Source organism: Zalophus californianus, chromosome 14, assembly GCF_009762305.2.
Source record: "Zalophus californianus isolate mZalCal1 chromosome 14, mZalCal1.pri.v2, whole genome shotgun sequence".
Lineage (NCBI taxonomy): Eukaryota > Metazoa > Chordata > Mammalia > Carnivora > Otariidae > Zalophus > Zalophus californianus.
In genome coordinates this window covers 62566656-62855013 of record NC_045608.1, presented here as the reverse complement: position 1 = coordinate 62855013, position 288358 = coordinate 62566656, and the positions used below count along the sequence as shown (strand labels likewise).

Here is a 288358-nt window from a genome sequence, read left to right as displayed (position 1 = left end):
TTCAGACTTGGGAGAAAAGCAAGACAAGCAACCACTCTATGGCCAACTCACAGGATTAAATCCATCCCTCCTATGGGCCATGTTGTCTGATGGACTAGAAATATACCATCAATTGTTAAAGATTGATAAAGCATGTAGTATTGAAAAAGTAGAATGAAGATGGCTAGTCTATGTTCAAAACCTGAGAAGCAGGAGCACAGATGGTCCACATCACAGTGTGAGGGCTCGGGTTGGACACCATCACCAACACTGGGGAGGGCCATCTGCTTACTCAGTCCACCAATTCAAATGCTAATCTCTTCTAAAAACATTCTTACAGACACACCCAGAAATATCATTTAACCAGATTATCTGGGCATCCATGACCTACTCCAGTTGACACAGTAAGATTAACCACCAGTCTCCTATTATCTGTGGCTAGTTGCCCCAGAAGCATGGAAGTGAGGGGGGAAATAGCTTCTTTCCCTAGGATCTAAGGATGCCCAAAATCTAGCCATTTATCACTTCTGCAGATGAACCTCACATCATGACTACAGTGCTAAAAGCCATTTTAAGCAATACTGGTATCATTTTAAGCATCAACTCCATAATCTGAATTGAAGGAAACTAACTGAACTTAATTTCATCTGGCATGTTTACTGGTGTTCTAGGACCTGGAACTCAATTTGCTGAGATTGGTTTGGGAACACGAGTTAACACTTGGAGCTCTGCAGATGCCCTGCCCACCATAGAGCCTGAGAGCACAAGATGGAGCCCAAGCCCAGGTAGGAAATCCACAAAGGCTGTAACAACTCCTGGTATGCCCAGGTAATTCCAGATCAGAATGTTCAACTTTACAAAATAGGAAAATCAGAGGAGAAGATCTATAGATGGTAAAACAATCTAGTTTATTCATCGGCAGAATGTAGGATTATGTCATCCAATGAACTCCAACAAAGCTAAGTATTAGTTTTAGATTATCAGTGAACTGATAGAAAAGCATTGATAGATAAGGGAATATACATCATAGAATTTAAAAGTCATTATTAAAAGAGCCTGACCACTGAAGATGAATTCAAAGCAAAGATGTAGCACAGCATAATTAAGCTGCCAAAGTTAGGATACATCAGGAGAGCCACATGGGTTTGAGGCCCAACCTCCACTTTCTAATTAACTATGTGACCCTGCACAGGTTACTTAATCTCTCCCAGCCTCATGACCCTCCTTTAAATAAATAAGCTATACTCTTATTTAGGGTTTCTCTCCTTTTAGAATCCCAACATTCAATTATTCTAGTTCTGGCTTTCATACTAAATGATCTCTCTTGGTTTTGGTCCCTTAGTGGACTTGTCTCTAAAGCAATGGTGGTAAAAACTTTTCACCTAAGTGTCATAGGAGATCATCGCTGTGTAAGTGCTTAGAAATGCTCTAAGTCATCCTTGAGTGTAAGGTAATGCCTTCATTACCACCATTTTTTTAAATTTCTAGCTTTTCAAAGGACTGGAATTCAAGACTGTCACTTGGTTGTGTCTTTCAAGAAAGGGTCCTAGTCTTGCCTGGATTTCCCCAAAGAGATAAGGAGAGGAGCTGGCTCAGAAGAAACATCAAAGACCCAAGACTATTTCTCTACCAGAACAATGAAGATAACATTTACAATTACCAAAGCCTTGTCAAAGAGCTTTCTCAAACCTTGTTTTATTCGGTCTTCACATGCTTATCTACATGTTAGTGATAAGAAAGCTGAAGCACTAAGATGTTAAACTTTTCCAAACTCACCCGGTTCTTTGGGAGACCTGGAAGCAAGCACAATGTCCTAACATACAGCCTGCATGGGTCAGGAAATGATGGGGCCTGATGTCCACTCTTGGTCACCTTTTAAGTAAGTTTTGTCTTATTTTAACCTTTTTAAAGAGTTAGTTGAGAGAGTGGGCACACACAAGAGAGTGAGAAGGGGGTGGGGTGGGGCAAAAACAGAGAAAGAGAGAGAGAATCCTCAAACAGACTCCCTGTTGAGCACAGAGCCCAATGCAGGGTTTGAACCTAGGACCCTGAGATCATGACCTGAACCAAAATCAAGAGTTGGCCACTTAACCAAATGAGCCACCAGGCACCCCTGCCTTACTTCTATCAGCTATGAAGTTTCTCCTTCCTCCCTAGAGGGCACAATCAACCCCTCTGCATGGACTCCATAATTTTTCTCACAAATTTTTAATAAAACATTCATATGGCTATGCATTTATCATCTTTCTCCCTGGACTATGAGGTTTCTAAGCCCAGAAACCACAGTGCTAGCCATAGCTAACATACTGGTTAACAGGAGCTGGGGCTCGGCAAATGATCATGGAATAATGACCAACAAAAGGGCCATCAAAAGTTTAGGAGAGGGAGGGAAAAAGAAACAGGCAGGGAGGAGAGATGGAAGTGGGGGGAGAGGCGGAGGGAGAGAGGCAGGCTGGCTGGTTCTATCTGACCATATTTCCAAGCCAAAAAGCACACTGTAAATGTTTAGCTACTGAGGTTGCCTACCCACATTCTGTTCACCACCATTAATGAGAACAGTTAAGAGTTGGTGTATTTGCAAACATTTCCACCCAAACACAACAAAAACTGGCAAAAATGAAGAGGGTGTCCCGGCATTTCTGTTAGTAATTTACCATGAGTGTCCAGAGAGCCCTGTATTTTCCAGAGCTAAGATACAGGAAACTCTTTTCCTGGGGTAGAACAAAGAAACCCAATAATTTAACTAGAATTGGGGAACATGGGACAAAGACAATGTCTATCATCTTGCCCCACACAAGAAATGTAGTTTTATACACACATACAGATACACAGGCTTAGTAAGCTGAAATATACTCATGAAAAATTATGAAGTACCTCATTCACCCACTCATCCACTTACTCTCCTCCATCTGTGCCTTATACATAGCACAGTGCCTGTCACATAACAGGCACTCAAGAAATAAGTGACTGAATTCAAGTGTGCACAAAAGAAATCAGAACAGATAAGAACATCGGGTTATCTGAGTTTTCTTGCATTTAAATGCCATTACCCTTTATACATGAAAACTAAAGTAATGTCTGTTTCCCCAAAATGATCAATCTCTACACCTAGGTCAATAGGTCATCTGAAGATGCAGAATGAAGCAAATAATTTTGTGTGCATTCTCACACAATTGTCAGGTACACCCATAATTACAACTCCAGTACAAATAGTTGACCAGACTTCATCAGTAGGTATTTTATTTATTATATATTGAAAATCTACGTGCCAGAGTCTGTGTGGGGTGTTAGGAATAGAGGATTAAGACAGATGTGATCTCTACTTCTATTTTAGTGGAGAAGATGGAAAACAAATCCTAACTATAAGAAATTGTTAAATTACAAGAGCATTTAATTCACCCTATATGTCCCTTTGATCCTGCAAGCATATCATAAAATTCTTTCTCCTTATGTAAAAAGGAAAACTAAATTCACTTCTCTCTCAATAAATGCATCTTGTGTTTCAGGGAAGCAAGAAATTACATTGTTCAGCCCTTGATGCTCTGGAAGCCTTTACGTCACTATCAAATGCTCTAGAAGTTCTATCTTACCCCACCACTTCGCTTTAGAGAGGATACTTTGAAGAGCATGTCTCCCACCTTGCAAGGTGGTAGGACACCAAACTTGACTGAACTAAACTACCCTAATACCTAAAAACCACCCATCAAGCAACCTACACTCTTCTAACACGTCGAATCACCAAGCAGCTTTAGAGAATGCTCAGTTACCAAGTGACATTTATAGTTCAGGTCACAGACACAAAGTGATACTTCAATCGGTGAAGATGAAAACTCACACAGTAAAAATATGCATATCTTCTTCAGAAGTGACAGCTTTCCGGAATACTAATAAATTGGTTAGCTCATTTCCCAGCCCACGTCAGATTAGAAATAGCTGGGAGGGAGGCGCAAGAGGAAGCAGCCAGATGTAGACACAATTATAGCAGAGAAAGTAAAATAAGAGCCTCAACAATAATCACGTGAACAGGCCGTGAGTGGTTGTCACGTGCTACGCACTTTCCTAAGTCATCGCTTCTCATCCTCTCAACAAGCCCGTGAGGCAGCGACTATCAGAAGGTACCTACTATATGCCAGGAATCCTACACAATTATTCTCCAATCCTTAGAACAATTTTGCATTATTGTCACCCAATTTGCAAGTGAGAAAACTGTGGTTCAGATCATCTAAATGACTTGTGGCAAGACTCCTTAACTAGCAAGTAACTGGGCCAGAACTTGGACTTGGTTCAAAGTCAAGTGACCATACCCCCCAGGTCTGAGACAGCTGCGTTCTACTCCTGCTTAATTAGCAATCATGTCCCATTTTACCCTCCAGAGTGTCCTGGTTTGAATGAGCCATTCTATGGCCCCCTACGCCTAAGGGGCACAGCCTCTCCTTTCAGCCAGACCTTCTCCATACCCAGAGGCTTGACACTGAGGCAAGAGAAACCTACTATAAAAAAGAACCTCAAACATTCAAAATGCATGGCAATTTTAAGTCTTTGGAGAAAGGTGGCAGGGCCGGGCGGGGGGGGGGGGGGGGGGTATTATTCAGTTTCCTCCCAGGAACAAGAATCAAAGTAATAAATAGTTTCAAAATGATGCTGTCCCCAAGTTGAATGTGAACAGAAAAATGTATAGTGTTCTAAAAAAAAACTTTATCCTCAATTGTTAAGGTTTTCACTTTTGAACCCAAAGAGAATAAACTTCAGTTATCTAGAAAATTGTGGGGTTTTTTAACCCTTTCTTAGTCATGCTAGAAAGAGGAATACCTTTTATTCCCTTCCCTCCAGGATTTACCCCCCAAGAAAAGCAGCAATGCTTCCAAGCTTGCTCTCAAGTATGACAGCTTCGGTTCAAATACTCACTATGCACTCTAAGACCTTAGGTGGGTCACCTGCCCTCCTTGCCATTATTCTCATCTGGAAGACAGTAACAATCAATCACTGTAATGCAAGGACAGCAGCATAAAATAGGGCAGGTGAACACTCCAAAGGGTGAGTAGTGCTCAGCACACAAATGCTGAATAAGTTTACTTACAATATTAATGTTATTAAGATCATTTAAGTTAACCCTAGTTCAAGTCCTTCTACTTACAACTTCACTTTTCAAAGGGAGAACAAGATGAAAATCTAGCAAAAATGATACATTCAATACTCTTTATTATTGCTACTATTAGAATACTATTCACATATATCAGTAAGATATACCCCAAATATGCTCAAAACTTAAAGCTAAAGTAGTCCTTAAAACCATGCAGTCCAACTAGAGTTTACAGAAAGGCAAAAATGGAGCCAAGGAGTTGACAGCCACTTCCCCAAGACCTAAAGCCAGTTAAGGGCAAAGCTAGACAGTGATGTTGAGTCTGAAAAGTCCCGACTATGGAAAGAGCATGGGACTGTGTAACGGATAAAGCTCATCCTCCTTAGGGCAGTCATGTAACTTCAGGCAAGTTTACTTCCCATATTTGAAGCTTGTAATTCTCAGTTGATGAAAATAAGGATTGGTTCTTTTTTGTCAGAGTATTCTGAGAACTAAAAAAGTAACATTCAAAGAGCCTGAAGTCACTGCTGCACTCCCTATGGAGGGCAGATGAAGTGGTACGACTGCCAGAAGGAAATTTGCGTCTACCAAAAAAATGCACAGATCCTTCAACATTGGAATTAGACTTCGAGAAGTGTATCCTATGGGCAAATGTATGCCTAACTATGTTCTCTGCAGTTTTACCTGTAATAACAAAATTAATTAAATCTCTGTATCAAGAGGGAAATGCTAAAAAAAGGTTTTCTATAACGTGGCAATGATAAATTTTTCAAAGCATGTTAAATAAAGAATGTCATTGAATCATACATGGATTAGAATTTTGAGCCAGTTTTTGTCAAAATAAGACAAACTATAAATACATAATAGGATATATAGATTGAGTTCTTATGAAGCCTCTTACAAGGCCAGTAAGGGCGGAAGAGGGAAATCAAGGTAATTTTCATCTTTTATTATATACACCCCTCTTTTAAAACGTTTATCATAATAATGCATTCATTTAAGAGAAAACTTAAGATTCTCTAGCATATAGCTGATACTGAATGTTTTTTTCTGTCCACAGACCTCTATTCTTAGTGTTAACATTTGTTATTAGATTGCTCTTCCTATCATTGTCATTGTAACTTCAGACAATTTTAGAAAACAAATATTATTTCAGGGATGACTCTGCCCCATTAGAGAGCTTTTTCACAGTGCTTCAGATCTGGCTGTTCGTTTATGACCCATACTAAAGGCCTACATCCCACAACCTGAGCTACGAGCTGAACAAAGGTTAATAAAAACACATAAAGGAAAGGCAGGGGCTGTCTCCCTCCCCTCTGTTTGCTGTGTCATTTGTCTCCCTGTTAAATTGCAATAAAGACAATAAAAGGAAATTGGCTGTGAAAAATGAAAGAGCTCTCTATTCATAAAACAGTTCAAATGAGAAAAGCCTTTTAATGGGAAAAGGACCACTACCATGCAAAGCAGTGAGTGGGAGAGTGACATAAAACTCTTAAGATAATTCATTAACCACAAATTATTGTAGGCAACTCAAATCCTTTCCCCCAAATCACGTTTATGTTCTAACCATCAGAGTGATGGATGCCTTCAAGCAAATTCTAGGACTAAGGTCTATGCTGCAAAGAGTAGGCAATGGCAGTATGTTTGATTATAGGATCTGCCCTCCTGATAGGAAAGAAAGGTGGCCCCATAATGGGCATGGAGACAACGTGGTGTCGATGGTAGGCCAACTGGCTCACAAACAGATCTGACTGCTCACTCCATTTAAACAAACTCACCCTCCTGAATGAATACATCAATGATCCTACAAAAGCTAACCACCTCACCCAAAATGAGGGTAGTAATATATGCCTCACCTAGCTCTCAAAGCTATTACCACGCTTAGATAAAAGATCAAGACTCCAAATTGCTCTCTTTAAATTATGCCGGCCACCCAGACTCCACATTCAGCACACATTAGAAGAAGTGGGCGTGTTCCCAGCACTAATTTTGGACCTCTCACTTGACCACCTCTACCTTCCACCTTCTTCATTTGTGATTTTCCATGATTTCAAATTAAGTAGTATGTTGAACACCTATGTGATGGGCACAAAAACAACTTAATGTTTTTATCCCTCTGCCCTAAAGTACCAGCCCCAGATAAAAACTTTGGCAGACTCTTTACTGTTCAAAGTGATCCACGGCAAATCTGTTCTTAGCCTCTGTGGGACTACCCTTGAAAGGCATCCCAGTGGTCTTCTCGGAACTGGAGGCACTTGAGTTGACGGATTGATGGATTCAACTTCATCTTCTTACGCTCCCTTCCCTCCATTCACCGACCACACTTTGCAAGGTGAACGAGAACATACTCTCAGAAACAGGACCCTACCATTTGGCAAGGGTTTTAATTGGCAAAGAAACATTTAGTTGTGTTTGATTAGACTGAGACATGAGAGAGGGTTAGTCAGTTGGGAAGGATTTTTGCCACAAAGCATCAAAGCCAAAAGGTAGACACAATTGGGCTCTAGAAGACCCATCTCTATTCTGGCACAGACTAGACTTCTAAGAACAAGAGGTTCCCACTCAGGGACATCAATTCTCTATAGCTACAGATTTTACTAAGTGAACTGGACAAAAATGTTTTCATATGCAGTTTCTTCTTCAGGGGCGTATTGCCCTCCCCCTCCCACACATCCATACCCTGGGGTTGTCATCCCTGAGCCAGGTCAGATTTCAGTAAGTCATCTTTCTTATTCGGGCTCTCCTTCTGCACTTTTGCTGTTGACTAACAAATTGACACCAAGAAGATCTCAACTGAAAGCATCGGATATGCCATGTTAAGCCAACCGCCAAACTTCCTAGGAGACAAAGTAAAGCATATTTTACAAATAAAGGATTTGAATCAGTGAGTTGTCAGACAATGCTTCGAGGAGGGGAAAAGGCAGAAATAAAACATAACAGCACTGCCTTAGGCATTCCGGCTTTCTAGATTCAGACAGTGCTTGGTTATGACGAAACGCTTGATCTACTATGAGTATCAGCGGCCTATCTGTAAAATAACTAGGAATTTTATCTTCTCTAAGATTGCTTCCAGATCTAAAATTCCATCATTCTGTAGGATGCAGATTTTTATTTTCTTAAAAGGTTTTATTTATTTGACAGAGACACTGCGAGAGAGGGAACACAAGCAGGGGGAGTGGGAGAGGGAGAAGCAGGCTTCCCGCAGAGCAGGGAGCCCGATGCGGGGCTCGATCCCAGGACCCTGGGATCATGACCTGAGCCAAAGACAGACGCTTAACGACTGAGCCACCCAGAGGATGCAGATTTTTAAAATTTATCTTGCGGTTTTGTAATTGAAGTGCTTGTTCATCCACAGGAAAATACATGATCCTCTGCCCCCACTGCAGGTTTGGATCGCTATTTCTTGAGAACCGAGGGTCGGGTACCATAAATTTGAGAGTACACTGAAGCAATCTAAGTGACTCTACAGGAATAGTCCATACATGTCCTTTCCCTCCTATGGGCAATATGCCATTTTCTCATTTTTGAAGGTCTTAAATTTTTTTTTTTTTATGATTGTTACTAGAATGCAAGCTCCATGAAGCCAAGGATTTTTCCGTCTATTTCCTGCTGTCTCCCTTTTTAAAAAAACCACTGAGATATAATTTAAAACTCAATTTAAGGGGCACCTGGGTGGCTCAGTCATTTAAGCACCTGACTCATGATTTCGGCTCAGGTCACGATCTCATGGGTTGTGAGGTGGAACCTCACATCAGGCTCTAGGTTCAGTGGAGAGTCTCCTTGAGGTTCTCTCTCCCTCGCCCCCTGCCCCTCCCCCACTCACACTCTCTAATCTTTAAAGAAACTCAATTTAAAGTGTACAGGTAATTTCTAGTCTAGTCAGAGTTGTGACCTGTCATAAGGTCATCACTTGGGGGTGATAAATTCTGGGTTTAGATATGGTTGTTGTACAACACTGTGAATGTACTGAATTGTACTGTATACTTTAAGACAGCTACAATGGCAAATTGTATGTTATTTGTATTTGAACACAAAAAAATGCACAAAAGCTCACTAAAGCACCTTAAACATTATTTGTGTTTCCATTGTGCAGTTTCAGTATCACTGTTTATGGTTTCAAAGACTTTGGAACAGCAAACAATAGTATCAACACACTTGAACATTTCACTTGGACCTTGGTTCTCTCTGGGCAATGGAATCACATTTCCTCACTTTTTCTTATTTATCTCTTTTTTAATAAGCACGTGTAACTTTTTGACAGAAGACCATTATAGCAATTTTTATAGTATTTTTTAAAATTTTGAGAATGTATCTGGTTACATCTTTTGTACAAAGGAGCTCGAAAAACTAAGTTTGAGGAGAATATTAATGATTTGGGAATACTGCCTTGGGTATATTTTCTTATGACATTCCAGAGCCTGTTTTGTTTATGGCTCTTTCATGACATGTAACATTTTGAATTCATCCTGCATTTCCTATACAAAGTATACCACTGGGTTTCTAAAAATTCCACTTACAGGTCTATTTCAGAAATACATCCATACACACCACTATATATACATCTAATTTTAGACATAGTGAGTTACAACAGCCCCATTTTGTAACTTTAATGAATTAATGGATCTAGTCACAGACCATTGACAGCTACTAAAAGAGGCAACCAGACAGCAGGTGCCAAAAAGTTGAAAAAAAAAAAATCATTCATCAAGTAGCACTGCCTTAGGAAGAAAAAAAATCTATCTAAATCTGATCAAACTACACTCAATCCTCAATGTGCAGAAGATACAGAGACCAGAGGAACATGTTAAATATAACAATGGGGGATGCAATCATCAAAATCCAGACTGAACCTCTGTAGGACAAATGGCCTTGTTCCATCAACAAGGCAAAGTACTAAAATTTCAGACCCAATTCATACACATTTAAAACTTATGATACATAGGAGAATTTAAAGTTTGAATAAGGACTACTTATTTGATGATGTTAAGTTATTGAAAGGGGATCCAAAACGGCAGCATAGGAAGATCCTGAACCCGATTCTCCCACTGGACACACCAGATCTATAGCTACATAAGGATCCTTTTCTTCTCAGTAAGATTTGAAACTAGATAAACCACTCTTTACAACAAAGGATAAAAGGACCACATCAAGACAGAGCGGAAGAAACAGTCTCACAAAAAAAAACCCACCCCAGTATAGCAACCCACAATAGGAAGGGATCTCGCCAGAAAGACACTTCTCCCAGAGGAGTAAAGGGTTGGTGCCCCCCACACTGAGCATTCCAGCCCCTGGGACCTGGATCAGAGAGGCGAGTCCTCTCTGGACTTAGAAACATCAGGCTTGGAAAACCAATGCGACTGAGGTCCAAGGACCCAAAGTGGGACAAGAACCATTCCTCTCTTGTAGGGTTCATGTGTGGGCTCACCCACGTGGGGGTAGGGAGGGGCGGGAGTGGTTAAAAATAGCAGTTTGAAAAACACCAAAACTATATATAAGTGATTCTCATTTGCTGATCTGGGGGCATGGGCTGGAGGGGCGGGGGACAACTGAGATGCTCCCTGCAGAAGGAGGTGCTGCCAGATGCCACTGTTGCATTCTCCACGGTCTGCTAGCACCGGCGGGGAGCTCAAATGCACTTCCTGCTGCCTTGCTGTGGAAGGCTGGGCCAAGCAGTCCCCACACCTGCTGAGGTACGAGAGCACAAAGGCACCATACTCCCCCACACCCAGGCTAGTCCTGGTGAGGGCAAATGGTCCTGGCCTTCTCCCACCTCCAGCCTGAAGCCAGTGCACCTGTACAGAAAAGGCACACTCTCCCACTGCACTGACGCCCAGGGCGGGTGAGTGTAGTCATTTTCCTCCCTGCCTTTCCAAAGAGATCAAGAGTGTTACACACCCTGCCCTTTCCAACCACCCAGCTAAAGCCAGTTCACATACACAATCCACACAGGGGACACCCCTTCCTCTCCTGGCCCTGGTAGCCAAGACAGCTGGTGTGCCTGAGCTCCATGGGACTGTAATAATCATAAAGATAGTACTTGGCAAGCCAAAACCCCAGGGCACTGCAGGGACAGCAGAATAAAACACAACCCCAGTCTTCCTGTGAAAAAGGCCTATTTAATTGGCCCAGAGCTTCTACCTGAGGGATGGGATTCAGGTTTATCATGTATCTAGAGCCCAAGGAGGCACTCCCAAGGAATTTAAGGAGACACCATCCTTATACATACCCATTGCCTCACCTACAGCTTGAGGACATTTCCCAGAAAAGTCTCTGGAGACCCACTTTTTGCCATGGTCATCCAGGGAACACCTCCAAATCTCCTGATCTGGAGGCTACCTGCCCCACAAGACAATATTTACATACTTTACAAGCTACTGCCTGAGGATCTGACTCACTCTGAAACTAGGTGCTCAAAGAGATTTCTCCATTTGGATCAAGGACAGGTTGTGGCATATCTTCTAAAATGGGGGCATATCAAGAATAAGTCAGGCAGTTTAGACAATCACAAAGGTTCAAGAGACAACCAAGAGCTAGGACAAGGTTGAACAAGAAGGATCATCACCTAACAAGGCACTCCAAGACAGAAGTAGTTGTTTCACCTAATACTTAGAAACACAGAGTTAAGCAAAATGAGGAAACAAATATATCCCCAACAAAATAAGACAAAATTTAAAAGACATACATGATAGGGAGAAAAGTAATCAACTTGATAAAGAATTCAAAGTAATGGTCACAAATATGTTCACTGAACTAGGGAGAAGAATGGAGGAACACAGTGAGAACTTAAAGCAATGGAAAACAATTACCAAACAGAGGTCAGAGCTGAAGAATACATTAAAGTGAAAAGTATACTAGAGGGGTTCAACAGACTGAATAAAGACAAGTGGCTCAGCTCCATAAGCTAGAAGATAAAGCAATGGAACTCAGAGCAACAAAAAGAAAGTTTTACCAAAAAAATAAATAAAATGTTTAAGAGGTCCCCTAAGTAGAATAACAGTTATGTTACAGGGGTCCCAGAAGGAGAAGAAATAAAGGAGAAAACTTACCTGAAGAAACAATGACTAAAATGTTTTAACCTGGTGAAGGAAATATCCATGCAGGTCCAAAAAGCCCAGAAAGTTCCAAATAAGGTAAGTGCAAGGAGAGCCAGATCAAGACACATTATAATTAAAATGTCAAAAGATAAAGACAATCTTAAAAGTAGTAAGAGAAAAACAAATTGTTATATGCAAGAGAAATTCCATAAGGCTATCAAATTTCTCAGCAGCAACTTCGAAGATCAGAAGGGTGTGGCAGGACATATCCAAAGTCCTGAAAATAAAAATTTTCCAACCAAGAATACTCTACTCAGCAAGTTCATTTGTCAATTTTGAGGGAGAGATCAAGAGTTTCCCAGAAAAGCAAAAAAAAAAAAAAAAAATCACTACTAAACCTGCCTTACAAAAAATATTGAAGGTATTTCATTAAGCTGAAAAGAAATAGCACTAATAACATATGAAGTAAAAATCTGACTGGAAAGGTAAATATATAGTAAAGATAGGCAATTAATAACCTAGGAAGCTCCTAAGATTAAAGAAAAACATTGTAAAATTAAGTACAACCTCAAGGGATGGATCAAAATATAAAAAGTGACATCAACAAAAAATGGCTAAGGTGGGGAATACAAATGTACAGTTTGCAATGTGTTCAAAATTAAGTTGCTATCAACTTAAAATAGACTAATATACATAGAATGATATATGTGAACCTCGGGGTAAACTCCAATTTAGAAACTCTATATTTAGAAAATATACCAAAAAAAAAGGAATTTAAAACACTCAAGAAAATTATCAACACAGACAGGCAAAGAGAAAGAAATGGAGAACTATAAAAATAGCCAAAAAACAATTAGCAAATGGCAATAATTACATACCTATCAATAAATTACTTTAAACATAAAAGGACTAAATTCTCCAATCAAAAGACAATGCCTGAATGGATTAAAACACACACAAAACCCCTCTATATGCCACCTACAAGGGAATCACTTAAGAACAAAGGACACACAGACAGAAAATAAAGGAATTGGGAAAACAGACTATGCAAATGGAAACCAAAAGAAAGCTAGGGTATCTATATTCATCGCACAATATAGAATTTTTTTTTTAAAGATTTTATTTATTTACTTGACAGAGAGAGAGACAGCGAGAGAGGGAACACAAGCAGGGGGAGTGGGAGAGGGAGAAGCAGGCTTCCCACTGAGCAGGGAGCATGATGTGGGGCTCGATCCCAGGACCCTGGGATCATGACCTGAGCCGAAGGCAGACAACGACTGAGCCACCCAGGTGCCCCATCGCACAATATAGAATTTAGAACAAATATAGTAATAGGCAAACAGGGCCACCACATAATGAAAAAGGGTCAATCCAGTAATAAGATGGAACATATATAAACATGCACCCAACACAGGAGTATCAAAATATATAAAGTATTAACAAACCTAAAGGGAGAAACAGCAATGCAATACTATTAGGGGATTTCAACACCCCACTTACAAAATAAATACATCATCCAGACAGAAAATCAATAGGGAAACATCAGCCTTAAATGACACATCAGACCAGATGGAAGCAATACATACAGAACATTTCATCCAAAAGCAGAATATAAATTCAAGTGCACACAGAACATTTTCCAGGATAGATCCACGTTAAGCCATAAAGTAAATCAAATTCAAGAAGATCAAAATCACATCAAGCATCTTTCTGGATGACAATGGTATGAAACTAGAAATATAAGAGAACTGGAAAAACCACAAATGTGGAGATTGAACAGCAGGTTACTGAACAACTATTGGATCACGGAAGAAATGAAAGGGAAAAAAATTAGAGACAAATGAAAGCAGGGAAAACATACCAAAATCTATGGGATACACAAAAACAGTTGTAATAGGGAAGTTCATAGCAATATAGGCCTACCAAAAGAAACATGAAAAATATTTAATTTCACACCTAAAGGAAGTAGAAAAAAGAATGGATGAGGCCCAAGGTTAGTAGAGGAAAAAAATAAAGATCAGAAGTAATGAAATATATACTAAAAAGATAAAATATCCATGAAACTAAGCTGCTTCTTGGAAAAGATACACCAAATTGACCAAGCTTTAGCTACATTCCCCAAGACAAAAAAGACTCAGATAAGTTAAAACCGATACCACAGAAACACAAAAAATCATACACTATGAACAATTATACCCCAACAAATTGGACAATCCACAAAACAAATTGGTAAATTCCTAGAAATTTATAACCTTCCAAGATTGAATCAAAGAAATTGAGAATGTGAAGAGGGATTACTGACTTAATTACTGGTCAAAAACTTCCCAGGAAACTGAAGTCCAGAACCAGATGACTTCACAGGTGAATTCTATCAAACTTTCAGAGCAGCATTATTCCTATCTTTCTCAATCTTCCAAAATATGGAAGTGGAAGCAAAGCTTATAACCTCATTTCATGAGGCCAACATTACCCCAATACCCAAACCAGACATGCATACACCACACTGCCCACCCCCACTCCACCAAAAAAAAAGTGACAGGCTAATATCCCTGATGAATAGAGAAACAAAATTCCTCAACAAATTCAACAATACATTAAACAAATCCTACACCATGATGAAGTGAAATCTATTCCAAGGATGCAAGCATGGCTCACTGCCTGCAAATCAACATGACACACCACATTAACAAAATAAAAGAAAAAAATCTTATCAACTCAATACATACAGAAGGGGCACCTGGGTGGCTGAGTTGGTTAAGTGTCTGACTTCAGTTCAGGTCATGATCTCAGGGTCCTGGGATAGAGCCCCATATTGCATCTTGCTCCCTGCTCAGTGGGGAGTCTGCTTCTCCCTCTGCCCCTCCCCCCACTCATGCGCACTCTTGCTCTCCGTCAAATAATAAAATCTTTAAAAACAAAAGATGAAGGTTTGACAAGATTCAGTGTCCATATGTAATAAAAGAGATCAAAATGACCATAGAAGGAACATACCTCGGGCGCCTGGGTGGCTCAGATGGTTAAGCGTCTGCCTTCAGCTCAGGTCATGATCCCAAGGTCCTGGGATCGAGTCCCGCGTCGGGCTCAAGGAGCCTGCTTCTCCCTCTGCCTCTGTCTGTCTTTCATGAATAAATAAAATCTTTAAAAAAAAATCACCAACTTTAAAAAAAAAAGGAACATACCTCAACATAATAAAGGCCATATATAACAAACCCACAGCTAATATCATACTCAACGGTGAAATACTGAGAACTTTTCCTCTAAGATCAAGGTCAAGACAAGAATTTCCGCTCTTGCCACTTTAATTCAACATAGTATTGGAAGTCCTAGCCACAGCCATCAGGCAAGAAATAAAAGGCATAGCAATTAGAAGTATAACAGTCACAATTTACATATGACACCATATATATATATATATATACACATATATATATCAAACCCTAAAAACTCCCTCCAAAACTGTTAGAATAGATTCAGAAAAGTTGTAGGATACCAGATCAATATACAAGAATATGTTGTGTTTCTACACTAATAAACTATCAGAAAGAGACATCAAGAAACCTACTCACAATTGCGTCAAAAAGAATACACGTAGGAATAAATTTAACCAAAGAGGTGAAATACTGAAAGCTTTCAGATCTTGATCAAAGAAACTGAAGACAAATGAAAGATATTCCATACTCACGGATCAGAATGATTAATATTGTTATAAGGCCCATAGTACCCCCAAATAATCTATAGGTTCAAAGCAATTCCTGTCAAAATTCCAAAAAAATTTTCACAGAATGAGTACAGATAGTTCTGAAGCTTGCATGAAACCAGAGAAGACCCTGAGTACCCAAAACAATCTTGGGGAGGGGGGGAAAGAAAGCCAAAGTTTCACACTCCCTGATTTCAAATGATACTATAAAGCTATAGTAATAAATAGCACGGTATTGGCATAAAAATAGACACGTAGTTCTAGAATATAGAACCCAGAAACAAACCTATGCATATGTGGTCAATTCACTTATGACAAAAAAGCCAAGAAGATACAATGGGGAAACGAGAGTCTCCCCAATAAACGCTGGGAAAACTGGACGTCTACATGCAAAAGAATGAAACTGGCCCACTCACACCATATACAAAAATTAACTCAAAACACGTTAAAAACTTGAAGACAAACCTGAAACTATAAAATCCCTATGAGAAAACACAGATGGTAAACTCTTTGGCATCCGTCTTAGCTACGTTTTTTTTGGATCTGACTGGGATTCAGAGGCAAGAATAAGGTATTGGGACTGCATCACACTAAAAAGCTCTAGACAACAAAGGAAATCATCAACAAAATGAAAGGCAATCAAATGGGAGAAGATATTTGTGAATCATATCCAGGAAAGGGCTAATATCCAAAATACAGAAAGAACTTACACAACTCAACAGCAAAACAACAAATAATCCAATTTAAAAAAAAGGGCCGAGGACCTGAATGGACTTTTTTCCCCCAAAAAAAGACCTCCAGGTGGCTAATAAACACATGAAAAGATGTTTGATACCATTAATCAGGGAAATGCAAATCAAAACCACGTATTACCTTACACTGTCAGAATGACTATTACCAGAAAGACAAGTGGTAGTTGTTGGCAAGGACATGGGGAAAAGGGAAACCTTGTGCACTGTTGGTGGGAATGGAAACTGACAGAGCTACTATGGAAAACAGTACAGAGCTTCCTCAAAAAAATAAAAGACAGAACTAGCATATGAACCAGCAACTCCACTCCTAGGTATCTACGCAAAAAGAAAAAACTATTTCACAAAGATTTGTCCCTATGTTCACTGCAGTGTTATTTACAATAGCAAAAATATGAGAGAAAAAAATCTAAGTGCCCAGCAATGGATAAAGATGTGTATTATATACACAATGGAATACCACTCAGCCATACAAAGAATGAAATCTTGTCATTTGCGAGAACGTGGAGGGACCTTAAGGGTGTTAGGCTATGTGAAGTCAGACCAAGGAAGAAATGTGTTTTCTCTTCTCTATGTGGAATCTAAAAACCAAACCAAACAAAACCCAGACTCATAGATCCAGAGAACAGATCAGTAATTGCTGGGGGCGGGGGGGGGAGTGGAAAATGGGTGAAGGGAGTAAGTACAAACTTCCAGTTATAAGTCATAGGAATATAATACACCGAATGAGGAATACAATCAATATTGTATTAACTTTGTAAGGTGACAGATGGTAACTAGATTTATTGTGGTAACCATTTTGCAATGTACACAAATGAATCACTATGTTGTACACCTGAAACTGTTATATACCAGTTACACTTTTTTAACCTGTGACAAATTTTTAAAAAAAGCACAGCTGCATTATCTTTTAGCAATACTGAAAAATGTTTACAGAATTTGGTATCTGGTGTTTGCTTGAAACAAACTGAATGAAGGCAAGTGGTTGGAGAGCTTAATTCAACAATAGGAGTTTAGAATTTCTGAAGGTGCATGGTGAGTACATGGGAGTTTATTTTACTATATCTACTCCTGCAGGATTTAAAATTTAGGGCAAGTTCAAATAAAAATTTTCCTAAAAACAAAATTTAATGGTGGCGAGGGTCACTTGCAGGTTATTTTTCTTTTGAGTTAAGAGAACATGATTCACTCGAGTAAAATTCTATAGCTAGGTTCCTCCACTTACCACTGTCATGTATAGAAACCAGGAGTCCTTCATGACCTGCCTTCCTGGAATTGCAGAGATGTGATATTTCTAGAACACTCTAAATGGTCTATATCCCGATGTCATGTGGCTCTCATAAATGGAAAGAAGCTATAAGGTGGCACAAAATACCCAATTTTACAAACTAGTTTTGAAAATCTTTAATATTCAGTATTTTTAAAGTACATTAGTACATCTGACATAAAGCTGGAATGTAAACTGCATCAGGTTTTGAGAATTATGGTGTCATAAAAGTGTGCGGCAAAACTGGACAGTGGAATAGCTCTCTGAATCTCATTGAAATGTGTTCTGTTATCAATCATGGATATAAAACAGCCTGTTTAAGAATTTGGCAAGGTAGAATACACAGATTTTTTTTTTCCCCAGGGTAAGCAATTATATCCTGACTCATGTAGCAAATATACAAATATACAGCAGGAAAAAAAAAATATCAGCCTCAGGATTTTATTATAAAAACATACACTACAGTGCAAAAAAAGCTATTTTAAGTAACCATATTTTGACCCTGTTGGTATTATTCTGAGACAGGTACATTTATACTGTGAGATAAAGGAGTTATGTTGGTGTTAAGAACCATACTTTTGGCATAGGAGAGAGGACACATAGATGTTAAAATCAAAGATTACATTTTTTAAAACCCCATCATCCTATATTTGAATTGGAAGTGTCAGTGTGAACTTGATATACTATATACATATAAAAAGAGGAACTAACCCAATAAGATGGTCTATAACTTCCTACTAAGAAGATTCTAGGAAAGGAGCCTTACAGCTATGGAGAAGTGTGTGTGTTTTTTTTTTTTTTAAGATTTTATTTATTTGACAGAGAAAGAGCAGGAGAACACTAGCAGTCGAAGCTGCAGAGGGAGAAACAGCCCCCCCCCGCCAAACAGGGAGCCTGATGCCCACGGGATCCCAGGACCCTGGGATCACAACCTGAGCCAAAGGCAGTCACTTAACCAATGGAGCCACCCAGGCGCCCCTTGGAGAAGTGTATCTTTAGAGGTCAACAATTCTTCTCCCTTCCCCCACCAAAAAGGATAAAATTGTTCAACTATTTTGGAACTCTGAAAAAATTAACCAAATGCAAACAAGTGGAAATTTATGGAAAACTGCTGGTCCTTCAACTAAAAACATTATGTATCCTCCTCGTCTGGGGCTAAAACCCACCACCCATCTTCAGTTTGGTCAATGATAATGGCAGTGTTGCCAGTGCAGAGCTGACCAAGATACCAGTAGCTCTCTCCACCAGAAAGAGTGGGCACAATTCCAGACACAGGACAAAAATTTGACAGCAGAGAGCATTGTGAGGATATAAATGGGTAACTGACAGCTCTACTAGCCTAAAGATGTGCTCCTGGTTGGATGAAGAAGTGAACCAGCCAAAATCTTAGCGGAAAGATCTTGGAAGTAACAGCCAAGTAACATAGGAGACAGAGAAACTTCCCACACATCCCTGACTGGCAGTGTATGCTCATGTGGGAGACCAATCCAAGAGAGCAGAGTTGAGAGTAGAAGCCACCTCTTTTCAGATTAGTGTTTTCATTTTCTTTGGGTAAATACCCAGTAGTGGAATGACTGGATCATACAGCCAATTTTTTTTGAGGTGGAATTTAAAAAAGAAAGAAAAAAAAGACAGGAAAAGAAACAGACTCTTAAATGTAGAGAACTGGTGGTTGCCAGAGGGGAGATGAGGAGGATGGGGGAAATAAAGGAGATTAAGAATACACTTATCTTGATGAAGAAACATAGAGAACTATTGAATCATTACACTGTATACCTGAAACTAATACAACACTATGTTATTTATACCTGAATAGTTACTGATAAGCTAAAAGAAAAAAAAAAAGTAAAGCTAAAGAAGACTTGAGAACTGGCACAACACTGAATGTACTCCCTATCCCACACAAAGATGAGGAGAGGAAGATTTGCTGGCTTAACATAATTGAGCACAACCTATTCCTCAACCACTGGCTGACCATTAAGCTATACATTTGCTGGGTGACTCCTAAGAAGCCAGGATAAATAAGACATCTGAGCAGAGATATCAACTACACACTGAAGGGGTGATAAATTCTATAGCTTAAGTCCAGGTAAGTTACAGAAAACAAGACAAAAAAGAGAAAGTAAAATTAGAATATAAAATTTCTGTAATATATGATCTGAACTGTCTAGTTTCACAAAACATTACAAGATATGCAAACAAAAACAAAACAGGCAAGTGTGACCCATATACTTAGGGAAAAAAAAAATAAACCACTCCATGAGAAGGAGTAAAACTAGAAATAGAATTTAGCAGTCCCAAATCTCTAATGTTCAGAGTTAAAGGAAGTCATATTCAAAGTACTGAAGGAAAATTTGATGACAAGACTCAAATAGGGAATCGAAAGAGAATTCAAAAAAGATCCAAATGGAAATTTACATTTCAAAATATAGTAACAAAAATGAAAAATTCACCAGATGGCCTCCATGACAGATTTATGATGGCAAGAGAAAGAAATTAACCTGTCTGAATAGAAAGAGTAAAGAAAAATTGAGACTCACTTATCAGAAAACAATGAAATATCAACAAACTTGCAAGGTGACTTCCAGAAGAAGTGGCAAAAAAAAAAAAAAAAACACACAACTTACGTGATGGGAACTTCTAGTTTCGGCTCCTACATAAAAAGATCATAGAAGTCATTACTCCTATCCTTATAGCAAAGACAGGGGGAGCTTTATAAAAATGAAAATCATTTTTTCTAGACTCAGAACAGTTTTCACAGGGCAAATAACCACACTGAAACCAGAGACACAGCTGAATCTAGAGACTTACAGAAATATCTGTTTACCTGAGAAGCCACTAGAGCAATTAACTGGTTGGAATACTTAAATGGTAATTTTGATGAACTTTTGGAACCTAGGGACTAGCTTCAGAGTGACAAACTCCTGGGGGATGCATCAGTAGAGGAAACTTCACACCTTATGATCAGGAACCCAACCATGCTTTTAGAGTAAGGAACTAACAAAAAGATCTTGTGTGGCTCTGGCAGAGGAAGGGTCAAAGTTAACCGCTGTGAAATGTGCCCAGAGCAGTCTCCACAACAAAGGTGTACTCTACAGAGGGAGAGACTATCTGACTATCCTACTTGATCCCACCTAGGAGAAGGTCATTTCCACAACTCCAGCCCCATCTGGCCCTTCCCAACTCACTTAAGAGAAGAATAGAATCCCAGCAAGCTCTTTAGTAGTATTGACAAACTGATTCTCAAGTATATTTTCTGAAAGGGAAAAGGTCTAGAATCACCAACACAGCACTGAAGGTGGTGGTCAGAACTAAGGAACAGTACTCCATTTCAAGGACTGCTACAAAGCTACAATAATCAAGACAGCATGGTCTTGGCAAAAGGATACATTTGTCATTAGGATAGATGGCTCAGAAGCAGACCCACCCAAATACAGTCCATTGCTCTTTAGACAAAAGAACAAAGGCAAGCCAATAGAAAAAAGGATAGTCCTTTCAACAAAAGGTGCTGAAACAGGTGGGCATCCACATATGAAAGACAATCTATACAGACCTTCTATCTCACAAAGATTCAAAAAAGACCACTGACCTAAATGTCAGACAATAAAATTTACATGAAAACATAGGAGAATATCTAGATGACCTTGGTCTGGCAATGAGTTTTCAGATATAGCATCAATAGCATGATCCATGAAAGAAAAAATAAATTGGACTTTATTAAATTCTCTTGGGGTGTGCCTGGGTGGGTCAGTCATTAGGCATCTGCCTTCGGCTCAGGTCATGATCCCAGGGTCCTGGGTTCGAGTCCCACATCGGGCTCCCTGCTCAGCAGGAAGCCTGCTTCCCCCTCTCCCACTTCCCCTGCTTGTGTTCCCTCTCTTGCTGTCTCTCTCTCTCTCGTCAAAATAAACAAAATCTTTAAAAAAAAATTCTCTTGGGGCACTGGCTGGCTCAATGGGTAGAATATGCGACTCCTGATCTCAGGGTTTTGAGTTCAAGCCCCACATTGGGTGTAGAGATTACTTAAAATCTTTTTAAAAATTCTCTCATAGACACTTAAAATGAAAACAGAAAACAGAGTGGGAGCAAATATTTGCAAGACACACATTTGATGAATTACTTACATCTAAAACATGAAGAACTCTTAGAACTCAGCAAACAAAAAATAAAAACCAGCTACCTTACCAAAGAAGATATAGATGACAAAAATATGGAAAAGATAGACATTTGTCATTAAGGAATTGCAAATTAAAACAATGAAATACTACTACACACAGATTAGCCAAAATCCAAAAATCGGCCAATACCAATCGCTAGCAGGGGTGCAGAGTAACAGGAACTCATTTTTTTTTTTTTTAAAGATTTTATTTGACAGAGAGAGAGACAGCAAGAGCAGGAACACAAGCAGTGGGAGTGGGAGAGGGAGAAGCAGGCTTCCCGCCGAGCAGGGAGCCCGATGCGGGGCTCGATCCCAGGACCCTGGGATCATGACCTGAGCCACCCAGGCGCCCCAAGGAACTCATTCATTTTTTGGTGGGAATGCAAAATGGTACAGCCACTTTGGAAGACAGTTTGGCAGTTTCTTAATAAACCAAACATAGGCTTAGCATACGATCCAGCAACCTCATGTCTAAGTATTTACTCAAATGATTTGGGGTAAACATGGCCACACAAAAGCCTGCACATGAATATTTAGTAGTAGCTTTATCCATTATGAAGAACTAGAAGCAACCAATCTCCTAGGTTAATTGATCAAACTGTGGTAGATCCATACAATGGAGTATTATTCAGTGATAAGAAATGAGGTATCAAACCATGAAAAGGCATGGATGAATACTAACTGCAAACTGTTAAGTGAAATAATTTGCAAAGAATCTGCAAGGACTACATACTCCAACTTCAGTTATTTGACATTGTAGAAAAGGCTAAAGTATAAGAACATTGAAAAGATCATTGGTTGCCATAGGTTCAGGGAGAGGAGCAGGAGGGTTGAGTAGGTGAACCACAGAATTTTTAGAATGATGAAATTAGTCTGTAGGATACACCAATAGTAGATACATGACACTATGCATTTGTCAAAACCTATCAAACTTCAAAGCACAAAGAGTACACCTTCACGGATGCAAATTTTTCAAAGTCAGTGAAGATGTTAGAGGAATCCCAGTATGGAATATAGACTGTGATGCAACAATGTGTATAACAAACATACAATAAAACCTCACTAAATGGGGTCTGAGAACAGCATGCTGCTCTAGGCAATTTCGGCAATACGTCTGCAAAACGAATGGCAAAAGAGATTGTACATAAGCACCGTACTTTAATTGATAAGTGTTTCCCACGGGGGTAGGAGTTAATTCCAGTAATAGTATAGATACATACTGGATTTGAACAATTAAGCAAAACAGATGATGGGAGCCAGGTCCCCCACTATTTCAGTCACAGTTCACAATTAAGCATGTAGCAGAGGCACATACGACCCATATGGCAATGGATTGTAGTCAGAGACATCAGCATGAACTCATGTTTAACTTAACATACAGATGATTACATAGGGAATTACTTTTAGATACGTACATATATGTGAACTAGTAAAAATGTATGTATTTCCTTACTTCATTAGCTGAAAGGACCTACAATGATACTTCAGTTAAAAAGTACAACTAAGGGACACCTGGGTGGCTCATTTGGTTAGGCATCTGCCTTTGGCTCAGGTCATGATCTCAGGGTCCTGGGATTGAGCCAGGCATAGGGCTCTCTGCTCCGCAGGGAGTCTACTTCTCCCTCTTCCTCTGCTCCTCCCCTTCCCCCGCTTGTGTTCTCTCTCTCTCAAAATAAAAAATTTGATTTAAAAAAAGTACAACTAGTAATCAGATCTCAGTTCCTAAACACCATTCTTAATCACACACATGCACACAGGCCTCCTTGGAGAAATGGCTGATTCTACGATTGGGGAAGGAAAGATACAAGATGAGCCTGGAGCACATAGTTCCGTAAAGTAGGAAAATGTAAAACAAAACAAATAGCAACAGAGCACCATGAGGAGGTATGTCAAAAGGACATAGGAATCAACTTAACGTGTTCCCAATGGCAAAAACTGGAACTACTGGAGAATGAAAATAAGCATAGTATTTGTGTTTTCCACAGTCCTTCTGAAAGGGGACAGTGGCTCCTTACTCACATAACCATACACTGGAGAAAGGATAACCAGGTATTTCCACGGCAGCTGTCTACATAGGATATGAGGTGATGCTGAGAAGCAGGGACCCCCAAGAGTCCTTATGATCCCCTGTTAGAGTCAGAGTATATGGGGCTCAGGGAGTAAAAGAAAACTGACCCAGATCCATCTCAGTGTGTCCAATGTGCCTATGAACACACCTGGTAATAATTTCTCAGTTCCAAAATGTTTAATTAGAAGGGACATGAATAACAGTTCAGAAACGTCCTATTGGCTCCTGGACCTATAAAGCAACAGCTAGTACAGTAGAAAAAGAAAATCAAATAGAGGAACCTGAAACTTCTCCCTTCAGTCAAGATAGGAATCAACAATATCGTATTCTGGAGGGAGATGTGATCAGTGCCACCTTCAAAGACTTCCAGCAGTGATGGTGGTGCCATCTTGCCCTATTCACCAGTGCAGCTCCTGCAAGAAGCCCAGTGAATCACAGAAATAGAGAGTGGACCTCTGCAAACCCAATCGTAGCAGTGCCAAGTACAGCTGTTATAGCAGATAGGCTATCTTTAGTAGAGCAGATTAACACATCCCTGGTTATAGGATAATTCTATGCCAGCAATCTCTACCAATGCAGTCTTTTAGTATCCAACAAAAAAGGAAAATTAGAAGTAGTTTGTTTTCACTTGGGACAAGCCATATACATTTGTGGTCTTGAAGAGCCAACTTAATTCTCCTGCTGTCAAAATATAGCTCAATGGGATCTGAGCCATCTGGACATTCTGCAGAACATCACAGTGCCCAATATACATATGGGATATTTATCAAACCTGGTAATAATCGGCAATGACAGATGCCTTGGTAAGATACACGCATTCCAGAAAGTAAAAGCTACATCTCAAAGGTTCAGGGACCTGCCACACTGATCAAGACTTTAGGGGTCTGGTGATCCAGAGCATTCTGGAATAGCCCCTTCAAAGTAAAGTTACAGCACCGTGCAACTCCTACCATTAGCAGTACTTGTAAGCCTCCAAGTTTTGGAAAACACATATTGGGAATACTGCTCAATCCCATTCATCAGGTGGCACAGAAGACTATAAAGTTTTAAGTGAGGCCCAGAGCAAGAGATGATGTTTACGTATTAGAAAAAGATATAGGAGACACTACTAAAGTTCTCATAGGAAACTGAAAGCAAACTTCAAGATTTCTGGAGAAACACCATACCAATTTTAGCAGAGAACTACATACCATTCAAAAAGCAGCTTCTGCATGCTACTTGACACTGGTAGAAACCGAACATGTGGACTACCAAGTGGCCCTGAGACCCCAACTGCCCACCAGACACTCCACACTGTTAGACACATATCAAAGTCTTAAGTTTGCACGGGCCCAGCAACAACTCATCGTAAAGTGGAAATGGTTTCAGAAATCAGGTTTGGGCAAGCCCAGGGAGTTCACACCTATTGTCTCATGAGACATTCTCTATCAGCAACTGGAGGAAGAGGAAGACATCCAAGCTTGGTTCACAGGTAAATCAGCTTGGTCTGTGGGTACAAGACAAAACAGACTGCTATCTCACTACAGTCCCGCTCAGGTAGGTCTTTGAAAGACAATGGTGAGGAGATATACTCCCAGTGGCAATGATTCAAGTGGAAAAGCTTGCTAGTCACTTCATGGAGAAAGTAAAGTTGTCCAAAATTAGGACATACATGTACTTACACGAAATGGTAAATGACTTATCTGGTCAGAGGCCTTGAAGTTGCAGTATTAGAAAAATGAGTACAAGAATATCCAAGAGACCAATGTTGGATATAGGGCAGTGGGCACAAAATGTGAGAATTTTGGGATTGCACACAAACACCCAACAGAAATTATCAACTGTGGAATAGGTCCAAGCAATGAAGTGGACAAGTCTTCATGAGGTGTCAACCAGCTTCTTCCCTCCAGGAAGGGCTTGCCCAATGTGATCAAGACTGGATTAACCCAAGTAACAGACATAGGGGCTATGTATGGCCCATAGTATCCATAATGTCACTAAGGCTGATAAAGTCACTGCTGAATGTCCAATATCTAAGCAATAGAAGCCAATGCTGAGAGCTTCCAATAAGATACCAAATCTCAAGTAGACCAGTGTCTCAGTGGTAAGTCGACTTATTGGACACTTCATAACTTGGAGAGAGTCATGTTTTATCTTCGCTGGCTCATATTCTAGATAGTTCACCTTTTCTACCCACAAAGCCCTTAGCCAGCATGACCATCCATATGAGCTTCCTAGGGCTCTCACAAACTAGGGACTTCAAACAACAAAAATTTATTCTTTCACAGTTCTAGAGGCCAGAAGACTGAAATCAAGATGGTGGCAATTTGGGTTTTCTGCATGTTCTGAGAGCGAATCTATTCCAGGCTTGTCTCCTAGCTTTAAGGGGCTAGTGGCAATCCTTGGCATTCCTTGGCTTGCAGGAATGCAAGGATTCCACATCCACATCACTTCAAATTGTTTTTGCATTGCCTCCTCTTGGTAGTCTTTGCTTCACTTTTTCCTACAAGGACACTTGTTATTGGATTTAGGACCTACCCTAATCCAGGATGATGATTTCTGCCTAGTCATTTTGGGTTCCTTAAGCCAAAGACCTAGTAGGCACAAAATGGAGTCACCTTGCTGACAGAATTAACCCCAATCATTATGAAAAGGTAAACTGATACTACATAATGGTAAAAGGAAGAAATCTGATACTCAGTGAATCCACTGGAGCATTTTGGTAACTCCACACCCAACTGTAATTTTTTTTTTTTTTTTAAGATTTTATTTCAGAGAGAGAGCACAAGCAGGCAGAACGGCAGGGAGAGCTAGAGGGGGGAGCAGGCTCTCCGCTGAGCAGGGAGCCCGATGTGGGGCTCAATTCCAGGACCCTGTGATCATGACCCGAGCTGAAGGCAGCAGCTTAACTGACTGAGCCATCCAGGCACCCCCCAATTGTAACGTTAAATGGGCAAATGCAGAAACAATAGTCTGATAAGTGTATGGTAAAGGGGCTAAGACCCCTCAATAATGAGGGTCTGGGTGGCTTACCCTATTAAGCCAGCCATGAAGGTCCGAAGAGTTAGCCATTTGGGAAGAGAACCTAGAACGGGTAATGGGGAAGACAGCGAAGTTACAACTCAGTTTCAAACTCAGTACCAATTTAATCCAACTATTCTCCTTGCTTTTTAAAACAAGATTACCCAGAAACTGTGACAAACCACAATGCTGGCAAAGTTGTATTTGAATAAAGTCATCTGAATGTGAGAAGGGAACCTAAATAGTGCAAGGATTATACTTCAGTGGAAGACCTTGGTGCCTTGAGCCAAATCCACTTCACTGAGCTGGTACACATAGTCCCACCCATTGTTAGTGTTGGCTGATCATCACTCATAGCTGCCCCTTTCTCCAAATTTTCCTTAGCTAAATGCAAACAGGAGCAGTCTCATTCAAGAGGTTAAGCCTTGCCCCCAAGGATGGTCAGGGACATGGTAGGTACAAAAGTCTTGTCCCCTTGCTTTAAGTAGGGACCAGATCTACAGTGTGATTTGTGCTACAGAGCTTAAGACCAAGATGTAGCTAATCTTTAGCCAAGACTTTTTCTTGCTTAGCATTTCTTCTCTTGGTGTATCTTGCCTTCCTCAAAAATCTTGAGAGTATGGACCCAAAAAATTACTATCATAGCAATCACCAACTCTGGCTCTGGTTCTAGAGAACATACGTCAGATATAAACCAAACAACGTGGTTTCTAAAAGACTGAAAAATGAAGCAGAAATGTTGGTCCCACAATGTTAGTAAGGAAAAGAAATGATATTCAAAGCCCACAAAGTAGAAGGATCCTGGTAAAGATTTCAGGCTTTTACTTAGGATATTAAAGAGCTATACACTCAACTTCTACCTAGCTCAATCCCTAACTGAATTAAAGTGATCTGCCACTATCTTCTCTGTAGTGAGACTAGAATTTCTATCATTTTTCATAAACAATGTCTAGCTTTCAATGACCAGGCACAGGAGAAAAAAAAAAAAAAAAAAAAAAACCCAAGAGTTAAAATGGCAAATAGAAATAGACCCACAAGTGATCCAAATTTTCAAGTTAACAAATTAAAATGTTATGGTCAAGAAAATAAACAAGATATAGTATTTCAGCCAGTACCTATTTTTTAAATAAAGTGAAAATTCTAGAATTGAAATTAAGGAGTCTAACAAAGTTGACAAAAAAAATGAAAGGGATAAAAAAATGGGAATACAGGGCAAACACAAGCATACAAATTGAAACAAGAGGAGAAAAGCACAAGATATATGGAATACAGATTTTTATAGGATTAATATACATATAATTCAGTAGTTAACTTCAGACAATTTTGCCCTCCTACACTAGAAGATATGTGGCAGTATCTAAAGCTTTTTGTTTTTTTCCCCCAATAACTTCTAGAGGTTGCTACTGGCATCTAGTGGGTAGAGACCAAAGATAATGTTAACCATCCTTCAATGAATATGACAGACTCCCACAAATATGAATTATGTGATACAAAAATGTCCACAGAGCTGTTGACAAGATATAAAGAGTCCAAAGAGAAGAGAATCTGAAACAATATTTAAAGAGATAATGGCTAATATTTTTCCCCAAACAAAAAATACCACAACTACCTATAAGAAGCCTAAGTCTCATATTAGCTAATTGCAACATATGGACTTATTGATTCTGGACCAGACAGGCAAAAGAAATGTCAGGAAAGTTTTAACACTGGCTAAACCCTCCATAGTCGGAAAAAAAAATCATTTTTAATACTTGCCTACCCAAACTTGATCCATGGCGCTTTGAAATTCAGCAACTGGATATACTCCCAGTCCAGACCACCCACCTACTTTCAGACTCACTACCAAACTATTCTGACTACGGCTTTCAGTCACATGGACTAGGCATACAGTAGCACAGTCACCAAAGATATTAAAGTATTAGTACATTTGAGTGGGACACAGTGTCCCATTCGCTTCTACCTCCCTAAACACTCTCTAAAATGAGGCCTTCCCATATCAAGTGCTAAGCACATATGTTGGTACTAGGTATGTGCTAATTGTGACTGGCTAAGATTTTGTATGAACAACGTAAAACCTTATACTGATATGTCCAGTTGTTTATAAAATTAAAAATAGAACCCATCTTCATCCCTTACCATACTTTTTAAATACCCTGCTCATGTGGATTGGCCATCCTCATTTCCAGGGACCAAAACCCTTTCATTGGCACACAACTCTCAGACCCCTTGTGACCAGAGTAATCCTTCTCATAGCCTCCAGAAAAATACAGCCCATTCCTCATTCTGAAGGAATCTAGCCCCAGCTATTTGTCCTTTTAGTGCCCATTCATCCATATTTAATCTCTTTACTTTATAAGCCTTTTATACTAGCTAGCACAATGCTGTGTGCACACATTACTTCTAAATACTTATTGAATAGTTGAATAAGCAAAGGAATACACAAATATGTGAAAATATTTCTGTCCTTTCAAAATAGAAGGGAATTATTCAATATAAATCAATGATGTCAAATCATTGCCCCACAGAGTAAAGGACATGAATTTGTTAAATTGATGTTCTACTTGGATGGAGGCCACTTTCCAAATGAATGTGTCCAAATTCCCATTATGAGTGCTTGGATATGGTGTCATGCTGTGTTTTCTGTGGAAAGCAATTGTTAAGAGTGCCAAAAAACTCCCGTGAAACCTGGTGAGACCCTCATTTTATCCAGTTTCCAGATTGTAAAGTGATTGCTTTGGGTTTCTACTATTTCCCATTCTCATTACACTCTTTGTCACCAGAATGGATTTATGTGGTGCCATATTCTGCACACATTACAATGTTTGTCAAGATAATGAATAGTCTGAAAATTTGAATTTCCAATACAGTCAGTGAATTATGAAAGTGTATCTTAAAATATTTCCTCATTCTGCTCACTCACCCAGTAGGCTCAGCTCTCCCTCCTCTCAAAAACCTAACTGTTGCCAGGAAGAGGTCTAAGAGGTCAGTGAAGCAAAGATTAGAATATTGAAAAGGTCAGTGTGGCATGGCCACTTCTTTAATTCACACCACATATTAGACATTAAAATTCTAGGTTCTCACTCTTATGACAAATGAGAATAGAAAAGTAGCATAAAATTAATCGGCACTTTTTAAAGTGACAAACGGTTATTAATTTCTTCGGTATTCATTACAATAACATTAATCATAAACTCTTTGAATGTAAAAGTAGCTGTGTGCAGTTCCATAGGAATTTGGTGGTAATTTAGCATTTATTAATGTCCATTTACAATGAAATGTTACTATATTAATCCACTTTTCTACGACAAAACCTATAGTAGGCGAAAGACAGTCTGCTCCCTCTGCAGAATTTCCATGTCAATTGTGAAGCCAACTTATGTCTCTCGTTAAGACTCTAATTTTAGAAGGGGAGTAAGTCAGAGGGGGAGACGAACCAGGAGAGATGATGGACTCTGAAAAACAAACTGAGGTTTCTAGAGGGGAGGAGGGTAGGGGGATGGGTTAGCCTGGTGATGGGTATTAAAGAGGGAACATTCTGCACGGAGCACTGGGTGTTATGAACAAACAATGAATCATGGAACACTGCACCAAAACAAATGATGTAATATATGGTGATTAACATAACAATAAAAAATTTTTTAAAAAGACTCTAATTTTACGTGGTTTCTTATTATGGTTAGCCCAAGTCCAAGGTTCAAAGAATGTGAAAAATTAGGATACCCTGGATACCAAGGAGAATACTTTATGTCAATGAGTTTTTTTTATTAGCTCCAAGTTACTCTAGCAACTCAATGACACGAAATATAGGCTTCAATCTTCTTAGAGGTAGCTATTCCATGCATAAGCCCTAAGCTTAATTCTTGTCATCTTGTTACCAGTCATTAAAATGGAAGGATAATATCCATTCTGGTTATAGAGCATATAATGTAAATGGAAAATAGAAACCCAAAGTGAACACTATGGTCTAGTAATTGGTTAAAGCTAAAATCCCTTCAGATTTCATAACCATTGTTTATTCCCCTGAAATTTTAAGAAGACAAACCAGTCTACTGGGGTACTACTCAGCTTCTTAGTAACACCTATATCATCTTGGTGTTCTTGACAATTCATCATCATTAATGAATACTGTTAGACACTACACTAGGCACTATTGCAAGTAATTAATGTGCATTAAGTCAATCCTCTCAACTATAGGAAAAGAGCATTATCATTGTCAGCCCTACTTCATACAGGAAAGGAACACAACATACGGAGCTAGCAATGGGCTGAGATTTGGAAACCTGTCCATCAGGCACTAGAGTCTACCCTCTGAGAAAATTACACTTTGCTGCCTCTTGTCTTCCCAAAAGGGTGGGTTTGCAAGAACACCTAGTATGATGGTAGACTAGAGTCTAGAAACATTAAAGGAAGCTCCATTTCCTACAAATTCAGAAAGAACAAGAATTTATCTCTCCAAATCAGAGCTTTCAAAAAAAAAAAAAAAAAATACGCTGCAACAGGTACCAGGAGTTACTGATCCCTTCAGCTCTGGGGCAGCCAGATGGGGTCTCATGTAGCTGAAGCCAACAGGCCAGTTGCAACTGCCATCTGCCTCTTCCAGGATCCTTGGAGCACACTGGGGAGGAGCAGGGTCTGAAGTAGCACGTACCTCCCAGCCACTGGCAAGGTAAGGGATGCTGCTCATGTGCTGCTGTGTGCCCTGTGAAGCTGAACGCAGATGGGGAGGTGCTGTGCTACTTGGCAATGTACTTTAGGAGGTCAACGGCAAAGCACGGCACTGCTGTTGAAATGAAGAGCCAACAAAACTGGGAATGGTCATTTTCTGGGTAAACAAGGAGCAATTTTTTTTTTTTTTTTTTTTTTTTTTTTTTTAAGATTTTGTCAGAGAGAGAGCACAAGCAGGGGGAGCAGTAGAGGGAGAGCGAGAGAAGCAGGCTTCCCGCCGAGCAGGGAGCCCGATGCGGGGCTCAATCCCAGGACCCTGGGATTATGACCTGAGCTGAAGGCAGAAGCTTAACTGATTGAGCCACCCAGGCGCCCAACAAGGAGTATTTCTATCTGTAGCACCTGGTGCTGCCACATGAGGGTGAGGTGGGGGCTCAGGTGGAAGCGCCCGGTGTGCAAGTCTCCAGGCAGTGTCCTGAAGCCCTGCCTTTACAGATGTTCAAACTCCTCTCAACTTACAGCTGCTGGGCCCTTTTATTAGCACCCAAGCTATCCACAGAGTGACAGCTCTAACAATCCATGAACATTCTGCAAATTAGAACTCCATTATTATTTCTAAATACTTAACATCAAGAGGTTCAACTACATTTTAATCTCTTCACGTTATTACAAGAAATGTCAACATGGAGCCCATGAACAAAAAGAGCTGTTAGAGCCTTAAATGTAATTTCAGCTGTTGTAAATTGGAAGATAATTGCAAAAATTGTTTTAAGTTTTTCCTGAAACTGTTTGTGGCATAAAATGTCTTAGTTGACAAAGACAATAGACAATTTAAAGGTAGCACTAAAAAATCCTGATCAGAAATTGTATGTGGTCATTGAAAACATTAAACCTTGTATTAAAAAGCTGAAGCAAACTCAGATTTCTCAATAAAAATGAAAAAAGTGTCTGGAATTTTAAGAACATTATTTACTATAGTTTTATTTTTTTTTTGTTCTTCTAGGATAGCAGAAAAGATAATGACTGTTTGCACCATTTTATAGACAATTCTCTCACATCATCTTCAGCATGCCCCAGAATGCCATACAAATATTCTCATGAATAGGTCGGGAAGTACTGTTCCAGAAGGTGCCTGGAAATTGAGACATGGCAGGAGCAAGCTCATAAAAACCTGAAGCAAAATCATCTTAGGAAGAAAAGAGCTTTAAAGTTCCCGACTTTCTAAATGTTTTAAAATATTTATCATGCCCATGAAGACTTTTTTAAAAGTGATAAATTCTTACCAGATTAAAAAAGTAAACTCAGCTGAAAATAGGGACTCAGGTTTTGAATTTGACAGGTCAGGGAATGCTGCAGGGAGCCTGACAAAAACCTCTCTTTGAAAATACTTGTTATGCACAAGCAAGCACCTGGCACTGTGTGCTGGGGAAGAGACATTTGTTTTCATCCCGATTATGACATCTCTGCCCTCCTAGAATTCAGCTGTGCACCCCCAGCATCACCACCTTGGTTACCCCTTTTGTAACAAAGCAAATGAACACATGTTCTGAGGCTGCCTTTGGAGCCCTGGAGATCTGGTGACATGTGTCCTTGGACCATCCCAAGCCACTCGGTGCCCCTGCCTCACATCCCACCTCCCCTATGTGGGCAAAGGCGATTGCTGAGGACAGAGTCTTCTGGATTGAGAGCTCCCTTGCAGGGAGGTTCTTCCTATATTCCCTCCCTCCCCCCACAACCCATGCCCCCACGCACCACCCCAAAGTTCAGATGGCATATAGACTCCCTCTGCCACACATTTGCAGACTTTCATTGTACAAAGTACTTAACTATATTGAAACTGTTTCCTCATGATCTTTGTAAAGATTAAGGAGATACATTTTAATTAGGTCTAAAACTGTAAGGACCTCGATACATTTTAACCAATATAAGGACAGCTATTAATGGTTGTTGAACTGAAATGTTAAAGGTATTATTTGAAGTGCTAATGTCAAAAGTTCTATTCCTACCTGGGATATCTTCACAAGATAACAGGGGTAAATAAAAGCGAGGATTTTGTTATCCAAGCAGCAGGGTCTGTAACCCTCTATCTTAGGCCTTAAAATCTCAGGTTGAGTTTGTTTCTGATCCCCTCCACTTCATGCCCTGAAAGGAAGAGGTCACGAGAATCAGCCCACATTGGCTCTACCCCCTGAAGTGGGTTGGATTAGACACATCTGAAGCCTATGACCCACCTTCCAGCCTGCAGTCTCCACTGATCTTCGTATCCAGTGTTACCTTGACCCTGATCCAGGACCACCTCACTTTTCTTAAATTTCTTTTTCTTTCTCTGAGCTTCTGAATACTCAATCTTCCTTGCATCGTCTCCTGGTTTCCCCGATTCACGGTTTTCCACTTATTAGTGACCCCCTCGTCATTCATTGTCCTCATTTCCTGATTTCCTCACCCTACCAAGCCCTCAGTTTTGAGGCCTCCCAGGCCTTATTCACTAGTCACCAGACTGGAACATTCCCTATGCCCACCATCAAGGGGCAGGAACCCTATCACTGGAACCCCTTAGCACTTCTCCGTTCTTTGCTCCTATCTCCTCTCCCACCCTCCCCCCTCCACCAGGAGAGCTGTAGGGAAGTCTTTAGTTCTTTCCCACAGAGGAGCTGACCAAGCTTAAGCAGACTGAAGGCCAGAATGGTGTGTTCTTCCTCTTGTTCTTGCTTTAACCAGCCAGCATGGAAATGCAGGAGGCCTGCGCTACAATGCTGAGTGAAAAGATATAATTAAACTTGAAAAATTTTCTAACTACATAAAATCAACTGCTTGCCTGTGTTTTTCTTGTGCCTCACATAGCTGCCTACATGTTGTGGGTGCTCCAAAATTGATTTATAAATTAGTTAATGGATGCAATAAAATACTATAAATATGCCAAAATGATTGTCTTTGATTGACAGGAATATGAATGGTCTTTGTTTCTTATTTTTCTATACTTTTCAGATTTTCTATACTGAACAAGCAGGATACAGAATTGTTAAAAAAAAAAACTTTGAAAAATAGATACAAATCGTTCTTGTACATTATCAGGTTTCCTTAGAAAATTTACTTTTTGAAGCCAAACACAAAAGTACATATTGAATTATTACAGAAATTTCAAAACCAGGCAAAACTAATCCGTGGTACTAGAAAACAATGGTTACCTTTGTGGGGATGGGTTGTGGATAGTGATGGGAAAGGGCACAAGAGACTTCTGGAACTGGACAGTTTTTACTTTCACGAGGTGCTGGTTACACAGGTCTGTTCACTGGGGAAATTGAGATGTACATTTATATGTACCTTTCTGCATTAAACTTTAACAGAAAGTTTACTTTTAAAAACTTAGAAACGATTTTAAGTGAGAAGAAAAAAGTTTAATTTTAAAGTTCTGGTCTGCCGATTCTAACCTCACTCTGTTCATATAAAGGAAATACAAGTATGAAAAGAGTATCACAGCAGAGCAGTTGAGTAATATTTGAAATTGAAAGCTATTAAATTGGCAGAAGAGTGCTTATTGCCATATTAAAACTCGAGTTTTCAATCTTTAAAATCATGCAATTCTCTAACATACAAATACACTAATAGGTATTAAGTAATGTTTGTTTTGTTTTTTTAGCTATAGGATTTAGCAGATATCTGATCCCTCTCCTCTCTCTCCCAAAACCAAAATCCTTTTAATATCTGCATGTTAGAGTTAAAACTTTAACACCTTCCCACAGCCTCATTAGTACCGAAATGCTCTTGTTGGGGTCACCCAGATCTTATCTTGCCTAGCACCCTACATTTACGATGCTTCCAAGTCCCTTATTTGAGTCCTGTGGATACACAAACATGTTCTCCAACAAATGATGCTCCCACTCTGCAAACATTACCTAGACAGCCTGATAAGTAAGCTGGTGCTCGGGGCTCCTTCCAAGCAGGGCAGGCTATGTACAAACCCAATTTCTCACAAAGAAAGCAGGTGCCAACAGTTGACATCTAACGTCAAAGTGCTTGGGGCTGAGGTGGGCTGCTTGTGTCCAGCTGCAAAAGCCATTTAATAATCTCCATTAAAATGGAAAGCAAAAGACGGTTAAATCCCTTTACTAGAGCAAAACTCCACATGAAGTCCAGCTATCCGAGGCTCAAGCTCTTCCCTCTCCCAAGAGAATGGGGAATCCAGCCCACGAGGGCACTAAGAGAGTTCACCTGAGCCCTTTGCACAACAGACCCCACCCTACACACACACACACACACACACACCACCACGTATAACATATAGAGAATTATCCCCTTTTAGAGAGACTCAGTCTTAAGGCTAATTACAGCAACACCAAGAATACAAGCTGTAACCTAAGCTTTATCCATCATTGGGATTCAGACGTGTTTGGTAGGTAGTTCATCAGAAAATTTTGAAAGTAGGTAAAAGCAGCAAAGAACAGGGAAAAAAGTTTATGAAGAAATACCAAAGACATGGGAAAATAGTTCACCTTACCAGTAATGAAAACTGACAAACATGTGATAGGATTTTGCATCAAAGTTAACAAATTACAAAATAAATAACCCTTAGAACATTAGGCCATGACTATATTACTATAAGCTTGGCACATAAGGGCAACCCCTTTCAAACGCAATATGGATCCACCAGCTTGACACATAGCAACAGGCCTTTTTTACCTAAGTTTCTGGAAATTAATAGTAATAGTTTTTTGTTTTTTTTTTAAAGATTTTTTTTAAAGATTTTTATTTATTTATTTGAGAGAGAGAGAGCATGAGAGGGGAGAGGGTCAGAGGGAGAAGCAGACTCCCCGCTGAGCAAGGAGCCCGATGCGGGACTCGATCCCGGGACTCCAGGATCATGACCTGAGCCGAAGGCAGTTGCTTAACCAACTGAGCCACCCAGGCGCCCCTAATAGTAATAGTTTTTTCAATAGTCATTGTGGTACCTCAACTATATACTTTTTAAATACATGAACCATTAAACACAAAATATTTTTTAAAAATGAGGACAATGAACTCTAACTACAAGGGAGAATATTAACATACTGTTAACTAAAAAATTCAAGTCAGAAATGTATCATTCCTACTATTCCAGCTACGTAAAACACAGATGATACTTACCAACCAAAACTAAAAATACGCTAAAGTGAAATCAACTATTCTGTTGGAGTTGTGAAATAAGAGAATTTCTTTTTAAAATTCTTTTAACACTATTTATGCTTGTGCCTTAAAATTCCTTTAACTAATTAGCTCTTGGGCATGATTGCAAATTCTACAAACAACAAAATACAGCTTATTTCATTACACTCCAAAGACCATGAAATCAAAACGTATTTTGAAATTACATGATGATGGCTGAGTCACCTACCCTTTCTGGGTCTTTATCTCCTTATTTACAAAATGGATAGGATAACGCCTATCACTCCTATCTCCTAGATTTTACATAGCTCAAATGAGTTGATACAGATAAAAGCCCTTGTTAATCATATTATCTTAGTCCACTGGGCTACTATAACAAAATGTCATAAACTAGGTGACTTATAGACAAAAACATCTATTTCTCACCATCCTGGAGGCTGGGAAGTCCAAGAATCAGGCACCAGCAGATACCCTCTCCACACCCGCACCAAACGGAAAAAAAGGCAAGGAACTATGCTCTCACTGCTTTTATAAGGACGCTAATCCCATTCGAGACAACAGCCAACACCTGGCTGAGCCAGAATTCAAGTGAAAATTCCTGGTCGATCGCAAGCCCAAAATCAACCAAGTATGTGATGCTGATTTTTCACAGCTTGTGCAATCTTAGCCTATATTACAAGTGTAATATTTTAAGCACAGGTGGTAATATTACCACCATCCTCAGGGCTCACCTAAGTGGTCACATGTGGAAGCCATTTTTTGAGAAGACACAGTGATAAACAATAAAACCAGAAAAGCAGGCTCAATAGTAAGGAATTTGGAAACCGTGCCAAAAAACAGCGGTTGGAGAAAGGGGGGATTGTTTGGTAACCAGAAGAGAAAAAAGAAAGATGTAATGACAGAGTTTCCATTTTGAAGTACATCTTTGTTCTTTGGGCATAAAGAACCACAAGATGGTGATGGCATGGCAGTCACATTAACTTGTTTCTAAGAATGAGGGCTATCTTCTTAGTCGGTGAGCTTATAGTAAAAGTCCTTGTTATTGATTGCAGCCCAGCTTAAACTCTGAACTATGGAATGGACCAGTGCAGGACTTCCTGTATGTGATCCTCTGTACACTGTTTGTGTTCATGTGTGACTGGTCAGCAGAAGATGCTAAAGATTCAAGACCTTAACTACCAAATAAATTAGAACTTAATTATACCCAAAGAAAGCAGTTTATAAAACATAACAGGAAAGAGTAGCAGGCCTATGAACACATTGTGAAAATGCATGTGCCCATCATCTTAAGGATCATGTGAACAAGAGAGCGTATATAAAAGAAAAAAATGAAATGAAATAGCACATCCTTTAGAGGAAAGAGAACACCACAACCAATCCAGAAAACTTCCATGGGGGAGGTTGCCTGCACTTGTACTAATGCTCCCTCCATATTCCCAGGCTGAGCATCATCAGAAAGTAACTAATCTAGCCTTCGATGTTTTACACAGACGCTGAGGTACCTACCATAGCAGAGAAAAATGCCTGCAAAGGCCTAAACCATGTGCGCATAGCACCTCAAAGGTTTCAAGCCTTAATACACAATAATTCAGTGATTTGGATATTTTCCATTATTTTCCTCTTCTGGAGAAGGTATGCATTATCCTCACAGCTATTCCAGGTTATACCAAGGTGCCTCAATCTGTGTAAGGGTTGGGCCGGAGATCTGGTGAAAAGAGACACAAAAAAATAGAGAAATGGGGGCATTTTTTTTTCCATCCGGATCAGTTTCTTCCTCAGCTGGTATGTTCTCTCTCAGTCACTTCATCTGTGTCTCTACTGCCTTCAACACAGAAAAAATACCTTAAATACATCCTGTACTGCATACAGCCAGTTCAAAACCTAGTCGGTACAAAAATCTGTATTAAACAAGAATATCATGTATACTTACAGAGTAGATAAGTGAATGAAACGTCAAGACAGCAACTATACTTGATTTCCATATTTAAGAGTATAAATGTCAGGGCCCCGGGGTGGTGCAGTTAGCTGGGCAACCAACTCTTGGTTTCGGCTCAGGTCATGATCTCGGGGTCATGGGATTGGCCTGTGTCAGGAGGCTCCATGCTGAGCGTGAGGTCGGCTTGGGATTCTCTCTCTTTCTCTCAAATAAATAAATAAATTTTAAAATATATATATATATCCATTCCTATTTAATAACCATTATTGCCTTCATAAGTTTCCCTCCATAAAAATTCTTATACATTAGATATTTATTAATTGTTATTTTCGTTGACTTATGTGACAATTTCCAAATGCTTTAATTTATTCATACTTAATTCATCTCCAACGGAGAAAATAACCTTTAACGACCTATAACTCCTAACTATATGTCTCTGCGTAGAAGCCTCAGCATTAAGTCTTAACAACTGATAAAAGCTGAATATAAGGGAAGACTACAGAAAGCTGAAACTAATCAATTGTTGAAACAATTCCTCAGTGGGAGGAATCACAGTAATAGAGTTAAAAAAAAACAAAACAAAACAAGAGCTTTGTGTTTGGATCCTGGGTCACATACTGGCTAAGTAACTTCTTTGAGCTTCAGTTTCCTACTACAGAAGAGAAAGCACCTGTAACATAGGATTTGGTTGGTATGAGAATTAAAATGCTATACCAAAGAACCCATCACAGAGCAGTCACTAAGCGAAGATCCCTTTCCTCTAGCCTCTGTACCGTAGAGTGCCCGGAGTGTCAGCCCAGCCCCAGCTCTAAGGAAGGTGCAGAAAGGAGAAATAGGTTGGTTGGAGCAAGATGGCGGAGGAGTAGGAGATGTAGATTTCATCGGGTCACAGGAATTCAGCTGAATAGGGATCAAACCATTCTGAACACCTACAAACTCAACAGGAGATCAAAGAGGAGGGTAGCAACAACTCTCTGAACAGAGAAGCGACCACTTACTGGAAGGTAGGACGTGCGGGGAAGTGAATCCGAGGCGATATTCGGAAGGATAGACGGCGGGGGAGGGGGCCTCCGACGGCCGCTTCTGGCAAGTGATAGAGCCGCGGGGCACAAAATCGGAACTTTTAGAAGTTGGCTCCACTGAGGGACGTCGCTGCAGTGGCTAAGCGGGGGGTGGAATCCTCCCGGGACAGTGTGGTCTCAGGACCCTTGGGGTCACAGAGAGACCAGGGGTGCCTGAGTGCACCAGAGCTCCCAGGTATCAGAGCAGGGAAGCCGGCTGCAGAGACGGAGCAGAGTCTCGGGCTCTCAGCTCGGAGTTGCCATAAACTGTGATCCGCGGCCCAGTCGGGCCACTGCTCCTCCAGCAGGGACCCAACAAGCGGCAGATCTGGGGACACTCCCCTTCCTCCCCTGGGAGGAGCGGCGCGGGAGTGCACCGCAGGGATCTGCTGGGATTGGAGACTCCAAACGGGGTCGGGTGCCAGAGATACAAACGCTCGGTCACAGGCCGGATGAGCATGGAGTGCGGCCAGAGACCGGGGAGACGGGAGTGACTGCTTTTCTCTGGGGGCGCACTGAGGAGCGGGGCCCCGAGTTCTCAGCTCCTCCGGGTGGAGATTGGGAGGCCACCATTTTCGCCCTGGTCCTTCAAAGCTGTACCAGAGCTTGCAGGGAACAAAAACTCCTGAGAGCAAACCCGAGCAGCTTGCTTAGCCCAGACCGACAAGGGCGGGGCAATTCCACCTCCGGCAAAGACATTTGGAAACCAGGGCAACAGGCCCCTCCCCCAGAAGATCAGCACAAACAGCCAGCAAGCCAAGACCAAGTTTACCGATCAAGGAGAAGGGGAGAACTCCAGCGCTAGGGGAATACTGCACATAGAATTCATGGCTTTTTTTTACCATGATTCATTAGTTCATCAAAGTTAACTTTTTTAACTGTTTTTTTTTAATTTTTCTTTTTCCCTTTTTCAACCAACATCTTATCAATCCCTTTTTTTAAAAACACATTTTTTATTTTTCATTTTTAGAGTCATATATTATCCCTTCATAGTAGTTACCCTTATTTTTGGCATATATATATATATAAGTTGTTCTCTCTTTAAAATTTTGAGATACAGTTTCTTCAACAGATCAAAATATACCCTAAATCACTAGTGTAAGGCTTTGTTATAGTCTTCTGCCTGATCACATTCTCTCCCTTTTTTCTTTTTCTTTTTTTTAAATCTTCTTTCTTTTTTCAAACAACTTATCTTCACAATTCCTTTTATAAAATCTTTTATAATTTTCATCTTTACAGTCATCTTCCATCCCTTCATTGTATCAACCCTTATTTTGTACATATATGTCTTTCTTCCTTTAAACTTTTAGGAGGCACTTTTTTCTAACAGACCAAAATATGCCCAAAATCTAGTGTGTGGCACTGATCTATGCACTGCCTGATCATATTTGATCATATTCTGCTTTTTTTGTATTGTTCTGGTTTTGTTTTTATCTTTTTTTCTCTTTCTTTTTTCTTTCTTTCCCTTTCTTTTCCCCTGGTTTCAGGTCTTTTCTGATTTGTATACAATATATTTGCTGGGGACGTTGTTAACCTGTTAGCATTTTGTTCTCTCATTCATCTATTCTCCTCTGGACAAAACGGACAAGACGAAAAAACTCACTTCAGCAAAAAGAACAAGAGGTAGTACCGTCATCCAGGGACCTACTCAATACGGACATTAGTATGATGTTGGACCTAGAGTTCAGAATCATGACTTTAAAGATACTAGCTGGGCTTGAAAAAAGTGTGGAAGTTATTAGAGAAACCCTTTCTGGAGAAATAAAAGAACTAAAATCTAACCAAGTCGAAATCAAAAAGGCTATTGATGAGGTGCAATCAAAAATGGGGGCACTAACTGCTAGGATAAATGAGGCAGAAGAGAGAATCAGTGATATAGAAGACCAAATGATGGAAAATAAAGAGGCTGAGAAAAAAGAGAGATAAACAACTACAGGATCACGAGGGCAGAATTCGAGAGATAAGTGATACGATAAGACGAAACAACATTAGAATAATTGGGATCCCAGAAGAAGAAGAAAGAGAGAGAGGGGCAGAAGGTATATTGGAGCAAATAATAGCAGAGAACTTCCCTAATGGGAGGAAGGGAACAGGCATCAAAATCCAGGAGGCACAGAGAACCCCTCTCAAAATCAATAATAATAGGTCAACACCCCGACATCTAATAGTAAAACTTACGAGTCTCAGAGACAAAGAGAAAGTCCTGAAAGCAGCTCGGGAGAAGAGATATGTAACCTACAATGGTAGAAATATTAGATTGGCAACAGACCTATCCACAGAGACCTGGCAGGCCAGAAATGACTGGCACGATATCTTCAGAGCACTAAACGAGAAAAATATGCAGCCAAGAATACTATATCCAGCTAGGCTGGCATTGAAAATAGAAGGAGAGATCAAAAAGCTTCCAGGACAAACAAAAACTAAAGGAATTTGCAAACACAAAGCCAGCCCTCCAAGAAATATTGAAAGGGGTCCTCTAAGCAAAGAGAGAGCCTAAAAGCAGCATAGATCATAAAGGAACACAGATAAGACACAGTAACAGTCACCTTACAGGCAATACAATGACACTAAATTCACACCTTTCAATAGTTACCCTGAATGTAAATGGGCCTAATGCCCCAATCAAAAGACACAGGCTATCAGATTGGATTCAAAAACAAGACCCATCGATATGCTGTCTGCAAGAGACTCATTTTAGACCCAAAGACATCCCCAGATTGAAAGTGAGGGGGTGGAAAACCATTTACCATGTTAATGGACACCAAAAGAAAGCTGGGGTGGCAATCCTTATATCAGACAAATTAGATTTTAAATCAAAGACTGTAATAAGAGATGAGGAAGGACACTATATCCTACTTAAAGGGGTCTATCCAACAAGAAGATCTAACAATTGTAAATATCTATGCCCCTAACGTGGGAGCAGCCAATTATATAAGGCAATTAATAACAAAAGTGAAGAAACACATTGACAACAATACAATAATAGTGGGGGACTTGAACACCCCCCTGACTGAAATGGACAGATCATCTAAGCAAAAGATCAACAAGTAAATAAAGACTTTAAATGACACACTGGACCAAATGGACTTCACAGACATATTCAGAACATTCCATCCCAAAGCAACAGAATACACATTCTTCTCTAGTGCCCATGGAACATTCTCCAGAATTGATCACATCCTAGGTCACAAATCAGGTCTCAACCGGTACCAAAAGATTGGGATTATTCCCTGCATATTTTCAGACCACAATGCTTTGAAACTAGAACTCCATCACAAGAGGAAAGTCGGAAAGAACTCAAATACATGGAGGCTAAAGAGCATCCTACTAAAGAATGAATGGGTCAAACAGGAAATTAAAGAAGAATTGAAAAATTTCATGGAAACCAATGAACATGAAAACACAACTGTTCAAAATCTTTGGGATACAGCAATGGCAGTCCTGAGAGGAAAGTATATAGCAATACAAGCCTTTGTCAAGAAACAAGAAAGGTCTCAAATACACAACCTAACCCTACACCTAAAGGAGCTGGAGAAAAAAACAGCAAATAAAGCCTAAACCCAGCAGGAGAAGAGAAATAATCAAGATCAGAGCAGAAATCAATGAACTAGAAACCAAAAGAACAGTAGAACAGATCAACGAAACTAGGAGCTGGTTCTTTGAAAGAATTAACAGGATTGATAAACCCCTGGCCAGACTTATCAAAAAGAAAAGAGAAATGACCCAAATCAACAAAATGATGAATGAAAGAGGAGAAATCACAACCAACACCAAAGAAATACAAACAATTATAAGAACATATTATGAGCAACCCTATGCCAGCAAATTAGATAACCTGGAAGAAATGGGTGCATTCCTAGAGATGTATCAACTACCAAAATTGAACCAGGAAGAAATACAAAACCTGAACAGACCTATAGCCACTAAGGAAATTGAAGCAGTCATCAAAAATCTCCCCAGAAACAAAAGCCCAGGGCCAGATGGCTTCCCAGGGGAATTCTATCAGACATTTAAAGAAGAATTAATACCTATTCTCCTGAAACTGTTCCAAAAACTAGAAATGGAAGGAAAACTTCCAAACTCATTTTATGAGGCCAGCATTACCTTGATCCCAAAACCAGACAAAGACCCCTTCAAAAAGGAGAATTCCAGACCAATACCCTTGATGAACATGGATGCAAAAATTCTCACCAAAATACTAGCCAATAGGATCCAACAGGACATTAAAAGGATTATTCACCACGACCAAGTGGGCTTTATCCCTGGGCTGCAAGGTTGGTTCAACATCCGCAAATCAATCAACGTGATACAATACATTAACAAAAGAAAGAACAAGAATCATATGATCCTCTCAATAGATGCAGAAAAAGCATTTGACAAAGTACAGCATCCTTTCTTGATCAAAACTCTTCAGAGTACGGGGATAGAGGGTACATACCTCAATATCATAAAAGCCATCTATGAAAAACCTACAGTGAATATCATTCTCAATGGGGAAAAGCTCTCAGCTTTCAGGTCAGGAACGTGGCAGGGATGTCCACTATCACCACTGCTATTCAACATAGTATTAGAAGTCCTAGCCACAGCAATCAGACAACAAAAAGAAATCAAAGGCATCCAAATCGGCAAAGAGGAAGTCAAACTCTCATTCTTTGCAGATGATATACTGTATGTGGAAAACCCAAAAGACTCCACCCCAAAACTGCTAGAACTCATACAGGAATTCAGTAAAGTAGCAGGCTATAAAGTCAATGCACAGAAATCAGTGGCATTCCTATACACCAACAACAAGACAGAAGAGAGACAAATCAAGGAGTCGATCCCATTTACAATTGCACCCAAAACCATAAGATACCTAGGAATAAATTTAACCAAAGAGGCAAAGGATCTGTACTCAGAAAACTATAAAATACTCATGAAAGAAATTGAAGAAGACACAAAGAAATGGAAAAATGTTCCATGCTCATGGATTGGGAGAACCAACATTGTGAAGATGTCAATGCTACCTAGAGCAATCTACACATTCAATGCAATCCCCATCAAAATACCATCCACTTTTTTCAAAGAAATGGAACAATAATCCTAAAATTTGTATGGAACCAGAAGAGACCCCGAATAGCCAGAGGAATATTGAAAAAGAAAAGCAAAGCTGGCGGCATCACAATTCCGGACTTCCAGCTCTATTACAAAGCTGTCATCATCAAGGCAGTATGGTACTGGCACAAAAACAGACACATAGATCAATGGAACAGAAATCGAGAGCCCAGAAATGGACCCTCAACTCTATGGTCAACTGATCTTTGACAAAGCAGGAAAGAATTTCCAATGGAAAAGAAACAGTCTCTTCAACAAATGGTGTTGGGAAAATTGGACAGTCACATGCAGAAGAATGAAACTGGACCATTTCCTTACACCACACACAAAAATAGACTCCAAATGGTTGAAAGACCTAAACATGAGACAGGAGTCCATCAAAATCCTAAAGGAGAACACAGGTAGCAACCTCTTCGACCTCAGCCACAGCAATTTCTTCCTAGAAACATCACCAAAGGCACGGGAAGCCAGGGCAGAAATGAACTATTGGGATTTCATCAAGATAAAAAGCTTTTGCACAGCAAAAGAAACAGTCCACAAAACCAAAAGACAACTGACAGAATGGGAGAAAATATTTGCAAATGACATATCAGATAAAGGGCTAGTATCCAAAATCTATAAAGAACTTATCAAACTCAACACCCAAAGAACAAATAATCCAATCAAGAAATGGGCAGAAGACATAAATAGACATTTTTCCAAAGAAGACATCCAAATGGCCAACAGGCACATGAAAAAGTGCTCAACATCGCTCGGCATCAGGGAAATCCAAATCAAAACCTCAATGAGATACCACCTCACACCAGTCAGAATGGCTAGAATTAACAAGTCAGGAAACGACAGATGTTGGCGGGGATGTGGAGAAAGGGGAACCCTCCTACACTGTTGGTGGGAATGCAAGCTGGTGTAACCCCTCTGGAAAACAGTATGGAGGTTCCTCAAACAGTTGAAAATAGAGCTACCATACGATCCAGCAATTGCACTACTGGGTATTTACCACAAAGTTACAAATGTAGGGATCCGAAGGGGTACGTGCACCCCAATGTTTATAGCAGCAATGTCCACAATAGCCAAACTGTGGAAAGAGCCAAGATGTCCGTCGACAGATGAATGGATAAAGAAGAGGTGGTATATATACACAATGGAATATTATGCAGCCATCAAAAGGAATGAGATCTTGCCATTTGCAACGACGTGGATGGAAATGGAGGGTGTTATGCTGAGTGAAATAAGTCAATCGGAGAAAGACATGTATCATATGACCTCACTGATATGAGGAATTCTTAATCTCAGGAAACAAACTGAGGGTTGCTGGAGTGGTGGGGGGTGGGAGGGATGGGGTGGCTGGCTGATAGACAGTGGGTAGGGTATGTGCTAAGGTGAGCGCTGTGAATTGTGCAAGACTGTTGAATCACAGATCTGTACTTCTGAAACAAATAATGCAACATATGTTAAGAAAAAAGAAAAAGAAGAAGATAGGAGGGGAAGAATGAAGCGGATTAAGTCAGAGGGGGAAACGAACCATGAGAGACGACGGACTCTGAAAAACAAACTGAGGGTTCTAGAGGGGAGGGGGGTAGGGGGATGGGTTGGCCTGGTGATGGGTATTAAAGAGGGCACATTCTGCATGGAGCACTGGGTGTTATGCACAAACAATGAATCATGGAACACTACATCAAAAACTAATGATGTAATATATGGTGATTAACATAACAATAAAAAAAATAAAAAAAAAAGAAAGGAGAAACAGAAGTTCTTTCAGACCTGCCACCCTCTAGTCCATAACTCCCACTATTTTCAATTAAATTACATCCACCCGAGGGGCACCTGGGTGGCTCAGTTGGTTAACTGTCTGACTCTTGGTTTTGGCTCAGGTCATGGTCTCAAGGATCATGAGATCAGATGGAGCCCCACATGGGTGGGCTCTGTGCTCAGCGGGGAGTCTGCTTGAAGATTCTCTCTCTCTGCCCCTCCCCCTGCTCACACACACTCTCTCTCTCAAATAAATAAATCTTTTAAACAAATAAATTATACCTACATGAAATCCACAATGTGAAGGTTTCTGGACATAGGGCCTTTAAGGAGATAACAAAGGTTAAGTGAAATCATAAGGGTGGGGCCCTACTCCAGTAAGATTGGTGTCTTTGAAAGGAGACACCAGAGATCTGTCTCTTGCACACACAGAGGAAAGGTCTTTAGAGGACACAGCAAGAAGGAGGCTACCTGCAAGCCAATTAAAGAGCTCTTACCAAAAACCAACGCTGAGGGCAGCTTGATGTTGGACATTTGGCTTCCTGAATGTGAGAAAATGAATTTCTGTTGTTTAAGCCACCCACCTGTGGTATTTTGTTATGACAGCCTCAGCAACTAAGACACCCACCTACAAGAGTTTAAGTTCATCCTTAGAGTTGGGGACGAAGTGGACAGCATCTCCACAGCATTGTTAAAAAGTAAAGGTGGCTGGGTGATAGACATTGGGGAGGGTATGTGCTATGGCGAGCACTGTGAATTGTGTGAGACTGTTGAATCACAGATCTGTACCTCTGAAACAAATAATACATTATACGTTAAAAAAAAATGAAGATAGCAGGAAGGAAAAATGAAGGGGGGGAATTGGAGGGGGAGACGAACCATGAGAGACGATGGACTCTGAAAAACAAACAGGGTTCTAGAGGGGAGGAGGGTGGGGGGATGGGTTAGCCTGGTGATGGGTATTAAAGAGGGCACGTTCTGCGTGGAGCACTGGGTGTTATGCACAATGAATCATGGATCACTACATCAAAACTTAATGATGTAATGTATGGTGATTAACATAACATAATAAAATAAAAAAATGTAAAAAAAAAGTAAAGTGTTCTTGCAAAGTTTCATATGCTCACAGGAAGATGGAGCAAGAGATTACTTCATGACACGATAGGAGAAGCTGGAGTCACTGACCCTGCCAAGTATTTAGAACTGTTTTCTTTTTTCTCTTTCCCTATTACGAAGTTCACTCATCCAAGTAGGGACTGACTTCCTGGTCCCATCAACACCGTGTTCTGCCACTGACAGACCCTTCACCTTGCCCTCACTGTCCACTAGACAACGTGTATCTTCACTCTGCCTCTTCCCCACTCTGCCAGTGTAACTCCACTGAAAATACAGTTACTGAACAAAGGCATATTGTCATGTTTTCCCTTCAAATACATCATGTCTGAAGCTGTAAGCAAGTCTTTAAATCCTGCCACAACAGAAAAATATGTGTGTCATCATTTAGAGGCTATAATTGCAGGTTAGTTTGAAGCAGCACTTTTACTTATTAATGAGCACAAAATATCCTATATTATGGCTGGTGGACTTGGAACTGCTTTGAGGCTTCACGCAGAGCCTGATTCTCTACTGAGGAATCATTAAATACACTACAAGCAATCCTCAGAGGCTGAAAGTAGAGGTGCCCCCTCCAAGAGACCTTCCCCAATTTAATGAAGTGGGATTTGTTGATGTCCATGCTGGCCTTCCCCTCACAGCAGTTGTGAACAGAAGATAGCTGGCTATTGAAAATAACCCTCCTCCTTGACTTCTCAGAAGTGCCCTGTTTGATAGCATACCACCTTACTCCTGGATAACTAACTCCCACCAAGTTTTTAGGGAGTGATTCTCCCAGGAACATGTGAATTCTAATAGAAGTCCCCAGAGAAAGCCCTGCTTCAACTCATAGTGTACAGGTGTGCCTTAGCGTACGTCCCAACAAACAAGGATCGTGAGACGAAGATTCAGGTGCAACGTGGTTTATTTGGAAGGTGATCTGAGAAAACATTGGTATGGGTGTGGAAAGATGAGACAGGAAAGAAAAGTCCCCATAAAAGCCTTCTCAAGCAAGTCACTACAGCAGACGACTACAGTTTAATTCATCTATAGAACTGGAAAATCATTTAGAACATGGGTCTCAGAATTATCCCTTGGGGGAAGGAGTTGGGCTATTTACTACCCATGTGAAGGGGAATGAGGAATGTCTGAGCAATTCCGGCTTGCTCAGTGGGCAGCCACAGCAGGTTCCAACAGCCAGACAGAACGCCCAGGTAGAGTCACAGGTGCTGGTAGGTGGAAATTTGGAAGGCAAGCAAAGAAGAATGACTGCCAGGAGCATGTGGGTGGGGAATTGACAGCATCAGCTACGGGGTCCTACTGCTTATTGAGTTACTCGTGATAACCTGCCTCCTTTTAAAAATTTTTTGAATCTCAAAAATTTACATTTAATGAAGAGAAGAAATTGAATAGCATGGTTATTACAAGCCTAACAGCCTCCAACGAGTGAGAAATTTTAAAGCATATATGGATTCTCGGAGAGGTTAATATCCTTGAATATTTTAAGGAGCTCCATTAGAATCACAGCACAATCTGCTTAGCGATTTTGAAAGAGGATTTTCTAAACAAATGGCAAATTTCAGTCCAAACATGATTTGAACACAAATTCCAAACAAATCAAAACTGAAATTTGTGGTTTTTAAACTTGTGTGTTGGTTGTTTGTTTTTCATTATGACAGCCACATTTCAAGTAGTCAGTAAATCACGGCTTTAAGAAATTTAGCTGCTTTACATTTTTTCAGCTGAGAATGCAGCTTTTAACCAATGGTATCTGTCCAGACTGCAGCTTTCTGTTCTCCTTGCTGCTTTCCTAGTAGTATACAAAGGACTTTCCCTCTGACCCAATCACCCCTTGGAAAAAAAAAAAAAAAAAAAAAGCCTTTAAGTGTCAACCAAGGCTTCAGGATGCCTGAGGCTCAGGAAACTTTTCTATGGACTTACTGAAGACATTTAAAAATAGAATAGTTGTACTCTTTTCCCTGTAGCTTTCTGGGCTTTTGTACCAGACTAAGGAGACAAAAGGAACTGTTTGAAAGCAATGCCATCAATAGCATATTCCATATGGAAGAGTTTCTTGCAGCCTAAAGAAGATACTTGCTTGAATTCTTGAACATCTGCTTTATTAAATTAGTCAAACCTTTTTTTTTTTTTTCTGGATTAAGGAAATATGCATTTGGACAAATTCATGACTGAACTTTCCAAATAATTATGTTTTTCCCATCCAAAAATTCATAATTGAGATTCTCATTTCATGATTAAATCTTGACTGGTTGCTTTGTGTGTATGGGGAAAGTTCACATTTCTTTAAGTAACTTCTATAAGTAGTGAATATACAATTATGTTAGCAGTTGAATTACTCCAATGTGCTCTAGTTACATGTACTCAAAGTTTGCTCTTACTTCATGCCAAGACTTAAAAAATGAGATTGGAGGTTTGCCTGGGTGGCTCAGTCAGTTAAGCGTCTGCCTTTGGCTCAGGTCATCCCAAGGTCCTGGGATCGAGTCCCACATCGGGCTCCTTGCTCAGCAGGGTGTCTGCTTCTCCCTCTGCCTCTGTCCCTTACCTCTGCTCGTGTTCTCTCTCTCTGACAATAAAAAATCTTAAAAAAAATGGGATTGGAAAATTCTTGATTCAGTGTTTTAGACTCCCTTACTAACTGAATTGAAACAAGCAAATGGTGAATGATTCAAATAACAAGGATTTATTGAGCACTTCTTACACATGTGCTTGGCTTTGTGGAGAAGACAGAAGAGAAGGGAAATGATCCCATGGAATCACTGTGTTGACTGATTTGCCTACATCATGTAAGTTTCCCATCAGTCTTCTGCAGTAGTTATTATTACACCTGCTTTTCAAAAGAGAAAACTAAGGCTCTGAAACTCAAAAGAATTTACACAAGGCACTCATCTGCGAAGGGGCAGAGCAACGGTACCAATTCATATCTACATAACTCAGGAGCCCCTTTTCTTTCTATGACAACACCTGCCTTCCAAACAGAAACCAGAAGATTACTTTGAAGCTACAAAACAGATGGCAAGAATATCATTTGGGGAGTAATTTTTTTAACAGTTGAATTGAGGCAATATTGATTATAGTAAAATATACAAGCTCAAAGTGTAGAATTGCACCAATCTTAACATATATATACCCCTATGAAACCATCATCACAACTGAGAAATGAAAATCCCCAATCACCATCCCCAAATTTGCCTCACGGATATTTGGAATTTTTTCCTCCTGCCCGTCCACCTTTCCCCAAGCAATCACTGATCTACTCTTCCTCATCCTATTTTGGCTCACATTTTCTAGAATTTCACATAAATCGAATTATACAGCATATACCTTTTATTTATTTATTTTTTTTTTTTTGGTCTGGCTTCTCTCAAGCAGCATATTTATTTTGAGATTTATTCATGTTGTTGCATGTATCAATAGTTTACTCAAGGTTGTTGCTAAATAGGGATCTTTAGTAGGACTCTACTATGACTTGTGTATATCTTGTTGTTCCAGTTTTGGGCTACCGAAAATAATGCTGCTATGAAAATGAGTGTTTAAGTATTTGTGTGAATGCATGCTTTCTCTTGTTTCTTTGGGTAAATACCTAAGAGTGGAATGTTTGGATCACATGGGAGGTACATCTTTAATGTTCTGAGAAACCATCAAACAGGTTTTCAATGTACTTAAACCATTTCACATTCCTAGCATCAGTAAGAGTAATGAGGGTCCTAATTGTTCCACATTCTTGGCACTGCCAGTCTTTGCTATTTTAGCCATTTTAATGAGAGGGTAATGGTATCTTCCTAAGGTTTAATTTGCATTTCCTTGATGACTGATGATTTAGAAAATCTTGTCATGTGCTTATTTGCTATTTGTAGACTTGTACATTATCTGTGGTAAAGTATCTTTAGAATCTCTTGGTCTTTTTTTTTTTTAATTGGGTGTTTTCCTCTTATTGAGTTGTAAGAATAGATATTCTAGATACAAGTCCTGTATTAGACATATGTTTTGCTATATTTTTCCCAGAGTGTGCTTTGCCTTTTTATTTTCATAACTGTCTTCTGAAAAGCAATTTTTTCTCAATTATGATGAAGTTGAACTTTTTTACTTCAATGCTTTTGCTTTTATGGGTTGTGCCTTTTGCATGGTATTTCAGAATTATTTGTCAAACTCAAAGTCACTAAGATTTTTCTTCTGTTTTATAGCTTTAGCTATTATATCTAGGAATATAATCCACTTCAAGATAATTTTTCTATATAATGTTAAGTAAAAGTGAGGATTTTTTTTTTGGCTTGTTTATTTACTTATAGCTATCCAATTATTCTAGCACTATTTGTTGAAAAGATTACCCCTTCCCATGGAATTTCTTTGGTACCTCTGTCAAAAATAAATTAAGCATATATGTGTACATCTGTCTTGAAAAAGAAACTCTAATGTTCTTTTTTATTTTTATCATCTACATACCCTTTATTTTAAAAAGTACTTAAGGTCATATAGCAGCAAAAAAAAAAAAAAAAAAAAAAACAAGTAAACAGAACGACAGAAACAGAGTGAACAGTGGCAGCTGGATATAAACCAAGACGTAGAGAAAGAAGTTGAGAAGCTACGTGGAAGATTCTCTGTCAAATGGCAAAACCATCATGTAGAGTATTGTTTCTCAACAGGAAAAAAATTTGCTTTGGGACTATTTGGCAATGTCAGGGAACGTTTTTGACTTTCACAAAATCAAAGTAGGGAGTAGGGAATGCTACCAGCATCTAGTGAGTAGAGGCCAGGAATACTGCCCAACATCCTATTATATAATCTGTAACAAGAATAATCTGGCCCAAAATGTCAATAGTGCTGAGAATGAGAAACACTGAGGTAGAGTATTACACTTTTGTCACCTTGGATCAAGCCATACTGATTAATTTATATAAATGACACCTAATAATTATAGCAATAATATCGAGAGTCCCTGATATTCTTTCAGTGTTAAAAAAACAGACTTAAAGTATCAGTTTGGGCAAACAAGTTTTTCTAAAAAGCATTTTTTGGGGGGTGCCTGGGTGGCTCAGTCAGCTAAGCATCTGACTCTTGATTTCAGCTATGGTCATGATCTCAGGGTCATGAGATAGAGCCCTGCCTAAGATTCTCTCTCTCTCTTTCTCTCCCCCCACCAACTCACATGCATGCTTTCTTAAAAAAATAAAATGCATTTTTTCTAGACTAATTAATTGTTATACGCTATCATGACTTTTTGCTTTTGAATCTGTAATGTTCATTACAAATTTCACAAATTTGGCACCAAAAAATTGTTCATCAAAAAGCAAGCTCAAGTCCTGTCTTCAGTGGATTCACAGGCCAGAAGAAATAGGAAATGTACTTATGCGTGCTTATCATACCAAGTAGGAAGTGAGAAGGGCCATAGAAGATGTATAGCTAAAACTATTTAAGGAGATTAAGGAAGGCGAGAGCATATTCCCACTGGGGGCAATCTGGGGAGCCTTCCCACCAAAGGAGGATTTTGAGGTAGACCTGAACAGACCAGTAGGATTTGGTTACATAGAAATACAGAAGAGTGAATTCCAGAAGAAGTAGAAAGTATGAGCAGATATATGAAGATGAAAAAGCATGAGACACATTACAAGAATAGATATTTAAGCTGAAGAAAACATGTGAGGGGTTACATGTTTTTCATTTCAGAATGTTCTGTGCCAATAAGGATGTTTAAGGTGTTTCATAAACAAACAAACAAACAAACAAATAAATAAATAAATAAATAAATAAAAATTAAAGTGTTGCCTTATCAGGGAGAAAATGAACCAGTGAAGAACATAATTCCAAATCCCAATATCCCAGTACTCTGCCCAACCCACCAGGCCCATTGTTAAGCAATTGAAAATTAAAAATGAAAAGAAAAGAAATAGCTTTTTTCTTTAAAACATTTCAACATTTCAGGTAGAAAATATGCAAAACTAGATATTCAGTCAAACCACCTTTCTCCACAAAGTATGCCCTGGATTTTTCCAGACCCTGACAACTCTGTTCTCTGAACACTAACTCCATTAGAGTGAATTTCAAGGAAATACCTTGGACCATTAGCCACCCTCCTGTGTGTTTATTCTTGCCTCCTAAATAAATACTTCTCTTCCTTGTTTGAATACACATTTCCTACTTTTTGGTTGATAAAAATTTCTCACAGTATACCCTAAAATATTAACATATATGCAGGAGATATTTTTGTCTTATGATCCATCCAGGAAAAGCTGGATACTGTTAGAATTAAGGTTATTTCTTGCAGACTAATCTGTGTGTGGTTTGTTTTGAACCAGCATGCTAGCATCCTTTTTATAGCTCCACATCAAGTTTATATATAATTCAATCAATACCGTGGGGCACACTATTTGATGATTACAATAAAAAAAAAGATCTATTTTGTTGTTCTTTGTGAAGGTACTTTCATTATCACATGTCACTCAGTTACAAGAGTTTATGGGACCATTTACACCCAATGGACACTTTAAACATACAGTTTTTATGACAACTAAACTCCAAGATAAATGAAAACATTTTAGAAAGATATTAGGATCCTTTCCTTGGTCTTTGATTGATATGAATTGGGGCAGTAAAAAGGGTTTTCTTGTGTATAGTCCTGCCCTATACAAGGCGCTAGAGAAACGGAGCTGAGATGAAGTATTCTAAATAGCTAATGGCCCAGACTTGCTCACTCATTATCAACAGGGCCCCCAAACCTAAGAATAAAAATATGAAAGACAAGCAAATGATTTTTTAACAAATCTTCAAATACTTTGGGCCAATTAAAGAAATATTTCTTGGGCACTTTCCAGAAAACTAGGCATCTATCTGGTCAATGGGTACCCCTCTTCTCCCAGATTGCAACCCCACAACCTATAGTTCCGCAACACTCTCATTCTTTTGAGTCATAGACTATTTTGGTTTCAGGAGAATCATTGGAAATGCAAGCCCCTGCAGTGGTAGAAATCTGAATATGAACTGTATATTAGATGGTACAATCACATCAATGTTAAATTTCCTGATTTTGAGAACTGCGCTGTGATTAAGTAAAAAAAAAAAAAAAAAGTCCATGTTCTTGGGAAACATGTGCTGAAGGGAAGAAGAGTCATGACTTCTGCAAATTACTTCAAATGGTTCAGCAAGATGATATTAATTATTATAATAACTATAGGAGCACCTGGGTGGCCCAGTCAGTTAAGCATCTGACTCTTGATTTCGTCTCAGGTCATGATCCTGAGATTGAGCCCAGCATCGGGCTTCACACTCAGCAGGGAATCTGCTTGAGGATTCTCTCCCTCTGCTCCTCCCCACCTCGGTTCACGCACCTGCTTGCATGCATGCTCTCCCTAAAATAAATAAATGAATATTTTTAAAATTTATTATAATAACTATAAGAATAATACTCTGGATATTTTATCTAAGAGACAGATAAAGAGAAAGCAAATGTGACCACATGGGTTGAATTTGGGTTGAATTAAGGTGAAGGACCTATGGGAGTACAGTGTAATATTCTTGACACCTTTATGTAAATTTAAAAGTTTTTTTTTTAAATAAAAATTTAATTAAGCAGGACTAGGGGTCTGTCTGATAAAAGAAGAACCCATACAAAATGGTGCCCAGATGGTATCTAAAGGAACAACTGACCCCACAATGCTCATTGGTAATTTCTTTCTTTATACCAAGTCCTTGCTGTGTTGCATTTCTTCCAGTTGTTCTAAACTTCTAGCACACTCCGCAGAGTCCCCAAGTGTATCCATTCTAGTCACTCTTACCACATGTCTTACTGGCATTTCTTTACTTCCAGATTAACCTATTAATAATATCTATTCTAACTTGCTGTCCTGGAAGAGGCATCTCCACCTCCAACCCCCCCAAAGCCAACTGCATATTCCATCTTTCTTCCTCCAGGATCTGCTCCATCAGTGACACTCAGCCCTCCTCTCCTCAGTCTCTTCCTGGGTCCCCCCTCCTCTTGAACCCTCCCTGCCTCCCAGTGTATATGCATATATAATCTCCTGTCACAATTCTTAAAGTATAAAGGTAACAATGAGGTGCTCCTCACCAAGAACCTGGGCTGGGGGGCAGGGGTGGAGAAATGAGCTACACTAGGATCACATATAAATCACATGTTATGGGGGAGCCTGGGGGGCTCAGTCGTTAAGGGTCTGCCTTTGGCTCAGGTCATGAGGATCCCAGAGTCCTGGGATCGAGCCCCGCATCGGGCTCCCTGCTCCACAGGAAGCCTGCTTCTCCCTCTGCCACTCCCCCTGCTTGTGTTCCCTCTCTCACTGTGTCTCTCTCTGTCAAATAAATAAATAAATAAATAAAGTCTTTTTTAAAAATAAATAAATAAATCCCATGTTATGGATTGAAGTGAAAATCTACAAAACTACCTTAAAGAGACACATGGCTCTAAGGTCACAAAGACTTAGCTAAAATGAGATTCGTAATATTAACATAGATATAGAAACAACGTGGTAATTAGATGGTGAATTCAGAGTTACAGCAGAAAGGAAATACAAAGCGGAAACTGTAGTGATGGAGAGCAGACCCTGGGTTGCAGGGGGCGCAGTGGGGTGATGGGAACGGACTGCATAAAGGCACCGGGAACATTTTAAGGTGATGGAACTGTTCTACATCTTGATCATATTGGTAAATACATGGCCATACACATTTGTCAAAAATCATCAAATTGCACTTTCAAAATCAGTGAATTTTACTGTAAGTAAATTATAATTCAACCAAGTTCATTTTAAAAATTGGAGTCATCACATATACTAGTGTTTATTAACAGTAACAATACCGGGAGGACATACGTCACAATTGAATCACTACACACCTATGGGATGACCCCCCGCTTATGATGCTAAGTATTGAGAATGTGTGCTCCCCCCTGCTTTGCCCTTCCTTGTCTGTGGCAGTTGCTCTGAAACTCCTTTCCTCTGGGAGCTTCTAGTCCTGCACAGAAGCCTTACTACATGGTATCATGACAAAATTATCCTTTACTTTATTTGAATATATTGAGAATCTCCCTCTTGCACAGAGAGTATTCCTGGCATTATAGCTTTTTCAGAGAGCTAAAAGAGCACACACTAAACCTTTTATTTGTTATCCGATATGATCCCATCCATACCGGGCTTAAAATTACCAATAACAGCAGTAAAATTCTGTCCTTCACATTTTTTCCTCTATTTGTCTGGGGGGAAAAAAAAGACAAGTAAAATGATCTAATTGCATCCAGGATGGATTTTTCTCTTTTGTTAGGCTCAAATAACAAACCTAGGAAATTCTAAATCCTAGAAGCCCGTCTGTCAGCATCTAGCTCCCCAGAGACCAAGAGAATGCTTTCATTTAGCTGAAGGCTGCTATAGGCAGCCACCTGCCCGCCTGGGAAAATACATCATTTTTTGCAAGTGTGAAAATGACTGCTAAGGGGAGTCAGAGCCCTAGTTACATGCCCCATTGTAGAGCCTTCCGCCCCAGCTGTGGGGACCAAATAGGACAGTGATTCAGAAATTCCATTTCTGCCTGACATCCTCACAATCCCGAGGCCACATGGAAAGAGAAATACCTCTTTCGCCAGCTCAGAAAAACCATCAATGGCATGCTTAGCTTCAAAGGGGTCACTGGTCAGCCCCTCACTCAGCTTCCCCAGGCTGGACCCTTCTGAAAACTAGAAGTGGATGCTGTCATAAAAGGTGGTTCTAGACCCAACGGCCTCTCCATCTTGCCTCAGCATCCAGCTAAACTGCCCAGGTCAGCCTGTCTGCTCCTCACTCCCTGACCCTCCATCCCTGACCCTCGTCTGCCCTCCTGGTCTCTGCTACCTCCCTCCCCCACATCTTCTCCAATTCTGGCACTACCAAGACTGAATGGGCCCAGGCCCTGACATGATTCCACTGCACCTCTGATAGTCTAATTATGTTCACAGACTTTGGCGATTGCCTGGGTTTGCAAATAGCACTTTAACATATCATGTCTGCCATAAAATGCCGTAAATTCTAAAGAGAAAATTTTCCGTATCTCCTTCAGACCCTCCACACAAATTATTGTCACAGGATAATGATTAGAAAGGAAATCCTCAGCCATCCTGAGACGCAAATACCAGGTGGTCGGCCAGGTCCACATAGAAGCAAAACCACAATCACCAGGCTTTTTGCACCTGCTTCTCAGCATGTACAAAGGTGCAAGGGGCCAGGGAGCCCTGAGTCCTTCACAAACAGAGACGGCCAGTGCTGTTAAATCTCAGAACCCCGAGATTCCTCCACCACCACCCCCTGTCCTCTGGCAGGCCCATCCCAGCTCCACCTGCAGAGTGGCAGCCTTGAGCTGCATCCAGATCCCACCATGACCAGCTGGTTCCTGAGCCCACCTGGATGCAGACAGGACCACAGACCCCTCCTACTGAAGGGGTTCCGGGCTTTACACAGAGACAGAGAAAGCTGGCTGCGATGGAGCCATTCCAGGGAAGAAGGCGGCACCACAGCCAGAGGTACCGTATTTCCCTCCTCTGCAGGTTGGAGGTTTGTCAGTTATTTACAGTCCTGTCTTGTGATGGAGTGTCCTCGGTCTCACTGACATTTTTCTCTGCAAAATTGGGTTTTCTCTCCACGTCCTCCTCATAGGCCAGTCCTATCAGGTCATGACTGGATTATCCTGCTAACCCTTTTTGGGTTTTCTTCCCACTCTCAACCCCAAAAGCAAGATGCGTCCTAAAGCATCACCTTTATCTTTTATATTATTTTTGAGAAACATCGGGGGATCCCTTTGATCTGAAATATCAACTCCAAATGTCTTGGCCAGGCTTTCGGTGACTGCCAACATCCTCCCTCCCCACCCATCCTCCCCCTCCCCCATTTCCCAGCACTTAGCTGCAGCTCCAGCCAGCCACACTTCCTCTCCCTGTTGCCTCTCCTTACCTTTGGAATCGAACACACCCATTTTTATGGCACAGCACAAAACTAGGTTTCTCAGTGAAGCTTCCCTGGAATTTCTTCAGCTGACACTGTCCTCCTTCCCTTTCTGGGGTCTTCAGGCCTCTATAATGCACACCACATAGGTTTTCACGTTATTGTTTGCAAATTATTTCACGTGTGTGTTTCTGTGTACTTTGAAACTTACCCTCTCTCACTCTAGTACCTGGCAAACTGCTGGAAATGTATGAGAGGCTTTCCTACTGATTTTTAAGCTGAAACACTTTGAGAAAATTGTTGCCATCTACTTCCTCATATCTAAAAAAAAAATTACACCTAATCCACTCAGAGTGATGCTCAAAATTCAATAATCACCCTGTGAAATATTTCTATTCCCCATGTGATTTGACATTTTTCCCCAGGAGAACATCTCTCATCTTCTACGCTGCTACTCTATGGCTTTGACAAATAGAGTTCACCTAGAATCTACCTTCAAACCATATTTAAACTTCAACCCCTTCAGCAACGTCTCCAGGCTGGATCTCATTGAGCCAGTCAGCTTTGCTAATTTGTAACCAATTTTTGATTTACTAAATGCCAGCATTCAGCTGGAGGACAGATGGAAAAGCCCCAGGTAACTGCTGACCTTCTGATTAGAGGAGTGAGATAACCATAGCCGATTTCACATTCAGATATCTACAGAGATTGGATGTAAAAGATCTTTCCCAGGGTAGGGAGGGAGGAAGGAAAGCATATGGCCCCAAAATGGCATGTGGTTAAAGGATTTATGAATTAACAGAAGGAGGGATTTATTAGAACCTTTGAAGCCAATAAGAAATATGCTGGTGCCAGGCTTTTCTGAAAAGTTGAACAGCATTCTGTAGAGGCTCGCTCTAGCAGGGGACTTTTGCCTTATACAGGAATACAATATCCTACTCTCAGGAAGGGATTCTGCTCCTACTGAGAGGGACGGGTGGTGAGCGGAACACCTGTGGTGGCTGTGTGGCAAGCAGGGCCAGCTCAAGGCAAAAATCGGACAATAGAAGCCACTCGGTTTGGTTCTTTTCTGCCCTCTAGGTGTGTGTACCTGTCCCAAATCCTTTCCCCATTCCCTTCACGGACATCTCCCATATTAACCATCTCACCCGCTTGTACTTTCTTCCTCCTTTTATGCCTATCTCAAACTCATCCCAGCTCAGTGTGAGATTCACACTATTAAAAATGGAGAGATGGCCTGACACGTATCCTCCCCAGGAGCAAGTGCATTTGAACAGGGAGAAGACAGACATCACCCAGAGGAGTGACATATTTGCAGCTGTATTTGAAAGGTATTTCAGCTCAAGGCATCTCTAAATGCAAAGTACATTGAGGACCATCTGGGTGTAAGACCGCTCTGGAAATAGAATGGGGTGGCCACACACAAGGCGGGCTCTTTTGCAGTGACCCTGAGGAGCAGCATCCAATGTGCTCCAGGGAGAGCTGTGGCCGGGCTGAGTCAGAGAAGGCTGCAGGTCACACAGACTAGCTGGATTGGGGAAAGCGAGCAAGGAGGGCTCTGGCGAAGAATGAGTGGTGAAGATGTCACATCTGACTCATAGCAGTGGGGGAGGGGAGACCTCTGCCTGTTCCAGAGGGGCCCCTAGAAAAATAAGGAGCAGCACTGACTCATCACAAATAAGCTTCCGCCTCCGTGGGGAACCCAGGCTCTCTGTGTGGTTAGGACAGCCAGCAGAGTGAAAGAAACATACCTGAACTTTAACCTTTTTTTAAATAATAAATAAGTACTTTCTATTCCTGTATGTCCCAAGGAAAAGCAGAATTTCATCTTCAATCATGTTCAGTCTTTCTTGTTGCTACGAGTCTATTTTTGTATTCAGCATGGACTAGAAATGTTTCTACTTCAGAGATTCTCTAGAAAGATGGCACGGTCATCGGAGGTTCCAAGATGGGAATAATGTGGAATGAGTACAGATATGGGACCATGCCAAGGGTATTTGTAGACTGGAAAATACAACAGCCAGGAGAGACTGCATGAGCTGCGTTAGGGAGAGGTAAGAGATGAGCCTGGAAGGCCATGTCTGAGTCTGCAGGCCAAGAGAGTTCACTGTTGAATAAAGAGATTGTTACCCAGCCAAGCACCTTCCCTTATTACTTCATTCAACCCACAGAGCAACCTCTACCCCTACCCTTACCCACAACCAACCCCTACCAGGGTTGATATTTCACTTCTTCTCACTTGTCAATGTGGAAACAGGCTCAGAGATACTAAGCACCTTGCTCAAAATTAGGAGAGCAAGCCAATGACAGATGCCAAATTTGAACCCACTCCTACACACCTCACTCTAGCCAGTAGGTTTCTGAACACTGGAGAAACTGAAAGAAGTCATTTGGAAACACAGAGAGGATATTAGTTGAATAATGGAAAACCATAAACCCAGGGTGGTACATTAAGAGCCATCTACTTATCTGCTATTTTAGGGAAAGTTTTAGTTTGACATTACCAACAAAAATGTCTTAAATCCCAAAAGACTGATAGAAGTGATTTCATACTCTTGAATGGTAATGCTTTCTTATTTTCTGTTGTTCTGATTGTTCCTTAGTCTTACCTAAGTCCTTCTAGGTATGAGAGAATTGCTATTGCTTAACTGAATGATAAAACAAATGCTTTTGCTGCCATTTTTACTTAGTGTGCAATCTACTCAACTCCTAAGAATGTGCCATAGACTTGCAGTGCCTTTTCAAAATATGGACCATCTAAGCTTGTATATGCTCAATAACCCTCTACGTGTGTTTATTCAAGCACCCTTCTCCTAATTAATAAGTTTCGGTGTATTTCAAGGGACATTTAATCTATCTCTGAATCATTTACTTTTGAGCTCTTTCAAATCATCCGGAAGTAGACTGCAAGTAGTATTTGCTTTTTAGGTATGATGAGAGCCACCACATACCTTAAAACTTGGTTCACTGGGCCAAGATAAAATGAAAATGTCCATTTTCAAGCAAATTTTTTAACTTTGAGGTTGAAAGAACAGGTTGTTGGCAGACAAATACATCCTAACTTTAGCTTCTGTGCTAAAATCTATAGTCCCTGCAGAACATCAAGGAGCATGTAAGAGGCAAAGGAAGGAGTTAATTTTGTTGGTTGCTGACATACTCATGGCACCATCTCTTCTGCCCTGTATTCATGTCCCTGGGTCAGTATCTATGGTTTTGCCCTGAGGCCAAACTCTGCTTTTTTTTTTTTTTTCCCCCCCATGCAGCACATTTTCACATGAACCTCTTAGGAAAATTCAACATTTGATAAAGAAAAGCCAAGTCAGAAATAAATCATAATATTAAGTTACAGAGGAGCAAAGCTGAATACCGAACAACTGGTAGAGCAGGATAACACAATTTAGGGCAGCTATAAGTAAAATTCAGGTCAGCATCAGGAAGCCATACAGGCTGTTCCTTGCTGAACACAGAGCTACTATATAGATCAGAAACCAAAGGAAGAGTACACGTAGGATATTTTATCCCATCTGAAGATCAGTTTTTCTAGAGCCACATAAATGATATTTTTCCCTGGTCCATATTTTGAAAAGGTGCCGTGAGTCTATGGCACGTTCTTAGGAGCTGAGTAGATTGCACACTAAGTAAAAATGGCAGCAAAAGCATTTGTTTTATCATTCAGTTAAGCAATAGCAATTCTCTCATACCTAGAAGGACTTAGGTAAGACTAAGGAACAATCAGAACAACAGAAAATAAGAAAGCATTACCATTCAAGAGTATGAAGTCACTTCTATCAGGGAAAGCAAAATCAGTGAGAAAGAAAAATCAGTGACCTCCCAACTGGGATGTGTCCTCCAAGTTTGTTATTGAAATGGTTGAGAAAAATACAAAAAGCCCTCAGAATAATGCAATGACCAGGGCTAGATCTCAGGATGTTTTAGACATGGGACATATACTGTAGCCTGAATTCCTACTTTTTTCCCTTTGGGTTTATGGACAGCCACAGACTTTCTAACCAGCAAAGGTGATCTTGTCATCTCAGGTCTGAATCTACTGTCAGCCGTACAATTTCCCCAATATCCACAGTTTGATCTATCAGGTCCTGGATGGCCTGCCCCTCCTTACTTCTTATTCTCTCCTCCAGCCACTTGCTTTTGGGCAGACCAAAGTTTCCAAAACAGACTATGATCTTTTTGGATTCTGTGGCAAATCCAACTGGGAAATCTCTTTAGTTCCTCTATTGCCCCATAACATTTTACTAATCAGTTGGACTAACTGGACAGAGGACACAGTGTAGTTACCTTCATACCTCTAACTACAAGCAAAGGGCCTGGAACCCTCTAGAAAGTGCTAGATACAAAAAAGAAAAAAAAAGTGCTAGCTAGATATAAGCTAAACAAAAAGCTCCCTCATATGACCTAGTAATCAAGACTTTCCACAGCATTCTCAGCCAAGAGGAATTTAATATTTTCAAGGCTTTGAATAATAACTTACTTTGCTACTCATTTTATTCGCATTCCTGTTATTTGGCTAGGGGTGAGGCCAAAATTGTACACATATTCTAGGAATATCATCGCAAGTTTGTAAGTGGGGGGGGGGGATTTACTGTGACCCCAGAGCTGCCGGCTGGATGATGACTTCTCCGTTGATGCCGGCATTTGATGTGAGGGGGAGCTCACAGAACCTCCAGTACTTAGATTCTATAGTTTTATAATTACACTTATTTAAGAAATAAATTATGTTAAAGATCAACCTCTAATTACTTGCTGTAGATGGGACTGTATTGAAACGATTCATGGGGAATTTTAATGTTTTATCATGGCAATCTATCCACAAGTTGGCAAATAGTCACTGGGTATTTACTATGTATCTGGTGCAGTATGGGGGCCAAACACCATTTTTTTTTTTCCTACCCTGGTTGTTCTCCAAATTCCAGAACTTCAACTTTTTAGTAGAAATAGGAAACAAACACTTTTTCAGAACACACAAATTAGGGTAAAGAGACCAAGTTGGGAGTCTTTACATTTTGAGGATATTATAGAGCACATCCTATGCAATTTTGAAGTAATTTATAGATTTTGTGCTACAAGACACACCGATCATTGTCCTCTACTAAAATAGGGGAAATCAATTCTCTTTCCCTGACTCTTGCCTTCCTAAATCCTGCTGAATGAATGTGATAGCAATCCTTTCTGGAGAGATTTTATCATGGTAGAAGAGCATTTCCAATACAGTGGCATTAATAACTATTAATGTAAGCTGAGAGCTTAGAGGGAAATCTATTCTGACAAGAATCTCTTGAGAGGAATTATCATTCACTCAGAAAGCTAAAATCTTCCCTCACCACTTCATCCCCCACAGGTAGCCTGGTCTTGAGGAACCCTCCACAAAGAAGTCCAGGTAGACTGATTAGGGCTTTCTCCAAATTAATGGTGGATTCTCTGGGCTTTGCCTTTCTGATAAGCAAGGGAGGTTGCAACCCAATTCTATCTTGGAATAAGAAAATAAAATTGGCTTTCTCAATCATGTGCATCCCCAGGGCCTTTGTGATGAATGAGCTTTCATAGATTCCTTCTTTGACCTTATTAAGGACAGACACAGTAGATAATTTTAATAATGCAGCCTTCAATAGATCAAGAGTATTGCTTCCAATGACTGCATAGCTGAAAAGTCTAAGTGATGTTGTTTCTTTGGGGGAGGGAGCTGGGAAAGTAGTGAGAAGGTGGAGAAATTTAACCAGAGCTTAGACAATAAAATGCTGGCCTTAATTTTCCTTTTTCTTATCTGGCTGCATCACACTAGGAATCGAAAGCAGCACATTTAGCCTGGCATGTGGAGCCATAACCAGCCCACAATCAATGGATTCCTAATGAGAAGAGCCAGCTGAGCAGTCACAATAATCACCTTTTGGACAATCGATACAGAAGGAAATGTGAAAACAGTTTGATATCAGGTATTTCTCTAATCACCCCTAATCACCCATAATCAGAGGGGTATGGTGTGTATTCCAGAGACCTCTAATAAGTGGACAATACTGGAATCTTTTCAAATAATTGCATAATTAAGATGTATGGACTACTTGGCCTGAGATAAATAAAACAGCAAGGGCCGGGGACCGCACACAGGCTTGAAGGGAGAAGCCATGTTCCTTCCCTGGTGCTGGACAGGACAAACCAAGGGCCCAACCTAACTTTACCAGAAACGAAGATTTGAAAGAAGATGCAAACACAGATGCATCTGTTCAAATATCAACCCGTAACTACAACAAAAGCAACCACCAGAAACTTCCACTACCTCCTTCCCAACAGCCAAAGAAAGGAGCCAGCGATCGACAGGTCACTTTCAGCCAGACACCCAAATTTCCCAGGATGGCTGCAAATCCCTCTCAGAGTCTGCTGTGATGCTCCTCAATTACCCCAATTACCCCGCCTCAGCACGTTCCTTTTGAAGCAAGAACTCTGGCCTCCCCTCAGCACTGAGAGCATCAGAAATCAGAGGGCGATGCATGCTTTGTCTGCAGTCTACTCTGTCTTCCGTAGTTGTGTGATCTTCCACCAGTCACCTGACCTCTCTGAGCCTCAATGTCTTCATTGCCAAAATGAGGATGTGACAAGCACCCAAGCTCCTCTAAGATTTACAATTCAGTATCTGCAGAAATGCCTATCTGAGCAGTCTTGCTATGGCTTCATTTTCACTCAGAGAGTAAATTCTCTTCCCCGTGAGCTGCAGCTGAACACTTGGCATGCCCCTCCAAAGGATGCATGAAGCCAGATGAGTACTAGTTATATATGCTGAGGGAAACAAACAAACAAACAAACAAACAGTGGAAGATCTGAATGTTTTGGCTATTTCCAATCCCACATCTACAGGACAGATGCCAAATAAACAAAACATTCAGATAAGTTAGTGAAGTGTTTCTTTTTTGTCCTCGTTTTTTCATATTGTACAAACCAGAACAACCTCGATTACACTGTTAGCCCTCATCTCTCTCTCTTGCTCTTACGCAGTTGTGAAAATCAGCACTCTGGTTGATGCAGAAAGTCACAACCAAGTGAGACCGAGGGCATCACTAAGACCCTCGGAACATACCACTTCCTCCTGCTGCTCCACTTCTGTCTGGTGTCCAAGAAACTGGAACCAGACCATGTACCTTGGAAGAACCCAAAAGTGGTCAAATGACAAATGACATAAAAAATCCTTGTAGTCCACTGCACACGGGGCCAGCTTAAGGAGTGCAAGCTGAAGGGTAGCGGAATATGTCACCCCAAAATATGCCACTTTAAAAAATGATTATTTTCAGCTGTAGGCATTTGAACAATAGCAAATTCAGGGAGAGGCCTCCTCTGAACTCGCCTTAACTGCCTACGGACAGATCCTCCAGAAGGAACACACCTGTCAGAAATCCCCTCCCCAGCAGTTTCATCAACCAGGAAGGATTGAGTGTTATCAGACGAGAGGAGACTAGAAGTCAACATCACACCCAAACTTTGTTAGACAGTATCATATTTCCCATCTATTCTTCTCAGGGTCCAGTCATTTTTCCTAATAATCATTTACAGTCCCGTGAGAGCTACACCTCATCCCCTTTTCCTATTAAGATTGTACTCAATCTTAAAATCTAAAGCCAGCTCTTTGGGTTACTCATTTTTCCTGGGTCTCTCTCATGGATACATGGGGGATCCATATTAATAAACTTTGGTTTATTTTTCTCTTGTTAATCTGTGTTCTACTGAGTTTCAGCCAAGAACTCACAAAGGTAATTATTCCTCTCTCATACAGAGCTGTGAGGGGTGTAGCCTGAGTCCATATTTCACAGAAACAGCAAAGTATTGAGTCAGCTGAGAGTGACCAGTGTGTGGTTCAATGCCAACAGATCCCATTTTCCACATCCTCTTGCCTAGAACTACCATATACAGTACTCCCCCTCCCCTTACCTGTGGTTTCACTTTCTACAGTTTCAGTTACCCCTGAAGTTCTGGAAGCAGATGATCCTCCTTCTGATTTATCGTTAGGTCAGTAGTATCCTAACACAACATCACACTGCCCACATCATCCACCTCACTTCATCTCATTACATAGACGTTTCATCACCTCACATCCTCACAAGAAGGGTGAGCACAGTACAGTAAGATATTTTGAGACAGAGAGACCACATTCACATAAGCTTTATTACAGTATATTCTTATAAGTTTATTCTTAACCTTTATTACAGTATATTCTTCTGTATGTTAACCCTTATTATAGTATATTCTAATAATAATAATTTCCTTAGTCATTATTAATATCTTACTGTACCTATTTTATAAATTAAACATTATCATAAAAATGTATGTATAGGAAAAAAACAACATAGTATATATAGGGCTCAGTACTCTCCATGGTTCCAGGTATCCACTGAAGGTCTTGGAACATATTCTCTGTTAATGGGGGAGGGCGTGGAGAAACTACTGTAATTTGTCTGCCAAGTCAGGACACTTTTGAGACTGAAAAGGGACACTATTAATAATTATACCAGGTCAAGAAGAGTAAATGAGGACTGAGCCAGGCAAACAGGACTGTAAGTCACACTACCCATGTCCCATGATCTGAGGGCTCTGAGTCACAAAAAATATACCTGTCTTCTCCAAAACACTCGAAGAGCCCCAAAAAGAGCTCAAGGACTACAGGTGCATTGTACTTTTTATGTTCAGTCCTTCCCTCTTTCCCTCTCTTTCCCTTTTTCCCTCCTTCTCTCCTCTTTCTTCCTTCCTTCTTTCCTTTCTTCTACCAATATGTATTTAGCACTACCATATGCTAGTACCTGTGCAGAAACTGGGTATAAGTCAGGAATGGCCTCTGCATTCATGGAGCAGGTGGTTGGAGGGAATACAACATTCATAAACGAATCACCCAAATAAACATAAGTTGAATTATAAAAGGGCCACAAGTGGAGGTTCAGGAGCACAGTGCTTAGGACATGCATATGGATGGTACCCAATTAAGAGCCATTAAGTATGCTTGGATGCTTTTTCAAGTAACAAGTCATGATGGCCATCTCCATGAAGGTGCCACCTTCCTGGTGGTTAATGCCACAAGGCAGAATGAATGCTCCCTAAGAAAACTTCACTTTCCAAACTTGTTTCCATTAATCCCAAGAGTGGTATGGAGGCTATGTCATTTGATCTTCAGTTTAAAATAATGCTATAATTTCAGTTACCTTTATCCCCAGCATAATGTGATGACATGGAGACAACTGAGGCTTTGCATCCCAGAGGCAAGAAAAGCAATTGTTGGGTGGGTTGGGTCTTGGGGTGAGATGGTCAACTCTATTTTGCAGGAAAGCCTTGTTCCTTCTTGAAGTCTTGGTTGAAAAATGAGTTCCCTCATTGTGCAGAAACATGAGCACTATGACATTTCCCGCAGACATTATTAAACATTTCCATGGCAACAGTGGAATAGCACACTGAGTTAACCACTCATGACCAATATTTTGGCAGTTACAATAAGATAGAAATATTAGTGCCAAATCAGAAACGCGAACTTTTTTTTTTTTTAAACTTCAGGCTTACTGTCTCAAGTTTGAAGAGAAATTTAAACAAAATATTTTTGGGGCGCCTGGGTGGCTCAGTCATTAAGCATCTGCTTTTGGCTCAGGTCATGATCCCAGGGTCCTGGGATCGAGCCCCGCATCGGGCTCCCTTCTCGGCAGGAAGCCTGCTTCTCCCTCTCCCACTCCCCCTGCTTGTGTTCCCTCTCTCGCTGTGTCTCTCTGTCAAATAAATAAATAAAATCTTAAAAAAAAAATATTTTCAAATGTTCCACAGGAGACTTGTTTTTAAAAGAGATAAAAGAATGGTTTTTAACTTCCACAGTTGTTTGTAAATACATGAGTGCCACTAAAATATTTGGAAATCATTTACAGATAGATTTAAATATCTCTTTCTTCAGCCCTAAGAATTTACTTCACAATTTAATTACTTAGCAAAAGTCCCTTGACAGGCAACTTAGAATGAGACTTTAGCCTGGGTCAGAATTATTCAGATTTTAAGTGGTACAATCCAAATTATAGAAGTCCTGGTGAAATTCGAGGCTTGTTTTAGGGTTAAGCTGACAAACAGTGAGGAACTACACCTGGTGATGAGAGAGAAGGCTTCTAATGGAATGTCTTGGCAGGCTCTCTGTTCTCTCTTTATCGGCTCTGCTTAGCTCTCTCTTGTGAGCCCCATTTGCAACATTAATATAATAACATCGCATACATATACTTATAGGGTGCTTCTTCTCCGAGGAGGAAAGACATTAAGATTAAGCCAAATATTTTTATTTTCCCACCCATATTATAGGTCTTTTTTTTAAGATTTTATTTATTTATTTGACAGAGAGAGACACAGCGAGAGAAGGAACACAAGCAGGGGGAGTGGGAGAGGGAGAAGCAGGCTTCCTGCTGAGCAGGGAGCCCGATGGGGGCTCGATCCCAGGACCCTGGGATCATGACCTGAGCCAAAAGCAGATGCTTAATGACTGAGCCACCCAGGAGCCCCAAAAATATTTTGTTTAAATTTCTCTTCAAACTTAAGATAGTAAGCCTGAAGTTTAAAAAAAAAAAAAAAAAAGTTTGTGTTTCTGATTTGGCACTAATATTTCTATCTTATTGTAACTGCCAAAATATTGGTCATCAGTGGTTAACTCAGTGTGCTAATCCACTGTTGCCATGGAAATGTTTAATAATGTCTGCGGGAAATGTCATAGCGCTCATGTTTCTACACAATGAGGGAACTCATTTTTCAACCAAGACTTCAAGAAGGAACCAGGCCTTCCTGCAAAATAGAGTTGACCATCCCACCCCAAGACCCAAACACCACAGTTCATAGAGAATCTACTTCACCAAGACCTAAGTCACAAAGAGCTGCTGTATCACAGAGCTGAAGGCAGCAATTCTGAGACCATCGGGGAGGCAAAAAATCCTTCACCAAACTTAGAGGTTCAGTATTTAAGGCTTTATTTTGAGTGTTTAAGCATAGACTATGCCTTAGTAATAGTACTTTTGAATCAAAAGCAAGACACACTAGCCTTAACTCGTAGAAGAATACTACGGTACACCCAGAAGAAATCCAAAGATGGATCCAAGGGTGGATCCAAATTGTCCCCTTCACTACACCAATTAGGATTATTACCAGTTTCTTTTTTTTTTAAGATTTTATTTATTTATTTGACAGAGAGAGACCCAGTGAGAGAGGGAACACAAGCAGGGGGAGTGGGAGAGGGAGAAGCAGGCTTCCCACCGAGCAGGGAGCCCAATGTGGGGCTCGATCCCAGGACCCTGGGATCATGACCTGAGCCGAAGGCAGACGCTTAACGATTGAGCCACCCAGGCGCCCCATCATTACTAGTTTCTGTGGCAGATGAACTGGGTGCCAATTTCAGAACTTTTGCCTGTAAACAGGTAGTAGGTATTGCATTTGATCATTTTCCTCCCACCCCCAAGAAAATATTTTTATTGTCTCCTGAGTCTTAGCTTAAAAAAGAAAAAAGTCCATTTGATTTAGTTGAACTAGGAAACTCGATGTAATATTCATGGCAAGAGTCTGATACCTGGATACCCAGGTAAGAAGACACTTGACAAATTCTGTTTTACCCTGTCTAATGTCTACCTGGATATCTAACAAGTTGCAGTAACCATATCACATTGGAATTTTATTAAACAATTTTCACAAAATTATTCTGAGAGAAAAAAACATCACTATTTATGTTTTTATAAACCCATGGTAAGGTGTATTTTTGTGTAAGTTTCATAATGTTCATATTAGAGTGGCAAAGTGTTAGGAATAAATAAGGATAATTGGGATGCATTCCGAAAAGTGTTAAATGCTGAGGTGTGAGATTTAAAACACAAGGGGAACACTGTCCTATACCAGAAGATCCTTCAAACACAATTATATCTTATTTTGCTTTACATATTCAGACCCTAGCTAAGTTGCTAGAAAATAGTAGATAGTCAATAAATGCATGTTGAATAAATTAATGAAGTAATAAATGAACATGGCTATGAACTTGGTATTCATTTACTCTGTATCAGCTCATTTTCATCAGTTAAGCACAAAACCTTTAGGACCTGATCACAAGGGACAACTTTAATAAGACCAACCATCAGCCTCCTTCCAACAGAGATGCAGTCTGACCTCATCAACCTCTCATCAGTCATCAGATCCTTTGGAGACCATGATGTTGCCTAAAGAATGCTGGCCCTTCTCATTTGCAGGCTTACCACAGCATGGGGAGCCTTGTACCCTAAGCAGGGCTCAGTTGTTGGGAAACTGTTAGCCCCTAAGAGGGAAGGTAGCTGTCTGGTATAAGCTGATAAAACATTATCCAGCCTCAAACACGCCCTTCTTCCCACCTGGTATAAACCTGGCCTTTCCCACTCTGCCTTGTCTTTGGCCTTGTCTTGGATACCTCCAAACAACAGGGTTTAGCTTCTGCTTTCCTAACTCCCCTTCTTCTGCTTTTATTCTCCCTCCCTGACTTGTGATGGACCCCTAAGAAGGAAGGCTTTGCGAAAGCCAAAAAAAAAAAAAATGAGGACAATATTCATGTACCCATACGGAAAGACCGCCCATAAATACAGGAAAATAACAAAAAGCAAGTCACAGAATGATATACATAGTCTATGGGGGGAAAATATATGTAAAAAAAGAAATACTGGAATGATAAACATGAAACTAATTATTAAATGAGTACATGAAATTGGTGAGGGGGAACAAAAGCAAGATTTCTGTGTATATATTCTGTATTGTTCTGACCTTTGAATTATGTTGCTGTACTACCTTTTCCAAAGAATTAAATTACGAAAAAAGTCTCAAATTAAAAACAAATTAAAACAAATGAAACTAACTACATATTAAACCGGTAACAGTGGAAGGATTTAATTCAAAGGACTTGAAAACACAGTATTTTGACTGTGAAGACTTAGTCCGAGATAGTCTAAGGAAAAAATAACCACATACACAAAAATAAACCTTCCTCAGTAATTATACTGTTAGAAAATCGGTGTTGGTATTTTCAAACTATTTTTAATATAAAAACAAGTAATTATGTTGATGATGGTTCAAGGATCAAAACTTTCAGTGTAAAAAGAATACAAGTATAAAATTAAAAAGGGTAAGTGAAAACACTCCAATGTTAAAAGTTGAATTTAAAATTATGAATATGAGTTCATGACTTTTTAATTATATATTTAAAGCCCTGAAAAACCCCAGAAGCAATGTAACCTCAACAGCAATGCACATCCTTGGTGCCCAGATTATGGTCTCTATTACCATTCTCCATGGAAAGAAACCAAGGCTTCCAGAAGAAATGGCTGATTCATCTGGGGAGAAAAGTAACAAGATGAGCCTGGGACCTTTTATTGTATCAGAAAACAAGGGAAGGCAGCTATGCTCACCACTATACCACCAACGCCAAAGTTGTGACAATTTGGACCTTAAAGAGAATAATGAGTTTAGTGGATTGAAACAGATTGAATCAATGAAAAATCAATGAGTACATAATGATACTATAAAAGACAAAGTCATAGAAATCACATTTGTCACCATTTGAGGTAAGTACTTACACAACTCCTCTCTTTGAAAATTGGGAAATAAAGAAAAACAATTGATCAATTTATCTTGTCTGTCTGGTGGCCACTGGTTTCAGAGTAATAAAAATAGCCCACTTGATGAGGGAAATTTGTTCTTTACCTAGGAATGTCAGCTAACAGATAAAGGAGGAGTGGTAGAATTTTTAAAACATTTTAGAAATCCTAATTAACTTAACTGCTTCAGGGAAGGATTATCAGTTGGTGTCAAAACCAGCAGGTGAATGGTTTATAGTAATACATTCATATAGTACCAAATAATACCACACAGATTTCTTTCTGGTCCAAAGGAAAAAAAAAGTAATCCTACAATGGAGAGACTGAATTGTCCTTATTTTAACCCAGGGCCAATGTTAGTATCAACAAATATATGTCTTCTGGTATACTACAATATCATATATCTAAAATCAACTAAAAGAGTCAGAAATGTTTAACTTGAATGCATTAAGCTTTTTGACATAACTTCCAGTATATGGGAAATTCACGAGACAAGAGACATGTGTGCCAAACGACACAAGCCAGGCAGATAAGGATCGTAGTACATTATGTAGGACAACTGATCTGTTCTCTTGAACAAGTCAGTAGCATAAGAAATAAAGGGTTGGCGCGGGGGGGGGGGTGCTACGCTAGATTAAATGAAATCAGAGACAAAGGCATGCCGGTAAATGCTTCCCAACCAGTTCCGAGTGATGGGAAGTCCCGATATGCACTATTTACCAATTTCCATGCTGTGAACATCCCCACGATGATGATTTCAAGCTACCTGTGTGATACCAAGCAGCTCGCAAAACTCCTCCTTGTGCTCAGTAAAAAGGTGTAGTCAGTGATACAGGAGAAACCAACGAACTACAGGAGTCATGTGAATGTCCTCTGGGAGAATATATGACTAGTTTGCAATTTAAGAAAATGGCAAGGTGGACATCGTGACTGCGAAAAGAAGCAGGTTGCAGATAAGTATATACAATATGATCTCACTTTGCTGTAAATATGCACAGACGGATATGCAATAAGGTGCTAGCCATGTTGACTTCTGGGTGACAGGAATGTGCCGTTGTTTTTTGTTTGTTTTCTCTAAAAGTCAACGATACACCTCTACTGGTGCAGAAACACTGGGTTGTAACATTATGGGAATATTTTAAAAAAGAGAGATGATGAATGAGGCAAAACAGACATTTCGGAGCACGGAGGTACCATGATAGATGGTGTCTGAGGGATCGATGTGTCTGCTCTCATTCTTCAAGAAGTGTTTTTGTTGTTTGTTTTTTTTTGTTTTGTTTTTTTTTTTTTTGGCCAGTGGGTCCTGTTTGGGGCCCCTGGAAAAGAAACTGGCTGCACCTGGAGCATTTCACAGATAAAACAAAAGTCACAGCTCATTAAGTTTTCCCTTTCCTTCCGAGAGTTCTCTGTGACTATTGCAGCCCACTCCGTTTTGAGTCCTCCCTCAGCTTCAGTCTGACAGAGCACTTTTTCATTTGTTTATTTACTCCATCACTCACTCCTTCACTCTGCCAACGGTTCTGGATCCCCTGCTACCTGGCGGGTTCAGCACAGACACTGGACATGGAAACTCAGACGCATGTTTGTGGCCCTTGGCAACTCGCCCAGGACTCGGCCGATTCCTCTTCCCCATTATGGGGGTGTTTTCAGGGTGAAGAACATCACTCATGTGTCTTTGCTTCTATTGTAAACGTTAGCAGAGGACTGTTTACATACTCCTAAAATACTTACTATCAGATGGGCTGACTCTGTTTTTGTAACTTCCTAAGACAATAAACATACCAACCAGTACAGGCCATTGGCTGGTTATCTCCAAATGTTTTTGATCATGTATTCCCTCAGTACAAAAGTACAGGCATAAAAATTGAGCATTGTTTCTCAATGTATGCACATTTCTTTATCTATGAATTATATACGTGTTATATACCACCATGCTAACTTAATATGTCTAAATTTTCTTATTTTTATACAATAAAAGTATTTCCACGTTTTCAAAGGCACTGGGCTAAAATAGCCTTCCTTTTGTCCCTTTTTGTCCTCTCTGCCCTTTTTCCAAAATCTATCAGGACAAGTAGCACAAAATTCTCATAAAAAGGAAAGAGGGCTATGGGAATCACCACCACCCTGAATTAAAAGCAATTCTCCCAGCCTCCTCCTCCGCTCCGCCTTTCATCTGGAGGAAATGTCACCCAATGGATCTTGCTCACGTATCTGCCACTCACACACAGCCATACCTCTTCAATCTGGAATGTAAGCCAAATAAATATAGCTTTGTTACCCACTGCATAAATAATACCAGCCATAGTGTAGCTTCCAAATGGCTCCAGATGTGCTCTCTGCACACTGCCAGAGAGAAAATAACTTTGAGTGTCATTTAGGCAGAGAGCTAACTCAGTGATTTTCATCTGGATGAAATAAGGAAGAACTATCAGGACTTGTCTATTACCCATGCAGGTAAGATAAGAATAGAAACCTCCGCTCCGTCAAATTGAACGGCCTCGTACTTTAGCACTCTTAGACTCTGGTTTAACATCAAGATGTCTCGGGCTTTAAATGAAATGTCAAATATAATTTGGCTCTGGATTCCCAAGATATATGGTTGCCCTTGGAGAAAACTTGATAACTCAGCGTTCCCGTGTCAAATGTGTATCTACCTGATAGGGCACTCTATAAAGCTGGTCCCCCACTCTCCCTCCACCACATAAAAACCCTCAGCCAGCCTGATGAGCCAGGCTCCATTCCTTGCTTTAATGGGCATGAGACTCCACAAGGAAAATTTGTATGTCCACGAGGCAAAGGCCACTGTTCAGAGTTCTCTCTGGGACTCTAATCTGCATGGAATATGACAGCCCGGTATTAAAATGCAGAAACTGGCAAAGTCTTTGGACACAGTTGGCCAGGCCCACAACAGCTTATCACACATATTACCTTCCCTTCAAAGTCTCCTGAGTTTTGCATTTCACTGCTTCTAGTTTGGCATTAATTTTCCTAATTTGTGGGAGAATCAGACTCAGTCCCAAAATCCAACAGAAGAAAAAAATACGTATATAAATATATACATGTATATAGCAGCCTGCTTCTTTAAAGCAAAAGAAACTTTATCTTTATCTATCACGTTAAAGAAATGTGACAGCCTTAGCCTTGAGAGTACATAAACATTTTAGTGGAATCTGATCTGTAATAAAGGGCCTTTCCGTCACTGATACACTGCAGTGTCAGAAATCCCAAAATATAGCCGGTATGCTGAATGTAAATGTGGCCGTGAACTGTGTCTCTGGGAGGGGCAATGAGCTGTCCTATTATGAACATACTGACTGCTCCTTATTGAGCATTTAAAAGGAGCCAGGCAGTTTAGATCCATTATCTCTAATCCTCAGAAAAACAAAGGATGATGCTATGGTTTGAATTGTGGGCCCCCCCCACACACAAAAATGGTGTTGAAGTCCTACTCCCAGCACCTCAGAATGGGACCTCATTTAGAAACAGGGTCTTTACAGAGGTAATCAAAGTAAAATGAATTCACTGGGTTGGGGAGTGCTAATCCCATGACCAGCGTCTTTATAGAAAAGGGGAAGTTTGGACAAGAGTCAGACACTTATAGAGGGAAGATAAAGATGATGTGAAGATACAGAAGAATGTCACATGAATACAGAAGATTGGAATGATCCATCTATAAGCCAAGAAATGCCTGAGGACACCAGAAGCTAAGACAGAAGCATGGAGCAGATCCTTCTCTGGTGTCTTTAAGGGAAGGATAGCCCTATAAACACCTTGATTTCAAACTTCTAGCCCCCAGATACAGGAGCTAATACACTTCTATTGTTCTAAGTCACCCAATTGTTAGTATGTTGTTATGGAAGCACTAGCAAACTAATACGGAAGGTATTATCACTACTATGTTACCGAGGTGGAAACTGAGGCAGAATTCAAATTCAGCTCTATCTGACTCCAGCTCATACTCAGGTGACCACGGCAATGTTTCCAAACAGGCTTCCACAGGCCTAGGATTCATAGGTGCCCAGAATTCAAAGCTTTCAATCCAAAAAATTCTTAATTTTCTATTTGTATTGCAATGGTTTTTGAAATGATGAGTATATACAGGCTTATGTTAATGGCCATCTGATAACCAAACACTACCACATGATTTCCGTGTCCAAGCTTGTGTTTGGGTTGCTAATGGGGCTGGTTACCACTGGTACTACTTTAATTGTCACAAAATAATGAAAAGGGAGTACGGCATGTTTATTAGGTAAATAATGATTTTGGCACAATGTGAAGCCCAAATAGCATCACAGTTGATTATGTGAAAAGAGGTCACAGTAGCTAAAACAGAAAAACTGTGGGCAAATTGAGTCATTACCACACAAAACATAATAGGACACTCATGCTGACCTCCAAAGGCCCATGCCATAGCAGCCAGGGCCGTGGTGACACCCGCTGTGATTTTTTTTTTTCAAATACCATCATCATGAGTAACATTGTTAATATAAATTTTATTGGACTGTGTGTTTGTTCCTGTTTAATTAATAACTTTATTGTGTTTATTATTGTGTTAAGAGCCAGAGGCCTTAAAAAACATATACCCACTTTTATGATTGTACAAGATGTAAAAGGATTTACCGAGACATGAAGTTGTGTTTTCCGGTCTGTATCGCCCACCACTTCCATTCCAGAGGGTAATCAGGAACTTTGTGTTCTCTCACATTAGGAGTATTTGTGGGGCCATACTGCAGCTGGGCTTTCTGTAAAAACTTCACTTACTGAGGAAATATGCCGAGTATACCAGAGGGAGATGGAAGGAGGCATAGGTCCTTGCTAGGGAAAGAGGAAGAAGTAGAAGAAGTGATGTCACATTCACCCAACTGCAGAAGGAGAAAAAGCTCTGAAGGTCCCTCAAGTAGTAGAAACCCATGTCTACTCCCCATCAGGACAAGTTGTAGGAGCAGGAGATGGGATAAATGGCTGCTTCATGCACCTTGGAGAATCGGATCCTAGGGATTCCTGGGCCCCAAACATGGTCTCAAAGGAGCAGAGCAGTAGACTTGAAGTTGCCTTGAGAGCCTCGACATTGGAGGACTACTTACCTCATTGATAAGTAGTACAACCAATGGCTTACAGGCTTTGTCACTGCCTGAGACTCTCCCAAGACCTTTGCGCAACCTTCAATACATGTGTTAGCTGAGACACAGAGAAGAGTAACAAGACTAAGATTCAATATCCTGCTGGCCTGGCAGGACAAGAGCTCAGAGTCTTATTAGGTCTGAATGAAAGTACATAAAGTAATATAACATATCCAGTACACTCAAATGTTCTCTATACCTACTGAATTGATGTCATAACTTAAAATTATCTAGGTTATTACTTTGGGTCTGAAATACTCTTTTTCTTCTAAAAGAAGCCTGAATGTTACTAGGTTTAACATGCTTGGCATTATTCAGAGTTGCCTCCTATGGTATCAACTAACAACTCAGCATGGGTTAGTCTACCCGCTAGCTAGCTGTCACCGTGGAAACCGAGGAGCAGAGCCCTGAGGGATGGGGTGAGTGGATTTATAGACTTAAATACCAATTCCAGATAACAGGAGAAGAAATGTCACATGATTGTGACAATCAATCATTGTCTCATGATTGATTGCCAAACGAGTTGCACAAACAGTATCTGCTTAAAAATAAGAGCTCCTTATATGTTCTCAGGTTAGAGTTTTATAGAACATTTCCATATACCTACTTCACTCAGTCTTACTGAGCTAGCTAAAAATGGGCTATAGCCATATGAACCTGCTCCACCACCAAATAAATACTCTGCACCTACTCAGCAGTGTTTGTCACTCCTCTGGAGAGGAAACAACAGAAGATGAAGAGACTCAAGAAAACACAAGACAGCTGGGTATCTAAGGAAGAGGTAAGAAAGTAAAATTTCGAAAGTAACTGCTATTACCTGGGGGACCTGGACAAGGTTTAAACCCCTACCCAGAGCCCTGAGTTCCACACAGCTAGTCAGTGACTAGGCTCTATCTGAAGATCTTTCTCCAACCAGCCCTCCTACAGCAGGCCTCCTACAGCAGGCCTTCATGGTCCTTCATCTACACATGGCCTAAGTCTCTTAACTGCTCTCTCTGCTTCCTTTCCAAGGCCCCTTGTGACTGGCAAATGCTACGGTAGCACCACATACCTACAGCATGTCAGTGGCCTTCCCCCCCCACCCCTCCCCCAGTCCGACTGGCCTCTGCAATCCTGACTGCCACCCCTCCCTCACAGACCCGACTTGCAGACTTGCTGTGCCTTGAGTTCACCAAACTCTGTCATCAAGCTTGTTCTTGTGTCTCTGCCTAGAACTCCCTCCTTTCTGTCCTTCCTGATGAGAGAGTCCATTGGTCCTTCTAGATCTCTCTCTTCCCCGGTGGCTGGCCACCTAAGACACACCTGCCTCTCCCTCCCATTGGACTTGTTTAGTGCCTGCCTCCTGTTAACAGTTATCAGTGTGGTTAGGGATAGTTTGTATTTAATGGGACCTCTCCCATTGTCTTAGAATCTGGGCTAAAACTGAGGACAACAGATATGTACCCACACATTCTAGCGAGAAGCTGAAGACCACCTCACCATCCAGGCTGCGTGAAGGAACAGGAAATGTGAAAGGGGGGGGGTTCAATGAAGGAACAGAAAGTTCTGGGCTTTTCTCAACCAAGGGGCTGGAGGAAGGACTTGGAGAGCATCATTTCTAGATCCTGGGTCAGGTGCAAGGGGAGGAGGCTGGAGTCCCGCCCTCCAACAGTCACAGGCCTCACAGCAGCCTGGGATCCAAGTGAAGCACAGAGTATTCTTGGGAGACCTGCAGTTAAGGGACACCTATAGATAGGGAGGCTGAAACTATTTCCCACCTGGAGGACCCTGACTGTGTAGGGCTGGTCAGAGGAGCCCAGGATGGCAGGCAGAGGGCAGCGGGACACAGTGGAGCCGTGTCAGGCTCGACCTGGGCCTGTAAGTTTCCTGTGGACCAAGTGCAAGGTGCAGAGGTTCCACTGCAGAGCTGAAGCCAACGTGATGAGATGCTGCCCAAGAAGGCTGGATACCTCTGGACTGACCTCAGAGGACGGAAGCTAGAGAGGGGTTGCCAGGAATCATTCAGAGAATGTGGCCCCCACACAGGAAACTGCACTGCAGAAATCCTGACGCTAGAGGTGGGTGGTGGTGCTGGGCAGGTGGACCTCTGAACAGCCCACCTCCATGCCTCGGGTAGCAGCTGTAACCTGCTACAGGGGAAGGCGTGGGTCCTATCTTACAAACCCCTAGTCATGTGAATCCCTGCCTTCCTTATCCTTGCAACATCGAGTGCCTGACCTCAGCTCTCCCACACCACCCCCAAGCCCCGAAGGAACATGAAGCAGGAGGGAAAACATGGAAACAAAATGAAGAAACAGATCACCCTGGTCCCACCCTGTACGCAAGCCACCAGTTCAACCTGCTCTGAGAGAAGAGAAGCTTTAAATTAGACAAGATCTCCAAGCTTTGGAAAGGACAGAATTCGGCTTCTAAATACCTGGAAGGGACTCTACATTGTCAACAACGAGGAAGAGGAGTGGCGCTGCTTTGGAATCCACCCACGATGCCATCAAGAGGCAAGGAAGGGAAATGAGATTAAAGCATGCTGAAGGAAATAAGCCATTTCCTCTTTATACTCTCCAAAGTTTAGCCCAAGTAATAAACTGATTTTATTTCTTACATATATATGTATACGTGTGCACATGCATGTAGGTACATATGTGTGTGTGTGTATATAAAGGAAATGTATGTATATAAGTATGTATGCACACAGACATCCTTTTAGTCTGTAGCTTTTTGTAGAAAAAGGCACATTTGTTCATTTTTAGAGCCCCAGCCCTTGGCACACCACTTACGGCAAGATGGAGATGAAGGGGTGCCAGGTGGATACAGACACATGCTGTCTGGTGCACCCCCAATGTCAGGCTGTCAGACACTTTACTGCTCTCTCTTCCCACAATGGTCCCTTCCGATCAGCTCTGCGACTCCGGGTGGGATCCTAAGAGGGCCTGCGTTACAGAAACCTCCTCCATCCTGCCAACTCGGCTTGTCTTCTGAAGGCCCACTGAGATGGGGTGATAAATCCCATGGCCAGGCTCAGATACTCCATCAGTCACCCCCTTTGTCAGAGGGTTTCTACCTGTCAGGTACGTCCAAATGACAAATGCATTCGATATGAAAAGGGAACCTCCCAAGCTCTCTTTTACAAAAATGACTTTTCTCACAACCAGGCTTGTGTGAATGAAACTTCTGCGGGAGAACCTGAAGAGAAAGTGGGCGGAGAGGAGGCTGCAGCTCCGGAGTATATTCCCCCAGTGAACTACTTAAAGGTATTGTTCTAGGGGCGCCTGGGTGGCTCAGTCGTTAAGCACCTGCCTTCGGCTCAGGTCATGATCCCAGGGCCCTGGGATCGAGCCCCACATTGGGCTCCCCGCCAAGCAGGGAGCCTGCTTCTCCTTCTCCTTCTCCCTTCTGCTCCCCCTACTTGTGCTCACTCTCTCTCTGTCAAATAAATAAATAAAATCTTTAAAAAAAAAAAAAGGTATTGTTCTAATAATCCATTGCCGTGCCACAAACTACCCCAAAAGGTAGTGGTTTGAAAATATATACATACATTTTTGTGTGAAATTTAAGTACATGACTAGATAATATTAGGAAGAGGTAAACTATATAAAAGCAAGTACGGTTCTCTCTCGGTTGGATTCAATTGTTCAAATCCAGAAAGAAATGGGGTATTCATGCTTAATAAATTATCAGAACCTCAAAAAAAAAAAAAAACGACGATTTTATTTGCCTCACATTTTCGTGGGTCAAAAAATGTAGAAAAGGCTGGAATGGGGAGTTGAAATCTGAGCCATGTAGCATCAGCTGGGGCAGCTGAGGAAGGAGGGGTCACATCCCACAGGGTATCTGCCCTCACTCCACAGAAGCCTGGGCTGTGTGCCTGCCCGCTGATTCTGGCTGATGGCTGGGAGCCCCGTTGTCTCTCCACAGGCTCCGGCTTCTCACAGCAGGTGGCCAGGGGCCCTAGAAAGCGTGCCCAGAGCGAGGGTACCAAAAGGCACAGGCACAGGCAGATGCTGTAAGACCTTTCATGACTAATCTCAGGAGTCTCAGAACATCGCTTCCGCTCTGTTCTTTTGGTCAAGCAAATCACTAGAAGAGCAGAATCAGACTCCATCTCTCAATGACAAGAATAACAAAGAATCTGTGGCCATTTTTTTTAAAGATTTATTTACTTTGTGAGAGAGAGAGAGCGTGCGTGCAAGAGAGCGAGCAAGCGCAGGGGGGAGGGGCAGGGAGCGTCTCAAGCAGACTCTGCGCTGAGTGCAGAGCCCCATGCAGGGCTTGAGCTCAAGACCCTGAGAGCACTACCTGAGCCCAACACTGTAACTGTTGGTAACAACAGTGCCACTCAGCTGCCCCTCCGTGGCCATTTAATCCCCCACAGGGATGATGAGATGTGTTCCACGGGAAGGGAGGGTGGCTCCCTCTTCAGTTAACTTCTTTCTTCACCTCGCCTTTACAGAAACGTGGCACAGCGTGGATGTGAGAGCAAGATAAAAAAGCTGGTTCTTCATTATACCCAGAGTCAACCAACTGTTCTCACCTTAGCCAAGTCATTTCAGCTCTCCCTGCACGTCAGAAAAGGTGGTGTTTCCCCAGGTTTCAGTGAAGTTAGAGGCCACATGCTTGCAGAGCATGCATGCAAGCCAAACCTAGTCTCCCAGTTTGTTTGGTGTAAACACGGCTTTTTTGTGTGTGAAATTTAAAGTACATGACTGGATAATATTAGGAAGAGGTAAACTATATAAAAGCAAGTACAGCTCTCTCTCGGTTGGATTCAATTGTTCAAATCCAGAAAGAAATGGGGTATTCGTGCTTAATAAATTATCAGAACCTCATATACACATACACACATATATATTAAAGCATGTATTTGTTTAACTGATACACTTAAAAACTGGATGATGCCATACAACATTCAGAAATGGCAAACTGGGCATGCATTCCAGCACAGCCAAAACCACCCGGAACTGAGGGTCCACTGCCTTCTGCAGAGGGGCAGCCCCGCTCTGGTGCCTCCATCACTTAGGCGTGGTCCACACCAGGGCCAGAAGGGATCAGGTTTGCTTCTCTACCACGTGGTGTAATGGTTAAGAGCACACACGGGCTGGATTTGTAAGGCGCGTATTCAAATCCCGGCTCTCCACTTTTAAGCTGTGTGACCTTAGGGAAGCTGTTTGACTTCTTGCTGCCTTAGTTTTAATGTCTGTCTTATAGAGATGATAACAGTGACCTGCCTCACAAGGTTTTGTGGTGATTGAATGAATTTACATGTATTGTATTAATAATTGATATAATGTAATAATTAATATATTAATAATATATGTAGAATAGTGCTTAGCATGTATTATTATCACTTTCACAGTACTATAATCATAGTAAGAATCAAATGAAAGGATTAATGTAAAATTACTTTGAAAATGTGTAGGCATACACACGTACCAGATTATTATATTTTTATTACATGCAGCACAGATTTTTTTAAAGTTATTTGGTCTTTGGTTTTAATTCAAGTATAATTAACATACAGTGTTCTATTAGTTTCAGGTGTACAATATAATGATTTTACAATGCTATACATTTCTCAGTGCTCATCAAGATAAGTGTCTTCCCTTTATCCGTTTCACCCCTCCGCCCACCCTTCTCCCCTCTGGCAACCACTGGCTTGTTCTCTCTATTAAGAGTCTGGTTTTTTGTTTGTTTTTTTGTCTTTTTTTTTCATTGTTGCTCATTTGTCTTGTTTCTTAAATTCCACATGAGTGAACTCAGATGGCTAAAATCAAAAACACAGGAAATAGTAAGTGTTGACAATGATGTAGAGAAAAAGGAACCCTCATGCAATGTTGACAAGAATGCAAACTGGTGCAGCCATTGTGGACAACAGTATGGAGGTTCCTCAAAAAATTAAAAATAGAGGGACGGCCTGAGTGGCTCAATCAGCTAAATGTCCGACTCTTGGTTTTGGCTCAAGTCATGATCTCAGGGTTATGAGATCAAGCCCCAAGAAGGGCTTCACACTGGGTATGGAGCCTGCTTAAGAGTCTCCTTCTCTGGGGGCACCTGGGTGGTGCAGTCGGTTAAGCATTGGACTCTTGGTTTCGGCTCAGATCGTGACCTCGTGGGTCTTGAAATGAAGCTTTGCGTAGGGCTCAAGCTCAGCGGGGAGTCTGCTTGAGAGTCTCTCCCTCTGCCCCTCCCCTCACTGACACTTGCTCACTCACTCTCTCTAATAAATAAATCTAAAAAAAAGATTCTCTCGGGGCGCCTGGGTGGCTCAGTCGTTAAAGCGTCTGCCTTCGGCTCAGGTCATGGTCCCAGAGTCCTGGGATCGAGCCCCACATCAGGCTCCCTGCTCCACCGGAAGCCTGCTTCTCCCTCTCGCATCCCCTCTGCTTGTGTTGCCTCTCTCGCTGTGTCTCTCTCTGTCAAATAAATAAATAAAATCTTTAAAAACAAAAACAAAAACAAAAGATTCTCTCTCTCCCTCTCCCTCTGCCCCTCCCCATCTCCCTCTCTTAAAAAAAAAAAAAATAGAATTACCCTATGATTCAGTAATTCCACTACTGAACATTCATTCCATGGTTAGTAGTTCTATTTTTAGAAAGCTCTTCCTTAAATTAAGCCTCCATGAAAGCTGTCATAACATCTTTCCATATAACCAAATTTACTTACTACTGTGAACTTCAGCAGGACTTATTTTCTGTACTTTTCCTCTGGCATCAACTTTCTTATTTCTTCAAACATTGATCATGTGTCAGACACGGTACAGGGGACCAAAACTACAACAGTGAACAGCACCCAATTCCCACATAAGAGCAGCTTATAGATCAGTGTGCTTGCCTACAAGGATTGGAGGATGCTCCGTGCAATAACTATTTTACTCTTTCCTGCATAAAAGTAACACCACCCTTTTTTCTCTCATGGGTTACCATTTATTCCACAGACCTTACAGCAATTGATTCTCAGAAGGACTCCGTGGAATAAACTTTATTTTTCCAGTTTTAAAGTAGGAAACAGGTTTGTGCTATGCTCTCTCCACACCATTCCCCTGACCCATTTCCATGGCCTGGCACAGGGTTGGCCCCAGAGCACAACTGAAAAAAGGGTTCAATAAATGAAAAAACCACACCAGAGCCAGTGGGGAGCTGGCACAGTTCTGGCCAACACAGTTTCCAAAGCTGAGCAGCTAATTCAGTCCAAAAGCAATGTAGCCCCTTAGAAAATGACCCATCTAGATAGGAACAGTCTAAGAACAGAGGGCTGGCTCCAGGAGGAGCATCTCCAAGAAAACATGGAGATCATGAAATGTCTGATATGTTTAACTCTATAGAAGCCTTTAATAAGAAGCCACTGGATTTAGGGGGAAAATTAGCAATAGACATAGAGAAAAAATGACCAAGTTTTAAAATGAGACAATTATAAATCTGGACAAAACAAAAATATATATAAGAAAGAAAACATAGTTTATGTACAATCCTTGGCTCAGAGGTAAATGACATGAAGCCTGTGCTTAACTGTATTGGGAGAACAGCAGGAGCAGAAGAGAGTGGGTTGCAGAGTGTTAACTCTTTGTCTGCCAGAACAAAACCAGGGACAGAAAATCAAAGGGTGGTTGCCAGGGACTGGGGGTGGGGGAGGACTGGGGAATGGAGAACTGTTGTTTTATGGGTACAGAGCTTCCGTTTCACAAGATGAAAAGAGTTCCAGAGATGGTGGCACAAAACGTGCGTGTACTTAAGGCCACTGAACTGAACGCCTAAAAATGGTGAAGATGGTATTTCACCTTAGGTGTACTTTACCACAATTAAAAAGTGTTTTTAAAATAAACGACAAACAAAGATATCACAGCCCGAAATGTAATGGAGTCATAACCAGACAATATGCAAATACTTCCCACCCAGCCTGGCATGGCTGTGGATAGTCAGAAGGGACACATATAGTTAAACTGTGAAAAATTCAGCCACTACCTGCATGCTTACTCCACAATATTCAAATCCAAGCTTTGACCTTTTGTATCTATAGGACAGTTTCAAGCTATGAGTACACAGTGTAATTCTGGAGGAATTGAGCCTATAGCAGAAGTCAGGAACCCCAGCACATGATACAGCAGAAAGATCACTGAACCTACAACCAGAAGGTGCCAAGTCTAAGCTTTGTTTCCTCCCTGCTTAGCTGAGTCACTAACCTTCAGTTGATCTGTAAACTGTATAAAGCAATCAAGAAAGAAAGCTTTAAAGGGTTCATAAATATGAAAGCATACTGTGGCTGTGTGTGGTGATGGGTGTAGGCTAGATCTGAGGTGATGATTCCACAAAGTATACAAACATCAAATCATTATGCTGTGCACCTGAAACTAAGAGAGGGTTGTAGCCAGTTATGCCTCAAGAAAAAAATGTAAAGCAATGACCATCCCCACCACCCCCCCAAAAAAGACAGAAAAGAAATTTGACCAGAGATTTTTCCCAGCCCGCTCCAGCTTGTTCAAACCTGATAAGCCCTCCTTAATTTCCAAATTATTGAACAAAGGTGGGATCAACACTCTAGGATTTTCCTCAATCAGCTCTCCATGTGAGTCATCCACTGAATTCACCCTCTCATGAAATAAAAAATAGAAAGTGTACAAACAACAAGAAGTTGGGCACTAAATCTTGAGATCCCTAAAGCATAAATCAGAAAAATAATACTGCCTGGAAGAATTAGCTTCAGTGGGATACAGAGCTGGAAGGCACTGCATAGAATGAAGAAGTTTTTAAAGGGAGGTCTTCAAAATGGAGAGTTAAGGGCAACAAACACAGCCCTTCACTCTTGTATTGAAGGAAAGCCCCAAGGACAGACAGTCTCAGGGTTCCTTTGGCTTTCTTGTTCTGCAGCCTCCTCCCAGAATTAGAAATTGCAAAAACCACTGCGCTGGGAAGTCCAGAGTCTTGGATTCAGTGATTCCGGCATCAACTAGTTGAATGAGCCCAGTGCAGCCCTTTTGATCCTTATGAACCCAAGCAGCTGCATCTGTAAGATAAGGAGATGGTTAAGATGGTGTCTCAGGCCCCTTTAGCTCTAAAGTTCTTTGAATCTGTAAGCCCGTTCCCCTGTAGTATCCAAGAGTTTCACTATGAGTCAAACTTGGTGACAGCCATGTCGACGAAACCACTGGGTAGAAAGGAAAACAAGTGGAAGTGAAGCCACTTGGCTCAGAAAGTATCATCTCAGGGCTCTCAGGCGTGGGGGGAGGGGCTGTCACCGACAATCCTAGGGGTCATGAATAATGTTCAGTGACTATCTATACACTTCTGGGGTGGAAGATGTGCCTGGAAGACTGACATCCAATAAAAGGCAAAGGGGAAAGACAATCTAACCTCCATCAATGAGGAACTGGGAAGAAGGAGGGTTTGAAGAAGTGAATGGATTGCAAGAGCTTGGGAAGATGTAGAGTATTCAAAAGACCCAAATCGCTCATTCATCTCTTCATTCATTCTTCCAATAGATACCTACTTAGTCCGGCTATGTAAAAATAATTAAAACAATGCTGAAAAATACCTTTCTATTTGAATGGTGCTTTATAATTTTAAATGCAGTCTTATTTTGTAGTTTCTTTTTTTTTTTTAAGATTTTATTAATTTGACAGAGAGAGACAGAGTGAGAGAGGGAACACAAGCAGGGGGAGTGGGAGAGGGAGAAGAAGGCCTCCTGCGAGCAGGGAGCCCGATGCGCGGCTTGATCCCAAGACCCTGGGATCATGACCTGAGCTGAAGGCAGCCGCCCAATGGCTGAGCCACCCAGGCGCCCCTTATTTTGTAGTTTAATCTGATTATCTTAACAACACTTTTGGGATATAAATGGCAGGTTAGTATTATTCCTGCTTAAGAGGAGAACAAAACTTAGAGAGGTTAAGTGAGTTTAATGAGTATCACAGATAATTCACTGAAAAGTCAGAATTAAAATTTAGGTTTTCTTATTCCTGCTCTTATATTCCTTCTCTAAAACACAGACATGACAATCTGCTCCAAGAAGTTCTACTCCTGCCCTATCAAGTGGATGGCCTTGGGCCTCACCATGTTAAAGCCCTTCATTTCCTTCATTTGGCTACTCGAGAACCAAAAAACTGAAGATAAAAAAACATATAAGAGTGAAAATATTATCCAAAAGGATACGTTTTCTTCCCAAGAGGTAACAGACTGGTATTCCTGGACCATAGATGGACTCCCGGCTCTGACATCAGCTCTATATTAGCTTCTCTGGACCTCAGGCCTACACCTCCCAAACAGGTGATCACATTTTCCCAGCCCAATGTGGAGCTTGGTTGCCCGTATCAAATCAGGTAGAATATGCAGAAGCCCCCTGAAAACAAGAAGTGAAGCTATAAATGTGTGGTGTTGTTATTACGGTTGTTAAATGTGTGGCTGGGAGAAGATATAATAGCCAATGCTGGCTTGACTTCAGGCTTGGAGACCAAGCAAATCCAGAGGAGAGGAATTTGGATACAACTCCTGTCCAAAGGAATAAATTCCATAAGCAGCTCAATGCCTGGAAAATAAGGAACAGTTGGTGTCACAGCTTGGCTAGGCAGGAGTGTTGGCACGTACCCTCGGATCATTGTGCTCCTCCTGGTGAATCGAGTGTGCCTCGCCAGGGGCTGGACATTAGCCTCCTTCTGGCCGGAGAGAAGCAAGGGAGGTTGTGACCACCTGTTCTGCTCAGGATGTCACTGTACCTCTTGTACATCTTGCTGCAAAGGCAAACAGAGTCCGAGCCAGGTCCTAGGCAAAATCACAAAGCAGAAATCCTCTGCTGTCATCCTCCCCCATTTCTTCTTCAATCTCCCTGTTTCCTCACTTCATAGTCCCCTAGAGGAGCCCAATGGCCCCTATTAGCTCATGCCCATGACTCTAGGGGCCCTTTGAGCCAGCCTGTGGAGCCAGCACCCTGTGCTCTAGATATTTCTGCTCCTGGCCCCAAATTCCCTGAAACTGCACGGCTCCTTCCTTGTCCTGCTCCCAGCAAGCTGCCAGCTAGAAATTGGAGCTAACAAGCAGCTCATGCTGAAAAGCTTCTAAAAGATGATCAAATGTAAAAGTGACTCCTCTCAGGATCACTAGCATAATAATAAGCTTTTAAATAATTTTTCCCAAAAGAAAGAATTCATGAATATCAAATGGATTATTTCCAGGAAAACCAGTGGCATCACAGGGCTGACATCTTGAGGTGAAGGCTTGAGGAGTAAGGGGAGAAGTCTACTTACCCTCCTCTAAAAACCTTGCATTTCAGGTCCTCATAAAGTTCCCCTAAAAAAGCAGAATCATTAAACAAAAGCCAAAAAAACAAGTATGAAGCATATATATCAAAACATTAGCTTTTATCAGCTCTAAATAATGGGGAGAGATTATATTTCTCTTTTTTGAAATTAAAAGAAAAAACCATTAAATTGTCTCTGGAAACATCCAATGGGTAGTGCAATGTTAGTAAGACAAGTGGTTTGGTGGCTGATGTCTACAGAGGTTCAGAGTGACACATGTGCCAACTCTGGCTGTGCATCTTGATTCAGTTCTTTTAACAAACGCTTCAACACATTAAGATCTGAGGTCTTTAGGGGTTTCACTGGCCACTGGGAATATCAGTCTCCTCTAGAAGACACCTGAGAGTCTGAAATCTGCCTAGTTGCTCAGTACAAGCACTTGTTCTGTATCCTCTCTATAGAGTGACCCATACTGGACAGAGACCCAAAGATGCAGCCTATAGTGGGCATGTGTTTTCTTTCAAATACCTGACATCCTTCCCTAGGTGAACCACCTCATCCCCATTCCATATGGTTCTAGTTTGAATCAGTTCAGGCCCTCCAAGACGTAGACACCAGGTCTGGATGAGTAAGCAAGAGATTTCTAGGAGGAAACTCCAGTGAAGGATTAAGGAGAGAGCAGAAATACATAGTGAGAACTTTCATTTTATTTTATTTTATTTTTTAAAGATTTTATTTATTTATTTGAGACAGAGAGAGAGCTCGCACACAAGGAAGGGCAGAGGGAGAAGGAGACTCCCCGTTCAGCAGGGAGCCCGATGAGGGGCTCAATCCCAGGCCCTGAGATCATGACCCAAGCTGAAGGCAGACGCTTAACTGACTGAGGCATCCAGGTGCCCCGAGAACCTTCATTTTAGATGCAGGTCTAGCATCTATGAGAAGAGAGGGAAGGAATAATTGAGTAGAAAGGGCCTCAGACTACAGGGCAGTTCTGAGTCTCAGCCAGACCAATGGTGGGGGCGGGGGAGTCCCCTGAATTCACTAGAGCCCATTAGAGGAATCCCTCCTCAGGCAAGAATGGCTTGATTTGAGTACCCTCACTGGGTTTGGTCATTGGCTGGGAGCAGCCCAGTGAAAATGTGGCCTAGCCTGAATGATGCAGTAGATCCAAAGGAGCAGCAGCTGAAGGCACTCAGTCAGTTATGCTCCCCACAGCAGGTGATCTAGATGGGAGATCTGTCTAGGACATCTCCATGGCTGCCATATGGTAGGCCTATCAATCACACAACCCAACACACCAAGAGAGGGACGGATGAGCCAAGCAAGACCACTTTCAGCCCTCTCTGGAGCTGATACACGGATATTAGAAGGAAGCAACTCAAATTCCCACTGAGGAATCCACAGGGCCACCAACTTGCCTTGGCAAATACTGAAAGCCAAACTGCCTCAAGGAGAAAATAAGACCAAACCACAGATGAAAACAACATTCAAATTGGGAAGCCCTGAAGCCCAGAGTCATTAAATATCTTCTTTTCATTTTTTCTCATTCTAGTTTGAGTTGTATTTCTACTATCTCGAAAATAGTTATTTGCCTAATACCTGCATGCTTTCACTGTCATTATCATAAGAGATCAGATCTTGAAAGGCCCTTGAGTCACCTAGCCTTACTATACATTATAATAAATCTAAGGAATTTTGTTTTGATACCTAAATTGGACCCCACTCTAGTCCAATTTAAATTAGAATCTCTCCAGGTGGAGCCCACCTGCCAGTTTTGTTTTCGTTTTTAACTCCCCCGGTGATTCTGATGCCTACCCAAGATTCGGAACTACTGGTCTTATCAAAACCTCATTCTGCAGATGTGAAAACTGAGGTTCAAACAGAGGAAGTGACTCATCCCAAATCCACAAGTTCTTGAAGACAGAGCCAGGAGTTGAACACAAATTGCCTTACTTCTAATCTGATGTTTTTAAAGACATGATAGGTCATCTTACCTTTGTTCTTTAAGAAGTCTATGTTACTCTGTCTCTCCTAGTGCTTGGAGTTATTTATTTAAGTATCAAAGCAGGAAGAAGTTACCCGTCTCTGAAACAAGACCCAAGTACACAACACATAGTGCATTTACTCCATCAGCACAAGTCACTATCTCACAGGGCCATCCTCCCCTTTACAGCCGTCAGCTGCTTAGCGTGGGAGAAGGAGAGAAGAGGGATTCTGGGTGAGGCCAGGCCATCATGGGGAGAAGCGCGAGCAGGAAAAGATTGCCCGTTTTCACTGTAGCTGCGCTCACACACAATGGCCACTGGTTTTCTGATATAAAGATGCATCTCCTTTACTCTTGGGAAAGAATGATTCCTACAACTCAAACCCAATTAACATGTAACATTACTCAGGTTTTTGTCTTCTGAAAAGCCACCCTATTTCTGAGTCCTCTTGCTATAGGCATTTCAACATCATTAAACTCGTTATCATTTAAAATGTTAGTAGAAGAAAGCAGGATGCAAATTTGTGGTGTCACAGCAACTAAGCAAAATTAATTTAAAAAAAAGTATGAGTTAATGATGACTACATCTGGGTGATGGCGTTTGGGATCTAACACAACATGGCAGGGGCCAAAGTAAAGGAGAGCATGACCAAAAGTCTAGGTAAGCTGGGGGATGAGATGATAGTCAATGGTCTTGGGACAGGTACCAAGTGCAGGGCAAAGGTGAATGCGTAGAGCAAGAAGACCCACAAGGCCTGGGGAGATCAGGAACATATCAAATCCCTGGAAAAGGGAGTCATGTCTTGTTTTCTGTTTTGTTTTTTTAATATATTTCTTTTTTTTTTTCTTTTTAAGAGAGAGAGCGCACGGTGGGGGGGTGGGGCAGAGGGAGAGAGAGAGAGAACCTTAAACAGGCTCCACACTCAGCATGAAGCCCAACATGGGGCTCACTCTCACGACCCTGAGATAATGACCTCAGCCGAAATCAAAGGGTAGGACGCTTAACCGACTGAGCGCCCCAGGCGCCCCAGGGGATTCATGTTTTAAGGGAAAATGGTTTCAGCTGCCAATGCAATGACAATTCCACCAAAAAGGTTTTTTCTTGAAGGATAGAGTAGAAGCACTGTACGTTATGACTTCGTACCAAGAACTCATTCTGTCACTAACCACTTTTGTGACTTTAGAGAGGCATTTCACCTTTCTGGGCCACAGTGTTATGACTGTAAGATAAAAGAGGTGGACTAGATCAGTCAACAAATATTTTTTGAATACTTTGTTTAGGTGCTGGTCATAGGACATTCAGTTCCCCGAAGTTATGTAACTTCGTGGGTATTGGTTTTTAAGCATTTTGATATGACCTGCTGTAAGAAATATATAAATATATTTTAAATCAAACAGCTGTATGTGTGCATAAAAATAAAAATTCCATGAAAATTCTACTAATCTTATTATATGCAGTACACTTCGCTGTACGGTCTGTTCTAATTTTTTAAAATGCTGTCATTAAATTGATTTCATGCCTGACTGAAGTGTTATGACCAATGGCTTGCAAAACATCATTCTAGAGGATACTCTCTAAGATTTCTTACAGCCTTTTAAATCAATGATTCCATCACTCATCTCTCATCTCTTTAAGCTTCTCTAAGCAAGTGACCATTTATTTAATTTGTGTTTAAAGAAGGGCCCTTTATAATCATGTGGACAAAGTGACCTTCTAGATCCAGAAAAGATCCACATATGGAGTAATTTTGACCAGAGCACACAATATTATTTCTAACATGCCTGAGCTACTGATTTTCATGAGTTTCCTTATGTTGAATAGATTTGAAATGCCCTTTTTCCCCCCAAATTTCATGTTCTCTTTTTTTGTTGTTAAAGAAAATCCACATTCCCCCAACACCTCAACTTCACAGAAAGAAGGGACACTGCCCACGGCAGAAGGTATATTCCAAAAACAACATATCGACCAGGTATTTCTTCCCTTGTCATTTTGCCCCAGCAGAGCTGGGTTATCTAAGAACATAGTGCTTGCACCAAAGGTATTTTTGAAACACAGCTGTGCAACAGGAAGAAAAAACAATTGTACTTTCTGATAAATGAAGAACAAATTGGGCCAAAGACGATCCTCCATTTTAGTGTTTGGTCAGTTGCTTGTTAGTTCCCCAAAGAAGGGAATTTCTGAAAGGTGGAAAATAAAAGGAATTTTTCAAATGTGTTTTATTAAGAATGTGACACACTCACATCCAAGAGGCCCTAACTCTCTCTGTTCCTTAATTGGGCAGTGTGGTCTGATGGAAATACCATGGTATCAGAGACAAGATAAGAATTTGAGTCTGGCTTCTCTTACAAGTAGGTTGATACAAATAATAACTAAAAGCCTTTATTCCCCCCCCCCCACTGAGAAATTTATGAAATATGCGACATTAATAAAAGATAATAAATAGGTAGAGCAAAGGGTTTTTGTAAGAATTGCATAACAACTATGAAATCTCTAGCACCTGGGAACTCCACAAATGTAAGCTCCCTCTCATCCTGCATGTCAAATAGGTGCTCTGCCAACTAACAGAGAAGCCAGAGGTCAGTGGAGGACCCCAGGGGGAGGGGGGGTGGTGACATGGAACCATCATACTCAAGTCTTGGGGCAACCCAGGTGGATGGCTAGCATTCTAGAATCCATGGGGAGGGGACTCTGGCAATCATCTCACTATGGAAACAGTGAAAAGTCATTCAGTTGAAGTCTTAAGTAATGATTTGAATCCCACATCTTCTGCTTTCTAACTCTGATCTTGGCCAGATTCCATTTCATGTGAATCTTACCCCTTCATGTATTTAAAAAAACAAAACAAAACAAAACAAACAAACAAAAAAAACGGTTAATGTTGCCTGCCCTACCTATATAACCTCCTTGTTTTGTTAAAAGGGATGGTTCTGATAAGAGAATTTTATAAACTGTATAGTCTTAGAATTCAAATTAATAATATTCTCTCCCCAAACAAGCATCGAGGACCTGGGCTGGGGTCTACGGACACAACTGTGAGTAACCTGTCTGCTTCTCTCCAACTGCCTGCAATGAAGGTAAATGGGAGGAGAGAGCTAGGTGAGGTTTCACAAACGGTTGATGTATAAGCAGGTTCTTGAGAGAGAAAAAGTAGCTCACTAGTTACAGCATGCAGCAGGGTTGGGGGAAACATGGGTGGAGACAAGACATAGGAGAAGATACCCAAAGGAGAAATAACATAAGCAGAAATCTGTAGTCCATTCAGTTCAATCAAATGTATATGCCTCAAACTGGGGAACCAAGATGAATGTGCCATAGGTTCTGCCCCCCTAGACAGACAAGGTCAAGATACATCCCATGAGAGAGGTGTGCCTGGGATGCCACAGGTGAGTCAATCAATGCATAAAAATGTAGCCAGGTGACACAGATAAGTAGATCACATCTCAGAACAGGAAACCAGCCAGTATGAGTGCACGAGGACATAATGAAAGCGTGTAGCATTCAGGGAAGGAAAATGGCCAATTTGGGGGAGAGCAAAGAAGCCAACCTATCTGTTCTATGTTTGTGATGATGGAACATAAACATGGCTTGTGCACAGCTTTCAATAGACAGCTAGCTAATGAGTTTATGCTTTATCCTGTGGGTGGTGGGGCACAAAACAGTCTTCTGAGCAGACAAATGTAGTATTAGGGAGAATAATTCCAGCAGCAGTGAGCTGGACATATTAAGGTGGAGAACTAGAGCCAGAGAAGACTGGTTGCAAAATAAAGGCTGAAAAAATAAACCAGGCCTGAGATGGTGATAGCCCAAACCAAAACAGTGCCACAAGAAATGGAGAGATCAGGCATATTTTTCTCATCTATCAGATGGAGGTAGAGTGCTTTCAGAGTAGCAACTGAAGATATTAACTAAGATGCATTTCTTTCATTTTAAAGTTCGAATACCAGGATATTTTTGGCTGTATTTTCCTCAGCATATATTTAAAAAGATCAACATCAGGGCCATTAACACTGCAGGCCCAGCCCTGAATTGGACCAACGAGGAGCCTGAGGCCAGAAACAGAGAGGACTGTCTTAAATCAGCCAGTCTTGGTGGCCAATAAAAGAGAACCGCTCCATTCTTGTGACTCCACTGTACCTTTTGTCACACCAGCATTTCACTCTAGAAACCATCCACCATTTTCCCGAGAGACCAAGATACAGAGCGAGGGTTGCAGAGGTGGAGGATGATGCTCTCAGTTCCTGGCTCTCCTGGTTATTCAGTGAGAGGCACGAACTCAGCACCCCACAGGCTCTGCCATCCCAGATCACACATTTACTATCAAATGTTCACTGAACCCCACTGAGAAGCAACCCTGATGCCAGGTACTGGAAATGCAAAGACAAGCACATCCCAGGCCTGTGACATGTCTACAAGGAGTTCTTACAAAGGTGAGCAGCACTTTGCTGACTCTAATGGCCGGTAGAGTCTGGAATTCCCTCTGCACTGTTAAGTCTGGAATGCTATTCGCAGCATCAGGGCCTACTCCATGCGTTCACTAGGGTTGAAACATAGATGTGAACTTCAGTCTCCCTCAGATGATACCCCTTCAAGCCTGCCTCATCAATTCCTCTCACTGGGACCTAGGCTATGTCCCTGACTGGGATCTGGCTCGCAAGCAAACAGGCAGCCTGCCATGGGTCTGACTTCAAGCATCCCTACTGCACAAAGACACTCACTGCTATTTCACCTGTGTTGCAATCTCTTAGATTCTACGTGAATTAAATCTCCATTTGCCGTGCATGTGTATCCCCACGTTTTCACTACAGATGACTCCTTTGGGGTCAACTTGGCCAATTCTGTCAGTCCTCATACTGCCTGACCCAAGGTACCCAAGCTACTCCTCTTCACATGCTCCCTACTGCAATCCCCGAAATGCCTCGGAGCAGAACCATCTGGGACAGGACAAAAGCAACAGGTAGGGAAGACGACATTCCCCAGAAAACCCAGAATAAAATGGGGCTTTCCCTAAACACTGGCAGCAAAGTACCAAGAAGTAGAAGAAAAGAAAGGGCAGGCACTATACAACGCGTTGAGCCCCTGAGACTAGTGAAACCCAGATATACGGTTGTTTGGACATGGCTTCATTTTTAATCTGGGCTCAGCTGTCCCAGTTAATCTGTTTGGGTTATTTACAGAGGAGTGTTGAGCTGTTGTAGGGATTCTTCAACTACAGCTCCCAGGTTTATTTGTGTTCCAACCGATCACTATGGTTCTCCGAACACGATGAAAAGTAAAACAGAAATAAACCACCCAGAACCATCAAAGGGGAGCTCCTCCCTCTGCTAATGAGCCACCACAGCCAAACAAATGATGCTTTCTGATAATGCACATATATTGCTGTAGCCATGGAAACATACTTAGCAACAAAGAAACCTTGACCTTTCCCCATCTGTTTAGAATCTTCACAATGACACATTAATTTCAACATATGAAAACAAAGAAAGAAGGGCACAAATGTTACATTTTCTGTAATTCCCAGGCAGCACCTAGCCAGTATGGACACATCTCGCAGATGAGGAAGGGATGTCGCTGTTAGTTCTAGCCCAACACCCCCAGGTGGGACCCAGGTGACATTTTACTGGCATTAAGCAAAATGACTCAAAAATGCTCGGCAGCTTACCAAGAGATTCCTGGAAAGTCTCCAAAATTGGGCCAGAGATGGACAGCTATGACAGCAAACACTAGCCAGTGTGAATATTCCCAAGAGACAATAATGGAGATCTCCAGAAACTAATATTCTGTGAACACTACAGGTCTCTTTCCACACAAGCTGTTGTTAGCAGCCTAAGGCTGAAGACAATTGAGACAGATTCGGTTCAATTCTATCCAATCCAATAAACATTTCAGGAGACTGTATTTTCATTGACGGATAAGAATTGGATATAGAAGAAGTATACAACACAGGTTCTGCCTCGAAAATAGTATACTTTTTGTAAATAAAGAGATTTTAACTCACTTGAATCAGTTACAAAAACTCTGTGAAAGGCAAGATGGCTGTTGCAGAAAGAATAAAGCGAAGGTCCCTGTATGAAGTGTCGCATGAGCTAAACTTGAAGATATCAGAACACTTTTCCATAAGGTAACTGTCATATGAGTAGAGAGATGAGGCAAAGATGTATTTAACTCTTTAATAAAGGAACCAGCAGGATGGCAAAGCCAATTTGAAGGAGTTGAGAAACTGATATATGTCAGTGGAAAAAAAGAAGATTGCAAACTTAGACTGAAAACCAGTTAATGTCCTATAGGACAATAAAACCATAGCCTCTGGAGGGATCTTTTCCACCTAATAAAAATCAATTGCAACACATAAATCTTCTACAATTTAGCATCCAATTTTAGAGAATCTAAGCCTTAATCAAATAATAAATAATAAACCAAACGAAGTTACCTTCCTCCAGTGTGTGAGATGACCCTTGGGTGAATTTGTTACAAAATGCTCTAGGATGACACTGAAAGGGGCATGCCAGATTCCTTCTGCCTTATTTCCAAGTTTTGGATAATCTTCCTTAACAAAGACAGAATATTAAGTAGAGAACAACAGTGGAAAGGAACATCTTTAAAACTGAAGGAAGAATTGGAATAACAGGGTCATTTTTCAACCCTCCACTCAAATGCATTGTTACAAGAAAAACATCACTCTCAGCTATGGACTAAATAAGAGCAAACAGAATTCTGAGAAATACAGAACTGAGCAGATAATCTTTACAGGGTTAGAAAAATGTTGAGAATCCTTTTTTTCCCATTTTCTAAAAATCCTTATGGATAGGTTACAAACAGGCTAGTAATGGGGTAGGAAATAACTTCTGAGAATTATTGACCCCCCTTGAAAAATATTACTGACCCCCTTGAAAAAAAAAAAAACAAATCAAGAGCTACATACAAAAAGCGTTTTGATTTGGTGCTGTTCCCCTTAGAAAAATGCGAAATACTCAACACTTGATATTTTTTTAAGATTTTATTTATTTAATTGAGAGAGAGTAGGGGGAGGGGCAGAGGGAGAGAAACTCAAGCAGACTCTGTGTTGAGCATGGAGCCTTGACCTTACGACCCTGAGATCATGACCTGAGCTGAAATCGAGATTCGGACAGTCAACCGACTGAGCCACCCAGGAGCCCCAACACTTGCTATTTTTAATTATGAGCTAATACTAATGCATTCAATACAAACAATATGCACTGAAAATACATATCACCCTTCAATTTCATGTTTATGCAAGTTGGACGGGAAGAAAGCAGGGGATAGGTAGGGAAAGGCAGAGAAAAGGAAAAGCAGAAAAGAGAACCATGAGCAAACTGTCAGACTGGAATAGAACAGACAAAGATGGAGGCTGGCTGGAACAGGGGATGGGGAAGTGGAGAGAGGGGAAATCAGGAAAAGACACAAAAAAGGAGGAACAGATGTAGAAGAAGACATTTAAAAGGAAATGAGATTAAAAGAGCAAAGTGAGAAGGGGCAGGCAGAGAGGGCGGTTCAGTAGAGCTGTAAGCAAAGGCAAGTTGAAATGTCCACTTGCCCTCTGATAACTTTGTCATGCTGTTAGAAGCAGGGATCCCTTGAATGACCATTACTGAAGGTTCTTCAGTCACTCTCTTCCTTAACCCCAGAGGGGGGAAACTGTACTCTCTTCCACAAGAGAATTTCACACTGCCTGAATGAACTCAAGCTGGAGTCTTGAGTCCCTGAGGTAAAAGGTTTCTGCTCCCAGCGGAACTGAGCAGCTGAGAAGAGGTGACTCACATCCGTGGCCCCGCAGGGCTGTCACCTGACTCTGTGACTTAAGCAAGTCCCGAGGCCCTGGCCATCTTCTTGTGTGGCAATAGGAATGGGGCCCGTATACTGCAAGGACGTAATCAGGTTCAAGTGAAACAACAGACGAGAACACGTTGTTGGAGGGGGGGGTGGCCTCCAGTCCCCAGGCATGACGGCCCCTGTCTGGTCGGAGCAGGCCAGAGACCACGCTCTCAGGGCACAGGACACACACGATGATTCCATAGCCCCTCTGCGTCCTTGCTTCTCTGACTAAACCTTCTTCCACTTTACCCTTGGGCTCCAGACACAACCAACCCTGCCTTTAAGGGGTTAATACAAGTTAGAGACAGGCTACTTGGAAGTTTTCTGTTTTTGATTTCTGTTTAATGACGTACTGGTCAGGGCGCTATCATACTGTCTTACTTAACAGCCTTTCCTGGACAATAAACTGTGCTTGGCACCACCTCGGCCCACAGACCCTGCAATTAAGTGATCATTTGTCCTCGCAAGCCTGACAGAAACAGGAGTCTGAGGCGGGCTGGGAGGAACCCAGATTTATTAAAGTAATAAATAACCTGGAAGCCCCCACCCAGCCACTGCTTCCCCCCCTCTTATTTACTTCCTTTTTGTGGCTTCTGAGATGGGGAGATGGGGGCACTTAATTGCTTGGAAAGAAAGTTGCCTAAAAGCCGCCCAGCACTCTCATCCCAGAAACAATAAAATAAAACTGGGAGGCTTTAGGGCTACAGCTTAATAATGGCTCTGCTGCTGGCTGGGCTGGGCTTCTTGGCAAGCACTCACTCATTCTATGTTTCTAGAAGAGCAACACTCAGTCCTGCACATAAATGCACTCAGTGAGGCGGACAGCCATCGTGCTGGCCAGGGGGAAGCCCTCCAAGATGAGGTCCTTATTCACCTTGTCATTTGTCCCATCCCCTTTATTTTGTTGTTAATGATAAGGTGTTTTTTGGGTTTGGGAGGGCTTTTTTTGTTTTTTGTTTGTTTGTTTTCAAAAAATCATTTAGCAAACACTATCTTAGATGTAGAAATTCCTGGCTATTATCTTGTACTTAATATTTTTAAATGTCTTTTTTTTTCCTCAGATGTTCTATCTCATTGAAACACAAATTGTAAAATTATTATCACAAAATGTAAGTGCATGGCCAGAACTCATCTTTCTAGAATATTCTTGTATCCAAAACTTTGTAACATTATATATTTCTCTTTTTTAAATTCATTTTAGTTCACATGTAGTGTATTATTAGTTTCATGGGTAGAATTTAGTGATTCATCATTTTCATATAATACCTAGTGCTCATTACATATAATATTATATAAAAGCATTAAGTAAACAAAGCAGTTTTCTAGAAGGTCAAAATAGATGTCATATATATACTTATCTATATATCTACATACACACACACACACACACACACACACACACACCACTCACTTTTATATACAATTCTCACAAATATATTTGTATATTTTTTGAGTCCCCAATCTAGAAAGTAATAATCCTTCCTACAGGCTCATTTTTAGAGACAAGTCATTCTTCTTCCTATCTCCCTTGTCCAAATTGTTTGTGAAAATTACATAATGTAAAATTAACCACTTTAAAGTGAACAATTCAGTGGCATCTAGCACATTCACAATGTTGTATAACCACCACCTCTGTCTAGTTCCAAAACATTTTCATTACCCCAACTGTGACAGTAAGAACCTCAACTCAGTGACGTGTGTATCACCCACAAACACGGCCTGAGCCTCTAGTATGTCAATAACACTGAATCAGGCATGCAGGGAGTCAGTGATTAAATTTCGTGGCCAATATAAAGCTAGTTAAAGAACTCTAAGAAGCGATTCTCAGGAATGTTTTTCTTTGGGATAATACCAAAGGAAGTATCAAACTACTGAATCCTTGAGCTAAAAACGATAAATTGATACTAAGATCACTTCATTATTCAGAATTTTTCTTTGCTGCTTTCTCTTTCTCAAACCATTTGCTCTGATGGCATGACACCTGACCAGGGTAAAATGTTGAGTGTGGTGGCTGCCGTGGAAATTAGAAACATCTCAAACACCAGGGATCTGGAAACAAAGCCGGTTTAATGAGTAGTTTTCCTCATGTGCTGCCAGTATTTTTTTTAATCTATTAAACAGAGATATCTAATTATAACCTGCAATTCACTTCTTTTGAGATGTTTTACTTTCATCTTTGGCCCTCTAATACAGTTGATATAAATTATAAGGTATCATGCCTTTCAAAATCTGCCAAGTCTATAGATGCTGCACATGAGAAGGAGGCCCCAAGTGCCTATAATTGTACAAAAAGTCTGGAAAGGCTCCACTCCACAACTGTGTTTATGAGGAGCCAACCAGTGCAACTATCTGAGTTCAGGTCACACGGTACAGGTGGCTGCGGTGGTACTGAGGGGTTAAAACTGGAAGGGGATGTAAAATGTCACAATGGAGAAGAGGTTTTCCTCTTATTGTATACGCCTTGTTCATAATTTATATTTCAGAGATAGGATGGAGATGTCCACATCTGGTTTCTGCATCATAATATTATGAATTATAGGACTCAGAAAGTTCTTTGACTTCTTATAAGTTACTCCAGGGCTACTGCAAAAGGAGTCCTGATTGAAGGATCAAAAAATAGCAGCTCATTTTTAAGGAAGGACTAGAAGTATGAACACACACACACACACACATACATACACAAACTTTATGCCCAAACGACCCAACTCTATCACCTTATAAAACACTGATAAGTCATCTGGTCTTTATAAACCTGGCTTTCCCAATCTGTGATACATGAAGAGTAATTCCTTCCTTGACTATTTCACTATATTGTATTTAATACTGTCACTTGCCCTGAGAAGTTCTCTGTACTTCACTTTCCTTTCTCCACGTGTAAAAGGAGAGATTTTTTTACTCTCTAAACATCCTTCCAATTGTAACATTCTCTGCATCTGTGAAAGTAAAATTAAACATTCTGAGTGTTGGATACACGAGGAGGAAGTTAGTTTAGTTTCAGAGAAATTCCAGGAGCAACTGAATTAGTCCTTGGAAAAGAGGTGGGATTTAGTGGAAATGAGGGAAAGGAGTTATTTCCATTGGCCCTGGGAGAAAGCGAAGACCAGACATCAGACAGTTAGTTATTGTAGTTACATCTTTTAGCACTGTTGGCATTAAGTATTAATTGTAGGATTAATAATAAGTATTTCTTGGTAATAAGTATTTCTTGAAGATTACCATGAATACTTCTAACTTCATCTGAACCTAGGCTTTTCTCATTCCCTGACACTCTATTCTGAACTTCATTTTATTTTTCATGATTTTTCCCCTTTTAAGGATGCCCATTGGGACTTCTGTTTCTAGCCAAGATGGAGTAACAGGAACCAGATTTACCTTCCCCTGAAACCAATTTTAAAAAGGTAATGTATAATTTTTAAGAGATTAGACATCAAGCAATGAGGAAGAATGATCCCCAAAGGACAGGAAACATATGACTGTCTCAGATTACTGCAAGAGTGTGCCCAGACAAAATGCTATTCTGGTCCCACCTAACAAATTTTAAAAATTATACCCAAAAGGATCAAACTATTTCCAGGTAATTTAACTGTGTATTAAAACAGAGTTTAAAAATATAAGAATACACAAATATCCAGCACCCCCAAAAATAAAATTCACCATGTTTGGCATCTAATTATAGAAGCCAGAGAATACAGCCCCTCTAATGGAAAAAAAATCAAACAATTTAACTAACCTATAACTAGCACAAATATTATAGTTAGCAAACAAGAACGTAAAATAGTTATTATAGGGGCACTGGGTGGCAAAGTCCGTTTAGCATCCAACTCTTGATTTCAGGTCAGGTCATGATCTCAGGGTCATGAGATCAAGTCCCACATCGGGCTCTGTGCTCAGTGTAGAGTCTGCCTGTGATTTTTCTCTCCCTCTCCCTCTGTCCCTCCTGCTTGTGCTCTCTCTCTCTCAAGTAAATACATAAATCTTTAAAATATAAAATAGTTATTATAACAAATAGAAAATCCTGACATAAAAAGCAACCACAGGAAGAGTCTGAAAGGTAGCAAGAACACAAGGACTTGAGATACAAAATGGCAGTGAGTTCCCAGGGTTTTCTTTTTGTCTTCCATATATCCCAGAGAGGGTGCTGAAATCTAGAACTGAAATCTAGAACTCCAAACAGGCACAAACCTCCAGGAAAAGCTTAACCTCTCTAGCTAAAGAAATGGGAAAAGATCAGCCTCCCAAAACAAAAAATATTTTTGACAATACTCACCCTACTCCAGTCAAACACTGATGGAAAACAATGGAAAAACACACTGTGGTACCTGTGGGGCCAAGCAGGTAGTTAATCATCCAGCCCCCACCCATAAAAGACCGTGGTACTCCAATTCCCCCACCAGGGTGCTGATGGCATGACCAACTGGGGACCTGGGCTTCCATGCCCATGCATCAGCAACAAGGAGGTACAAGTTCATGCTTCACTTTCCCCAAGGAGACATCAACAGGGCCCAACCAAAAGCTTAACACATACCACACTCCTGTGCAGTGAGGCAGTGTTAAGCCAGTACTTCTCTTCTGTCCGGGTTGTGTCACCAGGGCCTTGCAGGAAACTGAACATTCACTCCCCAACCTGGACTTACCTTCTGTACCTAAATAGGATGAGTACCAGTTAAAAAAAACAGAAGAGGATTAAATAGGATCCAAAGTCTCACAATATAATACCAAAAATGTCTAGGATACAATTGAAACCACTCCTCATGCCAAGACCTAGGACAATCACAAACCGACTGAGAAAAGACAATCCATAGATACCAATACTGAGATGACTCAGATGCTGGAATCATCTGCTAAGAATTTTAAAGCTGTCATCATAAAAATTCTTCAATTAGCAATGATAAACACACTTAAAACAAATGAAAAATAGAAAAATCTCAGCAAAGAAATAGAAGATATAAAAAAAAACAAAGGAAAAAAATGTAGAGATGAAAAATACAATAACCAAAATAAAAAAACTCTTACCGAACAGGCTCAAAAGTAGACTGGAAACAACAGAGAAAAGAATGAGTGAACCTGAAGACAGATTAATAGAAATTCCCCAATAGGAACAACAGAAAGAAAAGAGACTGAAAAAAAAATGAAGAAAGCCTCAGTGACATCTGGGACAATAACAAAAGATCTAACATCTACATTACTGTCTATACAGAAAGAGAAGAAAGAGCTGGAGATGAAAAAAATGCACAGATATAACGGCTGGAAAATTTCCAAGTTTAGTGAAAGGCATAACCCATTAATTCACAAAGATAAGTGAGCCCTAAACAGAATGAAGCCAAAGAAATTCACATGAAGACATATAATAATAAAGCTTCTTATTACCAAAGACAAAGAAAAACTCTTGACAGAAGTTAGTCTTATCTACAGGGGACAAAAACTTCTCAAATGACAGCAGATTTCTCACTGAAACCCTGGAAGCCAGGGAAATGGCATAAAAGATGCACAACATTTTTCAAACTCTGCAAGATAGGAACTGTCAACACCGAATTCTGTATCCCGTGAAAATATCATTCAGCAATGAAGGGAAAAATAGTCATTCTCAGAATAAATAAAACGAAGAGACTTTTTTTTTTGCCAACAAACCTACTCTTAAAGAATGATCAAAGGGACTTCTCCAAACAGAAGGGAAGTGATAACAGAATAGAAGGAGACATGAACATAAGAAAGAACAAGAGAATGGGTAAAAATAGGCATAAATAGAATAGACTCTCCTTTCTTTCCATCATGAGTTTTTTGTATTGTATGTGATGGAGGAAGCAAAAATTATAACATCCTCTGTTGTGGTACTCAGTGTACACAGAGGAGATACTAAGCAAAATTTATGTCTTAAAAGTGGAAAATATAAAGGACCTAAATGGAAGTAAGGTTTTTACATTTAACTCAAAGTAATAAAATGTTGATACAAGCAAACTGTTATACTACCTGTGTATATGTAAGAAACTATATAATGTTATATTTAATAACATTAGAGGGAAGTGGAAATGGAATTCTAAAAATGTTCAAGTAAGTTACAAGAGAGTAAGAAAAGGCAAACAGAGGAACAAGAAAAAGAATGAACAAAAAGATATAATAAAACTGATCTCACTGATATGAGGAATTTTTAATCTCAGGAAACAAACTGAGGGTTGCTGGAGTGGTGGGGAGTGGGAGGGATGGGGTGGCTGGGTGATAGACACTGGGGAGGGTATGTGCTATGGTGAGCCCTGTGAATTGCGTTAAGACTGTTGAATCACAGACCTGTACCTCTGAAACAATACATTATATGTTAAAAAAAAAAAAAGAAGAAGAAGATAGCAGAAAGGGAAAAATGAAGTGGGGGAAATTGGAAGGGGAGACGAACCATGAGAGACCATGGACTCTGAGAAACAAACTGAGGTTCTAGAGGGGCGGGGAATGGGGATGGGTTAGCCTGGTGATGGGTATTAAAGAGGGCACGTACTGAATGGACCACTGAGTGTTATACGCAAACAATGAATCATGGAACAGTACATCAAAAACTAATGATGTAATGTATGGTGATTAACATAATAAAATAAAATTTAAAAAAAAACAGCAGACACATGAACTAACATTTTAAAAAGTTAACTGTATTCCAGATGTTCCAAAAAGAAAAATAAGTAGCATTAAGGATGATCTGAATGAATAAAGGTCCGACAAACATCTGAAGTTGAAAGTTAAAAAATTTTTTTAAAGATTTTATTTATTTATTTGACACAGAGAGAGCTAGAGAGAGAAAGAGACAGAGAGAGAGTGCACAAGCAGGGTAACGGCAGGCAGGGGAGAAGCAGGCTCCGCGATGAGCAAGGAACCCAACGTGGGGCTCAATCCCAGGACCCAGAGGCAGCCGTTTAACCGACTGAGCTGAAGGCAGCTGCTTAACCGACTGAGCCACCCAGGCACCCTGAAAATGAAAATGTTTGAGGAGAAAAAAAAATACATAGTATGTACCTAGTGGTAGATTAGACATTGCAGATAGGAGATTAGTGAACTTGAAGACATGGAAATAAAAACTACCCAAAAGGAAACACAGAAAGAAAAAATAAATAAATAAAAACCTAAAAAGGGCATCAGTGAGCTGTGGGAGAAGCATTCTAAGAAATGTGTAATTGGAGTCCTCAGGGAGAGGGGCAAAAAAATATTTAAAGAAATATGACCAAAACTTTCCAAAACCTGATAAAAACCATACACTAACAGATCCAAGAATTTGAACAAATCCTAAGCACAAGAACATAAAGAAAATTCATCCAAGGATAACATAATCAATTTTCTCAAAAGCAGTGATAAAAAGAAAAATACTTCTCCTGACCTCAGTGGAATTAAATTAGAAGTAAAAGAAGGATACCTAGAAACTCCTCCAATATTTGTGAAATAAGTAATACACTTCTACATAACCCATGAATTAAAGGAGAAATCAAGGAAGAAATTAGAAAATATTTTGACCTGAATGAAAATGAGAAAGTAACATATCAAATTCTGTGTAATATAATTAGGTCAGTACATAAAAATTTATAACAATCACCTATATGGGAAAGAGGGGGGAAAAACAAGTAAGGCCTCAAATTAATGACCTTAGCTTCCATCTTAAAACACTATAAAAAGAAGAATAAATAAAACACAATGTAAGCAGAAGAGGGAAATATTAAATACTGGAATGAAAATCAATGAAAATTATTAATTTTGATATTTGAGAAGTACAATGGGTCCCAAGCAAGACAAAATAAAGAAATAAATCCATACTAGCCATCTCCTAGTGAAATTACAAATTACAAAATGTAATTTTGTACAAGAGAGATCCCAACTGCTACCAGAAAAAAGTGACTGCTTCTCTAAAAAGGAATGACAGACTAATAATAAAGATTTTTATAAGCAATAACAGATGCCATAAAACCAAAGATTAATATCTTCAAAGTAGTGTGGAAATTAATGTCAGCCTAGATTTTGACAGGAACTAAAAAATCACTCGAGGGCAAAGTGCAAAATAAAAATATTTTCATAAATAAGAACACTGCAAGTGCTAACTATTTACAAATCCTGAATGAAGTAACTATACAAGAGAGATACCTGCCCAAGAGGAAAACTGAATCGAGAAGAGAAGTAGAACGCAAGAAGCAAGAAAAAAGATGGCAAACAATGAGAAGCAGAAATGTATATTGAGGATTAAAAGAAGAAAGACAAAGATAAGGAGGAAGCTTCAGAGGATGTTTCAGAAGAGAAAAGACAGTAATTAATTTTAACCTTTTCAGGGTAAGTATACATGTTTAAAATGTAAGAGAAACCACCAGAGGAAAACTAAGTATGTTGATAACTTGTAAAGCAGTAGAAGTAAAAGGAGAAATTTAAAATCTGGATCATTCTAACAGAAGTCAGAAACGGAGGAGGGGAAGAAGAAAAAAAGAATAAAGCTGTCTACTTTGGATTGAGGAGTCAGAGAAAGCATCCCTCCGGGAAGTGATATTTGGTTGAGATCTGAATGACAAGTTAGCAGGCCTGCAAAAATCCGGGAGAGAACAAACCTCGTAGGCTGAATTAAGAACTATGGTAAAAGCCCTAAGACAAGAGTGAGCTTGATTATTTCTGGGACAAGAGCCTAGTCCATGGCAGGAAAGTGCAGGAAAATATGTCAAAAAAGGCAGAGACACATAAAGTGCATTTAGGATCTCAGAGAAATTAAAACCTTTTTTTTTTTTTTCTCCCTGAGATGGAATCAGTAAGTTTTGGTGGAGGAGATGACACTAGGACCTGATGATGATGCATGGGTTGGGGCTGGGTGCCACCCTGGCAAAGGGAAGAAATGCAAACAAGCTCCGAAGATAAGCTAAGTCTAATTCTGGAGCACACTCAGTGCCAACTGAGATCAAATACCCTGTCTACACTGGTGGGTCATCCTTTCTGTGACTTGGACTCTCCATTTATTCCATGTGTTCTTGTAAGCAGTACCCATCCCAAGGAAGAATGAGTTCTCCATTTCTGACCTCAGTATATGTGAAGACTCACAAAAGTCCCCAATAATAACATCCATGTAGAGAACGTAAGCTTCAGAAAACTCCCTGCCTGCATGCAATCTGCAGTCATCAAACAGACTCACAGAACATTCAAGCTATGTGCAAACTTAGAAACAATCCAATTCAACTTCTTTGTATTTACATCTGAGAAAATTGATGCTTAGAGAGGCAACCGTCTTTCCTATGTGGAAGCAGAGCCTGACTTGAAATCCACACGCTTCTTTACATGCAGAGGCCCTAAGAAGGAAGAGAAGAAAGAAGCTTCCATGTTAGCACATGACAGTTTTAAAATAGGTCCCAAACAGCAAGTCCTTTAAAGAGAATTTAAGACAAACAATAGACTGGGGGGAAATATTTGCAGAATATTTATATTTGATAAAGGACATATATCTAAAATATACAAAGAACTCTTAAAACTCAACAGTAAGAAAACAATCCAATTTAAAAAATGGGCAAGCACTCTGTACAGAAAACTCACCAAAGAAAATAGCACATGGCAAATAAATATGAAAAATGCCCAACTGCGGATTAAAACAATGAGATACTACTACACTCCCATGAGAATGGCTAAAAGCCAAAACCCTGACAAAACCAACACCAACCAGGATATGAAACATCAGGAGCTCTCATTCATGCCGGTGGGAGTGCCAAGTGGTACAGCCGCTCTGGAAGACAGTTTGGCACTTTCTTAACAAAGCTTAACATACATCTTTGTGATCCAGCAATCACGCTCCTAGGTATTTAACAAATGACTTGAAAACATATGTCCACACAAAAACTTGCACACAAGTGATTTATAGTAGCTATATTCATAGTGGCCAAGATTGGAAGCAATCAAGATACCATTCAATAGGTGAATGGGTAAACAAACTGGTACATCCATGTAATGGAATATTATTTGGTAATGGAAAAACAACAACAACAACAACAACAAAGAGCTACCGGCCATGAAAAGACAGGGAGGAATCATACATGCATAGTCTAAGTGAAAGAAGTCAGTCTGAAAAGGCTAAGTACAATGATTCCAATTACGTGACATTCTAGCAAAGGCAAAATTATAACAACAGTAAAAAAAAAAAAAAATTAAAAACCCACCACATATAGATAAAATCAGGGGGAATCCAGGGTTGGGGGCTGGAGGAAAGAGGAATGAATAGGTGGGGCCCAAAGTTGTTCTATAGGGCGGTAAAATTATTCTGCATGATGCTATAATGGTGGAAACATGACACTGTACATTTGTGAAAGCCTGTAGAATTGTGTGACACAAAGGGTGAACCCTAATTAAACTATGGCCTTTAGTTAAGAAAATAATGTCTATCAATATTGTTTCCTCGGTTAGAACAAATACATCACCCGAATGCAAGATGTTAATAATAAGGAAAATTGGCAGGAAGAGAGGAATCTGGGAACTCTCTGCATTTTCTGAGCAAGTTTTCTGTAAGTCTAAAGATACTTTAAAAAATAAGTCTATTAAATAGAAAAAAAATAAGGTTACTTTTTAAAAAGCAAATCTCAACAGTAACTAGGACAGAAATATTTATCATGCAAAATATCAACAGAGACTGCACTGCAGCAACTAAGACTAAACCCAAGCCCATGGTCAGTGTTTTCTTATATTTATAAAGTTAATATTTTTAAAAGAATATTTAGAATAGAGTGTATTAATCAAACAAAAGAAGCTAGAATTCCAACACTATTATGATATGCCTTGGATATCTGTAATTCAAAAAGAATGAAGTTTCAAGATAGCATTTCTCCTTGTAATTTTTATTGTGTTATTATTACCAAAATCTTATCCAAACGGTATGATTTTCTCTGGGAAGTTTTCCTTTAATTGCTTATCTTTGTTTCTCTCCAGTCCATATTTTGTCTGGGATGTCATATTTGTTTTTCGATACCCGCCTCGATTTTAGTCACGTAAACCGAAGTTTGAAAAAGTGATCCAATCTTCAAAAATTTACTTTATAAATGCTGCCTCCAAAACGGACAGCTCTTTCAGGAATACCATGTTCAGGTCTGCACCTCGATACTAACCACACTAAATGACAGTGGAGCTGAGAGGAGTTAAGAAAGGCACCAGAACATACAAAGAGGCTTTCTTTTAGTTACGTAAGGAGAAAAAGCGCACCAACCCTCTGGTGAGCAGCGCCATCTAATGGGAAGACTTTGTATCTAGTCTCGGTTTTACCAGCAACGAGGGGCGGCGTCGGGAAGTCCTTCATTGGCATCAGCTGTCTCCTGCATAAAATTGGAAATGGCAGGGCCTGCTCTGTCAACCTTCTCAGCTACTGGGGTGATAAGTACAAAGGAATGCAAATCCTTGGGGTCTCTATCATAAGTTCATAGCTTCACTTCAAAGATGAAAGTTAATTTTTGTTCTAATTCTAACAGAAAGCAGGACCCTCAAGGTCTTGTGAATTTAAGTAGATGTGGCTGAAAACCATTTGTTTTCTCTCCTTCCAGGACTGTGGCGCACATCAACCCAAGTAGTGCATCTGAAAATTATTGAAGTGACTGTGTAGAGCCCAATAACCTTTACATCGCATGTGGCACACACAAGCCAATTATGCGGGAAAATTAAGGGCCCAGTTCTGAAGCAATGCCTGGTAAATCTCACAGGAGGCCACGAAGGGGACCTGACACTCATTGAGAAAAGAGACGAAACCAGATGTGGACTTCTACCCAGCTTGGCCACAAGGTCATGCCTGGATCCCAGGGCATTGAGGTGCTCCGTCTGAGGCCCTCTAATTGGCTTGTCTTGCCCCTGGGCCTCCTTTGTTGCCTCCTCTCTCATTTATATTCAAGACCTTGGGCAGAAACCTTGAACAGATATGCAAAGTGTTTTATAAATGTAGACAATTGAAATATAAATGTTCCTCCCATGCGCTATTAATTATTTTACAGCTTTCCCCAAGCACCCTTTGTAGAAATAGTGACTTCTGACCATACAATGTGAAGAGAATTTTTCTCCAGTTTTTCTGCCCCTGTTTCTCAGAGGCCTGTTTTGCCTACACTCATCCCTCCCCTCTCCCCGCTTCCATCTCAGGAGGGAAGGAGTGCATCGAAAACACTCTATGCTTCTCTCTCTCTCTCTTTTAGTGAGACTGTGAAGAGCCAGAACATCTTTCAGTACAATCCCTGCTACCAATCCCCCCTTGTGACCCGAGTTAAGCTGCCACTCACTTACCTTCATCTGTGGCATGAAAACAACCATAGCTAGTTCGTGAAAAGCATCAGCCCTGCCTGGCACATAGTAACTGCTCATGAACAAATATTTTAAATAGCTGGGGAAGGAAGAATTTTAGAAATATAAAGTGTGGCCAGTTTACTGGTAAGGGAGAATGAGTTCAATCTAGAAGATCTATCAGTGCTCTTTAAGGAGAGAAACTCTGGAAGATGCTATAGAAGAACCTTCTACTCTAAGCAATTCACTGACTTTTGTCACTGACCCCAGTGCCAAACATATAGTAGGTTCTTAGTGGATATTATCACATCAATGATGAATGGGCATGCCATTTATGGGGAGACAATCCTCCATGGTTCTTTGTTGTATCTTGTAGAGCAGAGGCACTGACTCTATTCTGAACCATCTTTATAAGGATGTTTGTAAAGCAAATACTCTTAAAAGATCTTTCTCCAGAGCCAAGGGCAGGTCTATTACCTATACAGTATGATAAAGATGATTTCTGAGGCAAAAGTTGGAGAGTCCATTATAAAATATTAGGGTTTCCTAAATTTGGGGGTTCTCGGGTGTGATACAAGCCACTATGTACACAGCATCTACTTGAGCTGCCCGTGTCTTTTCAAACTTTAGAGCCAAAGGAAACTGATATGAGGCTACAGCTCATGCTGTTTACTGTGCCATGAACAATGAAGTCCTTTGTTTCTGACTTGGGAGATGCATGCTTTCCACCAGTGCCTACGAAACCGACCAACTGGTTAGCATGTATGTGGGGAAAAAGATCAGACCCTTCAGAGTGCTGACATCATTGCTTCAAGTGTGTTGTCTAGTCCCCAAAATGAGTCCGCCAAATGGGCATCTTAGCCAGGCAAGTGTGAGAACTCAATAAAATGAGACTCCATCTCCACTTAAAAATCAGTTTGGAAATCCCAAACGTGACTGAATCAACTAGGCATTTCATAACAGAAAAGTCATTCCTCATCGAAATTAAACCTGCTTTCTGTGCATGTAAACACTTGTATGCGTACCTTGAACTATCCTCATTTGAGTCTTCTCACCCCCCAAAAAGGAGAAAGTGACTGTGAGGTATTAATAATCCGAAATATCAAGTCTTGCTTATTCGCTCTAAGCCAGGAACATTATAGGCACATCTCAAATTCTCACATTGTTCAGTGTTTTTCCATTCTATAGAATGTCAAACTGGGTTCAGAGATGTTCAGTACCTTGTAAAGAGCACACAGCTAACAAGTTGCACAGCTGGATTAAGAACTGTATTCTGTCTGATTCCACGTAGGTTTTGCTCTACCATATTATTTGTTGGGATGTGGCAGAACAGAGGGCCATCCTCAAGGGTATGAGTAATCTTCTCTATCCAAAAAAAATCTCACTTCCTCTTCTATCCTACCACCTGAAACTCCATTATTAGAGAAGACAGGGAGTTGGATGCCTGGGTGGCTCAGTCGGTCAAGTGTCTGTCTTTGGCTCAGGTCATGATCCCAGGGTCCTGGGACTGAGTCCCGCATCGGGCTCCCTGCTCAGTGGGGAGCCTGCTTCTCCCTCTCCCTCTGCCACTCCCCCGCTAGTATTCTCTCTCTGACAAATAAATTTAAAAATCTTTAAAAAAAAAAAAGAGAGAGAGAGAGAGAGAAGACAGGCAGTGCTCTGTCATAGGAGGAAAAAATACTTGTGAGATTCAATGAATTCTCATATCTTTGGGCTGAGGCTTACTGTGGCTTTAAATCCTTTACCTCTCTAAATATCAGTTTTAGCATCTGTGACATATATATAATAAAATCTGTCCTTTCTATTGAATAGGGCTTCTGTAATTTAGAAAGAAAAGCCAGAAGAAGATATATGCAAAAACACTCTTTCAACTAGGTTTGCTTTTCACTGTTGAAATTCTTAAAGCATTCTGGTTTTTTAATCTTAGATATTTGAGGTCTTCAAGAATGCCCATTTAAAACTCAACAGAAGTAAAGTGTGTTTTAAATGATAACTAGTGAACATCAGAGCTCAGAAGAAACCTTTCAGGATTAAGACACGCCGTCGGCCTGTAGGTGGGTGGTAACAGAAGACAAGGCTGTGGGAGAGGTCCTAATTCACTAACTTGCCCTACACCCAGCCTTAACCCCAAAAAGTCAAACATCCCAAGTGCACGAAGCACCTAAGACTGACAGTGAGTCGGATCCCCTGAGCTTTTCATCTTCATTTCAAATATGAATTCATTTTCCAAATAGAAACTGGAACACTAAATCAACTAAGAACAGTCATCTGATAAAAGATATGCAAATATCTTCATAAATATACAGTATCATCTATAATGTTGACAGGTCAGATAAAGGCACCAACTTTCCCTTAAAACTTTAAATTCCAAACACAGGATGGAAATACAGAGATTTTATACATACACACACACAGTCTATTTTACGTTCAGCTCCACAGATGGTTACAAATCTCATATATTATTCATAAACTTCCCAATCCCAACCCACCTGCACATACAACCCAGATTCAAATGTTGGAGGAAACTCCAACACCAAGACTTGAATTTTAAAAACCCATAGATTATCAGAATTGTCAAGAAAGGTTCTGGAAATGCAATTAGGGCACATATCATCTCTGGATGCATTCAGTAACAACAAAAAACATCCAAACAAAATAAACCTGGTTGAACATTCGCCAAGCGAAGCCCATCTATACAGCCACAGGCCATGTACTACTCTCAACCATGGGTTCTAGCAACCGTTTCCTTTTCGTCTCCTTAGTAAGTAACTGGGATGTGAAGCTCCCAAAGGCAGTGGGAGGGCCCTCAAGGGGAAGGCAGGGTGACTGCACAGAGGTGGCCCTAGGAAGCGTCTGACAGGTGACTGCCTAAACAGCTCTCACTTGGTCCAAGCCAGCCCTGAGCCAGGAGTCTTGGAAGGTGATGGATGGTTCCTCACTGACTTTCCTAACGAAGATGCCTGTGAAGAGAGGTCCCAATTTGCAGTTCTTTTGTTCTTGTGTTTTTCTGAGCACTGACCTCCTTCCTACTCCCTCCCCCTCCTTGATTCCTTCCTTCCCTCCTCCCCCTGGCTCCCCTTGGCCACAGAGTTCTATAACACAAAGAGAGAATCAGAACAAGAAGAAAGAATAATCAGGGTCAAAAGACCAGAGGGCCCATCTCTGATCTGTCCTGTGTGGCTGATGAGGCCACAGGCTCCTGAGTATCTAACAAGACATCGATGAAATCAATGTGGCTAGATGAAAACATGCAGAACATCCCATGTTTTACATGCAGCGACTGGGAGAGAGGAGACCCAGGCAGCAGGAGCTGAGCGATGTGTGAAGGCTGAATTGGTCAACAAGGCTCCACAAACCGGCAGACAGGGGGGCCAGGAGGGGCTGATGAGAACCGAAGCATGCAGAGACGCAGAAAGAACAATCAAAGCAGGTGGACGCTGATCACAGTGCTTATTAGTTCAGGTTGGAGGGATCTTGTATCTGACCGTAAAGAATGTGTTAATTTTATAAAATTTGGAAAACCCCTAAAGGACCCCTAAAACAAGGTAGAGCACGTTGAATGAATGAAGGACCCTGGGTAGGCCAGTGAATGAGCTCTCACTACTAGGCATTAACCTGTCTTCGCTATGTATGTTATGCACCTTTCAGTAGCCTAAGAACAGAGAAGACACTAGCAACTCGATGTCGAAAATGGACAATAACTCAGCTGCTGACAGGAAGACAGTGACTGCCCATGGGTGAGTGAGTTGGCATCTTAATTCTTATTGGGCTTCACAGTCCCTCTGAAATCTTAGCCAAATCATTCAGACACTGTTTGAGGAATAAGCTGGGGTTTTAACGTTAACCTAGTTCACGGAGGCACAAATTAATTATTGTATATATTTAACAAGGTAGTATATGTCCCATTAATTGTTTCTTTCAATCCAGCCAAGTCCAAAATGTTAATATTTCACTGTCTGGTTATTTGACTCTTCCTCTTCTTAAAGCTGAGCTGAAAGAAATTTCAATAATACTGTTTTCTTAATAGTTTTTTTAAAGATTTTATTTATTTGACAGAGAGAGGGGGAACACAAGCAGGGGGAGTGGGAGAGGGAGAAGCAGGCTTCCCGCCGAGCAGGGAGCCCGATGCGGGGTGGGGTTCAATCGCAGGACCCTGGGATCATGACCCGCGCTGAAGGCAGACGCTTAATGACTGAGCCACCCAGGAGCCCCTCAATAATACTGTTTTTAATTAGCTACTTCTTATCCAGTGAATAAGCCTCATGGACCTCAGGTCCCCACTCCTAGTCCCACGTCTTCCATTCAAGACGAATCCTCTCGTTTCTCCCACCTCTACCTCTACCCCTCTGCCGCATGCCCACAGGAGAGGGAAGGACTAGATGGTTCATCCACTTCGCGTTGTAATTATGGTAATAGCTGATACTTACATGGCAATTACTATGTGCCAGGATCTGGTGTAAGTGCTTTATACACATTAACTCATTTAACCTTCACACACCCTATGATGTAGGGACTATTATTATCCTCATTTTACATGTCTAGAGGGTCTCTGGAGTGGCCCTGCTCGCCGAGGAAACTGTAGTCTAAGGAAAAGAGGAGAGAAGAAACCTTCAGTTCAAGGACATTTACTCAGGACTGAAAGGAAGAAGAGATTCGGAGCCTAGGGCTATTTCTCACTCAGCTGCTCCTGGGGTCCAGCCCTGTAACAAAGTGTTAAGGAGGGGACTACAAGTAAAAACTCTGCGGGTCCCCGGCAGTAAGGACGGTACTCAGTGGATTGGTAGCCGACTCTAGTGGAAGAAACTCAGAGAACAAGAGAATGGCTGGTGCACAGCTTTGGAGGGAAAGTAAAAGAGAGTCACTGCTTTGTTGAGCCAAAATTGCACAAGAGTTTCTCCTGGACCAGATGTGGTCCAAACAGGAGAGAGAGCTGGCCAGGAGCCACGATCAGTCCCACACAAGAAGACTTCCAGGAAGGATGATGGGTTCCAGCAGACAGTGTCTTTGAAGCAACCTGCCAAAAAAGAAGGGCTGAGGGCAAAGCCACCCGCGGAGGAAGTCACAGGCAGCGCAGTCCCTAAAGGAGCCTCTGAGAAGCCCCCTGAAGCCTGCACCTGAGACAGAGACAGTTGTCAACACTGACTGGCCCAGAACCCCACACAGCTAGCTCAGGGCAGTGCCAGTCAGGCAATGACTTTCCAGGCCCCCTGGCTCCTCTCCTTCCCCATCTCCCTACCTTCAGAGTCAGAAACCTACCCGAGCAAGACAGGATAGCAGAGGTGCAGAGAGAAGATGGACGATGATTCCCCCTCACCGCCCCCTTCACTGGCTATGGGGCTCTTGCCCTCATCAGACTACCAGAGGATGACTATCACAGCCGAGCTAACACAGCGGCAGACCCCCTGCATTAGGGAGAAAGGGAGGGAAGGATCGAGAGGGATGGGGGGAGAAATTGTAGGAGGGGGAGAAAGAAATAGGCTACACCCCACCACCACAGCCAGTGCTCTGCAAACACCGTGGAAGGAGCAAAACCTTCCCGGAGATGAACCAGGAGAATCAGCGCTTAAGCGCCGATGTTAGCAAAGGTACGAGTCCCTAAAGCAGCAAATAGTACAACAAAAGCATCCTGGGCTGCAAAGCGAAATCATCCAAGCACAACAAAAACTGCTCCTTCAGCCACACCGGTTAAGGGTTTTCACCCCTTCCACGAAGCTCTCTTTATAATTTTTTATCTATCAGTGATGCGCACACAGTAAGGTGTAGACAGACTGCTCTCCAGAGCACAGGTTAAGTTATTCCCAACACATCTCCTGGCTGAACTGGAGAGTTTCTCTAGGTATTATTATACAGGGAGGGCAGCTGTTTGGGCCACATCTCACCGCCAGACTGAAGGTTCTATGCAAAATCCTTACAGAGCATCACAATGGGGCCGCCCTGCCTGAGGGCGCCCCAGACCAGTTACAGGAGGGATGAACAAGCAGGTGCGAGGCGGGAACCAGGCACCACGGGGAGCGGGCAGATGAAGCCTCAACTGCATAATTTTGTCTCTGGGATGTGACAGGCAGAGGAGAGCTAGAGAAAGGAATAAGTGCTTTTGCATCCCCGCGAGGACTCAGTAAGGTGATCTGAAACACCACACAAGAGCAACTCCTGATCTACTTTAGAGAAAAGAGAAACAGGAACCGCTGCTACCTGAGCCCTGATGGCCCCTGACAGCCGGCAGACAACAGCGGTTTGATCCAGACTCGGAGCATGACAATGCATGTGGCAGCAAGAGCGTTCTTGTCAGCAGCGGGCAGGTCTTTTGTCAGAGAGGAAGAGCAAGGACCCAAGTCTCTGGGCAGCCAGCCAAGATCCTGGTCTGCTCGCTGGGCTGCACCAAGGGGGACCTGACACAAACAAGCTCTCCCATCACAACGTCTGAAGAGGGCAAATGAGTAGGGCATACGGCGTCTCCCAACCAGAGGAACAAAGATGAGGGCCTGGACTCAAATTGGAGTCACGAAAAATGAAGGGGTAGGGAAGCAGCCAGGGGAAGAGGGGGTTCCTGGGGTCCCATCAGAGAGCAGCATAGATTCCAACCTGGTGAACTCACTGACTTAGCTTTCTCACGACCATGTTACTACAAAAAAATATTATATCTTCTCATGTAGTCGTCTGATGTCAAGACTCTTCACTAAAGGGGCACCTGGGTGGCTCAGTCGTTAAGTGTCTGCCTTTGGCTCAGGTCGTGATCCCAGAGTCCTGGGATCGAGTCCCGCATCCGGCTCCCTGCTCCGCGGGAAGCCTGCTTCTCTGTCTCCCACTCCCCCTGCTTGTGTTCCCTCTCTGTGTCTCTCTCTGTCAAATACATAAATAAAATCTTAAAAGAAAAAAAAAGACTCTTCACTAAAAATGTCTGAATCTCAAATTTTGTCTTCTCTTCAACTAAGCACTCCTATGTTACCCTTAACCCAGGATCAGAGACATGACCCCAAAGGAAACCCTCTCTGAAACTTTGCTAATTGATTAATTTGCAGATTTTAGAAAAAGGTTCACATAATCACCAGTTCTAAAGGAAATTCATCCAAAAACAACCAAAGGCTGTTCCAATGTCTTAAGCTTTTTGCTTTCTTGGTGTTTGTGTGTGTGTGTGTGTGTTTTGTTTAATCTTCCACAGAGAACTTTATTGCCAAGACTTCAATTCTCCCCGTCACTGTTAACTTGTTCTGATTCAGTCTATAGAAAGTTGTCGCAGCTAATTTGTCTTTTTTGTGTATTTGAACATTCTAAGAAGCAAGCTCAAAATATCTATCTATGTTTTTCTTCTGTATTCAGCAACATTAAGCACCTTATTTAGATTCACAAACCTCTGCTAACTCTTGCTTTTTGATTCTTTCCATCAGTCATATTCAAAGAGAAATGCTTCTTCTCCAGTAACCCAACCAATTTTTCAAGTTCCTGGAGACATGGCGATTGATCTCTGTTGTCCTAATGAATCCCTGGCCACTCCTCCTACCCTTTCATTGCTGCTTCTGGTGTTCACACGCTTTCATTCCAAATGATTTTTTTCACATTGCCACTATTTTGTATGTCTCTCAAAGTCATCACAAAAGGGACACAGGCAGTGGTCTCCATCCAAGAGGTAACATCCCCCTCAGCTTATGACCTCTTCTTGCAAACTTACTGAAGTCATCGCATCTTCCCTGCCACACGCATGCTAACCCGTCATCAACCCATTCGAGGTCCCAAACCACTATACATGTTGAAATAGACTTACAAGTCATATATATTTATGATATATCTGATATTTATATATATATATTTTTTAATTGGGCTCTCTGATATTTTTCCTTTCTAAGCCAAGGCAGGGCCTTTTTACTGACATCTCCTTATTTGAAATTTCCTCTCAAAACAAAATTCACCTTGCTATTTAAAACAACGATGACACGGGGCACCTGGGTGGCTCAGTCAGTTAAGCGTCTGCCTTTGGTTCAGGTCATGATCTTGGGGTCCTGGGATCAAGTCCCGCATCAGACTCCCTGCTTGGTGGGGAGCCTGCTTCTCCCTCTCCCTCTGTTCCTTCCCCCTGCTCGTGGTCTCTCCCACACTCCCTCTCTCCCTCTCAAATAATTAATCCTTTAAAAAATAAAAATTAAAAAAAAACTAAAGGGCGCCTGGGTGGCTCAGTTGTTAAGCGCCTGCCTTAGGCTCAGGTCATGATCCCAGGGTCCTGGGATCGAGCCCCACATCGGGCTCCCTGCTCGGCGGGAAGCCTGCTTCTCCCTCTCCCGCTCCCCCTGCTTGTGTTCCCTCTCTGGCTGTCTCTCTCTGTTAAAAAATAAATAAAATCTTTAAATAAATAAATAAATAAATAAATAAATAAATAAATAAATAAATAAATCCTAAAATATTGATGACACAAAGCAGGGACAACAGAAAAAGCCCTCCTCGTTCCATTCCCTTTCTCCTAAACCCCCAGTACAAGAGGCCGTCCCCCCAGATCTCTGCTTCTGCCAGTTCCTGTCAAGATGTCCATTTACCTTCCATTCACCCAGCCCTTCCTACTTGCTGTGTGATGGCTATGTTCAGGTTTCTTGTATTTTTATATTTTTAATGCTCAAGTTTCTCTTATTTTCTTATTGCAAAAATTATGCATGCTTACTACAAAAATATTGGAAAATATAGACAAGCAAAATAATATAAAGAATATTCATGATATTCTCCTACCCAGAGTCACCTGCTGTTAATACACGGGTATATATCCCCTCATAAATCTTTCAGGAGGCACATGTATTATTTTATTCAAAAGTAGGAATATGCCATCTATTATGTTTCCTAACCTACTTTATTTAACAAACCCATCAGTGGTTGGGCAATTAGTATACCAGGTTACTCTATTACAAATAGCACCAAGTAGGAAAGACTTATTTAAAAGAAAAAACAAAGAAAAAAGCTATACAAATTCCAAGCAGAAAGAAAATGCTTAAAAAGTTATTAAATACTCCATGGTACACCACATTTACCAATACTAGAAAATCCTTACTAACAAGATATTCTTTTTTTTTCCCCCCCACCAAGTCTTCATTTCATCCAAGTCCTGTTCAGTCCAAATCATTTGGAACCTCAGTGTCCCAGGGGGTCCTCACCTTGTCTCAGGGACCTTCCCCAGATTCTTCGGCTGATCCTGACTCCCCACAAACCATGGGGCTTAAGGCTGGTACGCTGGCCTTCTCATGTTCTGACCTGCTTCCTAGCTTCATTTTTTTTGCCCCGTCCTCAGCTTCCCTCCCCTTAAGTTAGGGTGCTTTGCATATGGAAAGTGCTCAGTAAATGAATGAGTAAATGAAAATAACTAAAGATCATGTCCAATATCACCCACTATCCTTGGGATTTGTTTTGAAACTTTTTCCTGACCCAGTTTCAATTCCCCTATTGGGCATAGGTAATTGCATTCATCAGGAGTCTTTCAGATAAAGGTGATAGAAAACCAATTCAAATTAGCTTAAGCAAAAAAGGAGTAATTTCCTGCTTCACGTAATTGGGAAGAGCAGGAAGACACTCTGGGCATAGATAAGGCCAGGATTCAAATGATTGCCCTTGCCCTTGCCCCTTCCCTGTGCTCACTCGCCCCTTCTCTCTCTTGTCTTATTTCCTTTATAGCAGGAGTTTGGGAGCTAGGGTTGGGGTTGGAAGGTTGGAACTACAGACCCACAGAGAGCTCCAGGCTTACATCATCCCAGATGCTGACCCCACAGCAAAGACTTCTTCACTGTCTTTCCCAGTGACAGCACATAAAATCCCATTTGTATATAACAGGACGCATGGGTACTATGATTAGGGCAGGTGTGAGTCACATAGCCACCTCTGTTGCTGGGGATGCTATGAACCATAACTGGAAGGTCCCCTAGAACTACAGAGAATGATACAAAAGTGTAAAGAATCTCTGTATTATTATTTTGAAGAGAAAAACATGACTGAAATTTGGGATGGTGCCAAAAGCCCCATTGAGCATATTCTTCTCCTGCCACTCGCATTCCTTCTCATTTTAATTCAGAGACTACAATCATCTTGTTTTCTAGCCAGGCAGAATCCTAAAGTTTTAATTAAACTCCCTCATTTGATAGATAAGAAAATGGGATCTCATCCATCTTCAGTGAACCAACTAGCATAGGGAAGGTCATGCGGGTACCTCACCACAGGAAGGAGGAGCTGGTTTGGGAACTGGGAAATCAACCCATGGTCTTAGCCCCACACATATTCACCTGTGACTCAGAGCACTCACTTGACCTTTCTGGGCCTCAGTTTCTTCCATAAAATGAAGAGTTTAAACTCTGTGATTTCTAAGCATTTTACATTTTTAGGCATTGCAGTTATGAGTTATAAACATTCATTTTTTTGCAGTTTCATATCATTGCCATCTTATAAAATCTCATAAAAAGAAAAGAGTGCTTTTTAGATATTTCTCATAACAACAAACATTCTACCCTGCATTCAACGGAAAATGGTGGAAACCTCCATTCACGTGTAAAGAAGTTGATTCATAGTTATAAGCAACATGAACAAAACTGTTTGCCCTGGTATTTGCATTATTCTCAAGATCCAAGGTACTTGTGAATTTTAAAAATGTAAAATCCCACAAATGCTATATATAAAAATCTGTATGGAAATGCTTTCATAACATGATATATTTCAACAGCAACATTCATCTTTAGTTCAGCACTAAGTATTCTCAACTAAACAGAAACACGTGGAAGTGGGAATTCTGTGTCGGTTAACTTTAGGAAGACTGAGAATGGGGAGGGTGAGCGGGATGTCCTTTCTATCATAAGATCCCCACAAAGCACCATATGAACTTTTATTTTGAAGTCCAAAAAGAAATTAGGATGTAGGAACAGGAGCACCATGTGTGCAAACCACATTTACAACTCCTTTCCTTTTTATGAGAATGGGTAGGAATGGGGTTGAAAAACGAGGTCATTAGAGAAGCTGAATAAGGAACAAGTTGGTATTTCCTCCTAAGCTCAATTCTATTTGTGCCAAGAAAATGCCCTGGCTGGGCCCGTGAGCAGAACTGCTATCTGACTGACTGAAATGCTGAAGAGGGCCAGCTACCCTGGTTAACATTTGAACAACAGGAGGGCTGAAGTAAAATTAAACAATGTTTGAAAAAGAAGAAGGAATGTTTGATCATCAGAGGCAGCTTTCAGACCATCCCCCATGCCAAGCAGAAAGAACCCATGTCTCCTTTCCTCAGCAACCCGCATAACCCCAAGAGGAGAGTTTGGGAATTTGCTTAACGGCCCTGATTTGGAATCAGGAAAGGTAGCTTCCAGCAATAAGTTCCTGACACCAGATTTCAGAAATCCTTCAATCCTGAAGACTTCAGTGACACATATCCTAAAACAAGACTACCAAGTGTTTTCACTCCAAGACATTCTTGGTTCATTGTCTTCCAGTAAAATGTTAAAGTCTGGAAGGCAAAGAAATCAAACAAATCAAACCAAACAATGATAAGAAAATAACTACAAAAGTAGTATGTATAATGAATCTGGGCAGGTCTGGTGGTGTCAACACGACAAAAACATGTAACCTACCTTCAGCTCCTAATGGTGGGTCATAAAGCATTTACAGATGTACACACCACAAATTTAACCAGCACAAGAGAATTATGCATATCATATATAATAAGTGATCACACAGTATACACTACTCTACAGTCTGTCACACCAGGAGCTCTGGGAGGACCAGCTCTATAGATTGTGCACCAGAACTTGCAGTCCCAGCACATTCCTGATACAAAGTATGCAAGGACTAAGAATTTGTCAAACGACTAAATGAATGAATTGGAAAAATACAGAACTAGAGAGGACAACAGAACAATAAAGTGTCCTTTCTTAGGTATGGATTACTGTCCCACAAAGAAAACCTTCAAGATTTTTCTAAGTTTTAAATGAGAGTACATAACCATCCTTGGTACACACTTAGATATGACCACCAAAAATGACTTCCAATGTGCAAATGGGTGACACTGATTCTCTTTCGACAGATGTTGCAAGTTGTTCTCTATTCAAGTCACACTGAGGTATCACCATAAAGTAGATTTTGAGAGCAGCCCACCACCACCATGAATAGTTTAGGGGGCCATCATTTTCACTCTCTTCTACATGCATATAGATAGTCCATCCAATGCCCCAGCCTCTCAGCTGAATACATTTTACCTTTTTTTCCCTCATCTCTTTCTTAGCTCCATTCTGCATAGACAATGTCAACATCAGAAATTCCATTATCTACAAAATCTCGGCTTCGACTGTCCCACTTGGTGACCATCACTACCTACCTTTCTATCTTACTTGCTCACCTATGCCCACTACATTTTCAGTCTCCTAGAGACCTCCAACACACTGCCTCTACCACTTTCATAATCTACTCCCTCTGCCATCTTCACATCCCTCTGTGTGGAGCATGGATGACATGCCTCATCAATTCAAGCATTCCCTGAAAAAGTCCTGAATTCTCTTACTCTGCTGTATCTTCTTCATATTTGTAGGACCAAACCCAAGCACTGGATACCTCCAATAATCTGGCTTTTCCACACTTGCAACCGAAGATTGTTAGGCAAAAGAAATTACCCAACTCTCTTCACTTCATTTCATTATCACAATCTTGAAATGCGCCAGAAACACTGTCAATAATTTACTGAGGTAATCATCCTAGCCACAGTGATCAAGCAAGAAAAAGAAATTAAAAGGATCTGAAATAGAAAGGAAGAAGTAAAATTGTCTCTATTTATAGATGACATGATCTTATATATAAAAAATCCTAAAGACGCCACCAAAAAGCCATTAGAGCGAATAGGCAAATTCAGAGAAGCTGCAGGATACAAATTCAACATACAGAAATCAATTGTGTTTCTATATACTAACAATAAATTATCTGAAAAAGAAATAAAGCAATCTAATTTACAATAGCATCAAAAAAAGAAAAAAACACAAAATAGTTAAAAATAAATTTAACCAAAGAGGTAAAAGATCTGTACACTGAGAACTATAAGACATTTATAAGAAAAATTGAAGAAGACACAAATAGAAAGACATCCTGTTTTCAAGAATTGGAAGAGCTAATATTGTTAAACTATCCATACTCTTCCAAAGCCATCTACAGATTCAATGTAATTACTATCAAAAGTCGAATGGCATTTTTCTCAGAAATAGAAAAAAATCCTAAAATTCATATGGAGGCCACAAAAGACCCCGAATAGTTAAAGCAATGTTGAGAAAGAACAAAGCTGGAGCCATCACACTTCCTGATTTCAAACTATAGTACAAAACTATGATAATCAAAATAGTATGGTACTTGCATAAGAACACATAAACCAATGAAACAGAATCGGGATCCCAGAAATAAACCCATGCATATACGCTCAACAAATATTTGCTAAGTGAGTCAAGAATACTCAATGGAGAAAAGGCAGTCTGTTCAATAAATGGTGCTGGGGAAATTAGACATTCACATGCAAAAGAATGAAATTGGATCCCTCTCTATACCACTCATAAAAATTAACTTGGAGTGGATTAAAGAATTATACATAAAACCTGAAGCCATAAAACTCCTAGAAGAAAACACAGGGAAAAAGCTCCTTGACATTGGTCTTGGCACTGATTTTTTTTTGGATATGACCAAAAGTGCAAGCAAACAAGGAAAAATAAACAAGTGGGACTAAAACAAACTGAAAACCTGCATAGAAAAAGAAATGATCAAAAAAATAAAAAGGCAATCTACAGAGTGGGAGGAAATATTGCAAATCAGATATCTGATTAGTCAGATCAATTAATAAAATACTTAATGTATAAATTTATTAATGATTATATTAGGTAAATAATAAGACTAGAAATTAATCTGTTGATTAAGGAATTAATATGCAAAATATATTAAGAGCTCATACAATAGCAAAATAACAAATAATCTGATTTTAAAAAGGACAAAAGACCTGAGCAGACATTTTCCCAAAGCCATCCAGATGGCCAAAAGACACCTGAAAAGATGCTCAACATCACTCATCATCAGGGAAATGCAAATCAAAGCCACAATGAAATATCTCTTCACACCTGTTACAAAGGCTATTATCCAGAAGACAAGAGATAGTGCTGGCAATGATGTGGAAAAAAGGATACTCTTGTGCACACGGAAACCCTTACATTGAGAATGTAAATTGGTGCAGCCACTATGGAAAACAATATGGAGGTTCCTCAAAAAATTAAAGATAGAACTAATATGATCCAGCAATTCCACTTCTGGGTATATATCCAAACCAAATGAGATCGCTATCTTGTAGAGGTATCATCACCTCCATGTTCACTGCAGCATAATGTACAACAGCCAAGACACGGAACAATGTACATGACCATGGATGGATAAATGTATAAAGAAAATCTCTCTCTCTCTCTCTCTCTCTCTCTCTCTCTCTCTCTCTCACACACACACACACACACACACACACACACACACTAGAATAGTATTCAGCCATAAAAAGAAGGAAATCTTATCATTTGCAACAACATGGATGGTCCTTGAAGGGCATTATGCTAAGTGAAATAAATCAGAACAAGACAACTACTGTATGATCTCACTTATATGTGGAATCTAAAAAAAAAAAAAAAAAAAAATGAACTCCTAGAAATAGGGAATAGATTTGTGGTTGCCAGAGGTGAGGGAGCCCATGAAGTTAGTCAAAAGATACAAATTTCCAGTTAGAAGATGAAGTTCTAGCAACGCAGCATGATGACTATAGTTAACAATATTGTATATCTGAAAGTTGCTAAGAGAGTAGATGTTAAAAGTTCTCCACACACACACACACACACACACACACACACACACACACACACACACACAACTGTAATTATGTGAGGTGCTTAATATGTTAAGTAACCTTATGGTAGTATTCATTTCTCAATATAATCTCTCCCATCAAACCTCCCACACTTTCGTCTTCTTTCACTCTCAACTAATAACCTGTCCTACTGTTGCACTGTACAGTTGAAAATCCAAATTAAAACTCCCTCATATGTACAAAACTTCTTATATCTCCCCGGCCGCCACCACTGCCTCCCGCCCCCTACAATGGGAAAATCACTCTTGCCATCTAAAACGAATTTCCCCACTTGCCGTGGGATTACATGCCTCCTCACTTTCGTGGGAACTTCACTCTTTTACTTACAGCCCCTTTTCCACTATTAGACTTCCTTCCTCTGATTCATCACCATCTTCTTACGACTCTATTATCTAGTTCTGTGCTTTATTATTATTTTTTAATCATCCCTTTGCCAATATCCTCTTGCACTCGTCCCTTCACCTACCTGCTCCGTCAATAGTCCGAAAAGAATTGTCTGCAATTATTGCTTCCGGTCCTTCACCTGCCTTCACTCTACATCGCACTCCATCTAGCTCTGACTCTGCTGTCCCATACAAATTGATGGTCTTACCAACCTGCCTTCAAGGGACTTACAGTCTAATAGGAGATAAAGATGATGCTTCTTGGCCAAATACAGTGGCCGTTTCCTCATATTCAACTTGCTAGCCTCTCAGCAACATTTCTGTCCACCGCTGCTTTGTTTCTAAGACACTCTTCTAATTGGCCCGTGTTCACCGCATCCGCATATTTCTCCTACTTCTTGGGTCATTCCATCTCAGTCTCCTTGGCCCGTTCCTCCTCCCCTCCCCAATCCCTGAACATGGAAGTTCCTCACAAGTCAGCCTGTGTACTTTCTGTTACCTTTTTTTTTCCCCCAACACTTTCTCCCCTAGGTAATCTCACCAATTTTTATAGCAGTTTTATTGAAATATAACTCATATACCATAATACAGAGCTGTACAATCATGACCACTACCTACCTTTGGAGTAGTTTCATCATCCACAAAAGAAATCCCACACCTGCTAGCACTCAATCCCCATTCCCTCCTCTTCCCATCCCTTGGCAACCAGTAATCCATTTTCTGTTTCTATAGATTTGCCTGCATTGAATATTTCATATAAATGGAACCATGCGATATGTTGTGTTTGGGGCTGGCTTCTTTCATCTAGCATGTTCTCAAGGTTTATCCATGTTGTAGCATGTATCAGAATTTCATTCTTTTTTGATTTATGGATAATTTCCACTGTACTCTATACCACAATGATTTATCCATTCATCAGTTCACAGGTTTTGGGGGGGTTCCTACTATTTGGCTATCACCAATAATGCTGTTATGAATATGTGTTACCAGTTTTTGTGTGGACATATCTTTTCATTTATCTTGGCTATATCTAGAACTGCTAGGTCTTACTATAACTGTGCAACATTTTGAGGAACTGCTAAACTGTTTTCCAAAGCTGCCTGAACTATTTTACAATCCCATCACCAGTGTATGAGGGTTCTGGTCTTTCTGTACACTCATCCACAGTTGTTATTGTCTATCTTTATTATTACAGCTATCCTAGTGGGTTTGAAGTGGAATCTCCTCAGGGACTAACAATGTTGAGAATCTTTTCATGTGCTTAGTGGCCATTCGTATATATTCTTTGGAGAAATGTCTATTCAGATCCTTTCCTGTTTTTCAATTGAGTTGTCTGTCTTTTTATTGCTGAATTGTAAGTGTTCTTTAAATTTATATTTATTTATATTCTAGATACAAGGCCATCATCAAATATATGATTTGCAAATATTTTCTGCCAGTAAGTGGGTTACCTTTTCACTTTTTCGATGATATCTTCATAAGCATAAAAGTTTTTCATTTTTATTTAGTCCAATTTATTTTTTCTTTTGTTGCTTATGGTTTTGGTGTCAGCTAAAAAGCCATGGCCTAACCCAAGGTCACAAAGATTTCCTCCTCTGTTTTTTCCTAAGCATTTTTTAAGTAGGTTTGATTCTTACATTAAGGTCTACGATCCATTTTGAGTTGATTTTTGTGTATAATGTGAGGGACAGCCACAACTTCATCCTTTTGCACAAGGCTATCCAATTGTCACAGCAACATCTGTTGAAAAAACTATTCTCCCCAGTCCCCACCACCAGTTGGATTTTCTTGTCAAAAATCAATTGACCATAAATTGATTAATTTCTGTATTCTCAATTATATTCCATTGATCTGTATGTCTATCCTTATGCCAATACTATATTGTCTTGATTACTATAGCTTTGTGGTAAGTTTTGAAACCAGGAAGCTTGAGTCCTCTAAATTTGTTCTTTTTCAAGATTGTTCTGGGCATTTTTGGTCACTTGCACTTCATCAATTCTTATCCTTTAAATACCATTTACTAACAGAAAACACATGAGATTATAGCCCCCAAATCCTTTCCTGCAGCTGTAACTCTTAATGAAGCTGTGCCTTTAATGGGGAACCCTAGCTGACTGTCTCACACCTATCTCCAAGTGTCCAGACTAAATTGAAAATTCACCCTCATAACTCCCCCAAAATCCCATTTCTTCTTCTGTCCCTTATACTTAATCACTGTAGGTGTCCCCATAATTCATCCCATTGCTCAGGCCAGAAAGCTGGGGTCGGTCTTCATCCCCAACCCCTCTTCCTTCCCAGGCACTCTATCAGTAAGTCCCATCCATTCTTCTTCCAAACCAAACTTCAAATTCATTCACTTGTCTCTATATTCAATTACAAAACCTTAATCCCCAAACCACAATAATTATCTCCTAGATGACCAACTGCTCTCCCTGATTTTTCCCCAAAGGTCCATTTTTTATACCAGAAGCAAAGTAATAATTTAATAACTTAAAGCAGATCATTTTGGCCCCCTTCCCAAAAGTTTTAACTGATGGACTTTGCACTTAAAATGAAATCTCGGGACACCTGGGTGGCTCAGTCGGTTAAGTGTCTGCCTTCGGCTCGGGTCATGATCCCAGGGTCCTGGGATCGAGTCCCACATCAGGCTCCCTGCTCCACGGGGAGCCTGCTTCTCCCTCGCCTCTGCCTCTCTCTCTCTCTCTCTCATGAATAAAAAAATAAAATCTTTAAAAAAAATGAAATCTCAAATCTTCCCCATGGCTTATAAGGCACTGCAGGATTGGATTCCTCCTGCCCCATCTTTTGATGTCTCCCATTGCTCACAGGTTCTAGATATACCAGCTTTTAGGGTCTTGCACAAAGCAACTTTTTCTCCCAGTTTGAGGTCTTTGCACATGCTGTTCCCTCTGACTATTATGCTCCTCTTGCCACACTGACCCCATACTCTTCCGTGGATAGTTCCTTTGATCCATCTTTTCTTAGCTTAAGTATCATCTCCTCAGAGAACTATTCTTTGGTGACCAAATCTAAATTAGGTCTCTCTCCTGTATCCTCTTTCAATGCACACGGTTGTTTTTTTCAAACTATTTATTCCATTTTTTAGTTATTCATTTAATTGCTTATATGCTTGCTTATGGTCTGTCTCTAAGATCCATGCAGGTAGGAACCATATCTGTTCTGTCTAGTACTGTATCTTCAGTGCTAAGCGCACAGTAAGTACTGATGAAATCACCACTTGGATAAACATCTCCTTTTTAGCCATTTTGGAAAAATTAAGAATAGAGAACAGTTTCATAATGCTTAGTATAAGCCAGGCACTATTAACCAAACTTCACATAGGATAATTTATTTAAATCTCACAACATTCTCATGAGATAATTCTATTCTTACCCCATTTTGTTTTTTTTATTGTTATGTTAATCACCATATATTACATCATTAGTTTTTGATGTAGTGTTCCATGATTCATTGTTTGTGCATAATACCCAGTGCTCCATGCAGAACGTGCCCCTTGAATACCCATCACCAGGCTAACCCATCCCTCCCCTCTAGAACCCTCAGTTTGTTTTTCAGAGTCCATCATCTCTCATGGTTCATCTCCCCCTCTGACTTACTTCCCCTCGTTCTTCCCCTCCTACTATTTTCTTCTTTTTCTTTTTTCTTAACATATGTTGCATTACTTGTTGCAGAAGTACAGATCTGCGACTCAACAGTCTTGCACAATTCACAGCGCTCACCATAGCACATACCCTCCCCAATGTCTATCACCCAGCCACCACATCCCTCCCACCCCTCACCACTCCAGCAACCCTCAGTTTGTTTCCTGAGATTAAGAATTCCTCATATCAGTGAGGTCATATGATACATGTCTTTCTCTGATTGACTAATTTCACTCAGCATAACACCCTCCAGTTCCATCCACGTCGTTGCAAATGGCAAGATCTCATTCCTTTTGATGGCTGCATAATATTCCATTGTGTATATATACCACCTCTTCTTTATCCATTCATCTGTCGACAGACATCTTGGCTCTTTCCACAGTTTGGCTATTGTGGACATTGCTGCTATAAACATTGGGGTGCACGTGCCCCTTCGGATCCCTACATTTGTATCTTTGGGGTAAATACCCAGTAGTGCAATTGCTGGATCATATGGTAGCTCTATTTTCAACTGTTTGAGGAGCCTCCATACTGTTTTCCAGAGGGGTTGCACCAGCTTGCATTCCCACCAACAGTGTAGGAGGGTTCCCCTTTCTCCACATCCCCGCCAACATCTGTCGTTTCCTGACTTGTTAATTTTAGCCATTCTGACTGGTGTGAGGTGGTATCTCATGGAGGTTTTGATTTAGATTTCACTGATGCTGAGCGATGTTGAGCACTTTTTCATGTGTCTGTTGGCCATTTGGATGTCTTCTTTGCAGAAATGTCTGTTCATGTCTTCTGCCCATTTCTTCATTGGATTATTTGTTCTTTGGGTGTTGAGTTTGATAAGTTCTTTATATATTTTGGATACTCGCCCTTTATCTGATATGACATTTGCAAATATTTTCTCCCATTCTGTCAGTTGTCTTTTAGTTTTGTGGACTGTTTCTTTTGCCGTGCAAAAGCTTTTTATCTTGATGAAATCCCAATAGTCCATTTTTGCCCTTGTTTCCCTTGCCTTTGGCGATGTTTCTAGGAAGAAGTTGCTGAGGCTGAGGTCGAAGAGGTTGCTACCTGTCTTCTCCTTTAGGATTTTGATGGACTCCTGTCTCACGTTTAGGTCTTTCAACCATTTGGAGTCTATTTTTGTGTGTGGTGTAAGGAAATGGTCCAGTTTCATTCTTCTGCTTGTGGCTGTCCAATTTTCCCAACACCATTTGTTGAAGAGACTGTCTTTTTTCCATTGGACATTCTTTCCTGCTTTGTCACAGATGAGTTGACCATAGAGTTGACGGTCCATTTCTGGGCTCTCGATTCTGTTCCGTTGATCTATGTGTCTGTTTTTGTGCCAGTACCATACTGCCTTGATGATGACAGCTTTGTAATAGAGCTGGAAGTCCGGAATTGTGATGCCACCAGCTTTGCTTTTCTTTTTCAATATTCCTCTGGCTATTCGGGGTCTCTTCTGGTTCCATACAAATTTTAGGATTATTTGTTCCATTTCTTTGAAAAAAGTGGATGGTATTTTGATGGGGATTTCATTGAATGTGTAGATTGCTCTAGGTAGCATTGACATCTTCACAATGTTGGTTCTCCCAATCCATGAGCATGGAACGTTTTTCCATTTCTTTGTGTCTTCTTCAATTTCTTTCATGAGTATTTTACAGTTTTCTGAGTACAGATCCTTTGCCTCTTTGGTTAAATTTATTCCTAGGTATCTTATGGTTTTGGGTGCAATTGTAAATGGGATCGACTCCTTGATTTGTCTCTCTTCTGTCTTGTTGTTGGTGTATAGGAATGCCACTGATTTCTGTGCATTGATTTTATATCCTGCTACCTTACTGAATTCCTGTATGAATTCTAGCAGTTTTGGGGTGGAGTCTTTTGGGTTTTCCACATACAGTACCATATCACCTGCAAAGAGTGAGAGTTTGACTTCCTCTTTGCCGATTTGGATGCCTTTGATTTTTTTGCTGTCTGATTGCTGTGGCTAGGACTTCTAATACTATGTTGAATAGCAGTGGTGAGAGTGGACATCCCTGCCGCGTTCCTGACCTTAGGGGAAAAGCTCTCAGCTTTTCCCCATTGAGAATATTTGCTGTAGGATTTTCATAGATGGCTTTTATGATATTGAGGTATGTACCCTCTATCCCTATACTCTGAAGAGTTTTGATCAAGAAAGGATGCTGTACTTTGTCAAATGCTTTTTCTGCATCTATTGAGAGGATCATATGATTCTTGTTCTTTCTTTTGTTAATGTATTGTATCATGTTGATTGATTTGCGGATGTTGAACCAGCCTTACAGCCCAGGGATAAAGCCCACTTGGTCGTGGTGAATATCCTTTTAATGTACTGTTGGATCCTATTGGCTAGTATTTTGGTGAGACTTTTTGCATCCATGTTCATCAAGGATATTGGTATGTAATTCTCCTTTTTGATTGGGTCCTTGTCTGGTTTTGGGATCAAGATAATGCTGGCCTCATAAAATGAGTTTGGAAGTTTTCCTTCCATTTCTTTTTTTTTTTGGAACAGTTTCAGGAGAATAGGTATTAATTCTTCTTGAAATGTCTGATAGAATTCCCCTGGGAAGCCATCTGGCCCTGGGCTTTTGTTTCTTGGGAGATTTTTGATGACTGCTTCAACTTCCTTAGTGGCTATAGGTCTGTTCAGGTTTTCTATTTCTTCCTCGTTCAATTTTGGTAGTTGATACATCTCTAGGAATGCACCCATTTCTTCCAGGTTATCTAATTTACTGGCAGAGAGTTGCTCATAATATGTTCTTAGAATTGTTTGTATTTCTTTGGTGTTGGTTGTGATCTCTCCTCTTTCATTCATGATTTTGTTGATTTGGGTCATTTCTCTTTTCTTTTTGATTAGTCTGGCCAGGGGTTTATCAATCTTGTTCATTCTTTCAAAGAACCAGCTCCTAGTTTCATTGATCTGTTCTACTATTCTTTTGGTTTCTAGTTCATTGATTTCTGCTCTGATCTTTATTATTTCTCTTCTCCTGCTGGGTTTAGGCTTTAATTGCTTTTCTTTCTCCAGCTCCTTTAGGTGGATGGTTAGGTTGTGTATTTGAGACCTTTCTTGTTTCTTGAGAAAGGCTTGTATTGCTATATACTTTCTTCTCAGGACTGTCTTTGCTGTATCCCAAAGATTTTGAACAGTTGTGTTTTCATTTTCATTGGTTTCCATGAATTTTTTCATCTTCTTTAATTTCCTGTTTGACCCATTCATTCTTTAGTAGGATGCTCTTTAGCCTCCAGGTATTTGAGTTCTTTCTGACTTTCCTCTTGTGATTGAGTTCTAGTTTCAAAGCATTGTGGTCTGAAAACATGCAGGGAATGACCCCAATCTTTTGGTACCGGTTGAGACCTGACTTGTGACCTAGAATGTGATCAATTCTAGAGAATGTTCCATGGGCACTGGAGAAGAATGTGTATTCCGTTGCTTTGGGATGGAATGTTCTGAATATGTCTGTGAAGTCCATTTGGTCCAGTGTGTCATTTAAAGTCTTTATTTACTTGTTGATCTTTTCCTTAGATGATATGTCCATTTCAGTCAGGGGGCTGTTAAAATCCCCCACTATTATTGTATTGTTGTCAATGTGTTTCTTCGCTTTTGTTATTAATTGCCTTATATAATTGGCTGCTCCCACGTTAGGGGCATAGATATTTACAATTGTTAGATTTTCTTGTTGGATAGACCCTTTAAGTAGGATATAGTGTCCTTCCTCATCTCTTATTACAGTCTTTGGTTTAAAATCTAATTTGTCTGATATAAGGATTGCCACCCCAGCTTTCTTTTGGTGTCCATTAGCATGGTAAATGGTTTTCCACCCCCTCACTTTCAATCTGGGGATGTCTTTGGGTCTAAAATGAGTCTCTTGCAGACAGCACATGAATGGGTCTTGTTTTTGAATCCAATCTGATAGCCTGTGTCTTTTGATTGGGGCATTAGGCCCATTTACATTCAGGGTAACTATTGAAAGGTGTGAATTTAGTGTCATTGTATTGCCTGTAAGGTGACTGTTACTGTATATTGTCTGTGTTCCTTTCTGATCTATGCTGCTTTTAGGCTCTCTCTTTGCTTAGAGGACCCCTTTCAATATTTCTTGGAGGGCTGGTTTCGTGTTTGCAAATTCCTTTAGTTTTTGTTTGTCCTGGAAGCTTTTGATCTCTCCTTCTATTTTCAATGCCAGCCTAGCTGGATATAGTATTCTTGGCTGCATATTTTTCTCGTTTAGTGCTCTGAAGATATCTTGCCAGTCGTTTCTGGCCTGCCAGGTCTCTGTGGATAGGTCTGTTGCCAATCTAATATTTCTACCATTGTAGGTTACATATCTCTTCTCCCGAGCTGCTTTCAGGATTTTCTCTTTGTCTCTGAGACTCGTAAGTTTTACTATTAGATGTCGGGGTGTTGACCTATTTTTATTGATTTTGAGAGGGGTTCTCTGTGCCTCCTGGATTTTGATGCCTGTTCCCTTCCTCCCATTAGGGAAGTTCTCTGCTATTATTTGCTCCAATATACCTTCTGCCCCTCTCTCTCTTTCGTCTTCTTCTGGGATACCAATTATTCTAATGTTTTGTCTTATCGTATCACTTATCTCTCGAATTCTGCCCTCGTGATCCTGTAGTTGTTTATCTCTCTTTTTCTCAGCCTCTTTATTTTCCATCATTTGGTCTTCTATATCGCTGATTCTCTCTTCTGTCTCACTTATCCTAGCAGTTAGTGCCCGCATTTTTTATTGCACCTTATCAATAGCCTTTTTGATTTCGACTTGGTTAGATTTTAGTTCTTTTATTTCTCCAGAAAGGGTTTCTCTAATAACTTCCACGCTTTTTTCAACCCCAGCTAGTATCTTTAAAGTCATGATTCTGAACTCTAGGTCCGACATCGTACTAATGTCCGTATTGAGTAGGTCCCTGGCTGACGGTACTACCTCTTGTTCTTTTTGCTGAGGTAATTTTTTTCATCTTGTCATTTTGTCCAGAGGAGAAGAGATGAATGAGAGAACAAAATGCTAACATGTTAACAACGTCCCCAGGAAATATACTGTATACAAATCAGAAAAGACCTGAAACCAGGGGAAAAGAAAGGGAAAGAAAGAAAAAAGAAAGAGAAATAAAAAAAGAAAAAAATGATAAAAACAAAAACAGAACAATACAAAAAAAGCAGACTATGATCAAATATGATCAGGCTAGTGCATAGATCAGTGCCACACACTAGATTTTGGGCGTATTTTGGTCTGTTAGAAAAAAGTGCCTCCTAAAATTTTAAAGGAAGAAAGACATGTGTACAAAATAAGGGTCAATACAATGAAGGGATGGAAGATGACTATAAAGGTGAAAATTATAAAAGATTTTATAAAAGGAATTGATAAGTTGTTTGAAAAAAGAAAGAAGAAGATTTAAAAAAAAAGAAAGTAAAAAGGGAGAGAATGTGGTCAGGCAGGAGACTAGAACAAAGCCATATACTAGTGATTTAGGGTATATTTTGATCTGTTAGAAGAAACTATCTCAAAATTTTAAAGAGAGAACAACTTATAAATATATGCCAAAAATAAGGGTAACTACTATGAAGGGATAAAATATGACCCTAAAAATGAAAAATAAAAAATGTTTTTTTAAAAACGGGATTGATAAGATGTTGGTTGAAAAAGGGAAAAAAATTTAAAAAGTTAAAAAAATTAACTTTGATGAACTAATGAATCATGGTAAAAAAAAAAAAAAAAAAAAAACATGAATTCTATGTGCAGTATTCCCCTAGCGCTGGAGTTCTCCCGTTCTACTTGATCGGTAAACTTGATCTTGGCTTGCTGGCTGTTAGTGCTGATCTTCTGGGGGAGGGGCCTGTTGCCGTAGTTTCCAAATGTCTTTGCCGGAGGCAGAATTGCCCCACCCATGTCGGTCTGGTCTAAGCAAGCTGCTCTGGTTTGCTTTCGGGAGCTTTTGTTCCCTGCAAGCTCTCGGTACAGCTTTGGAGGACCAGGGCGAAAATGGTGCCTCCCAATCTCCACCCGGAGGAGCTGAGAACTCGGGGCCCCGCTCCTCAGTGTGCCCCCAGAGAAAAGCAGTCACTCCCGTGTCCCCGGTCTCCGGCCGCACTCCATGCTCACCCGGCCTGTGACCGAGCGTTTCTATCTCTGGCGCCCGACTTGGTGTTGAGTCTCCAAACCCAGCAGATCCCTGCGGTGCGTTCCCGCGCTGCTCCTCCCGGGGGGGGAAGGGGAGTCTCCCCGGATCTGCCGCTTGTTGGGTCCCTGCTGGAGGAGCAGTGGCCCGACTGGGCCGCGGATCACAGTTTATGGCAACCCCGAGCTGAGAGCCCGCGCCTCGGATCTGACTCTGCAGCCGGTTTCCCCGCTCCGATACCTGGGAGCTCTGCCGCACTCAGGCACCCCCGGTCTTTCTGTGACCCCAAGGGTCCTGAGACCACACTGTCCTGGAAGGATTCCACCCCCCGCTTAGCCACTGTAGCGACGTCCCACAGCGGAGCCGGCTTCTAAAAGTTCCGATTTTGTGCTCCGCGGCTCTAGCACTTGCCAGAAGCAGCCGACGGAGGCCCCCTCCCCCGCCATCAATCCTCCCGAATATCGCCTCGGATTCACTTCTCCGCACATCCTACCTTCCAGTTAGTGGTCGCTTCTCTGTTCAGAGAGTAGTTGCTACTCTCCTTTTCGATCTCCTGTTGAGTTTGTAGGTGTTCAGAATGGTTTGATCCCTATTCAGCTGAATTCCTGAGACCAGACGAAATCTAGGTCTCCTACTCCTCCGCCATCTTGCTCCGCCCCCCCATTTTCTTTTTTATTTTAGAAAAGGCAATTGTGGCACAGAGAAGATGAGCAACTTCCTCAATGTCACCCAGAAAGATATAAGCAACCGTGGAATTAGAACCCAGACACTCCAGCTCTGGCACCTATGTTCGTAACCACCACGCTACACTGATGTACATCAAGAAGGCACCAGTCCTACAGAAAAGGAGAGAGTGGGCTTTTGGTTTGACTTAGGGAAGTTAGCATCTTCTCCCTAGCCCTCACTGTGTGCAGACTTTGGGAGACAGGATGGAACAACTTGCATGACAATCCCAAAGCACTGTGAGGTAGAAAAAAAGCACCTTGTTGCAACTGTGAAATTCCAAGATTAAGGAAGTATTATGAGATGGAAGTAGGTGGCTCCTAAAAGCCCCATGACAGGGAGAGTAGCAAGGACCTCAGAGTAAAATAGGCTTGAGGGAATCAGAAGTCTAGGCTGGTGACCTAGGATCAGAACACAATACAGGATGGGTGGCTGAAACAGTGAGCTCTTTCAAGCGAAGCTGTTGGTGCTAGGAGAAAATGACTGAGCCCAGGAGTATGTGAAATTGAGAACTGCAGGTGATTCGAAACCACAATTTACTTGCTGGATGGCTTTTATCAAAAAGACATGAGATAACAAATGGTGAGGATATGGAGAAACGGGAAACATGGGAATGTAAGTGGGAATGTAAATTGGTGCAGCCATTACGGAAAACTGTACCACACTTCCTCAATTATAAATTGAACTACCATATGATTCAATAATCCCATTTCTGGGTAAATGTCCCAAGGAACTGAAATGAGTATCACAAAGGGATACCTGTACATCCATGTTCATCACAGCCAAGATTTTGACAAGATCTAGAAATACATTATTCACAATAGCCCAGATAGGGAAATAATTTAAGTGTTCATCAACTGATGAACAGATGAAGAAAACATGGTGTGTATATATATTTATATACAATGGAACACTATTCAGCCTTAAAAAGAAGGAAATCCTGTCATTTGCAACAAGATGGATCAACCTGGAGGGTATTAAGTAAGATAAGTCAAACAAAGAAGGATAAATATTATATCACTTTCTTGTGGAATCTGAAAAAAAAAAACGAATTTATAAAAAACAGAGTAAATATACCACATCTTCTTTATCCATTCATCTGTCGATGGACATCTTGGCTCTTTCCACAGTTTGGCTATTGTGGACATTGCTGCTATGATGAACCATAAGAGACTATGGACTCTGAAAAACAAACTGAGGGTTCTAGAGGGGAGGAGGGTAGGGGGATGGGTTAGCCTCGTGATGGGTATTAAAGAGGGCACATTCTGCATGGAGCACTGGGTGTTATGCACAAACAATGAATCATGGAACACTACATCAAAAACTAATGATGTAATATATGATGATTAACATAACAATAAAAAATTTTTAAAAAAGAGTAAAATGGTGATTAACAGAGGCTTGGATATGGGGGAACTGGGAAGATGGTGTTTACGGGACAAACTGATAACTGATAGACCAATAAGATCTGGAGAGCTAATGCACAACAGAGTGATTACAGTCAACAATACTGTATTACAAATTTCATAGTTACTAAGAAACTAAATCTTAACTGTTCTCAGCAAAGATTGACGGAGACATGAAAAAAGTGTTAGCTAATGTAACTGTAGTAATCACATTGCAAATATATAAATGTACCAAACTAACACACTGTACACCTTAAACTTACACAGTATTGTATGTCACTTATATCTCAATTTAAAAATATTTTTTTTTAAAAGTTGCAGATGGGGGTGCCTGGGTGGTCCGGTCAGTTAAGTCTCTGACTTGATTTTGGCACAGGTGATCTCAGGGTTCTGAGATCAAGCCCCACATTGGGCTGTGTGCTGGGTGTAGAGCTGCTTAAGATTCTCTCTCCCTCCACCCCTCTGCCCAACCCCCTTGCACGTGCACTCTCTTTGTCTCTCTCTGCCCCCCCCAAAAAAAAGAGTTGTAGATGGAAGCCTTTTAATAGGCACTGCTGTGCAGGGGCTTAACTTTCAAACTATCGTCCTCACCCCAACAGCACACACACACACAGAGTTCCCTGATGTTTCAGGATGTGCCTAGGGTTTCTTGGCTATTTGTGTTCTTAGAACACCACTGTTCTCTTTCTGTTTTCAAAGTAGGTTCTGGTTCAAATGAAAAGCAGGGCCTCTTAAAGTTGTCAGTGTCCCCACTTTCGGTCACAGATGTGAACTTGTGTTCTTCTTTGAGTTTCCCTGGATCCCCTCTCCCGGTGTCCTGCGGGCCTCCCCAAGTTCTGTGCTCACCCCGCACTGTAAATGCTAATGGAATGGCAAGGGCAAGGGACAGTGAGAGATACACATATAACTGTATCTCCTCTGCTCCTGTCCCAACAGACTTCAGTTAAAAAACACCAGCTCATACTAAGAGTGTTTCTTTGATATTTAAAAAAAAAAAAAAAAAAAACAGCTTAAAGATGAAATTACTAAGGCTTTTAACATGGCAACAGCAGAGCATTAAACTAGCTCGGGGCCCTTCTGAACGTGGAGTTTTGTGCAGCTGCGGAGCTGGCCCACCCACCAAGCTGGCCCCCGGGCATCAGCACATCACTGCCATCTAACTCCACAGGACTGGATGGGATGACCTGTGGAAGCGCAGACAGAAAGCCCAAAGGGGCCCAGCCACAAGCACTGTGGTGCTTCCAAATCTAGAGGTTGATCAGAGGAGAAAGAGCCCACAAAAGAAGCTGAGAAAGAGCATCCAGGGAGGTAAGGACATGATAGGAAGAAATATCTGGACTTGATGCTGATAATTGCATTTTCTGGGCCTTTTGTCCTGGGACAGACTAAATAGGATGGCACTGATGTCTGAGGGGCTCACTACTGAGTTTCTGGAATAAGGACCAGTACTGTGGGTGGGTGTGGCAGAAGTGAGTCATTCCCTTGCAGCGGGCTGGCATACAAAAGCTCTCGTAGGAACATGTAGTAACATTTGAGAACAAGTTCCAAACAGTTTTTGGATTCAGAGAGAGGTTCTTAAGGAAATTTGAGTTAGGTGCCTGTACACATGCACCAGATATGAGAGGGTTAATTTTGCTGGTTCAGTGGCAGCAAGGTATATGTGGGTTTTTTTTCCTAAGGAAAGACAAGCCAAAACCTCTACCTGGCAGTGGATGTAGCTACTGCAGCAGTAACTCTACCAAATGGATTAGAATCGCTGGAAATTCCCAGCATGTATTTTGGGGAGGGACAGAAATCCCCTCACCTGAAAGGAGAAAAGAGTTACAGTAGTCCCAGAATACCAATTTGGATTTGTCCTCTCATTTTTTAGGCATCAATTCGCAGGGGCACCTGAGTGGCTCAGTCTGTTAAGTGTCTGACTCTTGGTTTTGGCTCAGGTCATGATCTCAGGGTCATGAAACTGAGCCCGTGACCAGGTCGCACACTCAGCGAGGAGTCTGCTTGAGATTATCTCCCTCTCCCTCTGCCCCTCCTCTCTCCCTCTCAAATAAATCAATCTATTAAAAAAAGAAGCAGTAGCGATTTACAGAACTGGTATTAACCACTCACTACCAATTCACCACCCACACTTGTTGTCTATAAAAGGACTAACGGGGTTACCTTTTTGAAGGGAGTGCAGTGCTCAAAGAGGTTCTCCTCCTTACCGCAAAAGAGGTGGTGCTTCCTTGCTCCAGACCGAGGGAGAAAGGCCCCCAGAAAGCTGCTAAGAAGTTTGGAGGTGTCTGCTTATATCCTGCACTTTGCCTCTTGTTTGATTTCTGCCTCCTACCCTATTCTCCAGTCTCAAGCATTTTCTGAATTGAAGACTCTACATCTCAAATAACGTATAGACAACGCACCATACTGTCTTTCAAGAACTAAGTCTCCTTAGCAAGCCGAATGTGTTATCTTGCACGGAGTTGGGCCAAACGCTCAGGACGTGACGTCTGTGGCTGTCGGCGACCTTGCACGAGGCCACGGGCTCCTCCACCGCTTCGCTGGCTCCTCCGGCTCCCCCGAGGCGGCCTGGCTGCTCCACCCTTCCCACCCGCCATGCTGGAAAGCTGGAAATATGCAACGCTTCCGTTTCTGGAACTTGGAAAGCAGAGCTGGAAGAGGTGGCGTCTGCCAGGATCTTGGAGGCTCAGGACCGGCGACGCCTGCCTGGGCGAAACTGGAGACCCGGGCGAGGCCCAGGCAGACACGTGGTGGGAGCGGCGGCCGGAGGAGTCGCTGCGGAGCCGCCTTTTCCGGAGGCCGGGCCGGTGCGGAGGCGGAGACCGGGCTAGAGCGGAGGCGGAGACCGGGCTGGAGCCTGCCTGCTTCCCCCACCCTCCTATCTGTCCCCTCCTGTGAATGAACTAGAAAGCCATTAATTCCTTGCCTTAAACCTGGAGTTGCTTTGGATCGCTTTTCTTAACACAGGCTTTACCGAGGTACAATTTACATAGCGCAGTTCTGTGGTTTTTAGTAAACAGAGTCGTGCAACCATCGCCGAAATCGTTTTAGAACATTATTATTGCAGGAAGTTTCCCTCAGTCTCCCTTTGTAGTCCATTCCCGTTTTTACCCCCAGTGCCTGGAAACCCCTGATCTGCTTTCTGCCTCTGAAGATACACTGTTTCTGGAAATGGAAGCTTATACTATGTGGTATTTAGTGTCTGGCTTCTTTCACTCAATGTAACACTTCTGAGGTGCCTCCATTGTTGCCGTGTAAGTAGGGGTTTTGTTTGTTGCTTAATGGTATCCCCTTCCTTGTATGAACATATCATGTTCTGTTTAGACATTCACCAGTTGATGGACCTTTGAGCACTTTGGGAATTGTTATGAATCATAATAGGAACAAATATTTATGTACAAGTCTTTGGGTGGACGTTTAACGTTTTCAATTCTCTTGTAGATGTCTAAGAGTGGGATTGCAGTTTTGTAAGCTAAGTTTATGTCCTTTTTTTTTTTTTAAATGCCAAAGTCAGGTCTCTTTGTATTAGGTTTAAATGAGAATGTTAGATCAAGAATCCAACTTAATGAAATTAAAATTGGTGATGGAAGTTCTATTATCTTGTTAACTGAGAATTAACCATTATTTTGCTCACCTTTGAAACAGAGCTAGACACTGTACTATAACCATCCAGTATTCAGTAAACTAAACATGATTCTTTTGATGACTTGTAATCTTATAAAAGATCATGATTATGAACATTGTTCAGTGCTGTGTAAAGAGAATGTGACGTCACTGAAGGTAGAGAGACATTAGGATATGCTCTTAGATTTTTTTTTTTTTTTACTTTTTACTGAATTCCTGAAACTTCGGTTTACATTTTTTTCTTCTAAAAAAAAGAAAAAATATATACAGCAGTATCTGTTATACAGCACAGGAGGTAAACTCTGATGCTCGAGTCATTCTGTTGATGAGGGCCCATGGAAGTCCAGAGGTTTGGGAGATGGGGGTTGGTTGTATAAAGCTGTATAGACTCGGGTATAAGGAATGACTTTAGGGAGGTCTGAGTCTCCTGTGGTGACTAACATCAACACAGATAAAGAGCATAATCATAAAACTAGTCCTCATGGTCTCAAGGCAGATGGTGGTGGTGATGATCTAAAGCTGAGAAATGAAGACACAGCTAAATTCAAGTTAAATTCTATGGTTCATTCAGATATGGATTACTCTATTTTGAACTTATTTATTTTTTATAGATTTTTAAAGATTTTATTTATTTGAGAGAGCGAGAATGAGAGAGAGAGAGAGAGCACATGAGAGGGGGAGGGTCAGAGGGAGAAGCAGACTCCCCGCTGAGCAGGGAGCCCGATGCGGGACTCGATCCCGAGACTCCAGGATCATGACCTGAGCCGAAGGCAGTCGCTTAACCAACTAAGCCACCCAGGCGCCCAACTTATTTATATCTTATTTATATCCATATCGCCCTATTCAGACTCTGGAGTTTTAGAATGGCAATACTGGGCTGCTAAATTAACTTCTATTTTAGAAAAATCAGATACTTTGGGGAGTTATCTGCTAAAATCAGACCAGGAAAGAACCAGGGCTCCTTGAAGAAGTGGCTGACTTCAGGGCTGAGGCAGAGCAACTAGATGATGAGCCTGGAACATCTTGTGCAAAAAGTAAAAAGGGGCTCAAGGAATATTGGGACTATGTCAGAAGACACAGGCACCAACTTGAAGACAAGTCAGTTCTGGGGGAACTTTACCATCAAAATAAATGATACACGAATGCTCTGTTTAACAGAATAAAAATCCATATTAATATAAGCAAATGAATGCGTAAAGGAGAAAGGAGAGCTTTATCTTACAGTAGAACACTAGTAAGTGTAGAAGGATAAGGGAGTCTAAAAAAAACAAAAACTATTTGGCTTTCACCATAATAAATTCAGGCAAGGATCATCAATCCATGCTGAACTTGGTGGGTAAAAGTGTGGTAAAGAACAGAATATTTACATAGTTTCAAAATGTCTCCTCATAAAACTTATCAATTGCTTATTATTTTATGTGTCAAATACAAATTAACTTCAGAATGGAGAAAGCTGGAAACCATTTTAACCGAGAAAGAAAAGGAATAGGGACAGACTGACATCTTGGGCCTGCTGGTAAGATGCCTGGAGAACATGGCATTATTTAAGAATCCTTACCAAAAATGAATCAACCTTGAGGAAAATTAATACACATCCAAAGTATCTGCTTTGTACCTTTAAAAATGCCAAGGTCAGAAAAGATGAGAGGGTTAAGGAATAATTTCAGCTGGAAGGATCGCCTTCTGATGCAGTTCAGTTTCTTTAAGTGGTCACCTAGGTGGGACATTCATGACCCTCTGAGGCTACTTATTCCTTTTTTTTTTTTTCTTTTTTTTAACTACTACTTTATTTAGATTCCCTTAGTTTTTAGCTAATGTCCTTTCTCTTTTCCAGGATCCCATCCAGGTAGTATGTTTTCTTTATGGTGAAATGTTAATATATCAAATTATTTATTTTGGCAAACCAATATATTTTCTGTACTTAATTATAGATAGTCCATTCTGTTTCTGCAATTTATTTTTTTTTAAATCTTTCTAAGTCTCAGTCTGGCTTTTTTTTTTTTTTTAATTGCCATATTAGGTCTTTGTGCAAAGATACAGAGTACATCATGATTGTAGGTTAACAGCTGCATGGTTAAGATTTAAATAACCTATGTTTTTCCTGAATGACAAATGCCAAGGCAAGTATGAATATGTGGTACGATGATACAACTCCATTTCTTATAAATTTGAAATTCACTTCAATTTACTTTCTCAGGAATTTTTAATTTCTTTTATTGATTACTGCCTCTATCTTTGGTAATCCTGTTCATGACAGTCAATAAATCAATAAATGAATGAACAAACAAATAAATGGAATTCTGTTTTGGGGGTATTCAAGTCTAATGGACCACATACACACACGTGCACATACTAGAAGACAGGGCTGTCACCACTGACTCAGTGAGAAATGAAGGCCAGGAGAATTTGATGGTCAAAACTGTGATCACTGGAATCTGAGTAACTCAACTTCGGATCCCAACTCTGCTCTGGGCAGATGGTTCAATTGTCTTAAAATTCTGGAAAACGGGGACACAATTCTGTCTCATAGGACCGTTATACAGAATAATGAGATAAAGCATATGAAGCAATTAGCAGAGTCCTAATATGTAACAGTAAGGCCTTATAAATAATATTGACTGCTGTTAGTACAATACATACTCAACTGAAAACTCTGTAATACAAATGAGCTGGGAACATTTAACCCTAGTGTATAGAGAATAGCAGAAATCGGGTTGCTATCAACCCTTTATTTAGGAATGTGAATCACACTTTACTTCTTTCCTCACTTTTGCAGCCCTACTCCCAGAGGCTGCGATCAACATCTTCTCCCCCCTATTCTCAGAAATCTCACTCTGAATACTTATAGTACATGACCATGGTACCTGCACTTTTGAATTAAAGCACCGTGTCCTCACAAACACATTTCTCAAAGTCAAAACAAACACTGACAGAATGTGAAAGACAATGACAATAAAGAGACATACAGACTACACTGTAAAGAAAGATCTCTGAACAGTTTGGGGAAAACAGTAGAAGCAAAGAGGTTGCTTTGAGCAATAGAAATTGAGACTGATAAATCACTTTTCTTTCTGATGTAGGCTCACCACCCATAGCCAAAATGCTCTCAGCAAAACCATGGCGTCTTCAAAGACGCTCTTTCCTCACCCAATACCCGTCTTCCTTCTTAGAAAGCTTTGTTTCCCTTATAATTCTTACCAAGTTTGCACTAAATACAAGGTTATTCATGATCAACTCTCCTTAACAGTTGTCAGTGTTGGCCCTTATAGAATTTCATGTTAGTCCAGAATAATTCATAGAGACCTACTATAAACATACTACTATCTATGCAAAGTGCAGTGGAGTTTATAAAGATGAGTAAGGTGATAGTTTTTGTCTTACACTTAGTTCAAATGGGTCAACAGATTAAGGCCCGAAGGTCAAATTTGGCCAAGCCCATTTGCTTACGTGTTGTCTCCGGCTGCCTTTTATCCTCTAAAAGCAGAGTTGAATCGTTGCTGTAATGAAGATTATATGCTTTCCAAAGGTTAACATATTTACTATCTTGTCCCTTTACAGAAAAAGTTTGCCAAACCTCTGAAATGGGAGTTGCAAGTATAACAAAATACCCACCTTTATTAAGTGCCAATTAAAAAAAACTATAAAGAATTATAAGAGGGGCACCTGGATAGCACAGTTGGTTGGGCACTGGAGTCTTGATTTCAGCTCAGGTGGTGATCTCAGGGTACTGAAATCGAGCCCCGAGTCGGGCTCCATGCTCAGCATGAAGTCCGCCTGGAACTCTCTCTCCCTCTGCACCTCCCTCCTTACGCACATGCATGTGCTGTTTCTCTCTCTCAAATAAGAATTAATAAATCTTAAAAAAGGATTGTCAGAGTTCAGGAGTTTGGCCACTTTCAACAGGGCCATTTCGAGAAAATTTTTTTGAAGCCAGCAGAAATAGGACTCCAAGAATGAGAATACAGACACGTTCAAAACTTCCTGGCAGCAGGAAGTGATATAAACACATCAAGCACAGGAAAAGCAAGATAGAGGATGGAGCTTCCAGCTCATCTGGACACCAACTCTCTTACAATGATTTGAAGAGATCTTGTCATCTTTTCTGGTTCTCAAATCAGCATGTATGTTTTACACAAACCACACTCCATGTGCCTCTAGGTCGTCTCCTCATTATGTGCTTGCTATCCAGCTGGTAACCCCACTCTAAAGGGGCAAACTCCCAAAGACAAGAATGTGGTGACAAACACTGTAATTAATGGCAGTCTCTGAAACTGTGCCTCAATTTAACTTTCTAATCTTCTCTGTCATTGTATATTTAACATTTATTCAGCACTGAAAGAACGAGATACTGTTTTTCTTCCAAAACAAAGTCACATGACTATGCCACACATTAATTTGTAAAGATTATTATTATGTTGCTCTTCTGTTTTCGTATGTGCCCTTTCCCCAAAGTTCCATGAGGCAAAAAGGCTAGATAGATTAGCAGGACTAAAAGTCTTAAAAGACAAGAAATCATTTTGCTTAAATCAGAAAGGATGTATTACACTAGCAGGTCTAGTAAAGGTATTTCAAAAGCCTTTTGAAAAGTAAGTTTGCATCAAAAATGTATTTATTGCAGAAAGACAATTTATGCTTACATGTATATGTAAAAATATCGTGGGCTCAACACTGAAAGCTGCTGTCATTATGACCTTTTGGCCAGTAATTCAGATGGCTACATGTGCATATCCTGCTTTATGTACTTATAAGGTAGGAGAATTGTAAACTAAGCATAGTTTTCAAGTAAGATATATATTTAAAAGTGAGAGAAAATGACTGTCCTATTTGAAGAATATGTAGTAATTACTGAACTGTAAAAGAAGGAGCCACAATAGGTAAAACTTTAAGTATTACAGCTTAGGCAAAAACAAACATGAGTGGGAGAAAAAAGAGAGGGAAAGGGGGGAGGGAGAGACAAACCAAAAAAGCCTTCTTGACTGAGACAATCCAAATTCGTAACTACTGTCCTGATGTGAAGAGATGATTTAAAAAAAAAAAAAAGGACATTTCAAACTCAAAGACTAAAATGTTTTACTATTTCAACATAAAATTCTTCCAGAACTCTCATAATATGTACATGATCCTGGAATAAATCTCTCACTTCTTAGCTTATTAACAATGTGTACATTTGAAAATATATGTATATAGTATTTCAAAACAAACCCTTCAAGACTATATTTAAGCAATGACATCCAAAGAAACTGAATTCAGGCACCATGTAACATTTAGGATATATGGTATCTTGAAGATCAAATGTTCTCTTCCTTGTTACTCTGAAGTCTTCCTTATACAGAGGTTGCTTCTAAAGTAGTTTTCTTACAGAGCCAAACATCCTGATGCCGAGTCCAGTTTCATTTTCTCCAGTACTACAAAAATCAAAAACAGATAAACAAGTAGAAAGTAATTAACTTCAATTTCACAAAGAAAAACAAACAACAGAGTTTACAGTTTTAAGAAATGCTTAGTTCTTGGCATGACATTTTTAGTGACTAAAAAGCTATAGCTTATTCCACAGAGTGCACCCACTTCATTCCAGAACTGATCTGGAATCAAATCAAAGACAGTACTCTTGAAAGAACAAGGAAGCCCAGTCCAGAGTTGTGTGGGGGCCAACACATTAACAGTGTTTGATATTAAAATATCAAGGGGAAATGAAAGAAACCAATGTTTTTAGTACCTATTTTGTGTTAGGCACCTCACAGTTACCTCAGATATTGCTTATAAAGAGATGTGTGACACTGCACCTCTCTTCATTAACTCTCAAAATTAGCATTCAGTGAAATTCAGAGAATGCTACCCATTACTTCTGAGAGCTAGATAATGCAAAAATAATCTGCAACAGTTAATGGTTGTCTTTAACATGTACAGATGCTGCCAGTCACCACTTTCTCAATACAGACTCTTTTTTTTTTTAAGATTTTATTTATTTGACAGAGAGAGGAAGAGAGAGTGCACACAAGCAGGGGGAGTGGCAGGCAGAGGGAGAGGGAGAAGCAGGTGCCCCACAGAGCAGGGGGAGCCCGATGTAGTGCTTGATCCCAGGACCCCGAGATCATGACCTGAGCCAAAGGCAGTCGTTTAACCAACTGAGCCACCCAGGTGCCCAGGATGGACAACTCTTGATTGTTTCAGTGAACATAACTGAGTCATCCATAACTCATGTGCCATATATATATGTATTATATATATGTATGTGTATATATATATATATATATATATATAGGCAGTATCTTGGAGGAAATAAGAATGCTGGACATGGGCAACATAATTTTGTTTCCGTGATTATTACTCTAAGAAAAAAACATGAAGGAAAAAAAAAAACCCTCACTGACAAATATTTGTGGGTGTGTGTACATTCACGTATATGTATAAAAATGTGAAAGATGTTGACTGATTTTAATCTGATACAATTTAAAGTGGTGTTTCTAACAAGAATATGGTAAGATTCAGCTTTAATGCTTTTAAGAGGAATGTAATTTCTGATTTAAGAAGCTGTTTAAATATCTTCTCGGTGACAACATCAGAGAAAATACAAATAAACTTCTCAAATGGTCCCCGGCACTTATATAAAATCACATACGTTTATTTGGTGCCTACTATGTGCCAGAACGGCTCAGGTTCTGTGAGAGTCCCCATGATACTCGAGACAAAAAAAGCCTGAAGACAAAAACAGGGTCACCACTCATATACACACAAGCACATTCAAAAGTTGGGCAATGGGTAGGGAACTCATTCCATAGGGAACTCATTCCAGACAATGAGGGAAGGTGGACTGTTTGTGGGGGCCTGAGGGAAAATATTGGGTATCAGAAATTGCCATGGGGGTAAATCAGCAGAACTACAAAGAAGGCTCTTTTGGTAGGCTGGTGGAAGATGATGAAAGATGAAAATGCAGGTTAGTGCCAAACTGTGGAGGGTCCTCACAGACATGCTAGGAAGTCTAAATATCCTGGAAACGAGGAAAACCACACATGCGGATACGTGTTTGTATGTGTGGGAGAAACACTGCTATGGAACAGACGGTCTCTAATAGATTGCCTGAATACTTCTGAGCATCTGTCCACGGGGAAAAAAAAAAAATCAGTAATACTATGTAGCAGTCGGTCCCAAAATGTTCATCTCCCTGTACATCAGATGAATTTATATAAGAGTCTGATACAACAGAGGGGCAGGAAAACAACAGTATGACAACTAACCTTCCTAAAAGCAGTTAATGAAGCAAACAGACAAATCTTACGGTGGATTACACTTGTGATTGAAAACTTGCCCCACAGAAGACAAGGAAATTAAATTTCTACAGATAAAAAATAAACTGCAGGACATTTTGGCTGAAAATTATGGGGCATTCTGCTGACTGCTGCTATTACAGTAATTACTCTGTAGACTTTAAAACATTTGTAATGTCCCAAGTGCCGGTATGATGTTTTTAAACATGGCTGGTTCTATCGGCTACTCGCACGGCAGCGTTGGTGGACTGCAGAGTGACCTGAGAGCACGTGGCCGTCAATAAAATTCAAGACTGGCTTGTGGCCAACGTGCAAAATAAATGTTATCCCACATTTATCATATTTATCTGGGATTAACTGTTCCCAATGGCTCCTTTTTATATCACACTCTCTTGGTTGTTTGCACAACTGATTTTTTTTTTCTTTTGAGGGGCGGATGAAACATTAAGGAGAGAAAAGTTAAAAGATCATTTTTTTCAATTTACAAGTATACTTTTTAAAACTTGCTACTCACACCAAAATCCACTCATCTCTAATAAATTAAAGCTTAAATATATGTATCAAGAAAAACATGATTTAGAAACTACTGTCTATTTCTACAACCTAGGGTCTGGGTCTGAATCTGGACTTTTGTCCTCTATTAGCTCTGAAACCATGAGTTATTTAATCTCAGCCTTGGTTTTCTCTTCTGTAAAACAGGCCTGGTGATACACCCACTTCAAAGGAGTGAGGATTAAACAAGGTGATGCAGAGAAAGCTCTTTATGTAATTTCTGGCACATCTAAATGTTCAATAGGCTGCAATTATTACTATTGTTTTTTTGTTGTTGTTAATTTTGATTCCTCCCAGGATAATTCAGATAAATTAGAAATAGATCTGGGACACAAAATGATACAAAATACTCTTGTATGATATACTAGTATTATAATATTTATTTAAGCCACTGGTCTGGGAATCATCTACATCTTTAGAAAATTATTTACTAAAAAAAAAAAAAGCTTGTTTTTTAAGAAAAATTTCTCTTGGGCTAAAGAATTCAATACTTTTTTGTTTTGTTCAATTAAATATTTTACATTGCTGTTTTTTATTCCTAATGGTAAAATAAGGTCCATATAACATAAACTCAGAAATGACACTCTATTCTCTTCTCCTACGGCATCTTTTGCATCTATGCGCTCTCAAAGTAGATCAGAGAGTAGAGTAGTTACAGTGCAAACATCCTACACGGGGTTGAGGTGTTAGGGTCAGCACATAAAGGTAAAACAGGAACATAAAATTACTCAAAAAAAGCCGTCAGAAGGCAACACATTACATATAGTCATCTCTCTAAAAGTTCAGAACAGGAAGCTTTTCCCTTAATACTGATGCAAAAAAACTTGGTTTTTTGAGCAGCAGATGGGGCAGATGGATGGCCTGCACTTAGAAGCATTGTTGTACAAAAAAACGAGAATCCTCAATAACTGGAATCACATTCAGCATGGCAAGATGTCATATCATGGGAGACACCTGGGATCTGAAACATCCCTGAAGGAGCTCCTCTCACATTTATTAGGACATATGCTGTTCAGGAAACACATCAGGCAGAATAACCACATTGTTTGTCTCCTTGCATTGTTTTTTTTTTTTTTTTAAATCACCACAAGTACATATAGTTGAATTTTCCTCAAAGGCACATAATATATGACTGCACATTCATGTGCCCCTCTGCTTGGACCTGTGCTTTCCCCCCTTGAACACCATGGGGGCTAATTAAGGATTCTTGCCAAATGTAAAGTAGTACCGTGTTCTCAGTATCTTGAGCTGGAACTTGGGTAAACTTTCTGAATGCCACCTGTTCTTATTGTTTTAACTCTCAGTCTACAAAAAATATATCTCTAACCCTGGTTAATCTACCAAGATTTAGTTAATTAGATTAATATGTACTAAGATGAATGGAAACCACACCTCACTCTCCAGCTCTTTATCATCAATCAGTGGAGAGAGAAAGACAGGGCAAAGCAGAAACAGGAAAGAAGTGGGCTGTCGCATGAGAGATTACCATCCAAAGGCTAGTTTTAGAGCAGTATGTGACCCAAACTAAGTGATCTCTACCTTTCTGTGCGGACAAGACTAGAAAGCCCTTTAAAGATCATTTCAGTGGGGACAAGAGTTCTGATGATGCAATCTCAAAGGCAATGACCCAAATAAAAGTGTTTTTCTGTGGAAAATTTGTATCACTAAGAGGTTGGTGTTGCTAGGCAATGAATATTGCAGTGTTTAATCTCTACCCTTCCTAAGGAATGGTATGATGGAAGAAAATGAGTCTTTTCACCATTGCAACATAACAGTTGTATGTGGCAATTTTGTAGTCTTCTTTTAGACTATAATTTCTTTTATGCTGAAACAAGTATAATTTTTGTTAACATGTATCAGTTTACCTCCATTTTTAGGAAATTGTCCTACAATCCACAGTGATTAATAGGAATGCACTAAAATTAGCCTAAATCAATTAGCAGTATACATCCTTATTATAAATGTTATGAGTGACCAAATAAAACAGATGTTGGTCATCTGGATTTGCACGTGCATGTCATTTATTCTAAGTATTACTTAGAAAATATATAGTCACTACTTAGAAAATATACAGCATTTAGAAGTGTGAGTTTCAAAGAGAAAATAAACTTCAGAGATTAGTTAAGAAATAGCCATGCTTCAGGGTGTCTGGATGGCTCAGTCAGTTAATCATCCAATTCTTGATTTTGACTCAGGTCATGATCTCAGGGTCCTGGAATCGAGCCCTGCATTGGGCTCTGTGCTCAGCACAGATTCTGCTTGTCCCTCTCTCTCTGCCCCTCCCCCCATGCTCACTTGCTTTCTTGCTATCTCTAAAATAAAATAATAAAATCTTTAAGACGAAAAATAGCTATGCTGCTGTAATTTCATAATCTGGAAAGACTTACATGAAGTTAAAACCGTATTTAGTATCTTTTGTAACCTTCAATGCCTAAACAAATTCCAATGACATTAAACATCCTTGGGTTACTCTGGCTTTGATACTGTTCCAGTTGCACAAGAGTTACAGGCACAGGTAACGAGTATAGGCAGAGGTGACATATCTAAGGAACCCTAAGACAGCACGAGCATTTTCAAGTTCATTTTTTAGGATGTAGAATATCATGGGATATTCTGGTAAAGACTTTGAATTTGCTAAGCTAGGAAACAACTTTTTATGTGGCTCAGCCCTCTCATCTCTAAGAAGGGAGAATGTTAATACTCACTTTTGTGGTTATAGTAAAGATTATATAATGTTAAAAAACAGTGAAGCACTGTATGAAATACAAAGTTCAAATAAATAAGGTTATTGTTATCCCAGACACGATTATCTCTCATTGTAAAATGGAGCGCTGAGATATGATCTATAAAATTTTGTCTACATAAATATTCATGCTGTATTAAGCCACCACTATTACCTGTCTAGGATGACATTGGTGGTCTTTACATTGCTGGAGTCATGCAGATATTTGCTCTTAATTCATATTCATGCTGCCATGGCCTTGATTTTATTTATTTTTTTTTAAGATTTTATTTATTTATTTGACAGAGAGAGAGAGGGCACAAGCAGGAGGAGTGGCAGGCAGAGGGAGAGGCCCGATGCAGGACTCAATCCCAGGACCCTGATGACCCAAGCCGAAGGCAGATGCTTAACCAACTGAACCACCCAGACGCCCCTTTATGGCCTTGATTTTAGATAATAATACTATTTTGTTATCAAGAATCTATCCTAGTCCAAGAGTTTTTAACAATGACGGCCAAAGTAATTTACAGTAACTATTTATCCAGGATTTCTACATCTTATCTACCATTTTACTGAAGAACTAAAAAACAGAAACCCAAGAAAGCCTTAATATTTCTTTCCAAGAAATATAATCCTCTGTTAGTTCATGCTTATAAAATTATTTTTCCCAAGTCTAAGAGTACATTCATCTCTATTACCAATTTATTGGCCATATTCATATTTTCTCTGTGAATAGAAAAGGTACATGCATTAACTCTTGGTTCTAAACAACCTTTGTAATTTAACCATCAGTGCTGGGGATTTCATTTATTTTCGGTCTTTGCAATAGTCAATATAAGCTTTATATATGGAAAGCAATTAACCTTTGTGTATCTCTGACAATAGATTAAATTTATATTAGTTTTTATCTCAATACCAATCACTTTACAGATGTGGAAACTGAAGCCCAGAGACATTAGTAAAGAAAGGTCCCTCTGTCACTACCTCCCCCAAATAAGAATGTGGTCCCTTTTTTATCTAGCTTTTTCTCTCCTCTATTTTTCATACAGGGAATTAAGAAAAATAGTCCTTCTGGGGCACCTGGGTGGCTCAGTCAGTTAAGCCTCCAACTCTTGATTCCAGCTCAGGTCATGGCCTCGAGGTCATGAGATCCAGCCCCACATCAGGCTCCCTTCTCAGCAGGGAGTCTGCTTTAGATTCTCTCTCTCTCCCTCTCCCCCTGCCCCTCCCCTCCCAGCCCCAGTCACTCTCTCTCTCTCTTGCAAATTGACAACACAATTTCAAAACTAAACTAAACTATACTACTAGTTCAGGGGTGCCTGGGTGCCTCAGGCAGTTAAGCGGCTGCCTTCAGCTCAGGTCATGACCCTAGGGTCTTGGGATCAAGGTCCACATAGGGCTCCCTACTCAGTGGTGAGTCTGTTTCGCCCTCTCCTCCTCTCCCTGCTCCTGCTCTCTCTCTCTCTCGCTCACTTTCTCTCTCTCAAATAAGTAAATAAAATCTTTTTAAAAAATAAATAAATAATAAATAAAGTATACCACAAGTATATTTACAGAACTTGCTTGAAAGCTCAAACGTTAAGATAGAGTGTATTAGATGTGTGGCAGTTAAGTCTTCAAAGATGCCACACTTAATCCCTCTCCTCCAGAGTACACTCTTCTCTTGTCCCTGAGAGTCGGGGCTGGCCTTCTGACTGGCTCTAAGATGCCTGCTGCCCCGACTTTCACATTCCTTGGGGGGCAGCTATCGCCATGCAGGAGAACGGCAGCCCTGGGTAGAGTCCGGAATGCGAGAGAAGCGGACACAGGCTGTCTGGAGCAGCACCAAAGTGTAGATGTGTGAAACCTTTTGGACCCTTCAGACAAACCCAATCCCCAGCTGAACACAGCTAAATGAGTGAACCCACCTGACATAACAGGAAACAAAAGAGCCATGTGGCTGGGCTCTGGCTAAAATCCTGACTGAAGAATCAATCATAAGAAGTAATAAATCATTACTGTTTTTTAAGCTAGTGAGTTCAGGTTTGTTAAACAGCTACAGATAATCTGAAATGAGGTGTCAGGCAGCAGCATTAATTTTAAGTGTGGAGTTTTAGCTCTATTATATGGTAAATGCCCAGGAAACTAAAGGAGAAAACTGAGAAACCTGAAGTATACAGGAAGGAAAACTCCTGAAGGAGAGAAATTTGTTCAGCTATAGATAAGGATAGAGCAAAATGAAATATAAATAACCAACTCTGAAGGAAATGCAGACAGAGAAGTTAAAAGTTTCTAAGCTCAAGCATGTTACAACTATTTGAGTTTTAAAAAAGAAAAAAAAAAAGGGTGTACATACAAAAAGGGAGAGAGAAAGTAACTGGATTGTGAGGGCTGTGCCAGAGAAAGTTTCAGTAACTCATCATATAGCGGTATGCAAGACACTGACAAGAGAACGAGTTTCAAAAATACTGGATATGGGAGTCAAAAGATTTGGGTTCAAGTCTTGGTTCTGTCCCTTGTTAGTCACATGACATTAGCGAAGTCATTATCCCATTCTGGGTTTCTATCCCCTATTGCTCCAAAACACTCTGCTGTGCTATATGGAAACTCAGATCTACCATTAGCTAGACAAATCATGTACCATCTGGGATGGTTTATTCTCTTGAGAAGTGACTGGTTAGGATTTAATAACCTGGGAAGCAGACCCTTGCAATAAAACTTGACCCAAATTGGTGTTCTGGGAGAAGAAACTTTTTGTTAAGCCAGAAAAAGAAGATAAGCTAACATTTACAGGAAGAAACTCCTTTATGTCCCTTGGATATTTTTTAAGTAGATAAGGCACTGTGCTAATTAGGTGAGTAACAGATATAGCCTCGTCTTCAAGAAGTTTGTATTTTAGGAGTTACAAGACAAGTATCCTCAAGTATCTATAATAGAAAGCAAAATATAAGTGCAACTCATAATAAAGGTAAAAGTACTATAAATATCCAGAGGAAGATCAATCAAAGTGGCATTAAGAATAGATCTTGGAGGACAGCTTGGATTTGGTAAGCAGAAGTTTACCAAAGATTCATTGTTAAGAAGATGGATGTTCTATGCTGAAGAAACGGCAGCTGCAAGTTAATCACAGAGACAGAAAAGAACAAAATATTCAGAGAGAGTAACAGGGAAACACCTTGGAAAGTAGGTTGGTATACAATATTCTGGAAGGCCTCGGGCTGCCAGAGACTGGACTTTACCGTTAGGCAATGGGGAAACATTGTGCACACTGAAATTTAAAAAAATAAAAAGGACAAAGTAAAACATTATTTTGTGAAAATATATCTGACTGGGATATTTAGAAGGATAAAAAATGCTTAGAGGAAAAAAAAACTAAAACAGAAGAATTATAAAGGGTTTTAGTTATCTAAGATATATTAAAGAACAAAAAATGGATTAAAATATTAGTAGTCAGAAAATGATCGAAAAGGATAATTAAAGAAATGGTTAAACTAAAAAGACTGACAAGGCTTGGTGACAGTGGTACTAGGTGAAGGAGAAGGCAAAGCAGACAGGCTTTGAGCTTGCATAATTAGTAAAATTATTAACAGAATATGCAAAATCAGGAAGGAGTGTGCAAGGAGAAGAGTGTGAGTGTGTGGGAGGGAAAGAGGTCTAATTTTTCTGTTTGCTTACCATTTTCATAATCATCCTCATTATGAAATTCACAATTAAACCAGGTTTTAAACCTGAGGTTTACCATCATAGGCTAGTGTGAAAAGGTCTCCCTCAGACATTTGCATGCAAGATTCTACTAACAGTAAGTCTACAGATAGACCTTTTCAGTGTGTGGTATGCACAGCTTTTTTCAGCTTCTAAACTCCTTTCCTAGCACTTCACTATTTGTCAAAACCCAAAAAGTGTTCAAGTCTCACTTGCTAAGGCCTCCGTTAGACCCAAGATCATTCTCAGGAATGATTTACAATCACCACTGACTACAAAGGACACATACACCTATGCTGACACTTCACAATTTAGTTTACAACTGAAAATTTAAGTGGGATGTTTTAGAGTTAATAATGTATGCAACACATTCACATCAGCTGGCTGATGTCAAAAAGGCTTGATAAAACGCAAAGACATCATTAGCAGGAGAAAAGCATGGCTCTCTGAGGACTCTGGGGTAGGACACGGAAAAGCTGTGATCAATTGCACTGCCTTCAGAGAACTTACCTGGGCAAACTTGTGAATCTGTTCTACCACTGCAGCAAAGAGAGCATGGACACTTTCATCGATCAGACTCTGCATGTAATGTACCGCCTCTTCATCAGACAGGTCTAGTCGGAATTTATCCTGAACCTACAAGGTCATAGTAGATTAGTCTTTTGAATGAAAAAAAAAAAAAAAAAGACTCAATTTGAAGAGACAGCATCAGATTGATATAGATGTTGTTACAATATATTATGACCTATTTCTATGACAAAGAAGTAATTCATAACTTACAAGAAGTTCTGAATATTATTATTCTTTTGAATGAAGTTTATTGTTTTTGCTATATACTCTTTATCACCCTTTCCTTGTTGCTTAAGTTTTTTTTTTTTTTTAAGAAAAAATAAATACTAAACATGATTCTGCTAGGTGCTGCAAATATAAAAAAGTGTGCTTTTTTTTGCATTTCTTTTTTTTTTTTTAGTTTTATTTACGTAATCTCTACACCCCATATGGGGCTCGAACCCACAACCGAGATCAAGAGTCGCATGCTCTTTGGAGCCAGCTAGGCGCCCCTATTTTCTTTTGCATTTCAAAGCTAGAACTACTGTATAAAATTTAAAATGGGGCATATTTATTAATAATCTTCTTCACTTTATCCCAGTTACTTATTTTTAAATGGATATACCAAGGTGGGATTATAGTAACATTCTCCCACACCATTTCAATGCCTATACAAGAACAGGAACCATGTCAATCACTGGCAAAATAAAGATCTTCCAAAATGTCTCCTTTCCTATAGCAATTCCTTATACTTCTGCCAAGTACTACTTCAATTGGTCTACAATTTCCAGAGAGAGGAATTTTCCTTTATTTTATATTTAAAGTCACAGCTGATTCCTAATAAGAATAACTAGAATTTTTATTTAATAACTAGAAAAGTTCTAGTTATTATATGAGAATGATTCCTAAAAAATAAAAGCCAGTGTTATTAAATGAATACTCTGTGCAAAACACTTTACATGCAGTATTTCATCTGACTCTGAGGTAGACAGTATCTTCACCTCTAAGATGCAGAAATGGAGGCAAAGAGAATTTATGAAGCCAACCTACCCAGACACCCTTAACTGATGGCAAGGGTCTCATGCTTCCAGACAATCTCATGCCACTGCACATAACCATTATAATTCTACTCCTTTCTCCTCTTGTAAGTGACCCAAATATACTTTTGAAAAAGCAGGCAAGGAGAAAATGTTTCTAAGCAAATAAAAAGTGATCACATTTAGTATTTCCTTTTAAATACAGAATTTAACTACTAGGAAACTAAGGACACAGTAGGACAACCCACAGCCCTGGATTTGCACTTATCTCGTCACTAGATTGGATGTATGCCAAATGATCCAACAGCTCTGCAGCTTCAGGATGGGGAAGTAAAAGAGAGGTAGATATAAAAACTGAAGGACAGTTCAGTGGAGATTCTAAAGGAATACCTTGAATGAACTAGCTCTCCCATTTCTGAATCCCAATTAATGGCGTATCTGTTCCTTGAGTTTAATCCTTTATTTTCTTTGACTTAAAAAGATGTCTGACAGGTCTGGAACTATTTTTAAGGACACCAAAAAACTATAGGGCAGTAGAATCAAAACTTTAGCCTAATTTATCAAAACTTACATGCTTGTATAAGTGTTGCAACACAGACTATATGCATTTGGCATAGAAAGTAAACATTATTTACCAAATATGAAAAAATCATTCTCAACTGCACATAAATGGCTGATTTGGCATCATATATACTGACCAGGCTACTTGTTATTGTCCCTAAGTGCTTAAGGTTCTAATCCTTTTCTTCAAGCTACATTCTCTCTGCTCTTCAGGTTATAGGTTTAAGCTCTATTCATGCATGTGCACGTGTGCACGCACACACACACACGCACGCACACACACATAGTCTCTAATATTCCAATTAGTACTAAATATTAAATTTTGTCTTTAATAGCATTTTGATGTACACTCTTCTTGCATCCACGTTCTCAGGTGTGTAGAGCTATTCCCCACACAAAACCCTGCAATACATTTCTAGACTAAACTATACTGTCCTTCCTAAGGAGTATAGTGATTTCATTTATACCTAATCTTTACCCTTCGTCTTTCAAAGCTCAAAATACATCATTACAAGACAAATTTAACATTCATTAATAAAGAAGACTTCTGCTTAAAATAATTTAGTGTTTAGCATCTCTGAAATAAGAGTAACTTTCATTAAAATAATAAAAGCAGACATTCCCTATTAAATATTTTTAATTCAAATTAATTAGAATTTTAAAAAGTTTTTCCTTGTACTCATTTCCTAATAACTTAATCACAGAAGTGATTACAACAAAGGAAAAATTTTCACTCATCAGAGTAAAAGGAAGAGTTTTAATGTAAACATTATTCCCTTGCTGAGTTCATCTGATTATCTAAGCTGCATTAGAATAAAAAAATTCCCTTACTTGAATAAAAACCAGAATTTAAAATAAAGAATAATTAAAAGGAAAATTTTAAAAATTGAACCCCCATCCAACTACTGCTAAAAGAGAATCAATGCTATAATTGTATTAAGACACAGGACTAGTAGAGAAAAATAAAACCTACGTTACCAAAATTTAATGTAAGTGGATGTTACGGCTTGTATGTTTTGCTTTGTTTTTAATTTTTAATTTAATTTTATTTTATTTTTAGATTTTTTTTAATTAACATATATTATTTGTTTCAGGGGTAGAGGTCTGTGATTCAGCAGTCTTACACAATATATAGTGCTCACCATAACACATACCCTCCCCAATGTCCAACACCCAGCCACCCCTTCCCTCCCATGGCTTGTATGTTTTAATAAACAAACCTTGTAGGCACCAAAGGTAATTTAATTTTACAGGTCATTTGAAATAGATCTTCAGACAATTTGTAGCTGCTTGTAATATATAAAATTTGTTCTAAAATTTAGTCAAAAATCAATTTAGAGAGGGGTGCCTGGGTGGCTCAGTCAGTTAAGCCTCTGCCTTTGGGTCGGGTCATGGTCCCAGGGCCTTGAGCTCAAGCCCAGCATCTGGCTCCCTGCTCAGAGGGAAGTCTGCTTCTCTCTCCCTCTCCCTCTGCCTCTCCCCTGGCTCATGCTCTCTCACTCTCAAATAAAGAAATAAAATTTTTAAAAAATCAATTTAGAGAAAGAACACATCCATTTATTCTTCAACACAGAATAGTATTACCTTGTTAAATTACCCTGAACAAACTTATTACCACAGTTTAAAAGATTTCCTATTACTGATTTAAAGAAAAACACAAATGAAAAAGCACTGACTGTCAAGTGGTCATGTTTATCCATTAAACTATTCTATTTCTCTCCCTCCCATTTTTTTTAAATAGAGACTCACCTGTACCAAAAGCTAAGAAAATTTAAAACTCCCTGAAGATAAGCAATTGTCTTTTATCAATACACACTCCCTAGTAACAAAGTTAATAATAGGCTAGGAAATACAAGTTTTCTTTCTTTTTTTAGTTGAAGTATAGTCAACACATAATGTTACATTAGTTTCTGAATACATAGGTTTTTTATCTCAAGTATTTTAACTTCCCTTTATTCACTAGGACAATCTACAGGAGTTGACGAAGAAGTCTTATTTCCATATCACATGTTCATAAGATATCTCCTTTTAATTTATTCAGAAAGAGCTGACATATCCTACTTCGTGAGCCTTTCCCGGCCACAAATTTTAAAATTTCCAGAATCAATGCCAACTCAACTTTTCATTTTCCTCTCTCATTTATTTTTTTCTCTAAACACTAATCACGATTAGTATATTATATATTTTACTTACTTTATCCTGTTTCTTTTCTGTTTCTTTTATTAGAAGGTAAGCTCCATGAGGGTGGAAAATTTTGTTTTGTTTATTATTACTATAACTCAAGCACTAAGACAGTGCCTGACACATAGTAAATAGCTCAATAAATACCACTGAGTATTTATCCAAATAAATAAATAAATCTTTAAAAAAATTAGCATGATCTCTTTGCTCATTTTTGGAAATTTGTCTATCCACCGTGCTTTAGTTATACTAGCACATAACACTTTGCTTTATATCAATATGCATTATTTTTATTAGACTACTTGGATAACTTTGTTCTAAATTATTAAAAGGACTAAAGCAACTTTTGTGCAAGCTTCCCATGGCACAAAGCAAAAGCACACTAACCTACTACTACCAGATACTTAATGTTTGTGATTGATGATCATATGTTTTAAATTGCGATTCCATCTCACATTTTTGGGCAATTGTGTTTTCTAAGAAATAGACAAACATGATTAACAAAAATATCATGTATTCCATATATTAAGTATTCAATTTTCAAAAAATTAAAACAAAACTGATATATACTAAATAAAGTTATGGAGACAAGAAAACATTGTTGTGCTTCGTTATGATTACTCAAATAATTTAAATAATCTGTACTTCTCTCAGCCTCAAATGTGCTACTATATTTCCCTAGTTGGTTTCCATTCATAAGGTCAACACAAAAATTTTCCAAGTGGTAAGACTTTGAAGTAATGTTAGCAACTGTTATTTCAACAAGGTATAAAAATCTATACTTCTTAAAAAATGAAATATATGACACAAATTTTAGCCTTTTCCAGAATAACTTCCCAATATTATTATGACTTTAATGTCAAATTTATGTTGTAAATAATTACTTCATATTCTTAATAAAACAGTAGAAAGCAAAGAAACCCTTTATGAAAAATCCTTTTGGGGAGATATATGGTGAAATGCCTTTTTTTTCAAGGTTCATGTAATTGAAATTAGAATAAACAGCTAAGGAGTACCAGTCTAAAGAAAAATAACTAATACACATGCTTTTTTTCTTCCCAAAATACACTGCTTTGTGTGCTAAAAGACAGTGCCACTAACATAGCTATAACAAAAGGGCACTGTCCTTAAACAATAAAATCAATGATTTTCTAAAAGAGAAACAAATAAAAGATCTAATAAGAACAAGAACAACACAACTAGCAGAAGAAATTGGAAGACTCAGTTTAGCAAATATTGTTAGAGAACTTTCATAAATGACTTCTGAACACAAGTGAAATCAGGGAAGAGTGACTATGTGACCAGAGACAAATGGATTTAAAATACACAACAAAACAAGTCCTGAATATATCAATGCAAAAAAAAAAGGAGGGGGCAACAATATTTGGAATCTAATGTACCCATCAATTACAGCCAAGGAAATTTTCAGCAACCAATTATATTTCCTGATGAATGAGCTTTAGTCAATAAATAAATGAAAAAAGGAAGTCATGTCAAAAACCAGTGTGATGACTAGTCTATTTCCTATGGGGAGAAGGGAGTTTACTGGAACAGTGCTTGCTGGATAAAATAATAAATGAAGTCTTAATAAGAGCATAATATTCTTAAATGGCTCAACGATAAAGTATTTCCATTAAAACCCCCTCTTAATACTTGTGATAGACTTACAAAACTAGGTAAAAGAGATTCTTATTTATGTTTGCAATGGTCTGAATATTTGTGCCTCCTTCCCCCCAAATCCATGTTGAAATACTAATGCCCAATGTGAAAGATATTAGGGTAGAGCCTTGGAAGGTGCTTAGTCATGAGAGTGGAATCCTTATAGAAGAGATCCCATGGAGCTCCCTTGCACTGCTGCCACATGAAGGTACAAGAAGACTTCAGCCCCAAGATGGCTCTCACCTGACCATACTGGCACCCTGATCTTGGACTTCTAGATTCCAAGACTATGAGAAATAAATTTCTGTGGTTAATAAGCCATCCATTCTTTGGTGTTTTGTTATAGCAGCCCAAATGGACTAAGACAATGTTCAATCCAGAGGAATCTTTCTAATAATGTTCAGAGTCCATAATGTCAGAAGTTACAAGCTTTTTAGTCCCAAGTATTATTTTCATCCCCCATAGAGACTCCATCTCTGAGACGCTACTGTCCTTTAGTAATTGTACACTTCTGCAAGGCAAAAAACTATACTATCTTTCAAGTTCAATATTGGTAATCACACTGATATTGAAGATAATCTTATCTTTGGATTTAAAAAAAGTGCTTTCTACATACTACCTCCAACTGCCCCCTGCCCTCCCCCGCCAAATCAGAGAATCAGAAGCTAATTCAGACAAAAATCTTCAAATGTGCTGTCCTTTCTCCCATCCCTTGCTAGAATTCATGGTACAACAACTCTGAATCACTGTTCACCTACACAAAGACTATCCTTTTTTCTTTTCCTTGTAGGCCGAGTTAAAAGGCAGGTCTCTACCTGTAAGCAAGGATATGGATGGGAAGGATAAAGAATGGCTCTTTTCTCCCAGTTAGGATCATTGATAGTTTGTCTCTGCTCTTTAGCATGCATAGCCCAGGAGTGCCAGGAATCAGATATCCTATCAGAATTATTAAAGAAGTGCTAAACTTTCTAGAAAAAAGAGCAAGGGTCATAGATACAATGGAGATTTTCTCTGTAGATACAATGACCTAGTCATGTGATTTTGGGTATGAACAGAACTGGCTGCAGGGACTGGAGAGGCTACCGCATTCTGGAAGGTAAAAAAAATTACACAAAGGGTCTCTTTCTTAATTTATGTTACTTAAGAGTCTAGTCAGGGACATCAAGGGGAAATGGGTTATTAAAACCTTAATATCCTTTATATATGAAAAGTAGACTAATATACCTCACAATGTATAAAAATTACCTTTTTCACAGTTTTATCTGGTTCAAGAGCAATATCTGGAATGTTTGCATCCACCATCAAGGAGAACAAGTTCAAAATCAGGTTAGAATACCTAAAGGAAAGTGGGAAAAAACAAAACAAAACAAAACAAAAAAACAATGTGTTAGACTTCTGCAGTTCTTTCTCCTGTAAAGAATACTCCCAGAAGTAGTAGCTGTACTTGGATCTTTACTATTACTCCTACAGAATATAGAATGTGCCATTATCAGCTGTCTCAATGAAAAGTATCTTATTCTGGGGTCTTGATATAATGCCCTTTCTAGGTCCCACACTATGGGATAAACTTTTGGAGTAGCCATCTAATGGCATTCTTTTCGTTCTTACAATAAGAATATTCTTTTTAGGAGAAATCTAAGGAGAATCCACTCTATATCTAATTAGCATTTAGTGAACACTGAAGATCTGTCTTTGCTAGATGATGTCAAGAATCTGCTACTGTAAGACTACCTCAGTGTGTCATGGCTAAAGGAATGAAAGAGATACACTGTCATCTCTCTAATCATTCAGAAATATCCCCCAGGGATATTAATCACCATTTTAGGAACTACAGAGGCTTGTCTGGATATAAGCAATCCTAAATGAAGGAGAAAATAGCTAGTACTCTCTTACATTAAGGATAGGCTAGATATATAAATAATATCATCTTTGGACTATGCTGTCCCTACAGGAACTAAAGGTTTATCCTCACCAATCCTCAAACTCTTCCACTTCCTCTCTCTCTAGAAAGAATGGTACTATTCCAAATGTTCATTTCCAGAAGTGGAGCCTTGTGGGGAAAGGTGTAAGTGTACCCTGGGCACAATCCACCTCCTGCTCCAGAATACTCTCCCCTTAGACAGTTATAATTTTTCTGGATGGCTCTTAGTGACAAAGGAGAATCAGGTTTGACTTTGGGGATGGATGTGAGTAAATGAAGCTTTGTTTTTAGGCAATAAAGGCTTTTAGCTGATCTCAGTAAAATTATCAACAAGTACCTTGCATGTCTTCTCTAGGGATGGAGGTCAGGCATTAGGTGATACTAGCCATCTACTCATCCATTATATAAAAAGGCACAACTTGTTCCCTAAAAACTGGCTATTGTTGAACTATAATGATAACGGAACTTGCAGACAAAAATAACTATTCATATAAACTTCAAATTACCTTTTTATCATTTCTGAATTTTATACTGTCCATGAAAATCTAGAGGGACTATAGACAGAAAAAAAAAGAGGGACTATAATTAAAACTAATACCTTGAAGTCATCTTCTAATCAAATTATGCCCTAACTCACTTATAGTAATAGCTAAACAGCTTTAACCTAGCTTTAAGTTACTAATTAAAAAAAAAAAAATTACCACAGATGTTATTCCATTTCTACTCATATAATAATTGTATTTATTCACCCAACAAATATTTACTGAGTATTCACTCTATACATTGTTCTAGGCACAAGGAATACAGTGGGGAACTGAACCAACAAGGTCCCTACATTCATGAAGTTTACATTCTGGAAGAGAATGGGGGACTCACAAAATAAAATGAGAACATAATTTCACACCTGGCTGACTGATAAAAAGATTTAAAAAAAAAGAAAAATCAGGGAAATGGGTCAGAGATTGATAGGTTAGGGGGAGAAACCATCTTAAGCAGTGACGATTTTATTCTAAATGCGCAGGTTGGCAGCAACTGAGTAAAGTGTGGAGTAACACACTCAGATACGCATTTTTATTTTATCTTTTTCAGGGGAAGTGTGAACACAGTCCCCCACTACCACAAATTATGCAGCTCAGTTTCCCACATTTGGGGGGATTGCAGGGGTGAGCACATCCAGAGTGCAATGAACAAGGCTCATCCTAAGAAAACCACCTTCATGATCATGGTATTTCCCCTGCAAGTAGGAGATACGCATTGTTAAAAGCTCGCTGTCTAGGGAGAAAAGAAACAATACAGATATTCTCAGGCTGTACGTTGGAGATGAAGTGGAAAACAGTTGCTGATGGTTTCAACGGAGCAAGGGAGAGGGAGCAGAGGAACTGAATGTCACCAAGGATTCAGCCTAAGCAATGGGAAACTACTGTTGTTCACAAAATAAGAAAGAGAATGAACAAAGAGCAGGATTGGGGACAGGGAATCAGTAATATTCTGTTTTAGACATACTGAGTTTGAAGTGCCTACCAGATTCTTAGTCAAGATGTCAAGTAGACAAGAGAACTCAGAGGGGGTACCAGGGCTGATGTCATCAGTTCAAAACATCAGCATTTGGATCCTAATGAAAGTCACAAGTCTGGATGAAAATGCTGATAGAGAGTTTAGGGGGAAAAATGATCCAGAACTAAAAGGTTAATACTGACAATGGAACTTCTATACAGTTGAACATGTAAAGATCAGACAGAAGAGGGAAGAAATCAGCAAAGCAGCAGAAGTAGCCAGCAAGGCAAAAAGAAAACAGAGGAGTGGGTTACACCAAATCTAAGAAAGGTTTTCAGGAACAAAGAAGTGCTCAACTGTGTCAAAGATGCTAGGAAGAAAAGCGGCCACTAGATTTGGTGTAGGTAACTGTTTATCTTGATAAAATTAGTTTTAATAGTAGAGTAGGGAAGTCTTATTGGAGAAGGCTGAAGGAAGAAAAGGAGGCAAGTTAGCGGAGACAGTGAGAACAGACCTTTTTAAAGCAGATGGGCTGTGAAAGAGAGTAAAGAACTAAGGCAAACTAAGGTTTGGAAGTTGCAACAGGGAGCAAGGAGGGCATCAAGCTTTGAGATATGTAGGATATGGAAATCAAGAAGATCCACTTGAGAGGGCTGCAAGGACCATGGGAACAGCAGAGTACAGCCAGCTGCTACGTATTATGTCATGAAAAAAATACGCTCTTTCAATGAACCCTCAATTATTCACACTCTGTTCTGTTGACTATACAGTTTTTCCCAATCTTGCCATAAGGGATTCTCAGGAATATATCACAGGGTAGATTCACAGAGTAACACAGGGAGGGGAAAACAAAGCTCAATTTTGAAAGGGATATTTCAGAGATTCTCAAAACTGGAGGTCCATTAGATTCACCTGGGAGCTTCTTAAAACTATTAGTGCCTGAGCCCAATCCCAGACCAAGTAAATCTGATGGGCCTCAAAACTGTTTTTCCCCCTAAAGTTCCCCCAGGTAATTCTAATGGACAGCCAGGAACTATGTTAAAATGCTTGCCTTCATGTAAGCATATGTGTGTTTCTTTTTTAAAAGGCAAACATTAATGTTTTCTGGAGTATCTGTTGGTTTTAATTTAGCCATCCATGCTGCTATTATTGTAGCAAAGGAAAACAAAATGTAAATAAATATAAAATGAGATATTCTATAAGAAGCTTAAACATCCAATTACTTTGTAGAAAATCTGTCACTACCTTAATTGTATTAATCCTTTACATCTGTTGCTATGAACCTGCATTTTCCATTTAAGATAGGGCACATGACCCCCCCAAAGGAAAGTATATATTAAATAGCATAGTCATTCAATATTCTACCCAGAAAAAAAGATTTAAAGGTTACTAGACATCTTTAAAACCATTATCAAAAGAAAGTATAAAGTCATCCAAAGATGGTCTAAATTGTTCATCGAAAACCTTCAATACTAAAAATAGAAATGCATTTAACTATATCAAGTGAGGTTTCCTATAGTGTTCCAGAGGTCTATTACCCCTACAGTATATCCACTTGGCATGCAATAAATATTGAAGAATCCTACCAAAAAAAAAAAAGATTTATTTAATAAGTGTACTACTTCAAGGAGGGAGAACAATGAAGCTAATGATGAAAGGAAGTATGATCAATAAAGTCACGGCTGTTTGGTAACTATGCAAACATTCTCAGACAACGTAAGAACTTTACTTGATATAGTCAAATGCATTCCTAATTTCAGTATTTTTACTGGAAAATTTAGGCTGTCTTTGTATCCTAAGTGTCTATTAATGTTTGGCATATACGTGGGTTAAGAGAAGGAGTTATGTTTTCCTTGGACACAAAATATTTTAGCATTACTCTTGCCATGAGACAGTATTCAAAAACCAAATTTACCAATTACTCGTGTATTAGGTATTGATTAATAAAAGAGATGATAATATATTTTGTTACATGAAAATCAGAACGCCACAAAATGTGTTCTGACATCTATACAATTGTAACCATTCATAAGTTAGTTCAAAAGGAACTGCTCTGTTTACATGGTCCAATGTTAGTGAATGGTTTCTTGCTGCAGAAAATGATCAGCCATCAATAAAAAACCATGAAAAGAAGGTGGTTTGTCATACCTATAAACCGTAATTTTAAAAAGTGCCAAATAACCTTAGCTCTAAACACACTTTTAAGTATCAGGTTAATTCTTATGGTATAAAGGCAATTTTTTACTAGCAGAACAATGTTCTAAAATACAACATTAAAAAATAAATGTTGGGGGCACCTGGGTGGCTCAGTCAGTTAAGCGTCCAACTCCTGGTTTCTGCTCAGGTAGTGATCTCAGGGTCGTGAGATCAAGCCCCACGTCAGGCTCTGCGCTCAGCATGGAGTCTGCTTGAGATTCTTTCTCCCTCTCCTTCTGCCCCTTCCCACTGCACTTTCTCCCTCTAAAGTCAATAAATAAATAAAATCTTTAAAAAAATTAAAAATAAGAAAAATAAATGTTGATTAAAATATTACGGTCTAGCTGATCTTACCCAAAGTACAGTGAAATTTTAAAAAATAAAGCAGTTTTCATGAAGACTTAACATAAAATTATTTAGATTAATCTGATTTTTCTTAGTAGTGATGAAAGTTAACTTTGGCTCCATATTAATAACCTGCCTGTATTCTCATTCTACTGAATTGCTATTAATCCACTATCAATGACAGTTTATAAAGCACAGTTTTCCTTCTGCTTTCAGTAAGATAGAGCACCTTTGACATTTCTCTAGTTATCACTTCATTCTGTCTGCCTCATCACTGAGAAGGCCATGTTTCCATCTAGTTTTCGGTAGGCTTTGACTACTTTAAATTAAAAATCCCAGATATTAAAGTGGAACTCTCATCTCATCTCTCTGAAAGTGCTTCTGCATCAACAGACAAATCAAAGAGCACTGATCTCATTATTCTTTCAGCATTTCTGGTAAGTAAAACTGAGTCACTCTGCCACCTAAAGGAAAAATAGTGTGGCTGTTTGTAACATGCACGTCAGAGTTTGTGACACATGGTACAGACTGAGTTAACAATGGTGGCCTATGAGTCACTGAGAAGATGAAATCTGATTAATAGGTACAGCCATTCTCCTAGGACCAGGAGCATCAACATCATCCAGGAACATGACCTCACCCCAGATATGAAGCAGAAGTTCTGGGGTTTCTCATATAAATACTGAAGATTCTCACTTAATAAACATACAGAGTGTCTATGTTCTAACCAATGCATAAGTAACTGAGGTTACAAAGACAAACAAGACAGAGCCCACATGCATAGGCAACTTACTGTCTACCGGTCATATATTTTCAATGAGAAGAGATGTAAGAAGGTATGTCGCCTGGGCTGGGAGTTTCTGCATAGTTAAGTTGGGTCAAATGATCCTGTCATTTATGACTAATCACCGGAGCCATGTCCTAAATTTAACAAGCATGACTTTTTTTTTTCTGATGTTAAGTCCTAAGTAAACTCGGATGGAAAAAGCAGAGATAGAGGGCATTGGAGAAAGAAGAAGGGATAGAGAAAAATCAACTTTCTTCCTTTAGCAGGATGACTGATGCGGTGCTAAAGAGACAAAATCATATGTAACATTTATTCTTCCATCATTTAACAAACTTCTAAATGCTCCTGAAGAACAACCAAAACTAAGGCTGATAAAGTTGCTACAGAATAAAAATGAATGGATTAGTATCACTTTAAATAAGCTAAATACTTCATTCTTTGATAAAGAAACAGGAAGTGAGTTTGGGAGAAGGAAAAGAACTCAACATCGTGATTATAATCCTTCAAGACTGGCTTCAGGGAGAGGTGAATGGTTATGAAGCTTCTTAATCTTTTCTCCATCCCAGCACTGTAAAAGCACACATAGTATATTTTACTAAAATGATTATAACCCACTGATTTTGAAGCCTCCATGTTTGCCTAATCTTATGGAATGTCAGCTTCCTATCTGGTGGCATTTAGCAATCAAATAATTAGTGGGAAAGCAAGAAATTCTTTTTTCTTTTGCTATCAGACTGTTTATCAAAATAGATATTAAATGTGCATTAAGAAATACTTTTGCCCGTGTCATTCTGGAAAAGAGTGATGTTAAAGAATGTATACATTTGAACAACTCCTTTTCTTGCTCTATGAAATGAATTTATCAAAATTCTTTATGTCAAGCAAATCAACTTACCTTCGAAGGTGGAGAAAAGCCGTGTAACACTGTTTACGGAACTCTTGGTACTGCTCACTCTGGGTGCCCCCCATTCCTTCTACCATTTCTTTATTCAGCTTCATTGGAGGAGGAAGAGGCTTTGGATCCCGACCCAAAATATATCCGAAGTCTATGTGGAAGAGTTTGCCTGGATATTGATAAGAAACTCATTTGTTTCCAGAATTATCTTTAAAAACTGAGAAGGGGATATGTCATATAATTGGTCTAAGCAGTGTCTCTTCATAAAGAATATCAATTCATGATGAAGTCTATTAAATTGTTTAATCCTCTAAACCCAGGCTTGGGAGTGGTCTTCAGAGCATTCTGCAGTTCATTTTAACTTACATTTATTCAGATGAAACTACAGTTAAAATAATCTGAGTAATATTAATTTATATTTCACTTTTAGATCTTCAGAATCAAAGACAGCCAAAGGCTAGATAACTTTTTAATGGATTAGCAGAAATTAGTATCTTGTAGCAAATTTTTCATGCTAAAGTTTACACAAACTCCATTCATAAGCAGAAGACCTTTTCTTTTAAGTATTGCTGAGATGAACCCTTTAACTTATCACTATTCCCCTTACCAAAACAAAACCAAATCCCCCAAATTTCAAATTACATTCTTAGCTTCAGCTGAACCATTTTCAACTAATCCATGTCACTCAGTAGCTGCAGACTAGGAAGCCACAGTATTTATGTCCGCCAAGAGCTGAAGACAGCTGCAGTGCCCATGAAGACAAACCCTAGGACAGTTACCTAAACCCATCATTCACTTTAGAGAATGATTCACCACCACTGATTTCATAAAGCATCCTGTGACTTATAAGTAGGTATAAAAGAGGCATACATTTTAACAGAAAAAGTAGCCCCCTGGATCCTACAACCCAAGCTTCACCAAGGCAGGGATTTATGCCCTTTTTGTGTATGGCTGTATCCCCAGCCTCAGAATAGTTTCTGGCACACAGTAGGCACTCACTGTTGAATGAAGGAATGAATTCATTTTAAAAAGCCAGCCAAAAATCTCCCTCGTGCAATCTGCCCACTCCTGTTTATCTTGTGATACATTATATGACCTGTTTTATGTGAAAACCTATCCTCCATCATGTACTTGGGAAGTTCAGGTACCCCCACCCTGTCAAGGGCTGCAGCCAAAAACTTTCCTCCTTCAAGTACATGTATTGAGTTTGGGCATACTTCTGCCACCTTGCAAAATATTTTTATACATCAATTCTACCATTACCATGTTAGCTAAACTCTCTACCTTTTTCTCTGAGCATCATTACTGTTACTTGTGAATATTATACTCCATCATTAGGTCACTGTTGGAAACAGAAAACAATGTGACTCTAGGTGTGGCCATGAAGTCCCAGGTGAACAGTGATGCACTGGCAGGCCCTCTGAGTCAGCCATGTAACTGCTCTTTAGTACAACTAACACCTTCATGTTTCACTCGATCAGGTATGTGACCCTGACAAAGCCACTTAATGTTTCTAAGCCTCACTTTCTAAACTGCAAAACAGGTTATTACTATTAATTACCTCATAAGACAGAATTAAGAGAGATAATATACTTAATACTTAACACACTACCAGGTACACAGTAAATGGTCTAAATGTCTGCTGTCATTGTAATTATTTCCAACTAAGCTGTAGATGAGTGTGTCAAGCAAAATAACAAAAAAAAACCCCATTTAAGTCAAGGATGATTATATCTATAGCCTCGTCCCATTTTAGAAGCTATGTCCCTAAGAGGAACATAGCTGTGGTTTTGCGTTAGCAAAACCAAATCAAGCTATTTAATATCTAACGACCAGGTCTTTTAAAGGTGCTTACAAATGATTATCTTAAATATTTCAAATATCACCTTTTAAAAAAATTTAAAATACTGAACTCTGTTCAAAAATAAATATTAATAACTACCGACTTAAAGATGTTTAAAATATACTGAACTGGTATTTATGTCCCTTAGACCTGAGACCACAACTGCCAGGAATTAGTAAAATTAAATATTAAAGGGATAAGCAATCTTATTATTTGCAACTCTTCCCAGGCACTGTTTTTACAATGAAAAACTAAATAATACATTAAGTTGGAAATCCTATACAACTTTGAAAATGAGAAAGAACTTCAGATTTGCCAAGGCCAGGTAATAAAAAAAGGTCCAAATTTAATCAATAATGATTTTAAATTTAAGTAAAATTCATAGACGCTGGTGCTATTTTCACACAACAGTAAAGAAAACTATCCTGAAAATGATCTGGAGTACAGAGCAGACATCGTACTACATCTAGGACATGGAATTCATATATAAAGAGAAACAACAGTTTACACATGAATATGCGTAACAAGTATCCAAAGGTTTAAACACTATCAACACCTGGCTAGAGAATAAGTGGCCATTATCAATGCAACCACTGCACTGAAAAAAAGTTTTCCATTTATCCACATCATCTCCCTGTCTTTTTTTTTAAAGCTTACACCAGGCTTAAAATGTTCTGTTCAAATTGGGGAGCTGATGGAAGTCTCATTAAAAACTTTTTAAACACATGTGTCTATCTATTATAGTAAAGGACAGATGGGAGGTGAGGGGAGAAGGAACTATAGTCAGATAGAGAGAGCAAGGAACCTGTAGAGAATTAAAAAAGGGTGTTGTTCCCCCCCAAAATAACAAAATAACAGCTTAGCAAAATGGTTCCTCTAGCGCACACCAGGGCCACTACCTACAAGGCACACATCTGGCACGCATCTGGTAAGGAGTTACTAGTGAGGCTCCCACCCCACCTATTCGTATCAAAACACTTCAGCGAAGTGTATAATGAAAGTATTTGTTCCCTTAGCTTTCTCCCCCAAGCTAAACTCTTCCTGAACCATTAAGGGTCTTATAATCAAGAATCTTGCTTTATTTATTTTTGTATAGTACTGACACCTAGGGTAATGCCTAGCATGCAGGAGCACTCAGTGTGACTATTTTGCATGAATTTAACTAATGATATCTCAATTTCACATTTACAGCTTAGACAACTTTTAAAAACATTGTTAATACAAGAAATTTCCTTCTAGAAACCACAGAGTTCTTACATGTTGTTTTGTTTTATAATTTTTGTAGCCTCGTTTCCATGAAGACCTATAATAAAATTAATAGAGGCTGAGTCTGGATCACCTAGATCTTTACTACTTAGTACTATCCTGTGATTTCACTGTTTTTGATTGGGTTGGTATTAAACAACAAGGCTACTTCAATTGCTTCCAGCTAACACTAAGGGAAGCAGAAGTGGTTATACCTTGAAATTACATGACAACATCCTGAACAAACAAAGGTTATAAAGTAGTTCAAGGAGAGAAAAGCAGTTGAAGAATATTCACATGGGATATGATATTAACAGCACTCTGAACTCAAACTCACACTATACTATCTGTACCATATTCACGCAACAAGTGACAATTTAATTTCAACATTACTTCATCTGTCACATTAATGTTGTTGGATTACATTTTGCTAGTCTGTAACATGATTTAATTTATAAATCTGTTTTTACTTTATAGTTATAGAAGAGTACATGCATAAGAAGCTAATACCAGGTTCTATGTCATACATACTTAAGATTATAAAATGTAGTATCAACACAATGGGTTTTACTTCTATTTAAAACAGTTCTGTGTGTTACTCATGACTGAAAAACACCATTTCAGAATTCTAAAATGGACTTCAGAGGTCCCAAACCACAATAAGTTTGATTTCTGGGGAAATCCATAGACTTCACCAAATTCCCAAGGGAAGCCCATGATTCCAAAAAGATGAGAAACTACTTTCAGAATAAGGTCTTTGATAACTGTAGTGCTTACTGGGAAAGCATCATCTCCTAATGCTTTAAGGTTCAAGGGAATATGCAATCACTGAAATTTCCATGATTTGGTAAAAAGTCCCTGATCAACTTCTGTTAAGGATTTCACTGCCTTCAACTAAACATGTATCCTCTGTTAAGCTAAACTAACCTCTTTATTTTGTGCTTTACTCTCACTCTGAGTTCCCATTTGTCTTTTACAAATTTTTTAGACAAATACCATTCTACCCTTCAAGAGTCAAAGAGATGAGAATTTTACAATATTATAGGTACAGATAAACTTTCCTTGGTTTTGTTTAATTATTTAAATAATGTTTTGTTTTGGGGTGGTGGGTGGCTCAGTCAGTTAAGAGGCTGACTCTTGGTTTGGGTTCAGGTTATGATCTCAGGGTTGTGGCATCCCGCCCCATGTTGGGCTCCATCCTCAGTGCGGAATCTGCTTGAGGGATTTCTCTCTCTTGCCCTCGGCCCCTCCCTCCAACTTGCACAAGCTCTCTCTGAAATAAATGAATCTTCAAAAAAATATAATGTTTTGTTACCAATATAATTTCTAATGATACTCAGCACTTAAGCAGATAACCTAACTGACCAATCTTTGATTCAAAGCTGATTTTTTAAAATAAATCATGTAATCCTAACATCAAACTGTATCAGCCATCACACAAGGCTTATTTAATGGGATCCATCCTTTAATAGGAAACCTAGCTCCACTTTTCTCCATTTCACTACAGGCATTACTGGAATTCCAATGTCAGCTCTGTACCACTGCTTGCAAATGGAGAGTATATTTCTATCCTTCTTGTAAGAAAACTCTCAAAGAATAGGATTACTGCTTAATTATAAGGCATAAAAGATTCAGTATCTAACAATGAAACCATTATTATGCTTTGCAAGTTCAAAGAGTCATGTATTCTGAAAAGAGGCTATTAATGTTTTAAGAAAATTCATCTGTTGATACCAAAGGGAATGGCTCTTTTAAAGTAAATGTCTAGGGTGCCTGGGTGGCTCAGTTGGTTAAGCGACTGCCTTCAGCTCAGGTCATGATCCTGGAGTCCCGGGATCAAGTCCCACATCGGGCTTCCTGCTCAGCAGGGAGTCTGCTTCTCCCTCTGACCCTCTTCCCTCTCGTGCTTTCTATCTCTCATTCTCTCTCTCTCTCAAATAAATAAATAAAATCTTTAAAAAAAAAAAAGTAAATGTCTAAAGTGAAACTTGTGATGATTTTAAAAATGCACTTCATGAAATTAAAAAAAAAAATTGTTTAAAAAATTCAGAAAGTATGGGCTTATTCAAATCTATTAACAAATCTATTAATCCTAAACAGTCAAGAGATAAAGTGTATGTAAAACAAACTGAATGTTGATTGTAATTACCTTCTTTTGTCCCTGACTTGCAATACGAAGGGAATAAGAGGTGTTAATTAAATTTCCCTGTTATTTGAATAAGTGACAATAACTTATTTCTAAAATAGTGGTTCAAAGAGTTTGTAGTTCTTGGATTAAAGAGAACAGATACTGCTGAAATGAACAGCATTTCATAGTAGAGGTTTTTTTTTTTTTAATTTCCCTTTTGTCTATCCAATAATTACATATGACCAATCTCAAGATTGTTTTTATTCCATTTTTTCACACCTCTGCTTAATCCTTCTATTTGACTCTCTTCTTCTGTTCCCCATAATCCAAACTCTATTTTTGAAAATCCCACACAATCCCCAAATTCAAATATTCTTCCCTGCCATTCTACTCTACAGTAAGTTTCCCACTCTTCAGCTTCTTTGCATACGACCCGACATTTTACTATTTTTCCATAAAATGCCTTTATTTCTTAGATGAATGTTATATTTTTCTTATGTTTTCTTATGTGAATGTTGAAGCTGTCCTACCATGAAACCTAGGAAAAAAGAAGGTGGTGAACAACCACTTATTGATACAACGGAACCTATATTTTTGGAATTAAAAATACTCCTTAAGCTACACTCCCAAGACTACCAATGCTTAATAGTTAGTTAAGCCCTTACAATATACTTGGTTAGAGCTATTTTCACTTATAGTTAAAAGCACAGTAGTGATGAAATATTTTTTAGTAATAGTTTTTGAGTAATGAAGAACAATAAGACATTAAGTATAGATCAGTATAGACGTTCCAATTATCTGCTAAATATTTCATTTAAATTTTTTTCACATTCAACTTAAGACCTTAGGTTTCTTATGAATAGGGACAAAATTAAGCTAACTAATGAAAACGGGGCAAACTATTCAAGAAAAACAAATTTTTAAATGTTATGTATTTTCATTTTTTCTGTAGTCATTAAAGCCAATGAAGGTTTTATTCCCTGAAGTATTCTTTTCTTCTGGAGAACTACTTTAACATCTAAAGCAGAACAGAAACCCTTTGAAGATTAAAACAACAACAACAACAGCAATAAACCCCCCCCAAAAATGGCCTTTGATGATCAATTCTAAAATTTTGTGTCTCAGGGCCCTTTCATGCTCTTAAAAATTATGGAGGACCCCAAATAAGCTTTAGTTGGGCTACCTCTATTGTAGTTACTGCATTTAGAATTAAAACTGAGACCCTTTAAAGATATTAATCTAAAAATAATAAATCAACAAGATTTTAGCATTTTTTTCTGATTAATAACTATTTTCTAATACAAAATAAAATTTGGTGAGGTGAGTGGCACTCCCTACATTTTGCAAATCTCTTTAATGTCTGGCTTAATAGGAGACAGCTGGATTCTCATATTTGCTTCTATCTATTATGATACATTGTTTTGATTTAAGTAAGAGAAAAGAATCCAGCCTCTAAATAGATACGGACTCTTAGAAGGAAGGACAATTTTAATAACCTTTTCAGATAATTATGGGTAGTTTTCTTTGCTACTGAAACCAATTCTCGGACCCTACCATATGTACTGAATCAGAAACTGAGCCTGAGGCCCAGCAATCTGTAATTTAACTTGCTTTCCAGGTAATACTGATACAAGCCAAAGCTTGAGGACTTCTGATCTACTTTATACTAATACAATTCTCAACCGCAGTTAGGTCACTGTGGAGCGGACAGTGGCAAGGTAATCACCCCACTGAATTAAAACTTATATTCAGTACTAATGGTTACAGTTTCCCTGTGTTGTACAACCCCATTACTTTAAAACTTGACACATTTTTTTTCAAAGGGTCACTATAAAAATGTACTAGCTTTTTATTAATCTAATTTATGGTTGCTAGTCTATGATGGAACTTAAATGTTCTAAAGTACATTAAAATTTAACCCTCTCCAAAATAATTTATTGCAAAAGAAAACAAATACAGTGTCTACCCAGCTTTAAGATACATATCACCTAATAAGAAAACTTAAAAAAAAGTAATATCCTAATCTACAGTTTTATGTCCATTGAATTAAGCTTTGCCATGTAAAAGGTGATACAAAAGGAGGTAGATGGATTTGTCTCCACAATGTGACCTTAAACCTATCTAACCAACCTATATATTACCTGCAAAGGCACTGCTTATTTCAGCTTCTGGGTACTTTTACTGGAATGTGTGCTTTTTTCCCACTTGTATCCCATAGAAACCCAACACATTCTTCATGACTCAGTCTAAGTTATTTTGTCCATGAAGTAATTTCCAGCTCCTTAGGCACAAAGAATATAGCACTTTATCATTTTTTATTACTTCTAATGAGAAGAAACGATGTCCTTCTAAAACAAACAAACAAAAAAAGCACCCTTTACAGCAACCATTAACATTTTCTTTATGATAGGTTTCAGTAAACATAAGAAGGCTGACTTCCCCATACTGAATATTCAAGAAACTTTCAAAAACTCAGATTTTAAAGTGTCTAAAAAGAAAACTATTCACATGAAGGTTAAGTCCTTCTCATTATCTAAGCATCTAAAGTAATGATTAATAAAGACTAAAAAAGTATTAATAAAGACTAAAAAAGTATTTATCGATTAAAAGGGGTGGTCTTATGTGCTTGGTTCTTTTTTGCATACGTGACCTGAGAAAAACCAATCAAACTGGCAAATAATACTATGTCCATGGTCTATAGTAAAAATAAGTGTAGGCAGGAAACAGATTATTCTAGAAAACCTAAGGATGGATAAAAATGACATGAAAAAACTTAGTTCATTTATTCCTTTTAAAAGCATTTACTAGGGCACCTGGGTGGCTCAGTTGGTTAAGCAACTGCCTTCGGCTCAGGTCATAATCCCGGAGTCCCGGTCTTGAGTCCCACGTTGGGCTCCCTGCTCAGCGGGGAGTCCTGCTGCTCCCTCCGACCTTCTCCCCTCTCATGTTCTCTCTCACTCTCTCTCAAATAAATAAAATCTTAAAATAAGTAAATAAATAAAAATAAAAGCATGTACTGGGTGCCTACTAAATGCATAAAATTTTTTTGCCCCCTTCTTTCAAGTCCCAGAAATAAATAATCACATTAAGAAAGTAAGTCTATAGATTTAGATTTTACAGTATATTGTACATACCAAACTAATTAACTTAAATACAAACACCTTAGGAAGCACGACCATTTGAATAGTTAACTAAATTCTTCGTAGGTAAGATTTTGAACTACTCTGTTATGCCCCAAGAAAAAAATAAAACACATAATCAAACATGTTTCTTTTCAAAATCTCAAGGTTTACCTTAAAAGACAGAAAGAATAAGATGAAATCAATGATCACATTGACTGTTTCTCTTTTATAAACCTTCCTATACTGGGGCACCTGGGTGGTTCAGTCAGTTAAGTGTCCAACTCTTGATTTCGACTTAGGTCATAATCTCAGGGTCCTGAAATCAAGCCCCACATTAAGCTCCACGCTGGGCATGGAGCCTACTTAAGATTCTCTGGTCTCCCTCTCCCTCTGCCCAACCCACCCCTCTCTCTCAATAAATAAATAAACAAAATTTCCTATACTACTAAGATAAAGAGCCACTCAAAACAGAATTTAAAAGGCAGTAACTTAAAAGAGTTTGGATTTTAGGGTGGGAAAAAGAAATTTTTGAAATAATTTTTTTATGCCTAAAATTATGACTCCAAATAAAAGCTACATAAGCCAAAAAAGGAAAGCATTCTTATTTCCTGGTAGTAAAACAAACAAAACCGTAATAGCTAGCCAGCCCTTAAGGAATGTTTACTATACGCTCAGTATATACAAAAACTCTACCATATTGTCTCATTCAACCCTCACACTACCACCAAAAAGAGGTCCTGTTATTATTTGCACATTCAGAAAAGAGACTGAGTCACAGATATAAACAACTTACCCAAAGTAACCCAATGGTGGAGAGGCAATTTGAACCCAGACTTTTTACTTTAGAGCCTGAATATTAACTCTATGTGAGACTGTTCCTCAAAATTAAAAAAGGAAGTGAACCAACTTCATAAAAATTAAAGAATGATAAAGAAGAAAAGTACCCAGTTAGGCTAACAATGACTTTCTTAACTTCAAGCTTTTAGACAAAAGATTCAGAGAGTATTTATTACTCTGAAGTGCTGAGACAGACCAAAAAACCACCACTCCTCTCACTACACAAATGTACAACTCCAGATTGGAAGAGCCATCCTTAGGATCTACACTGAACTTTCCATTTACTACACACACCTAGCTCCTAGTTTCCACTTGTGAATGTTTTTCTGTTATTTATATACTAATATTAAATGTTCAATCTAGGGGACCCTGGGTGGCTCAGTCGTTAAGCGTCTGCCTTCGGCTCAGGTCATGATCCTAGGGTAATGGGATCGAGCCCCAGATCGGGCTTCCTACTCAGTGGGAAGCCTGCTTCTCCCTCTCCCACTCCCCCGCTTGTGTTCCCTCTCTCGCTGTGTCTCTCCCTGTCAAATAAATAAATAAAATCTTTAAAAAAAAAAAATAAATGTTCATCCTACTGTAAAGTCCCTTTATCATAAACAACAAAGTTTTTCAGGTACACTGGTCCTGTTTTTTCCCCCTCAAATTTAAAAAAATGAAAAAACAAAAAACAAAAACACAAAAAACTTTCCTGAGAGTTGAGATAAACTCAAATTATGTTCTATTTGAGCCCTGCCACAATCAGATTACCCTGGATAAACTTCTAAAAGCTTCCTCAAAGGACACCAACTCTGAAAAAAAATCACGTTTTCCAATCCCATTGTAGAGCTTAAATTTTTAATTTCTTGCCCAGAAAATACTATTTCACTGCATTAATAAGTTAAACACCACTCACTCCAAATTTGCTTCAGGAAAGCAATGTTGTAAGCGACCACATGGCAATACATTGACAAAGGAATTTCCAGACTTTCACATTTATGGTGGACACACATTGCCCTCTGCTGGACAAGCTGAGGATACTTCAACAAAGCAAAAGTATCCACAACCCAATAAATACAGGCAAAAAATTTTCTGGGAAATCTAGAATCAAGACTCACATTTCACATTTTTGCACACTATTATTGTATACATTTTACAATTCTTTCTATGCAATGAAACATGTTCCTCCACACACTCCTAAAGTTATCATTCTGACCCTTTTGAGTCTCATCTAAATTTACAGGTACAACAGCGTGTTGGGGGCAAATCCCCAAGAGATACCCAGTAAAATGAAATTTAGGTGTCTTCTTCCTCTCTGAACCACCTCTCTTACCAGGGAACTGGACATAGATGAACCAGTGGAACTGTGATTACCATTCTAAAAAACCACATTCATCCCAAAGCAGAGTCCTAGACACTAAACCTATTCAGGCTGGCAAATCAGAAGACAAAAGGTATTTTATTTTGAAGAATGGGAGAAATGTTATTTGTCATTAAAAAAAAAAAAAAAAAACTGCTCCACCAAGACTGAGATTGGAGAGTTATAGAAGAGAATCTAAAATTTTAACATGTCGCAGTCTGTGTTGAAGGCATAACGGATCTAAAAATATACAACGGAAGGGCTTCATGTTATTCGAGGCATTTTTAATTACAAGTACTTAGTGTATTTCCTGCAATGAACCACATTCAAAATTCACTTTAAATATATAATAGTTGTCTAAACTATACAAAGTCTAATTACAACATATATGTAATTAATGTAACTTAAAACCTCTTTGAAATATGGACTTTCAGCAAAAAATGACTATAAGCACTATAAAATGACACAATGACTATAAAATGACAAAAAATTTAAAAATAAATCATTAAAAATTTTTAGAAGTTGAGGAATGCATTATACTTCCATTTATCTTGACATAATTGGTGTTTCCTTACATAATCTAATTTCATTCAAACTGAACTTGAAAATTAACATTTATCCTAGTAAGACTTAACATTGTAACTGTATGATATAAACTGATGAAACAACTAAAGGCAAGTTAAGAAAAAATAACTGAAAGAAATGCTGTTTCAAAAGAAAGAGAATGTATCTCTCATCTAGCACATGGTAAGTTTTTTATTTTTTTTTTTATTATTATGTTATGTTAATCACCATACATCACATCATTAGTTTTTGATGTAGTGTTCCATGATTCATTATTTGCGTATAACACCCAGTGCACCGTGCAGAATGTGCCCTCTTTAATACCCATCACCAGGCTCCCCAAAGTTTTTTATTTTTAAAGCCAAATTTGGAGCACCCTCTAGTGGAAAACTGGTGACAAGAGGCTTAAAACCTCTGCTTCAGAAATTTTATACTTCTAATTCCATTAAGACAAGTAACTGTGACCTGGACCACCAAAGTATATTAAATAGACTCCGCTTTCCAAATCTTATTCTTAAAATATCCCTACACACACACACACACACACACACACACACTCTCTCTCTCTCTCTCTCTCTCTCATGTGACAGAGCAGTTCTCCAAGTCCAAAAGAAAAAGGTCTATTATTTATGAATTTCCAAAAGGAGACAAGATATGTGAAAATAACATTACAGATGTAATGCCACTCTATACAGCAGGTAATTTCACTGTAATTACAAAATGATTACAACACAAAAACAAATGGAATCACTTTGGTACTTTGATTCTTGTGGTTAAAAGATTTAACTGAAAAAGAGAGTTAAGGGATAACATAGGAAAACCTTTTCCAACTTACAATTCTCTCCAAACACACTGTAATGTTTTATCCTGTGCTAAACTGGCGAATTTGGCAAGAACCTCTATGACATTCCTTGGTCCTGGTTACTAAAGGGACTGCCTGGCCTTGACACAGATGTGGTTCCCACATGCAATTTCTACCACAGATAATTTGTCACACTAATTAAAACTAAATATATGAAATTCCAGGTGATGTGAATTAAGAGGGTTAATTATGTATTAATAATTAGACTACATTTGCTGTATTAAGTTACATTTGATGTGTTAAATTCTTGGTGTCACATTTTGAAGAAATTCTAACAAAACAGAAAATGTTCTTACCTGAGAGACCATTTTAAGAGTAACTTAAAATCTATTTTCTGTGGAAGGCTGATGAAACTTGAATTATTTAGCCCAGGGAAGAAAAGACTACACAGAAGAGCAGCAATATTTATTCATTCATTAAGTCAACAGTGATTTATCAATCACTTTAGCTAGGTGCTATTCAAGGCTCTGGAGGCATGGTAGCAAACCGGATGGACAAGGTCCCAGCTCACATGGAACCTGCGTCCTGAATGGGAGATGATGATAAGAAGTCAACAAGCTCCACAAGGACCTGGATTTGTGTCTGTTCTGTTCTTTTTGGTATCCCCTGTACCTAGAACAATACCTGACACATAGTAGGTGCTCAATAAATATTTGTTGAATTATACAAAAAAGAGAGCTTAGGCTAGTGGCTAAGTGCTTTAAAGAAAGCAAAACAACAACAGAGTAATGGAGAAGGGCGGTGGGCAAGTATGTACCATTTCAGATCAGAGAATTAGAAAAGGCTATTCTAAGGAAAGGTCACCTGAACTTAGCCTTTAATAACCAAAGTTAGGCATGAAATGATTTGAGAGAAGAGCTTTCCAGAGAGAAAAACAACAGGGGCATTTGCCTGAGGCAGGAGTGGTTTGACATTGACACATTCAAACTGGTCAGTATGGGCAAGTCACAACTTTACCACAGTATAGAGTTCAGATTTCATTCAAATAGTTTGGGCAAAAGATGTTGGTGGCTTCAAATGGGGGCAAGGCAGTGGAAATGGAGAGAGTGGGTAACTTCATGATCCATTTGGGAGAAGAGTAGACAAGATCTATTAATAGTTTTGATATGTGAGATGACACCTAGAGTAGAATTAAAAATGACTCCTAAGCCTGGGGCTTAAACAATTGGGTGGATGATGCCGCAATTTACTGAGATGGAAAAAATGAAGTGAGGAGCAGGTTATTACAGAGATAATGGAGGAAGCAAACAACTTTTACAACTGGCCACATAACTGGGATGTCAAATAAGTGGCTGGATATTTCAGTCTGAAGCTTCATGAAATGGACTGAAGTACAGAGCTGTAAGCTCTGTAAGCTGTAAGCTGTTTGCTTACAGATGGTGTTAAAGCCAAGGGGCTCAAGAGTTAACAGGAGGAGGGGGATGAGAATAATTATTCCATGAAACTCCAAGGGGAAAAGCAAAAAATTAAAGACAGGGATTAATGTGAGTTAAGTACAGTTTGGTAAGAGAAAGAATATTCCAACACTCTAACTAGAGCTGTACAGTAAGAGACTCAACTGCTTGCATACATTATGGGCTTTCCACCAAAGAAGGCATTTTCAGAAGGGTTAGATGACCACCTGTGGGGTTACTACTAAAGTGACTCTTGAGGGCACTGGGGTGGCTCAGTCGGTTAAGTGTCTGCCTTTGGCTCAGGTCATGATCCAGTGTCCTGGGATCAAGCCCAGCAGCGTGCTGGGAAGGAGGGAGCCTGCTTCTCCCTCTCCCTCTGCCTCTCCCCCTGCTTGTGCTCTCTCGCTCTGTCAAGTAAATAAATAAAATCTTAAAAAAAAAAAAGTGATTCTTGTAAAGGATGGGAGTTTCCTTCAAAGGCACCATAAAAAGGGATTTTTAAGACATATGATTTATTTTCACTTATGTAACTTGTTTTGTTACTAAGCAGATTCCACAGTAAAAATCACTGGCATATAAAATGTATATATCTGCTAGTAGCCAGATATTACCTGCACTTATTACCTGTTTTTGTTAGCAAAAGGTTATCCAGGTGTCTATCTCCAACTCCAAGGATGTATGTAATCACACAATATCCAGCTGCAAATAACAGTTAAAAAAAATAGTGAAAAACACATGCAAACCAAGTTAAACATACAAATGAATATATAAAAGCAATTTGTAGGGTGCCTGGGTGGCTCAGATGGTTAAGCGTCTGCCTTCAGCTCAGGTCATGATCCCAGGGTCCTGGGATCGAGTCCCGCATCGGGCTCCCTGCTCCTTGGGAGCCTGTTTCTCCCTCTGCCTCTCTCTCTCTCGCTCTCATGAATAAATAAATAAATAATCTTAAAAAAATTAAAAAAAACAATCTGTATTACTTTAATTTCAATTTGATTACTACTTTTTGATTTCTCACCTAATTCTCATGTGTAATCTTCTTTGATTCTATGAAGAGTTTATCACTTGAAACTCAATATAAATTGCTATTTGCATGAGAAAAAATATCTTGTAGAATTTTGTCAAATTATAAAAGTCACTTATATCAAAAGTTAATTCAGGCTTCAGGAACATTAATTGTAACATGATTCTCCCACTTCTCGTTTCAAATTGGACACGTTACAAGATGAAAGAGAAAAAGAAGTGTCTACAGAAATACACATAATGAAGTCAACCATCCCACAACCCCATTATCTATAAGATAAAATAAGTAAATGCAGGGTTTAAAAGAAAAATCTTTAGAGAAACAATCGTGAAGTGTCAGCAGATAGAAAAACAACTGAATTCATGCAAGTGGTAACAGCACTTAAGTTCACGGCATAATCTTCTCAAGTATTAAGAGAAATTACATGAGCAGGGCTAAGGGCAGAGTCACCAGCTCTAGCTTTATTCTTTTATCTTTCTCTTCAAAAAAAAATCTGGAAACCTGTCACGTGTTGAAAATGCTCAAACAAAATTAAGCAAATAACACCTTTTTGAAGATTATCCATTCTACTGCTCCCATTAGTAACCTGATAAGAAATACAACTGGCAAACATACACATGACTACACCAGTATTTACAAAAACATGTTTATTTCAGTTAGTATGTAGAAAAAAGACTGGACCACCTGTTAATGACCAAATTAATTTCACTGGGTTAATCTTTAATTATTAATTAATCACAGTTACAACTTACTGAAGGTTATTTAGCTAGGTACATTATATTCATCATCTCTAACCCTTATAATGATGACAGTTAAGTATTACAAATACCATCTAAATGAAAACAGCTCAGACTCCAGAAGCTAACAAGATTGTCCAAGGTCACTGGGCTGGGATTTGAACCTAACTCTGATTCTAAACTCCTTGCTCAGGCGACTTCTGCACTGTAGAGCCCCTGTTCCCCAAAGTGGCTATTTAGATACATGCAATACTCAACAAGATATTTAAGCTCAAGTATATTTGTTTAGAATAACTAACCATATTCTAATTATAGATAAAATTTTATATGTATTTCAAAATACATCCATATGTACAGAATGTAGGAAAGCATACTATCATTCCAAAAATGCTTCTACTAGGGGTGCCTGGGTGGCTCAGTCGTTAAGCGTCTGCCTTCGGCTCAGGTCATGATCCCAGGGTCCTGGGATCGAGCCCCACATCGGGCTCCCTGTTCCGCGGGGAGCCTGCTTCTCCCTCTCTCACTCCCCCTGCTTGTGTTCCCTCTCTCACTGTGTCTCTCTGTGTCAAATTAATAAATAAAAATCTTAAAAAAAAATGTTTCTACTAACAATTTTCACGTAACTGTAACAAATCGGTTACTCTCAAAATAGCCTGTGATGTGACAGGAATTAGTCGTTTGCCTATGCACTGTCCTCTTTATGCTTCTTCCTTAAAACAAACCAAGGATGTGGGGGGTGAGACTGTGGCTAGATATGAGAATGTGTTTCCCAGACTCGCCTGCACTTAGGCATGCCCAGGGAACTGTAAGCAAATGTCGTTTTGTGATGATGAGCATTTTGAAAGATGGAGCAGACCGAGCTGAGGAGTGAGCCTTTCAGCGTTTTTCGCCGGGCTGGTGAGACTGCAAACATGATGACTGTGTTGGCAAAAGTCATTCAGGACCAAAGGGAAAAGGCGAAGAGAATCACAAAGACCTTGGCTGGCCCTAAAATCTGTAAGCAGCTGAAACAAATACAGTGGCTAACATCTGGGCTTCCTACAAAAAAAGACAATGACTTGTGTGTGCAAACCACTACAGATTACGTGAACTTCAGCTGAATGCAACCGTTGACACATTAAGTGATCCACTGAGGAATTTGAAGGTCACTGACATAAAGGATGAGCAAATACAGCTTGCTGGCCAAAGCTGGACCCCCTCTGTTTTCAGTTTATAAACAAAGTTTACTGGAACTCAGCCACACCCATTCATTTACATATTTCTTGAGCAACTGGTTGAATGGCTGTACTAGAGACCACGTGGCCTGAATAAGCCTATAATATTTCATATGTGGAAGGCTTGAGGGAAAAAGTGATCTGACTCCTGATCTGGGGAACTGCTCTTCAAAATGTGAGGCACAGACTGGCAGCATCACTCTCACGTAGAAGCCTGTTAAAAATGCAGATGCTTAGGGCCCGCTTCAGTCTTGCTGCATCAGAATTTCTAGGGGCAGTGGCCAGAAAGTGATTGTTATACACACCAGAGAAGGTTGGAAAGCCCTCTCCAGTGCTTTAATGTACATAAGAATCCCCTGGGAATCCTGTTAAAATGAAGATTCTGATCAAAACATCAGGGGATACCTAGAGCAATCTATACATTTAATGCAATCCCCATCAAAATACCATCAACTTTTTTCAAAGAAATGGAACTAATAATCCTAAAATTTGTATGGAACCAGAAAAGACCCCGAATAGCCAGAGGAATGTTGAAAAAGAAAAGCAAAGCTGGTGGCATCACAATTCTGGACTTTAAGCTCTATTACAAAGCTTAATCATCAAGACAGTATGCTACTGGCACAAAAACAGACACATAGATCAATGGAACAGAATAGAGAGCCCAGAAATGGACCCTCAACTCTGTGGTCAACTAATCTTCGACAAAGCAGGAAAGAATGTCCAATGGCAAAAAGACAGTCTCTTCAACAAATGGTGTTGGGAAAATTGGACAGCCACATGCAGAAGAGTGAAACTGGACCATTTCCTTACACCACACACAAAAATAAACTCATAAAATGGATGAAAGACCTAAATGTGAGACAGGAGTCCATCAAAACCCTTGAGGAGAACACAGGCAGCAACCTTCTCAACCTCAGCCACAGCAACTTCTTCCTAGAAACATCGCCAAAGGCAAGGGAAGGGCAAAAATGAACTGTTGGGACTTCATCAGGATAAAAAGCTTTTGCACAGCAAAGGAAACAGTCATCAAACCCAAAAGACAACTGACAGAATGGAAGAAGATATCTGCAAATGACATATCAGATAAAGGGCTAGTATCCAAAATCTATGAAGAACTTATCAAACAACACCCAAAGAACAAATAATCCAATCAAGAAATGAGCAGAAGACATGAACAGACATTTCTGCAAAGAAGACATCCAAATGGCCAACAGACACATGAAAAAGTGCTCAACATCACTCAGCATCAGGGAAATACAAATCAAAACCTCAGTGAGATACCACCTCACACCAGTCAGAATGGCTAAAATTAACAAGTCAGGAAACGACAGATGTTGGTGAGGATGTGGAGAAAGGGGAACCCTCCTACACTGTTGGTGGGAATGCAAGCTGGTGCAGCCACTTTAGAAAAACAGTATGGAGGTTCCTCAGAAAGTTGAAAATAGAGCTACCCTACGACCCAGCAATGGCACTACTGGGTATTTACTCCAAAGATACAAATGTAGTGATCCAAAGGGGCACCTGCACCCCAACGTTTATAAGAGCAATGTCTACAACAGCCAAATTATGGAAAGGGCCTAGATGTCCATCGACAGATGAATGGATAAATAAGATGTGGTATGTGTACACACACACACACACACACACACACACACACACACACACACACACACACACACAATGGAATATTACACAGCCATCAAAAATGAAATCTTGCCATTTGCAATGACATGGATGGAACTAGAGGGTCTTATGCTAAGCGAAGTAAGTCAATCAGAGAAAGACAAGTATCATATGATCTCACTGAAATGAGGAATTCTTAATCTCAGGAAACAAACTGAGGGCTGCTGGAGTGGTGGGGGTGGGAGGGATGGGGTGGCTGGATGACAGACATGGGGGAGGGTATGTGCTATGGTGAGCGCTGTGAATTGTGTAAGACTGCTGAATCACAGACCTGTATCCCTGAAACAAATAATACATTATATGTTAATAAAAAAAGAAAAACAAAACAAAACAAAAACATCAGGGACAAAGCATTGGCACTCACTAATAGAAACAAGTTCCCAGATGAAGCCAGTGCTGCTGGTCCATGGCTTACCTGTGCAGTAGCAGCACTGCTCTAAAACTGCTGCAAAATACACAATTCCACAAATAACAAATGGCCCTCCACGAAAAAAATCAGTGAGTGACTTATCAAAGGGTATTACATCTGGTATTCATAAAGAGAACACATAAGAGCTTAGTACACTGAGCTTTCTAAGATGTGAGTCACTTAGAAATCTGGTTTGTCGCTCAATACTTGTGAAGGATACAAAACTCCTACTGATGATATGCTTATGAGGATAGTTGAACTACAATTTTCAAAAAGAACACCACTGTGTATCAATGCACTTGAGTTGTTGTATGCTACAACTTACTCTTTGTTAATTATAAATTAGTTTTACCACTACTTTGTTTCAAGTTGTTTAGCTATCCCTCTAGAGTAATAATGATTCAATGTGTAGCAACAGTGCTTTTGACCTAAAATTTTTATGTAACTAGACATGCCATAAATCTTGCCTGTCTCTACTGAAAAGGCAAGATGTTTTGATAAACTACTCTCTTATCGCATTTGCTTTTACAATAATATTTCCTTGTTACTACTGAATTATTTTCCAAAGGAAAATAATGCCTCAGTGGGTTGGGGTCATAAATAGGTTTGATGGTCACTTTAATTTACGTTTTTTTAAGTCAAGTGAGATAGCATATGATCTTCTCTCTTTCACATTTATATAAATGTTGGGGGTGTGAATTGAGAATGTTCCAATAATTCTTTCAAGTGTCAATGCTTAAGAGAAGGAGTACATCCTGAAAAAGACATCTGAATTAAGAGTGGGATGATCCCCAGAAATTTTTAGGACACAGATAATAGATTCAGAACAATCTGAGACGACACAAAGTAGATCATGGGATTTTTAGAGGAACTGAAGCTATCTTTAACTTCAGTGGAAATACTATACCTGTCCAAGAGAATCTTGTCCAAAGGATACTGCCCATTAGTATTATGACCTCATGTGAAATTTCTTCAAATTGGTTTTATAATACAACTTTGATTTAAAGTAAAATACAGAGAAATATTAGGCATCTAAACAATTATTTCCCTTTACTTAGTAATGATATGTGTGTAAGAATAATTAATGTTCTCAAATTTAGTTGCATGATACAGACCTGAAACCTTGCATAATCTGGAAATGTCACCGTAACTATTATCACTTTCTTCTTACACTCTGCCCAAAACTCAAAACTTTACTTTCTAAAACGAAAGTTACACATACATCTATATGATACTGTCTGACAATCACATTCCAGTACAAAGTAGCTAGCAACTTATTAATCACTAAATCCTCTAATGAAAAATTCAAATAATGGCTTTCAACCTCCAATACAACCTGGAATGCTACCAAACTCACCGAAACACAAAGGATTATTTTGTAACACAACAAGATATATAGGAAACAGAAGGCTATTCAAAGTAAGATAAAGATAAGGCCTGCCATCAAATCAATTATCGGGGAAGGAATAAATGTGTAATACTTGGAGAAAAAGAGAGGTACAAGATCCAATTTCAATTTAAGTGTCCAAGAGGTGTAATTTAAATGGCTACTTTTTTTAAATGAAAAAGCCAGTCATATTTTCACTGGGTCTTGGGAAGAAATGGGACATTATATAAAAGGTACAACACTATGACATGTATCCATAATATACTGTTCTAGTAATTTTACTAAAATTTTCAAATTTTAGTCAATATTTATAAATGATATGTGTGTTTATATTTCAAGTAGAAAAAAGCATTCTTTATTAAACAGATTTATAATGTAAAAAAGTTTATAATACCTAAAAGTTCAGTAAGAAGACACAAGATAATTGTTGGAAGGCGTGTGAAATATCTCAGCATCCTGAGAACTAGGATAAATATAAAAAAAGATAGCCACACTTTTCATTCAAGGTGGATCCAGGCAGGCTCTGTGACTCTCCAGTCCAGGCCTTCAGACACCAGCAATTTCCTGTCTCTGAGAGTACTTCCTCTTGGAACCCAGTTCTGAGAAGCCCAAGCCACAGAGAGGCCATGGACAGGAGACGTGACTGACAAGCCTTGTTATAAAAGACAGTATGAACTGTCACGTGAGTAATCTTAGCTGTCTAGCCTCGTCTTTACATGATATGTAATTTTTTTAGAACAAATAAAACAGAGTTGAAGGTCTAAAAAAACAGGAAAGAAGAGAAAGGGGAAAGCAAAGAATGAAAGCAGGGACGGTAAGAGAGAAAGAAGAAAAACACAGAGTAGGAGAGCAAGGGTAAGTAAAAAGAAAGAATACATTTTTCTCTGGAATGTCTCAATCAATTTTTTTTAGTTCTAAATCTACACTGTATGTGGTCATTTTTATGGGTAAACACAGTTACATGTAACATATGTTACATTCCTTCAGTAAAAATAAGATCAAAACTGTAAAGGATTTTAATATACATACATATTTTATTTCGGTGCTTTTAAAGTTCCCAGAAATATTACATTTTCTCTATACTTCTAAGCCAAAACTGCATCATCAAGTATAAATTTGTGAAGAAATTATGTTGTCTAAAATAATCTGCAATACTACTTCACAGGAACATTGTGAAAAATAAAAAAATGTCATGTATAAGCAGTTTACAAGCCAAAAAATGATATGAAAGTTTAAATACAACTGTTATATGTCTATTAAAGCCCCTTACTTGTTTCCCCCTAACTTAAGGACAGGTATAAATAGGGACATAAACATAAAATTTTAAATAAAATAAGAATAACTTATCACATACCACATCCCATCCAGGGCTCAACTCTAGTGTCAACTCCTTTATTAACCCTCCCTTAAACAATCTAGTTCTTAAAAACAAACAAACAAAACAAAAAAAACCTCTTAAGAAAATCTTTAAAAAATCCTCTAGAATATAAACTTCATGAGGATAAGTAGGCATAAATGGTCGAAACATTGAATTAATCCCTATGGCATTCTACCACTTACTTATTTCCAGGAAGGGACCATAAAATAAAATATGAGAGACATCCTCCTAACACAGCTCTTGAGATTTATCTAAACCATAATTATTACTGAGATTTTTCCCACAGTCTACTAATTGCAGTTACCCAAACACAGGGAAAATTTAGGGGAAAATTAACAGCTTCCAGGAAGAGATAACTATTGTAATGGTAACACAGTTAAGTGATTGCAAAGACACACCCATTAAAGACTAAACAGAATTTACACCTTGTTACTACTATTATGTCAAAACATTAATGACTTCTTTTATCAGGATTTTATATCTTTCAATCATCTTCTTATAGAGCATTTTAATCTGCCATGACTGGAATGTCTACATCCTCCCAAAATTCTTATGTTGAAATCCTACTGCCCAGGGTAATGGTATTAGGAGGTGCTTACCATCCTAAAAACTCAAAAATGAGAGCCCACAGAGCTCCCTAGCCCATTCTGCCAGGTGAAAATACAACAAAAAGTCTTCCACCCCAAAAGGGCCCTCACCTGACCATGTTGGTACCTTATCTCGGACTTCCAGCCTATAAGCCACCCTCTGGTATTTTGTTACAGCAGCCCAAAAGGACTAAGATAAAATCCTACAATGTGCTAAGTGTAAATGTGTATGAATATGGCAACATTGGGATAGCCTATTTCCTTGACTCCAATGTATCAATGGAAGTAGAGTTTGAAAAACTTACCACAGCTTTTAACATATGTGTCCATAACTTCAGCACTGATCCCATTTGGCCCATTCTCACTTGGTGCATACTTTCTAAAGAAGTTCTGAAAAGATATAATTTACATGTTTACAAATTCAATACAATCCTTAAACAAATCAGACATTTTGAAATTATAAGAAATGACCAAGTGTCTAGTCTAAAACTTAGTCAGTAATTATAAAATGTGGACTTTAAAAAGCATATTCCAAGAATCAGTCTTATTACTATGCTTACAGACAGTTAAGATCAAAAAAAAAAGTATATGCTGCTACTTTTATATCTTAGGGAAAACATTACATAAAATAAAATAAATTTACTGCTATTTCTCGATACTCAATTTATCTTTCTTTTATCTTTCTTCTGAATGTAAATGAGGGGTTTTTTTGTATCATACATTCTCCTTAAAGTGAACATGCATTATTAAAATCATCTTTTAAGTATAGTTACTGTTACCATTAAAAAAACCTCCAGTTATAAAACAAATAAGGGGATATAAAGTACAGCACAAGGAATATAGTCAATAATATTGTTAATAACTTTGGTGACAGACAGTAACTAGACTTATGGTGATCATTTCATAATGTATATAATTGTTAAATCACTGCTGTACACCTCAAAGCAAGATAATACTGTATGTCAACTATATGCCAATAAAAAAAGCTCAATAAAATTACACCCAAATTTGTAAATTAATTAGAATGCAAGTGCTAATAATTCTTAGAGGAAATTAATGGAAAGATAAATATAAAAGAGATGTGAACTGAACAAAAGAATTACAGGGGGACAATAAATGCACTAGAGTGTCCAAAGAGTCTGGAAACAGTGGGGAAAATAGTGTTTTGTTTTGTTTCTGACTACCAACTGGAACTATTCCCTTACATATTAGATGTTAAAGAAAAAGAGTATATATTATTTGAAAACACAAGTAACATGCTGTTAAAAAAAAGTTTATCCTATGTTTCAGCTTTTCTGAAAGTCCTCTGACAAAGGACTATGCCTTGAATATATAAAGAATTCCTATAAATCAATAAAAACACAAACAACCCAACAGGAAAATGAACAAAAGATGTAAATAAGCATGTCACAGAAGAAATAAATGGCTTATACATATATTTTTAAATGCTCAATCTTGTGGCTAATTAGGGAAATGCAACTAAAACCACAATAAAATACCAAAATTTAAAAGTCTGACAATATAAAAAAAATTTTTTTTAATTTAAAAAAATAAAAGTCTAACAATACCAAGATTAGGCAAAGACGTATAGCAATGAGAAACAGAACAGCTTTTCCAAAAACAACTATTTTGGAAAATAGCTTTTAATTATCTACTGAAGTTGAACATGAGAATAACCTATGACTTAGCAAAACTATTTACAGAGATCAGATATGAAAACCGAGAATCAATATACAAACTGCCACTGTCCTTATTTTACTAAATAGTAATTTCACAGAGAAACATAATTGACAACTTTCTTAAACAATTACTTCAGTTAGAAACTATGTTAAAGATCTACCTACACTTCACATCATCTTCAGAACAATCCTAGAGGTAGGTACCCAAATTTTACAGATGCAGAAACTGAGACCTGAAGGGTATGTTAGCGGGTCAAGGCCTCCTACAAGTTTGATCTGTTACATGGAGTCACAGACTCAACATACGGTTGTACCACAAGTGACATTTATTAAAGCAAAAGTATACACAGGAGGTTCAGCATAGGAAAAATACACAGGCAAAGTCTGGAGAAACCCATATGTAAGCCCCCTGGCTCTCTTCTGTGAGGGAATAAACTGAGCATATTTATTACTTTTCTTCAACAATTAAAAAAAAAAAAAAGGCAGTAATATGGGTGCAGTGTTTCTGTCCAGGCAAGCCTATTGGAGACATACTCAAGGTTTTTATTGGGAGCTGGTCATGTAGGCACCCTCTGTCTAGCAACTGCCAACATTCTAGAAGGAAAGCAAGTTGTTTGCTTTAAATCACGTATCACAGTCTAGGCACACCGAACTACCCTTATCAGTTAGGGAACAGAGAACGACACACTGAAGGCCAAGTTCCCAGATATCAGTCAAAAGTTACCCTAGCAAGTGGGCCTTTCTAAAGATAAGAACCTCAAGTCGGCTATGTTAACTCTTCTTTGCACAAAGGGCTAAGAAGCCACTCAAGGTTTATTGTCGAAAAGCTGCATGGCCAAACTTCAACCGCAGGCAGTTAGATGTTTTGAGCACAAGTTCTTTTTTTTTTTTTCTTCCATTTCCCTCCCACCCCTCCTCCCCTCTGGTAACCATCTGTTTATTCTCTATAGTTAAGAGGGTTTTTTTATTTGTCTCTGTTTTTCCTTTGTTCATTTGTTTTGTCTCAAATTCTACATATGAACGAGACAAGTGAGTTGTATAAGTTCTTTATATATTTTGGATATTAATCCTTTATCAGAGAATGATTGAGAATTTGTCTCAAATTCTACATATGAAATCACATGGTATTTGTCTTTCTCTGACTGGCTTATTTTACCTATCATTACACTTTTCTAGATCCATCTATGTTGTTGCAAATGGCAAGATGTCATTCTTTTTTACAGTGGAATGATATTCCATATGTATGGTGTGTGTGTGTGTGTGTGTGTGTGTAACCCACCTCTTTTTTATCCATTCATTTATTGATAGACACTTGGGCTGCTTCCATAATTTAGCTATTGTAAATAATGCTACAATAAACAAAGGGGTGCATATATCCCTTCTCTTCGATTTAGTGTTTTCATATTCTTCAGTTAAATACCCAGTAGTGGGATTACTGGATCACAGGATAGTTCTACTTATAAATTTTGGGGGGAACTTCCACACTGTTTGCCACAGTAGCTGTATCACTTCTCATTCTCACCAACAGTGTACCAGGGTTCCATTTTCTCCAATTCCTCGCCAAGACTTGTTGTTACTTCAGTCTTTGATTTTAGCCATTCTGACAGGTGTGAAGTGGTATCTCATTGTGGTTTTGGTTTGTATTTCCCTGATGATGACTAATGTTGATCATCTTTTCATGTGTCTGTTGGCCATCTGGATGTCTTCTTTGGGGAAATGTCTGTTCATGTCTTCTGCTCATGTTTTAATTGGATTGTCTCGTTTTGGGGTATTGAGTTGTATAAGTTCTTTATATAATTTGGATTATTAACCCTTTATCAGATATGTATGTCATTTGCAAACATCTTCTCCCATTCAGCATGTTGTCTTTTTTTTTTTTAAAGATTTTATTTATTCATTTGAGACACAGAGATAGAGAGAGAGAAAGAGAGAGAGCACGAGCAGGGGGAGAGGCAGAGGGAGAAGCAGGCTCCCTGCTGAGCCAGGAGCCGGACATGGGGCTCGATCCCAGGGTCCTGGGATTGTGACCCGAGCCGAAGGCAGACGCTTAACCATCTGAGCCACCCAGGCGACCCCAGCATGTTGTCTTTTAGTTTTATTGACTGTTTCCAAAGAAGCTTCTTATTTTGATATAAGTCCCAACAGTTTATTTTTGCTTTTGTTTCCTTTGCCTCAGGAGACAGATCTAAAAGGATCTATCCTTTTGCAGCATCCTTTTAGCTCATGTCAGAGAAATTACTGCCTGTGCTCTCTTGTAGGATTTTTATGTTTTTAGGTCCCATTTAGGTCCTTAATCCATTTTAAGTTTATTTTTGTGTGTGGTGTAAGAAAGTGGTCCATTTTTCATTCTTTTGCATGTAGCTGTCCAGTTTTCCCAACACCATTTGTTGAAGAGACTTTTTCCCGGTGCATATTCTTGCCTCTTTTGCCAAAGATTAATTGACCGTGTAATTGTGGGTTTATTTCTGGGCTTTCTATTCTGTTCCGTTGATCTATGTGTCTATTTTTGTCCTACTACCATACTGTTTTGATTACTACAACTTTGTAATATATTTAAAGATCTGGAATTATGATACCTCTAGTTCTGTTTTTCTTCTTCAAGATTGCTTTGGCTATTTGAGGTCTGCTATGGTGCCATACAAATCTTAGAATTCTTTGTTCTTGTTCTGTGAAAAATGCTGTTGGTATTTTGATAGGGATTGCATTAAATGTGTATATTGCTTCGGGTAGTATAGACATTTTAACAATATTTGTTCTTTCAATTCATGAGCATGGAGTGTCTTGCCATTTCTTTGTGTCATCTTCAATTTCTTTCATCAGTGCTTTATAGCTTCCAGAGTACAGGTCTTTTATCTCTTTTATTCCTAGGTATTTTATTTTATATTTTATATTTATTGTTTATGTCACTTGTAAGTGGGATTGTTTTCCTAATCTGCTGTTTCATTATTAGTGTATAGGAATGCAACAGATTTTTGTATATTGATTTTGTATCCTGTAACTTTACTGAATTCATTTATCAGTTCTAGGAGGCCAATATCTCTCATGAACATAGATGCAAAAATCCTCAAAAAATATTAGCAAACTGAATCCAAGAATACTTTAGAAAAATCATGCACCACGATCAAGTGTGATTTATTCCTGGGATGCAAGGGTGGCTCAATATTTGCAAATCAATCAACGTGATATGTCACATCAATAAAAGAAAGGATGAGAATCATATGATCATTTCAATAGATGCCCAAAAAGCATTGATCAAGTACAACATTCATTCATGATAAAAACCCTCAACAATATAGGTTTAGGAGGAACATACCTCAACATAATAAAGACCATATGCAAAAAACCCACAGCTCACATACTCAGTGGGGAAAAACTGAGAGCCTTTTCCCTAAGGTCAGGAGTAAGACAAGGATGTCCACTCTCACCACCCTCATTCAACAAAATATTGGAAGTCCTAGCCACGGCAGTTACACAACAAAAGGAAATAAAAGGCATCTGAATTGGTAAGGAGGAAGCAAAACTTTCACTATTTGCAGATGACATGATACTATATACAGAAAACCCTAAGGATTCCAGTAAGCCTGAGCTTTTAACCACTGCATGTGACTGTTCCCTAAACCAAAGAACAAAATAACCACTTGCTTCGCCAAGAAATCAGAGTAATACTTTGCTGCAAATCTAAACTCCATACTGATTTACTGTGACATGTTAAACTGGGAAAGACAAAAACACACTGTAGCAAATATCCTCTGTCAAATCCTTCTCTGTATTAGCTCTCATCTCAGGTATATCAGGTTTTCTGTGTAAATTACATACTTTTTTTTTTACACAGGAAAAAAGAAAAATCATATTTAAAAAACAACCAAAATAAACTATTAAGATGTGATAAGAACTAATCCGTGTATTTAAAGTGTAAAAAATTTCAAAGACACACATGGCATGGTCCTAGAAACAGTTTGCCTTTTCTTATATTAAAGGACAGCGACGAGATTGGAGAGCAAGACGGGTCTTAAAAACAGATGTTCAAACCATGTATGAGGAAGAATATGTAGCACTGCTCTGAATAACAACAAAAATTGGAAATAATCAAGTGTTCATTTATGGTTAAACAAATTCTAGAATTCCCATAATCTGGAATATAATATAACCATAAACTAACAATTTTTTAATTTAATTAATTCCTGCTTCCCTATTATATGCCAGGCACTCTTTAAGGAACTGAGCATCTGTATGTACTAACATGAAGGAATTCCCACCTGTTAGCACTGTTTACTTCCAAGGAAAGGAAAATAACGTGAGGGAAGAAGGGTGATAAAAGGAGACATGCATTTTTAACTGCATCTACTTTTTATAAAGATTGAAATTTTTAGAACAGTAATATATTCATGAATTGTATAACTCATTTAAAATTGGTTCTGTACCTGAATGCTTCCCTCTGTATCAAGAACTTCAGCAACAGGAACTGACTGGATAAACTGCATGAAGCCTACACAGAAATATATGCATTGCATTAAGTACAACTATTGGTTAAGCAATAAAAATAATGGTTCTACTAAGATTTACCTTCATTTTCAAATGCATATACTACATACCTGAACAACTTAAATAGGTCTGTAAACAATATATTTAGCCTGGCATTTAATTCACAGGAACTGTAAGAAATTTTTCTTTCAATTAAGCTGATTTATCTGTATGCTTCTCTAGGCCAGTTTCTATTACTGTATACAAGGGAGAGAAAGTAATAGCTAAGCTTTCTAAATTGGGCACAAAAATTTCTTCTTTCTGTATTTTTATAACATATACCAATTAAAAATGTTCCAAACTTCAAATCACTTTAAGAAATCTGAAATTATGTATTATCAATCACCTAAGCCTAAAACTGTATTATGTTCACTGGCTTTTTTTGTCTAATACTCCATCTTCTGACATTTCCTGGAAATGATAGGAGAAGAAAGTATAAATCCCTTAAACTACCAAAAAGAAGGGGAAGAGGACATCATTATACGGGAGAACAAGAAGGAGAAAAGGTAAGTCTACTAAGTCTAGAGACCACAACAGTAGTATAAAACAACAAATCTATGAAAATATCAAAGTTGAATGAAGGAAACTACTGTATACTCCTTTAGAGTAAGAAATGTCTCATTCATTGCTGGATCACAAACAGGGAACAGTTTACATTCATTCACTTAAAATATATTTATTGTCTTTCTCGCATGTAGTAAGAACTTTTCCATGTAAAAAATAGAGCTTTGACCCTGTCTTTAAAGACTGTACAAGCCTGCAAGTCTTACTGGGATAAATACTACGAAGAAAAGGGTACTATGAAAGAGAAAAGTATAGGGAGACCTACATCACCACAGAGATCAGAGGGCATCGGACATTTGAGTCGTGTTTTGAAGGATAATGAAAGTTAATAGGTAAAGCTGTGGAGGAATGGATGCTAAAGATAATGACCAACGCATACATGAAGGCCGTAAGGCTAAAAAAAGCATGGTGCGCTTGAGAAAATGGAAGGTGGCCCGCGTGGCTAATTCCTGGGAAGCAAGCAGGAGACTGGCAAAAGAGAGGCTTGAGAAACGGGCCCAGGAGTATGACACAGCATGCCAGAACTTGTACACCAAGCTAAGGCTTCTGTCTTTGTCCGAGGAGCAAACAGAAGTGACTAAATCAATTTATGCAGGATGTCAAAGAGCACAAGTGCACTTTTAACAAGATCATTCTGAGAAATGAGAAGAGGAATTACACCACCAAAAGGTTTTGAGGGTGGCCGGGGGAAAAACAGGAAACCTAAAACAGATACTTTTGTTGTTCCCAGTTATCTACAGGTGAGAAGCTCCGAGAGTAACAAGACTAGGGAATTTACAATAGGTTTTAGGCAAGCATTCCTAGGGAATCATCTATCAAATTTCCAGAGGTTCTTCCATCTTAGAAAGACTTAGATGCCATAAATCTATATTTTAAAAAATTAGTTAGGGGCACCTGGGTGGCTCAGTAGGTTAAGCGGCTGCCTTAGACTCAAGTCATGATCTCAGGGTCCTGGGATAGAGCCCCACATCTCCCCTGCTCAGCGGGGAGCCTGCTTCTCCCTCTCCCTCTGCCTCCCTCTCTGCCTACTTGTGCTCTCTCTATCTCTCTGTCAAATAAATAAATAAAATCTTTAAAAAAATCAGTTAATAAGGCAACATCATTTGCTGAGTGGCTTTTTTCAGCAGAGCACAATACAAAGCCACTCTGCGTCACAGTAACTGTCAAATGATGATTCAGGGCACAAATTACTGTGTAAGAAACTACTGTGAATTGTAACCAGTTTTGAATGCAAATAAATACAGTATAAAGGTGTTAATTTTTCCTTACAGATACACTGTTTAATGTTTTCAAGAGGAAGCCAGAGAGAAAAGGAGAGAGGCACAATCAGTCTTCAGTGCTACAAATGAGTTCAATCTCTAATGTTCTTAACTTTCAATTAAAAGAGGAAAAGTAGACTCACTGGACACTGAAATAAACAACCACGGTGTAACATAAACTTACCATGTTTTGTACTGGTGGCTAATACCTTGTAGGGTGTCAACTTCAAATCCAGATTTTCTTTCCGCAGCAGCTTTTGATCAAAAGATAAAATATGTTAATCAAAAATAAAGACTGTTCTGAAAAAGTTTTGTAGGCAAGTATTATAATAGCTTAATGTAAGAGATTTAGGCGATAAATCTAAATTAAAGGTTTAACTAAATTAATCACTTAATTTTACTTTGATCATCAAAATAAATTTATTAAGCACTTATTGATGGTATGCCAATTTTTTTTTTATCTTATTCTAAATCACTGTCAATAGTTTTCAATGAACAGTAGGGTTCCTCCAACTCATTTATGCCGTTCTCTCTAGTCACGAAGTATTTTAGAACTCAGAAAAAGGGAAATAAGGGCAAATATGTTCCTTTTAAAGCCGGGGCAGGGATACAATTTAAAGAACAAAAAGATCTAGCTGACTAAGAGGAAGGGAATTACTAAACCTGACATCGAGAGAACTGAGAAAAAAGTTTTAATACAAAGAAATGCATGCAATTTCATTTTATACTCATCACAAGAGTCACTCTGCAATGTACAAAAACAACTACACTTGTTCAAGGTCAAGTAGAGACTGCTGAGCTTCCTTTGTACCTGAATGTTAAAAATACTTCTGTGTCTATACACAGCATACACACTAAACTGTAGATTTCCAAAATTAAAAAATGTTCCCTGTCAACATAAGGTTAAGTCACCTTGTCCATGAGTGAAATGATTTGAAGAATAAGCTGATCTTGCCGTAAATCATCCCCATGCTTAAATATAACTGGGTATTTGCCTCCATCTTCTGTCTTAAAGAATAACTGTGCAGGCATAAGAGCACTCTGGAAATAAAAATATTGTTTTCAAATCTGGATGTAAATTAATGCACGAAGATTTACTACACACAGGAGGAAACGCTGACCTGTAAGGTAAACAAGGAATTATCAGAACCTAAAGAAACAAGATGGGCTGGCAGCAAGATGTAATTAGATACCTTGGAGAAAACAACAAGCTAGCTAATAATCAGAAGATTACATGTCATAAAGAACAAGAGCTCCAGAGTCAGTGGCAGGAATCTAGGCTCCACCAGGTACTAGCTGGGTGATCTCACATATGTTCTTTAACCTGTCTCCTCACTTGTAAAATAAAGATAACTTTTCCTCTGCACAGTTGCTAAGACATACAACAGAGCAAATACAGTAAAATGTTAAGAAGAGTCAAACAGTAGGTATCTAGTTGTTCACTGTATAATTCTTTAATTTTTGCTGTATGCTTGAAAACTTTCCTGTAAACTGATGGGGTAAAAGGCATCAAAAATGCTTCAGTGAATATATGTTTAGAACTTATAACCTCTTTTGGATTAAAACTCTGAATTTTCAATTATCTTAAATTTGGAGTATCCTTTCATCACCCCAAGCAAAAACATATTTTGTAAATTACCTCAACAGCATTTGTGACCCCAAAATGATTAAGAATTACTATGACAGAGTTATGTAGTAAAGGCCCTAGAACCATTAATCCTAAACTCCAACCCCAAATTTTTAAGAATGCTCACATACTTTAAGTGTTGTAAGAAAAACAAACACACTGGATATCAGGATCAAAAATATGTCTCATAATATTTTATTGACCATCCACTTTGTGCATTTAAGACATAATTAAAATATTGCACACTAAAGGAGAAAATAGGTCCAGAATCCATCTAACAATAGTGGCAGATATACACTCCTATACCCCACTCTTACAACTCCTGCCCTGTCTTAAATATTTTTTCCCATCCCGTTTCAAAAAAATGGTAAAACTACCTTTTTCATTTACTGCTCTCGATTAGTCCTCAGGGAATGAGAATATTAGAAGCTGGTCTTGTTTGAGAGTTCCAGCCCAAAGGAATACCAGTTGTACACATGTACACCAGTTGTTACATGTCTGTGTGTAGCTTTTAACATCTCAGCTTCCAGTGGGTTGTAAACACAAGCTAAGAAATAGTTGCATTTTATCTCCTATTCCAGTATTTTTCAAATTGCACGTTATAATCTGTTAATGAGTTTTAAAACCAATTAAACAAGTTGCAAGTTACATTTAAAATGTAATGCAACAGAATAATTCTTAATAGAAACTATCAGAGTCCATAACATGCAAAAAGGTTCAGTACTACTTTAAAAAACTTATGTTTCAATTGTGTGAGCTGGGCTGCCATAAGCTACCTTTAAACACACCCTTGAAAAAAAATCCAAACTACTTACTATAATCACACCCCTTTTTATATTCATAAGTAGTTGTCCTATGAGCCCTTTCTTTTCTGGATACAAAGTAGTTTTGCAGAGCAACTTATGCCCTTCCACCCCTCGAATCACAAAACGTAAAACACCATGTCTCACAGAGACCTTTCTTTATGATGCCCAACAGGTAATGATGCTTCACAGGTAATGATGCCCAGTCCTTCGGCCCAACTGGAGAAAGTGGCTACCATCAGCTCTAACTAACCAAGTCGTGGCCAGCCAAAAGAAGCCTGGCATGCTATCAAGAACTAAAGAGAATTACTACTTGAAAACACAAGAAAAAAATTTAAGTCACAGAAACAAATAACAGAGCAAGAAATGTTAAAAAGGTTAACTGAGACTATAACCACATGAACTTATGAACTGAATGGGTAATATAAGTGTTACAAAATTTTAAGGATTTTTTAAAAAAGCTTACATGGAAAAAAGTAGGTGTGGCTCTAATTAATAAAAAGTTCAAAGAATTAAAGATTAAAAGCAACCCAGAGATAAAAAAAATATTTGACACATTCATATAAAAATACCTACCGGTAAATCAAGATACAATGATAAACAAAAGGTAATTTTTTATCTAGCATTTACTAAATCAAACAAAATTATAGATATTATCTGCACTGTAATCATTTTTGAAGGGAGTGTCTCTGTTTTTGTTTTACAGAATCAGGTTCCGATCATATACATTAGAGATCCATCACAATTACCTTAAATAGTGTAGCTGTTTCTGGGATTATTCCTCTAATTTTCACCTGGGGTTCTAAAGGCAATGGAATAAGTTCCACATCTGACAAGTTCATCTTTTCATTGTCTCCAAGCAATGCCTGTAGTCTCTCGTTCTAAGAGAACAAATCAGAAAGAACTGATTGCATTAAAATGGAAAAGTAGTTTATAAAACATATGGTAAAGACATAAAGACTAATCTTATTAACTTTAAAATGTCTCCAAAGCACCATAAAAGTAACACGAAATAGACGATGCACCCATAAGAGACAAGCACTCCACACTTGGACTCTACCTGACAAGAGCAGCGGCACAGTTTAAGAGGAGCGATCCCTTGACTGTGAAGAGCTGGACTTACACAAGGTTAGGGAAAACATCTCTCTTGCTGCAGCTGAGAGTAAGGAATACACTCATGCTGGATTTAAAGACTCCATTTCTGTTTTCTTTTCTTTTTTTTTTAAAGATTTTATTTATTTATTTGAGAGAGAGAGAATGAGAGATAGAGAGCACGAGAGGGAAGAGGGTCAGAGGGAGAAGCAGACTCCCCACTGAGCAGGGAGCCCGATGTGGGACTCGATCCCGGGACTCCAGGATCATGACCTGAGCCAAAGGCAGCCGCTCAACCAACTGAGCCACCCAGGCGCCCCGATTCCATTTCTGTTTTCAAAGGATGTGTGAAGCCACAAAGAGAAACTAATTTCATTTGAAGCTTAATTTTGTATGACCAAATATTAAGCAAGAATTTCAGTATTCTGCTCCAGGGCATGTTTTGGGTTTAAAAGTAAACAATTCCCTTTGAGGAACTTGAACCCTACCTTTTACTGTTCACTGGCTTGGTCTGATCAAACTTTTCCTAAGATATTATCAATTTTCTTCAGCTCACATGCGTACTGCCATTGAGCCAAGAATTCGTAAACTGAAAAATTCAAGTCACTGCGAAACACCTTTGTCATGTAGCAGCATCTGTACTGTTTAGATCAAGTCCTTCCATTCAATTTCAAAAGAACAATCTTCTTGAAAGCTTCCAGAGAGTCTTGCATTCTTTTAACAGGTGTCCTTGTTCTTTAAAGGGGAAAACCTGACCTGCCAATCCTAGCAGCATGAAGCACCTGCACTGTAACGCTACTAAGAGGATGCGGCGTCGCAGGAGAGAACCCAGCAATCCGTAAGGTGGAAGTTCAGAAAAATAATGTTTCCAGGACCACTAAGACAGAAAGTCAGATTCTTCCCCTCCAGTAATATTCCAGTTCGCCCTCTGAACTGTAGAAAGTGCAAGTTAAGGTCAACTGAAAACTGGTACGAACTTCTACATAACCATTATAAAAATTACTAAATCTACTCCCTAACCAAATGTATGATCAGATATACAAGTATGAAGTAATGTCTATTAACCTGAATTTCAAGTTATCCATTCATAACCAATTTCTAATTGATGTGCTAATAAACAATAAAATAACCAGAAAACAGATCAAAGGCGGGTGAGAAATCCAGCCACTTCTCACCACGTCCACTGCTATAAGCCCTGGGCTCCTGCCATCACTTCTCAGCTTGATTACTGCAGTAGCCTCCTGAAGCTCTTCTTCCCCTTTGCCTCTTGCAGTCACTTATCAAAAACAACCAGAGTACTGCTGCTAAAACCAAAGTCAGGCCATGTCACTCTCCTGTTCAAAACCCCCAACAGCTTCTCTGCTAATTCCATGTTTAAGGCAAAGTCCTTGTAAGGGCTTACGAGGATATACTCCGTTTCTTTCTTCTCTGTCCTCCGTCCTCTGCTCCAAAGGCACTGGGCTTCCTCCTGTTTCACAAATATGTCACACACACACACATGCTCTCACATCAGGCTTCTGTCCTTGATGTTCCTCTGGCTGGAACAGTCGATTCTTTAGATATGCCCATGGCTTACTCCCTCACCTGCTTCAGGTCTTTGTTCAAATGCCAACTTCCTAGTGAGGCCTTCCTGGCCATGCTATCGAGAGGTGAAACACTGCCTTACTACTCAAACCCAGCACTTCCTGTTTCCTTTTCCTGCTTTATTTTTCTCCATGGCATACAACAGTATCTACTCTATATTTCACTCACTTATTCTATTTACTTTCTCCTCCAAAGCTCCATAAGGATACAATTTTTATATTCACTGCTGTATCCCCAGAACCTAAAAAAGTATTTGGAATGCAGTAGGCATGCAATACGTTTTTACAGAACAAATAAATGAATATTATCACCTAAAGAATCAAAAACTGAAAAGGCAACATTTAACAACATTCCCAAAATGAAAGCTTTAATTAAAAATTTTTAAAACATTTTATTTATTTATTTATTTATTTATTTATTTATTTATTTGAGAGAGAGCACGCATGGGGGGGGAGGCAGAGGGAAAAGGACAAGCAGACTCAATTCCAAGACCCTAAGATCAATCATAACCTGAGCCAAAGGCAGACGCTTAACTTACTGAGCCACCCAGGCAGCCTAATTAAATTTTTAAAAAGTATTGATGGAAATGCCTTTTTATTGAACTCAAATATCCAGACTCAGAGACCTCTTTCAACAGAATTCTTCCTAAACTAGAGGTCAACACAGGAAAACACTATTGCAAAAACTTTATCATTTGTCTTACCCATTTTACTAATAACTCGCAGATAACGTTCCTACATATCTAACACTGCTACATTCACCACGATATATTTCTCCCAAACTCATTATGGAAATGGGGGGATGGAAAAGTGCTATATATGATTTTAAATTATTAGCAGTAGTGAATTCATTGTTACTAATAATAACACAAATAATGATAGTAGAGAGCCATCTTGGCATTTCTCCATGGTGCCAGGGCTTGTTTCTAGTAAATCTACATTAACAAAATTGTTTGTCTTTTAACACACCATAAAAAAAAGTCTAAAAACATTTTTAGCCAATATTGAGACTATATTTAGGATTGTCTGATTTAAAAATATAGGCTATGTGGCAAAAAGAAAATTGATTTTGGGAAGCTTTAAGTGATACCCCAAATGGGTATACAATTGTCCTCCAAAACAGCTAAAATAGAAGACAAATAGAAGAGCGTGACAAATAGAAGAGCATGTTACACAATCACAAACTGGTTTAAACATATGCCCACACTGACAGTCGCAGGGACCGTATTCCTGCAGGTGGGTATATAGGATTACACTGCTTCCTCACACAGGCACCTCTGTGGAGAGGGGCTCCAGAAAGGAACAGCAGTAGGGATTTAGTTATTTAAACCATGGTTTGTGATTTTTTTCACAGCAATGACAAAAAAAAGTCATCTCAATAAAAATGTGTTTCTCTTCAGCCCATTTTCTCCTTCTTAACCTTGTGAACATTATTCCTTGCACATATATCTACTAGCATTTCTCCTTAGACCTGATCCCCTGCTTCTGAACTCCTGACTCCATTTTTCACCTTTTTTCCTCTCCACCTTCCTCTCACAAGTCTGGAGAACAACAGTAAAATGTGTTGTGTTCTTTTACAAAGGTCACCAAGAAAGATCTGCCTATGGTGGGATTAGGTGAAGAGAAGATATCAAGTGAATCCTTCATATCATTTGGGCTAATGATGAGGGAAGAATGACATATGAAGAACAGATAGTCATCTATTGTCATCACACAGAAGCCTTACTTGAGAGAAAGATCCATGTACTAGCCATTAGAACAGATGCAAAGCCAGTGCTATTACTAACAACTAATTCTGCCACCCTGGGCAAATCATATTGGACTTTCATTTTCTCAGAGTAATTCCAGTCTCCACAATCTGTAGAGGTCCTTTACACATCAAACACATTATATGCAAGGATGCTAAAATTCTAAAATGAGACCCAATAAAGTATTGTAGATTAAAAATATGGACTGAGAATGCCGGGGAATAAACCCCAACTGTAATACTTACTAGCTAAGGATGCTGGACAAATTACTTAACCCCTCAAACCCTCCTACACTGTTGGTGGGAATGCAAGCTGGTGCAGCCACTCTGGAAAACAGTATGGAGATTCCTCACAAAGTTGAAAATAGAGCTACCCTACGACCCAGCAATTGCACTACTAGGTATTTATCCAAAGGATACAAATATAGTGATTCAAAGGGGCACGTGCATCCCAAAGTTTATAGCAGCAATGTCCACAAGAGCCAAACTATGGAAAGAGCCCAGGTGTCCATCAACAGATGAACGGATAAAGAAGATGTGGTATATATATACATGGAATATTACTCAGCCATCGAAAAGAATGAAATCTTGCCATTTGCAACAGCATGGATGGAACTAGGAGATATTAGGCTAAGCAAAATAAGTCAGAGAAAGACAAATACCATATGATTTCACTCATATGTGAAATTTAAGAAACAAAACAGATGCACACAGGGAAGGGAAGGAAAAATGAGATAGAAATAGAGAGGGAGGCAAACCATAGGAGACGCTGAACTCCAGGAAACAAACTGAGGGTTGCTGAAGGGGAGGTGGGTCAGGGGATAGGGTAACTGGGTGATGGGCATTAAGGAGGGCACTTGATGTAATGAGCACTGGGTGTTATATGCAACTGATGAATCACTAAATTCTATCCCTGAAACTAATAATACAACATATGTTAACTAAATTGAATTTAAGTAAAGAATTTTTAAAAAAAATATTTAACCTCTCTACCCCCACTTTTTCTTATAATTGAGATAATAATAGCATCTAACATAGAGTTGTCGTGAGAATTAAATCAATATATATGTATATATATAAATTCATAAAACAGGATCCTGTACATAATCAGTGCTTATAAATCTTCCTATTGCTATAAATTACATACGAATTTCATAAAATATATCAACCTAGACAGTATCAAAACTCAGTATTTTATGATACTGCAACATCATTAGTCATAAACAAAAAGCAAAGCGCATAGGTTTACCTTTTTCTTACGATTTCCACTTTCACGCTGCACTGCCTTCATTAGATGCACCAGCCGATCTACAAACGTCTGCTGTGCAGCCAGCAAAGAACGCATAACTCTGACAGACTTATCACCCTGAAGGGATTCAAAGGAAAGGAAAATTAGTTCTGTGTAGCATAATGATCAGGGTTTCTTTAATAGCATGGGTGATCTTTATTTATTCTTCTAATAGATACAAACTTCAATACAAAGTGAAATTGAAAAAGATTAATTATCTTGATTCAGAGATAATGAGAAAGCTTCTAGCTTATTTAAACACTGCCAACTCTTCCACAGTTGAAAATTAACTGAGTCTTCAGTGAATACTAATCTATCAAAAACAGCACTTTTTTTTTTCACATACAACCATGTGATTAGAGAGAACCCGTTCACCAAAATGCATTCACTCATGACTCAATAAATAACTGGAAGCCTATGATGTCTTCAGAAATGCATAGGCATATGGCAGAAACAATATCTTCAAGGAACTAAAAATCTACTGAAAAATAAAAGCACTCAAATAGCAACATAATGCATGCTTGCTTAGTAAAATATAAGTCATAAAAATTAAATGCCATAAAGTCTTATGTAGTGAATTCCCAGTTTATAAAATATTATAAAATACATTTTCTCATTTAATCTTCCCAATTACACTGATAAGGGTGGCTAGGCAACTGTTATAATTCTCATTTTAAAGGTGAGGAAATTTAAGCTCAGAGAAAGTGAAATTTCTTCACAGGATGACAAAAGCTGTAAGTGACAGAACTGAGGTTAGAAGACAAGACCAACTACTTCATCTGCCAATAGGTGAATGAAGAGAAGCTCTGAACTCTGAGAACTGTAGAAAAGTTTAGCCTCCAAGATCTCAGTAAGACGGGACTTAAATCTGTAAGAACATGAAACATGTTCATCTGCAGCTGCAGAAAAAAGATGCTATGAAGTCAACTATTTCTGTAGCAAATCACAGATCAGTGCTGTGAGGGTTCTCACTGCCCGTGCACCCTCTGCTGGCTGAACCATGCCACAGCACTTTAAGAATTACAACACCTAAGAGGAGAAAATAGTTTTACATAGATTCTAAAAACTGCTTAAAGGGGCGCCTAGGTGTTCAGTCGTTAAGCGTCTGCCTTCCACTCAGGTCATGATCCCAGGGTCCTGGGATCGAGCCCCGCATCAGGCTCCCTGCTCCACGGGAAGCCTGCTTCTCCCTCTCTCACTCCCCCTGCTTGTGTTCCCTCTCTTACCATGTCTCTCTCTGTCAAATAAATAAATAAAATCTTTAAAATAAATAAATAAATACTGTTTAAGAAGCAAAAATACAAGTCATGTAGTAAGTACCTGCAATATGAGCACTGTCAGATTTCTGAAAATGTACCTAGTCTTGATAAACAAAATAGAAGAGAGGGAAATAAAAAAAGTAAAGCTTTGGAATTCGTTCCATATATAGGTTTATTTCATTAAATCAGAGGTCAACAAACTTCCTATAAAGGGCCAATGAATAAATACTTTAGGTCTTGTTGGCCATACGGTTTCCATTTCAACTATTCAACTACTATTGCAGTGCATACGTGGCCATAAACATATGAAAACAAATGAACATGACCATGTTCCAATAAAATTTTACATAGGAACATTGAAATTTGACTTTCACATAATTTTCCCATGTCACAAGATATTCTTCTTTTTACTTTTTTTTAACCATTTAAAAACATAAAAACCACTCTTAGCTCATGGGACATACCAAAACAGGCAACAGGCCAGATTTGGCCCATGCCCGGTGTTTTTGCCAACCCCCACATGAAATGGTTACCTTCAACAATGCTTGGCTGAATCGTCTCATTACATTCAAGTACATCTCATGGGTCTTTGGGTCTCTTTGCTGAGTGTCTTGATCTTCACATTCCACTATCACATACCTTAAAAATATGTTAAGTCACTCATAAGAGGTGAAATGAGAGTCAGATTCATTTTGTAAATATTTCTACTTTTCCACTCAACCAGGTTAGTTCACATTTGCAAAACTAAATAAATGGAAGTAATAAAACACATTTTTCAACACTCTTTTAAAAGTGGAAAATTAGGGCACATACACAATCATTTATAAAAAGTAAATAATAATAATGCCTTAATTTTATAATATCCTAGATAGTCTAAAAAGTTTGGCATCAAAAGAAGCATTTTCTCCTAATACTTTATGAGGTACATATAGCATTACCATCTTCAACAATCATCTAAGCTCATATATCTACCCAGTAACTCACAAACAATACTTTCAAAATCTATGTAATCCTCTTCTAAGACTCTCTTACTCTGAAAACTTCTCTGAAGCTACTTCTCATTAATATACCTCTGCAAAATGAGTACAATTTTAAATTTATTTTTCCCATCCAATCTCCCAATTTCTCAAAAATCCATATATAATCTTCCATTTATGTATCATATAATTGTGGTTTTAGAGGGTTAAAGAGATTTTAAGTATATTCTTAAACCTGAACTGCTTATACAATTACCAAGTCTTATAGCCAATGATTTGATTTAGATTCTAGAGGCCAATGTTCTCTAACTGTTCTGATAGGAACAAGCCATACTAACAAACACATTTTATATCACAACTCAGGACATACAGCCACATGTGTGCACACAGATGCCCCAAAGTAAAAAAGCCTCACAAAACAATAGTCTATTATATGTTAATATTTGCTACTCTGTTCTATTTCATTTTTTTTTAAATAACAAATACTAGATTGTGAGCCTGTAAATTGATTTCAGTGGATCATGACATGTAGTTTGAAAAACACAGATCTATCTAGACCAACTTGCTTGTTTCATCAATAGTGAAACTTAAAGAGGGGTTGTGTCTTGCCCACAGTACAATCAGTAGTTGATTGTAGACTTGAAATCAGAGCCCAGGATATTGGGCTCCTGGGTCAGAACCCTTTCTGTCCTGCTAAGCTTACCCTCACACTCTTTTATCTTTAAAAATCACATGAAACTTTCCAACTCCCTAATCTGATAGTGTTTTTCAAATCTCAAGTCACAGCCACTTATTTTCTTTTATATTATTTCCAGGAAAAAGTGCAGTCTGCCAGGAGAAGGTGAAGGTCATGAGAGCAGAAAGCTTACCTGTCTTGTTTACACTATACCCTCAGCACTTCCAGGCCTGGCTCATAATACTCACCAGTATTATGAATGAATAAATGACTCAAATCTCATAGATCTAGCCATTATCTCAATGCTAATTCTCAAATATGAATACATATATCCTTTTTATCAGACCAAAAGTCTGATTTTGCATTTCTTTACATGTCCTTTTACATTCATCCACCCTAATTTTCAAGCAGCAGGCCCCCTTCCCAAGACACTGTCATTTTTAAGGGAACATGTGTAAAACTGAACTTATCAATTAAATGAGTTATTTTCTATCTCTATTGAATCTACCAATATTCCAGTCATTTGGGCTGTGAATTCTGTTGTAGTGGGGTTTGCAAACTCAAGTTTTCTCAAAAATCAGTCAGGAAACCAATGTTTGAATCACCTGAATACAAAAAAAGAGAGGTGAGACGGTAGCCAGACCAGAGAACATATGCTCTACCTAAAATCATCACTGGCACTTTGTGTTTACTTCGCAGTCCACGTGAGCTCTCATTCCCCTTCTTCAAACACTGGTACTCAATCCGTCACCAGACTCTGTTGATTTTTTTGTCCTATAAAATGCCTCTTACCATGGTTCTGTACTACTAGCTAGCCAGCAGATACCTCTCCTCTGGCCTCTCCAGCTCTAAAAAGAAACCCACTGTTGTTCAATATAATCATCCTAAATTCTTTTTCCTTTAAACTATCTTCATAATGTCCCACCTCTATTAACAAAAACACCAATGGTTCTCTCTTATCTACCAGTTTAACACAGATTTTGTGGGCCCAGCATCAGGTTCAAACTTCCACTATCCTCAATTTACGCATGCACACTGCAGTCAGGTCAGTCCCCTAACTACTCCTAGTATGTGCATCCACTTGGTACTTCTGCTCAGGTTGCAGTAATGTCCAGAAATACCTTCCCATCTCCATCTTTCCATATTCTACTCACCCTTCAAGACCAGGACACATTTTCTCTCTTCCAGGGAGTCTTCATAGACCCTGACAAGTCCCTCCTTCTCTGACTTCCGAGAATAGGCCTAGCCTCTCAGACAACTTGTGCTGATGTTACCAAACTGTTTCATGTGTTTAACTCTTAGTTCCCTTCATAGGTTACAGAGAAACTGATGCCACAGACCACATCTTAAAACTTTTCAGTAGCCCCTGACATACCCATAATAGTCTTATACACAGAAATATTTTAAGGGCTCATAAAAGTAAAAGCCTTCTTCTCCTGCCTTCTAGTACAATGGTTTACCTTGATACTAGCAGCTGTTTAAAGTCCTAGAATTATATAACCTAGAATTCTCTGTAAAGTGAAATGAAGAACTAAACCATGACACTATTTCCACCGTATCATGTTCCCAACAGGAGTTCGAAGCCAAAATTTCAAGAAGGCCCTCTTGAATCTTCAATCAAGAAAGCCTTCTAGAGTGGCGCCTGGGTGGCTCAACTGGTTAAGCATCCACCTCTTGATTTCGGCTCAGGTCATGAACTCAGGGTTGTGAGATCAAGTCCTGCATTGGGCTCTACACTGGGCATGAAGCCTGCTTAAGATTCTCTCTCTTCCTCTCCCTCTCTTAAAAAAAAAAAAAAAAAAAAAGGGAAGAAAGCAAGCAAGCAAGCCAGCCTTCTAGAGCCACAGGATACATATGACTAATTTTAAAATAAAATTAATTAAATTAAATAAAAATTAAAAATTCAGTTTTTCACTCACACATTCTACATTTCAGGTGCTCAGTAGCCATATGTGCAACATTATGGATAATTTCCATCACTGCAGAAAGCTTCACGGGACAACTCTATTCTAGATAAGTAAGTTAAGAGAAACTCTTATTTCCTATTGGCAGTATTCCAGAATGTTTGGTCATTTCAGGATACCACCCAGGAATGTTAAATAGACAGTGATTCTAAACTATAAAACTGTCAATATACAGTCCTTTTCAAATCCTCTTCAGACCTTTCCATCCTTTAAAGTCCTTGACTATCTCCATTACCTTAGTATATTGTCTTTTTCTGTGTGTTTACCTAGAAATTCATTTCTAAATGAGTAATACAGATGACCAGAACATGTAGGCTCCCCTGCTTTTGTTCAGATCTCCCTGACCACCAAGTAAACACAATGGTCACAGCTATTTCCTGTGACTGAGGGTCTACACTGATGCTCATGATAAAGGTCAAAAAAATCTTCCAAACCGAAGTTCTGCTGCAAAAAGTCCATCTAAAATGCAAATGACAACATCATCTCCAAATATGAAGGCCAAATTTAGATCAAGACTAGATTTGAATCATTTCTGAATTCTCAGTTCACAGCACTAAGTAGATTCTACAAAGCACTCTAAGGTATTCCCTTGAAACCTATCATCTTCAAGTAGAAATGCAGACAAAACTGTCCAGGTACCCATTGTAAGATGACATCAGTGGGCTACCTGCTTCCCAGCAATTTTGTTTTGTGGGGTAAGTAACCTTTATTACCTTGAAAGGTCTTAAAAGTTATAGAAAAACATGTCAAAGCATCCAAAGTTTACTTTCAATTTCAACATACTGAAATAGCTATAAAATAAAAAACTGGAACGATTTACAGATCCTGACGCCCAACACTTTACAGACTGGAGACTATAACTCCCCTCTGTGGCTTAAAAGGTTGACACTACTCATTTTAAAAGGATTGTCTGCACTCCTATAGGCCCCTAAGGATTCAGCCATAGCAGGAATCCCATTTAAATCACTGGAAAGGGAACAAATAAAAAAAGAAATTCAAAAGATTTGGAAGGAAATAGCACAATCAATTAAAATTTTTATTTTAATACATTTGTTAAAATAAGAGTACGCTTAGAGTGAGAGGACTTTAAATTGTTACATTTAATATTTTTATACTACTCTGTCCATGTTCAAAGGAAGTGAATGATCATTTTAAGCCAACTACTGAAATTATTTTCCATATTTTCACCCAACAATCACAAAAGCAGTGTCTACCAACATCAGAAGCCCACATCAACAGCTTTTTTCTCCCCATGAGTATTTCTGAAAATGTAATATGCAGACTGTAAATACAGGAAAAACAATTACTCCTCAGAAAAGGAGCAGACATAGCACATGCTATTGCTTCAATGAATCAGAGATATAGCAGGAAAACACAAATCAAATCTAAGTTTGATGGAATGCTTATAAGACTGGGAGTTGGAGCTGCACTTTGTTTATTATCTATGGAGGAAAACAAAGCACTCTTTCTGAATGGAAAACTGTTGCCTTGCTGGAAATTGCTCATCTAATAGGTGTCCTACTGTTTAGCTGCTTTTAGAATGGTTTGAAAACTCTTCCTACTTGAAATAAGAAATCAAGGGTTCTATCACAACTAGTTTCAGATTTTACAATGAAATCTGGTCTATAGTCAAATCCGAAGAATACATAATTTCAAAACACCAGATAATCAGTATATGCACACATAGCTCTCACAACAGTGATTACTCTAGACTATAAATTCTGAGCCAGAGAAAACTTTTCATGAATACTGCAAGAAAATAAAAATACCTATAAAGGAATTCTCAGTAAATGATTTAAAAAACATATAAGATCTTAATTTTAAAATACCTAAGAAGCTTACCCCGAAACTCAGCAACATGCTGAGTGCTGTATTTTTTTTATTTCCTTTTAAATATTTACTTAGATGTTCATGAAGAAATTTTCCATAACACCAGTGAATAGATATACACTTAAGAATTCAGATTGGAATATGGAGAACATTAAGAAGCAAGAGATTACATTAAAACGAAATAGTAGCTATTTGGTATTATGAGAACTGCCAAGTAAACTTTTCAAAGTAAAAAGAGTGATTAACAACTAGCCAAAACATTCTGTGGGTATTTTTCAAGGACATACTAACATTTACGGTGAGAGAAATGTAGTTTTATGAATATTATATTAAACTGCTAAAATAAAAATAAAGAGGTATTTTTCTTTCTATTACTAGGACCAACAGGAAGAAAAAATTACAGGTTCCAAAGCAGTAGGGGGAAAAAATGACAGATTTAGTTAAGATTGTTGATAGCAGTTTTTCTTCACTGTAAAGGGAACCATAAAGGTTGAAACTAAACAATTATTTACTGCATATGTACATTAACAGACAGCTGTGTTTGTTAAAGAACCTCTCTGGTTTAGTTGCATATTTCTTGGCTACAAGGGCAGTGTTCAGAAAACTGTTAAGTTTGGAGAGTGGGAGAATGAAATTAACGATTGATTTGACCTACAGGACAGTTTTCCAAACTCAGTCTAAAACAAGACAGTACTTTAATTTCTTCATGGAAAGCAAAATGCCTCATTGTACTTCAAAAATAATGAGCTTTTGGAATGGATAGCAATTCATTTCTATTGCTTAAGTAAACCCAATAAATCAGGCACTATTTTAGATCAGAAACAATTTCCACAGTTAAATACTATCAAGTATGTCAATAAGTTTAAAAATGTTTCTGAACGTACAGAGGCTTCAGGTAGGGTTTGCCCAGCTGGCTCAGCCCTTTGTTTGCTCTACAAAACTGGAGAAGGCTCTCTTGTCTAGTGTTTAATCCTAGTGCTTTCTTTTATTGAACCAAAATATTGTTCATTGTGGCTTGTCCAAGGCTACTTGTCCTTTACACCTAAATATTCTGTGACGGATACAGACAGAGAGCCAGGCTTCATACTCCTTGTGTCTCAGGAAGTCAGTCAGCCTTTCTATGGCCTTAGCTGCTCTTCCCTTCACCTCACTCAGGAAACCTGTCTCATGTAAAACAGAGATACTTCTATTTGCCCCATTTATCTTCATGGGGACAAGGGAGAAATGGTCATTAAAAGGATTCTGTAAATAGCAAAGTGCTAAATAAACGATCTAATTCTAACTGAGGTGCCACCAAGTTTGCCTCTGCCTCAGTTTCCTCATCCATGAGAGAAGTACCTTCAAATTCCAGCTTCCTCTTTTTGCGTGATTCCAATGCTGTGGTAAATGATGTGAAAATACACACTCCTGAAGGATTGTGAGGAATCATACTAACACTACTTAAATAGCATAAGAGGCAAATAGATATCAACTGCAAAACCTATTACCTTCCCCAGTTTTATCTTAGATCCCGGAAAGTCAGTGAAGGGAAGAGAAACAGTAGTGCTAACAAGTATTTCCATGCACACAGTTGTAAAGAAATACAGCTAGGCAGATGTAAATACTACATTTAGGCTTTTGAGGACTTCTCATCCCCTATTTTAAATTGCCTTTACGTTTATAGTATGGGGAAAAATAGTCCTAACCAGTAATCAGAAAACAAAAAGAAAGCTATTTCACATACCAGTATAAATAGTTAGCCAGTGTTGAGTTTTTGCAGGCTCTTGATATCAAGAAGGTGCAGAGATCTTGCTGAAAGAATTAAAAGAAATGTATATTTATTACCATCTGCTTTAACAAGGGGGAAAAGAAGAGAGTCTACATTTGTCTATCAGTTTTCATCTATGTATCTCTTGTCACAGATCATATTTTTACACATCCATCTCTCCCTCCATCCTTCCGTCCAATATTTATTTTAAATTAGGCAATATATAAGAGACTAACGACACCATGGTTCACAAGGGTTACTTGTCCTACTGAAGTTTAACGTGTAGTGGAGAAGAGAGACATCAAAGAAATTCACAGAAATATTTTAGATCAGGAGGTCACAAAAGGCAGCAATGGGGATATGATATCAGGCAAGACCAAAATGACACTATGGACAGAGGCCCTAAACTTGACTGTTCAAGAAATTTTAAAAAGGCCGAGCATACCTAAAATTCGGTGAACATGAAAGTAAAGGAGGCTAAAAAGGTAGGCAAAGCCCAATTGTGCAAGACCTTTAAGGTCACACTATTGCGTATGGATTTTGTTTGCAAAGCAATGGATACTGCACAAAAGATCTCAAGCAGGGGAGTGAGATGATCTGATTTCCATTTTATGAAAATGACTCCAGCTGCTCTGAGAAGTAGAGGCCTGAGATCAGTTAGGAGGCTATTACAGGAGTGTAAGAGTGAACCATAGGAGCAGAGACAGAGAGAAATAGACAGATTTTTAAAACATTTGGGAAGTATAATTAATAAGACTTGCTGATGGAAAGGAGGGAAGAAGGAAAGAAAGGAATTGCCAGTAACTCCCAAATTTATGGATTTAGCAAATGGGTTGATTTGCTACGGCACAGATGGAAATTCCAACTGAGGAACAGGCCGGAGTGTGGGGAGAGAATTGTATTTTGAAATATTAACTTTGAAATGCCTGTCAGATATACAATGGAGATCAATAGGGCTTTGGATATATGAATTTAGAACTCAGATGAGAGAAATGCGCGAGACATATAAATTTGAGTTTATCAGTAGAGCCTGGGGCAAGAGTATAAATTGAGAATAGGGAAGAGGACCTTGAGGAACATTAAGATGTCAGGCCATAGAGAAAGTGCTGACAAAGGAAACTGAGAAGGCACAGCCAGAGAGCAGGAGAGGAAAACACAGGTCGTACGGTAACATCTAAACCATGAGAAGAGTCCTTCAAGAAGGAAGCCATTTACTTTGCTGAATACTGCAAACAAGAACTGAGAAGTATACATAATCATAAACATTAAAGTTATTTTCTACTTTAGCAAGGTAAGTTTTGAGTTGACAATGGGAAGCAAAGGCCAGAATGATGTGGATTAAAGACTGGGGGGACAAAAAATGAAGAAGAGTCAGTATGTACAAACAACTCCTTTTAGAAGCCTAATCTTATTTAAAGGCAAATAAGAAGATAAAGTGCTGTTTCAAAGGATGTGGTGTCAAGGGAGAATTTTTGTTTTGTTTTGTTTCATTTCTGAATTTTTCAGATGGGAGATACTGACACAGTTGAGTATTTCTACCAGGAAGAGAACATATCTTTGAAGGGAGTTAATATTTCTTCTGTATAAGAAAACAGAAGGCCAGAATGAAAAAGGATTCACCTCTGTAAATCTGGTGATGGGAAATTGAGACCATTCTTACCTAGTGACTTCTATTTGTTTCCACTAAGTATGAAGCAGGGCATGAAGAACAGAACAGAAAAAGTATGAAAGAGCCACTGCAGAGCAGGAAGAGTAGCCCACCCAGAGAAATGTAAGATGGCAGACAGTGTTGTGTCCGCCTGGTGTCGGTGCTCATGAATTCACAGTGATGCCAACATGATAGGCTACCTGCTTTTCTTCAGCAATATTCAGGCATAGAGCAATTAGGTAATTAATTAGGCTTATCAAGGGTAGAGATTTTACCAGGGGAACTGAAAGTACTAATAAAAGAATGATTATAATGCTGAGCCATGGGATTAAAGCTATATTCAGAGGAAAACAAATACTGAAGGGGGTTGATGAACAAAGAAAGGGGTAGAGATTGATGGATTAGAAGATTCTATGTGGTGAGGGTATCTCAGAAAGTAAGCTAAAGTAATAAAAGGTTGTTATCACAAAGCAGATATACCAGTGCTTTCAGAAGTGGCAAGAATCTTATCTCTTATTTTTAGAGCTAAAGCCTTAGCACTAGATTTTTAAATGTGCAACATTTAAAAACCCAGTAGGGAAATGCCTCAATCAGAAAGCCATAATAATGAATCCATGAATTTAACAGGTAGAAGCTAAGCCTAAAGTTTATCTTTGACTTTATGAGAAGGATATTACGCTTTTATATAATTTTTTATATATTATATATATTTAAATAGAAAATACAGATTGCATTTGATACTTTCTTTTTCACTAAAGAGCTATTTACAGAGCATAGACAGGGAAGAATTAAATTTAAAAACATTTGGAGGGGAGCCTGGGTGGTTCAGTCAGTTGAGCATCTGACTTTACCTCAGGTCATGATCTCAGGGTCCTGGGACTGAACCCCACATCGGGCTACCCACACAGCAGGGAATCTGTTTCTCCCTCTCCCTTTGCCTCTCCCCCCTACTCATGCTCTCTCTTTCACTCTAATAAATAAATAAAATCTTTTAAAAAATAAAAATAAAAAACATGTGAAACAAGAAACCTGTACTATAAATTTTTAAACTCAATTTGGGTGAGCAATTTTTAAAATTTCAAAACAAAAGAAAAAAATGTGCTTTAGGAAAAAAGAAAATGATCTCATATTGAAGGTCAGAGATATAAAAAGAAATGGTAAATACCTCTAAATAGTTACTGATTGTATACAATAATAATTACTATCTAATTAGGGAGTTAAATTAAGTCACTGGGTAAAAGTGACATACAAGTAAAGAGGTATACTGTTTTGGAGAAGGATAATACTTCTTATGCCAAACTTAAAGGATGGATGTTAAAATGCCTAGCATAGCCAGTAAAAGAACGGATAGAGACAATATAACCTCCAACCTGAGGAGAGAGACAAAGGATAGGGAGGGGATCCAGCCAAATACAGGCAAAGGAAAAATATATAAGAATAGAAAGTACCACTTATGATGATGAAATCAATCCAAGTATAGCTCTAATCACAATAAAAATGGGGGAAAAGTTCCAGTTAAAAGACAATAGTGTTAAGTTGTATTAAAAAACGTAATCTAGCTATATGATGTTTTCCAGAGATAAACCTAAATATAAGGTATACCAGTGAATACTAACCAAGACAAAATTCTATTACTATCAGACAAAACCGACTTTAAAGAAAAAAATATGACTCAACATAATGAAGGTTACTAATAAACAGTGATAAAAGATTCAATTTACTTGAATGCACTTAATAGTTTCAAAATATTTAAAGCAAACATCAACAGAAAAAGAAGGAGAAACTGACAATTCCACCATCATACCGGGGGAATTTTACCCTAATTCTTAAGAGATCAAGCACAGAAAAATATCAGGAAAGGGTTCATTAACACAATGAATCAGCTTGCCCTAGTGACATACATACAATGGTGTACCCAACAATTGGGGAATATATCTTCTTTTCAAAAATCCAAGGAATTTATGGAAAATGACCATATTTGAGCAATGAGACTCGAGTGTCTATCTTCTTTCTAATGTTTGGCCACAGATGCATAGTGGTTTCCTAAAACTCCAAGAACAGGGAAAGGAAAGGGGAAGAAAGTGAGACAATCCTCAGGTGTCAGAGAGGAGACAAGAATATTGGTATCTGCAGTGATAAGCGGGGGAATTTCAGCTTGGTCAGATGCACCCTGACATCTCCAAACACTGAACTGTTTACAGGTCTCTTAAAGGTGATGACTGCTGGTACAGTATTATTATTACTCTCCTGGGGGCAGTGGAGGAAGGGGGAGGCGGAAAAAAATACTCAAAATGAGTCCCAGTGCTTTCTGAGATAGCTTGAATTACCTAAACTATTTATAGAACTATTCAGCTGAGAAAAGACAAAATGGCTTAATCACTGAGTAATAATAACAGGCTCAACAGTCACAAGAGAAATATCAGAAATATATAAAAACTATTTTTATTTTTAGTCTAAAAGTCCTGAGTCATAGTGTGTAAAACTGTATTCTGAATATAACATTTGGAATCCAATCACTTTAAACAATCTTCAGTGTAAACTACCCTAGTTGAAGCCACCAACAAGTCTCACGTGGATTATTTCAATAGCTTGCAAGTCAAAGTCATTTGATAACATGGCCTCCAAAACCCTGCTTGACTCCTGCTCTTTCTCTGACTCATTCTTTTACCATACTCCCTTCCGCTCACTCCCCAGAGCGAGGCATCCTCTGCTGTTCCTCACACTTAAGCTCTGGTCCTCAAGCCTCTATATTTGCTGTTCCCTCTGCCTGATAACACTCCTCTCCCCAGACCACTCACACGGTTATTCCCTCGCCTATATCACCTTTACAAAAGATGTCACTTTTCCAGGGAGGCCTTCCCTGACCACTTTTCAAAATTGCAATTGTCTAACCCTATCCAACACCCCCTCTATCACCCTTCTCTGATTTATTTTTCTCCTTAGAAAGTAGATATCATTATCTCTTCTACTATATATAAATATTATTGACTACCATCAGCACAAACACTAGGATGTAAGCTCCGTGAAGACAAAGATTTTGACCATTTTGTTCTCTACCTCCAGCATCTTGAATATTTCTGGCACATAATAAGAGCTCAAAACATATGTGTGAAAGAATGAATTACTGAATCAGTATATCTGTATCTTAGATTTGACAAGGCAAAACAATTAAACTGGAGCTGAATGCTTTCTTAAAGGGCTCCCTTAAGGATTCTATGATCCTGGGCGCCTGAGTGGCTCAGATGGTTAAGCGTCTGCCTTCGGCTCAGGTCATGATCCCGGGGTCCTGGGATCGAGTCCCACATCGGGCTCCCTGCTCCTTGGGAGCCTGCTTCTCCCTCTGCTTCTCTCTCTCTCTCTCTCTCTGTCTCTCATGAATAAATAAATAAAATCTTTAAAAAAAAAAAAAAAAAAAAAAAAAAAAAGGATTCTATGATCCTGTAATTTAAAATTCTTTTTTCAGTATTTTCTCTTATATCAAAAGGTAGGCAGATATCAAACTCTGATTAATAGTTAATGATAAAAGCAAGAGTCATTCAGTCATCAACATTAACTGCTAAAATTTGACTAAAAGCAATGTGTGTGTGTGTGTGTGTATACACATTTTTTAAAATCAACTTTACTTTCTAGTATCAAAGCATGTATTATTTGTTTTCAACATGAGAGGTGTGAAAGGTTCTCAAATTAGAAGTCTTAGGGAGAAATTCAAGAACATACTACATCAGTTTCTGCAAATGTACTTCCAAATGTACCTCTCAGAGTAGCAGTAGCCTATTTGGCCTGTTTTAACTCAAAAATCAGTCTAATTATTTAGAAAGATTTCACTTAATTTTTCTGTATGAGTTAAAAACAGCTACTTAGTATATAATCCCTAGTATCAAAGTCATACATTTCTAGAATGTAATCACAAACACCGACAACTACAGTAATGTTCCTAAATATGTTAACAATAAATAGTCTGAGTTTCCTTAATAAAATATTTAAGCCCAGTTTATTTTCATATTGCATATTAATCCATTTATATGCCCAAAGCACCAATAAAATGTCTTGAATTGAAGATTATCTGGCACTTTTTGCTGAGAGGAAAAGTCATAAACATGCATCATATAACAAGTTATTTAATAAAGTTGTAATATTCTGTTTATTAATCAAAATCAATGTTTTAAAGACCAACATAAAATGTTCATCTGGTAAAATAGCTTCTGTAAAAACTTGAAAAGCTTTGTACTCACCTCTAGATTTTCACCATCTGAACTGTCCTTTGTTTTAGCTGCAGGAGGAGGGGAAGACACTGGAGGAAGAGGGCTGGTTATAATTTGGGAGCTGAAAAAATAAAGGAGATATCACTGATACGTAAAATATTCTGTCTGTAAGAGAAGATATACATTTTTTAGCACAGTTCACCTCAGTTTTGTCTGGTTAAAGCATCACTTCTAAAGCATGTTCTGTGCAACACTAGAGTCACATTATGTCCTAGAAAAAGCCTACAATTAAAAAATACGGGTAACAGCCTCTTGGAAGATTTTTGTGCAAGCTGGTATATTACAGGTTTTTGATAAGTACTGTAGTGTTTTTTTAAAGCCCATTTTAATTTAAGCCAGCATTTCTCAAACATATCTGGTCACAAGACCATCCCATCTCTTTTTTATCTTTTTAAAAAACATATAAACTAGTGACCGGCAGACCATAATTTGGGAAATACTGGGTTACATTTTACACCTTGTCATAAAATCTTAATAGACTTCTAGTAAAATATTCTAGGTGGCATAAGGGAGGAAGAAGGTTAATAAGTAAGCATGACTGGAGAGTGAAGGCCTCTAACATATGGTGGGAGACAAAGTAAGGGGGGGGGGTCTCTTCTCTTAAAAACAGAAAAAAATAAAGCAGCCCACAGAAGAAAAAAAATGATTTTCCCATTTTTCAGTTCTTCTTCAAATGAAACAGAAAATAAAAAAACAGCAGTATCATAATCAGAATGAAAAATTCAGAAATACAATCTTGAGCTCATGTGGTAATTATAATAACGGGACTAATTCAGCAAATCTGAATTCTAGACCTCATCTGTCATTAACAAATCTCATGACCTTCACAACATAAATTTATTACTGAGCCTCAGGTTTCTCACCTAAAGGTTCCATTTATCTCAAATTTTAAGACTTTAGGAAAAGCAAAATGGCAAAGTATAAACAACATGGGCTTTGGAGTCAACTCTACCATTTGCAGGATAGAAGACTCTGGACAATTAACTTCTTGTTCAGTCCTTCATCTCTGAATTAGGGATATGAACACCTACTTCAGAGGATTATTAAAATGAGTTAATGTATGTGGACCACCTCACAGTGTCTGCTACAGAGGTATGAGTTCTTAATTGTTGTTATTATTGTTAACAGCTTTTAATTCAAGTACCATGCTATTTTTTTATTTTAACTACTAAAAAGGTGAAAAGCGGCCAATAAAACATACAATAAAGTGAGCCCACTAACATGCCCCATCCTTCATTTTATTTTTGCTTGAACAGTAATAGCATCTAGCCCTTACTGAGCAGTATCCTAAAGGCTTTAGTATATTAACTCATTTAATCTTCCAAGAGCCCTCAAAGATCAGTTACTATTATTATATCCCCATTTTTAAGATGAGAAACTGGGGCCACACAGAGAATATGCACCTTCCACAAGTTTACACAGCTAGTAAGTGGCAGAGTGAAGATTTTCACTCAGGTATTCTGACTCCACAGCTTGCAAAACACTGCTCTGCAATATAGTAATTTGTGTTCTGTGAGTATACATACCACATTCATTGGTAAAACTTTGAACTTAGTACCAACTAGGGTTTGGTACATCTGGGGAAAAAGGAAAGAAGTCTGAAAAGGGGGGAGATTTGAAAATAAGTCCTCCCTGGATATCCATACCTATCTATTTCTGCAGAATTTATTCCAGAATTTGACACACTCTCTGACACTGAACCCTGACTATCCTTCTTGGTAGGTTCTAATCCATTCTTTATGTCATCAAAATTTTCATATTTGAGAGCTTGGACCAGTTGTAATAGGTACATCAACAAATCCTGGAAAACAAACACACACACAAAAAAATAAGCTAATATTAGAAAAACAAATGCAATAGGATTATAGACATCATTTATTCCTAAATATCAAGAGAACAGCTTAGTTTCATCTACCACTTATCAGCTGTGTTACCTTCGGCAAGTTACTAGGTTATTTAAGCTCTTGGTGCCTCACTGGGTCCTCATCTGTAAAATGGACATAATCATATATACCTTAGAGATGAGTTGTGAGGATTGAATCAATTAATAGAAGAAAGTCATAGAACAGTGCCTGGCACAGAGTAAATGGCCAAAAAAAATGCTTTGTTTATTTTTTTTATTTTAAAGATTTTATTTATTTGACAGAGAGAGAAAGAGAGCAAGAGAGCACAAGCAGGGGGAGTGGCAGAGGGAGAGGGAGTAGTAGGCTCCCTGCTCCGGAGCCTGACTCAGGGCTTGATCCCAGGACCTTGAGGTCATGACCTGAGCGGAAGGCGGACACTTATGAGACTGAGCCACCCAGGTGCCCCTAAATGCCAAAAAGTAAAGCAAAAAACAAAAACAAGGATTAAGATGGTTCATATAAAACTAAGGAATTAAAGAAGGATCCTTTTCTCAGCAATAGATCAGATAACAGCATTTTATGTCTACAATTTCATAAGAAACTCCAAATTTTCAAGTTCTAAAAGAACTTCTGTTTCATAAGCTTTTCTGGTTAGGATTTTTTTTTCCTTGAGAGCTCAGGTTTTAGAGAATTTGGGTTGCTAATTAAATGAAAAAATCCTATAAAACAGACATTTTAATTTTAACACTCTTGGTTAAGGGAAAAGCTTACTTTCCTGCCAACTAGCAACACTGGCTTAAAGAAAACAAATACCTAAGCCTAAATTTCCCATACTGCTATTGACAACCAACGGGATAATTAGGACTCAAAGTGTCAACAAAGTAGTTTTTACTTTTCCGAGTTTTCCTTTAACGTAAAAAGACTCTTTCGGTTTAATATTTAGGATAGAAATGTTTCCTGTCATACTCTCTATAAATGTAATACTCTCTTGGCCTTTCCCAATGAATATTAAGAAAACTCCAAAAATCTCACTTTTAAAAAATAATTACAAACTGAAGAAATTCACAAAACTCAAACACTTGTTAAAAGTATCATTACTGTTGAGTTCCCGTTGCCACTCACCCAGTTGGCCCCTCAAAACTCCTAATTAGGTAATTGTTGAGACTTGGTGACCACCACCTCAATCTCAGTCTCCTCTTTAAGCCCACAAACCAAATAAGATCCCCTGTCAAAACTTCAGGACTCACACTTTCCTTCCCTATTTGTAACAACTATAGAATTTGTACTTATTTGCTAAATTCTTTACTCTTGGTCTTCTCCAGTTTATTACATACATCATAAGGACAAAGACCACTTCCAAAAACCTATTTTCCTTTACTTAATACCACACTATATTTCTTTTTTTCATAACTTTTTTCTTACATTAACAGTCAACATTTTTATCATTATCTAAATACTGACAAAGAATAATACACAAGATTTCACCATTAAATATGACTTTGTCACAAAAAAATTAAATGAAAGGTTAAAAGGCTTATTCATTCATATTCAAATATATCGATGTCAGTGGCCAGAGAAAACAAATGACTCTGTATCAAAGCATCTCTATAGTGTTCTCTTTTTAATTGGAGCAATAAACATCTCTTCTTTTGAGACTTATGACATTTAATAGCAATAGGCATGCTTTTTCTAAGAAAAAAAGTGAATTAAATAACAGAAAGTTGATTAATACATTTAATGACAAGTATCCTTCTCAGGAGGTTTAAGTAACTAAGTTTCACTGCTAGCCTTCCTTACCAATGCATCTTCAAAAATGCTGCTGAATATACCACCTGTTATGTTTTCCCCATTATAGAAGACTTAACACATGAAATTAAAAAGGCTATATTGAATTCAGAAGAAAACCCTCCTCTTTTTATGTCACTCATTACTATCTGATTTGTTGGCATGATATTCTATAATCAAAGTGTACTTTCCTTCATTTGTACAAACTCTGTTTGCTCATTATATAGTCACATCTTGAAAAACATAAAATTCTTCCAAGCATGAAGGACATAAGCATCCAAGTAAAACAAAAGAAAAAGAAAATCAGGTTTCCGACTGAGGCAATTCAGTAAAAATTTCCCAAGAGCTATGGAATATTATCTAGATAGTGATCACCATTCCTCCTGATAACAAGTTAGTTCGAATGCTTCATAGTGCACAGGCAGAGTTCCATGTCAAAAATCACTCACTTCCCATTTCTTACTGAATTAAGAGTAATTCTTCACATAGGCATTTACAGTTAGAAAGACATGGTTTCTGGTTTCTGATCTTACTTCCTGAACAGCTAGCTACATATATCCTATGTTCCTATTAAAGTGAACTACTTTCTATTTTTCTTCTACTTTTCATTCTCCTTGTCCTTGCTCATACGGGTCTCTCCACTTAAAATGTAAATTCATGTCTAACTGTGAAAATCCACTTGTCCTTCAATATCTATCTCAAATGCCGCTTCCTCCTCAAATTCTATGGGGCATCTCTCCTTTTGAGCCACATAGCAATAAGAAATATAGCTTTTAAAAAAATTCCTAAATAGAATATTAGCAAATTAAATTCAGAAAAGTATTCAAAGATTGGGTAAAATTTATTTTACAAATGTGTGGCTGGTACATTAGGAAATTCACCAGCACAGAATCCATATATAGCATATATTGTATGCTGTTGTTTTCCAGACAGCACAATGCTATACCCACAAAATATAGCAAACCACCTAACATTTATTAAAACTAACAAATCACTAAAGTGATTAGATAAAACATAAATATTAAAACATAATTTTTCATTTAACTACAAGAAGTAAGAGATAAAAGGGGTGAGGCAGTTCATAACAGTTAACAATAACTGTCAGGGAATAAACCTATTTTTAAAATATATAAAATTTTTCTAACATCAAGATTTGAATGAATACAAAAATCATGTCTCCAGGAGGGAAGATTTAATATCATAAAGTTGTCAATTTTTTGTAACATAATATATAAATTTAATGTAATTCCACTTAAGATTCTGGTGGAGTTTTAGGAAAATGAAAAAATTATTCTAAAATTCTTGGAAAGAATAAAACTATAAAAATTATAAAGAAAATTATAAAAAAGAAAAACAGGGAAAGGATCTGTCCAATCATGTTTAATGTTATAGTGAAGCAACTGCAATTTTTTTTAAAGTATGATACAAGTCCCAAAATAAAAGATTTGTAGAGGATAATCAGCAAAATGTAAAAGGAATGTATCTCTTGGCCAAATAATTCCAATATAAGCTACTTATTCAACAATACAGAGAAATATATACATAGGTCTGGTCACTAAAATATAGTACAGCAAAAGATTACAAATAAATCAAAAGAAGCTGACTGGTTAAATAAATTATAAATTAAACTTGCAATAAAATACTATGCTGCTGTTTAAAAAGAATAAGGTAGAGCTACAGGTGTCCATAAAATCTAGAAACAGTGTGTTTTTACAGACTAAACATGCCCTTGACATCATTTGCCTTGATATTTATTTGTCTATGTTTCCAGACTTCATGGAACCAAATATATGTGTTGATAATGAGAAAATGTCCAAGATTACACTGTTCAGTAAAGAAGGCACGTTTTTAACAATATAAATGATTTTAGTATAAAGATTACAGAATATACATGTGCAATCTTTCTATATATGTGCATGAATACAGTTTTCAAAACTATGCCCCCACATAATCTTTCCTCATAGCTATCAAGTGACATAAGCAGCAATTATCACTAATTTTTTTGACAGGAAACAGAATAATATATGGTGTTCCCAAAGACATATATATAGGTACACTGAGTCAGAGAAAAGACAAAATTCATCTCAATATACATCCGAAGAATCAGCAGTAACAGAATTAAAAGATCTTTTTTTAGCCAACTATATACAATTTATTACTGAACTAAGTTCAGAGAAAGGAAAATCAAGAGATAACTTACCCATCATACTATTTACGCTATCTAGATCTCTAAAACCTCAAGGGGCACCTGGGTGGCTCAGTCAGTTAAGCATCTGACTCTTGAATTCAGCTCAGGTCATGATCTCAGGGTCGTGAAGTCGAGGCCCACAACGAGCCCCTCAACCTGCTCCACTCAGCCAGGAGTCTGCTTCTCTCCTTCTGCTCCCTCTGCCCCTCCCACCACCCACGTGCTCTCGCGCTCTCTCTCTCTCTCAAATAAATCTTAAAAAAAAAATAAAACCTCAAAAAACTATCATATCTTGCAGTTTAAAGTGTACACAATGTTTCTATCATTATTCTCTACATCGTAACAAAAATCACAAAATGGCCTAGAAACAGTTCAGTACCTGCATGAACACGGCTATCACCACAATCAAATACTTAGTTTATAAGCCTTTGAGGGAACTGAAGTAAGACAATAAAAAATGAGGACTTACAAATTTTTCTATTTAAATTCTGAACCCACATCAAGAGGCTGTCTTGACTACAGCCCAGAGGTCTTTAGCTAAACTCTATGACTCATGTCAAACATAGAGAATCAATGATTTAAATTAAATTTCTAATGAATTTCAAAATAAATATTTCAGTATTTCCACATTTCAACTTTTACTTGTGATACAGTAAAGACAATGAGGAAGAAAGATAATATGCTGAATCACAATGCTTAGGATTGCTTTTTATTTTTTTAAAGATTTTATTTACTTATTTGAGAGAGAGTGAGATAGAACACAAGTGGGGTGAGGGACAGAGAGAGAAGCAGATTCCCCACTGAGTAGGGAGCCCAACATGGAGCTCGATCCCAGGACTCTGGGATCATGACCTGAGCCAAAGGCAGACACTTAACCAACTGAGCTACCCAGGTGCCCCTTAGGATTGCTTTTTAACAGGAAAGTGAAAAACACCCTATTCCAATAAAATTATACAATATCTGAGATTTGCCTCCAAATAATCCAGTGGAGGATAGGGAATGGAGAAGAGGAAATAAGTGTTGTTACAGATGAAATAAGACCAGCTGTGAGCTGGCAACTGCTAAAGATGGGTAAATTATACGTGAGCATTCACTACACTATTTATTGTTTACATTTTACAATAATTAAATACAAATATACATCAACCTTATTGACCTTAGTAAATGCTGTGTTTTGCCACTATGAATTCGAAATGATTTTTTTAAAAAGATCTTCGATATTAGTTGTTCTATGGGATCAACATTCCTATATATATCAAGGCTTGAGAAGAGTTATCCCATATCCCATAAGCCCTGCAGGCTAGCATAAACTATTAGGTTATGTTTGGAAAAGACATCCACCCTATAAAAATTAATAAGTAAAAAAAAAATTGTTGGATTACTCTATCTTATTAGCAATTACTAAAATTCAAACTTCAGCAATGCTTTGTGTCGACATAGTGTTCCTCCTTCCCCGGTGGCTTTACAGGTATATAAATAGCCAGCATAAAGTTTGCAGTCTTTGCTTTCCAGGGGATTCAAAACCACCTTCAGAAATCTACATATACATATAATTGTCAGCAACTAAAAGTTTAAAGGAGAAGTCTGAAGGAGAATAAGATGACCATGCATCTCTATGCTTTAAAGGCCCCAAGGGCTTTGCAAGGCTGCAATTAAATGTGGCTTGTTGTATACTGACTGATAGAGGGGATCTGAATTATTCCCTAGCTGGTGCTGCATTAAACCATTTTTCATTAGAATTCTTTTTTCCAGACAGAGCAATACAAGCTCTGCTGCCAGGTAAATGTCCTGGGAGAGATTGTCCTATCATGTAACAGATCAGGAAGTAAATTTTCATTTCACAGAAGAGTCCTTGGAGGAATATTTTAATTTTACTTCTGAAAACACACCTAGTACATCCTCTTCCCTTCTAAAAATCTCTCTCTCCCTCCCTCCCCATACCACCCCTCTTTCTTGCTCGCTCGCTCGCTCTCTCTCACACACACACACACACACACACACACACACACACACACACACGGGCGGGGGAAGGATATGCTATAGAGCCTATAATCAGGCTCTACTTTAAAATGTACCCCAGTCTGGGCCACCTGGGTGGCTCAGTCGGTTGAGCGTCTGACTCTTGATCTTGGCTCAGGTCTTGATCTCAGGGTCATGAGTTCAAAGCCCCGCACTGGACTCCATGCTGGGCATGGAGCCTACTTAAAAAAAAAAAAAAAGTACCCAGTCAAAGAGGAGTAATGAATAACAATGTACCTCATCATCTGCCTGTCGCAACCGGGCAACAGCATAACGCCTCACTGTTGGATTGGTATAATGAGAGGATAACAGCTCCAAAGAGTCCTCTACATCCATTGGCTTCCATTTTCCCAGAAGTTCCAATGCCTGTTTGGCCTCCTGAGGTAGATCCCAATTAACACATTTCAAGAATTTAGTCAAAGCCTAAAATCAGAAAAGATGTTAAAATTAGAAACAACAGCCTATTACTGGGGTAACGAAGGGTCAAGGGTGACTAGGCAGAGTTTCACTTGGTGCTGATGGCAGAGTCACAAGAGTCGATGAAAGACTAGCTCCTTGTGTAGTCACTAAACATAGTTATACATATGATCCTAGAAAAATACTACAGGACAGAGAAAAAAAAAAGAAACATGTTCCCTGTAACTTTACATTTTTCAGGTTAAACCACTTACATAAATTCAAGCACTATGAATTTTTAAGTTTTCTTTGGCTTTTCTTCATTTTCCTTTTTTTATTTTAAAATAGTGCGGGCCTCAAGACATGAAAATAAAAGAGATGAGGCATATTCTCATGAAATGCCTTAAAGACAACCTTCATTTTATAACATCAACATGTGACATAAAATACTGCAGCCAATGAATGAAGAGTCCAAAGTCAAGCAAGGGTAGAATCCCCACCGCTAACCTCACTCTCAAACACCTCCCCAGATCATTGGGTTTCCTAGATACTCACACATGAGGGCTTAAACTAAATTAAATATGTACAGCTCTTACACAGAGAAGTAGCTTTTTAAAAAGATAATCAAAAATTCCACAGAAAGAAGCATACAGATAAATACAGAAGCAGCAGCAAATGTTCTATGATTCAGCTGCCTGTTCGTAGTGCCCTTCTGGAACCTCACTTCTTTAGATAGGCAGCATACCTACTATCTGAAGTTTTCACAAGATCATCCAGGTAAGTAAATGATCTTGGAGCATAACACTTATGGTTGCATACATAATAAATGCTCTTTTAAAACAGTTGTATACTTGTTTTCCATTAAAAAAAAAAAAAAGATATCTATTGTCACATCTTACTACAGGGAACACTTTCCAGGCTGATCCCATTTTCTTCTTTCTGCATGATTTCATCTTTTGAACAAAGGTAACTTTAAAATTTTAAATTCCTATTCTGCCCAACTAAAATCTTTTCATTAGTAAACTAATCAAATTCTCAAGAAAATGTCTTTTTGGACAATAAAACACAATTACTGGTTAGTATGACATAAAATGAACCTTGATGCCCATCCCCTAACTTATTCTTGATTTAACTAAATTAAGCAAAAAAGCACATTGGAGATTATCTAGTCCACTGCTCAAACTGTATATAATCTCAGTGAAGTTAAGTGGCTTACCCATCATCTCAAAATGGTGGACAATCTACACCCAAAATCAAGGTCCACTAACTCTCAGCCCATGCATCTTTCACCAGATGGTTCCCCCCAACATTAAGATACTGCTGTCTCCTAATTAGCTAAACCCATGCTCCTTAGAGACATTATTCCACCAACACTGATCTCCTAAATCCATTCCCAATTCCTATCCGTTATTTCCTAGCAATATTTCCTGCATTTTCCCCTCAAGTTGATTCTCACTACACCACACATGTGGAGTTTGGTAGCCTTCTAGCTAAGAGCCTTAATACCAGTTTCACTTCTAATCGTTTCGTACAGACTCTCAGAAGCTCAAGTTGTAAGTGATGTCAGAATGACTCTCCAACTGTCAGCAGAAATTCATTTTCTAACATCCCTGCCAAAAAGAGACCTAATATTTATTTAAGTAATTCCAGTGACTAATTTCCAAAGCACCCACTGTTTTTATAGACAATGAAGCCATTTTTTTTTTTTTGACTGTAACGTACCAAAAGACAAATGTGTTTTCATGTAACTTCTTCCCACCGATCAGTTTTAATGGGGAGAATGAGAGTAAATTTAACCCCACCACATGGGCAGCTTTTCCAATAGTTGATGATGACTGCCATATGGTTATACTGTGGTTTCCCATTAGATAATAGGATCTAATTTATAAACAAACAAAACCAATATACAAACATAACAACAAAACCCTGCCTTCTTTCCCAAACACTCCAATGATAATTCTCACCACAATCCTCTCTCATTAACTGACCTCTCATTCTCCTTCTATGTTTCAACCAAGCTAACCTATTTTTTACATGACTTTGTCTAACTCCTATCTACAAAGCTCTTAACCCAAATAGTAGCGTCATCTTCAAGGCCAGCTTGTCAAAGACTCAACTTTTCCAGTAAGTTTTCAGCAACTCTGAGCTCTTCCTTTAGTAGTTGCCTCAATTTTACTCTCTTCATTCAAATGATGCTCTTCTAACTGCCAAATGCTTTGGTGGGCATTCTTATCTCTACAATTGGAGTCTGTGTTCCACAACATTAGCTATCCATTTCTTCTGTACCTCCCATGTGCCACTTAGCAGAGTGCTGCCTTCTCCATGTAAGAACACAAACTACCCTAACTTATTCCATGCATTTATTTTTCACTTCTAAAATGTAATTTCTATGTTGAATATCAAAACAAAGCAATACTTCTTAAATAAAAAGAAGTGAAATAATAAATTTAACTTATTAATTAATGTATGTAAAGGTACAAGATTCAAATGATGTAATTTTATCCTTAGAATTTCCACAGATAACTGCAGAGTGTTTGGGGTCAAATCCTAATTCCCAACTCCATCAATTATTAATTGAGTCATTAGGAGCACACTATTTAACTTTAAATGACTTATCTTGTAAGGCTGTGGTAATGATTAAAGTTACTGAACGTAAATGTTTAGAACAGTACTTTATAACAAATATTTGATGTTAATTATTTTATCATCTGATATCACTGTTATTCTATTTCTGATGCTGAGTCAACATCAAATGTTAACATTAACACATTTATTTCCATGTTTTATATTAATAGCAATATTTTATTAACCTCTCTTCTGATCTTAGAACCTCCCCACTATTATCTCCTACTCTTAGAATCATGTTCACAATCACTTCAGAGCTGAAAAACCTACATTCCCCATATATATTTCAATTTTTAACATCTACCAAGTAAGTTACTGGAAATTTCTAATTTGTTGCTAAAGAGAAACCCATTCCTCTACTCAGGACACTTCTGACAACAAATGTATGGTTTTCCACACCAAACAATTCCTTAATTCTCTGAGGACACGAACTAGGTGTCCCACAATCTAATTCAATTTGAAACTACCTTGATTACTGAAGATTCCATAGGTTAATGGGTCAGTCTCACAAAACTGCTTCCCATTTCAGATGCTGATTGCAAATTTGGGGTCCCCAGGTTGCCCACACTTCTATCTGACGTGGCTACAAATCAAAAGTTACCAACAACACATTCCTCAAGTTCAGTAATTTGCTATAACAGCTCACAAAACTCAGAGAAATATTTTACTCATTATTGCCAGTTTATTATGAAGGATACAAAATGAATAACCAGATGAAAAGGTACACTGGGCAAGGTGTGGAAGGGTCCCAAGCAAAGGAGCTTCTGTCCCTATAAAAGTCTGGGTGTGCCACTCTGCTGTCACATGGATGCATTCACCAACCCAGAAGCTCTACAAACCCTGTCATTATAGGTTTTTATGAAGGTTCCATTACATATGATTTATTAAATTTCTGGCCAGTAATGATTAATGCAATTCCTAGTCCCTCTTCCAGAGGTTAGGGGGTGGGGCTGAAAAATTCCAACTCTCTAATCACTTGGTTGGTTCCTCTAGCAACCAGCCCCCTCAAGCAAGAGTCATCTTACTAGGATAAACTCTGTTACTGTTGAAAGGGGTTTATTACGAATAACAAAAGACACTCCTCTCATCCCTACCACTAAGGAAATTCTCAGGGCTTTAGAAACTCTGCCAGAGACAAAAACCAAATATATATTTCTTACAGAGACAAAAACCAAATATATATTTCTTACTAGATCACAATATCACACTGGTGCTTCTAATACTTTAGACTCAAAATTTAAAATATCTCCTCACCGTGCTCCTTCCATTTGCCATATTTCCTTATTTCAGGCACTCAAGCCTAACTCCTGGGAGGTGTCACCAAGTTATTTTATACATTCTCCTCTCCTTCCCTTGTCTTCCAATATCACTCTTAAAAATCATACCATGAGCCTCCTAATTAGGTCTCTTTTTTCATTCCCAGATCTGCTCCAATCCATCCTGGCTTGACTTCCTTAAAACATTACCTTTTTTTTAAGATTTTATTTATTTATTTATTTGACAGAGAGAGACACAGCGAGAAAGGGAACACAAGCAGGGGGAGTGAGAGAGGGAGAAACAGGCTTCCCGCGGAGCAGGGAGCCTGACATGGGGCTCGATCCCAGGACTCTGGGATCATGACCTGAGCTGAAGGCAGACTCCCAACAACTGAGCCACCCAGGCGCCCCTAAAACATTACTTAAGACACATTTTTTTTTTCACATTCTGTTACTTTAGTGGTTTCCTACTGCCAGTGAAATCCAACTCCCAAGCGTTGAATTCAAGACTCAAACTTTGTTTCATAACCATTCAACACAATTTTTTTGTCTCTGAATCTAACATACTGCCTTACTCATGCTTTTCTTCCCCATGAAAAATGATCACCAAATAAAAATATCATCAAAGTTTATTCAAACTTTAAGACCTACTTTTGCTCTGTTAAACTTCATATCACAGCACATCGAGCTTGTTCTACTCTACATTTGTATTATAGTAATTACCTAAATGTTTAAGAGAGTAACCTTTAATCAATTACATGCTTATGCTTCTCCATTTTGATTGTGTAGAGATATCCTTTCCCTAAAACAGTTTTAATTTATATGAAGACAGAGAAATGGTATTTCGAAGCCCAGAGTCTTGAATAATACTAGGCCAAGAGTGGTAACAAAAGCCTGCTGAACTGAATTCATTTCTGTTAGGGTTCGTCATCAACTTTTTGACAGGAAGCACAAATATGATTATTGTCCTGATGTCACTGTCTCAGTAGCTACTTCAGAAACAGCCTCACAGGAACATTCAGGGCATCACTATTATCTTCACCACATGTGACTCTTCCTACTGCTTTTTTCCCCCAAAGATAATAAAAAAGCATTAACAAAGTTAATTTCAATTAACATTTTTATAAGAAGAAGCCATTTACCATTTATTGGTTTGGAAAGTTACAACATTCACATTTTGGATTTCATAAAAATAAGTCACTTCCTACATAGTATGAACCACATATTTAAAAATTCTTCCTAAATTTCACTGGTTTTGCTAGACAAAGTGGTTAGTTAACTTTTTAGGTCCAACATCAAATCCAGACTAGAGGGTTTTCATCCAAAGTACTTAAGACAGGTCATTTAGAAAAAAATAGGTGGAAAGACCAAATTTAATTAAAAAGTAAATAAGAAGTATTACTTTGTAAGAACTAATTTCTATCAATTTGTTTTCTGAGTACTGTTTTCTCTCCAGGAAATCTTTTCAGCCTTGGGGCCCAAATGCCAAATAACCTAAATCAGTTTCTGAGACACTGAAAGAATTTCTTTGTGTAAATAAATTAAAGGACAGGGGTACGAGAGTATTTGTTTTCTACAAAACCCATTTTAAATTATTACAAAGATACAAATGTGGCTGTGTGAATAATTCCTCTGGTCCCTTCAAGGCCAATATATATATTTGGTTTACTGAAAAGGACTTCCCAAACATTAAAAAATATCATTTGCTCTACTCTAGTGATCATAAGAATCCTATAATATGTCCTGAGAATTGAAGTTTCATCACCCACCTTTCGAAAACTTGAAATCAACTAGTTAAATGAAACTTGTCACACACTTTATATCACTTGAGCATTTTATTTCTTTTGCACGTATCTAGAAGTAATTGAATTTCAGTGGGAAGTGACTACTTGTTTAAACAAACAATTTTTCTTGCAAGCCTTTCTATCTAAGGCAGTTCTGCTCTGTAAATCTTTTCTATGCTTCTTGAACCCATACATTCTAACAGGTTTAATTCAATATCTTGCTGTATATTTTAGAAAACACTGTGCTACATTCAAGATGCAATTGCTGGGACCAAGGTTATTCTTCATTTAACTGAGTATCATGTACTAACTCAATCTTTTTATAAAACAGAATCACAACCTCAGTTTCTACTGATGAATATTTCCTTTTTTGCAGTGATGAAGAGAATAACATTCAAAGCTATAGTAAATTTAAAATTCTTCTCTCACTCTTGTTAAGGATGTAAAGAAGAGTTGATATGATTCATCTACAAAGAATTTCCCAAGGCATCAATAAAAGATAAAGAAGAAAAGCTGGAGCGTTAAGATGAGCTGCAAATGAATTTTTATCTTTACTTGAGAAACTAAAAGAAATGTAATTGTTTCAGAAAAACAAGTTCAACAAAGCAGCTAAAGACTGTCTCATGAGATTGTAAAACATATTCATTCATTCTTATATAATTATATAATAGCTTTCTGACAGATATTAATTTTCCTGACACTTCTATGTTTTGTCCCCAACACGTTTCAGAACTGCTGAGGCACATGCATGACGTTGCAAATATTTTCTCTACAATCCACTTTTCTACGGCTTCACTGACTGAGTTTGCTTCTAACTCTGAGATGTGAGCACATTAAGAGGTAGCATCTGTGCTGCTGCACCAGTCTCCTCATCTGTAGACCACCAATATTAACACTGATGCTGTGGGGTTGCTGTGTGACTGAAAAGATCCCTGGCACACCATGGCTGGTGAATAGATACCAGTTATTATTATTCTAACTTAAGAGTTAATCCTTGAACCTATGTTCTAAGAAATTACAGGCTACTTTAAGTACTAAAAGAGACTTAGAAGTTCACAATTATTTAATCAACTCATATTATATATGAAAAACTAAAATTCAGACAGGTGAAGTGATAGGCCAGTAGTCAAAAAGCTTCTTAGAGGCAATAGTAAGACTCAGAACCAAGTCTCCAGACCCAAATCTACCGCTGAGTAAATTTATCATAATTCTCTCTCCAGAAACTTCATCAATTCCTTGGTTTCATTAAGAAAAGCAAATGTCTAGGAGTGTCAACCAAGCTTCCAAAGCAATTCTCCTAACCTTACATAGTAAGAGTAAGTACAAGTGCCAGAAACTGAACCCAAGTCTCTCTGACTTAATCCATTCAAACTATGCATCTATGCATAATCTGGTACCAACAAACTGGTACCTGTGTCTTTGTGTATATACCCTTTGTAATATTTAAAAAACTAAGGTATCATACATATTGCCCTATAACATTTGTTTTTAATTTGACAGTAACACTCTATTTCCATGGCAGTTTAACTTCATCTTATTCATTAGCAACAAAGTTTACAGATAAATCTGATATATAAAAATATTCAAGATACTCACTTTTTCTTGATTAGTAAGATAATATCTAAACTTCCAAACAAGATCTTGTTCTTCATATGTAAGTTGCTTTGTTGGTGGATAACTCACAATAATCTACAACAAAGAAAAAAAAAAAATACTTTTGTCAAATATATTCTTCCTATTTCCATTTCATTAAAAATTTTTCATTTATTTAAATATTTCTATAATAGAACTTTTATAGAAGTAGGGAGAATGTACATGCAGCAGAGTAAAACTTAAATTTGCTGTACTTATTAGTCTAAAAAGGATATTATTGGAGTGCAGGGGGAGAAAAAGACGAAACTTAAAAAGTCACACTCCATATAAAAATCTGTAACTACAGAGCTCATTTCATTCAACCAAAAATAAACCAAATCAAAATAACAAAAGTCCCCTTTTAGATAACTGAGTTAGTTACAGATATTGTTATAAACAATAAACATTTCCCCTATCAAGTCAACACACACAACGCACATGTGCACACCAAGGCTTCTCTCAGACAATACCTTAGGGCCAGTTTCTAAGAGAACTATATCAAGAAAGTATATACTATTTGTAGCTCTGCCTCCAGCGTTAATATATTTTCTTAGTCCCAAAATGATTAAAAAAAAAAAAAAAAAAAACAAAAACTACAGAAAAAGCAAATTTGTTGAAATTATATAGATTTCATTACCCTGGAAAAAAACATGCATTTGAATCACTTGCAAATGAAGTGGTTATCAGATCAGTTGCAACCAAATTACACATTTCATTTTTTTATATTAATAGTTTATAAATTCTCTTACATTTAGTTGATCTCTTGTGGCAGCATTAGGTTTGAGATCATGGTCAGAAGGTCCACTTCTTAAACTCCGGGCAAGCTTGTGGTGTTTGCTCTCAACTAAATTCTCCTATAAATTATTTATAAATATTAATCAATTATGTAAACTTCATCAAAAGTTTCAACAATTAGAAAATGCAAAAATAAATAGTTGCTCACTTAAGACCATTTTATAATACTTAACATTTTATTCTTGTTACAACTTTTGTCCATGTATTTTTTTAAAAATATCACCATTTTTTTCATCTCAGGTCATGATTTCATAGGTCCTGAGATCAAGCCCCACATCAGGCTCCACCACCAGAGATGAGTATGCTTGAAGATTCTTTCCCTCTGTCCCTCCCTCCATTCTCTCTCTAAAATAAATAAATAAATCTTAAAAAAAAAAAAAAAAGAAAATGAAATTGAAAAAAAAATCACCATTTTGTGATAGGGAAACTAAACATGCTTATGCTTCACTAGTGCCATAATAAGCATTTACCAGTCCAGCTTCTTAAAACATCTCATAATACCCCTAATTCTCCATATATTCAAGGTTTTCACATCCTCTACCCACTCAGATAAAACCTTCATTCTAAAATCTTCCCTGACAACCCAGACTAAAGCATTCCCTCTTCCTATGAGCTACTAGTGACCTTGGGATATCACTGTACTATCATCTTAACAGTTCAAATGCCAGTAGTGACTGAGGGCAGGGATGATGACCATAACGGTTGAATATATACATATTAGGTGTGAACTATTTTACCTATAGCCAAATTCATTAGTTTTGAACATACACTCTTTGCTTAAAGAGACTTATTTTACTTATTTTTGCATGTGTGAACTGTCTTCTCATGTCTTTCTCCCTTCAACTGGTTTTTTGCTGCTTTGTCACTTGTTTTTTTGTTTGTTTTTTTTAAAGAGCACTATCCATGTACTATTTATTTTTTTTAAGATTTTATTGATTTATTTGAGAGAGAGAGCACGAGAGGGGGGAGGGTCAGAGGGAGAAGCAGACTCCCTGCTGAGCAGGGAGCCTGATGCAGGACTCAATCCTAGGACTCCAGGATCATGACCTGAGCTGAAGGCAGTTGTTTAACCAACTGAGCCACCCAGGTGCCCCTGTCACTTGTTTTTAAGAATTCTCCATATATTAGCTATTCATCCCTTTGTGATGTATGTCAAGAAGAGTGTCTTCTAGTTTGTCTATTGTCTTTTGACTTTGTTACGGTGTTTTGCCATGCAATTTTTTTAATGTAGTCAAATTTATTAATCACTTCTTTTATTGCCTCTGGATTTTGAGTCATTATTAGAAGTGTTTCCCTACACTGAAAGTAAAATACTAGTAAGGCTTTGTTTTTTTTTTTTAATACTTAAATCCAATCCCTGATCTACTTGGAATTTTTCTTTATGTATGATGTGAGGTATGGGTCTGATTTAATTTTATCTTTTTCCAAATGGCTAATCAGTTCCCCAGCACTATGTTCCAATGATGAAATGTCACCTTTATCATATTTAGAATGTTTGTTTCCAAAAAATTCCCAAGTTGCCTTTTTTTCTAATTTTTTATACTCTTTTTTTCTGTCTGTTCCTTTGATGTTGGGCCATCGGTCATTACTTCCTGTTTTAATGACCTGTATTTACCTCCCTCATCATGCTTTTATCTTCTAATATGCTACTTTAAATTCACTTTGGTCTGATTAGGAAGGTAACTAATCCAATTATAAAAAATAAGAATAAAATGGTTCAGGGTGATGTCACGAGTTGTGTGAGTATCATGGTATCTACTATGCTATGAAAATGATCTTTTGCCTGAAACTTTCTAAATTTAAAGTCACCTCACTAAACCTGTTACAAAGTTAAGAATTCTTCTTGTTTCATATCCCCGAACTATCATCGCAAAAATTCCATAGATGGGTATCTCAAAATCATCCAAGTCACCATGATCCAAATTAAACAGTTCTAGTAGCTACAACGATCTTCCAGATTTTTTTCAACAAAATCACTCTCCCTAACATTCCCATCCATTGAACCCAGTGTTACATCCTTGTATAAACAAACTCCCCTCCCATATGATGACAATCTTTCAAGTACCTGTTCCCTAAGTTCTCACTTCAAGACTATATCCCCTAACTCTTCCAGTAATTCAAATAAATGGTTCCCCAACACTATACTATCCTGACCATATTTTTAGATGTTGATATTGTAAAAGTTCCACCTGAACCTGATTCCAGATGGCTAAAAATGGACTTACAAATCACTTTTAGATAACGGAGTTAGTTACAGATATACTTTCTTAAAAGAAAGTGTATGCTGTGAATCCAAGTCATAATCACTCTGGAGAAAAGCACTTTCATAAGAAATTTGACAATAACTCACCATAGACATCTGAGGGTCAGGAACTTTTACTATCTCAAAGCTTGTTAAAATTGGAGATGACTCATCACCATCCTGGATTACAGTGTAGTAAGTTAAAAAAAAATTTAACAAAATTTAACCAAATGGTAAGAAATAATATACATGATAATGTATACTCCAATGTATTTTAGTTCTATTTAATGAACATCATTCCTCCCTTTTAAAAAAGCATTTTCTTTCAACTGTATTTTAAAATATATATCCATTTTTTACCTGTTGTTGCTGATGAAATATTTGGGGAAAAATAAAATCTAACAATAAAAACTTCGTACAGTTTTTAGATATATGAGGTCTAGAAATCAGTAGATTGTTTTTGTCAGTTATTTTTAACTCTGTTTATAATGCTAGCGGGTCAAAAATAGTATGTCCTAATTTTCAAACTTAGAACAAGAAACCACAAAGTATAAATTATGGCACAAGGGATGTGTTGTATCATTTGCAAAAACTAAGTAGATGTTGGTAACTTTTCAAATTATCACAACTGAGTTCCATTCAAAGAAGTTGGATTTTAAGCATGGAGTTAATGTTACTGAAATTTATACACAGCTAGAGACTCAGCAGCATTGCTTCTACTCAATACAATGCAAACTTGAATAAGAAGAATTAATCCATCAATTCTTAAGAAACAAAGCTGCCTTATTTTGTTGGTATTATCATTTTTGGTAATTCAGTATAATAAATGTCACTGCATACATACTGGAAAATGCTAAACTAATCAAGGTCAAAATTCATTTCCTCACAACTGTACACTTCGCATCAAGCTTTTCTGTCAATTTCCAAATGCTAGTATTTCCAATGTTAGATACGTGCAACCAAATCAGGAGAGACTGAAAGAAGGGAAGTATCGGGACTTGACTTTAGTTCAGTAATTGAGTCTTACAGAAAACCACAAATTCCCACAGCCATTGTTTAACAGGCTGGTTCTCAGTCACAACACCAGAAAACACATTTATCAGCCCAACTGTGACAAGTAACCTTCACTAAGGCTATCTGTCACAGAAGACAGGTGACAAGAAAGTCTATTTCCATTAGATTCAATACACTGGCCCAGCAATCTTTACACTAAGTGGAAATATGACAGGGTAGGTAGACAGGCATTAATTTATGAGCAATTTTCAAGAAGCAGTAGAAAGGGGTCAAGAACCTTTTCAAAAATACTTGAAATTCTTCTAATTTTTATTCTGTTATTATTTCATCTATTATCAAAGCTGTCTTTAAAACGATTCTTCACATCTCTTATGTTTGAAAGTATCATTTCCATTAGTATGTTTTTGCAATATAATGTCCCAAATAGTAAGCATACCCTTAACTTTCAATAGCTTATCACTTAAAAACGGATTCCCTTTTTATTTTTCAAATGAATACTAATTACTAATAAAGCTATTGCTTTAATGCCCTACTTGCCAATTTGCAGAGCAATTAATCAAAAAGTTTTTAATTTGTTTCATATTTATTGACTTCTGAAACCCAGAACTGCATTACATGAATGATCGGCTTTCGTAATCTTGTTGTAGCTCCATGATCTGACTTGTGTATATACAAACAGCGACTGCAGACAGCTGTCTGCTGCTATCCTGCAACCAAAGAATTCATCTCAAGCAGTTACAACAGGAATTCTTTTTAATGTTTCCCTTCCCCTCTACTTTAGAGACCATAAACAGTTCCAAGGCAAATACCTTTTCATAATAAACAATACCATATTCCTTATCATCACACTTGACACATCGAAACTCAACCATCAAGTACATGAAATTAGAACTTCGTTTCTCACTCTAAAAAAAAAAACAAAAAAAAGAGAGTTTTTTATGAAAAATCATGATCTTCAACATTCCCTTAAAGGAGCGGTATGCATCATTATTTCCAATTCACTAACACATGATCTATCAAGTACAACTTCAAATATAACAAATTTTTCTTTCATTATCATAAACAACCTTCACAAGTTTTTCACAATTTATAAGTGGTCTTAAGATAACTGGCAATCATTTGTATATTTTTATCAATATACTTTAAACATACTGGGGAATAGTTACTTTTTCTCCAACATAACAACATGTCCCCTTAAAAAAAAGGAAACACTAGGACAATAATAAAGTGAAGATAAAAGAAGTCTAAAAGGGTGATAAATCTTAAACCAGTTTTAAAAATGACTTTACATTTTTATATATAAAATCATAAAGGTCTAAAGAAACCACTTAAATTGTAGAGCTTTATGACATATTATAGTCGAATTATGGTAATGGCAATGCTCTCCTATCTTTTAAAGAGCGGGGGTGGAAAAGGTGAGTACGGCTCGACAAAGTGAGTCCTAACACCGACTTTTCTATACCAAAGGCTATCTAAGTTGAAGAGCAGAAAAATATAAGTAAACATTTTTATTTAACTATTTTAGGAATGACTATTATAAACATTCAAAAAAGTAAACTTTTCTTTCAGTTTTGGTATATGAGAGTGCATTATGAATAAATTTAGAAAAGAAGCCCAGTTTATTCATATTGAATATAAACACTGTTAAACACAACTAATTTTTTTTTAAAAATGAACAATAGTAGAATTTAACTTTTATAAGTGTTCGTTATAAAATTAAAATTTCTCTCTCTTTCAACCCACTAAAAATCATGCAGAGAATATAAAGTCAGTTATGCCCTGTGGTGATCACAATAAATTAGGCATATCACAAAAACTGACATTCCTCTCTGCTAATGTGATTACAATAATTGTTCTTTCTACTCTCTAGACACAGAATGTTAAGCCACACATCTAGTATTTCAGTATAAATATATAAAAAAGAAAAAATTTTGTTCTAACTTTTGGAAAGTTTCATGGAAGCCATCTTTTAATTAAACATATTCTAGACCAATAAACAAGATCAAGAAACAAATAAATGACTTTGAACCAGGTAACTTTACTAAGGGTGCAGAGTCCTATATGTAGTATAGCACATAAAACACACAGTATCTTAACTGGGGACAGGGATTACTAACAGTGACTTAAGGTAACTAAAGTAAAGGGGCAGCACTGTGTTGAAAGAATCCAATACTGAACTGAACCTAAACATAAGCTGCCGAATGGAGAGAGAACACACAAGTGAGGCATCAAGCTTAATATCAGCTTCACTTGTATAATACTTAGTACACTTACGATGTCCACTGCCTACTTCATGGTTCATTATAATATTAAAAGATAAGAAAAACAGGGCGTCTGGGTGGCTCAGTTGGTTAAGTGACTGCCTTCGGCTCAGGTCATGATCCCAGGGTCCTAGGATCGAGTCCCACATCGGGCTCCTGGCTCAGCGGGGTGCTTCTCCCTCTGACCCTCCCTCTTCACATGTTGTTTCTCTCTCTCTCTCTCTCTCTCTCTCTCTCTCTCTCAAATAAATAAATAAATAAATAAATAAAATCTTTAAAAAAAAATAAGAAAAACAGATATCCCAAGTTTTCCAATTATTAACACAAAACTCACAAGTTATTCTCAATGCTCTCACATTTGTGAGATAACCTGGCAATAAACAATGCTTCTTATAAAATCCTGACTTAGACATCTGGAAAAACTATTTGTGGGGGACAAAAAAGGGATACAACCCACCTCATTTATCATTTCTATTTCTCTAAATGTCAATCTGTCCAGCCAATCTACTTTCACCATGTGCCCTTGTCGATGCGCTTTGGTGAGCTGCAGAACAAATATAATGAAGAAAATTTTAACACAGATTTCACAGAAAGGAGGATAAAAATGGTAATGACCATCAGCATGATACTGGAAGTACTAACTAATGCAATAAGACAATAAAAAGGAAATAAATGGTATACAAATGGTGAAGAAATAAAACTGTATTTATTTGCAGATGACACGATCATCTATGTAGATATAAACAAAGAAAGGTCAAAAACTCCAGGAACAGGGGCTGGGTGGTTCAGTCGTTGGGCGTCTGCCTTCGGCTGGGGTCATGATCCCGGGGTCCTGGGATCGAGCCCCGCATCGGGCTCCCTGCTCCGCAGGAAGCCTGCTTCTCCCTCTCCCACACCCCCTGCTTGTGTTCCCTCTCTCGCTGTGTCTCTCTCTGTCAAATAAATAAAGAAAATCTTAAAAAAAAAAAAAAACTCCAGGAACTAATAGGCAATTATGGCAAAGTTGTAGGATACAAGGTTAATAAAAGAAAGTCAATCTCTTTCCTATATTCCAAAAATAAACAAGTCAAATTTGAAATTAAAACACAATGCCATTTTACATTAGCACCCCAAAAATGAAACTGGTATGAATCTAACAAAACATGATCTATATGAAGAAAACTATAAAAATCTGTGGAACAAAATCAAAGAACTAAATAAATGGGGAGATATTCTGTTCATGGATAGAAAGACTCAAAAGCATCAAGATGTCAGTACTTCCCAACTTGATCTATAGATTCAGTACAATCCCAGTCAGAATCCCAGCAAGACATTTTATAGATATCAACAAACTGATTCTAAAGTTAATACGGAGAGGCAACCTGATCTTTGGCAAAGGAGTAGGGGCAATATAATGGAGCAAAGACTTTTCAACAAATGGTTTTGGAACAAATGGGAGTTCCACATAAAAAAAAAAAAAAGGAACTAGACACAGAACTTACACACAAAAATTACGTCAAATGGATCACCTAAACGTAAAATGCAAAATTATAAAACTCCTAGAAGATAACATAGGATAAAATCTAGATGAACTTGGGTATAGAGAAGACTTTTTAAATGCAACACAAAGGCACAATCCATGAAAGAAATCACTGACAAGCTGGACTTCATTAGAGTCAAAAACTTCTGCTCTGTGAAAGACACTATCAAGACACTACGCCACAGATCAGAAGAAAATATTTGCAAAAGACACACTTGATAAAGGACTGTTATCCAAAATATACAAAGAACTCTTAAAATTCAATTAGAAAATAAGCAACGTGGCTAAGAAAAATGTGCCAAAGAACCATAATAGACAGCTCATCAAAGAAGACACATAGATGGCAAATGAGCAATATGTCAAGGAAATGCAAATTAAAACAAGATACCACTAAACACCTATTAAAATGGCCAAAATCTGTAAACACCTACAACACCAAATGCAGATGAGAATGTGGAGCAACAGGAAGTCTCATTCACTGCTGGGAATTCATTGCTACATTGGAATGTAAAATAGTACAGCCACTTTGAAAGACAGTGTGGCAACTCCTTACAAATTAAATATACTCTTACCATACGATCCAAGAATTGCATTCCTTGGTATTCATCCAAATGAGCTGAAAACACGTCCACACAAAAGCCTGAACATGGATATTTACAGCAGATTTATTCAGAACCAGCAGTACTTGCAAGAATTAAGATGTCCTTCATAGGTGAATAGACAAATATGGTACATTCAGACAATGGAATATTATTCAGTGCTGAAAAGAAAGCAGCTATCAAACCATAAAAAGATATGGAGAAACCTAAAGTATATATTACTAAGTGAGAGAAGCCAACCTGGAAAAACCACATACTGTATGATTCCAACTATATGACATTCTGGAAAAGGTAAAACTATGGAGACAATAAAAATATAATCGGTTGCCTGGGGTTAGCGGGGGAAGAAGAATAAATAGGTGGCAGAGAACTTTTAGGGCAGTGAAGCTACCCTGTATAATACTATAATGATGGATAAGCGTCACTATATGTTTGTCCAAACCCAAAGAATGCACAACACCAAGAGTGAACCCTGGGGAAAACTATGAACTTTGGGTGATTATGATGTGTCAATGCAGATTCATCAGTCATAACAAATGTACCACTCTGGTGGGGGATGCTGATAATGGGGAATATAGGCAGGTACGGGGACAGACAGCATATGAGAACTCTCTGTACCTCCCTTTTAATATTGCTGTGAACATAAAACATCTCTATAAAAATAAAATCTTTACAAGTCTAAAAAAAAAAAAGGATGGTAACATCACCCTTGCATTTGATACATTTTTGTATGTAACAGCAACCATATACAACTATCAGGATAAGAAATGGACTTGGCTAGAGACTAATCATTATATTTTTTAGGAAAAAAAACCTTAAAAATTGTTTAAAGGCCCACAATCTGCCATTTAAACATGTTAAAAAATAATGAAGCCTTTCCTAAAAGTACCTCCATGTTCTACATTTCTTATATTTTGATTATAAAGAGAGAGATTTATAATAAGAACAGTTTCTCAAATGGGAAATAAACTACTTTGTCTATTTCCTTCCCATCTCTCAATCTAAAAAAAATTATAAAATACAAGTTACATACAGTAAGGCATTTCTCTGAGGCCTCTAATTTAATATTCTAAGATTTAAGGGTACAGGTGTGCGTGTTTTAATTTTAAGCAGTGATTAAAGCATTAACAATAAAAAAGAATTAGTAGTAAGAAAATAATTTCTGGAGGTGCAGTTGGTAGAGCCCTTTGAAGATCTTACATACCAATCTACCACCTTTGGTTTCAGAAATTAAATAATACTGACGCTTCAAATCCACAGAGAATTCAAGACAATTTCCAAGGTTCTCAAATTGGAACAAGATTTTGTCTTAGAAAGTGTAATTTAAATTCATCATTATTCATGTTTCAAAACCTCTCTTTCTTTTTAAACAAGCTCATAGCATAAAGCAAAACTGGGCAGCAAAGCTTTTTTTTTTTTTTTAAAGATTTTATTTATTTTTTTTGAGAGAGAGACAATGAGAGACAGAGAGCACAAGAGGGAAGAGGGTCAGAGGGAGAAGCAGACTCCCCGCTGAGCAGGGAGCCCGATATGGGACTCGATCCCGGGACTCCAGGATCATGACCTGAGCCGAAGGCAGTCGCTTAACCAACTGAGCCACCCAGGCGCCCAGCAAAGCTTTACATAATAGTTTGTATTTATTGGTCGTCTTCCTTTCCATTATATATGTTATAATGGTATTCCTACAAGAATGCCAAACACTGCCGTCAATTATTATCTCTCAAAGAACTAAAAATCTTCACCATCAATATTCTTTATCTTCTTCAACTAAGGAACTCTCATCACAACTATGTGGTCATACTATTTCAGAAGCGAAAACAGTAACTTCATACAAAAACATTTGAAGATCATTGTAATATAAAAATATCAGCTTAGCTTTCTTCCAAATAACAAATTCCTTTTCACCTGAGGTAATCTCTAAATGAAAAAGAATAAGGCAACCTAAGTGCTTAGCATAATTCCTCATACAAAACAGGGACTAAGCATTTTGTTGGCTCTGGTTGAAGTTTAAACTGCAGAATTGGAAAGTTGTCACTCAAAATGTCCACTTAGCCACCTGCACTATTTATTACTGTGTAACAAAGCACCCCAAAACTGAGTGCCTTAAAACAATAATCAGTTTATTATTTCTCATGATTCCTGGAAAAGTCAAGAAGCCATCTTCTCGTGGGACATCTAGATTTTTTTTTCCTATTGGCCAACAGTCTCTCATGAGACTACTGTCATTTTGGTGGCTGGAGCTAGAATGTCCAAGATAGCTTCACTCACATTTCTTTTTTTTTTTTTTTAAAGATTTTATTTATTTATTTGACAGAGAGAGACACAGCGATAGAGGGAACACAAGCAGAGGGAGTGTGAGAGGGAGAAGCAGGCTTCCCGCCGAGCAGGGAGCCCGATGTGGGGCTCAATCCCAGGACCCCAGGATCATGACCTGAGCTGAAGGCAGACGCTTAATGATTGAGCCACCCAGGTGCCCCTTCACTCACATTTCTAATACCTTTGTGGGAAAAGGTGGGCTCAGCTGGGAAACCAGGGTGATTGGGCCTCTCTCTTTCTGCATGTACGCTCAGTGCTGCTCCCTCTCCAGGTGGTCTTTCAGTACAGGCAGTTCAAAAGGATACCCAGACTTCTTACATATGGTTCACTGTTCCCAACAGTGCAAAAACAGAGAAGCCGTCAAACTGTCTTAACATTCAGGCCTGGAACAGGCATAGCATCACTTCAGATGGACTGTATTAGTTTAAAAAAAGTCACAGAGCCCCTACGACCCAGCAATCGCACTACTAGGTATTTACCCCAAAGATACAAATGTAGTGATCCAAAGGGACACCTGCACCCCCATGTTTAAAGCAGGAATGTTCACAATAGCCAAACTATGGAAAGAGCCCAGATGTCCATAGACAGATGAATGGGTAAAGAAGATGTGGTATATATAATATACAATGGAATACTACCTGGCCATCAAAAAATGAAATCTTGCCATTTGCAACAACGTGGATGGAACTAGAGGGTATTATGCTAAGCCAAATAAGCCAATCAGAAAAAGACAATTGCCATATGAATTCACTCAATGTATAGAATTTAACAAACAAAACAGAGGAGCATAAGGGAAGGGAGGGAAAAATAAGACAAAATCAAGAGAGGGAGATAAACCATAAGAGACTCTTAATCATAGGAAACAAACTGAGGGATGCTGGAGGGGAGGGGGGTGGGCGGATGGGGCAGCTGGGTCATGGACATTAAGAAGGCATGTGATGAGCACTGGTTGTTATATGCAACTGATGAATCACTGAACTCTACCTCTAAAACTAATAATATGCTATATGTTAATTAACAGAATTTAAATTTTTTAAAGTGTAAAAAAATAAAAAAAAAAAAGTCACAGAGCTAGTGCATATCCCAATGTGGCATGGAAGTATGAGTATTGAGAGGCATGTTTCACTGAGGGTCATCTTTGGAGACTAGCTAGTACAGCATTTACTTATTGGAAAGTCCAAACATACAATACAGTTGACTGCTCAATTACAAAAGAACTGTGGGAAAGAATCTGCAGATGGCAGTCAGCTTTTGGCTGGGCTTCACGCAATAGGGAAAGCCTAGAATTAGCTATCACAATTCCTAAATTATTAGCCCTGCCTTCCTCTCCAAAATAATCTCCCACAACTCCAACTGACATGCTATACTCCAGCCACCCTTTCCAGTTCTTCAAGCCATAAGGCATTTTATTTTGAAGACTCACTCAATACAGATGAAATGATTAAATATTGGATGGAAAATTTTTCTAAAAAATTTGAAAATTTTTATAAAATTATAAAGCACGTATGCACCTTATAAGCAGCTGTCATAATTAGACCATCATCTATGTCACTTCATTTCCTATAGGTGCTGATAACGATGGAGACAGACTTGGGTGGTTTTCACCAGTTCAAAGCAGCTGCTAGCTGTCTCCAGTCTGGGTACTTCCACAGAAACTAAAAAACAAAAATGAACTATAACAATGTATATTTCATTTTGGGTCTGAAATGTCAGTGACCTAGATCTTTCAAAAGAAGAAATCTGCATTCTGTTAAGCAGCAGGATAAAACTAGTACAATCTGTTTCAAATTGCTTGTGAAGAAATAATCCTCACTAGGGGGCCCATCCTAGGAAGGAGATAGGTCAAGAAAACAATAAAAGTGCCATTCTCACTTTTTAACGCAGGTTTCCACAAAATTCATAAGAAGACACATAGAACTCAGAAGAGAAGCCCACTGTCACAGAAATAATACCATAATTACTGAGCTCTAACTTCTCCAAAAATTACAGCAATGGGTTTTAAAGGCTATTTATATAGAAGAATCTTTAAGACCCAAATAACAGCATGTCCAGGAAACTGCCTGGAATACTAACCATTCCTGTCACAAGCACTGTCAGACTTAATGAGAAGACGACAACAATGTCTCAGATTCCTGGGTGTTCAATACAAGTGCTGCACTGTATATCAACTAAACATAGTTGGGAAAACAAATGTCAAACCTGACACCTATCCCTGGGAATATAGACTCCCATGATCACAACTCACAGTTCATCTCCCCTTATGTCTTACTAGATAGATTCATATCTGCCCTATCAGACTATAAGCTTCTTGAGCGCTAGAGCTATGATGGTTGATAGAACCCAGCACTTATCCATTCAATGAATATATTTTGAAAGGCCTTCTAATGTAAAAGGGTGACAGATGGAAAACTAATGTTTGTGTACTTCAGAATTCTGCTTAAGAGCTTTGGAGAGTGGATGCGGAACATGGTATCAGGGGAGAGGGGGTTAACACTCAAAAGGAAGCTGGAGAAAACGACTCATGCCCTTGGGTCACTTTTCCCTATTATTTACATACTCTCAACATAATTACATATTATTTGATTGCTACTGTAAGCTGCAAACTTCCATTAGGTCCTCTGCACTGGAAGTAAACACAGAATGCTGAACAAGAGAAGCAAGTTCCCTGTCCTCACAGAACTTAAAAGGTAGGAAAGGATGAGTCACTTACGTGGTAAATGACCATATGTGTATCTATAAATTGAAGCAGTAATATGAAAGTACTGAACAGGATGCTGTGACAGAAAATAATGGGGGATCTTGAGAAGGGCTCTCAAGAAAGTAATATTCAAGCAGAGACTAGAAGGATAAAGGAATCAGCCAAACAAATAGAATGATACCTCCCAGGCAAAGGAAAGAGGTTGTCTGTCGGCACAACAGTGATGTTCATGTGCTCAGGGATTAAAGGAAGACCAGATGGTAGTCCTTAGTAAATATTTAATTAAATAAATCAAGTTCTCTTGAAGGTGGAGGGTAGGAAGATCTATATATACATAAGATGCTTACTGGGAATCAGCTTTCTTGAGGTTCATCATCACCTAGATTTTTCCTTATAGTAGACACTATACTTACAGCCTGAAGAAGGAAAGGGAAGAGTAAGAAGGACTGAAAAACAGTGTTCATTTATTACAAGTCTGCCCAGAAATCTGTAGTGAGGTAAACGGGGAGAAGAGGAGAGGAGGGGGAGGAAGAGACTCACTGACTCAAAAGGAAACTGGAAAGAAACGATTTCTGCTTTACAAATATTCCTTGGCCGATTTCTCCCATATTCATACACCTACTCTATCTTTATGAAAGACATCGACCAACATGTATTTGTCAAACAATACCAGACACATGGCCTGAGTTCACAGATGCTTTGAAAAGGGGTTATTCTTGTTTATTAAGAGATGATATGATTGCATAAGAAGTTTAGTGTCTAGCTGTAAACAAGATGAACACATCAGACAGAATATAACCAATAAAAGAACTCAAAGATGTATACCAAACTTTAATCCTGATTTTAAGCACCCACATATGCCTTACGACTACATCCGATAACCTGGAAATATAGTATATGAGCAAATCAAATAAGCCATCTAAAAACAACTCAAAACAACAATCCTCCTCTTTGATTTTCAAGCCAATAGAAAATTTAAAGTGAATAATAGCTTTACAACAGCACAGAATTGCAAACATTTTGAATATTCAACCATTGAGGACTGTTGAAATTCATTACAGCACACCCATCCACACCATGCAAATTCTTGCAGTCTTTACAAATCATGTTGTAGAAGTATCTTAAATGACCTGGAACAATTTTGAAACACCATTAATTGTAAAACTAGGATTCAATTAAACACACACACAATATGATTCCAATTTAAGAATAAACACATATACGTTTATATACCACATATATTTGATTGCCGAAAACATATCAACTAAAATATTAATGATGGCTATTTCTGAGCAGAGGGTTAGAAGAGATTTTTATAGTCTTTGTGCTTTACCAATCTTCTTCTAAAAATCTTCTACTTCAAAAAAATAATGTTATTTAAAAACTAAAGTTATTTTAAAAACAATTAATTGTGAGGAAATCTCTGTTGAGAAAACCACTAAAGATTAGCATTAATCAAGATGATGCTAGGGCCGCCTGGGTGGCTCAGTCCTTAAATGTCTGCCTTCAGCTCAGGTCATGATCCCAGGGTCCTGTGATTGAACCCCACCCTGCATCAAGCTCCCTGTTCAGTAGGAAGCCTGCTTCTCCCTCTTCCACTCCCCTTGCTTGTGTTCCCTCTCTCTCGCTGTGTCTCTCTCTGTCAAATACATAAATAAAACCTTTAAAAAAAAAAAAAAGAAAAGATGATGCTATATGAAGTTATTTCACCTTATAATAAAAACTCAAAAAAAAGACGTATCTGATTAATTTGAGCATCTAAAATGGAAACCAGGAAATCAATATAATTATTCTCTCAAATTATTGCTTCCAAAAGCCTTTCAACTAGGTCCAACTAAAGAACTAGGCAGTGGTTACTAAAAACTCCCATATAGGGAGAAATTTATAAGCTTTATGTATCAAACCTTACTCATGTCAAGAAACTTTATGAGGAGAGTTACAAGATAAATGGATTTTCCTTCTAAAAATGTAGCTCTATAATGGATGATGCTTGGGCCAGATACACATACGCTTTCTTAGGGAATCTAAGGGGGAAAAAAATGACAAAGTTGTATTTTTTTTTCCCCTGCCACTGGAATATTAAATGAAAAAAAAAACTCAGTCCGTTCTGTGACCATTAAAGAGAACTTTCAGATTCACAGAGCCTATGTGAAAGTTCAAAATTTCTCTCTTGAAACATTTATGAGAATATTGACCAATAAAAGTGCTTGCTACTACCATATACATAAGACTACTTTTCTCCAGCATGATTATATAAGTGGTATTTAATTCAACTACCTCATTATCTTCTTCCTTTAAATTCCCTCAAGTTAAAGGCCAAAACATAACTCTTTAAACTGTAACACTTCCCTCAGCCTAAACTGGAACTGAGCTAAATTAATAAATATTCGTTGAACAGAATACCATTATAGGTCAGCTAATGCATTCACATGAAGCACTATGGCTCATAAATTTCTATTGCTAAAATGTACAATTCTTCATTAAACATAAGACAATGAGTCCTATTTGTATCAAATTAAATACAAGCTATATAGTAATTTAAAATTCAAGATCAAATATAGTTGTATATAAGAATTCACTTGAACTACTAAGATTAAAAAAGGAGCTATGTGTGTGTGTGTGTTCGAGACTTTGTACATACACTTATGTATTTAATTCTTAGGAAGCATAGGAGTTTCTATCTTCCTAATTAATGAAGTCTTAGCTACAAATCTTCAATTTTACTTTGAAACTTTACATGTAATTCTTATTCAGGAAGAGTGGTTTTGCATCATAAAAGTTTCATTCAGTTAAACTTCTCAGAGATTAATCTAGTCTTAAAAGCATGTTACTTCCTTTTTTTCTGGCAGAAACTATAGCTGTAAAGACAGACAACAGATTTATAGAACATCAATCAATATTCTTTTAGGGCTCAATCTTAACACTGACAAAAACTAATTTAGTCTACTTGCTACCAATGATTTCAAGACAAATCTAAAAGCTTTGACAGTATTAGACAACAGTAAGCAAACCAAAGTGACTGATTAAGAAGATTCTATCATGTATCATTAGGAATAAATTTATAAGAGATTCCCAAATCTTTCTTTTATGACAAAAAAGAATTGCAACACAGAATCAAATCAAATAAGCTATGTTTATAAAAGTTACACCTATTATTTATATAAAAACCAATAGCTAAGAGGTATTTTCGATGATGTCAGTGGTGCCACTGAACAAGTTTCATAGCCTTGAATAATTTCAGCAGCTGTCATCATAATTCTGTTGTTTATTATTGTCATTTACAAAAGATCTGAGGAAGGAAATAAACCAAAGTGGATGCTTCTGCCTAACTCAAATTTTATAGCAGGATTCTGCTCTTTCGTTTTTAAAGTAACAAATCTCTCCATTAACACTTTTGACTACTGCTTTCCTTTCCCCAAAATGTAGATATTTAAAAAAAGTTTTTGTTGTTGCTGCTGGTTTCTCACGAAAGTACATTATTAATGACAGACAAAAAACATAAATGGGGTTCTCATTTTTTTGAGAGCTTGACATCATTTCTACTATACTCATTACTATTTTTCATTGTGTTGATGATAATAATAACAATAACGTCATTTTTATGATCCCTATATAACAGACAGATGGAGTCCAACTGATCATTTTATCAATGAAAAATATCCACAAATACAGAAATACCTGGTTATGCAATGAGCCACTGTGAGAGCTAAAATCAGGGGTTTTGACTGCCAGTCTTTCTACCCAGTTATAATGTATCTCATTACTATTTAAATCTTCCATCAGTTTTGATAGTTCTATTAATTTTAAAAGTATAAAATAGAAGATAATGTCTTCATTTTTCAAAATACCTCTTTGGATAATTCCATGTGTAATCCTTTACATTATTAAGTGTATCAGGGGTCCCCAAAATCAGTAGACAAACTCACAGGACTGAGGGGCATCTGTAATCACAGCTAAGATTTATTACAGCAACACAGTAAGAATATACAGCCAGATGGTTCAATAAGAAAAAAAGACAAGGCACGGTCTGGGAAAAGTCCATACACAGGCTTCCTATAGTTTCCCCTCCTTGCCCAAAAAGAAACATACTTGAGTATGCTTCTTTCTCAAGAAAGAAATATGCAGCCTAAGAAAGCCCATTTGAGGCTGAAGTTAGAGGTTTTCCTCAGGGGCTGGTCACACAGGTGTTCTCTGCTCTCAACTACCTAAGTTCCAGGGAGCCTGGGTGGCTCAGTTGGTTAAGCAACTGCTTTCGGCCCAGGTCATGATCCTGGAGTCCCGGGATCGAGTCCCACATCAGGCTCCCTGCTCGGCGGGGAGTCTGCTTCTCCCTCTGACCCTCTTCCCTCTCGTGCTCTCTATCTCTCATTCTCTCTCCCTCAAATAAATAAATAAAATCTTTAAAAAAAAACTACCTAAGTTCCAAATTCCCAGGAAGAAAGCAGGTATTCACCATCAATCACAATGCACAGACAGCCTAGGCACAATCAAACATCCATCCCAGTCAGGGAATGTTTCAGAAGCTAAGTTCACAAACATCCACTGAGAGCCATCCCTCCAAGCAGGACCTCCTAAAGATGGCAGCCTCAAGCCCGCTACATTAACTGTTTTGAAAAAAGCATATGGTAAGAGGATCCCAAAATTTTTTTGGTAAGTTTCAACACTCGTGCATCATATAAAGTTTTGATACTATAAAATAGGACTTTCTTAACCTGATTTTTTTTTAAGATTTTATTTATTTATTTGACAGAGAGAGAGCACAAGTAGGTAGAGAGGAAGGCAGAGAGAGAGAGGGAGAAGCAGGCTCCCTGCTGAGCAGGGAGCCTGATGCGGGACTCGATCCCAGGACCCTGTGATCATGATCTGAGCCGAAGGCAGCCGCTTAACCAACTGAGCCATCCAGGTGCCCCTTTTCTTAACCTGATTTAAAAAAATATATATACCAAGAAGTAATAGCCAACATCTTATCAAATGGTTAAATGTAAGAAGCATTTTCATTAAAGTCAGGAACAAAACAAGGATGCCTCCACTACTGTTTCTGTTAGACACTATATCAGAGTTTTGTGTACCAGCCATAGAAGAAAAACACAAATGAAAGAAATAAAAATTATTTACAGGTCATTATCACATAGAAAAGTCCAAAGAACCATTAGACAAACTATTAGAAACAATGAGTTCAGAAATGCCACTGAATGTAAGATTAATAAATAGAAATAAGTATTATTCCACAATTCCTACTATTCCCTCTTTACCAATCTAAAAATACAATCTTTAGAAGACATATACAATAGCAACAAAAACTACCTGAAATTTGGAACAGAAAATGTATAGATGTTAATCTTTGAAATCCAACAATTTCACTTCTAAACTTCTATACTAAAGAAATCACTTGTGGGCGTAAGATGAAATATGAAACAGCATTCACTTCAGCCCTGTAAATAATACAAAAAGCTGAAATTGTTGGGAGAACAAATAAACTAATTTACTCATCCAAAGGAATACTATATAGTGGTTTAAATGAAAGCACTCAAGCTCTATATATTGATATAGATAAATCTCAAGAACATTAAGTTTAAAAAAGTAAATTATAAAACAAAAAAAATGAGGGAAGTTTTAACAAATATCTGTGGGTTTTTTTAATCTTTTTTAAGATTTTATTTATTTGAGAGAGAGAGAGTGAGCAAGAGAGAAAACACAAGCTGGAGGTGGCGGGTAGAGGCAGAGGGAGAAGCCGACTCCCCACCAAGCAGGGAGCCCGATGCAAGGCTCGACCCCAGGACCCTGGCATCATGACCTGAGCTGAAGGCAGATGCTTAACCAACTGGAAGACCCAGGTACCCCTTAAATCTTTTTTAAAACAATGTGAAACAAGGCAAAATGTTAAATGTTCAATCATGACAATGAATACATGGACGTCTATTACATTATTTTATGCATTTTTTATTTGAATTTATAATAAAAATTAAAAACTTAACTGCACACATAATTTTAAAACCCAGGCATTCAACTTGCAAGGACTGGAAAAACTGAATGAATAGTCTGTGAGTGCCTTCTTACTACCTCTTGTCACCAATCTTGGGATTCAATTATCACTTAACTTATTTAGTTAACTCCCTTAGGCTGAAGAACACTTTGATGAGGAAGATAAAACTCAACTAATTCAATTAGGTTATCTCACATAGACCTACTTCTTCAATGTGCTTTTAATGCCTTCAAAAATAAAATTTTTATTTAAAATATAAATATTCTGGGGCACCTGAGTGGCTCATTCAGTTGAGCTGCTGCCTTCGGCACAGATCATGATCCCAGGGTCCTCAGATGGAGCCCCTCATCAGGCTCCCTGCTCAGTGGGAAGTCTGCTTCTCCCTCTCCCTCTGTCTCCCAGCTAGTGCTCTCACTCTCTCTGTCTCAAATAAATAAAATCTTTAAAAAAACAAATAAATAAATTAAATATAAGTATTCTGTTCTCCTTAGGTACTTTTTTCTTCCAAATATTAGACGATTCCTGTCATAAATACTTCTTATGTCCCGCCCAAATCACCTGAGAATCACTGTTTCTCTTGGGCTGTCTTTCTTTTTAGAGTCTTAAATCAGTGGAGTGTCTTGCCTTTCTCCACTCTTGTTGAAACTGCTTTCTTAGAGTCCAAGACTAACCCCAAACTTGATCCATTATTCCATTCCTTGGCTATAACTGCAATCCCAATGTACAATGCGACATCCTTAGTTTTTACCATTTTACCTATTATCCCCCTTTCATCAACTGGTTCCTTCAAACTGGCTATAATTTAGAGCTAGAGTAGCCACACTTTGTTTCCTTAACCTTCTAAAAAATTACCCCGTGATCAAGCAATAATTTGACAAAAGCCTGGGCTCAAAAAATGAGACTTCATCACCACTAATTTTCTAGCTGCATCATTTTTTTGTGATCACACAAAGAAACTATCAGCACCTTTCCCTCCACAGCTCTAGAATGTTTCCACAATTTTATCAGCATCTGTTTCCCTCCTTTATCTTTAGCAAAGGATTCTCACATGCAGCTGTACCCTGAAGTTCCTACCATATTGTTTCTTTGGACAACATATATTCTCTTCACTGTCATGTTTCCTTTCCTCCTAAGCCTTAGTTGTTTGAGGTCTGTGGGTGAAAGAAATCTTAAAAGTGACTGTAAAAAAAAAAAAAAAAAGAGTGACTGTTATTTATTGCTTTTAACTTATGCACTGGTAACAACTGAAGCCACAAGTATTGTTTATAACTCAGGGGCACCTGGGTGGATCAGTCGGTTAAGCGCTAGACTCTTGATTTTGGCTCAGGTCATGATCTTGGGGTCGAGGGATCAAGCCCCACATGGGGCTCTGCACTCAGCGCAGAGTCTGCCCCTCTCCCTCTGCTCCTCTTCCCACTTGTTCTCTCTAGCTCTAAAATAAATAAATTTGTTTATAACTCTAGTTCATTCATAGCACGTTTGCAATGGGTACTCACTGACCATAGGCAAATCCTTGTTTACTAAGTTCCCAGGCACCATTTTTTTATGCCCTACATGCTGTTTGACGCTCCCTCTGCCCTTTCTCCTATATTCAATTTTCATCTTCCTGATAAGAAAAATGTATTTTCCATACAAAGAAATCCTTCACAAGCCTTAAATCTTAAAAAAAGTCAGATGCTTATCTTTGGAAAGACATTTACATGAAGAATTTAAAGACCTGAATTTAGGTCCTAGTTCAACTTACTAAACATAACACCTTAAATAAATCACTTAACTTCTCTAAGCTTCCATCTTCTCAGGAGTTTAAAAACAATGTATGTTACAAGTCCAATCATTATACTCATTAGAATCAAATGAAAACACGTAAGATAAAGTAATAACAACAGCTAACATTTGTTAGTGCTCAGTGATGCCTAGCAATATGAAATCCTTTAAATAGTTTATCTCATTTATATTTAGTCTTCACAATAACTCAAAAAAGTAGATGTTAGCTACTATTACTATTGTACAGATGAGGATTTCATGGCTTAGAAAAAGTTAAGTAGCTAATCTAAGATCACAACTAAACAAGAGACAACTGGAATCTAAATGAAAAACCGTGTTCAAAGTCATGATTTTAACCACTTCTCCATTCAATCTATACTAAAAGACTTAAAGATATTAAAACACTTTAAACATGCAAGGTGATTATCATTATTAGTTATTATTATTACTCATAATGCACTAATAGTAACAACAGCATCAACCTAGTAATACCCTTTTTTTTGTCTCCAACATACAGAAGTATGCCTTCAATAGAGGTGATGGTGGTGGAGACAAAAAGGGATAATACTGTAATAACTGTATGGTGACAGATGATAGCTACACTTATCATGGTGAGCATTTCATAAAATATATAAATGTCGAATCACCATGTTGTACACCTGAAACCAATATTGCATGTCAACTAAAATTTTTAGTTATAAATGTTCCCAAATTTTATTTTGCCAAGTAATTTTTTAAATGCTACTATCAAATGAGACATTTTAATACTCAAAAGCACCAAAAGAATACAATCTTAGAATAAAGTCCCTTACATTGAATCAATTTTTATGAAAACATTTTTTAAAAAAGGAAGAGTTTTCCACATATTTATAATAAAAGTCTCCTCTAATTATTGCCTCCAGACTAGTACCCATTCAGTGTAATGCGTTCAATGTAAAATATTTTCTTTCAAGGGCAAATGTTTCAGGTCAAAGAGTAAAAATAATTTAAAATAAATAGCCTCAGGGCGCCTGGGTGGCTCAGTCGGTTAAGCGTCTGCCTTCGGCTCAGGTCATGATCCCAGAGTCCTGGGATCGAGCCCCGCATCAGGCTCCCTGCTCTGCGGGGAGCCTGCTTCTCCCTCTCCCTCTGCCTGCTTCTCTGCCTGCTTGTTCTCTCTCTCTATCCCTCTGTCAAATAAATAAATAAAATCTTTAAAAAAATAAAATAAATAAAATAAAATAAATGGCCTCAATCCCAAAATAAAAACCCCTCAATCCACAAAATTATGTCACCAGAAAATTTCTTGTTACCTTAATCTCAATTTTAAAGGATTATTTTGTAACCATGATAATTTGTCGATGTTTATTCAAAAGATGCAGTGTAGACAGCATATTCAAGTAATGCCATAACCAAAAAGATAATGTCAAGAGAGAAGGTCCTTTTAAGATTTCCCCAAACTGAAATATCTCACAGCACTTTCTAGTTCCGCAGGCTAGCTCCTTCATGGCTCACTAAGAAATCAACAATCTCCTGAAGACTAATTTAATTTCCAAGGTGCCTTAAAAAAAAGGTGTTCTGGGTAGCAGAAACAAGTAATGTAGTTACCAGAAAGATAATAATATGGTTACTAACCCATTACAAATTAGTAAATTGGCACTCTAGACCAGTGCTGTCCAAGAGACCATTTGGCAATAATGGAAATATTCCACATCTGCACTGTCCAATAGCTGCAGGCCACATGTGGCAACTGAGCATTTGAAATGTGATTATGGTAACAGAGCAACTGAATTTCTAATCTTATTTAATTTTAATTAACTTAAATTGCCACATGTGAATTATGGCTATTATTTTAGACAGTACAGCTCTAGATTATAAATAACCCTTCCAACTGATTGGCATGAGTCTATCCTCAAGATACTAATTATTCCTGGAAGAACTAACATCCAGTTTCTATTGCTATGAACCTGAAGTCTGGACCCTGGACCCAGAATGATCCCATGCAGACAATATGAGGGTCAGCCTGAAACACCACCTCATCTTACCACAGCTTCACTGTCGCAGTGCGCACCCATGCACTCAACTTTCCCCAACCTATGTATGTCACACAGACCACAAAGTATTTTTCATCTAGTCGTTACTTTCTCTTTGTCTCCTCTTAATCAAATTGACAGAAACTAAAGCACATTCCAAAGGCATCAAGCAGAGCTGCTAAAATGAAAAGGAGACAGTGGAGAAGCATGCTTTTGCACTAACCTTTCATGTCTAAAGACATGGATTCAAATATAAATCAAACACTGAAGCTTGGTAGTCACATCCAAAACCCCAGGTGGATATGCATCCTAGTCATAAAACTCTTATGATATGACAAGCTGACAAACGGAGCAGATGGGAACAATGGGCAAATTTGCTCAAGTAAGGCCCACAATCATTAAAAGGCTGGATCATGGACAATGAAAGCAAACGCTCAAGAGGTCTGGCCTTTGATTATTTTCACAAATCAATTCAAACAGAAAGATTTGTAAGTATTTGTAAGTATTAATTAGGAAAATTTAGAGCTGGGTAAAAAAAGATAGTGAGGAAGAATTGGGGAGGGGTGAGTATATTTTAATGCATTCATTTCTTCCTATTTCCTATGAAGTCTAAGAAATCCAACTTATAAAAAACAAGAACCAAACTGAAGACTGTCCCATTCTGTTTTCTTTTCTCACACTCCTTTCCTCAAAGGAAAACTAGGCATGTTCACAAAATGATGTAAAGTCATCAGAGAGGTTAATTCCACTAAAAACCCTCTGAAAGCCTTTGACTTTTAAAATTATTCAACCTAGAAATCAGGCTTTTAAACTTCAGTTACTCATACTGCAGTTACAATTCAACTTTCATAGCTGAACAAGCAATAAGTCAAATAAGAACGGTTAGTCCAGCTTGAGTGTGAGGTTCTTTGCTTAATAATTACCTAATGCCATCTCTCACAAGCCATTTAAAGAGTTCCTCTTCATTTCACAGCCCTTTTGTTCCATTATCCCTAGGCAGCCAAGACTAAAGCACTTCTGTAACTGAATAAACTTTCTTACACGGCAGTTTGAAAACTGTCACTATGCTATTTATTTTGGCTCATGGGTACAATGCATGGTAACTATGCTTTGCTATTATTAAGATTTATCTACACCTTTCTACTCTGAGTCCAACTGCCTTCTCAACAGTTAGAAACAATCATAGTAAATTCACTGGCTGGAAAATCAAAGTACAAGAAATAAACTATTCAGTTCTAACCACTTCAGCTTCTTCTCATTTACTTCCTTAAAATGGTAGTATGAGAAATAAGAATATTATACCTAAAATCTGTTCCTTCTGTATAAAAATGGAAACATAAGCATACACATTCTTTCCCAGTTTTTAAAAATGTATTGTACCAGAGACAATTTCAAAGTGTTCTGAGGAAGAGAATGACAGTCTAACTAAACAAACTTTTTAATGTGGAACCAGAAAAATGAGAGGGGAAGGAAAATGAGAGGAAAAGAGAGCTACTGTGGCACAATTTTAAGAACAAAACAAATATGGAAGTATAATTTTAAGTTCAGACATAGCAAGTATCAAAGTATACTTGCTCTGGTATAAGGCAAGGGAAACAGACTCAGGAAGCTAATCTGAAAACCTGAACTAAAGAAGCAGTTACTAATCAAACAACAACAACAAAAATCAAATCTAAGACCAGAGCCACATTATTCACATTAGGCAGGTCCTGAATAATACTTTACTCTAAGCATAGAGATCGCAGAAAAAAAAGGAATGACATGAACAAGCACATTCACAACTGCAAATAGATGATTACATATTTATGCTCTACTGAGGTGATAACTATAAAATCCAGGTAGATAAATAATCCTGATTATTCGCTATTTCAGTAACTTTTTTTTTAAGATTTATTTATTCACTTGAGAGAGAGAAAAAAAGAGAGGGCGCACACACGAGCAGGGGGAGGAACAGAGGGAGAAAGAGAATCTTCAAGCAGACTCCCCACTGAGTGCGGAGCCCGGCACCGGGCTCAATCCCGGGACCCCCAGATCATGACCTGAGGGGAAATCAAGAGCCAGAGGCCTAACCAAATAAGCCACCCCAATGCCCCACTATTTCAGTACTTTGAAAATAACAGAATATGAATAGCTACACAGGACCTCAGAAATCACCCATTCTAAACTTCTGACTTTACAGGCTCAGAAATTATTTTCTGTGATTCAGTGGGATGGCCAAGTCTCTGACTCATACTACAGTGCTCTTCCCACTGAAAAGTTCTTCCAAGTGCCCAAGCTCCCAATTTCACCAAACCTAAGACGTCATCTTTTGAAAACACATTCTTCCTCTACAGCAGCAGGGATAGAACAGGTTTTGAAACCTCAAACAGCATGATCAACTGCCATACAGAAAAGAATGAAGCAGATTCATTCTTTTCTGTAAGAAAGAAAGAGAAAGAGCTGACTCCAGAGGGGGCGCAGTTCCTTCAACAATGCTACAAACATGATGTATTTTTCCATGTAAGGAAAGTAATTACTGGTTTTAATGGTTTCTCTTTAGTCTGTGGGGAACATGAGGTAACACTAAAGCAAGGTGTCACAGCACAGCAAGCTCTGAAGTCTCCACTCAGAAGTAAAAAGTACAATCCTATTAGGAGCAAAGAACTTTGAAAAGAGTTCATCGCCAATTAGCCTCAAAAAGGCTGTTAGATACTCATTCTCATTAATTTTTATTCCCATTTTAAAGATTTATAAACTAATGAATAAAGACTTATCTGAAAACAGTTAACTACTCTGGGAAATACAGACAACATATAAATTTTAATATCTCTTAAAAAATTAGGACCGGGGGTGCCTGGGTGGCTCAGTTGTTAAGCGTTTGCCTTCGGCTCAGGTCGTGATCCCAGGGTTCTGGGATCAAGCCCCGCGTCGGGCTCCCTGCTCAGCTGGAAGCCTGCTTCTCCCTCTCCCACTCCCCCTGCTTGTGTTGCCTCTCTCGCTGCATCTCTCTCTGTCAAATAAATAAATAAAATCTTTAAAAAAAAAATTAGGACCCAACTTGCCATATTCTTCAGTATAAAGAATTGAGACTACAGACAATTCCTACCAATTGACAAACATGTTAAGAAAGCGTCTTCCCAACACCTCATTTAGCTCTGCATATGCATAGACATCATTTTTAGAGCTGCAAATGTGCACTAATAACCAAAAGAATAAATATGAACCCATAAACTCTAAGGGGTTGTTTCAATCATAAAAAAGTTGATCACTATCAAGTCACATCTCTTTTGCTACCATAAAATTCAAAAGATAAAAATGAGAAATGTGTAACATCATGCGACCTTAAAAATCCAAAAGTACAGTTCAAATAAATTTCAATGCTGCATATACTGATGTTTGTAAAATGGCACAGTAGTTGTTATAAAAACTATGTTTGAATATTGCATCAAAAAGAATTGGGGAAAAAAATTAGAAACATATGGAGAGAAGCATAAATAATTTGTTTAAAAGAGAACCAAAGTAGATGAACTGTGCAACCATACAGCTTTGTATTTCCTGACTTTGCCTATTGCCCCTCAGATTTGGAATTTCATCCACAATATGAATCACATTGCTATTTGCAAAAAATATACATTTAAGAGCTTTACTTCTTCAACACATGCTACATTCCTCCTGCATTTGAAATTTAACCTGTCGTGACCCATGGCTATTAATGAACTGCTTTTGATATTTGATTTGATAAAATTTCTCTAACTATTCAAGGTTTATAAAAGTCACAAAGGGGGCGCCTGGGTGGCTCAGTCGTTGGGCATCTGCCTCCGGCTCAGGTCATGATCCTGGAGTCCCAGGATCGAGCCCCGCGTCCAGCTCCCTGCTCAGCAGGGAGTCTGCTTCTCCCTCTCCCACTCCCCCACCACTTATGCTCTCTCTCACTCTTGATCTCAAATAAATAAATAAAATTAAAAAAAGTCACAAAGATTAGCATAAAATTCATCACTAAGATAAACCCTTAGAGAGAAGGTAAGCACATGAAAAGCTTGAGAACTTTCCTACATCCCGTGTAAGAATGTAAACAAAATCTCAGAATGAGTAGCTGTGCTGAAAATTAAAACTCATTTATTTAATTATGGAAGGGAAGATGACAACAGTAATTTGGTTAGAAAGCTTATGAGGAAACTATGATATCATTTTTCCATAAAAGAGCAACACTAAAAGACGAAGAATGAACTTAACAACAAAAATTTTATGTTGAAGAACAAAGCCAAGCAATGCAAGTACTTATTCTTTATAATTAAGATTTCTTCCATACGTAGGTTGAGGCAACAAGCTATAAAATGCTTGGCATCAAAACTTTCTCCAGACATTAAAGAGTCATCCATACAAGTAAGACTGAAAAGGAAATTTACATATAAGAACTAAAAGAGTCTCTCAGAAGAACTGTAAAAGGATCTTTACACAGTATCTGGCACAGTGTTTTCTGAACAAATAGTCACAAAAAAAGTTATACTATTGTGATTTAAGCACAGAATTGATCCTAGTTTTTTTTTACTAAATGAAAACACTACATTAAAACAATTTTTAAATAAAAAGGTAACAATTCAGCGTCTGATTACAAAAAAAGAAGTGGGGGAAGTGTGAGAGCAATTGAGACCAGGTAATAATATAAGCTGGTCTTACATTGTTACTTCCAAGCAACATAAGAATGTCTATCATGTAATACTTGCATCTTTAAGACTATGTCACCAAAAAAGGTAGACAGTCGTCTTGAAAGTATCACCAAAAGCTCTACATTCTCAAATCTGACAGAATTATAAACACAAAAGACCACATGTTGTATAATTCCATTTGTACAAAATGTCCAGAATAGGAACATCCACAGAGATAGAAAGTAGATTAATAGTTGCCAGGGACTGGAGAGCAGAGGGAAAGGGGACTGACCACTAATAGGTACAGTGTATGGTGACATTTTTGATGAAAACGTTCTAAAATTAAATAGTGGCATGACTACACAATTCAACTTTTAGTGAATTTACTAAAAAACCACTGAACTGTACACTTTCCAAGAGTGAATTTTACAGTATGTGAATTATCATTCCAATAAAATTATTATTAAAAAATTAAATTTAAATTAAAACATGATCTGACAGAATTCATAATGTCAATTTCTACTACAGCAGGCATCACTCAGAGCTTTCCACCTGTTCCAATAGTTTCTTTTTTACCTTGGCAAGGCGGCTCATCTGATCTTCTGAAAGAGTACTGCTTGTTCTGCCAGGAGTTTTTGTGGGTTCTGATCCATCTGCTTCTACATTAGGCCAGACTTTCAAGTCATGCATCCCTTGGCGAAACATGCTAGGCGAAAAGAGAATATTCAGGGTAGAAGTAAATTAATGCAGTTCATTATAGGACATTTCGGTTCCCAAACAGAATTCCACACAGGAAAATGCATGTCTCTCTTGCCAAGCTTGAAGCCTCCAGTGCGTTGTAAAGCAATTAACCAAGCAACTAAAATCCATGTAACACTTTTTTTACATGCCATTCTTTGCTCCTCCACATAGAACTGTTACAGAAATTCTAAAGGTAGAGTAGAAACAAAGAAGTTCAGGGATGGACCACACATACTTCATTACTTCAGTGGAGATCTTAGAAAAAATAGAGACCAAATTCCTACCCAATGAAAGAATGTCACATTTAAAATAACTAAAACCAAAATTTAAATAATTACACTACTCTCCACTTTAAATGGCAATTCAGCAGAGCTGACTGTAAGTCAAAATGCTGAGATCTGAATTCCAGCTATGCCATCATCTATTACCTACATGACCTTGGGTAAATTACCTGTGTGTCTCAGTTTTCTCATCTATAAAGATTATAAAGAGTACCTGTATCTTGTTAGGAAAATTAAACAGATGGGCAGAAGTAAAAAGTACCTGAAATAGCACTGGCACTAAATGTTAGGTAAATGTCAAATATTAGCTACTATTATCCTTTCACTACATACAGGCTGATTTTTCTCCTGTCTTCTTTTGCACAAGAAGTATGTCTAAAACAGAATATAATTACAGATTCAAATGAGAAAAAGTTCCCATGTCTACAAATCAGAGATTTTACGTATAGTCAAAATTCAGTCTGAACATGGAGATCCTGCTTTAAAGTGAAAAACTATATGACTATTGATGGTCAAATTTCCTCCAAAAAGCTACCCAGAAGATCTAGAATAAAGGAGCTTTACACAACTTTTTAAATATGCTACTGTTAAATGTCTGAGTGCTTTTTATGGGGGGTTTAGAGATATTCTTCTGTTATTGTGTTCTTTTTTTAAACAAGACCTTCTTTTTTAAACAAGACCTTTCAAACAATTTAAATTCTATTCATAAAGCATCCTCCCAAAGCTCAAAGAGCAAGCTGTTGACTGCAGTGATAAGAATAAGACTACAAGTGTGTGCAGGTGAGGAGGCAAGTCCATTTTGCACACCCTCACATTTAATAATTTTTCAAATAAGGTACATGGTAGATATATCGTTTTCTTGTAAAATGTTTACATAAAATTTTTAAACCATTACAATCATGTTATGGAAAATTTCTTCACAGATTTTCCAAAGGTAACAAAGAGGATTTTCACTGATTATGTAATGTATATAAGCAATAATGCCATAAACAATTAGAATGGGAATGATAAGTGATCGCTACAAGCTCATGAGCACAATAAGGGTAAGGTATAACCGTACTTGCTATAAGGTCTCTAAGGTTGGCAATAAACAGGTACTATCCAGCAACCATATCTGCAAAAGCTTACATTGGAGGCCCGATAAAAAATGCACTGACTGGGGGAGCCTGGGTGGCTCAGTCGTTAAGTGTCTGCCTTTGGCTTAGGTCACGATCCCAGGGTCCTGGGATCAAGCCCCATATCGGGCTTCCTGCTCAGCGAGAAGCCTGCTTCTCCCTCTCCCACTCCCTCTGCTTGTGTCCCCTCTCTCGCTGCGTCTCTCTCTGTCAAATAAATAAATAAATAAATCTTCAAAAAAAATGCACTGACTGGTTGTGAAGAATCAAAATTCTCAATATTTATTTATCATATTAAAGATCAAAAAAAAGTTAGATTACAAAAAAGCACACATGCAAGCCTTTTATAAAGATCACTTTCTTTCAACTCAAGTATAGATTCAACATCAAGTAGACCCGCTTAGTCTCTAGGAAACTGGGTACGGTGAAGCAATAATGCCACTTTAGATGAATATCCTTAAATATACCTGGAGAAGCAGAAGGCCTGCCTTTCTTCTCTCTACCTCTGTGTCCCCCAGTGAATACTGTGACTGGCTGAATGTAACTAAATAAAAAATAAGTACATTTGGTGGGAAGTCAGTTTACTAAATGATTTAAGCGCCTTGGGATGGATCTGGAGAGAAGATTTAAGGATATGGGATGTGGAGGGGTAGGGGTGATGCCAAGTGACTCAAATGATCAAGTAAACATATTACTTTCTTTTGACACTAATGGAACCTTGGCAGAGTTACACGGCCTCCAGGTGGCAAGCCAGAAGATGTTCAGAGCATTGTGTCCACTTGGGAAATTAAGCCAAACAGGCAAGACAAAACAAAAACAGCATAGCAGGATCTCCTTCAGACTCCAGCAGGGGCCCCAGCAACAGCTGCTGCTCCCACTCCCAGGGCCAAGCCACTACAGCAGTCACCGCCCTGACTTCCGAATTTACATCTGGAAAAACATCTGCAAGACAAATCTGCAGCTTGCCCATGGTTCTTTGCCAATTCAACTTACGGATCGATCCATTCTCTAGCTACTTAGAAATCTCACAAGCTAAACTTTCAAAATGAAGACAATTAGTTATTCTAGCTGTATCTTAGGAGATCAGTCTTTCAATTATTAATTACACTACACTCCAAAAAGCACTGCTTCACACGGACTCAAGTGTACCAAAGAGACATTAGCAAATACAAGAGTTGGTAGTCACAAGGTTCCCAATACTATATGACAACTACTACACACTCTGAAGACCACTTTTTCAAAGCTACTAAGTCCAGGGGCGCCTGGGTGGCTCAGTCATTAGGATCCCGGGGTCCTGGGATCGAACCCCATGTCGGGCTCCCGGCTCGGCAGGAAGCTTGCTTCTCCCTCTCCCACTCCCCCTGCTTGTGTTCCCTCTCTGCCAAATAAATAAATAAAATCTTTTAAATAAATAAATAAATAAAAGCTACTAAGTCCATACCAGGACTATTTAGGGGAAAAGGTGAAGAACAACTGGTGTGACGTCACTGTTCAAGAAACATCTGGGGGCACCTGGGTGGCTCAGATGGTGAGCGTCTGCCTTCAGCTCAGGTCACGATCCCGGGGTCCTGGGATCGAGTCCTACATCAGGTTCCTGGCTCAGCAGGGAGCCTGCTTCTCCCTCTCTCTGCCTCTGCTCTTCCTCTTGCTCTCTCTCTCTCTGTGTCTCAAATGAATAAATAAAAAATCTTAAAAAAAAAAAAAGAAAGAAACATCTGAAGAAACTACAGTCTAAAGCACTATTTCCCTAAGTCACAAAAACTGTGCTGGCACATGACATGATTTTTAATGGTCGGTGGAAGAAAATCTGCACAGGCTTCCTTCTGAGGACACCCAGAAGACTGATGTTTTCTCTCCCTGAACATCTGGAGCAGCCTGTAGAGAAGCAGCTGTGACCCAGCAGTCCAAGTGGACATGTGCACCCTGCCACAGCGTCAGGAACATCCTGACCAGCTGCACAGAGCACCAGTACCAGAAGTTGCACACAAAGTCCAGTCCTGTGCTAGGGGATGCCTGAGCTTGTAGCCACTGCAACCCACTTCATGACCTCAAGAAAAGTCCCCAGGACACACAGAGAAAAAATGAGTTATTTTAATTCCATAAAATTTCTTATGCTTCTTTTTTCTCAGGTGAGGGTCAATATAAACATCAGCCTAGAGGGAACAGAAGCAGGTGATCCAGCTTTTCTGCATTCCTTCACCACTGTTCAAAGTATCCAGACTAAAATCTGATGTTATCAATTGGCTAACTGATGACGAACAACCATGTAAGAGTTGGACTGATTAATAAGGAAAATGTTGATGTAAAACCTTACCTTTTACCTTCAATTAAGTGACAGTGAGCTAAGTATCTGACTAGGCACAAAAAGAACCATTCTAATTAAAGAAGGACTTTCTCTGTAGGTATTGTTTATGTATTTTGCAAATCAAATACATTTACTATTATTTATATTCCACTGCAGTTTTTTTTCCTTGTTTCCAAAACCTAATAACATATTTATTCTATTGTATTTATTTTATCCTTACCCATCAATGTCAAATATTACTTGCTTTCCATGTATATTAGGGATATTAAGCTTTTGCTTCAAACTAAATTCAAGGTAAAAAAAGAAGTGAGCTGGTTCAAATAAAAAATCAAGTACATGAGAGACTATGGACTCTGAGAAACAAACTGAGGGTTCTAGTGGTGAGAGGGGTGGGGGGATGGGTTAGCCTGGTGATGGGTATTAAAGAGGGCACGTACTGAATGGAGCACTGGGTGTTATACGCAAACAATGAATCATGGAACACTACATCAAAAACTAATGATGTAATGTATGGTGATTAACATAACATAATAAAAAAAATCAAGTACATAAGAGTATACTTAGTACAGAGATAAGGCAGGAATTCTGAAAGTAGTAAGTCAACAACTCCTATTTGAGAAACCCTGTTCTAAGCGAGGAAATGTCACAGAATCAGTACTGCTCTCCAACATGTTATACATGCATCTGACATCTCCGGTGTTCAGGACATGGAAGGACACCAGAACCTACTGTCCAGTTAGGAGAAAAGAGATGACTCTCCAAGATTCAAAGTCTTAATTTACTTAATATTGGAAAAGCGAATTTAAGTCCCACTTAATTGCTACTACTACCTTCATGGAAATACCTGGGGTTTAACTACTTCATAAAGTAGAACAAATACTACTGATTTATCTTTAGGCCCATTTCCAGCATGGTTCGGATGGAAAGTAAAGGAAGTTGTCTTTTACTGGGATTCATACGGAAATACAAATAAAGCGAGCAATGGGATGAAGTCAAGGAAGAAATTCTGAAAACTGCAAGCCTATGTCTGACAAGTCCATTACTATGAAAAGGTTAATGCAGTGTTTTGCAAGCTGTGATCCATAGGTCAGCAGAATCACTCAGTGCTTACTAGAAATGCTGAATCTTGGGCCCCATCACATTCTTACCAAATTTAATGAGAACACAGGAAGATGCTTGTCTAGTGAGCTTACCAGGTGCTTCTTATTCATAGGTTGATTACTACTGACTTCATGTACTTTTCAGAACCTTGCCAAAAGTCAAGTCAAACCACATCACAAATGTTATCACAAATGTTATCCTGAGAAAGAGTTTGTTTGGCTTTAAGCAGTTCATTTCATTCCACTTCTGTGGAAATTTCGTCTCACACTTACTGTCTAGTCAGTGTCTCCTGACACTATATCCTAAGGTCATCTAAAACGCACAGGTATACTAAAAGAGGTGCTTTTATGAGGGAACCTCCAGCTGATTATTCCAGAAGGCAAACCACTTATAAAGAGACCAAGAGGAAAAACCAAGAGCTCTATATGGTAACTGTTCTCAAGAACATTTAACCACTAACTATAAAGTAAGAGTAATAAAGTGTTGCCCATGTTTCTTCTGTGTGGCAAGCAAACCCCACTCTAGTAAAGGAAAAAGGAAAAAGCACTCTGGAAAAGGAACAATACTGATTTAATAATATGTCCATTCTACTGTAACATTCTATTTTACCCAAATTATATCTAATGTGTCAGACTATGTCTAAATTTGTTCTTGCACGTATTTCGGTAATAAATATCTAATAGTTACATTAAACTAAAATACCTTCATATTACTAAGCAACCAAGCTATTCAAAATGAAATTACATCTAGGTTTTATTCATGAATAAATATACATGATGAATTGAATATATAAGGGTACCATTTCAAAATATTTGAGAACAATGGCAAATTTAATAGTGTTAAGACAAATAACTAACCATTTGTTGTTTTTTTTTAAAGTTGATTCCCAATATATCACTCCTTTCACAAAAGTAATTTTAAAGATTTACTTAATTTATTTGAGAGAGAGAGAGAGAGAGAGAGTGCAAGCAAGAGCACAAGTGGGAGGGGCAGAGGGAGAGAGAATCTCAAGCAGACTCTGCACTGAGTGTGGAGCCCGACTCAGGGCTCTATCTCAGGACCCCAAGATCATGACCTGAGCCGAAACCAAGAGTCGATGCTTAATTGACTGTGCCACACGGTGCCCCTCACAGAAGTGATTTTAGATGCATCAAATACTTAAGTGTAAAGGACTAATATCATAAGAAGAAATATTTTTTTAAAAACAGAAAAGGACTGGGGCACCTGGGTGGCTCAGTCAGTTAAGCGTCTGCCTTCGGCTCAGGTCATGATCCCAGGGTCCTGGGATCGAGCCCCACACTGGGCTCCCTGCTCCGCGGGGAGCCTGCTTCTCCCTCTCCCGCTTCCCCTGCTTATGCTCTCTCTCTCTCTGTCAAATAAATAAAAAAATCTTTAAAAAAAAAATAGAAAAGGACTTTCTAAAACATTAAATTCACAGGCCATAAAAATAAAAGCTGATCAATTCAACATAATTTAAGATGCATGAATGGCAAGCAAAGAAATACATACTAACTCAAAAACAAGTCAAATAGGAAATACAGTACTTGTAACATGTAACATGGAAAAGGCTAATTTCATTAATCTACAAAGATCCCCATACATTAATAAGAAAAATGACAACTCAAAAAAAAAAAAACAGAATTTCATGGCACATGAATTACATTTCAATTTTTGAAAAAAACTGGCAAAGGACATCAAAAAGCAATTGACAGAAACATATACACAAGTAGTAAATGAACATATCAAAATATGATCATCTTCATTTACATTTAATGATGTGAAAATTAATTCAGGAGATAAAATTTTCCAACTTTAAAATGGACAAAAACTAGTGAGTTTGATAATACCTAGATTTTGCACTGAAAAGAATTAGGGCTTCTTTCAGAGATTCCAGTTCCGGGGTAGAAAATTGCCAAATGAGCCTGAAATAGCTTGTCCACCAGAAAGCAAAGAAGCTACCAATGACTACTGGAGTACTGTCAAAAAAAAAATATGGGATCAGCTTGAAGGGACTCTTATGACCAAAAATGGGAGTTTTTGAGGATTATTAAGACTAAAGAGGGCGCCTGGGTGGCTCAGTTGGTTAAGCGACTGCCTTCGGCTCAGGTCATGATCCTGGAGTCTCGGGATCGAGTCCCACATCGGGCTCCCTGCTCAGCAGGGAGTCTGCTTCTCCCTCTGACCCTCTTCCCTCTCGTGCTCTCTATCTCTCATTCTCTCTCTCAAATAAATAAATAAAATCTTTAAAAAAAAAAAAAAAGACTAAAGAGAGCAATTAATTGAAACATTCCAGAAATGTTTAAGACTAAAAGTTCATGACAAAACTTAAAAACAAAAAGAAAAATAAAACCAATCATCAAATATGCAAGTTACCAGGACAACAACTCATTCTTAAAATTGGTAAAGGGGAAAAAAATTGAACATTCACCTGTCTTTCCTACATGAACTGTATACCAAAGTAACTCAATACTTGAGGAAAGACCATGTTCTTTAGTGGAAAATTCCAATTAATAAGCACAGAAAAGAATAACAGAATATCACCAATTCTCGGGGTACCTGGGCAGCTCAGTCAGTTAGGTGTCTGCCTTGGGCTCAGGTCATATCGGGCTCCCTGCTCAGCGGGGTGTCTGCTCTTCCCTCTCCCTCTGCCACTACCGCTGCCTGTGCTCTTGCTCTCTCTCAAATAAATAAATAAAATTAAAAATATATATATATCACCAATTCTCTAAAAGTAGAGATTCTTCTGGGAAAGAGAAAAAATACCCTTCAGGATTATGCTTTTGTTTTTTTTACAATTAGCTTCTATTATCTGTAAATTTTTAAAAACTGAGTTGACAACTTTCTATTATAATCATTATTAGCAAATGTGTGCTTTTAAACCCCACTATTGTCCTGTCACTATTTTGAGAAAGCAAAAAAAATTCTATTAACAATGAAGTTACAGTATACATCAAAGGGCCATCTTGCTTTTTCTAGCAAGATTTTAGTTTCTAATGACTATTTTTAAATAGAAATCACATTACCAATCACTAACAGGTTTCTTAATTAATCTATCTGCATATCCCATAGGAAATATGTGTCAAATTCAGTCTCAAGAATGAAGGAATCATATGTACCACATAGGTTTTCACTTCCTACGACAGAGAGAATCAGACTGGGTATAAACTATTCAAGCTCTCCCAAAAAGAAAAGCTCTCCCAACACTCCTACAGAGAAGACAAAAATGCTTACCCATATTTTCCAAAGAGTGAAACTGTTGTTCCTCCCACAGGCACTGCCTTCCCTGGTCCATACACATCCCATACTGTGAGGGCCACCTGGGCATTCCTGGGCAGGTCAGGGTACTTTACAGGAAGTTTCAGCCATTCATTCCAGCTATGGAAATAAAGTCAACATAAACATAATGCTAAGGAAATAAAATGTGTGTGTGTGTGTGTGTATATAAACTTCCTTTTAAATTAACCAACCATGTAAGATCTCCCCAGAGAAAGTGTCCCAAAAGATTAGGTTAATACTACAAAAAATGTGGCACTTACCTTAATTTTGATGTAGGCAACTTCAAGTTTAAATACAGAACTCATGAAAAAAATTTTTGAAAAACCAAGCTTACAAAAATTAACACTTGTAAATTCTTTAATCAAGAAATTCAGGAGGCGCATGGGTGGCTCAGTGGGTTAAGTGTCTGCCTTCTGCTCAGGTCATGATCCCAGAGTCCTGAGATCGAGCCCCATGTCAGGCTCCCCGCTCAGCAGGCAGCCTGCTTCTCCTGCTCCCTCTGCCTCTCCCTCCCTGCCCCACTCATGCTCTTGCTCTCTCTCTCTCTCTTTCTCTCACTCAAATAAATAAAATCTTTAAAAAAAAAAGAAATTCATACAGTGTCACTAAGACACAAGGATTGTAATAATGGCTAATAAAAATCTGGGAAAACACAAACCTATCAGAACCAAACTTGTTTTGAACCAAACTGTAATTATCTATAAGCTTTCTCCAGAACACAGTTTTATATTATAAAGAGAAAAAAACTTAGAATTATTCAAAAAGCTGCTATGGATAATATTGTCCTATAATATACAACAGTACCTCAACAAAGCAGAAAACAACAACCAAAACCTTAGAGGTCAAAGTAGACTATCCACTACCTTCATAACATGAAGAAGTTATCAGACTGCTTCGGACAGACATGTGACAATTTTTAACATGAGATTTTTCTGTTCTTCGAGTCATTTCATTAATATTGATAAGGCTTAGCCATCCGTTTTTTTATGCTTCTAAAGCATATTTGTATATATCACTTCACTAAGGAATCTTTGTTCTTAATAATTTAGTCATGACAGCACAGCTCTTCTTTTAAATTCTCTATTCATCTCTGCAAATTTTCTTCTGCATTCAAACTTTGCACTGAATCTATTTGATAATTTCAACTCCCTTAAACAACAGATGGCTTTTAAAATCCCAAAAGAAAACTATGCAAACAATACACAAAGTAATACCCAGCAGACACACAGAACTGTTTCTCTCTGTTTACTCAAAATTATTCTGTTTACTCAAAATTATTATCCAAGGGTCATATCCCAGTCTAGGTCAAATACATCTGCATTGTAAGAAAATGAACAGAATTTTCAAAAACTTAAAGGACAAATCATTTATATCCATCATATAAATTCAAGGACCTATAGGAAAATTAGACATGACTACCAATTTAAAGGAGAATCAAAGACATTAAATCCTTTTCTTCTATGAAGTTCTTAAAAAAAAAATAAATCATATGCTCAAAAAAGACATTCTCCACTACAGATAAGCTTGAAGAAATAAGTAAATTTATTTAATTATTATCCACACAGTGGGCCAAATTGAAAAGGTAAATACTAACCAGTCCATCTTGTGACAAGGGAAAAAAACAGAGATCAATTAACACAGGCTAAAGTTAGAAAAATCTGCAACAATATCTAAAATGAACTATGAAAATTCTTACCTCTATATTCTGTCCTTTGCCTAGAAGACAATGCTTATGATCAAGCAATCATCTGCCTCAAACCTTCTGCCATCCAAAACCATGGCCCCCACACCTTTTTAAATCAAAGTAACTATACTTTAACTTGCTTTATACCACACTTTTGCAGAAGAGTTCTTTTGAAGAAAATGAACCTGCAGCTATAAAATAGTTTCAAAACTACCTTAGATATTCTAGAAATTATGGAAAGATGTGATCAGACATCAAAAAGCTGTGAATTCTGAACACCACTTTGTTGTCTCCCTCCCCGTGCATCATCCCTTCCCCACACCCCCAACTCTCACTGAGCTTAAGACTAAATCCACCTGGCACCTGCGTGGCTCAGTCAGTTAAGTGTCTGCCTTGGGCTCAGGTCAGGACCCCAGGGTCCTGGGATGGAACCCCTAGTTGGGCTCCCTACTCGCAGGGAATCTGCTTCTCTTTTTCCCTCTGCACCCCCCACCCCCCGTAACTGGGGATTTGCTTTTTCTCTAATTTTCTTTATTGCCAAGGCATGGAACAAAACCACTATACATACAATTTCCCTTACAAGAAAGGTGGAATTCACCATAAATGTTGACTGTCTAGACCTAAATTTGTAGTTTTAAGTCTTTTTTGAAGTCACAAACGACCTCGAAAAATCTAACAAAAGCTTTGAGTTCTGTCCCTGTAAAAATGCACAAGATACAAAATTCTGCAGACAATTTCAGGTTTGTACAGATTTCCTGATTCCAGTTTAAAAAACCCGATACAGGGATGCCTGGGTGGCTCAGGTAGTTAAGCGTCTGCCTTCGGCTCAGGTCAGGATCCCAGGGTCCTGGGATCAAGTCCCACATCAGGCTCCCTGCTCAGCAGGGAGTCTGCTTCTTCTCCCTCTGCCTGCCACTCCCCCCGTTTGTGCACACTCACTCTTCCCCCACCCCGACAAATAAATAAAATCTTAAAAACAACAAAAAAAAACTTCTAAAAAATATTCAGATACAATTAAGGAATCCTGGTCCATTGTTTTAGATGTTATTATGGTACTATAGTTTTCTTTAAAAAATATGCAGAAATACAGTTAAAATGATATAATATTTGGAATCTGCTTCAAAATAACTATGGGGATAGATGAAACACAATTGGCTTTGAGTTAGTAATTACCGAAGGTAGGTGATGGGGCCTTGGAAGTTCATTATATTATTCTCTCTATATTTACAGGTTTGAAATTTTCCAAAATAACGTGTGTGTGTGTGTGTGTGTGTGTGTGTGTGTGTGTGTGTGTGTGTGTATACACACATTCATACATACTTGGGTGTGTTTGTATGTGTTTATAGCTATCCACAAAAAGACTACTAAAGAAATTACACCATTAAAATAGTTGGTTTCAATGTAGCCAGATCACTAAGGCTCAGGATTCTGCTCTCTGAAAAATCCTTTCCAGCCTACTAGACCACACCTAGTAAACACAGGGCTGTACACTCAAATACAAAACCTGGTAATCCATTGGTCACACCTTGTCTTCATTAACACTGTGGGCATAAGTTCTTCCCTTTAGAGGCGCACAACCCGTGTATCCTGCATTGAGCCTCCCAGGGTGCTGAATAACAGTCACTGAAGGAACAACAAAACTGTGCCACATAATCTATGAAATAAGAAGAGACAAGACTGGGCGCCTGGGTGGCTCAGTCGTTAAGCGTCTGCCTTCAGCTCAGGTCATGACCCTGGGCTCCTGGGATCTAGTCCCACATCGGGCTCCCTGCTCAGCAGGAGGCCTGCTTCTCCCTCTCTCACTCTCCCTGCTTGTGTTCCTCTCTCGCTGTCTCTCTTTCTGTCAAATAACTAAATAAAATCTAAAAAAGAAAAAAAAAAAGAAGAGACAAGACTCTAAAGTCAGGACCCACAGAAGTGTTCTGGAAAAACAGGAACTTCATGTTCATTATATTTACCTTGCATCCCAACAACAGTTTGCTAATGTACCATGCTCAATAAACCATGAACTTTAAGAAAAAAAGTTAGTTTCATATTTAAAATAATAATAAAAATCTGATCAGAACAGATGACAACAGATATTTCTGTTGTCTGAGAGACTTCATCAAATCTGAGCACCAAATGTCAGGTTGGACAACATTTCAGACTATCCAGAAATGTTCACGTGTTCAGGGCATAGAGTGGTAGAAAATGTAAAGATGTTACACGTGTTTTTGGTTTGGGTCATTTTGTGAATCAGTCAAGTTCTTATAAAAATATGTCAATATACTGAATACAAACATAAATTCACTTCTACCTAAATAATATTTAGAATACTACTATATATAATACTTTATCCCATCTGGGTAGGTCGCTGCTTTAAACTACTGGATCGGGGCGCCTGGGTGGCTGTTGTTAAGCATCTGCCTTTGGCTCAGGTCATGATCCCAGGGTCCTGGGATCAAGGCCCACACTGGGCTCCCTGCTCCGCAGGGAGCCTGCTTCTCCCTCTCCCACTCCCCTTGTTTGTGTTCCCTCTCTAGCTGTGTCTCTGTCAAATAAATAAATAAAACCTTAAATAAATAAATAAATAAATAAACAAACAAACAAACTACTGGATCAATGCTTATAGGTATTAAATACAATTTTTTTAAAAATTTCCTCTGTAATGCCTACCAAATCATACTTACAACACCTATAAAGAAATGGGAGAATAGTCTGGAACCCACCATATGCAAGACAACAACTTACTTCCATCTTGTACTAAATGCTTTGTAGGATGTTCTCACAGGCAAGGCCAGAGGCTTCCCTTCTGCAAAAACTTGACAAGTAACATAAAGGTCAGAGCATGTCTCTTGGTACAGTCCTGAAAACTTCAACATTGGGTCTTCTAGAACAGCTTTATAACTCTTCTGTTCTCTCTTCCCTTCCAAACTTCCTCTGGAGGCATAAGAACAATAATGTTTAGACATATTTTTTTAAGCATATACACAACAAATACTAAGAACAGGTTATGGTTGTATCACAGTAACCTTCTGCTACCTCAACATTTTCTTGTATATAAAATTAAAGTCACTTTTACATCTAATAAAGGTCTCTTATAGTCCCAACATTCCTAAGATCCTTCCAATCTTCACCAACATATTTCTCTATTTTAGGCTTTTACTTAATTTTAAATCCCGTCACCAACTCTTGATCTACCTTCTAGACATCACCAGCTCTCCAGGCCTTTGTTTCCCTTTACTAATTTCAAGCTGAGCACTTATTCACGTATTCATTCAACAAACATTCACTGTACCAGGCACAGAGGACCAAAAATGAAAGATAAGATAAACAACACAGCATTACATGAAAATGTTGTCTTTGCTTCCACTTACTTTTTTTTTAATCTTCCACTTACTTTTAACTGAATGTTTTCTATTACTCTTTCAATTTTGCTAGTATGTAGATATATTATCTGATCAGTTCTTTAAATTAAAATACAATGTTATAAGGCATAAAAGATATGTACAAGACATTAAAAAAGAGGTAGGAACATTGCTTGGACATCAAGATTATGTCAAATATTGTGCCAGGGATTTTATGTACTCTTTCTTACTTTTCACCCTTTTTTCATTTTATAAATAATGAAGCGGACACTCAGTGATCATTATTCAAGATAACAAAATAAGTAACAGAGTTGGCAAAAGAGGCCAAAGTGGGGTGCCTGGGTGGCTCCGTTAGAAGTCTGCCTTCGGCTCAGGTCATGATCGCAGGGTCCTGGGATCAAGCCCCACATCAGGCTCCCTGCTCAGTGGGGAGCCCGCTTCTTCCTCTGCCCCTTCCCCTGCTTGTGCTCTCTTTTAAATAAATAAATAAAATCAATTTAAAAAAAAATAAAGAAAGAAGCCAAAGCTAATGTCCTTCCTTCCTACTACAGAAAGACGTACCAAAATGTCTCAGGAGCACGTAAACTTGCTTGGGAACCAAGAGCTTAGTATCCCAGACAGATGCATGAAATGAGCTCAAACAATATATGGGCGATGAGAGCCAAAACAGTAGGGAATCGTCCCAGATGAAAAGAACACTATATGCAGATGCAAAGAAGCAAGAAGGTATGTGTTGGGAAACTACAAGTTGTTTGGTATAGCTAAAGCATAAAGCTCATGCGGTAAAGAAGCTAAAGATGAGAATGAAAAGTAGGTAGAAAATGAAGCTAGTAGCCACCATATTCAGTACAGTGCCCAACACAAAGTGAACATTCAAAACTTTGTTAAATTATTTGAAGTGAGAGTAATGTAATCAGATTTGTACTTTTGGCAGGAGTATAAAACATAATGGAGAGGAAGGACTAAAAAGCCGAAGACTTTCAGTCCACATTAAAAAGGAAAAAGGTAGACTAAGGCCAGGGTTGTGGGGTAAAAAAGGGGCCATGGATCAAAGATATGAAGGTGGATTTAAGACGATTTGTAAATGATTAAACAAAGAAGGTAAGAGAGGGGTGTGTGCAGAACTCAAAGTTTCCTGTCTTAACCAACTCAATGAATGATGCCAACAATCACCAAAATAAGTGACACAATACAGGAAGATCAGAATCAGAGGGGTAGGCTAATGATGTGCCAGTCTCAGAGAAGTTGCTTTGGCACATCCCAAGTGACCATGTCTCGCGGGAAGTTTGTTATCTGGTTACGGTGTAAGAAAAGAGACATCAAAGTGCAACTTGTTATTAAAACTGTCACAATAAACTAAAAGCCGAGGGAGAATAAATTGAATTAAAGAATTCATTATTCTCTCATTATATGATTTTCTTTTTTTAAAGATTTTATTTATTCATTTCAGAGAGAGAGACAGAGAAAGCACAAGCAGGGGGAGAGGCAGAGGGAGAGGGAGAGGCAGACTCCCAGCTGAGTTGGGAGCCCGACATGGGGCTCAATCCCAGGACCTGGAGATCATGACCTGAGCTGAAGGCAGGTGCTTAACCATCTGAGCCACCCAGGCGCCCCTCTCATTATAGGATTCTAATTTGATACTTCCTGCCCCCAGTGATCAAAAATGGCAGTCTCAGAAGCTAAAAGACGGTTAGTACTGAATTTTGCCAAACTTCTAATTTATGCTTTAACTTTGCCTCAAAATACGCAATGTGTGTGTGTGTCTGTTAATGACAGACAAGTGTTTTGTACTTTTCTTCTTTCCTTCTAAGATTCAAAAGTTTCAAAAAAAAATCATTCATATGTCCAAGAAATACTGAGAGGAATGAAACTGAGGGACAGCCCTTTACCAAACGATAGTAATACAGTCCTATATAAGCATCTAGTGCCACATGCTGTAGAAATTTTCTGAGATGGGTGTGTAAATTATTTTACAAAAGTATAGTTTGGTTGTTGAAATACCATTTTTACTATCACCACAAAATGGATAGTAAAAGATTTGTCAGAGTCTGAAGTAAGTAACTTCTGAAAATAAGAACAACCTTCAAAGCTGCATCTGACAACTGAGAAAATGTATTCACTGCATGTATCCAGCCCTCTGCCAGAGGCACATTAGATGAATATTGACTAAACATATTATGAATGATGATATGATTCATAATTTGTAATAGCTTTCACATATGAAAACACTTCTATAAGACTGCCTTAAAATGGACATAATTTCCAACTCAATCCTACCCATCCCCAATCTCCAGTCCATTAATCTCATCTCAAGATGTCATGCTCTTGGCCTTTACTTCAACTGTGATACTCCAAGATCTTCCTGCAAGGCCTTTCCTCTTTCTTCTGGACCCTTTCCAATTGACACCCTCATCTTTGACTCCCAACTTCCCTGGGTAAACAACGCCACACTGTCCCAAGATTCAACCTAAGCCTCCATCATCTCCCGTGATTCTAATACTGTATCCACGTACTCATCTTATTCTCAACTACCAGATCAGCTCTCCATAATTTCTGTAGCCTCCATTCCACCTGCCAGCCTGTTCTAAAGTAAAGATCTTCCAACTATTAATGGCGGGAAGGCAACTTTACGACTTGACTTCTTAATCTGTAAAATGCAAAAACCTTCAAAAGGTTGCTCTCAGCAGCAAAATGCTTTGAAGAAAGTAAAACACCGTGGGACTTTAAGGGCATATTCCTACTGCTATCCTTCTCCCAGAGACCTAGTCCTCAATCCTTTCACAAGGCCCCCCCTCTCTATGCTCCGGTTCTCCTCCGCTTCGCTGGCTACAGCCCTCCCAGCCGCCCCCAGGACGGCCTTCAAGCTAACAACCATCTTCTCTCCACCAACCCACAGGCTCCTGTCTCGGCGTCCCTAAGCCCCAGCAATCCCAGTCACTGTCCCGATTCTCTTACATCTTAAGCTGCACGTTGATGTCCAGGTCACAACTGTAGATGTAGTGAAATTTCTCCGCTTCCCCCATGGCACCCTCTGCAGAAGCGGCACCAACCGCTAGAAGAAAAACGCTGGAAAGTCACCGGGAGAGAACAGGCTGAGCCCCACAACACAGGCGCTTCCGGTTCCGCCTCTCACGCTTGGTGCCACCAATCCCTGCCCGGAGCGCGACCCGACGCAGCGGAACTCCCCGCCCAACTTTTCCTTCTGCGCATGTGCAAAAGGGGCCCAATAGATTCCTTAAGGGTAGGATTACGGAAATACAGCCTATCTGGTTACATTCCAGGCTTCCTGTGTTTTTCCTGTCTTAAGAGAATTTTTTTTTTTTTTTTTTTTTTAAGTAAAGCTGTCGTTTGAGCTTGAGCTGTTCCTAAAAATCAAAAGAAAATTCGACTCAGTCTTCATTGGTTGCAAGCTAAACAGAGAGCAATCACAAGAATTAGAATTTTGCCGAGTTTTATTTCCAGTGGCCTTTCGGAAAATTGCAGATTTAATTTGCTATCTCAAGGAAAGATTTCCTCTTTGTGCTGTAAAGAGTGGAGAAAGGACTAGACAAGGAACCAAGAAACCTGAGTTCCATTTTGGCTCTACCGATATTTATGCTACTTTGGGCAAAGCATTTGGCACTTGTTTACACTGGTAATATTCAGACCCGATGTAGTTATCAAGACAACCCTAGTTAGAACCTAGAAACATCCAGTAAAGATCTAGAACTCAGTTTTCTGAATCATCTGAACTCCTACAATGCTTATTTTTATAATTTAATATTATCTAAACTCGTAATCTTTATTTTCAACTAGATTCAAAACTCCTGGAAGGCAAGAATAGTGTGCCATTTACTTGTGTACCTGACTCCATTAGTGCTTAATACATTGTTGAGTTGAATAATTCCTATCTTTATTGTTGGTGAAATTGAATAAAATTCTCCATTTTGTATATGTTTATTTTTCGGTGCCACATTGTGACAAGTACATGGCTAGAGTTTGTATAAATTACAGTAATTAGGGGGAAAATATGTTTCAGGGAAAGGTTAGAAGGAGTGTAGCTGTTTAAGCTGGAAAGGCAAAACATGGTTTATGCACAATGTTTTGGCCAAAGTAAGTTCTCAAAAATATTTGTGAAAGCAAGACTATGGAAAAAACATAATAGTTATCCTCCTATAACTTAAAGTTCCCACAAAAAAGAGAACAGAATTGATATGTTCTTAAATATAACTACTACCAATGGTTGGAACTTATAGGAAATGTAATATCAGCAAAAAATGAAAATTAAACTTTCTAGTCATCAGAGTGTCCAATAGTAAAACAAATAGTTACAAGTGCCCTGTCTATGGGATAATTACAACAATGAGTGCAGGGTTTGATGTGAAACAGTTTTATCAAAATTGAATAAAATAGTGACAGTTTGTGAAGGACAAATTCTCTGATCCCAGTGCTGACTTTAAAATTACTTTTAAATTACTTTTATTATAATGTTATTTAATGTATAGACCTAAGTAAAGCTCCATATGTATACATACATATATGTAATTTAAAATTCATATAAATTATTTTTTAATTTTACAAATTAAATATAAAAAACTTCAAATTAACAACCTTAGTATAATAGTCTTTTTGCTGAAACTATAGCCTACAACATGCATTGACTCCTCTTACAGGACAGATTCTTTGAAATTCAGCATGTCTGTACTGCTGTATACCACATAGCAATTCAATTTTCTTGCCTCCTTTTTTATTCAGATTACTATGAAATCTTCATGAGTATAAGTAACATATGGCATTTGGCTTTTACTTGGCCCTCCAAAGCACTTTTTTTTTTGTCTTAAGTCTATCCCTGTCCATTTCTCCTTAGCTCATGACAGTTAAAAATAATACAAATTGAACCCAACACAGTTACAAACACAACACTGATACAGGCATAAAAAGGAAGTGTCAGTACTTAATTCTAAGATCTTCATTCATAGAATCCAGGATAGACCTATATTAACTTTTTAAAGATAATCATCAAGAAAAAAAAACATTAAAATTGATTATAGGGAAAGCTTAGAGGACTGGACTGTAATCGTTAAAGACATTAATGCAACAACAATAACAACAACAACAAAAACTAATGCACCAGTTAAAGAAGAGGATTTTGGTAGGTCATGGAAGCATGGTATAAGTCACAGAAGCCAAAACTGGCAGTGCCTTTCCTAGACCCACCTTGAGTAGGGAAGGTGTTGTTTAGTAGATCTGCATATCAGTCCAGTTCACAAGGCCATGTTCAAGGAGGAAATGGAAGCCTTAGGCGTCACACTCTGAAAGGAAAAGGGTGATATTTTTTCCCATGTGATCTTCCACAACTCATAAATATAACACTTAATAACTATGGAACATAATTTTTTTTTCGAGAAGCTACAGTTCTATAGAGCACTGCCTACTGCCTGTCTGTAGGGAAACACTTTTTATGCATAGGTGTTTTCTTTGCATGGTAGGCTACTTCATGGCTACTTGGGCCTATATTTAATTCACCTCTGCAGTTGTAGTTTGGATTTTGTGTTTCTTTTGCCATATTTTTCAATCTCATGTTTAATTATTCAAATAACAAATTTTGATGATACTTGTTCATTCCTTCAAGTTGCCCAGGACTCAGGTGTGTTTTTGTCAGTTCCTGTCACCCAATTTCTTCTCTTTGGCTTGTAATAAAAAATTGCACTTATAGCTTAAAAAAACAAGCATCTGTTATTAAGCTTCTATCAAGAGAGAAGTAACTATGGGGTGCCTGGGTGGCTCTGTTGGTTAAGCATCTCTCTGCCTTTGGCTCGGGTCATGATCTTGGGGTCCTGGCATCGAGCCCCATGTTGATCTCCCTTGTCCAACAGGGAGGCTGCTTCTCCCTTCTCCCCCTCCCCACTGTTCCTGCTCTCTCTTGCTCTCTCACTCTCAAATAGATAAATAAAATCTTTTAAAAATAAAAAAATAAAACTTTCATTTTAAAAAAGAAATGATTATGATATCGTGAGATTAAAATGACATAATTAATCCCTTTTCTTCAGTTTAAAAAAATGCCTTAAAAGTTTTCCATTTACTCCAAGTGTTTTAGAACCTAATTACATGATAGAACAAATAGTGTCAAGAAACGTGAAAACTCCTACCTCATAAGCCAAGACTCTTGGCTTGTTACCAAGTTACAATATGGGAAACGATGGACTTCTAGAAAGTCTGCTAGTGATCCTGAGCAAGAACTCACAAGGCCTGAACAGTTCCATTCAAGAAGGTAATTTCTATCTGCTACAAAAGGGGAAAAAGAATCAAAAGCGTGAGGTATTCTGGGAAATAATAAACATATATCTTGCATGTGTGTGCCTTTGTAATATTTCTGTTATGTGATAGAAGAAGCTCCTCTTTCTGTGTTACAATTGAGAAAAGAAAACTTGTAGCTGAATGATATCCCTATCAAGAATCTCAGCTATAAATGAGGAAGGGAGTCCTATCTCCCCTAGGAAGTATGATTAGGTCATGCCCAAGGAACACCTTTGTAGGGGGAGCTCTGTGTCTCTTCACCTTTCTCACTAATAGGAGTGATTTCTTTTACAGACCTTGGAAAGGAGAACTAAAACACAGTGTGAGAAATATCTGATTGTTATTTATAATCTTTTGAGTCAAGATTTTAAAAGATTTTTGGAGCGTCTGGGTGGCTCAGTTGGTTGAGCGCCTGACTCTTGGTTTTGGCTCAGGTCATGATCTTGGGGTCATGGGGTCAAGCCCCCATGTTGGGCTCTGCACTGGATGAGTAGTCTGCTTGAGATTCTCGCTCCCTTTCCCTCTGCCCCTCCCCCCACTCATGCTCGCTCTTGGGGTCTCTCTGTCTCTCAAATAAATGAAATCTAAGCCCCATCAACTCTGGGCTTTTACAAAATCATACTAGATCCTGGAAGATTCTCCTCCCTCTTTCCCAACTTCTGCCAAAGGAACTTCTGTTAGATCTTTGCACTGCAAGCCTAAGCTGGTTTCCTCAAAGAGAAACCTCCTCTGGCCTCACCTTCCTTCCCAACACTGATTAAGTCATCTCACTCAAAAATCTATCCCTCTTTGCATTCTTCTTTCACAGCATTTTCAAGAGTTTCTATCATAATAATTTGGTTAATGGTTGTCTCCCCAACTAGGCTACAAGCTCAGCAAGGGAAGAGTTGTGTATATTTTATTCAGCACTACATCCTATTTCAGTTCCTGACACAGGGCAGATGTTATATAAGCCAAGTAGGGAAGAAACTAGCATTTGAAAAATGACTATATGTCAGGTAACAAGTTAGGCAATTTCATGTGTATTATTATTTATTTAGTATTATTTATTTAGTTCAACAAATTAATGAAGTAAGTGCTATTACCCTATTTTACAGAAAAGTAACAATAAGATAGATGAAGTGATTTGTATATAATGAATAACTTAATACATTGCAGAGCTAAGTGGGTCTGACTCCAAAAGGCATGATATGTTTACCAAACTATAAGGAAATATTCCAGAACAATTCCTGAACTTACTTTTTGCAACAGAAACTAAATTATTAATGGAAGTATCTTTAGCATTCTCAGTGTTAGTTATTTGGCACCGCCGTTGATCCCTCTGCCTCGCTGTAGATTATCTTCTCAGGTAAACATCTTGATTTATTACAGATTAACTCCATGGAGGGAGGAGATTTTGGTCTGCTTAGCATCTTTGCGGGTCATCCATTTATGTAATAAATATTTACTGAGTGCTTAAAATGTGTCACGAACCACACCACACTTTATATTAGACATTGGCCCCTCCAGTCTCACCAGGGACAAAATGGTATTCCCCATCTGCATGCAATGCCACCACTGGCATCCCTCGGTGTGTGTTCCCTATGTCATCATGCAGCCTGTCCTGTAAGATCTTGAGCACAAAGAGCTTTATTTCATTTGTTCTGTGGATATTGTGGGATGACAATGACTTTAGATATTCCTGAGAATTCACTGTTGTTAGGAAACCCTTTGCAATGAGTGCATTCTCAGCTCACATTATGTTTGATCTGCAATTCTGATCTGTGTTCATTCTTTACTTGTGCTTCTACAAGCTCCACAGGACAGAGATGCTGCTGTTATTTTTGGCACCTCTTATTGCCTTGCCTGTGTGCATTTGTGTTTGTGCATGAATATTTAATCACAGAAAGGTTGCTGACCCGACACTCAGACTTGCTTCTCTGAGACAGAAGGAAGAGGAGCAATCAGGGTCTGAGTCCATAGACAATAATTAGTGGCACAAGTAATGCCTTGTGAGCTCTTGAGTCATTTTAAGTTACTTTGCCACCTACCCAGATGCTGTAAATGCATGGGAAAAGAGTAACAGAGACTCTAAAAAAAGGAAAGACCCTCACTGTGTTGTAGGAATTTATCTTTTAATAAGAAACAAAACAAAAAGCTTATGTAAACACTAAAAGAAACCCTGGAAGGAAAAAGAAAGGGGGAAAGAAGGAGAATTGTTTGCTTGAGAGTCTGCTTGGATTTAAGCCATGCATTAGTGTAAGAGCTCCAAAAGTTAATACTATTTCCAGAATGAGAGAGATACTTGTCAGGCTGGAGGGGGCATTTAATAAGGGAACAGACTTAAGCCTCAAAGGAGAGAATGTGAGAAATAAAACACTGGGGCTTCCATCTTCTCAGAGAAACCAAGTCTAACAAAGGTGCAGGGGCCAAATGTTGTCTCTTTTGCTATCTTAAAAACTGTAGGAGGAGATCATGGAGAGGATGTGACCACTGGTTGACCCTGGAGCTGGCTCCAGGCAGTCACAGGCTCCTCACCCCTTCCCCTGTGCCGTATTACACGTAGTGCCCACCATTACCATAGTGAGAACCGTTTGGAAGGATCCAGCCTTGTTGAGCAATGCCCTCTGGACAGTACAGGTGACTGAGCCCTGTTATTCTAACAAGAGGGTACAGGGATCCTCTCATCTTGAGGCACCCAATTAGCAATTAGTAAGTCCTTTGCTTATGAAACCACAACTTCCCCATCTGGAGGGACCAGCCACTTTCTTCCCATCTCTCCTGGCTCTCTCTTTTGTGGGGGAGGGAAGTTTCAGATTTCCCCTGGGAACTCCCCAGTTGGGGAACGAACAAAGACAAAACAACACAAAAGTGCTGTTGGATAGTGGGGCTCTTCATGGCAGTTAAGAGGAAACAGAGGATTTCCAGACCTTGTAGACTAGAATTGGAGCTAAGTTTTAGGGTTTTTTGTGAAATGGTAATTTTCTATTTGTCTCTTAATGTTTGCTGAAAGACATCAGTTTTAAATAATATCTTTTCTATTATCCTGTATTCAGATTGTACCTTTACCTTCACCAGTAGGGGTATACAGATTCTTGTTATTCACAGTAGTTATGTTCTATAAGGTCACAGGGCAGGGAATTAGTGAATATTGAAATATTGCTGTTAGGGGAAATAAAGGGTTATGTTCCTACAAACCTCCGACCATAACATTTTCATCAAACAATGAATACATAAACTTGTTTGATATATGCTTCTGCTTAAACACACCTTATTTAATGTATATATATATATATATACACATATATATGT

At 38.6% G+C, this 288358-nt stretch overlaps 1 protein-coding gene and 1 non-coding gene across 3 annotated transcripts; both read right to left on the bottom strand.

Annotated features, from left to right (window-relative positions):
• Positions 1–145243: 145243 nt before the first annotated feature.
• On the bottom strand, positions 145244–281950 carry PIK3C3 (phosphatidylinositol 3-kinase catalytic subunit type 3). Of its 2 annotated transcripts, XM_027576730.1 has the most exons (25): positions 281747–281950; positions 278175–278363; positions 273716–273859; positions 265518–265647; positions 243883–243969; positions 241974–242069; positions 240259–240330; positions 237863–237967; positions 237078–237170; positions 229658–229843; positions 223231–223385; positions 221555–221645; positions 215651–215718; positions 209014–209119; positions 207183–207299; positions 202261–202392; positions 199994–200122; positions 199266–199335; positions 197159–197223; positions 191364–191448; positions 183267–183341; positions 169309–169477; positions 162916–163006; positions 156194–156319; positions 145244–146868 (listed from the first exon to the last, which is right to left on the bottom strand). In XM_027576730.1, exons 1-25 carry the CDS (start codon positions 281812–281814, stop codon positions 146854–146856), a joined length of 2664 nt encoding a protein of 887 aa, XP_027432531.1. In that variant the 5' UTR covers positions 281815–281950; the 3' UTR covers positions 145244–146853. The 2 variants fall into 2 exon arrangements, with proteins under 2 accessions (XP_027432531.1, XP_027432532.1); XM_027576731.1 differs by lacking the exons at positions 240259–240330; positions 241974–242069 and having other exon boundaries at positions 281747–281905.
• Positions 164678–164835, bottom strand: LOC113913425. The gene has a single exon (XR_003517208.1). It is a non-coding gene; the product is annotated as a U1 spliceosomal RNA (small nuclear RNA).
• Positions 281951–288358: the final 6408 nt, after the last annotated feature.

Coding starts and splice junctions, on each gene's coding strand:
- PIK3C3 (XM_027576730.1), bottom strand. CDS start 281,814: ATGGGGGAAGCGGAGAAATTTCACTACATCTACAGTTGTGACCTGGAC. Junction 191,449..197,158: donor ATACAGAGGGAAGCATTCAG/GTACAGAACCAA, acceptor ATATCTTTTCAG/AACTTCTTTAGAAAGTATGC. Junction 163,007..169,308: donor GCTTTTCTCCACCTTCGAAG/GTAAGTTGATTT, acceptor ACTTTCCTTTAG/GTATTCTAACCTGATTTTGA.